The sequence below is a fragment of the Hypanus sabinus genome, chromosome 7 (genome assembly GCF_030144855.1).
Source record: "Hypanus sabinus isolate sHypSab1 chromosome 7, sHypSab1.hap1, whole genome shotgun sequence".
Lineage (NCBI taxonomy): Eukaryota > Metazoa > Chordata > Chondrichthyes > Myliobatiformes > Dasyatidae > Hypanus > Hypanus sabinus.
The window spans coordinates 116,681,601-116,969,958 of NC_082712.1; the positions used below are offsets into that span (position 1 = coordinate 116,681,601).

The window sequence follows — 288,358 nt, forward strand, 5'->3', positions numbered from 1 at the left end:
AGAGTGTTTGATGATGGCTTCAGGCTGTGCTTGTTGAAGTTCAGAAGAATGAGTGGTATCCTCAAACGATCAGGTTTTCTTTGTCCCACCTTGTTTACAATAGAATTCCAGTTCATGCTTAGAGTGAGATCTTCATCTTCATTAAAATTCTTGCTCTGCAGTAAGTAAGAGCAGGGGTTTGATTGTAAGCAAGGTAGGACAATGGAAACCTGATTGGTTGAGGACTAGCCAATCAGGAGGGATGAACAACGGGGTATATATACCACTGGACCGCACGTGCTGAGGCATCACCCTGATGAAGATGGCAGAATTTGTCATCGAAACGTTGATTAAAATCAATAAAATCAACCCTAACCTGGTTGGAAGCCCAAGAAGAGTTTATTAGTTGAATACACTGGGGAAGTATTAGATACTCTCGAATATTAAACAATCAAGTGATACGAGGGTACCGGTGTAGGGGAGAAGCATAATCTTTTAGAACGGCTGAGCATGTACGAATGATCTACACCTGCTTTTATTTCTTGTGTTCATATTACAGAACTCTGGTAGGTCTCTCACAATGCTATTGATTTCATTTACATTTTCTCTGAGGCTTTTTCTAAACAAAACCCTTCAGGTTTAAGATGGTGCTGCTGAAGCACTGCTGGCAGCAATAACAACTATTATTAACTTTATTAATCGCAATTTTTCTTGAAAATGATCACTGCAATTAATATCCTGTGATTTCGGAGTTGAGCTTTAGAACTGCCTGCATGACCAGGCATTTTTGTGGTGTGAAGTCTCGAAGCTGCTGGACGGTTGCTGTGTAGTGTGTATGGGCCAAATGGTGGCGGTGGGGTCCGGGCCCAAGGCTGGGGAATGAGCCAATGTTTGGCTTCTGGAGCTGACTTGGAGGCAATTCAAAGCGGCAGAACTGAGGCGAGGCAGAATCGGGGTGCCAGTGTCTTGGGCCAAGAGCGGTGAACGAGCGGAGTCTTGAGTGCGGGGCCGAATCGAGGTGGCAGGTCCCGGACCTGAGAGTGTATTGAAGTGGCAGGGCCAGGGTCAAAGAGTGAGGAACAACCTGCTGTTTGGCCAGTTTAAGTACTGGGCTAGATTGAATATGTCAGGGTGTCGGGGCCAAGAGGAGCGGGATGGGCCAGCGTTCAGCTTGCTGGCTCACGCGGTTTACTCATCTCTACGCTAAACTGAGGTTCTGGGTTTCAACTAACAGGCTCCTGAATTGGCTGCAGTGATGACCAGCTTCGTGGCTGTGAACTCACTTCCATGAATTTCAGTTCTGGATATTATTTGCATGATTTGCTTTTTTTCTGCACTTTGGATGCTTAATGGTCTTTTTAATGGTTTCTATTGGGTTTCTTTGTTTTATGGCTGCCTGTAAGGAGACAAATCTCAAGGTTGTTTATAGTATACATGTCTTCATAACTAAATGTACTTTGAACTCTCTCCACAACTATAAATCCTCAGCTTTTGGCAACATACTTATAAATACTTCCTTTTCCTGAAGACCACACAGCTTCTTCACCTCTGCTAACAAATTCCTGAATAGTCCATAAACACATGAACACTCCCTCATTATTTGTCTTTTGCACGATTTATTTTGTAACTTACAGTATTCATTATGTGTCACACTACAATGCTGCCACAAAACAACGTTTCACAACATACAGCATGCCAGTAATAAACAACCTGATTCTGATTTCATCTTCTCACGTTCCCGTGTTGACCAGAACAGCATAAAACACTTACGCTGTTACCAAATCAGTGCTTTATACATTCAAGCATGCACTCTATTTCTTTAAGTTCAACTGTTTAAAGCTAACATCCCTTCTTATCTGCCAATCCTGGGATCAAACAAGGTACGTTCTAAAATAGTTCAGTTCCCTGACTCTTTCCTGTACGCTGCAAATTATCATACACTCTCTTGTCTTATTTGACCTGTCCAAGTGCACGACCTTCATCTTCATCTTTCTTCTGACTTTTAATGAAAATTGGCAGTCCAACTCTAAATGGACTGGAGTGTGGTTTAGAGAGTTGGGAAATAAAACCCTTACTAGTTCTTCATCAAATGAAAAATAATTACTCCAAAAAAGCTCTATAGATTGTAAATAATGAAAAACAATATTGTGAATTAAATTAAAGTCACTTCCATAACTTAATAACGTCTTTAAAGTGAAAACTGTTAACACCCCCCCAAAGCTAGTAGTGCAGCACGCATTTGCATTCCTTCAACCTTGTACGTTTCACATTGAACAAGAATATTTTCAACTGTTTCATAATGATGACAAAACCTACACACCCCAAAGTGATGTTTTCTAACAAGATACAAGGAATAATTTAGCATAGTAGGCACAATTCTAAGTTGAATCAGTATAGCTATAGACCATAAGACATAGGAGTAGAATTAGGCCATTTGGCCCATCAAGTCTGTTCCACCATTCAATCATGATTGATCCACTTGTTCCCTCCTCAGCCCACTCCCCGGCCTTCTTCCCGTAACCTTTGATGTCATGCCCAATCAAGAACCGATTAAGCTCTGCCTTAAATACACCCAACGACCTGGTCTCCACAGCTGCCTGTGGTTATAAATTCCACAAATTCACCACCCTCTGGCTAAAGATATTTCTCTGCATCTCTGTTTTAAATGGATGCCCTCTGTGCTGAGGTTCTGCCCTCTTCTCCTAGATCCCCCCCCCACCATGAGAAACATCCTTTCCACATCTATTCTGCCTATTCCTTTCAACATTTGAAAGGTTTCAATGAGATACCCCCCTCATCCTTCTAAATTCTAGCAAGTACAGACCCAGAGCCATCAAACATTCCTCGTATGATAACCATTTCAATCCTGGAATCATCCTTGTGAACCTCCTCTGAACCCTCTCCAATGTCAGCACATCCTTTCTTAGATGAGGAGCCCAGAACTGTTCACAATACTCAAGGTGAGGCCTCAGCATCACATCCTTGCTGTTGTATTCTAGAACTCTTGAAATGAATGCTAACATTGCATTTGGCTTCCTCACCACCAACTCTTCCTGCAAGTTAACAAAGGACTCTCAGGTCTCTTTGCATCTCAGGTTTTTGGATTTTTCCCCCCATTTAGAGAATAGTCTGCACGTTTATTTCTTCTACCAAAGTGTATGACCATGCATTTTGCACCATTGCATTTCATATGCCATTCTCTTGCCCATTCTCCTCATTTGTCTAAGTCACTCTGCAGCCTACCTGTTTCTTCAACACTACCTGTCCCTTCACCAGTCTTCATGTCATCTGCAAACTTAGCAACAAAGTAATTTATTCCATCATCTAAATCATTGATATATAGCATAAGAAGAAGCAGGCTCAACACCAACCCCTGTGGAACACCACTCATCACTGATAGCCAGCCAGAAAAGGATCCTTCTATTCCCACTCACTGCCTCCTACCACTCAGCTAAAGCTCTAACTTACCTGTAATACCATGGGCTCTTAACTTAGTAAGTAGCATTGTGTGTGGCACCTTGTCAAAGGCTTTCTAAATGTCCAAATGTAGAACATCTGCCACATCCCTTTTATCTATCCTACTTGTAAACTCCTCAAAGAATTCCAACTCAGGCAAGATTTTCCCTTAAGATAACCATGCTGACTTTGTGCTGACTTGTCCTGTGTCACCAAGTGCTCCATAACCTCATCCTTAACAATTGATTCCAACATCTTCCCAATTGTTGAGGTCAGGCTAACTGGTCTGTAATTTCCTTTCTGCTGCCTTTCCCCTTACTTAAACAGTGGAGTGACCTTTGCAATTTTTCAGTTCTCTGGTACCATGCAAGAGTCCAATGATTTTTGAAACATCATTTCTAATGCTTCTACAATCTCTAACGCTACATTTTTCAGAACCCTAGGGTGCAGTTAATCTAGTCTGGGTGACTTAAGTATCTTCAGATCTTTCAGCTTTTTGAGCATCATCTCCCTTGTAATAGTAATTGCACTCACTTCTCTTCCCTCACACCCTTCAATATCAGGTGTCTTCCACAGCGAAGACTGATACAAAATACTCATTTAGTCCATCTGCCTGGCCTCCGTTATTATTTCTCCAGCCTCATTTTCTAGCAGTCATATATCCACTCTCATCTCCCTTTCAATTTTTTTTTTTTTTACGTACTTGAAAAAGCTTTTACTATCCACTTTGATAATGTTTGCTAGCTTGCTTTCACATTTCATCTTTTCCCTTCTCATAATTCTTTTAGTTTCTCTCTGGTTTTTAAAAAAGCTTCCAAATCCTCTGTCTTACCATTAATTTTTGCATTGTTGTCTGCCCTCTCTTTTGCTTTCACAGTAGCTTTGACTTCCCTTGTCAGCCACAGTTGTACTATTTTGCCATTTGAGTATTTCTTTGTTTTTGGAATACATCTATCCTACACCTTCCTTATTTTTCACATTGCTGCTCTGCTGTCATCCCTGCCAGCAGCTCCTTCCAATTTACTTTAGCCATCTCCTCTCTCATACCATTGTAATATCCTTTACTCCACTGAAATACTGCTACGTCAGACTTTACTTTCTCCCTGTCAAATTTCAAGTTGAATTCAATAATATTGTGATCACTGTCTCCTAAGGGTTCTTTTCCCTTAAGATCTCTAATTACCTCAGGTTCTTTACATACTACCCAATCTAGTATAGCTAATCCCCTAGTAGGCTCAATGACAAACTGTTCTAAAAAGCCATCTTGTAGGCATTCAACAAACTCACTATCTTGAGATTCATACCAACCTGATTTTCTTAATTGAAATTGTCTACATATTGAAATCTCCCATAATTATCATAATATTGCCCTTTAGATAACCTTTTCTATTTCCCATTGTAATCTTTCTTTCTTTTTCAATCTTTTTATTGAGTTTCATATAAATATAAAAAAACATAACATAATAATGAATAGGTTATGAATACAATAGACTTAAGATTACATTAATAATAGGATAATGATATCCTATTAAACATCAACAACAAAAAAGTACATTAATCAATCAAGTCTATATAATTATATATGAAAAAAAAACAAAACTAATCATCAAAAGAAAAAGAAAAAAAAATTAGAGATGTGTGAAAGAAAATATATATATGAAACAAACACTAAACTAAAACTAACATGGTCAATAATAACAGTTTATAAGTATATGATAGTGTCAAAGAACTCCGGAACTCCATACCTGAACAAGAATAAACAGAGAGAAGGTCTGGGAAAGGCCAAATTAATTCATATGAAAATGTCGGATGAACGGTCCCCAAGTTTCTTCAAATTTAATTGACGAGTCAAAAATAGTGCTTCTAATTTTTTCCAAACTCAGATAAGAAATAGTTTGAAAAAGCCACTGAGACGTGGTATCCCATTGTAATCTGAGTTCCACATTCCAGCTACTGTTGGGAAGCCTGTATATAGCTGCCATCATAGACCTTCTCAACTTCTCAACTCAACCCTCAAGGATTCAACATCTTCTGATCCTATGTCACATCTTTCTACTGATTTGAATCCGTTCTTTACCAGCAGAGCCACACCACCCCCTCTGCCGACCTTCCTACCCCTCCAATACAATGTGTAACCTTGGACATTCAGCTCCCAACTACAACCATCCATCAGCCACGATTCAGTGATTGCCACAACATCACACCTGAATATAATTCATTCCCATCTTGTTTTACCCCCTTCTCCGATCGATCCAACAGTTTTATGTATTCTGTAAAGGTGTCTCCCATTCTTCCCATTATTCCACAAGTCTTGCCATTATCTCTTAATTCTTAGCCCCACCAAACTCTTAGCTTCTCATTTGCAAAGTGCATTGTCAATATCCTCCATTGAACTTACAGCAGCTTTTTTGGCCAAATAATCATCTCGCTCAAGCCCCTCAACACCTCTATGTGCAGGTGTAGACTATAAACCAAAACTTCAAACATGGAATAAAGTCTGAAGTGCTTTCAGCAGCAAAGCTGACCTTCTGCCAGTCGAAACTAAAAGAATCGGAACAAATTACAACCTTGCAAGGACAAATTTCCTCCATCCTCTGTAAGCCCAACTTGTTGAAAACTGATTCTGCTGTAAATACTGATAAGTGGTTAGGAGGACATATCTTTATTGTTAGCTGTAATTCAGGCAAAAAACAGTCACACCAACATTCCCAGTTAACTTATCTTTTGATCCACGAATAAAAATGGTTAATTTTCCTTAACATATTGATGAATCACAGATTCTCAGGCATATCAGGATCATTGGACTTCATTAAATCATGCAACCTAAAATCAATTAAAGTTATTGGAAAAAAACAAGGTGGTGTTACCGAAAAAGCTGCAGTGGGACATACTGCGTAATCCAGCAAACTCATATCCCTAGTGTGATAAGAACCAAGCCACCCAAAACTAAAAGCACTCTTGTGATGTTCCCAACAGTCTTCCAACACACTTTTAACAGGGTGATTGTTCCTCTGTCCCCTCAAATTAATCCAGTATGTTCACATCAACTTCAACCTCTGCAACTGTAAGGGTAATTGTCCCATTTCAACCTAGTATTTGTCCCATTACTGCTATTACAACTTCTTCATTTACCTGTGCTTTCATATCACCTTCCAGACATAAATCTGAACCCAACATCATTCTACCCTTCCAGAATCTGCACTCATAAAATGCTATATCACACCTCTCAGCTGCTCTATTCCCATATGTTCCATAAGTTTACACAAGTGTGACGTTAATGATATTGGTCTGTAACTAGGAAGGATCCGATGGGGGTTTCCCGAGTTTTAGAATAGGCGCTACCACTGCCATTTTCCATGAGGAGGGAAGCTGGCCTAAGCTCCAAATATGCTTCAAAATTTTCAAGAGGGTTGTCTGCCATATGTTTAAACATACAATATCATCCTTTTCTGGAGCCATCTGACCTGTATTGTAAAAAGTTTTCTTAAATTCACCTGATGAAAACTCTACATCACTAGTACTGACGCTGTTACAGCTGGCTTCAGGCACATCAGGGTATTCACTAAGAGTCTTGTACTTATTATTTAGCCTCTTCACTTAAATCGGCTTGATTATGAATTGTAGCAAATGACTGAGCCAGTAAATCAAGCTTCTCTGTTTCAGTAACAATCATATCACCTTCTTTAATCAATACTAGAATGTTATTAGCCGTATGAATCCCCCCTTTTCTTAATCATTCCCCAAACATCTCCCAGTTTAATATCCCTTCTAATACTATCACAATATAACCCTTAATAAATCTTTTTCACAGTCTTCACCACTTTCCTCACCACGGCCTGTGCCCTTCTATACTCAAAAAGGTCACTCAGAGAATGATAATTCTTAACTTTCCTAAACGCCTTAATTCTTTCCCTAATTGTGCACTCCTCAGTCCTCCCTGCTCCTATTAATGCCCTTTTTAAATAGGAATCATTTCCAATACAGTTTGATGATTAACGTGACATAACTTTTCATTATAATAATCCTCATCATTCTCCACATTCAACCCTGACAGACGGTCATCACATAAAACTTTAAACCTCTCCCAATTGGCTTTACCAAAATTCCACCTCCTAAAAGTAGCCTCCTGTCCCCATATAAATGCAAACCCAGACTTATAAATATATAGAAAATGATCACACCCGAGTATTTCATCTCCTATGACACCCCACTTACTCACTCCAGCCAGAATGTTTGAAACTAAGGTTAAATCTATGGCAGCTTCAGAACTATTATGAATATTAATCACACAAGATGTGAAATATTTTAAAATTCTTCTACAATCAAACCATTACCATCATTCTGTGAACAACCCCACAGTGAACTATGTACGTAAAAATCCCCACACCATACAACCCTTATTGAGCTAAAGCTGCATGTGCTTTCCAACAAATGAATAAAAAGCTTTCCACCAGGGTTATAAAAATGTACCATTTTAATACCCCGACCTGCTGAATCAAATGCTTCTACTACAAGTGCCTGACATACTTCATTTACATCCACATCTCAATGACTTATTCCTTTCCTTATAAAACTTGCAATACCAACCAACTAATCTATCATGTCTAATTATAATATAATCCTGCAAAGAAAAACTTAAATGAGGAAACAACCAGGTTTCCTGAATACATATAACGTCGGGTGGATTTGATAAATCAGAAATAAACTTCTCAAAGTCTTGACCATTAGAAATCAAGTTTCTTGCATTCTGCTGCAATATTCTTAATCTCATTATGTACCTTTAAAAGGAGACTGAAGTACAAATACCCCACCCATCAGAGCTTCACTCACAGATTCCCACTTAACACCAATCACACCAAAATACTTTTCAGCCGCTTTCACAATTTTAATTTTCTCAGTACGACTAGATGTCTGAGCAGTACAACTCACCACATCCGTTATAAACATCACAAACTTCACTTTTTCTACTAATAAAGTAAGATAGTAAGATAACTATGATGCCGACATATAGCCACTGATTTCACATTCTGTTCTCTGATTGGTAATACTTTATCAACATTCAGTTTAACTTTTTGCACAGCCTCTGCATTAGGCACACCTAACTATAATTTACCTTGTGGAAATTCTGCTGCCTTCTTAAGCACTTTACATCCTCTTTAAGCTGCACTATGTTCTCCTCCAGAATTACAAATAAACTTTACACCTTCACAATCTTCATACTTATGCTCCCCACCAGATTTATTATATCTTCATTTCCTACGACATACTGCCGCTACATGCCCAAACCTCTAACGTTTGTAACATCTAAGCAGGGGTGGAATATAAGCTCAAACATTATATCTAACATACCCCAAAGTAATTTTATCAGGGAGCTTCACTTCATCAAAACATATCAGTATAGATAAACTAACCATCCTTTCCCCATTTCTGACTACTTGCAATCTCTTTATGTCCTTAACTTTGCCTCCCAAAAAATGAGATTTATCCTTTTCTATCAAAATTTCCACTGGAACACCCATTATAACACTCCAATATCTCTTATTTTCATTAAGTTTTCCACAGGTGCTCCAATTTTCTCCCACATCCCAATGACTAATTGTGAGGTTAATTTGCTACTGTTAATTGCTCATTGATGCAGATAATTGTTGAAAAGAATCAAAGATAAGTGATGGGCATGTGACCCTGCAACTTGGTCTGTCTCACAAGAGGGAACAGGACTGGAAAGATTATCCCGAATGGAATTGATGAGCTAAATGGCCCCCTCTGCTGATCACTGGCCTTTGCTTTTTACAACTGAATTAACATTTAGCACAACATCGCTTTTCCGGGGGCCCCAAAGGCGTTTACATTCTTAATCAACCAACAATCTGGGACATTTTCAAAATTCCTGCTAAAATCTATATAGAGCACAACAAATGCACTAGCCTAATTGATTTCTTTGTTACTACCCAAGAAATTTCATTCAGATATTCAGATATATCCTTCCCAGAATAAATCCATGCAAATTGTTTGTGCCCCTCTAAATGTTGATTTATAGTGCCTTAGAATTTTTCCCCAATAATTTGCCTGCCAAGAGTATTAGGCTAATGTAACTGTCTATAGTCAATATATATGTTTTCTTTTTCAAAACAATTAGTCCATCTTCCAGTCCACTAACACCATGTAAGTAGCCAGGGAGGTTAGAAAAATTACAGCTATTTCACTATTCTCTCCCGTACTTTTTTTGTAAGAACCTGTGATACTCATTATCCTTCCCTTGCTATGTTTTTAACTATGCTTGGCCCATGCCCTCCTCTTCTGCCAAGTTGAGACCAGCCCCAGGGTGGAGGAGCAACACTTTTTATTTCGCCTAGGTAGCCTCCAACCTGCTGGCATGAATATCAACTTCTCTTTCCACAAAAAATTCCTTTCCATAAAAAAATTCCCTCCCATTCCTCTTTTTTTCTATTCCCCACTCTGTCATCCCCTTGAGTTGCCTCTTCTTTCCCTTTCTCCTGTGGTCCACTCTCCTCTTCTATCAGATTCCTTCCTCACCAGCCCTTGATCTTTCCTACCCACCTGGCTTCACCTATCACCTTCCAGCCATCCTCTTCCTCCTCCCCCTCCCTCTCCCCTCATCTTTTTATTCTGTTCTTTTCCCCTTCCTTTCTAGTCCTGAAGAAGGTACCACCCTGAAGCATCGACTGTTTATTCATTTGCATGGATGCTGCCTGGCCTGCTGAGAACTCTAGCATTTGTGTCTGTTGCTTTAACTATGTATGATGTCTTAATACATCCAGCAAAGTTGAAATAACCCTAACCAAACACAATTGTCCTATCCTCCTTGGCTACTGATATTGTGTTGGTGGACTGGAAGGTGGACTAATTGTTTGACAGTGAGATATATAGACAGAATAGACAGTTATGTCATCCTACTACTCCGTCATTTCCAGTAATTCATGTGCTTCCCAATGCCTGCATTCTGCTCAACTTCTGTAAAGGCCAATGTAGATTCCTATTTAAAACTACACATACACTTGTTTATAAGTGGAGTGAGACTTGAACCCACAAGATGAGGCTGCATCCACCAGAGGCGCAGCTGAACTCCAGGTTGATTGCGATCCCAGTCTAATATGGATTTATTTACCACTATTGTTTTAATGCAGGGACTTCACCTTTGAAATTTCCTTTTTAATTTCATTCCTGCATCCTTCATGTTCCTCTAGGTTTTCTGTAGTGTTGAGCCCTTGATATCTGTCAAAACTTCACCTATTTCTTGACATACAGTGCCTGTAAAAAGTATTCATCCCCTTTGGAATTTTTCATGTTTTATTGTTTTACAACACTGAATCACAGAGGATTTAATTTGGCTTTTTTGACACTGATCAACAGAAAAAGACTTTCTTGTGTCTAAGTGAAAACAGATCTGTACAAAGTGATCTAAATTAATTACAAATATAAAACACAAAATCATTGATTACGTAAGTATTCATGCCTTCTAATATGACACGCCAAACATCACTGGTGCAGCCAATTGGTTTTAGAAGTTACATTCAGATTCAGATTCAGTTTATTGTCATTTATAAACTACAAATACAATGCAGTTAAAAAATGAGACAACATTCTCCGGAATGACATCACGAAAAAGCACAAAACAGACCACACAAGAGAAACCACATAACGTTTGGTAATCCCCAATCCAGAGTCCGGAGAGGCTGCTGCGTATCGATATCGCGTTACCGTCTTAGCACGTTCCCCAGAAAGGAACTACAAACCCAACAGACAAACCTAAAGCTACAGGACCTACACAAAACCATATAGTTATAGTTAACATATAGTTTCAACAGTGCAGACAATACCATAATTGATAAAAGACTAACTGACAAAGACCACATAATTACAACACATAGTTTCAACAGTGCAAAGCAATACCATAATCTGATAAAGAGCAGTCCATGCACGGTTTAAAAGAAAGTCTCAAAGTCCCGACAGCCCATCATCTCACGCAGACGGTAGAAAGAAGAAAAACTCTTCCTGCCATGAACCTCCAGTGCCGCAGCTTGCCGATACAGCACTCTGGAAGCCCCAACCACAGCCAACTCCGAGTCTGTCCGAAAACTTCGAGCCTCCGACCAGCCCTCTGACACCGAGCACCATCTCCATCGAGCGCTTCGACCCCGGCACCGGCCGCCAATCAACAGGCAAAGCCAAGGATTTGGGAATTTCCTCCCGGAGATTTCTCTGATCGCACAGTAGCAGCGGCAGCGAAACAGGCATTTCAAAAGTTCCACCAGATGTTCCTCTGTGCTTCACACGTCCGTCTCCATCAAATCAGGATTGTAAACGGCCCCTACTTACAGATAACACATATTCATTCCTGGAGTGGCCACTGTGCGCTGCGTCGTGCCGCCATCTTGGATCCTGATAATTAATTAAATGGAAATCTGATTTTTTTTTTTGAAGACTTGTGTGTAATCAAGGTGTTTCAATTGATTGTAGTAAAAATACACCTGTATCTGGAAGGTCCAACTGCTGGTGAGTCAGTATCCTTGTAAAAACTACACCATGAAGACAAAAGAACACTTCACGCGATTGTGCAAAAAGGTTATTGAAAAGCACAAGTCAGGAGATGGATACAAGAAAATTTCCAAGTCACTGAATATACCATGGAGTACAGTTGTCAATTGTCAAGAAGTGGGAAGAATATGGCACAGCTATACATCTGCCTAGAGCAGGCCATCCTCAAAGACTGAGTGACCGTGCAAGAAGGGAAATAGTGAGGGAGGCCACCAAGAGACCTATGACAGCTCTGGAGGAGTTACAAGCTTCAGTAGCTGAGATGGGAGAGACTGCGCGTACAACAACTGTTGCCTGGTTGCTTCACCAGTCACAGCTTTATGGGAGAGTAGCAAAGAGAAAGCCACTGTTGAAAACAAAACTCACATGAAGTCTTGACTACAGTTTGCCAGAAGGCATGTGGGAGACTCTGAAGTCAGCTGGAAGAAGGTTCTATGCTCTGATGAAACCAAAATTGAGCTTTTTGGCCATCGGACTAAACACTATATTTGGTGTAAGCCAAACACCCCACATCATCAAAAACGCAGCATCCCTACCGTGAAGCACGGTGGTGGCTGCATCGTGCTGTGGGGATGTTTCACTGCAGCAGGCCCTGGAAGGCTTGTGAAGGTGGAGGGTAAAATGAATGCAGCAAAATACAGGGAAATCCTGGAAGAAAACCTGATGCAGTCTGCAAGAGAACTGTGACTTGGGAGAAGATTTGTTTTTCAGCAAGACAATGACCTCAAACATAAAGCAAAGCTGCACAGGAATTGTTTAAAAACAAGAAAATTAATGTTCTGGAGTGGCCAAGTCAGAGCCCAGACCTCAAGCCAATTGAGAATTTGTGGCTGAACTTGAAAAGGCCGTTCACTCACGATCCTCATGCCATCTGACAGAGCTTAGGCAGTTTTGTAAAGAAGAATGGGGAAGCATTGCAATGTCCAGATTTGCAAAGCTGATAGAGACCTATCCACACAGAATCAAGGCTGTAATTGCTGCCAAAGGTGCAACTACTAAATACTGACTTGAAGGGTGTGAATACTTATGCAATCAATTATTTTGTGTTTAATCATTGTAATAAATTTAAACCAATTTGTAGAAAGTTGTTTTCAACTTGGCTCGAAAGAGTCTTTTCTGTTGATCAGTTGTCAAAAAAGCCAAATTAAATCCACTGCTGTAAAACAATAAAACATGAAAACTTCCAAGGGGAGGTGAATATATTTTATAGGCACTGTATATGGGGTGGGGGGGCCCTTTTATTAGGAACACAGTCTGAATCCTCTCTGGAATCTTTCTTGCTGCCTTCGCATACTTTTGCAGCAGAAATTAAAAAAAGCCATTATAGAATCAGGTGAGACAGTTTTACAACCAGCTTGTTTCTGTTAACTGGTCAGGACTTAGAGGTGCAATGTGGCAAGTGCATTATTAAGACTGGATTGGATGAAGGGCTATTGAATAAAACTGATATAGTTTTGTTTGGCTATTTTCATATGTATGATTGAATGACAATTAAACTTGAACTCTCCCAAAACATGTTTATTTCTATGAGTTAGTAATTTACAATTTGATGATAGGAACTATTAAAACAGCTGCATTAAATGTGGGTATTGGGTTTGGTTAGGGTTAGTTCAACCTTTTCTTTCTTTGGAGTTGATACTCCCACAGACAATTATTGACAATGAGATGGATTGACTTTTCTCCACTTTTGACTTGCATCACAGTCTCCCAGAGTTCTTTATGCCTTAGTTGGCAGCATTCATACCTCATGGACCTGTACTGTGTGAGCTGTTCATTTTAGGAGGACATTGTAATGTCCCCTCTACCTTTTGTGGGTGAAAATAAAAGATTCGGTAATCTCTTCCAACAATTAGGAGAACAATTCTCCCTGGCAAGTTTGCTAAAATTTATCTCTCAAACAACTTAAATAAAATGGATGATATAGTTATTTATTTACTGAGAGGCTTGCTGAGAGTATCACTGGAGTCTCTCTGCCCTCCCCCGCATTTACTGGGAGCGTTGTATATAAAGGGCTTGAATCATTGATGAGTATCCCTACCACCCATCCTACAACCTCTTCGACTCACTACTATCAGGAAGGAAGTACAGGAGCATCAGGCCTGGGACCGCCAGACTGGGTAGCATCTTCTTCCCTCAGACTATGAGACTAATGAATACCCTGCCACTACCGAGGTCTTATCACTACAACAGCGAGCTGTTTACTGTTTATTGAACTGTGTACTGTTTATCTGTGCTGTGCACTTCACATGCATTTTGACTTGTATTTTATTAACCTACTTGTGGTAATATTTGTATGAGCAATGTAATGTGGATCCACCATTGTCTCGAAGAACGTTGATTCGTTTGGTTGTATGCTGTACATGTACGTCAGGTGAAAATAAACTTGAACTGACTACTATTTATGGAAGCCTTGTGCATAAATTATCTGCCATTTATCCACATTACGGCATTGACTATATTTTGGAAGTATTCCTATTCCTTTAGTGTATTGCTTATGATGTTCTGAAGTCATGAAAGTCATATGAGATACGTCGCATATACCCTCCCTTTGGCCTACTGAACCTCCACCAATTATCATCTGTCTATTTACATTAGTCCTATATTAATCCAAATTTTATTCTCCCTACCTTCTCATCAACTACCCCTAGACTCTACTATTCGCCTAGGCATCAGGGGCCAATTAACTTAACAACCTAAGCACCTGGAGGAAACCCAAGCATGGAGAATGTGAAAACTGTACCCGAGGCCGGGATTGAGCCTGGTTCTCTGACACTGCAAGGCCGTGGTTATGTCAGCTGCATCACTGTGACAAATTCACATCTTCCTTTCCTCCTCCTCACTGGCTAATTGCTAAACAGAACATTCTGGTGCCTGGACTAGAGTTCAGAGAAAAAAGCAGCTTCTGTGCTTATGCAATTTGACCCCCCTGTTTTGCAAGCCGCCCTCTACTCACATGGTGTATTATTAACTAAGACATTTCTGTAGCCTCTGTTAGCTTTAGTCTTCCACCAGCAGTTGATAACAATGCGGCAAATCAGAGATTCTCTGGTTTTGCAGATTTTAATCCTCACCGTAGTCCAATTTTGCCGGTCTGAGAATGGTATGTATGCTGTTTGCTCATACAAGTTTATAGTTATAAGAGGTGTTAAATGGGACTACTGTCAGTGACTTAGGCGTTGAGGGTCCAAACAACAAAGGTTAATTTCACATGACTTAATATAAGAGAGGAAAGAGAAGGAATACAAAGGAAAAGTGGAATAAAAGAGGAAAAAGTTGTGCTTCGGTTGGATAAGAGCTTTAGTGGAATCCTATCAGGAACATTGGATTTAGATCTATGAATTGTACATCAGAAAGGAAATGCTGAAATTGAAAAAGTACAGTGCAACTTTATCAAAATATACGAGGGCTTAAAGAGCTAAATGATGCAGAAAGATTGGGATTGCTTGTATTTCACTACATTTGGAAGGTTAAATAATCATTCGATTAAGTTCAGCATGATGGTAAAGGATGCTGATGGAAGATATAGAGAGGGATTGGGAGTCCAGAACATGCGGTCTTTTAGGAAAGAAATCAAACTACAGTTTTACCCAGTGTCCCCCAAAGACAGAGGAGGCAGAGACAGTTGACATTAGATAAGGATATCGTGGGATATGGATTGCTTAATGGAGATGAGGTGCAGATCTTGACAACTTGCCTGACTGGAGAAATACCCTTAAAGGATCTGTTCCTTTGAGTACTTCAGAAAAGGATTAGGCAGAATGGAAAACCAGCATTGTCCCTCATGTGTTCATTTATTTCTCCTGATTACTGGTGTTTCCTTTCTGTTTATTTGAGAAGTCCAGAGACATTTAGTTTTGTCGTATGCCTATTTTGTTGATGATTATTCATTTCATTTGTCCACGTAAGAGCTGTTGATGGTTGAAATTAATAGTTATAGTTTTTTCAAGTTGTCTCTGCTAAGGTGGCAAACTAGTAGAGTTGCTACTTCACAATGCCAGTGACCTGGGCTCAGTCGAGCTGACTGTGTGGAGCTTATGTGTATTCCTTGACACTAAGTGGGTTTTCTTCTCACTTCCAAGAGACATGTGGGTTGAGAGATTAATTGACCTCTGTAAGTTGTTCCTAGTGTTAGAATTGGAGGATGGGGGCTACTAAATACTCCAATTTGTATGTGGGGGCTACTAAAGCATTGAAATATGTAGCCTGAAGCTTTTCCACAGCTATAATAGGCCCAGCTAGGTGATACCCTTGGAACATTTTGAACAGTTGTGAGCTCTGTACTTCATTGGCTCTAGAAGGAGCACTAGGATGGTGTATGGAACAGCAAAGGGTTAAATTATGAATAGTGATTAGGAAAATTAAGATGTTATTCCCAGGAATTTAAAAAGATGATTTTAGTGCAAAATATTAAGGGGAACTGATGAGGTAAATAGCCATTGTGTATTTAATATTTCAGTAATATTTGAGTAATTATATATATAGGTTGATGAAACATTCTTGTTCATTTAAGTAATTCATTATATGTATATATGCATGAATTACATATACCCTCACTCTATTGTTACGTACCCCATAACTGGGTCGCTTACCAGCAAAGGTAGAGAGGTCCGTTGAAGTCTGATGGTACTATTTTAACAGTATTTATTGATAAAAATACACAAAATAATATCAATGCAAACATACAGATAATATACGTCATCAATACTAAATCTAAAAGCGCGGGTATAATAATAATCAATAAGAAATAGCTCTATTGTTGTCTAGGGGATAATGCATTGTCCGAAGGAAATACGAAAGTCACTGTTAGTTCGTTCAAGCTGCAGCGTTTTGGTTTGAGAGAAAGACGGGTTAAAACTTGCCCAGTCCTTTTATGATGTCAACCCTTCGAGAGTCGTTGGGAGTTGGTTTCCCCATTGTTAGCTAAAAGCCATTCTCCCGTGGTAAAAGCCACTGGTTCCGGGGCAAATGGAACTGAACGCACGTGGCCTCCTCCCACCGGCTTCCGCTATTACGGGATCGCTAGCGTTTCTTCTGGTGCGTCTGAGGGGCTGTTCCCACAGACCCTCTTTTATCCTGACTCACAGGGTCTCAGATGTCAATCAGGTTGGGGGTGATGCAATCCCTCCCTCAACCAGTCCACTTTGCCTGAGGGCTTCCACGTAGCACAGTATTGTAATACACAAGTCCGTCTCCAAGAGACAATGGCCGTTTCCCGTAGCTTTTATATCGCCGGGGGGGGGGGGGGGGTCAAGACATTCCGAACGTCTCTCTCTCTCTTCTCTCTCCTTTCCTGGGTCTCCTGACCCAAATCAATAGCGATCCTGCTATTCTCAAAAAGGAGGGGGCTGCAGGCGTAACACTATCATGTGATAAGTGCGTGCCTTGCTTAAATTAAACATATAGTTAGGAACATGTTTCAGGTTCCCATGTCTTCCTTTGAAATAGGTTAATATTTTGAAGCTACAAAACATAACATTGGTGATGAGGTTTTTTTTTAAAACAAACCCATCACTGGCCTGTTGAAGCACAGCAAGATATTCAAAAACAAAAAAAAACACAGCAAGGAACAGTGAGCTAAAAAAAAAAGGCAGCCCCACCCAAGCAGAGACAAGATGGAGTTGTTTTTTTTAAAAAAGGCTGAAAACGGAACAATTCACAAGTACATGAAGAGTGAGTACCGGGTCATAATAAATCATTAAAAAAAGAATAGAAAAAGCTGGCTACATCAGAAAAATTGATGTATTTGATTACACAAAAGATAACTGGAATATGTAGACTGAGCTAATTCAACAATATTTTGAAGCTAATGAAATATCCAATGACAAATGAGTACCAATTTTGCTGAGTTCATTGTGTTTAAAGGCACACAGTTTCCTTTGAAGTTCAACTGGTCCAGCCAAAATGAGCTTTGCTGATATTATGAAAGTAATGCAGGAACATTTAGAACCAAAGCCATTGTTGATTAAAGAACACTTTAAGTTTCATAAACTGAATCAAAGGGAAGGGGAATCCAATTCAACGTCCATGGCTGAATTGAAGAGATTCTCTGAGTATTATCAATTCGGTAATGGTCCTAATGATGCACTGAGAGATAGTTTAGTTTGTGGAATCTGACAAGAAAGCATTAAGAAGTGGCTCCTAACTGAAGCACAGTTTACGTTTAAGAGTAGTTGAAATTGCTGATTCAATGGAAACTGTAGACAGAGATGCAATTGAGTGGCAGTGAGGAATGAAAGTTAGTGTGAACAAAACTGTAGCATCTAGAGGGAGGCCTGCCTGGCCAAACGAATTGTATTACTGATGTGGTAGAGGCTGACATACACCACACCACACCAATGCAGGTTTAAGGATCAAACTTGCAGAAAATGCAACAAAGTAGAACACATGTTGGGCAGACAAAAATAATTAGACCACTCAGGAAGAGAAAAAGTTAAAAACGCAAGTTGTAATATCAAAAAGAGCACTACTCTGCGTGCTATTGATGAAAAATCTGATAATGATGAGAGTGACAGGACTGGGTAGCCTTGTGATTTACAATGTGAAAACTGGCGATAGACAAGCAATATGGCTTACACGAGAAGTGAACTGCAAATTAATTAAAATGGAATTCAGTCATCTCACAAAATGAATTTGAATGGCATTTTAAAGATAATGAACTGTCAACTGCAGATATTCAACTCAGAACTTATACTGGAAAAAAGACATTTGAAACAGTGAAATACAACAAGCAAAAAGCTGCATTGAGCTTGTATGTGGTAACAGCAGAAGGGCAGCATTGTGCCGCTGTGATTGGCTGAGACAACTACAATTTTATTAGAGATTCAGTCACAATTTGCCTGCCACATCCCCTACAATAAGGTCAACTGAAAGCAAATTAAGAAAGGTACTGGATGATGCCCCAGCTGCCTCCATAGCAGACACCATGAACTGTTACCTAACGGAGAACAAGTAGGTTTGGTGCCAACTTCTATGCCTCTAGTTGGAAAGCATATTGGATCAAGGAAGGACCATGCTACTCAGATAAATTGTGAAAGTGATGAAAGCAGTGGTCCAACTACAACTGTTTTTGTAGGGAACATATCTGAGAAAGCTTCTGATATGTTAATCAGGTAGTTACTTGTGAAATGTGGCTTGATTTTAAGCTAGAAGAGATTTCAGGGAGCTTCAGAAAATGTTGCAAACATTTGGGCTTTTGTGAATATAAAGAACCAGAATCTACTCTGTGTGCATTAAGGTGATTTCATGAACTTCAAGGGGGAGATAAAAAGCAGCTTGTAAAAGTAGATGCAAAGACCAAAGCCCAGCTGGATGAACAGAGTCAACAGAGATAAGAAAATAGAAGATAATGTTGTGGGTGAGGAGATCAAGAGGAGAGACCAGATCACAAAGGGCGCAATATAAGGATTAGTAAGAGAATACTCCAGTGAACTAAATGCACCTTCCCAAGATCAAGATGCACAAACTAGAAGGAGGAAGAAGAAAGATGGCTATCATTGCCAGAAAAACTTCCTGCAGATTCAGAGTCAACTCCTACAACCACCATGAAGGAAGCCCCAGATCCTGAGATTGTTTTATAGCCACAAGTCTCATCTGACAAGCGGAGTGATCCCCTTGTCAGGAAAAACGTTATCCCACAAGAGTAAGAAATCCTCCACAGCGATTAAATCTTTAGGTCTAGATGTCCGTATACGGCAGTTATATTATTTAATATACTTTGTTTATAGTTGAGATGCATACTGTATTGAGTTGGAGTTTATATCCAAGCTGGGGAGAGTGTTGTGTATTTAATATTACAATAATATTTGAGTAATCTTGTATATATATTGATTGATGAAGCATTCTTGTTCATTTAAATAATTCATTATGAGTTATATGTATAACTATATGAAATGCTTGTCATCACACTAACATGTGATGCCTTGCTTAAATTAAAAACATAGTTAGACCCATATTCCCAGACTCCCGTGTCTTCCTTTGAATTAGTTAATGCTTTCAATTTACAAAACATGACAGTAGGTGCTGTTTCCACTGATAAAGGAATCAAAGGCATAATCCAACTGGAATTTTCCAGAAGTGAAAGAAGATAGAAGTTGAAGCTCTTGCCAGCAGGTGCATTGCGAGACATTTTGCTGATAGGTCATTCACTGGGCTTGTATACAAACTTGCCTTGTAAGCTAGCTCTGCTAACAACTAGGTGATTCAGCGGTGAGAAGGCCTCCTTTCATAAGCAATATACATCTTCGTTCGGTATGATTTGGGATTCAACCAAACAGGAAAGTTGGAATGTTCTGGGGAGGAACATTGATTGTAGTGAATGCTGTATAAATATAGCCACAGACAAAATCATTGGTGTCAAGAAATGACAGATGGTACATTGGCATAAAATAATATAGGAAGTATGTTTACCAATTTACCAACTTTATCAAAATGCTAACAGGAAAAGAAAAGAAAGATAAAAGGGCCCATTATGGTTAAACCAGTCCAATGTGCATATAAACTTTGGAGCTCGTTTCTGAAGTAATTGTGTATCACTTCACTTATGTTCTGCATGAAAGACACCAGACACAGTTCGAGCTTCCCTCGAAGACCATTTCAAATGAACTGGCTAACTCAGGAGTATTGGCCTTCCCTCCTTTGAGCCATTTATCTGCACAAAGCACTTCTTACAAAGGGCTCTCCTTCCAATGGCATTCAGTGACATCTTCACATGCCTTGCTCCGCTGCTCCCACTGAAACCTAACTGCTGTCCTTCAAAAATCTCATCCTGCCTAGCTCTCAATAATGTTCCATGTTGTCCCACTGGGCAGAAAGCTACAACACATACCAAGATAACCCTGACTGGTTGGCACAACATTCCCAAGTTGGACAACATGGTTCCTTATTTTCAGCCAAAACCAAAACACTCTTACTAGCAGGAAACACTGCTTTTGTAGGAAACTGTTAAAATAAAAACACCTCACAGCAAAGTAGTAGAAATCTTAACCAGGGCATTACACACTGCACTTAATTCATAATTCAATTTACCATGTTCTTTGATAAGCAAAAGGAAACTGGAAAATTAGGTAGAAGTTGGGTTACAGATCAACCACAATCTCATAGTGAATAAAAAATTTCAACTCTCATTTCCATGTTCCTTTATCTCCCAAATGTCCAGAGCTTTTTGTAGCAGATAATTCCAGATCCGATTTCACAATTGCATACCACTAATTGTATTTGGGGGCCACTCAATAATTATAGTAAGAAATATCAAATACAAAATAGTACAGATGTTGGAAATCTGAAATAAGTGCAGAGGATTCTAAAGGAGAGCAGCAAGTCAACGAGCATTTGTGGAAAGAGAAGTAATGTTCTGGTGATGTACATTTTTTTCATTTTCTAAAAACGTTACAGTATTTCCCTGCAAAACTGCTGTCCGAACTACTAAGTAGTTTCAGAATAAACAGTTGACAATTCATAATTTGCACATATTCTATCTGAATACAAACCAAGACTTTACATTATTTCATTTTGTGCTTGGATCAAATGAATTAAGCTGTTGAGATAACCAGTAGCTGAGCAGGATGTTTTGTTTCGCTTACCTTGTCTCCAGTGAGATTTTAGGAGGGAGGGAGAGGATTGGTTTGTGACCTTGTCTCATTTGCCAATGAAGGTGGCCCCGAATTGAATTGTCGCAGTGTACAAGTGAAGATTTTAGCCCCAAACAGAACCCAAAGTAGGCCTCAATTGCTCTTCCAGTGCAAGATATGTTGGCCAAACTTTAATCATAACCTTTTGTTATAGTGTGATTGAGTTTTGGGCTAGATATGTAGAAAGAAAGAACATTTTGTCTCTAAGTAACATTCCAAAGTGACAGGAGTCCATTTTGCAAAGGCGCACTAGATGGTGAAAATTTGCTAGGTCCTGCCAGAGTGAGGTGAAGGATTATCAACCCAACAGATTAGCACTGTTTCTCCCTCCGTAAGTGTTAGCAGACACACTGATTAGTGTCTGATTGATCATTTTACAGCACCAGCAAACCACTGCTGAGGGTTTGATTCCTGCTGTGGGGAGTTTTACCATGACCATGCCGGCTTCCTCTGGGTGCTCCGGTTTCCTCCCACGTTCCAAAGATGTACAGGTTCCGGTTAAGTTGTGGACATGCTATGTTGGCGCTGGAAGTGTGACAGAAATTGTGGTGCACCCTCAGCACAGCCCTTGCTCGTTTGATGCAAACAATGCTGATGTTTTGATGTTTCAATGTGCATGTGACACAAAAGTTAATCTTTAATGTTTGAATATTTTTGATGTTTTCTGCCTTTGTAGAGTTGGTTAAAGTGTGTGAGTGCCCACCCTGAGTCTCAGTTTTCAAGTTTAACAGATTTGTTGCAGATTTGAGATACATTGGTGAACGCAGACTGTAGTATAGATTTTGTGGAGATAGAGTCATGGTGCCAAGTTTGTACTGATCATAAGGCATCCAATTACATCAATCCTTTTTTAATTCATCTCACCTCCCCCAGATACCTTCTGCTTTGAGCAATTTACAATGGCCATTTCAAGTGCCAACATATTTATCTTTTGCACCTGAGAGGAAACTAGAACACCTGGAGAAAACCCACACAGTCACAAGGATAACATGCAAACTCCACCCGGACAGTACTGGAGGTATGGATTGAACTAAGGCTGTAGGACATATGAAGAAGCAGCTGTACTAGCTCCGTTACTGTGCCACCGTCTTATTGTGGAATCCAAGAAATTTTGTACTCAAAGAGTGTGAAGAGATTCCACTTCAAGCAGGCAATGGCCAAAAGCATGAGAATTGCTGCATCATCGATTGAACACCCAGTGTATGTGAATTGGGTTTCAATGAATTTTGTGGAAAAGGAAGAATATCTGGAAGGGAGATGTTACCCTGTGACAGAAAACAAAGTTGGGCTAATGAGTACAGGAATAAAGGTCTGCTATGATTGAGATGTCAAAGGACATTTCTCAATTCCTTATGTGAAAGCAAAGCAAACCATCTTGAAAACTGAAGTAATTAAGCCTGTTGCAAAGAAAGAGAAAGAATAATGTTAGCATTAAAGGGAAGAAAGTGGTGACCTGGGTGGACTGTTTGAGCTATTTATCTTGTTAGAAATGTAGTCAATCTTTCTGTATGTCAGAAGGAAAGAAATTGCCAATGCGAATGGCACTATTGCTGCATTATTGGTGATGTGTGAACTGGAATTTCAGCAGTTTTAGACAAATGGTGCGATGAAGCTCAAGGAATCAATCATAGACCTTCATACTTACACCTGGGAAAGAATCCAACTGACTGTGAGAAACAGTGAGAGTGAAGCAAGGTTTTTTTTCTTTCATCAACCTTTCATTAAACCAGGGGTTCTCAACCTTTGTTTAATGCTATGGACTCTTGCCATTCACAGAGGGGTAAATGGACCCCAGGTTGTGGAACCCTGCATTAAATGTACCTTATGTATTAGCTATAATTGACAAGTTCCAGCAAGAATTTCATATTGAACTTGAAGGAATTCTAGGGATGGAAGCCAAGATGAATCTGAACGAAGATGGCACACCTTCATTCTTCAACACGTAACCTTTATCTTGCAGTGAGGAAAAAAAAATTGGGGAAAAGCTGAAGAGGTAACAAGAAGCAGACATTGGTTGAGTTTTCTGATTCTGCTCTACCAATCATTTCTGTAATGACACCATGAAGTGCTATATAGATAGTTAGAAAATAATCAATAGAGAAATAAAGATAGATATGCATCTTCTAGCTCACACTAATGAGTCATTGGCTCAACCAGGTGGAGGACAGACCTTCACAACCCATGACATGTTATACACTTACCGGCAAATCAAGTTGCACAAAGGTTTAAAGAAGTTTTGAATGCTCATGTTGGAATTTTTCAATGTGCAAGCATTCATTTGGAATAGCATCAGGTTTGTACATATTTTAGGGAATAATGGATGGTTTCAGCAAAGGTGGGTGTGGCAGGAAGGATAGAGTGAGAACACAAGGTTTGCATTGATGATCTGTTAAACGAGATACAGTTGGAAAAAGACAAGCCTACCTCTGCTGTCTCAGAAGCAGTCTCTCGTAGCTTTCAGATGGATGCTGAAGGACTCCACTCAGTTGAGTACAAAGTCTCAGCAGTATTGAATGAATCCAATCCAATCAATTTGACAGAGCTAAATGCCTACTTTGAATTCTTTAGTTACAATAGATAGCTCCTGAAAACATTCTGCATCATGTTTGGACTTTGTTAAATCACAAGACAGAATGGGTGGGCAAGAAATCAAGAAACACCCAAGAATGGATACATCTTCTTCTGAGTTTGAATCTTTTAGTTCATTATGATCCAGCAAAGCCTTTGTTGCTGGCCACTGATGCATCATCTTGCAGGATCTGTGCAGTTTGGTTACATCAGAGGAATAACAGGAATAAGTGAACAATTGGAATAAGTGACCCAATGGTTTTGCATCCATATGCCTTGGACATTACTAATGGGCATATGTGTCAGAATTTCTTGGTGAAGTTGGCGATCTACTCTGTGTGTTTAAAATGGGTGAAATAGAAGGAAAGACATCATGCCAGAGCTTGTGAAGTTGATGATCCAGCTCCTCTTCTTTCTCAGGAGACTAAAGAATTTTGGCTTGTTCCCTTCGATCCTCAATTTATTATAGATGCATCACAGGAAGCATCCCATCCAGATAGATCATGTCTCGATATGGCAACTACTCTGCTCGAGACTGATAAGAATTCCAGAAAGTTCTGGACACAGTTCAGTGCCTCATGGAAACCACCCTCTCTTCTACTCGTTGCTTCAGGAAAGCAGACGGCATAATCAAAGACCCCGTCAACCTCTGCCCTGCCCATCAAGCAGAAAGCGGAGACTTCCAGGATCAAGATCTGCTTCTGTTTTGCTGTTATAAGACTACTGAACAGTCCATAGTATGATAAGATGGACTCTTGACCACAAAATCCACATCTTTATGGCCTCGCACCTTATTGTCCACCTGCACTGCACTCTGTGTAACACTTCATTCTGCATTCTGTTACTGTTTTTCCTTTATACTACCCCAGTGCACGAATGTGATGAAATTGTCTCTATGGATGACATGTAAAAAAAAAATTTCACTGTACCTTGCTACAAGTGACAATTCTAAACTAATTTACCAATTCATTGTTATTGCAAGGCACCGCATGATGAACCCGGTTACTGTGGTACATCATTGCTGGCACTAAACCAGTCTGATTTATGATTTTCCTGGATGATAATCATCATGTCTGAAGATCATTCAGGCCGTAATAAGACTATGGTTGAGTAATGGACAGTGATGTGCAGATAAATATGTGTTGGAGCTAGGTTGGAATAGATAAGGGCAAACCTTGACATAATGTCCCACTGCAACTGAAGTTGCATCATTCTCAACAAGCAAGAAATCAAACTGGTAAAGCATAATTCTTAAGATTCTTTGGATGATGATGATTAAAAGAGAATTCATTCCCAATAAATGGTTGTCAGCTTGGTCAATTTTTTTTTGTGTGAAATTGACTTTTAACCTTTTTCACTATTGTATGCATTTTTCAAAATAAAAAAAAATATGGAACCTTGGGGCACTAAAACTCTGTGTGCTGGCAATCAGTAAGCAGTTGTATTTGCAGAGGCATCATCATGTGCAGGACTATTCAATAAAAGACGGGCTCTTACGGTTCACACAAGTTGTTGTTATCCATAATTGAGGCTTTGTGTTCTTTCTGTGAATCTTTGGATCAATTGAAGAATCTCATTGTTATAGAACAAACAGTACAGCACAGGGACAGGTTCTTCAGTTTTTTCCATGTTGTGCTGAACTAATAAACTAGCAATTAAATGCCTAATGAAATTTATCCTTCTGCTTAGAGAAGATCCATGTTCCTCCATTCTCTGCATATTCAAGTACTTATCCAAAAGCTTCTTAAATACCTCCATCATATTTACTAAGTGGCTCATTCCAGGCATCTTTCACTCTCTGTGTAAAACAACTGCCCCACACAACTCATTTGAATTTACCATCTCCCATCTTACATATATACCCTCCAACTGTAGACGGTTCAAGCCTGTGAGAAAGGTACCGCTTGTCTACCCTGTCTACGCCTCTCACAGTGCCTTGAAAAAGTATTCAGTCCCCACAACTATTTTCACATTTCACTGCTGAAGACTGCACTCTTCCTAGATGCTGCCTGACCTGCTGAGTTCCTCCGGTATTTCGTGTGTGTTGTTCACATTTACTGTCTCATCTTCTAAATTTAAAATAAGTTGAAATAAGATTTTTTGAGCTAATCTATAAAACATTGTGGATTATCTCAAATCAAAAGAAAAATTCCAAAAGCTGTCAACAATTTATAAAAATTAAGAACTAAAATTAGGAGTTTTTAAATTAATTTTAACCAAAATTAATTCACCCCTTTTGTAGTTACTACGCTAACTTTCCTCAGGTGCAATATACTGTATTCACCCAATTTGTTGATGTAGAAAATTAGAGGATCACCTGAATAAATACTCTCTCTCTTTGTAAGGTCTATCTGTATGGTAGATTTTCAACAGGCTAAACCAAAATAAGCCAGAAGAGCATTCAAGGCAAGTCAGGGAAATGATTATAGAGAAGCACAAATCTGGGGAAGGGTACACGATCACCTCAAAGGCACTAAACATACCTTATAGCTCAGTGCAGTCCATCATGAAAAAGTGGAAAAAATATGAAGCAACAGCCACACAGGCTAGGTCAGGCTGTCCCTCTAAACGTTTTTGCCAGAGAAGAATGACACTTGTAAGAGAGGCGACTGTGACTCCAACGGTCACTGTGTGTGAGCAGCAGAAGTCAGTGAGTGCAACTGGAGATGAAGTTCATGGCTCTCCAGTCTCTAAGGCCTTGCACAAAAAGGTTATTTATGGAAGATTGGCAAGGAAGAAGCTCTGGCTTTTTAAAAAAAAGCATATCTCTGTCCTTGTATTCAAAGACTTTGCAAAGAGTCACTTAGAATATACTATAAAGATGTGGAAGAAGGTCTTGTGGGCAGGTGAGCCTAAAGTGGAACTTCTTGGCCTCAAGTCTGAGTGGAGTAAATCTAATTCAGTCAGTTAACACCATCCCTAGTGGCGCAGTGACATCAGCGCCAGACTCCGGAGCGAAGGTTCCCGAGTTCGAACCCAGTCACGCTTTCCATCCGTGCCGGGTTGAGTGTCGAGCTCGCAACTCGGCCTCGTAAAAGAAAACCACTGCACTGTGACATGGGGGAGCCACTCTCAGAATCTTTCCTCCAAGACAACCACTTGAAAAAAAAAGTGGTTGCCGAGGCTCTGGCAGAGTATGGCACAAAAAAAAAGGATCCCTAGATTTTCAGCAGCAGGTCTGGAAATCTGGTCAGGGTTGATGGGGAGATGAATGTTGTTAAATACAGAGAGATCCTGGTAGCCTCTGTCCAAAAGCTTAAACTGGGCAGTTGATCAGCAGGACAATGAGCCAAAGCACTCTGCCTGATAACTCAAGTGGTTATCTCTGGCAAGACCTCAAGATTGCTGTCCACTGCCACTCCCCAACTAACCTGGCACAGCTTGAACAATTTTGCAGGGAGGAAGGGGCAAATCTTGCTCGTCACATTGTGCAAAGCTAATAGAGGCTTCTCAGAATCAGGTTTATTATCACCGGCATGTGATGCAGTGTGGTGGGGGGGGGGGAGGGACTGAATTCTTTTACAAGGCACTGTAAATGCTACCTTTCAGCCTCCATCACTCTAGAGAAAACAGCGCTAGTTCATTGAGCCATCCTTTATAGCATATCCCCTCCAATCCAGGCAGTGTCCTGGTCAACCTCTAATGATGAATTTCACTTAGGAAGCTTTTTTATTAAGCTTACATGTCAAATATAATACTCATACGTCACAATACTTTTCTATAAACTAATACTGGAGCAGTGAAGTATAAGTAGTAAAGAAGAGAAAATCTGCAGTTGCTGGAAATCCAAGCAACTCACACAAAATACTGGAGGAGCTCAGCGGGCTATGGGAAAAAAGTACAGTCAATATTTCAGGCCGAGACCTTTTTGGCAGGACTGGAGAAAAAAACATGAAGAGTAGATTTAGAAGGTGGGGGAGGGGAGGGAGAAATACAAGGTGACAGGTGAAACTGGGAGTGGGAGGATGAAGTAAAGAGCTGGGTTAATTGGTGAAAGAGCTACAGGGCTGGAGAAGGGGGAAGTTTATGGAAGAAAGAAAAGGAGGGAGGAGCACCAGAAGGAGGTGATGGACAGGCTAGGAGATAAGGTGAGAGAGGGAAAGGGGGATGGGGAACGTGAAGGGTGAGGGTGCCATTACCGGAAGTTTGAGTAATTGATACTCATGCCGTCAGGTTGGAGGCTACCCAAATGGAATATAATGTGATGTTAGTTCAACCTGAGTGTGGCCTCATTGCAACAGTAGAGGAGGCAATGGACTGACATGTCGGAATGGGAAGTGGAAAGAGAATGGGTGGACACTGGGAGATCCTGCTTCTGCTGGTGGACAGAGCGTAGGTGCTTGGCAAAGCGGTCTTTGAATCTACGTTGGGTCTCACCGACATACAAGAGGCCACACTGGGATCACCAGACACAGTAGATGATCCCAACAGGCTCATAGGTGAAGTGTCGCCTCACCTGGAAGAACTGTTCAGGGCCCTGAATGGTAGTGAGGGAAAAGGTGTAGCACTTGTTCCGCTTGCAAGGATAAGTGCCAGGAGGGAGATCAGTGGGGAGAGACAAATGGACAAGGGAGTTGCACAGGGAGCGATCCCTGCGGAAAGCAGAAAGTGGAGGGGGGGGTCGAGGTGAGGAAGGATGTGCTTGGTGTGGGATCCCATTGGAAATAGACAATAGACAATAGGTGCAGAAGTAGACCATTCGGCCCTTCGAGCCTGCACCGCCATTCTGAGATCATGGCTGATCATCTACTATCAATACCCAGTCCCTGCCTTGTCTCCATATCCCTTGATTCCCTTATCCATAACATACCTATCTAGCTCCTTCTTGAAAGCATCCAGAGAATTGGCCTCCACTGCCTTCTGAGACAGTGCATTCCACACCCCCACAACTCTCTGGGAGAAGAAGTTTTTCCTTAACTCTGTCCTAAATGACCTACCCCTTATTCTCAAACCATGCCCTCTGGTACTGGACTCTCCCAGCATCTGGAACATATTTCCTGCCTCTATCTTGTCTAATCCCTTAATAATCTTATATGTTGCAATCAGATCCCCTCTCAATCTCCTTAATTCCAGCGTGTACAAGCCCAGTCTCTCTAACCTCTCTGCGTAAGACAGTCCGGACATCCCAGGAATTAACCTCGTGAATCTACGTTGCACTTCCTCTACAGCCAGGATGTCCTTCCTTAACCCTGGAGACCAAAACTGTACACAATACTCCAGGTGTGGTTTCACCAGGGCCCTGTACAAATGCAAAAGGATTTCCTTGCTCTTGTACTCAATTCCCTTTGTAATAAAGGCCAACATTTCATTAGCCTTCTTCACTGCCTGCTGCACTTGCTCATTCACCTTCAGTGACTGATGAACAAGGACTCCTAGATCTCTTTGTATTTCTCCCTTACCTAACTCTACACCATTCAGATAATAATTTGCCTACCTGTTCTTACTCCCAAAGTGGATAACCTCACACTTATTCACATTAAATGTCATCTGCCAAGTATCTGCCCACTCGCCCAGCCTATCCAAGTCACCCTGAATTCTCCTAACATCCTCATCACATGTCACACTGCCACCCAGCTTAGTATCATCAGCAAACTTGCTGATATTATTCTCAATGCCTTCATCTAAATCATTGATGTAAATCGTAAACAGCTGTGGTTCCAATATCGAGCCCTGTGGCACCCCACTAGTCACCACCTGCCATTCTGAGAAACACCCATTCACCGCTACCCTTTGCTTTCTATCTGCCAACCGGTTTTCTATCCATGACAATGTCTTCCCCCAGTGCTCTGAGCTCTGATTTTACCCACCAATCTCCTATGTGGGACCTTATCAAATGCCTTCTGAAAATAAATGACGGAAGTTCCAGAGCATTATGTGCTGGAGGCAGAGGCTGGAGGGTTTTGAACCGATAAAATGTTTCTCAAGTACAATCACTATGGAAATGAAGGAAATGTTAAGGTAAATCCAGTTTTATCCTTAAATAAGACATCTGTTTCTAACTACATTGACCTCAGTGGTTTGGGCCTCAGTTATTCACTGGAAAACCGAGTGAGTTGAGAATGGCTGGGGGGATCACACGGACAGTATTCCAGCCCTCAGTAAAGTTGGTGTGGGCAATGGGGACTGATTCTGAGATATGTTTGAGCAACAAGTGACAAGTGAATATATTGTCACCTGTAACCAATGCTATGTTCTGCACATCATTCACCTGACTCCTTGTGTATTATTAACCTTCCCTTTGCAGTGTTCCTTGCAGAAGAGGATGCATTCTCCATGTTGAAAAGAACTCGACGAGCCAACAGTTTTTTTGAAGAGACAAGGTCAGGAAATTTGGAAAGAGAATGTATTTTTGAATATTGTGACTATGAGGAAGCTCGTGAAGTGTTTGAGGATGATCAGCAAACAGTAAGCAACAAAACAGAAATTATTCTTACTTCGAATGTATTTTAAGTATATTGTGAATACACCCTCTATATCTTTTTTTGGATGGGCTTTTAAATGCCAGCATTTAATGTAAGTTTTGAGATGATTCTTGAAGTTGGGATAAGAGCAAATATTAATTTACAAAAGCTATTAGCTTTAAATTCTGAAGACAAAATGTTAATAAGCATTCATAACACCTTTTGTGGATTGGAGCTCTGCAGAATTGAGAGATTAAGAAATTTACTAGCTCTTGTCTATAGTTTAAAGACAAAAAGCTCTACAGATGCTGAAGATCCAAAGCAACACACACAAAATGGTGGAGGAACTCAGGTCAGGCAGTATGTATGGAAATGAATAAACAGTTGACATTTCGGGCCCAGACAAGGACTGGAAAGGGAGGAGGAAGATGCCAAAATAAAAAGGTGAGGTGAAGAGAAGGAGGGTAGTTAGAAGATGATAGGTGAAGCCAGGTGGATGGGAAAGATAAAGGGCTGGAGAGGAAGGAGTCTGATACTAGAGCAGAGGGGGGAGAAAACGGGAGGAGGGGGCCCAGGGAGAGGCTATAGGCAGGTGAGGCAGAGTGGAAAATAGAAGATGGGAGGGGGAGGGAATCTTTTTTTACCAGGAGAAATTGATATCATTGCCATCAGGTTGGAGGCTACCCAGGTGGAATATAAGGTTGTTGCTCCTCCACCCTGAGTGTAGCCCCAATATGGCATAAGGGGAGGCCATACACCGATGTGTTAGAACAGGATTGAGAACCCTAGGAAGTTCTGTTTCTTGTCAGCTGGAGCTGAGGTGCTTGATGAAGCAGTCAGCCAACTTACGACAGGTTTCATCAATGCCGAGGTGGCCGAGCAGAAGACACAATAGACAACCCGAGCAGGTTCACAGGTGAATCGTTGCCTCACCTGGAAAGACTGTTTGGGGCCCTGAATGGAGGCGAGGGAGGAAGTGAATGAGAGGTGTAGCACTTTGGATCTTTGCAGAGACAGGTACTGATATTTGCTTTCATAATCATAATTCAGATTACACCTTGTCAAAATATTTTAAGTGTTAGATGCAACACCAATTTTCAGTTCCAGATTTTAGGTAAATAGGTGCCTTGCCTGATATATGTACAGGAGAAACGTGGAGGTGTTGATCATGAAAGAATCCACTTGTCCTTCATCAGAACCAACTCTAGCCTCTGCTATCTAGCTTAAACGCTATAAGATCATAGAATGAAAAGACGAACAGCATACACAGTGAAATCATCAGCAAAGAAGTCTGAGTGCACTATTTGGTGAACAGGAATCCACATTAGTCACTTTCCTGCCATGTCTGCAGGGCAAGTGCCCACTTTATTATATACTTAGTATACAAAGTGGCCACTGAGTGTATGTTCGTGGTCTTCTGCTGCTGTAGACCATGCACTCAAGGTTTGATGTGTTGTGTGTTCAGAAATGTTCTTCTGCACACTGTTTTTGTAACACACGATTATTTGAGTTATGTGTCAGCTTGAACCATTCTGGTCATTCTTCTCCAAGCTCTCTCATTACAAGGTGTTTTTGCCCACAAAGCTGCTGCTCACAATTTTATTTTGTTTTTAACACCAGTTTCTGTAAACTCTAGAGACTGTTGTGCATAAAACTCCCAGCAGTTCCTGAAATCCTCAAACCACCCCCTCTGGCACCAACAACCATTCCACGGTCAAAATCACTTAGTTCACTTCTTCCCCATTCTGATGTTTGGTCTGAAGAACAACTGACCCTCTTGACTATATCTGCATACTTTGTTTGCATTGAGTTGCTGCCAAATGATCGGCTGATTATGTATTTGCATTAATGATGCCTATTAAAGTGGCCATTGAGTATATCATAGGAAGGTTTGGTCTTTAAGGTACAGGAATTTTTAAAATTACACTGTCCATTATATTCCTGACAGTATTAAATCAATTTCCTATTTTTGTCCCAGTCTATCATCTATGGAGTTTGATATCTGGTGGCTCTAGCCGTACTCGTTATGTGAACATCTTGAATCTTCTTCCAGAATGCCCCTAATCATTCTGAGACTGACCTATGATCAAGTAGCTGTTTCCACTCCAACTGTACAACTTTCTGAGCCCAGAAAAATTGGCAATTTAGAATTTGGACTCTATTTTATCTTTGTCTTCTAAAAATATGCAAAATCTAATTGAATTATGATCACTACTGTTGTGTATTCAATGTTTAAGTAATAATTCATTATGGGTTATATATAAAAGTATGTGAATGACGTATGTCATTATGCCGCTGTGTCATATGTGTACACCTCACTGAAGGAAAAACCTAACGTACAGGTGCTATTGCTGGCTTCCATGTTTTTTTTCCGAATCAGTTTCTGGAATTATAAAGCATAATAGTGGAGATGATTAAGTTTTAAAATTAACCCAAGATGACTGCCTACCTGTTGAAGCACAGCATGTGGTTCTTTGGGAAGGGACAGAGAAGTTCAAGTTTAAAAAAAAGGCAAAAAATGGACAAAATTCATGGGTTCATAAACAGTGAGGTCAGTCTAATAATGACAAATAAAAAAATATGAGAAATGGCTGGCTACATCGGAAAGATAGATGCATTCAATTTTACAACAGGTAACTGGATCCTGTATACTGAACAAATTGAGCAGTATTTTAAAGCAAATTAAATAGCCAATGAGAAATGAGCACCAGTTTTGCTCAGTGCAGTTGATGAAAAAACATACATTTTGCTTAGAAATTTGACTGCTCCAACCAAACCAGCTGAAATGAGCTTTGCTGATCTCATGAAAGGAATGCAGAAACATTTAGAACCAAAACCATTGTTGACTGCAGATTGCTCTAGGTTTCATAAGCAGAATCAAAAGGCAATGGAGTCCATTTTAGCTTATGTGGCTGAATTAAAGAAACAGTCTGAGCATTGCCAGTTCAGTAATAGGCTTAATGATCCATCGAGAGATCGCTTCATTTGTGGAATTATAGATAAAAGCTTCAAAAACAGCTCCTAACTGAAGTACAATTCATGTTTAAAAGAGCAATTGAAATTGCTGTGTCAATAGAAACAACAGATAGAGATGCAATTGAGTTGCAGTCAGTAATGAAAGTGAGCGTGAACAAAATTGCAACATCTAAATTAGAACATGCTTGACTGAACAAACTGTTGTTACCGTTGTGGTAGGGGCTTACAAACCAATGAAGGTTTAAAGGTGATAGTTGCAGGAACTACACAAAGTAGGACACATACAAACAGCATCCCAGCAAACAAAAATAAATGGACTGCACAGGGAAAGAAAAAGATTTTTAAAAATCGAGTTACAAATTCACCAAGAGCACCAACCTGCGATCTGTTAATGAAAAATCTGATAATGATGAGAATGACAAAGCACTGTGTAGCCTTGAGATATACAATGTGAAAGCTAGCAATGGACAAGCAATGTTGCTTACACCAGAAGTAAATGGCAAATTAATTAAAATGGAAGTGGCTGTTTCAGTCATTCCACAAAATAAAACTGAGCAGCATTTCCAAGACACTGAACTGAAGCTTGCAGATATCCAACTAAGACTTATACTGGAGGAAAGATAACTCCTGTGGGACTGACATTCATATCAGTGAAAGACAACAACCAACAAGCTAAGCTGGGCTTGAATGTTTTAAAAAAAACAAGAGGGCTAGCACTGTAGGGCTGTGATTGTCTGAGATAACTACAATTTGATTGGAGGTCCATCCACCGTTTTCATGCCACATCCCCTGCAATAGAGTCAACTGAAAACAAATTAAGAAAGGCACTGGACAACTCAAGCACATCTAGCGTAAAATAATGTTAAATGAAATGTCACACCCAAATTTTACAAAGTCTGTCCAGTTCCTTATACATCTTGATAAAGTAGCCAGTGATGAAGGAGTTCTTTCCAAGGTTGAGTGGAGCCCATGGGAAACGACAATGGTCCTAGTAGCCAAGAAGAATGGGTCTGTTAGGATCTGTGGTGATTTTAAGGTCACTGTCAACCCATATTCAAAGTCAGCCAATACCCTCTGCCCAGGATACAGGACATCTTTCAAACATTTCTGGAGGGAAACACTCCCTAAAGTGGAGTTAGATAATGCCTACCTGCAGATGGAGATGGAAGAAGAGTCCAAAGTGTTTCTCACCATATGTGCTCACAGAAGACTCTATTGCTATAAAAGGCTTATTTTTGCCGTAGCACCTGTGCCTGCTGTTGCACGGAGCGACTGAGCAGAACCCAAATGCAGGACACAGGCACGGGGATTCAGTTGAGGATGCTGGCGTAGACGTGAACATTGAACAGCAAACTGGAGGAATCATGACATGGAGCTCTGATATGGAGTCTTAACATGAAGACAGGGTTTTCATGGAATATCTTGAAACTGGAGCTGAACTTAGAAAAAGCGGTTATAAGCAGTCAAGAAACAAAGTTATCACATGGGAATAGACCAACAAACTGGCAGTCTGTGATAGTGGCCTTGTGTAAACTAGCAGCAACTGGAGATCTAATGACTGAAATTAGGGCATAATCAGGGAGAAAGGAGCATTAAAGGGGAACAGCCAACCGGAACCATGACACCTGCACTCTGGCAGAAATCTATGGACCAGGTGCTGCAAGGCTGCCCGGGCACTCAGAGTAACCTGGATGACATCATTGTTACCAGTAACAATGACAAGAAACAGCTGCAAAGTCTCAAGACAGTGTCCAAATAATTAGAAGTGTATGGGCTCAGAGCACAATGCAACAAGTGTAAGTTTTTTAAAAGCAAGCATCACTTATTGAGCTCACACCATTGATACACAAGCATTACACAAGAGTACTGAGAAAGTTCGAGCAGTGGTGAAAGCCCCAAGAGCAAAGGACATGTCACATTTATGGTCCTTTGTAGGATTTGTCAATTACAACTACAGATTGCTGCCAAACTTGGCTACTGGACTCCACCCCTTGAACTTGTTACTATGGATCGAGAAGAAATGGCCATGGACAAGGCAGTGTGAGGTGGCTTTCCGAAAGGTAAAGGAAATGGTGACATCAGACACTGTACTCACACATTATGATCCATTTTGACAATGAAGCTTGCCTCTGACATCTCACCTTATGGCATAGGTACAGTCTTGTCACATGTGCAGGAACTGATTGCCAACATTGCATCACGTTCCTCTACTGCTGCAGAGAAAAGTTACGCACAGATTGACAGAGAGTCTAGTTCCTTGAGTCTGGTTTGGGGTGAAACTAGTATGTTTCAATCAGTACTTGAATGGGAAAGAATTTAGCCTCATTTACTGATCATCAAGCCCTGGTGTCCATTTTCAATCTACAGAAGGATGTTCCAATGATGGCCTCTGTTTCTTGGAGGACACAATTACGAGATCGAATTCAAGAAGACAACTATTCAAGGAAATTCTGATAGATTGCCCTATTTACCTTTGGAAAATGAAATACCTGAAAAATTTATGAAAGAGGCTGCTCTTTGTGAATTATTTTCCCTCATCGAAAGTCACCCTATTATAGCAAAGGTAATCTAAAGGGAAACCAGAAAGGACCCCACACTGTCTCAGGTCCACCTGTCAACCAAACATGTGTTGTAGGAATTTAAGTTCCCCTATTTTTACCAGCACTGGGACAAACTTGCCCTTGATGGAGGTAACCTTATGCGGGGATTAGGAGTTGTTGTACCAAGCAAGCTGAGAGCTGAAGTGTTAGATGAACTACATGCTAGGTGTGGTCAAAGTGAAAGCATTGGCTCAAAGCTTTGTCTGGTGGACTGGGATAGATAAACAGATGGAGCAGCTTGCCTTGCACTGCTCGGGATGCCACCGCACTCACTAGATGCTCACCACAGTGCATCTCCACCCCCGGGTTTACCCTGCATTGCCCTGGCAGAGGATGCAGGTGGATTTTGCCGGATCATTCATGGGCACAAATTTCTTGGAAGTAGTGGATGCAGCTACAAAGTGGCCAGAACAGTTTGCAATATTCTCCGCTGTTACTGTATTGAGCAGCCCTTTCCCAGCAACTGGTGTTCCAGAACACTTTGTCAGTGACAATGAATCACAGTTCCAGTCACTCCTGAAAGTGAATGGAATAAGCCATATTACATCTGCACCATACCACCCAGCTCCAAATGGCTTGGCAGAAAAGTTTGTCCTGAGTCTAAAGTACGCACTGTGGGCAAAGTCAGCAGAACTCACTACACTGACACTGAATCAGAAGCCCACCGATCTGATCTTAACATATCACAGTGTAGCACACTCCTAAACCAACAACTCACCAGCTATGCTGCTCCTGGGTCATCCCTTGTGCTTGCACTTGAATCTCCTCAAACCCAATCTCAGAAGGATTATACAGGACAAACAAGGTGGTTGGATGTTTCACTCCTGGACAAGCAGTCCTAGTGAGGAACTACAAAGGTGATCAAAAGTGAACACTTGGCAAGATTAAGGATAGAACTGGACTGCTCTCCTAAACAATATGGATTATGTCTGATGTCAACTGGAGATGGTACATTGATCAGTTGAGGAAAGCAGACTTTGTTGTTAAAGAACAAAGGTGTCCTGCAGTTCCAGGCTCAACTCCTACAGCCACCACAGAGGAGGTGCCAGAACCCTAGAACGTTTCACAGCCACAAAACTCTCCTGTAGTGTGACTCCCCTTGTCAGGAAGGACGTTATCCCACAAGAGTAAAGCATCCTCCACAGAAGTGGTCGCCAACCCATCGATCTTTGAGACTTTCCCAGTAGATCCCAAAAAAAAAGAAAAAGAAAAACACAAATACTTGTTGAGAGATTGTTTCTGGGTTGCGACTGTGACCGCTGTCCCCCCGGTACAGGGACCACCGGCCCTGACCTTGTCCTCTCACCCAACCCATGACCAACCGCAATTGGCCAAGGTGTCTGGCGGTGGGCGGGCAGGAGGATGGAGTTCGGGCCGGAGGCTGTCTAACGAGGCAATGAAGCCCTCAAAACTGCTTCGGTACCTTGAGTCCAAGCACCCTGCACTTAAAGACAAATCCACTGAGTTTTGTGAGCAACGCCATATGATGTAGGTGATCATGGTCTTTCTGTGACCACAACTGTTCTTGGCAAATGTCCCTACATAAGCAGTTTGCCATTGCTTCTTCTGGGCAGTATCTTTACAAGACGGGTAACCCCAGCCATTACCAATACTCTTCAGAGATTGTCTGCCTGGTGTCAGTGGTCACATAACCAGGACTTGTGATATGCAAGTCGGCTGTGTGGAGCCGAAAGAGATGGAGGAGATTTTGAACAATTTCTTTTCTTTGGTATTCACTAAGGAGAAGGATATTGAATTGTGTAAGATAAGGGAAACATGTAGGGAAGTTATGGAAACTATCTCGGGTTCTGACAGGATATTCCCTAGGACCTTGAGGGAGGTTAGTGTAGAAATAGCAGGGGCTCTGACAGAAATATTTCAAATGTCATTAGAAATAGGGATGGTGCTGGAGGATTAGCGTATTGCTCATGTGGTTCCATTGTTTAAAAAGGGTTCTAAGAGTAAACCTAGCAATTATAGGCCTGTCAGTTTTACGTCGGTGGTGGGTAAATTAATGGAAAATATTCTTAGAGATAGTATATATAATTATCTGGATAGACACGGTCTGATTAGGAACAGTCAACATGGATTTGTGCGTGGAAGGTCATGTTTGACAAATCTTATTGAATTTTTTGAAGAGGTTATGAGGAAAGTTGACGAGGGTAAAGCAGTGGATGTTGTCTACATGGACTTCAGTAAGGCCTTTGACAAAGTTCTGCACAGAAGGTTAGTTAGGAAGGTTCAATCTTTTAGTATTAATATTGAAGTAGTAAAATGGATTCAACAGTGGCTGGATGGGAAATGGAAGTAGTGGTGGATAACTATTTGTCAGATTGGAGGCCAGTGACTAGTGGTGTGCCTCAGGGATCTGTACTGGGTCCAATGTTGTTTGTCATATACATTAGTGATCTGGATGATGGGGTGGTAAATTGGATTAGTAAGCATGCAGATCTATCTCTACCTAGATAGGGATGTTAAGGGGGGAAGGGTTAAGGGGAGGGGGAGGGCTGATATGTCATATTTTTCTATTATTCTATTCATTCCATGTAATTATCTTAAAAATTTGAATAAAAATATTTTAAAAAAGTAAGTATGCAGATGATACCTAAGGTAGGCGGCATTGTGGATAATGAAGTAGGTTTTCAAAGTTTGCAGAGATATTTAGGACAGTTAGAAGAGTGGGCTGAGCGGTGGCAGATGGAGTTTAATGCTGATAAGTATGAAGTGCTATATTTTGGTAGGAATAATCCAAATAGGACATACATGGTAAATGGTAGGGCATTGAAGAATGCAGTAGAACAGAGTGATCTAAGAATAATGGTGCATAGTTCCCTGAAGGTGGAATCTCATGTGGATAGGGTGGTGAAGAAAGCTTTTGGTATGTTGGCCTTTATAAATCAGAGCACTGAGTATAGGAGTTGGGATGTAATGTTAAAATTGTACAAGGCATTGGTGAGGCCAAATTTGGAGTATTGTGTGCAGTTCTGGTCACCGAATTATAGAAAAGATGTCAACAAAATAGAGAGAGTACAGGGAAGATTTACTAGAATGTTACCTGGGTTTCAGCACCTAAGTTACAGGGAAAGAGTAAACAAGTTAGGACTTTATTCTTTGGAGCGTAGAAGGCTGAGGGGGGACTTGATAGAGGTATTTAAAATTATGAGGGGGATGGATAGAGTTGACGTGGATAGGCTTTTTCCGTTGATAGTAGGGGAGATTCAAACAAGAGGACATGAGTTGAGACTTAGGGGGCAAAAGTTTAAGGGTAACACGAGGGGGAATTTCTTTACTCAGAGAGTGGTATCTGTGTGGAATGAGCTTCCAGTAGAAGTGGTAGAGGCAGGTTTGGTATTGTCATTTAAAGCAAAATTGGATAGGTATATGGACAGGAAAGGAATGGAGGGTTATGGGCTAAGTGCTGGTCAGTGGAACTAGGTGTGAGTAAGCATTCGAAATGGACTAGAAGGGCCGAGATGGCCTGTTTCTGTGCTGTAATTGTTATATGGTAATATGCACCAGCTGCTCATACGACCGTCCTCCATCTGCTCCCATGGCTTTACGTGACCCTGATCGGGGAGCTAAGCAGGTACTACATGTTGCCCAAAGATGACCTGCAGGATAGCAGAAGGAAGGAGTACCTTACACCTCCTTTAGTAGAGACACATCTCCACCCCACCCCCATAATTATATGGTTTAATTTTATATACTGTATGTAAGTTGAGATGCATTCAATATTGAGTTGGAGTTTACAGCAATGCAGAGAGGAGTGTTGTGTATTTAATGTTTCAGTAATATTGTAAATAATCTACATTGTTTGATTAAGCATTCTTTGTTGTTTACATTATTCATTATGGGTTATATGTAAAAATATGTGAATAGCGTACAGTATTATGTCACTACGTCATACGAGCACGTCTCATTAAATTGCACACTGAAGTTATCCCCGGCTGCTGTTGTTTTTTCCCATTTAGTTTCTAGAGTTGCAAAACATAACAGCTACCACAAATGTATTCTCCCTTTTGTACCTCTTCACCTGCTTAGCCACATCCCCAAAAATGAATCCAGAATTGCAACTTCTAACTCGACCCCACCTTATTTCAGGCCTTGTTGCCTAGTAGCTAAAAATCTATTCTTGACTTGTTTAGAAAGTCTGTGCCTTATATATATTGTACACTGTATGCATCTCAGTTAATATTAGACATTAGACTCATTGACAGTCTGTACTCTCTCCACCCTTGTTTATGAGAGTGAACAAAGATTTGCATACAGGTTTACACACAAAAACTGGCCTTTCTGCAAACTGAGTCTACACTGGCCATCAAGCAACTGCTTACATGAATCCCAGTTTATCCTTTCCACATTCCCATAAACTTCCCCCCCCCCACACCCACCAGTCCCCAAGATTTTACCCTTTGCTTACATATTAATTGGCCATTGTAAGTTGCCCTTAATTTACCCAACCTACACATCTTCCAAATGTGGAAAGGCAACTGAGCTTCCAATCAATGGATTCAGAGGTCAAACTCAAGTTTAGTGGGGTTGTGACACAGCAGATGTATTGTGCTGCCCTCAATTTGCTCTTCAATTTTCCTTGAGTTGTAGAGAGGCCTGTAATGCATACAAATAGTGCAGTTGCCCCTTTGCAGTTCTTCTGTTCAATCCAAATGACAACATCTGATAAAGCTTGTGACATAAGATCCTGACCAACTGCATTTTGTGTGTGCTCGTCACAGCTGGGATTGCTCCTTGAACTAATACTGCTCTCCCAATGTTTTCCCTTCATAGCCTCACAATTTATAGTCACACTGTGTTACCAGCAAATTTTAATCCTTTCTCCATCTCATGTAATATTGAATGTAAATGATAAATAGCTGAGGCCCTAGTGCCGCATTTCTCTAATTAAACTTATCTCCCACTTTTAACCCATTGACTTAACCTGTCTGTCTCTCGGTGTTCTCCTCACTGTTTACTTTCCAACCTATCTTTGTATTACAGTAGTCAACAGTTAAAATCCAATTTACTAAATCACTAATATAAATGGCTGAGTCTTAAAAGCAAATTAATTCTCGGAGTGATCCTACCTGTTACAGCTTAAACCTGAAAATGAAGACCATTTATCCCCACTCAGTTTTCTATCATTTCACAAATGCTCCGTGCTCAGTACTGCAAACCATACCTGTTATGTGGGATTTGCAGAACTACGATTCTCCGGATTAAGATGAAGATTGAAGGGCGGAGAACCAGTCAAATGAGAGGAATGCTGAGATCAGGTAGTGAAAGGATTTGTAGTCGTATGGGGGTTAGGAGTCTTGAATCAGCTGGAGTGGGAGGGTGTTTGGTGGATAGAAAGTCAGTACTCTTGTACAACGCCTAAAGGATTAAAAGTAAGTGTGGGGCTTGCCGTGGCATGGTCTAAGCTTGGTGCCGTGTGCAAAGACTCATTTTCCAGGAATGCCAAACAATGGTCACTCCTGGGACAATTTGATCTAGTTTCTCATTTGTTTTGTGTCTCTGACAAAGCCCAGAAATACCCTGCTCAGTTTCCAAAGCAACACCAAGCCAATTGGGAATGACTACCATTCTACCTCATTAAGGCCACAAAGCAAAATGAAACTTATCACTGGCTCTGTCATCCACTCAGCAGTAGAATGATGACTGGTGACCTGGTGAAAGTAAAAATTGCAGAAGAAAAAATTAAATATCATCTGTGACTTCTATCTGCTGTATCAGCAGTTTAGCCACATCATTTCCTCAGAGGAGTCTTCTGGAGTGATGGAGGTTCTCTGCCGTCATATGTTGTCTTAGGGTTTAAGGAGGGGAGAAACGATTATATTGTAACTGCTGATGGAAGTGTTGAGGATGACGAGGAGACCTTGGCTTTGATGAGCCGTCAGATGGAACCTTTCTAACTCTCATCTCTCATAGGTAAAAGTTCAGTCGGGTGAGATGGAACAAGAGTACCTATCTCCCATGGAATCAAATTATGGCAACACCAAATCAAGAGGAGCCTATAAAATATGTAGGAGAGGCCTATTTTCATGATACACATCGACCACAGATATTTCGGCATGATTACATGCACTAAATCAGAACCATTGCACACAAGTCACAGGTGTGGCTGCATGAATGAGAGATATAGTGCACACAGGACTTACACAGCCCGCCCCGATGGAGAAGACAGCTCGGCCAGTTTGTGACATCAGCGTGCAAAGCTGATCTGTTGCCTGTGCCCTTCACACCACTAGAATGCACTTCTGAATAGTTTCTGCTCCCTAGGGAGCCTCTGATGTTGCATCAGAAAATACTGAGAACCTTGATCTCCCTTGTTATGCTATTTTTGAATACCTCCAGAATCAGCCTCTACTCTAAAAGTGTGTCTCCACTTGTTACAGTGATAGTGCATTCTCCCATTTGAGGTGTTGGCTGGCAGGTTTTAACTAACACAGACCAGCTTTAATTAATGTGTGCCTCTCACAATATTGACATGATTCTAAGATGATAGGCTAATAAACAACAGAGTTAATGATTTAAGAGTTAAAAGCAGTAGGTCATATTGGCCTTGAACCATTCAATAAAATCATATTTGATCCATTGCTTCATTTACTTTTCTGACCAATCTTAAAATCTGTAATTTTCTTCATGTTCAAAAACTAATTGATTTCAACTCTGATTATGCTCAATGTCACAGCTTGTGAAGCAATGAATTTCAAAGATTTACAATACTCTACCAAAAACAAATTTCTCTTGATCTCCTGGGAACAGTAGTAATGAGGGTAAACTATTAGATTAGCAGACAGAACTCTGGGACGATGATAGTTTGAAGAACACCATGATATCTGGAGAATTTAAATTTGAGCAATTAAATCATTATTTAGTCCAAAAATAATAAAAAGCCTTTAACAGTAATTAGAACACCACTGGGTTGCTGTCAAACTTCCTCTTTAGTATTTTCCTTCAGGGAAGAAAACTTGCTTCCCTTATCAAAGCTGGCCTAATTGTGACTGCAGGCTCAGCATTCTGGTTGAATATCCCGTTTTGTCTGCCAGGGCAGTCTGAATGCATCTAATTTAGTGTATTTGTAATGCCACACAACAGTGGAAGCCGTTCGCAATATGAGGACAGAACATTCTTTCCATAAAGACTGTGCAGTGGTCACCTCTGCTAAATATAAATATTGGGTGAAGAAATGGTCAAACAGTTTTATCCCTCTTCTCGGTTTATTTCCTAACACAGACCTAGGATTCAGTTAGCAATGATGCTACAGGCCATGATTCTTGGTGATGGATATTGATATCCTCACAACCCGTGTCCTTGCTATTTACAACATGGAGCAGTACTGATCACTCAGCTGAGGGGGAACAACAGACTGTGGGTAGGAACCTGATGACATGACACCTCATACAATCAGGAGTTAATATTAAGAACTTACAGGGTTACTTATGTTTACACGTGGCCTAGTGGATAAGGCATCGGTCTAGTGATCTGAAGGTCACTGGTTCGAGCCTCAGCTGGGGCAGCGTGTTGTGTACTTGAGCAAGGCACTTAACAACACATTGCTCTGCGATGGCACCGGTGCCAAGTGCCCTTCCCTTGGACAACATTGGTGGCGTGGAGAGGGGAAGGCTTGCAGCTTGGGCATCTGCCGGTACAACCCTGCCCAGGCCTGCGCCCTGGAAACCTTCCAAGGCACAAATCCATGGTCTAACGAGACTAACAGATGCCTATATACAGGGTTACTTGCTCCATCTCCATACTGTCCCCCATTCCTCCACCAGTGTGTCAGGTCAGTCCCAGGTACTGTGACGGAGGAATATGACACATTGCTTATAAGATATGGTTCTGGTAAGTACACCTGTCTCTAGGATATAGCATGACCAGTCTAATCTTATTCTTATACTCTACACCAGCCATTCTCAATGGGGGGGGGGGCATATGGCCCCCTTGGGGGCCCTGGCACATTTGAAGGGAGCCACTGACTGAAAATGGGACATTGAAGAGGGATTGGTCAGTTCATTACAATCCAAGAAATTGAAAGGGGGTCCCTGGAACCTGAGAAGAGCTCCTAAGGGGCTGTGACCAAAAAAAGGTTGAGAATCATTGCTCCACACCAACATGACCATGTCTTACTTGGGCAATTCAGGGAGCATCTAATGATCGGTAAGTCTCAGGTTACAAGACCCATATAGGCCAGGCAAAGTAAGCGCACATATTTCATCATTTGAAGGACATTAATAAAACTGATGATTATTTACTAATGCTACTTTACTATCTATTTTTTCCATTTATCTTCATCTTATCCTGAGCTGCCATAGTGGGATTTGAACCTGGGAATTGAGATTGTTAGTCTAGATTATGGATCATCACTCCAGTGATTTAGCTATCTTACTCTTAAAAGTCTGAGTGGTTATCCTGACACAGTGAGCCTGGGTTCTAGGCTCCTCCCTTAAGCAGCCTATTGGTATCTACCTTCTTAATTTATCTCAAAATCCTGTACGTCCATTGAGTTAATCTCTCATTCTTCCAAACTTCATTGTTAAAGCCTTACACAAGTTCTCCCCTCAAAACGAACCCCTCATTCCTGATACCAGTCTGGTGAAGTTAGACTGCACTTCAGTTAGTGGTGACTGCACGGAGTAATCATCTTCATTAGAATTTTTGCCCCCAGCCGGTATTTTGCCTGCAGCGAGAAGCAATTATCTGCACCTGTTTATCAGAGCTGCTCAGTTTGGCCCCTGCATTTTTTCCAATTATGCAGGTTTTCTTTGCTTTTCTGAACTTAGTTGGAAAGGGTTGGTAATTAACTCCTTGGGTGCTGGCAAGGCTATCAAGAGTGTGCAGACGTGGCTCAGAGTGACTCCCTACTGTAAAGGCTCCGTGGGCACCAAAGTCAAGATTAAAAACTCATTACATGAGGCATCATTGGATGTGAAGCTTTCTCATCTTAACCTGAGTTACGGTGGATCAATGATTTGACTGCTTCAGTTATTGTTCACTACTTTGGTACACTGAATGGCAAAAGTGTATTGTATCTGCTTTCACACAATACATTGACACTGGAAGCACTGAGTACCATCAACAGGAAGGCATGGGTTAACTGGGTATTTGTAAAGCAGAGGTTATTAAGTCCTTGATTAGTCAGGGCATCAATGGTTACGGCAAGAAGCCAGGAGAATGGACTATAATGAACCAGCCATGATGGAATGGTAGAGCAGACTCGATGGGCTGCATGGCCGAATTCTGCTCCTATGTCTTATGGTCTTATAGTTTGAACATTCCCGATGGTGAATTATGGCTAGATTGGGAATAACAGAGTCCTTCTCTCCAATCAAGAAGTAAGGAGAAGAAAAGGTACATTATTCTGTTGTCTTTCACAGCAAGCAGTGTTCTAACAATTTTCTTTTCTTCTTCAGGTTGAGTTTTGGGGACGTTATAATGGTAAGAAACTTTTTTCTGTCTCTTACAAACTGTGCATAATTTTCTGATTGTGCCTCACAGATTGCCCTCTCCCTCCCCCTGCCCCCTGCTCCCTGCATGTCGATCTGATACATCCGCCCCTCTTGGTTGCTATGATGAAAATACATAGAAAGAGCAGTTTTGACTTTGGGAAGTCTTTGATAAGGGATTGTGGACTTCGATATACGTAACTTAAAAACAATTCTCAAATGCAGCCATTGGTGGAAAAGTGAATGTTTATTGTTCAGAAGAGCTGGCCTTCCTAAGCTATTGTAGGCGGTGGGATAAGAGGCATCTTTTCACTTCACAATTGAATATAAACAAGTCATTTACTCAGTAACCTCTAATGGAAAGATTAAATCATGTCGGTGCCTGCACATGAAGCAGACACCAGGTTTCCTTCACTAATGCAGATGAGTGAACCTGTTTGCTTTCATGTCAATCCAACAGTTTCATGACATTTTCTACCACTACTAGATTTTGAAAAATAAGTTAAAATTTGCTGCTAGCGATAGTGTGTTATTTAAGTAATTTCTGGGTTATTCATCCAAATGGACTGAGTCATATTCCCCCATTTCCAGTGCTCTCAATTTGGTTGTAATATTATTGTATGCTTTGCTTTCAGCTTGTACTAAAGAGAAAGCAGACAGTACCCCTCCACCATACCTGAGAGATTGTCTGAATGGTAAGTATCCAAACTCCCCACCCACCCAACTCATTTGGTTGCTAAACACTGAGCTTCGGACTTTTCACATCGTGATAGAAAAACATTAATCCTAAAGTAGTTGTAAATCTCCTGTTGCTATAATTCTCTCCACATCTATTCTGAGGCACCACGTACAAAATGCTGGAGGAACTCAGCAGCTATGGAAGTGGATTTTTTTGGCCGAGACCCTCCATCAGGACTGGAAGATTTAAACTTCTTAGGGTAGGCATCCTTCAAAGAGACTTCATAGTAGTGGTATTACAAACACGAGAAAATGTCCTGATGAAGGGTTGGAATTTCAGCATCATCAGATTTTCTTTTATTCTGAGGCACATGTACTCCACCTTTGGTTTATGTTAATCAAGGTGCAAATTGAGTAGTGGAAATCTGTAAATACAAGCAGAAACTATTAAGCACCATATGTAGGGAGAGAAACAAAGCTAATGTTTCAAGTGATGATCTTCCATTTGAATTGAAGGATGCTGGAGATGAGCCACATTTAAGCAAATGCAGAATACTAAAGGCAAAATAATGCACCAAAATGCCCCTACCCCCAAAAAAATTTTTATGGTCATTTCTTGTACTTTCAGACATACTGAACAACATATCAAAAGTTGGACAGAAAAGGAGAACAGGAAAGTAAAAAAATCTGGCGTTAAAAAAATGGCCGCAAATGAAAAGAAACGGACCCATATTTGCAAAATGCTGGTGGAACACAGCAGGCTAGGCAGCATCTATAGGGAGAAGAGCTGTCAACGTTTCGGGCCGAGACCCTGAGTCGGCCCTGAGTCCTGACAGTGCTTCTCCCTATAGATGCTGCCTGGCCTGCTGTGTTCCACCAGCATTTTGTGTGTGGTGTTGTTTGAATTTCCAGCATCTGCAGATTTCCCCGTGTGTGGACCCATATTTGTCTTATTTTGCTATATTTCACTGTTTTTAACAATGGTAGTGCCACAATTGTGGTATAAAATGTGAATGGGAATACTCGCAGGGTGTGTTTTATTGCCAGAACTATGAACTATTATTTCATGACGTCCCCTCCCATTCTCGTCCGCCTGTGACTGCGCAGTTGACGTTTTCTGGGAAACGTCCTCTCATTTCCACCAGAGTACACCTGGCGGGCAAGGCATGATGCATTTACTGCACAAGGAGTGTGAGCACCCAGGGGATCCTCGGTACTGTTTCTCCCAATGGTCGGCATGAATCCAGGGGACAAAACCTGTATCTTGTGCACCACAGATTAGCTATGCAAACTTGAGTCAAGACACAACATGCCGGCTATCATTACCTTCGATCAACTGCTGTTTTGGAAGGCTTCTGAGACAGCGAATGCTGTTCCAGATGGTAGCCCGATCAAGAATGAGGTCTTATTGCTTGGGAGCTTCCATACCTTCACGAATTTGTTGGGTGCCATCAGAACTTTGATGGATGGCAGTGGACTTAAGGAGATCCTGGAGACAGTGTACGATGAAAATGCCGTTGTACACACAATGAGCGGAAAGGCCGTGGGCAGTGCAACGAGCGTTTCGTGGGCACCTACTGGTGGGTCAGTGTCTTTGTGGTGAACTACATATGCCTGTCTGGACACGTCCCCCCCCCCCACTGACTGCTCTTGGGGCTCCTCCCATGGACCCCAGCATAAAGGCGATTGGAGACACCGCCCCAGCCTCAGTCTCCAGGATGTAGTGTGGAGGTCAATTGCTGCTTGTTCTTTCTTCCAGCCAATAAAAGCCTATATCTCGCCTCACATCTCCGAGAGTTATTGATGGTGCATCAGTCTTACACGTCAGATTGTTTAATAAAATCATAGATGATGACCCTGGTTTTCAAGACCAAGTGGAGGAACTTGAGAGACTACACACTGATGGAGACTGACGCAAGTGACTTAGAGACGTTGTTGAAATCAGATTGCATTTGCAGGATTGACAAAACTGTAACTCTCAAAATGGATGAACTGGCAAGAGCCTCCAAAACCAGCATTCTGTGGGTCAACTACCAACACGCGGTAGGGATTGCTAGGGCACTTGCTGCGAGTGATCGAATGGGGTCATGGGAGATGCATCTCAGTCCAGTCTCAGCTTGCTTGCCGATATTCGTGGTTGCTGGCCATCCGAATTATCTGAAGTTGGCTCGTCTCTCTCTCTCTAGAAGATGAAGCATTGGAGGATGACAACCCTGAGGTTCATCAAAAGCTCCAGCCTGGGCTCCATGTAATCAGACGCAGCAGTCAATACTGGTTACAGTCAATACTCTGATCTTGTGATAGAACAGACACTAATGCGCTCACTAAAAAGCCAAGGGGTCCTAGCGCGAGGAAGTGGGATGTCAGAGCACCAGAGAGCAGTTTGGATTATGTCTTCTGCTGTGTCATCCTCTTACAACCTTGCCATGCAAGAACTGACCGCGAATAGTTACACAATAGGTGACCAACATAAGGAGTTGTCCTCCTCCAGAGTGAGTAGAGTTGAGGCTGACCTTGAAAAAGTCGCAGCAAAACTGGACTGTTTCACACCATTTTCGGACAATAAATCATTGCAGAACATCATCACAGGGGTTTATGCAAATGAGGATGTCACTGTACGTGACCTGTTCGCAATAGGAAATGACATAGGTAGAAAGATGGACAGACACTCTGTTTTCTCGTATCCGCACAAAAGGAGTTCGAAGGTCAAAAAACTAGCATCCAGCAGGGCGGTCAAAGTTGCTGAAGACCATACCATAGATCAAGCGTTGTTTTTCCAGTGGTTCCTAGTTATGTCACAGACAGGTGATCTTTGGCTAGACAAAATGATGAACTATGACCTCTGTCCAAATCCAATGTTTTAGTTTGAAGCAAAGAACATCTTGCACTAGCCGGATAAGCCACAGCTGGCAGATGTGATAAAGAACTATGTCACCTCCAAATCGGACAATGCTGTCACACAGGCGGTTCCAGTGATAGATCACATTGTTCTAGATGGGGGATCACTTCTGCACTGCTTAAAATGGGCAGAGGGGTGCACCTACAGTTCAATTGTAGATGACTACGCTTCATTCACTCTCAAACACTATGCCAGAGCCACTGTAGTGTTTGATGGTTATGGGGTTGGGCCAAGCAGAAAGGACTATACTCATCAGCATTGAAGTAGAAATTAGAATGCAAACAAGGTGAATATTACAGGGGCGACAAAATTTGTTGGGAGAAAGGAGGACTTCTTGTCGAATGAGGCAAACAAGCAGGTAATTATCCAGCTCATCGTGGAACGTTTGCGATGGAGACACTGCAAAGTGATTCCAGCTGAAGGAGATGCCGACATTGAGATCGCAAAAGCAGCCGTCACAATGTCTGCTTTCAAATCTACCAGCCTCGATGGAGAAGACACATATCTCCTCGTACTCTTGCTCTACCATGTATAGGTAACCAACTGCACTGAACTGTTTTTCCGCTCGGACAAAGCAAAATCAAATGCCTATAATAGCAAAGTCCTTAAGCAGACACTCGGAGAGCAGCTTGTAATGATCTATAGTTTCTCCATGCCTTTACTGGATGCTACTCAATGTCCAGAGTATTTGGGATCGGAAAAGAATTATTAAGAAAGAAAAGGGAATCAGACACTGTTCGAGAGCATTCTGTTCACCAAAGCAAAGTCAGGATGTTGTGGGAAACAGTAACTGTAGGCAAATGGTGGTGTTGTTCAATGGAAAGCAGAACAACTCCTTGGCATCTATCAGATACAATACGCTCTGCAAGAAAGTTGCGAGAGCTAAGACTTCTGCCGCACCTGAGAGACTGCCACCAACCTCCTCAGCCTGTAAGTTTCACTCCCTGCAGACTTACTACCAGGTTGTGGAGTGGATGGGCTGCCGTGATGCAATGGAGCTGTCTGAGTGGGGATGGAGGGTAGAAAGGGAAAAAACTCACTCCAGTGATAACAAACAAAAGGCCTGCTCCAGAGGTACTTATTCAGATGATTCCCTGCAACTGTTTGGGGGGGTGCAATATGCTAAAGTGTACCTGCAGAATGCATGGGCTGGAATGCACCAGTGCATGTGGGCATTGCCAAGATGGCAACTGCGACAATATGGCAAATGAGACAGTGAAAGAAGAGGATAACGAACAAGACTGCATCTGAGAAGCCATAAAGTAGCATTTTATATGTCATGACATCGGTACTTTATACCAGAGTTGTCCCTTGATTACATCATTGATGATGTCATGATGTCAGTACAAATGCAACTTTCATTCTAGGAAATACTATTATTTGAAAAACATTGGTGAAAAGAGAATTAATTCATTAAAACATCAGGTTTAAAAAAACTTGCAATTTGGTGGTTATCAGTCAGATTTTTGACATTTTTCTGCTGGCGGCCATCTTGTTTTTTGATGTCATATTTGGAAACTTTCTCGTGTGTCAAAATTGTCCAACTTTTGATATGTTGCTCTCCACATCGAATAGTATAATAAACGATCATAAAACTTTTTTTGCAATATTTTTGGGGTTAGGTGGTATATTGACCCACCTAAAACAGTTAAGTTATTCATTTCCAACATTTTAAATTTACCCTTTGTTCCAGTTTTATCTGCTGTTTTCTTTTAGTAATTTAGCAGTTGCTCATCATTGCAAACAGTACTGGATGCCTTAATAATTATTACTATATGTACATAGATAGCACAGTTCCTGGTTCATGGACCCACCTCCCAACAGCTGAACTAGACTCTTTGATCATCTGAAATCCCTGGACAGCAGCTATGTATCCAAATGAAAAAGAAACAAAATGCAATGTAATTGAATTTATTTGTTCCTTTTTCAGGACAGTGCTATGAAGAAGGTGGCCCAAGTTACAAGGGCAATATTTCAATGACAATTTCTGGGAGGCAGTGTCAGAGCTGGTCAAGGAACTTCCCACACAAAGCAGAGTGAGTGACTGAGACAACTTCCATCGATTATGAAGTAATTGATAGTCCTTGCGTGTTTTATTTTGTTATGACAGCTTGAGTGTGTTAATTCCCATTTATCACAGGTAATTGTTTAAGCAGTTGATATCAATGGCTTTGAAATTGGCGGAATGTCATAGACTGTACTGGCTATTGACAATGCTTCTTTTAGGATCCTTACTGGACTGCAGCTTTCTCACCTTCTGAGTGCTTCTGCCATTTCCATTCATTTCAGATTTCTGGCATCTTCATTATTTTTTGCACCAAAGTTCATCAACTATTTTTGATTGTACAACACTAGCTAAAACAGTCTGTTTCCCACTGCTTCACAATATGCTGATCTAGAAAATATCTCATTTCCGGTTCGTGAATTCATCCTGCCTACTGTCGGCGTAAATTTAGTTAGTCTGGTCTTTATGTTTTTTGAAGTGCAGCACGATTATTATACTATCCATACTACATGCACTCCAATTTCTTAATTTATACTTTTCCCTGTATTACTGCTACTCTGGAGCTTACAATTTCTCCTGCACCTAACTATTTCTTTGCTCCACCAAAACTGTATTTGATTTTCTGAGCTCATGCTGCATTCTCTACTTCCTTTAATCTGGCCTTTAACACCAGAACTATCCCGGTTCTTTTCTGTATTGATATCTCTTCCAAAAATGGGAGATTTCATTACCAACAGTTGGCTCCAATTAATCATATCCATTTATTTCTATTTATGTCTTTAATTCATCTTTATAGTTATGAATTATAAAAGGGTTTTCAGTTTGGCCTTTTAACTGTTTTTCCATTCTCTGATTGGAACGATAACAGGTACTCTTCCATCTTGGCAGATTCTAGTTATTACTTTGCCATATGCACTTCCAGTAAAAGCATTTCTCAGAAACATAAATTTATTGAAAAACATAATTGCAAGTTAGTTCAGAATCACCATAGAACAAGTCCCCCAGCAGATATTCATACCTCAATCCTGGAATTCTGTTTTTAAACTTCTTTGTATCACCTTCTATAGTCCTTAAAGTGTCCTTCCTTAACTAAGCTCTTACTCATTTATAGGAATATCCACATTTTTGGCTATTTTATTTTTTTTTTGCTTGATTTTTATTCTGTAAGGAGCCTTGAAGTTTTTATCAATGAAATGCAACAAATACAGATTGCTGCTAGACTAACACTGGGAACCTCCAACCCTAAAGGCGATCTTGTTAAAACATCCAAGATGACGTGAATTAGCTCAAGAAGCAAGAATGTCAATTCAGAATACAACCTTTCATTTATTGTTGATCGACTCTGGTTGGGCTACATCTGGAGTATCGCATACAGTTCTGGTCACCGCACTGTAGGAAGGATGTGGCGGCTTTGGAGACGGTGCAAAAGAGGTTTACCAGGAAGCCATCTGGTTTATAGGGCACGTGCTATCAGGAGAGGCTGGATAAACTTGGGGTTGTTCTCTCTGAAGCATCAGAGACTGAGGGGAGATCTGATAGAGATTATGAAAGGCATTGATAGAGTAGACAGGGAGTGAACATTCATTTCTCTAACTTCCGTAATGCCCCCTCCCCTTCTTATCCCACCCTTTATCTATCTATCTATCTATCTATCTATTTATTTATTTATATGTCTGTCTGTCTATTTATCCGCCCATTTATTTATTTATTATCTATCCATTTGTTTGTTTGTTTATTTATTTATTTATCTGTCTGTCTATTTACTTATTAATTATTCCCCTTTTTTTCTTTTCTCTCTGTTTTCTCTCTCTGCCCCTCTCACAATCACTCCTTACCTGTTCTCCATCTCCCTCTGGTGCTCCCCTCCCCCTTTCTTTCTCCCTAGGCCTCCCGTCCCATGATCCTTTCCCTTCTCCAACTCTGTATCCCTTTTGCCAATCACCTTTCCAGCTTCTGCCCCTCCAGTATTCTCCTATCATTTCAGATTTCCCCTCCCCCTTCCACTTTCAAATCTCTTACTATCTTTCCTTTCAGTTAGTCCTGACGAAGGGTCTCGGCCTGAAACATCGACTGTGCTTCTCCCTATAGATGCTGTCTGGCCTGCTGTGTTCCACCAGCATTTTGTGTGTGTTGCTTGAATTTCCAGCATCTGCAGATTTCCTGGTATTTGCGTAGACAGGGAGTATCTGTTTCCCAGGGTTGAAATGTCTAATACCAGAGGGCATTCATTGAAGGTTAGAGGGGGTAGGTTCAAAGGGGATGTGAGGGGTAAGTTTTTTTACTCAGAGTGGTGGATACCTGGAATGCTCCACCTGGTATGGTGATAGAGCCAAATACATTAGAGATATTTAGATAGTCACATGAATTTGAGGAAGATAGAGGGATGTGGACATTGTGCAGGTAGGAGGAATTAGTTTCTGGGGTTTTTTTAATTTACTTTTTAGCCGGTTTGGCACAGCATTGTGGTCGGAAGAGGCTGTTCCTGGGCTGTACTGCTCGATGTTCTATGTAACAGGCTACTTGTTAGAACACAGAAGGAATCCACTCAGCCCACATCTGATCCCAGCAGTCAGGCCCCTTAACCCTCTCTTTATAATCTGTATCTACATGCACCTCACATCCCCATCAATTTTACCTTATTCCAGCTCAATGCACCGTGTAATAATTTGATCTGTATATCCCATATGCGAGGCAAGCTATTCACCCTGTCTTGATACACATGACAATAACAAAGAAATGCCAATGCAATACCAATTCTTTTCCTAATTAAACGAGGGTTTAATTCGTCAGCTGAGAAGCCCACTAACAATCATACCATTGGGATATGGGAGAAAGTGTATACACCACTACAAATACACCTGAGGTCAGGGTCAAACCCGGGTCACTGGAGCTGTGAGATCCTTTCTCTCTGCTTTCCTGATACTTTCCTTTCCAGTTTGCCTTTCTTATCTAGTCATCGAGACACTAGCGGGACCACAGATGCTACGAATTTGAAGCAACACAAACAATTTACTGGCAGAACTCAGCAGCGTGAATGGGCTGAGATCCTTCACCAATCCCGATGAGGTTTCAACCCAAAGTGCCAACTGTTCATTTCCCGCTATAGATGTTGCCCGACCTGCTGAGTTCCTCCAGCATTTTGTGTGTGTGTTACCCTTTTACCCCTGGGTCCCTGAGCATGCATGTCCAGGTGACTGTTTACTTTCGGGGCTTGCTTTGTGTGGTTGGCTGTGGATTTAGTATAAAAGACCTTGCTTCATGGCAACTGAGTCTCAGGCTGCTGTCTCTCATGTAGTCTTTCTTGATATCCCTGAGGAAGTAGTACATGTCACTAAACTGAATTGCGTCAACTATATCGTCCTGACCGTATCTGATTAGCGGGCCCAATTTCAGGCTGGAAGTCTTGGAGTCTTGGCTGCTACAATGAGGAGGAGTAAGAGTAAAGCTGGGGGATAAATCATGTTCACAATACTGTGGAACAAAGAATTATCCTCTGGGAAAAAAAAAGCTGTACTTTCTATGAAAAAGAACTAACATTATTTGTAAAGAATATGCAATTGCTTTGCAAATGGACAAGGCATACCAAGTGGTGCTCTTGCTAAGGTATCAAGTTTAGGAGTATGAAAGAGTATAAAGCCTCTATGTTGGGAGGAACACTAGTCAGGCATCTCAATGGTATTTTACTTATTTATTTGCTTATTGAGATCCATCACAGAATAGGCCCTTCCAGCCTCTCAAACTCTGCCACCCAACAATCCCCCAGCTTTAACCCTAGCCTAATCATGGGACAATTTGCAATGACTGATTGACCTAGCAACCAATATGTCTTTGGACTGTGGGAGAAAACAGGAGCACCCAGAGGAAGCCCACACAGTCATGGGGAGTACAAACAAACTCCTTACAATCAGCAGTGGGAGTTGAACCTGGGGTGTGAGGCAATGTCAATGGAAGGAGATTTCTTACAAAGGAATTTTGTAGGATGGAAAATGGCTTGAGGAGAGTAGTCCCAAGGTTACTCTATACAACACACCGGACTGACTGTGCAGAAGGAGATCAGCCAGTTTGGGTAGAACAAATAGTTCACAAGAGTGAGTGCTGGATTCCCAGGATATCGGCATGACTGAGCTTTTAATTGGAAAAGTTGGACAGGCAGGAAAAAAGTCCCTAAAGCTAACAAAAATAAATTTTAAAAGAATGTATGTAAATTTCTTCGGAAGTTTTCAAACAAGGTGAATGAATCAAATTCTTAAATACAGTGCAATCATGTTCTTAGAGCTTCTTTAACCTCCAGTGAGGCCAACGACTGCCTACAAGAACTTCAGATTCAGTTCATTGTCATTTAGAAACCACAAATGCAATGCAGTTAAAAAATGAGACTACGTTCCTCCAGCATGATATCACAAAAACACACAACAAAACAGACTACACCAGAAAATCCACATAACATTTGGCGATCCCCAATCCAGAGTCTGGAGAGGCTGCTGCGTATTAATATCGCGCTACCATCTAGCACGTTCCCCAGAAAGGAGCTCCAAATCCACCAGACAAACAAGACCAAAAACTAAAGCTACAAGACCTGCACAAAACCACATATATATGCAACATATAGTTACAACAATGCAAACAATAGCATAATTGATAAAAAACAGACCATGGGCACAGTAAAAATAGTCCAAAGATGTTAAAGGACTATAAGTTTGAAAGAAACCACCACACAGTTTCCACAAGTCCCCAGGGTCCCGATAGACTCGTCATCCCACGCCGGCGGCAGAAGGGAATACCCCCGCTATGGGCTTACACTGCACTGCCTGATTCAGCCTCGCAGACGCAGCACACAATGAAAGCTCCGTTGAACCCAGCCTCGCAGACACAGCACACACGGAAAGCAACCTGACCGCAGCAGACTCCAAGTCCGTTGAACCTCCGAGCCTCTGACCATCCCCTCCGGCACAGCTTCTCTGAGAACCATCCTCTGCCGAGCGTATTAAGACGGTCCTGCCAACGGCCATCGGTAACATGACCCCGAGGACTGGGGGCCTGTTCTTCCCAGCAGAGTCCCGGACCTCACAGCAGCAGCAGCAAAGAAGAAGGTCTTTCTGGAGATTTTCAGATGTACCTCCATGCTCCCATGTCTGTTTTTCATCCAATTATGATTGCGAATGGCACCCCGCTTCACAAATAACAGATAATCAGCTCTGGAGTGGCCGCTGCAAGTTGTGTCGCGCCGCCATCTTGGATCACATCTTGGATTGCACAATTCAAAAAGGATGCATTGGACAGGAAGGGAGCAATAGTAAGTAAATGCATGTGGTTGGCATGGTACTGGATAAACCTCCCAATCTGGAATTAAAGCTAAATTGTAAGCATCCAATGTCTTTAGTTTTCTCACAACTGATCAATAATTTATGTCTGTACTTTCAGGTATAACCCAGTGACATACAACACCTCGGACCTTATTAGTAACTACTGCCGGAATCCAAATAACAGCCAGAGTGGACCATGGTGCTACACTAAGGACCCAAAAGTGAAAATGGAACTGTGCTATATTCCTCGCTGTGGTGGGTTTCACTTCTTTATTTTGTTTCCTTAGATATATCCCAGTCTGTAAAATGTGCATTTTTGTGACCATTGTATGTATTTTAACATGTTATTACAGAGATATTTTAACATAGGTAAAATTCTGAAGCAGAGTAGAGTTATATCACCACACTTGTAGTCATAAACAAGGTAATTTTTGACTGTGGTTAGTAAAGTTTTGGTCCTTTGGGAGTGCAGGCACATACCTAGAATGATTAGCAGAAACTGCTGTCCAGAACAGACCAGTTAATTCCATATACAACAAATATTGCCTTACATAAGAGAATGATGTTTCTGCTGGTTGTTGAAATACTTCCTTACTCGTCATGCTTAATTCATTTAATTTAAGTAAATCTATTTTTTCCCTTTGCCATTCCATAATGAAGGAAGGCTCTAGTCGCTCCGTCACAAGCAGTCATCCGTTCCCTGTCTGAGTTCACCATGTTGAGACGTAAAACCTATTGGATTAGGTTCCATTGGGATTATAGAATTGGGTCCCAGTCAGGCTCAATACTGTTCCCACCCAACATTCAGACACAACTGGTTTGAGAGAGGCTGCTGGAACATAATTAGGTTTACACATCCTATATAACTTGTGCCCTGCCACTCTGACATGTATCCCAGAGATGCTGAGTCCTGCCTTTTGCTCTTCTGACTCAGAGCATTTTGCAGAGGACTGACCTGTGACCTTCTCGTACCTCCTTGAGAAATCGTGCTGTTGAGCTATTGACTTAAGGGAATGGAATCAGCATTTTCTCGTGTGCATTGAATCCCCAATAGGTGTTATTATACTGCATTAAACAGGGTAGGCAGTGAAGGTGTCTCGCTTGCCCGTGTTCCTTCTCACCAAGTTTCTTGATCTCTAGCTACATTTTAAGATGGATTCAACCAGCTGAAGATTTTCATGCGCTGGCCATTTAGACAAATGAAAGCCTTGGTGAGGCCAACAGTGAGCAGTTTCACAATAGATTTGGTTTACAATGAGATTCCATTTTCTGCAGGGTCATGGAAACATTATGGAAGCAGGCGGTTATACCCATGCAGTACACGATAACCACTGAGCACCCATTTTTGCACTGCTGTATGTGGCCACACTGGGAACATGCAAACTCCACACGGACAGCACCGTGGAGACAGCAGCTTTGCTAATAGGTCACTGTGCTGTCCGTCTCAAGGCTAGGAATGTTCAGTTGGATCTTACAGATTTTTGCTTTAAACTTCAGGTGAACCATTGAAACCGTTGCCAACTCTGCCCCCAGAAGAAAAGCCAGCTACTGATTGTGTTCCAAATCAAGGAAGAGACTACACAGGAACGTTGAACAAAACCTTAAGTGGAAGATATTGCCAGGCTTGGAGCTCACAATCTCCTCACAAGCACAATTATACCAAACAAAACTATCCCACAGCAGGTTTGGAAGCAAACTATTGCAGGAATCCAGATGATGACGACGAAGGTGTATGGTGTTATACTACTGACCGGAACAAAGAAACGGAGTACTGTAAACTTAACTACTGTGGTAAGTTGGTTGGTGGTTCAGTTTGGGAACGTAGCATTGACAACAATGCCCTATCAGTTTTGTGTAATAATGCATACTACTTGTAGAAATACAGGGAGTAACATTTTAAGTCGATGATAGTCGGTGACAAGTTAAAGATTGTGTAGTGTCAGAGGAGATACTACATTATGCTTTTGAGATCAAGAGAATTGTGTAGAAAGGGATTTGAGGTCTATTTCATTGACCTCCTTGAGAGACGACTGGTATATAACAATAACAGGGTTGTTGAGAGTCAGTCATCAAATGATCAAAAAGTGTTTGAAATGTTTGTAAATGCAATGAATCTCAGGAATTTTCTGCTCTGGAGGATGGTAGAGACTAGATCATTGAGTGCATTTAAAGAGGAAGGTGCTACATTTTGAAGGATCAGGTTATTGAGGGTTTTGAGGAACTGGCACAGAGAGGAGATGAAGCTCTGGGTAGATCAGCCAAGGTCATATTGAATGGAGGGGCAAGCTTGAGGGGCCAAATGGCCTTCTGCTCCTGTTTTCCCATGTTCTTATCTGAGCACTGTGCTCTCTGCAAGAACCTACAAATCATGCCATTGAATATTTATAAGGTAAACAAAGAGAAGTCAAAGGTTTATTGACAACTAAGTTATATGAACCTAAGGGTAAATCAAAGGAAAATGATGGAAACACACAACATTTCAATGGGCATGTGCACTGCAACAGACATATTAATGATTAAGCTCAGAACCAGTCATGTGCAGAATGAAAAGAGCCCGATTACTAAAATCATTCTTGAGCCTTCTCTGTTGTTTATTGTAGCAGCCGATTGTCCATCCCAAGAACACCTTCCTACCTGATATTATTGGAGGAGATAACAAAGAATTCTTTGGAATTCTCTACCCAAGATGGCTGCCGGTGATTGGTCATTTTATTGGCAATCAGCTTAATCTGTAGTGACAGATCTACACGTAATTGAGTAGGGGCTCGCAAGCTCTAAGTCTGCAGTTTTTCCTTAAGGTGGAATAAGCAATGATATCTCAACAGCAGATAGTCTGTCCATAAAGCAGAGAGGAGGAGGAGTGAATTTATTATTGGGAGCCCTTTTTAATTCTTTTGTGACTCTTGAGCTGATTACACGTCAATAATTTCTTCATAATCTGTGGTATTTTACTCCCCTCTTTTTCAATTAAAATAGTTACCATTCATTCAGTTTTTGTTCTGTTTGTCCATCTATGAAGAATTCCAAACATTCATAGGCCCCCCTCCCCCCACCCCCAACTCTGATCCCAAATGTCTTTTCCCAGGCATCCACAACATCTGACCAAATTGTCTTTGCTAACTTTCAGGCCTGCCCCTTGGCCATATTATTTAAAAAATAACTTTTGGCTATAATTATACTACAAGGATAACTCCTTTCTAAGTTTCAAAGATTCACAGCCCTCCCCCCACCCCAGCTCTGATCCCACATTTCTTTCTGACCATTAGACGATCACGAGAATCCATTTGCACCTCCAACGTTGGAAGAACTAGAGGCCCAGAGTACATTCGCTGGTCGAACAACTAAGACTGAGTACGTGACCTCATTCAATCCAGAATATTTTGGTAACGGAGAAAGTGGTAAGTTCAGATCGCTTTTTATCACTGATTTGTTACAAGAATCACCCAATGTAATAATGACCAGGGAGGCACAGAGAGAATCTGTAATTACCAGCAAGTACATTTGTAATGTTCTCGCTTAGGTGTAAGAGAACTCTGAACTAAACACCGAGGTAAACCGTAATCAATGAAAACAGGATCGCAGTAAGATTAACCGTTTACTGTTCACTCTTCCACATTAACGTATGGTGAAAACTGTTGATAAAACAATACAAAATGTATACAGTATTTGTTTCCTTTTTGATATCACATTTACATTGTAAATACTTGCAAAAGTAAAACTACAACAACTACATTACATTAAAGTGCAACATACAGTCAGAATCTACCTACGCCATTGACTGCTTTAAATACACTTCAACACAAACTATCCGCAACTCTTCAACTAACGAAAACGTAAACCTTATCAACCGTCATTACTTTTAACAGAATCAGCGTTAACATTTTTAATTCAACACATCGATTATCTCCTGAACTTATGGCGTTGCTTCACTGATCTTTCTAGTGCGTAGAAAGAAAACTTTTCTTGCGCTGATCCTGCACATGTGAGCCCCCTCCTTCCCGTTTCTCCAAACCGGTATTTTCCCACAAGACGCGGCGAAACCGGGTGTGATGTCATCGTATGCCGTGATATATCACAGACAACGAATTTACTTTAAACAATCTTAACTTTAACTAGAAAATGCTAACGAATGAATTACTAAAGCGAAAATATTATAAACTAAACAAATGCCATAAAGGCAACACAACCTTTATTGTCACATAGGAAGAACACGTAAACTTACACAATCAAATACCTGAGTGCACATGTACTATGTTTTCCTTGACCTTCCATGAACAGTCAAAGAATAAAAAATATAATACCAGTTAAAAAGGAGTTCCTGTTGCTGGCCATATGTTACTCACAGTCCCATTTTGAATCTCCATGTGTCCATGTGGCAGCTCACATCCGTGATGGTGAACCTCCTACAAAGTCATCAATGTCTTCTATGTGAAAAGCTTAGCTTTTATAAGCTTGAATTTCTTACCAATTCAAATATTGCATTCCAGTGTCATTGGCTATTGGTCATGTATCTGACCTTTAACAACTTTTTATTGGTTCTGCTCCAGGCCAGCATCCATTTATTGCCCTCTTCCCAGCAAGTGACAATCAGTAATTTATGGGTCTTTGTTCTCAATCAGCTTGAATCATGCAGAACAGATACAGACCACAACAGTATCCAACCAAAGAATACCTTACAAATAACTTATTATTTGGAAATGATCCCTTGTGCAGCTGATTACCTGAGGCATCATTGTGACTACTTTAAAATTCTGAGTGAGTTTAGCTCACAAAACGGAGAACGAAGTCTCTTCATAAAATGGCAGTCTCTATTCCCCCCCCCCCCCCCATGGCAAGAACAAAGGCAATTGATCTCTCTGCTTCCATTGTCCTTGAGTCATCCAAAATCACTGATCTGCAGACTGTAGTTCTTCCTGTCCAACAGATTAGAATCTGTATAATTGATATACTTCGGAATATAATTTATATAATTGCTTCAGTCAATCTCCCCAGGCCACTGTAGGTCTTTCTGAGGTTGACTGCGTGGTGGCAGAATTGTTTATAAAGCACTGGAATTACCATTGGCTTCTGGTCAGTTCTGGTCGCCTCACTATAGGAGGGATGTGGAAGCATTGGAAAGGGTACAGAGGAGATTTACCAGGATGCTGCCTGGTTTAGAGAGTATGGATTATGATCAGAGATTAAGGGAGCTAGGGCTTTACTCTTTGGAGAGAAGGAGGATGAGAGGAGACATGATAGAGGTGTACAGGATATTAAGAGGAATAGACAGAGTGGACAGCCAGTGCCTCTTCCCCAGGGCACCACTGCTCAATACAAGAGGACATGGCTTTAAGGTAAGGGGAGGGAAGTTCAAGGGTGATATTAGAGGAAGGTTTTTCATTCCGAGAGTGGTAGGTGTGTGGAATGTACTGCCTGAGTCAGTGGTGGAGGCAGATACACTAGTAAAGTTTAAGAGACTACTAGACAGGTATATGGAGGAATTTAAATTGGGGGGTTATGTGGGAGGCAGGGTTTGAGGGTCAGCACAACATTGTGGGCTGAAGGGCCTGTAATGTGCTGTACTATTCTATGTTCTATGTTCTCTGAAACTGCTGCAGTATAGAAAGCCTGATGTTCAGGGTGTATTTTAAAAAGAGTGATAATTAGTCATTGGTTTATTGTTGTCCCATTTATCATGATATAGTAAAAAGATTTCATTTGCATGCTTTCCAGGCAGAACATTTCCATACATAAGTACATTGAGGTATTACAAAAAAAGGGGGCAGAAAACCAGAATGCAAACTATAGTTTACAGTTGTAGAAGAAGTGTGTTGCAAGAAGACAAATAAAGTGCAAGTGCTGTGAGATTAACTCACCTTGGAGTAACAAGAGTGAGATCTGTGTGAGAGCAGGACCATTCAAAAGAGCAAGTCTCATTCTGTGTGGATTTCACTTAGGCCAATAAAAAAATAAGTGAGGTTTAAGCAGAGTAGTCATTGTAGAAGCAGCCATTGTTGGAGTGGGCAGAGTTAGAGAGGGGAACTGAGGCTTTGTCTCAAGAGGCTTCAACGAAAAGAGGCTGAAGCTAAGGTCCTGGAGGCCATTTTGGATCAGCCATTGTAAGAGTGGAACAAGGTAGAAGTCTAAGATCTGAGGATTTGGCTCGTGAGGCTTTAGCAAGGAGGCCCAAACAGCAGGTAAGCACAGGCAAAGGTTTGTTTTATGTATATATATACATAGTACTTAGTGAAAAAAGTTGATGACCTGGAATCTGAGCTTGAAACATTATGATGCATCAGGGAAGGGGAGAATTATCTGAGCGATATGTTTCAGGAGGCAGTCACACTCATTAGTTTAACTGATTTAATTTTGGCCTGTAGCCAGGGACAAGAGGTGTGACTGTGAATGAGGCAGGTAGAAAGATCCAAGAGGTAGTGATGGAAGAGTGCCAGCCCTTGAACTTGCCCAACAGGTCTGAGATTCTTGCTCCCTGTGAACGTGAGAGTACAGGGCTGTAGGAAGGATGAGCAACATCGGTGTTGTTCTGGGAGCCATTCAAGAGGGAGAAGAGAAAGAAACGTAGTTGTAATTGGCAATAGTATAGTCAGAGGAATAGACACATCTCTCTGTCACAAGGATTAAGAGAACCAAAGACTGTGTTGTCTGTCTGATGGGTTCAGGACATCTTATTTGACTTGGAGATAAATTTGCAGTGGGAAGGGATAAATCCAGTTATTGTGGCCCATGTGGGTACCAATAATGTAGGAAGAACTAAAAAAGAGGTTCAGCTGAGAAACTTTGAGCAGATAGAGACTAAATTAAAATGAAGAACCAAGAGGGGAATAATCTCTTGATTTTCACCTGAGTCACATGCAAATTGGCACAGGATTAATAATATCAGCAAAATGTGTGGCTCAAAGATTGTTACAATGGGATGGGCTCCAACTGAATCATCCTGGGACCACGGTCCTGGTGAATTGCATAATTAAGGCTGTGGATAGGGCTATAAGTTAGGGTGTTAGTTCTACAGTTGGAAAGTATGGATTAAGTAAATGGGATGAAGAGTGAAGGAAAGGCTATGGAATTCTCCAGAATAAAGAATAAGACAAAATGTTTAGAAAGGGATAAGAACTTAACCTCTAGCAACATTGAGACAAAATTGAAAAGGGTGGTGAATACAGGACTGAAGGTCTTATATTTGAATGCATACTTCATAAGGTAAATGATCTTGTAGCCAGGTTAGAACTTAGCAGGTATGATGTTGAGGACATCAGAGTCATAGATGATGGAAGATCACAGCTGGGAGCTTAACATCCAAAGATACAATGCACATCAAAAGGATAGGCAAATGGACAAAGAGGGTGGAATGGCTTTGTTGGTAAAATATGAAATTATATTCTTAGAAAAAAGCAACACAGGATCAGAAGATGTAGAAACCTTGTGTGTGTGTTGTTAAGAAACTTCAAGGATACAAAGAACCTAAAGGGTTGTATACAGGCCTCCAAACAGTAGCCAGAATGTAGGGTACAAATTACAACAGAAGACAGAAAGGGCATGTAAAAAGGGCAATGTTACAGTGGTCATGGGGAATTTCAATATGCAGGTAAGTGGGAAAATCAGGTTGGTGCTGGATCCCAAGAGAAGGAATTTGTAGAATGCCTACTAGATGGCTTTTGGAGCAGCTTGTGGTCAAGACCACTAAGGAAAACCTATCTTCACTTACCTACACTTTCCAATTTCCACAGGGATCACTACCTCCATGATTCCCTTGTCCATCATCTCTACACTGATCTCCTTCCCAGCACTTACGCTAGCAAGTAGCAGGAATGCTACACCTCCCCATTCATCTCCTTCCTCCCCACTACTCGGGGGACCCTAAATAGTTCCGCCAGGTGACTGCTGGTCTCTCAGGGTAATCTTCTATGCCTTTTGCTCCTGGTGCAGCCTTCTCTACATTGGTGAGACTTGAAGTAGATTGACAGACTATTTTGTTGAGCACCTTGCTCTATCCATAACAAGCAGGATTTTCCAATGGCCAACTATTTTAATTCCTCAGTTCATTCCCATTCCAATATGTCAGTCCATGGAGTCCTCCATTGCCAAGTTGAGGGTACTCTCAGGTAGAAGAAGGAACACCTCATATTCTGTCTGCATAGCCCCAACGTGATGGCATGAACATGAATTTTTCTAACATAGTAATTTCTCCCCCTCCCCCTTCCCTCTTTTCCATTCCTTATTCTGGCTTCCTTTTTACTCCTTCTCTTCTTCTCCCCTACTTATCTTCTTCCTCTGGTACCTCTCCTCCTTCTCTTTCTACCATGGTCCACTCTCCTCTCCTATCACATTCCTTCTTCTTCAGTCTTTTACCTTTACTGACTATTAGCTCCCAGCTTCTCACTTCACCACCCCTTCCCCACCAATCTACCTTTCCCTTCACCTGGTTTCACCAATCATCTTCTAGCTTGTATGCCTTCCCCTCCACCCAACTTTTTATTCTGGCTTCCTACCCCCTTCTTTCCAGTCCTGAGGAAGGGTCTCGGCCTGAAACTTCGGCTCTTTTTTCATCTCCTTGAACCAGATTTGATGAGTGAGCTTAAGGAAAAGGAACCTTTAGGAGACAGCAATCATAATATGATAGAATTTATCCCTCAGTTTGAGAGACAGGAACTAAAATATGATTAATTAGTATTACAATGAAGTAAAGGTAACTACAGAGGTATGAGAGAGGAGCTAGCCAAAATTGTTTGGAAGGGCATATTAGTAGGGATGATGGTGGAACAGCTATATCTGGTGTTTCAGGGAGTAATTCGGAAGATGCAGGATCAGTTCATCCCAAAGAAGAAAAAACATTCTAGAGGGAGGATGAGGGAACTGTGGCTGACAAATGAAAACAAAGACACAATAAACATACAAGAGAGGGCATGCAATATAGCAAAAAGTAGTGGGAAGTTAGAGGATTGGGAGCTTTCAATAGCAACAGGAGGCTGCTAAAAAAGCAATAAAGAGGAAAAGATGAAATATGAAGCTAAGCTAGCCAAAAATATAAAAGAGAATACCAAAAGTGTTTTCAAATATATAAAGAGTAAAAGAAAAGCAGGAGTTGGTTATCGGACCACTGGAAAATTATGGTGAAAAGATAATAATGTGAACAAAAAATGATGGACTGACTCAACAAATATTTTGCCTCAGACTCCAATGTGGAAGATACCAGCAGGATGTCATACATTCAAGTACTGGGCAGAAGTGAGTGTAGTCACTATTACTAGGGAGAAGGTGCTTGGGAAGTTGAAAGGTCTGAAGGTAGATAAGTCACCAGTACCAGATTGCCTACATCCCAGCGTTCTGAAAGAGGTAGCTGAAGAGTTTGTGGAGGTATTAGTAGTGATCTTTCAAGAATCACGGGATTCTGGAATGATTCCAGAGGATGGGAAAATTGCAACTATTAGTCCACTCTTTAAGAAGGGAGGGAGGCAAAAGACAGGAAATTATAGGTGGGTTAGCCTGACTTTAGTGGCTGGGAACATGTTGGAGTCCATTATTAAGGACGAGGTTTCGGGGTACCTGGAGGCACATGATAAAATAGCCCATAATCAGCATGGTTTCCTTAAAAGGAAATCTTGCCTGACAAATCTGCTGGGATTCTTTGAGGAAATAACAGACAGAATAGACAAAGGAAAGTTAATGGATGTTTTTTACTTGGATTTTCAGAAGGCCCCTGACAAGATACTGCGCTTGAGGCTGCATAACAAAATAAGAGCTCATGGTATTACAAGAAAGATCCAAGCATGGAAAGAAGATTGGCTGACTGGCAGGAGGCAAGGAGAGGGAATAAAGGGGGCCTTTTCTGCTTGGCTCTCAGTGGCTAGTGACGTTCCACAGGGGTTGGAGTTGAGTCCACTACTTTTCATGTTACATATTAATGATCTGGATGACAGGATTGATAACTTTTTGACCAAGTTTGTGGATAATGCTAAGATTGGTGGAGAGTCAGTCTTGGGGAGACTACAGATGGATTTAGACTGATTAGGAGAATGGGCAAAGAAGTGACAAATTGAATACGGTGTAGATAAATGTATGGTCATGCTCTTTGGTAGTAGAATTAAAAGTGTCGACTATTTTCTAAACAGGAATCAAATTCAAAAATCAGAGGTGCAAAGGGACTTGGGGACCATTGTGCAGTATTCCCTAAAGGTTAACTTTCAGGATGAGTCAGTGATAAGGAAGGCAGATGCAATATTAGCATTCATTTCTAGAAGACTAGAATATAAAAGCAAGGATGTAATGCTAAGGTTTAATAAGATATTAGTCAGACCACACTTTAGAGTACTGTGAACAGTTTGGGCCCCGTATCTAAAAACGTGCTGGCTTTGGAGAGGATCCAGAAAAGGTTTTCAAGAGTAATTCCAGGAATAAAAGGGTTAATTTATGAGGAGTGTTTGATGGCTCGGCGCTTGTATTCACTGGAATTTAGAAAAATGAGGGGGCATCTCATTGAAGCCTACTGATTATTGAAAGGCCTAGACAGAGTGGACATGGAGAGGACATCTCCAATAGTAGGAGACATGAGGAACCATGGTGTGCAGTCTCAGAAAGGAGGATGTCCCTGTAGGACAGAGATGAGGAGAGATTTCTTTAGCTAGATTGTGATGAATCTGTGGAAGTCATTACCACAGATGGCTGTGAAACCCAGGTTATTGGATATGTTTAAAATGAAGGTTGTTAAGTTCCTGATTAGTGAGGATGTCAAAGGTTATAGAGAGAAGGCAGCAGAATGGGGTTGAGGGAAAATAAATCTGCCATGATCAAAGGGCGGAGCATATTTGATGGACCAAATGGTCTAATTCTGCTCCTCTGTCTTATGGGTTTATGGAAAGGTCAAGAGCTCTACTATATAAGAGATCCATTCAAGACTCTTTTTACAGTGGAATAGAAGCTGCCCTTGAGCCTGGTAGTGTATATGTTCTTAGGCTTTTTGTATCTTCTTCTTAATTGGTGGGGGAAGAAGAGAAAATTGCTGGGATGGGAGGGAACCTTGATTTTGCTGGCATCTTTCCCAAGGCAAAAGGGAGTGTAGATAGACTGTAGAAGTGTAAGCATATGAGAACTATACAGTAAACATGTAATAGGAAGCAAACTGGAAAGATCACCATAGGAAGTGTCTGGCACCTCCTATACAACTCATGATCAACCAGTTAGAGAAGCCACCAGACAGCTTTGCATATTAGAGTGTGCACTGCATTCTGTCAGCTATTTAATCTCGCCTTTGTCTCATGAATTGGTACCAGAATCCACCTAATATACCCTCATTCTACTGGGTTAATCCCCACTTTATCTGCAGCTAGATCAACAGTGTCCTTTGTTTAATGTTTCTGAGACTGCTAGATTAACTCCCACTCTTGACATTAATCTACCCGTTGATTACTGGGTTAGCACCAACTTTCTTCTTTATCTACACTTAAACCAATGGGTTAACTCCAACTCCCTTTATTATTTACTCTAAACTGCCACAATTCTCCCATATACCTTTGGGTTACCTCTGTTCCCAGTTTAATCAGTTTTTATGTGAGTGAAATAAATCTAATTCACGATTTAATCTACCTTCACAGGAGATTAATTCATTTCTGGAGTTGCTTAGTCTGCCCCTTGACTGACAGGCTAACTCCTGCTCTCAGCTTTATCTATATATAGATGGTTGTTTCAGATCAAGCTCTAGTACTTAATCTCCCTTTGGACTAGTGGCTTAACTCCGACCCACGCGCTAATCTGTGTTTATGTTGATGAATCAACTTCCATACTCTAAATAGTTGTTGTTTAGACTGGTGAGTGAATTTTCCATTGTTACTTAATCTGCACTTCTGCTTGTTGGCTAACTCCAACCTCTTAAACAATCCTCATACAAATGGGTTAACGCAAACTCTCAATTTATATTTAAACAAATACTTGGTTACCCATTTCTTGCTAAAGCTGTTCTTAAATTGTGGCAGTAATGTCCACTCTGCCAATCCTCTGGATAATCTATTTTTAGCCTGGTGGGTTCAATCTCATCTCTGACATCCCTGACTCTAAAACTAGTGGTGTATCAGTCACTCATCGCTTGATCTATCCTAGGTTAACTCCCCAACTCTCTACTTAAATTATCGTAGAACACTGTATTTTATCCCACCTTCTGCAAAATCTACCCTTAGACAGATAAAATAACATCCTCTTTGTGCTTAATCTACCTTTATTCCAGTGAATTAGCTCTTTCCCTCTTTACTTTATCGACCTTAAGGCTAATAGGTTAACTCTCTGTAATGGGCAGGGTTAATCAGCCCCTGAAGTCCCAAACAATCAGGTTGTCCAGGAGATGTCATAATGAGCACACAAGCACCAAGTAACTTAGGCCTAATTTATTATCAAAAAATAGAAAGCACACATAAACCACACAAAGTACTATGTATCTTCCACAAAGATTTTTGGGCTCACGGTTTGTAATCTTCACTTGATTTTTGCTGTTGTCCGAGGACTTGATCTTCGCTGTCATTGGGAGAACTCCGAATTCCAAATCGTGAAATCACTGTGGATCCATCTTAAGCAGCAATGACCGTGACTCAATAAGGGTCAATAACTCTACTAGGTGCTTTTTATAGACAACCCTATAGTATCAGGGTCATTGAGGAGCAGATAGGAAGACAATTTCTGCAAAGGTGTAATAATAACAGGGTTGTCGTGGTGGGAGATTTTAATTTCCCAAAAATTGATTCGCATCTCCCTGGATTGAGGGGTTCAGATGGGGTGGAGTTTGTTCGGTGTGTTCAAGAAGGTTTCTTGACACAATATGTAGATAAGCCTACAAGAGGAGAGGCTGTACTTGATCTGGTATTGCGAAATGAATCTGGTCAGGTGTCAGGTCTCTCAGTGGGAGAGCATTTTGGAGATAGTGATCATAATTCTATCTCCTTTACCATAGCATTAGAGAGAGATAGGAACAGACCAGTTAGGGAAACGTTTAATTGGAGTAAGGGGGAATATGAGGCTATTAGTAGCATAAATTGGGAACTGATGTTCTCAGGGAAATGTACGGAAGAAATGTGGCAAATGTTCAGGGGATATTTGTGTGGTGTTCTGTGTAGGTACATTCCAGTGAGTCAGGGACAGGATGGTAGGGTACAAGAACCGTGGTGTACAAAGGCTGTTGTAAATCTAGTCAAGAAGAAAAGAAAAGCTTATGAAAGGTTCAAAAAACTAGGTAATGATAGAGATCTAGAAGATTATAAGGCTAGCAGCAAGGAGCTTAAGAATGAAATTATGAGAGACAGAAGGGGCCATGAGAAGGTCTTGGCGGACAGGATTATGGAAAAGCCCAAAGCATTCTACAAGTATGTGAAGAGCAAGAGGATAAGACATGAGATATTAGGACCAATCGAGTGTGACAGTGGAAAAGGATGTATGGAACCGGAGGAGACAGCAGAGGTACTTAATGAATACTTTGCTTCAGTATTCAGTATGGAGCAGGATTTTACGGTGATTGTACGGATGACTTGCAGCGGACAGAAAAGCTTGAGCATGTAGATATTAAGAAAGAAGATGTGCTGGAGCTTTTGGAAAGCATCAAGTTGGTTAAGACACTGGGACCGGATGAGATGTACCCCAGGCTACTGTGGGAAGTGAGGGAGGAGATTGCTGAGCCTCTGGCGATGATCTTTACATCATCGATGAGGACAGGAGAGGTTCTGGAGGATTGGAGGATTCCGGATGTTGTTCCCTTATTCAAGAAAGGGAGTAGGGCTAGCCCAGGAAATTATAGACCAGTGAGTCTTACTTCAGTGATTGCTAAGTTGATGGAGAAGATCCCGAGAGGCAGGATTTATGAACATTAGGAGAGGCATAATATGATTAGGAATAGTCAGCATGACTTTGTGAAAGGCAGGTCATGCCTTACAAACTTGATAGAATTTTTTGAGGATGTGACTAAACACATTGATGAAGTAGAGCTGTAGTGTATAGGGATTTCAGCAAGACATTTGATAAGGTACCCCATGCAAGTCTTTTTGAGAAAGTAAGGAGGCATGGGATCCAAGGGGACATTGCTTTGTGGATCCAGAACTGGCTTGCCGACAGAAGGCAGAGTGGTTGTAGACGGGTCATGTTCTGCATGGAGGTCAGTGACCAGTGGTGTGCCTCAGGGATCTGTTCTGGGACCCTTACTCTTTGTGATTTTTATAAGTGACCTGGATGAGGAAGTGGAGGGATGGGTTAGCAAGTTTGCTGATGACACAAAGGTTGGGGGTGCTGTGGATAGTGTGGAGGGCTGTCAGAGGCTACAGCGGGACATTGACAGGATGCAAGACTGGGCTGAGAAGTGGCAGATGGAGTTCAACCCAGATAAGTGTGAGGTGGTTCATTTTGGTAGGTCAAATATGATGATAGAAATATAGCATTAGTGGTAAGACTCTTGGCAATGTAGAGGATCAGAGGGATCTTGGGCTCCAAGTCCATAGGACACTCAAAGCTGATGTGAAGGTTGATTCTGATTAAGAAGGTATACAGTGCATTGGCCTTCATCAACAGTGGGTTTGAGTTTAAGAGCCGAGAAGTAATGTTGCAGCTATATAGGACCTTGGTCAGACCCCACTTGCTCAATTCTGGTCGCCTCACTACAGGAAGGATGTGGAAACCATAGAAAGAGTGCGGAGGAGATTTACAAGGATGTTACCTGGATTGGGGAGCATGTCTTATGAGAATAGGTTGAGTGAACTAGGCCTTTTCTCCTTGAAGCGACGGAGGATGAGAGGTGACCTGATAGAGGTGTACGCGATAATGAGAGTCATTGATCATTGGATAATCAGAGGCTTTTACCCAGGGCTGAAATGGCTAGCACAAGAAGGCACAATTTTAAGATGCTTGGAAGTAGGTACAGAGGGGATGCCAGGGGTAAGTTTTTTATGCAGAAAGTGATGAGTGTGTGGAATTGGCTGCTGATGGTGGAGGTGGAAATGATAGGGTCTTTTAAGAGACTCCTGGATAGGTACATGGAGCTTTGAAAAATAGAGGGTTATGAGTAAGCCTAAGTAGTTCTAAGGTAAGGACATGTTTGGCACAGTTTTGTGGGCCAAAGGGCCTGTATTGTGCTGTAAGTTTTCTATGTTTCCATGTTTCTATTCCTCTATCTACATGGTCCCAAGAATCAAGCAAAAAGTGCCTCAGTAAATTGGGGTCTAATCCACAGGCATTGTGAGGCACACAGAGATTGGCAAGCATTTGATCTGTTGTTGTCAAGCCACTAACTCAACATTGTTTCTTTTATTCAAACAACTCAAGATCATCGACAGACATCCTGATGCCACTGGTGCGCGAGGCCAGAAAACATTTGGCCACCAGTGTTTAACTTGTACAGACAGCTTACATGCTGTGAGTTCACGAAAGGTTAAAATGTCACTTGGAATTGTTGAGACTTCCATTTAATGTTTTTACAGAATTTAACACACCACAACACACTCTCTGGTGAATCTATATCTAACTTCTGGCATCAGTTTAAGACAACTGAAAATTGGTGTCTTATTTCTCTAATCTCTACTTAATCTATCCTTAGAGGAGAGAAGGCAGGAAAATGAGATTGAGAAGGAGAAAGAAATCAGTCATAATCACATGGTGACTCAGACTCAATTAGCCAAGTGGTCTCATTCTTCTCCTATGCCTTATAATCTTACAGTTGCACACCCTTTGCTAAATCTATTTTTTAAACTGTGTTTAAGCTTAATCTGCCATGACTGATGTGTTCACTCTCTATATCTACTCTGAGACAATAAAGTAGCTTCCTCCTACTGCTCAGTCTACTTAAACTTCTGCTAATTACAGGAAATCTATTCTTGGACCAGTGTGTTAACTCCCACTCCTCGCCTTCCTTTCCCTCACAGGGATCTCTACCTCTCACTCTGATCAAGTCAGCACAAAGAGAGCTAAGAAAAAAGCAAGGAAGAACTTGGCATTGACACAAGAGACTACACAGCCTGGGGTCTGGAGCATAGAAGAAACTGCTTGAGGAACCCAGTGGGTCAGGAAGCCTCTGTGAAGACAAAGCAATAGAATATGTTTCGAGTCGAGACCCTGCTTCAGGAGTGACATTGACTTTTACTTTGCCTCCACAGAGGCCACCTGACCTAGTGAGACGTTTCAAAGACTGAGCGTTGTTGAGGCAGAAGTTGCCATATCCCCGGCATACCTTGAGATTTGGTGTAAGGGCTAGCTACATTATGGCCTTGTAAATGCAGATGAACTCAAACCCATTTTCATTTCCTACAGAATGTGGACTGAGACGATTGTTTGAGCTCCAAAATAAAGGAGATGCTACTGAAATGGAATTGGTGCAATCCCTGACAGGTCGGATTGTGAAAGGAGAAGAAGCTGAGATAGGAAGCGCTCCATGGTAAGTGAAGTCTTTCATTATTGGCATCATTTACAAGTGGTCACTTACACACTTTCTTTTGGAGGCATTGTCTGCAGAAGTGGCACGTTAGATTGGATGGGAGAAACACTGCCTCATGGCTTCAATGCCAGCTGAATTCCATCCTAGGCTCTGGTGCTGTCCGTGTGAAGTTTACATGTTCTTCCTGCAACAGGGTAGGTTTCTCACACCTCCTGAGGATTCCACCCAAGTTGGGATTGTAGGTTAGGTTGACCCCAAAGGCAGCTGAATGACAGAACTGAGGAGGTTATGGGAAATGAGTGGAGAATGGGGTTGCTCATTGAGCTAGTTTAGACTCAGAGGGCCAACTGGCTTTCTATGTCATAATAAACGAAGAACGACTATTGAGCGAGTACTGACAAGCTGCTCTTCCTGTCATGTGCTGGGTTGCATTGATGATCAGGCAATTCAGCTCTACAAGTAAAACTGCCTCTCTTTTGTATTCAGATGAGAGTCAGCAGTATTTTCTCATATTTGCCTCTTTTGATTAAAATTAGTGCTTGTACATAGAACAGCATAGCACAGAACAGGCCCTTCAGCCCACAGTGCTGTGCTGATCCTTTAACCTGCTCTAAGATCAGTCTAACCTTTCCCTCCCACATAGCCCTCTATCATCCCTGCGTGTGTTGTTATGAACTGTAATGTTTTAGAAACAAACCAGCAGCAAGAGATTTCACACTGAGTCTGGTTTTAATGTTAATTAGTATCTACGTATAATATAGTATCTACTTATAATATAGAAACTTATCCAAGACAAACAAAAGTTAACAGTGTTATGTGTATGTATGTGTGTAAATATCAAGCTTAGGGATAGTTATTAAAGTCTTAAGATGGCAAATTAGTATGGTTCAGTAATCCATAGAATAAATGATAATTGAAGAGAGATTTTGTAATTCAGAGTGGAATGTAGAGAAAGGACAATACATGTCGAATCCACACTGGTAAAATGAGATAACAGTCATCGTAGATCTTGTCCGTCATGTCGTTCCAAGTGATCCCACAGGATATTCCAAAACCCACTCCTATGGATTATACGAAGTGACAGTGTTACGTACCCCGTAACTGGGTGTCTGACCAGCAGAGATAGAAGAATCCGTTGGAGTCTGGTGGTACTATATTCAACAGTATTTATTAGTAAAATAAGCAAATCAATATCAATAATGCAAATATATAGATAATACACATTAGCAATAATAAACCTAAAATTGTGGGAATAATAATAAGCAATCATAAACAAGCTCTATTGATGTCTAAGGGATAATGAATTGTCATATAAAAGTATAAAGTTCAGTTCAATTCATATGTGCTGAGATAGATATTGGTTGCTGTGTTGTAATCATTGGAGAGAGAGAGAGAGAGAGAGAGAGCAAGCAAGCAGTAACAGCTACAGTCAGGCAAACCTTCCTTTGCGTTCTTGATCCGTCGTGTTGTTGTTGTGGCCATTCAGTTATGACCGCTCTGTCCTTCAGCTAGACCGTTCTTCTGTGGTGGACTCATCACTCTGGCATGAGTGGACACACACACAAGTCCCCACCGGCCCTGCTATAACACTGTGAGTTCAACTGACCGATCCCTTCGTTCGGTCTCCGATGCCCCACACCTTCCCGTGGGTTCCAACACTCAATCAGTGCTCAATAGTGTGTCTCCTGGTGTGTCTGAAGGGTGTCTCTCCAGACCTCACTTTTATCCCTACTCACGGGGTCTCAGTTGTCAATCAATTTTGAATGGCTGTGTCCATCAAACCAGCCCACTCCGGCTGTCCACTGAGGAATTTTAATGAACAGAATGGTATAAGATAAACCCTCTCAGAAGTCATAATACGGTGAATCAACGTCTCTTTCCCCTCCTTTATCTCTCTCTTATCTATAGCAGATGTTCCAGCATGTTTTCATTTCATCTCTCTCTCTCATGAGCAGCATAGCAACATTAATGGTTTGTGATTCTCCCGGGGGTGGGGGGGAACATGGGCAACTCTGCACTCTTCTGCCCATCAGAGCTGTTCATCCTACATAACACCCCCATCCTTCTGGGAATTTTCACCAAGGTGAAAATTAACTAATACAGCATCTTACAGAATTACAGAATCTAACGAAATACAGAAGTGGTCTTAACTACAAAAATAATACAGATATACATTCAACTTAGCATCTAGATAAACAATCAGCAATTACATTGTCACTCCCTTTAATATGTTGTATTTTAATATCAAATTCTTGTAGCATCAGACTCCAACTTAGTAATCTCCTATTTTTATTTTTCATGTTAGCCAAAAATACCAAAGGGTTGTGATCAGTATAAACAATTAAGGGTCTCTGTGCTGAACAAATGTAGACTTCAAAATGCTGTATTACCAAGACAAGTGCCAACAATTCTTTTTCCACAGTAGAGTAATTTCTCTGATGCACATTGAACTTCCAAGAGAAATACGCCACTGGGTGTTCCACTCCATCCCCTGCTTTCTGCAATCGGACTGCCCCTGCAGCCTCATCACTTGCATCAGTCGCCAGGGAGAAAGGTTTCAACAAGTCAGGTGCTTTTAACACAGGGTGATGGCACAGTATGGTTTTCAACTTTTCAAAAGCTTCCTGACAAGAATTGCTCCACACAAACTTTTCGTTCTTCCATAGGAATTTTGTAAGCGGGAGGGCGAAATCCGCAAAGTTCTTACAAAATTTTCAATAGTACCCCACCATACCCAAAAACCTTCTCAATGCTCTTTTATTTGTTGGTATAGGAACCTCGGAAATAGCCTGTACTTTAACCTGCACAGGAGCCAACTGCCCCTGTCCTACCACATACCCCAAGTACGTGATTGTGGCATGACCAAATTCACTCTTTGCGAGGTTCACTGTAAGTTGGACTGCAGACATTCTTTTAAACAAATTTTCTACAGCCTCAAGGTGCTCATCCCAGGTGTCATTCCAAACTACTACATCGTCAATATAAGCCTTTGTGTTTGTTAACTCTTTAATCACTTTGTCAATCATCCTCTGAAATGTCCCTGGGGCATTTTTCATTCCGAACTGCAACACATTATATTCATAGAACCCGGATGGGGTGACAAAGGCTGAAATTTCTCGAGCCCTGTCTGTCAAAGGAACACACCAGTATCCCTTTAGCAGGTCAATCTTAGTGGTGTATCTTGCTTTACCCATTTTATCAATACAATCGTCCATCGTAGGGATAGGGTAAGCGTCTGTCTGTGTGACAGCATTCACCTTTCTGTAATCCGTACAGAATCTTATGGTACCGTTCGGCTTTGGTACGGCCACGCAGGGAGAAGCCCATGCAGAAGCAGATTCACGAATAATACCAGCAGCTAGCATATGATCAATTTCTTTTTCCACCAGCTTGCTCTTTTCCAAATTCATCTGATAAGGGGATTGCTTAATAGGCTGGGCCGAGGTAACAATGACATCATGCTCTGTTCCTTTGCACCTCCTTGGAACATCTGGACATAAATCTGCATGCCGGTGAATTAGCTGTGTCAGCTGCTCTCTTTGTTCAGGTTCTAAATGACTGACTTTATCAGCAAGGTTGGCTAAAATAACAGAGTTCTCTAGTCTGGTGGGTACTATACTTAACTTTTCAAAATGCTCAGATTCCTCCTTAACAATCCTTTCTGCCTCATCGGTTTTCGTGACTGCCCCGACCACCGCGGGGGTCGTGTTATGATAACCTTTCAGCATGTTTATGTGAACCAACTGTCTCGGCTTTCGTCTATCAGGTGTTTCGATCACATAGTTCAGCGAGTCTATTTTCTTAATCACTTTGTACGGTCCTTGAAACTTTGCCTGTAGGGGTTTGGTAACTACAGGGAATAGGACCAAGACATTATTGCCTATGTGAAATTCTTGCTCTCGGGTTTGTTTATCATACCATTGTTTCATTTTAGTCTGGGAGTCTTTAAGATTTTACTTTGCCAGGTCACATACCTTATGGAGTCTTTCCTGGAATTTCAAAATGTAGTCAATCACATTGACTTGAACGTTCGGGCTAGACCATTTTTCTTTAAGCAAGGTTAAAGGTCCTCTGGGCCTGTGACCAAAAACGAGCTCAAATGGACTGAACCCCAGAGATTCCTGAACCGTGTCCCTCACTGCAAATAACAGAAGTGGTAATGCATCATCCAGTCTCGAGTGTTTTCCTGACAGTAAGTTTTGATCATGGTCTTTAAAGTAGCGTGGAATCTTTCTAATGCTCCTTGAGATTCCAGATGGTATGCAGAGGCTAAAATTTGTTTAACTCCCCTCTGTGTCAACATTTGCTGAAATGCACGGGATGTAAATGTACTCCCCTGATCTGACTGTATCTCTTTAGGTAACCCTACTGTGGTGAAGAATTTAATGAGTGCCTTTACCACCGCAGGAGTCCTAATATTTTCCAGGGGCACAGCCTCTGGAAATTGAGTAGCAGCACACATCATGGTCATGACATACTGCTGCCCACTCGCAGTTCTAGGCAAAAGACCCACAAAATTCACGATGATTCGGGAAACAGGATCCTCAAAAGCGGGTATTGGTCTGAGAGGTGCCTTAGGGATAACCTGGTTTGGCTTTCCTACCACTTGACACATATGGCACCTTTTACAATAGTCAGCAATATCCTTCTCATATCTGGCCAATAAAAATCTTTCATAACCCTATCCACTGTCTTCCTAACTCCCAAATGTCCCCCTAGAGGTCCCTTGTGAGCTAAGTTCAAAATTTCATCCTGATACACCTTCGAAACTACCACCTGGTGTACCACCGCCCAGTCCTCATTGACTGGCACCGTGGTCGGCCTCCACTTCCTCATCAACACTCCCTCCTTCAGGTAGTCGCCCTCTGGTTCTTTATCCATTTCTGTCTCAGAAAGAACTCACTCACTCAATGCCACAAGCTCCTTGTCACGTCCCTACACTTTCATAAATTTTCTCCTTGCTAAGTGTAGGTCTACCTCCTCTCCTTTATCCTCTTTCACCACCCTATTCTCCGCTTTACCATCCCCTAACCCCTCTTGGTACAGGGTCGGTAAAAACGTCTCAGCCAAATCAACACTGGACTCATTTAAACTGGCCTCTTTCTCAGCCGCCTTTCTCAACATGCTGGGAGTGATCGTGCATGCGGGATAGATCTTAGAATCCAGGGGCGGGTCCTCAGCACTCACAGGCTTGCTCGTTAATTTCACTGCTGCACACACGTCACCACCTGCTAAATCGTTACCAAGAAGGATGTCCACACCGTCTCTCGGTAATTCTGACCGCACCCCTATTTCGACTGGTCCAGATACCAGATCACATTTTAAAATGATCCTGTGCAAAGGTACAGCTTCTGTCCCTTTTCCTATGCCTCTTAATACAACCTCTCCAGTTTCAGGACCGAAATCTAGCACCTTATTTAGGATCAATGACTGATCAGCCCCAGTATCTCTCCAGATTCTCACTGGAACTGGGGTTTCTCCTTCTTTCACAGACACCGTCCCTTCCGAAATAAATTTCTCACGCCCCTCTTGTGCTCTATCTACTTTGCCTTCCCCGTCGATCTGCTGACCGACTCAATACACCCTGTAGGGACTGCCCTTTTCCCTTTTCCTGTCTCCTTCTTCGGAGCAAAGCACTTAGATGCGATATGACCAGCTTTTCCACAATTATAACAGGTAAAGCGAGGAACCTTCCTGCCAGCCTGCTTTTCCTCCTCCTCACCTTTTCCACTAGCTCCCCGCTTATTCTCTACCTTAGCCGGTGGACTTTCTCTACCATCCCTACCGCCTTTCTGGTAACTCTTAATTGAGGAAAACTTTGTCTTGTGGGTTACGGCGTACTCGTCTGCTAATTTGGCAGTCACAGAGTCTCCGTCTCCTTCTCATCCAAGTACGTCTTCATATTTTCAGGGATACAACCTTTGAACTGCTCCATCAACATTAGTTTATCCACCAGTTTATCATAATCTCCAACAACCCCTTTTGAGGTGCACCAACGCTCAAGACACATCCGCATCTCAGGGGAAAACTCTAAGTACGTGCGGTTCCAGGGCTTTCTCAAGTTCCGGAACTTCTGCTGGTATGCCTCTGGCACCAACTCATAACTCATCAAGACAGCCCTTTCTACTTCCTCATAATTCCTAGACTCCTCCATGGATGATGCCAAATACACTTGCTGAGCCTTCCCCCTAAGTATGCTCTGTAACAGAACAGCCCATTTCCCCTTAGGCCAGTTCTGATTCACAGCAACTTTCTCAAAATGGAGGAAGAACATCGACATCCGTCTCCTCAAATGGAGGTACCAACTGGATCTCCCGACCAATCCTGAACCTTTCACTTGAGTCTGCCGCCCGGTCTCTTCCCTGCTGTACCTTTAACCTTTCCAATTCCAGCGCAAGCTGCCTCTCTTTCTCCCTTTCCTCCCTTTCAGCATTTTCCTTCTCCCTTCTCGCCTCCAACTCCTTTAGCTGGATTTCATACTCCATTTTCATCTTTTCCGCATCCAACCTTAATTTTTCCATCTCTAACTGATTTCCTCTCAGGGAAAATTTCCAATACCCCAGACATGAACACATCCTCGGATACATAATGCTGGGCTATGGCCCTCTGTATCTCCCACTTTCTCATCGATGACTTCACCTCTGAGAGATCTAATCGTTTCACAACATTCACCAATTCCGTCTTTGTGGCACCCTCTAGCGCCTTCAAAGTCGAGTTTTCTATAAGTGTGTCAATTTCCATCTTTGCTGGTTTCCCATCTGGTTACCCACAAAACCAGATCAGATAAGGGACTTTTATCCCAATTCACTGGCGCCCCCCAATTTGGGAATCAAATCCCAGATGAGCCCCCAATTTGTAAAGTACCCCATAACTGGGTGTCTGACCAGCAGAGATAGAAGAATCCGTTGGAGTCTGGTGGTACTATATTCAACAGTATTTATTAGTAAAATAAGCAAATCAATATCAATAATGCAAATATATAGATAATACACATTAGCAATAATAAACCTAAAATTGTGGGAATAATAATAAGCAATCATAAACAAGCTCTATTGATGTCTAAGGGATAATGAATTGTCATATAAAAGTATAAAGTTCAGTTCAATTCATACGTGCTGAGGTAGATATTGGTTGCTGTGTTGTAATCATTGGAGAGAGAGAGAGAGAGCAAGCAAGCAGTAACAGCTACAGTCAGGCAAACCTTCCTTTGCGTTCTTGATCCGTCGTGTTGTTGTGGTCATTCGGCTATGACCCCTCTGTCCTTCAGCTAGACCGTTCTTCTGTGGTGGACTCATCACTCTGGCATGAGTGGACACACACACAAGTCCCCACCGGCCCTGCTATAACACTGTGAGTTCAACTGACCGATCCCTTTGTTCGGTCTCCGATGCCCCACACCTTCCCGTGGGTTCCAACACTCAATCAGTGCTCAATAGTGTGTCTCCTGGTGTGTCTGAAGGGTGTCTCTCCAGACCTCACTTTTATCCCTACTCACGGGGTCTCAGTTGTCAATCAATTTTGAATGACTGTGTCCATCAAACCAGCCCACTCCGGCTGTCCACTGAGGAATTTTAATGAACAGAATGGTATAAGATAAACCCTCTCAGAAGTCATAATACGGTGAATCAACGTCTCTTTCCCCTCCTTTATCTCTCTCTTATCTGTAGCAGATGTTCCAGCATGTTTTCATTTCATCTCTCTCTCTCATGAGCAGCATAGCAACAATAATGATTTGTGATTCTCCCGGGGGGTGGGGGGGAAACATAGGCAACTCTGCACCTTTCTGCCCATCAGAGCTGTTAATCCTACATAACAACAGTCACTTTTCCATTATGCTTTGTGTGCCGATGATCAATCCACCCTTGTGGGCTATGGAGAGTTCCAAGCCTCAGCTGCGACAAGCTGAAGCTACAGTCTCTCTCAGTCTCTCTCTCTCCCTCTCTCTCTCCCCCTCTCACTCTCACTCTCTCTCCCTCTCACTCTCACTCTCTCTCACACTCTCACACTCTCAGTCTCTCTCTCTCCCTCTCACTCTCACTCTCTCTCACTTTCACACTCACTCTCAGTCTCTCACTCTCACTTCACTCTCAGCAGTGTCAGCCTGTGACTGACGTCATAGTCCCGCCTCACTCCGGCGATCTTAAAGAAACAGTCTCAGCAAATGACCACAGGTGTGTAACAGTATCTGTGAGTTTCTTAAATGCTCCTGGTGTACCTGCCGCTACCTCCAACCTGGTAGAACAATCCATGCACTCATTACACTCTGTGTAAAAAGGTTTAAGTACAACCCTCCTGTACTTTCCTCCAACTACTACAGACTTACGCCCCTAGTATTAGCCATTTCCAGCCCCGGAAAAAGACTCTGGCTATCAATTTGATATTCGCTTCTTACTATCTTGAACTTCTATCAAGTTATCCTTCAGGCTCCTTCGCTCCCAAGAGAAAAGCCTTAGCTCACTCAATCTACCTTCAGAAGACGTGCTGTCTATTCCAGGCAGCATCCTGGTAAATCCCTCTCTGAAGCTTTCACATCCTTCTTATAATAAGGTGATCAGAATAAAACACAATATTCCAAGTGTGGTCTGACCAGGGTTTTATAGCACTGCAACATTACCTCAAGGTTCTTGAGCTCAGTCCCACAACTATTGGGAAGTTTTGCCAGGCTGCAGTCATCGCGAGCTCTCACTTCTGAGAGAGGCTCAGGGCCTCTCAGGACTTTTCCACGGGCTTCAGTCTCTTGTGGGAGAGGCAGTGCAGGGTTTATGAAAGAGCTCGGGGCTTTCATGACTCTTTACTGAGCTACAATCATCATGGTTTATTAGGCACTTGGCAAAGACCAATCCAATAAAAAGAAGCGAAGTGTAGCAGAGCGGCCATAGTGTGAGTGGGCCTGAGTTAGAGAGAACAGGCTTAGACAAGAGGGGTCAGAGGCTCTAAGTAAGCTTCTGGTAATTATTCTTCATTCTTTGTTTATTAGTACATTCCTAGAGCGGAGAGAATAGTTCCAGTGTTGTTGGCATGTTCTTCACGTGAGAGGTGAAAACTCTGGGTGACCTCCAGGTCTTCCTGACAACTACATCTACACAAGCTGTATAGATCTACAGCACTTCAGAGACAGTGTTAAGATATTAAATCTGCAGCTGGATGACCTTTGGCTTCTATGGGAGAATGATGAGATGATTAATAGGAGCTACAGAGAGGTAGTCACCCCTAATTTACAGGAGGCAGGTAGCTGGGTGACTGTCAGGGGAGGGAAAGGGAATAGGCAGCCGGTGCAGAGCACCCCGTATTAATACCCTTCAATAAGAAGTATATCACTTTGGATGCTGTTTGGGGAATCAACCTACCAAGGGGAAGCCAACACTGACTATATCTCTAGCACTGACCTCGGCTCTGTAGCTCTCACTTTTCCAGGTTGAACTGCATCTGCGACTTCTCTGCCCAGCTCTGCATCCTGTCAATGATCCATTATAACCAAAGACAACCACTTAAACTATCCACTACTCCACCAACCTTCATGTCATCTGAAAACATACTAACACCAGTCACTGAACTCCATCTAAAACCACCCCTGCCTTCATCAATATGCTTTGTCACATTCTCAAAGAATTCAATCAGGCTCACAAGGTCATTCAAAGCCATGCTGACTACACCTAATCAGACTATACTTCTCCAAACACTTGTAAATCCTGTCTCTAAGAATCTTCTCCAATAAAATGCCCATTACTGAAGTAAGACTCACTGGTCAATATCCCTGCTCCCTTTCTTGAATAAAGAATAACATTTGTCACTCTTCAATCCTCTGGCACTACTCCTGTGGCCAGTGAGAACAGAAAGATCATCACCAAATGCACAGCAATCTCTTCAATCAATTCCTATAGTAATCTGGGGTATACTTTGCCTACCCTCGGGATTATCTATCCTAATGTTTCTCAGAAGTTCTGGCACATCCTGTTTCTTAACATCAACAGGTTCAAGCATATCAGCCTGGCCTCACATTTGTTAAGGTCCCTTCACTGGTGAATACTGAAGCAAAGTATTCAGTAAGGACCCCTCCCCCACCACTACCTCCTTTGACTCCAGGCACGTGTTTCCTTGTCTATTCCTGATTGGTTCTACCTCCACTCTAGATATCCTCCTGTGTAGAATACCTTGGGGTTTTCCTAAATCCTACTCTCCAAGGCCTTTTCATGTCCTCTTCTAGCTACCCCAACTCTATTTTTCAGCTCCTTCCTGGCTAACTTTGTAGAGCCCTGTCTGATTCTTGTTTCTTAAACCTTATGTAAGCTTCTTTCTTCTACCTGACTAGATCTTCCACATCTCTTGTCAACCACAGCTCCTTCACCTTACCATCTTCTCCCTGCCTCAATGTGTCAAAACAATCCAGAACCCAATGCAAGTGCTCCAGAGTCTCCCAGCCTCCCGGGCGGCCATAGCTGCACCAGGTGTGTTGAGCTGCAGCTCCTAAGGGACCGCATTAGGGTACTGGAGTTATAGCTCGATGACCTTCGTCTGGTCAGGGAGAGCGAGGAGGTGATAGAAAGGAGTTATAAGCAGGTGGTCACACCAGGACCACGAGAGACAAACAAGTGGGTCACAGTCAGGAGGGGGAAGGGGAAGAATCAGGTATTAGAGAGTACCCCTGTGGCTGTACCCCTTGACAATAAGTACTCCTGTTTGATTACTGTTGGGGGGGACGGCCTACCTAAGGGAAGCAACTGTGGCCATGCCTCTGGCACAGAGTCTGGCCCTGTAGCTCAGAAGGGTAGGGAAAGGAAGAGAAAAACAGCAGTGATCGAGACTCCATAGCTAGGGGATCAGACAGGCAATTCTATGGACGTGGGAAAGAAACTCGGATGGTAGTTTGCCTCCCAGGTGCCAGCGTCCAGGATGTTTCAGATCACGTCCAAGGTATCCTGCGGTGGGAGGGAGAACAGCTAGAGGTCATGGTACATATTGGTACCAATGACATAGGTAGGAAAAGGGAAGAGGTACTGAAAACAGACTACAGGGAGTTAGGAAGGAAGTTGAGAAGCAGGATCACAAAGGTAGTAATCTTGGGATTACTGCCTGTGCCACGTGACAGTGAGAACAGAAATAGGATGAGGTGGAGGATAAATGCATGGCAGAGGGATTGGAGCAGGGGACAGGGATTCAGATTTCTGGATCGTTGGGACCTCTTTTGGGGCAGGTGTGACCTGTACAAAAAGGACGAGTTGCACTTGAATCCCAGGGGGACCAATATCCTGGCGGGGAGGTTTCCTAAGACTACTGGGGAGAGTTAAAACTAGAATTGTTGTGGGGTGGGAACCCAACTGAAGAGACTGGGGAAGAGGCGGTTGGCTCACAAATAGAGAAAGCTTGGAGACAGTGTGTGATGGAGGATAGGCAGGTGATAGAGAAGGGAGGTGTTCAGACTGACCGTTTGAGATGTGTCCATTTTAACACAAGGAATATTGTACACAAAGCAGATGAGCTTAGAGCGTGGATCAGTACTTGGAGCTATGATGTGGTGTCCATTATAGAGACTTGGATGGCTCAGGGACAGGATTGGTTACTTCAAGTGCTGGGTTTTAAATGTTTCAGAAAGGACAGGGAGGGAAGCAAAAGAGGTGGGGACGTGGCACTATTGATCAGAGAAAGTGTCATGGCTGGAGAAAAGGTAGACGTCATGGACGGATTGTCTACGGAGTCTCTGTGGGTGGAGGTTAGGAACAGAAAGGGTTCAATAACTCTACTGGGTGTTTTTTATAGGCCACCCAATAGTTACAGGGATATCAAGGAGCAGATAGGGAAACAGATCCTGAAAAGATGTAATAATAACAGGGTTATCGTGGTGGGAGATCTTAATTTCCCAAATATTGATTGGTATCTCCCTAGAGCAAGGGGTTTAGATGGGGTGGAGTTTGTTAGGTGTGTTCAGGAAGGTTTTTTGACACAATATGTAGATAAGCCTATAAGAGGAGAGACCGTACTTGATTTGGTATTGGGAAATGAACCTGGTCAGGTGTCAGATCTCTCAGTGGGAGAGCATTTTGGAGATAGTGATCATAATTCTATTTCCTTTACAATAGCATCAGAGAGAGATAGGAACAGATAAGTTAGAAAAGTGTTTAATTGGAGTAAGGAGAATTACGAGGCTATCAGGCAGGAACTTGGAAGCTTAAATTGGGAACAGATGTTCTCAGGGAAAGGTACGGAAGAAATGTGGAAAATGTTCAGGGGATATTTGTGTGGTGTTCTGCATGGGTATGTTCCAACAAGACAGGGAAGTTATGGTAGGGTACAGGAACCGTGGTGTACAAAGGCTGTAGTAAATCTAGTCAAGAAGGAAAGAAAAGCTTACGAAAGGTTCGGAGAGCTAGGTAATGTTACAGATCTGGAAGATTATAAGGCTAACAGGAAGGAGCTTAAGAAGGAAATTAGGAGAGCCAGAAGGTGCCATGAGAAGGCCTTGGTGGGCAGGATTAAGGAAAACCCCAAGGCATCCGCTTTGTGCACAATACTCCTTGTGTTAAAATAGACACATCTCAAAACCCCAAGGCATTCTACAAGTATGTGAAAAGCAAGAGGATAAGAGGTGAAAGAACAGGAACTATCAAGTATGACAGTGGGGAAAGTGTGTCTGGAACCAGAGGAAATAGCAGAGGTACTTTATGAATACTATACTTTGTTATTCATTATGGAAAAGGATCTTGGTGATTGTAGTGATAACTTGCAGAGGACTGAAAAGCTTAAGCATGTAGATTTTAAGAAATAAGATGTGCTGGAGCTTTTGGAAAGCAGCAAGTTGGATAAGTCGCCAGGACTGGATGAGATGTACCCCAGGCTATTGTGGGACACAAGGGAGGAGATTGCTGAGCCTCTGGCAATAATCTTTGCATCAGCAATGGGGACTGGAGAGGTTCCAGAGGATTGGTTTGTGGATATTGTTCCCTTATTCAAGAAAGGGAGTAGAGATAGCCCAGGAAATTATAGACCAGTGAGTCTTACCTGAGTGGTTGATAAGTTGATGGAGAAGATCCAAAGAGGCAGGATTTATGAACATTTGGAGAGGTATAATATGCTTTGGAATAGTCAGCGTGGCTTTGTCAAGGGCAGGTTGTGCCTTATGAGTGCCTTATTTTTTGAGGATGTGACTAAACACATTGATGGAGGAAGAGCAGTAGATGTAGTGTATATGGATTTCAGCAAGGCATTTGATAAGGTACCCCATGCAAGGCTTATTGAGAAGGTAAGGAGGCATGGGATCCAAGGGAACATTGCTTTGTGGATCCAGAACAGGCTTGCCCATAGAAGGCAAAGAGTGGTTGTAGACGGGTCATATTCTGCATGGAGGTTGGTCACCAGTGGGGTACCTCAGGGATCTGTTCTGGGACCCCTACTCTTCGTGATTTTTATAAATGACCTGGATGAGGAAGTGGAGGAATGGGTTAATAAGTTTACTGATGATACAAAGGTTGGGGGTGTTGTGGATAGTGTGGAGGGCTGTCAGAGGTTACAGCGGGACTTTGATAGGATGCAAAACTGGGCTAAGAAGTGACAGATGGAGTTCAATCCAGATAAGTGTGAGGTGGTTCATTTTGGTAGGTCAAATATGATAGCAGAAGAGTGGTAAGACTCTTGGCAGTGTGGAGGATCAGAGGGATCTTGGGGTCTGAGTCCATAGGATGCTCGAAGCAACTGCAGAGGTTGACTCTGGTTAAGAAGGCATACAGTATATTGGCCTTCATCAATCGTGGAATTGAATTTAGGAGCCGAAAGGTAATGTTGCAGCTATATAGGACCCCGGTAACCCCCTTGGAGTACTGTGCACAGTTCTGGTCGTCTTACTACAGGAAGGATATGAAAACCATAGAAAGGATGCAGAGGAGATTTACAGGGATGTTGCCTGGATGGGGAACATGCCTTATGAAAACAGGTTGAGTGAACTCGGCCTTTTCTCCTTGGAGTGACGGAGGATGAGAGGTGACCTGATAGAGGTGTATAAGATAATGAGAGGTATTGATCGTGTGAATAGTCAGAGGCTTTTTTCCAGGGCTGAAATGGCTGCCACAAGAGGGCACAGGTTTAAGGTGCTTGGAAGTAGGAACAGAGAAGATGTCAGGGGTAAGTTTTTTACGCAGAGAGTGGTGAGCGTGTGGAATGAGCTGCCAGCAACGGTGTTGGAGGCGGATATGATAGGGTCTTTTAAGAGACTTTTGGATAGGTACATGGAGCTTAGAAAAATAGAGGGCTATGGGTAACCCTAGTAATTTCTAAGGTAGGGTATGTTCAGCACAACTTTGTGGGCTGAAGGGCCTGTATTGCGCTGTAGATTTTCTATGTTTCTAAATAATCTCCACATCTTCCTGAGCACATGTCCCCAATTTATATTCCCAAGCTCCTGACTAATAGCATCATAATGCCCCCTCTCCCAATTAAATACTTTTCCATACCAACTTCTCCCTACCCTTGTCCAAGACTAAGGCCAAGGCAAAGGACAGGGAGTTGTGGTCACTGTCTCCGAAATGCTCACCCAGCAAGAGATTTGATATCTTACCTGAAGTGGTATCAAAAGATGGTAGTTTGCAATGTTAGGCAAGTCAGATTGAGAACAGCCTAATCAATACATTGGAGACACAGGAGAGGCAGATTATAGAATCTGGCACAGAAAATAAACAGCTGAAAGAACTCACTGGAGCAAGTACATAGGCAGAAGGATGGATGACATTTCAAGTCAAGATTCAACTATTCTATCAGGACCAAGGGTGTAGAGGGAATGTATAGAAGTGAGTGGGAGGGGTGAGATAACACCTAATTGATAGGTATTGGTATTGGTTTTGGAACTGGTCAAGTATTGTCACATGTACCAGGATACAGTGAAAAATGTCTTGCACACTGCTCATATAGATCAAAATGTTCCACAGTGCATTAAGATCAAATAACGTAAATAAAATTAAAATGCAGAGTAAAGTATAAAAGCTACAGAGAAATGGCAGGGCATGTAAATGATAAAGTGAAAGATCATAATAAGGTAGACTGTGAGGTCAAAAGTCCATTCAAGAGTCTGATAACAGCTGGATAGAAATTGGCCTTGAGCCTGGTGATGTATGCTTTTATGCATTTGAATCTTGTGCCCAGTAGGAGAGGGGTGAAGAAAGTGTGTCTGGAGTTTGAGGCAGCAATAAGTAAAGACAGATTTGATGATATGCTGAATGGCATTCACAATTCTCTGCCGTTTCTTCTGGTCATGTGCAAGGTAGTTGCCACATCAAGCTGTATAGGATGCTCTTTATGGTGCATTGGTAAGGGTTGGTTGAGGCATGTCAGATTTCTTTAGCAAACTGGTGGAACCAGATTGGGTGTGGGGAGTGGAGTGATGAACAGATGGAGCCAGATAGGGGAGGATAGCAGAGAATACTGAGAACAAGAGACTGGTAGATGGTAGATAAAGGAGGGGAGGAAGATTAGGCAGGTTAAACAGGGAGGTTGATGGTAGAGACAGAAACTGGTAGGTGATAGGTGGAACCAGTAAAGGGAGGTGTGATAGCTATTTTGAAACAGGTAGGGGAAGCGAACAAGGGGAGAACTGATAGAAATGACAAATAAAGGGAGATACAACTTGGATGTTGTCTATGTGGAACTTGCATGTTTTCCCCATGACTGCAGGGTTTTCCTGCAAATGTTCCGATTTACCCCCTACAACCCAAAAAGATGAATGAGTCGGTGGGTTAATTGAACACAGTAAAATGTCTCTAGCTTGTGGGTGAGTGGGGAAATTCAGGAGGAGTTGTTGAAGATGTTGGGTAAATAATATGAGATTAGTTTTAGTGGGTGCTTGATGGTCAGCATGAATGGGGAGGGGGTGGGGGGGTTGCAGAAGAGCCCATTTCCATTCTTCATTTTTTCTGTGTTCTGTTACTTTACAACTGCTTCCCCCACAGAGTGAAAAGACGGGACTTGTTAAGCCCATTAGTTGAATTTGTAAATTCCTCTGTCTGTGTTGAATATCAGTACCTGGCAAGGGAAGGTGGGCTTTCTAAATACTCCTGTGGCTGTTCTGTCCCAGGGGCAGAATGCTGTCAGGAAAACCTGGACCTGTCCTTGGCTCACATTGTCCTATCTACTCCGTCCAGCTGACAACCTCTAGGTCAGACTCAGAGGTGAGAACAACCGATAGTTCTCCTCACCATCAAGATCCTTAATGAGATATGATAAATATAATCAAATATTGTGCGTACAAGTGCTTCCTAACTCTTCCCATTGCTCCTGAGATATGAGCTTACAACCTCAAAGGCCCAGTGAATAAGTGAATTTCTGATAAATATTTTGAAAGAAATTTTAAGACCAAGCTCTCTTTCGCTACATTTCTGAACTAAGTTAAAGAATTTGCTCCAAGTCAGTTTGTAGTAAGTATTTCTGTCTCATCTTTTCTTCATCCTTTTTTTAGGCAAGTGATGCTATTCCAAATACATCCCCAGCAACTGATCTGTGGTGGAAGCATATTAAGCGACCGGTGGATTATTACTGCAGCTCACTGTATTCTCTATCCCCCGTGGAACAAGAACTTCTCAGCAACAGATATTGTTGCCCGTCTTGGAAAACATGTTCGAGCACAGTAAGTTCCAAATCAACAGGGTTCTAAATCACCTTTAATTATGGGCACTAACAACTTTGCACGGCAAAAAGAAATTTCTTCTTCTTGTCCTGATTCGTTTGAATGCTTACTTACTAAAGAATACAATAATGCAGGTGCTAATCGGCTCAATATTACCTTGCTGTTTATAAAATATTGCCATGTTAAAAAGATAATTGCAGATTACAGTAAAACTCTGATAACCTAGCCTCTGATTGTTCAGGAATCCTGATATTCCAGGCTCTGGAATAAGAGCTGGTATCTAGACTGTGGGCTGGTTGGCAGCAGGAGCAGGGCCTTGAGTACCTGTTTATTGCCCATTCCCCTTAAAATCAATGGGTTCGCTGGAAAATTTATTAAACTACAGTCCGATGTGTAAGCAAAATGAAATTAAAATGTTTCTTATTTGTTGGAGTACAGTCCAGTAGTCTGAAAAGTTTGCTAATCTAACACAGCAAAGATTGATTGTACTTCCTACTGAACGACTACTCCTATTGGCTGCAGAAGGTTTGGAACCTTCTGATGTTATGAAAGTTACAACATAAAGCCAAATCTTTCTTTCTCCTTACTGTGAACTGATTGTTGGTTAAAATGGATCTCGACAATACGCTGAGGTAAATGGAGTAGAGGCAGGGGTTTACTGGTGATGGTGATGGTGGGGGAAGGGGGCAACTGGGGAAATACTAAGTGGGGAGCCAATCACGAGGAGAGAGACAGTTAGAAAAGGATTGAACAGGGCTGGTTCCAGAACAGATTACTTCCAAAACTTGCTTCCCACCTCTCCAGCATTCTCATTGATCCAGGAAATATCATAGCCCCTTCACTGACCCAATTTCCTTTCATTGAGCCTTAGCTTCTTCGTGAACATAATCAGGATGCTGACCCCAGCAAAGGCACCTTAAGCATCCGGTCTATTTTACAGTCACAGTTGCACAATTAAGAGACAAGCCATAAAGAACCACACAATTGAGACATATTGTAATCCTTTACATTACTCTGAATTTATTGTCTCAGTATTGAATGACATTCTTGATTTTTGAATTTTAAAATAATCAAATGTAACACTTACCCAAAAGGCTGGTACATGTCTAGGGGAAACGGAGTTCCAGCCACTCACCAACCCACCTCCCGTACACGCAGGTGCTGTGAGAATTGAGTTTATGCCTCGCGCCCGCCAACAGTATCAAATCCACAACAAATACCGTTATGAAATACACTTTAAAGAGTTTACTAAAATTAAGAGTAGTAGGAATACTATATATATATATGGAAAAAAAAACAAAAGGCGCCAACTTATCAAAGTTCAGTCTGTCTAGTGCACTTGTTGGAGCTCAATCAACGAACCAATCGACCCATCCGGCCATCGCACCTGGGACCACCCCGGTGGTCTTAAGAGCAGTCCAGCACATGTCCACCTTCCTCAGCCTCCCCCTCACACCAAAAACCCGCGAAAACCCCTCCCCCAAGTTCCCAGCATCACAAGACACAATAACATTCCCCATTGATTAACAAATGAATACAATTACCATATCAGCCATTCTAAAGCGAAACAATGGCGAGAGAAACACTTATCCGACAAAGAAGCATTCCTGCTCGTAACAAACCAAAGAAGCCATTTTGAGTAACATACACAGGACATTGTACTCAGACTTCTGGTGAGCAGGTTCTGTTCAGGTTTATATGTTTTATCATCAGAATTTAGCACACATAGACACATCCATAAGATATAATAAGGTCACAAATCATAGAGATTCAAAGATTTCAAGATTGAATCTTTATAGCCATTAGTTATAGTCCTTCCTGCCAGACCTTCCCCATACAGTCCTTCCAGGTGAGGCTGGGGTCGTCTATTTTATCTGATGCTCCTGATTCAGCCTCCTCTACATTGGTGAGACTCATCATAAATTGTGGGACTGCTTCATCAAGCCCTCCATTCCATCCAGCAAAAGTGAAACTTCCCATAGAACCATAGAACACTACAGCACAGTACAGAGCCCTCCATGTTGTGCCGACCCATATAATCCTTAAAAAAAAAGCACTAAACCCACACTACCCCATAGCCCTCTATTTTTCTTTCATCCATATGCCTGTCCAAGAGGCACTTAAATACCCCTAATGTTTTAGCCTCCACCACCATCCCTGGCAAGTCATTCCGGGCACTCACAACCCTCTGTGTGAAAAAACTTACCCCTGATGTCTCCCCTAAACTTCCCTCCCTTAATTTTGTACATATGCCCTCTGGTGTTTGCTATTGGTGCCCTGGGAAACAGGTACTGACTATCCACCCTATCTATGCCTCTCATAATCTTGTAGACCTCTATCAAGTCCCCTCTCATCCTTCTATGCTCCAAAGAGAGAAGTCCCAGCTCTGCTAACCTTGCTTCATATGACTTGTTCTCCAATCCAGACAACATCCTGGTAAATCTCCTCTGCACCAGTGGCCCTAATTTTAAGTCCAATTCCCAATCCCATTTTGACATGCCAGTCCATGGCCCCCTGTTATGCCATGACGTGGCCACCCTCAGAGTGGAGAAGTAGCACCTTATATTTTGTCTGGGTAGCCTCCGGGCATGAATATTGATTTCTCCTTCTGGTAAAATATTACCCCCCCCCCCCAGTGCTTCTTCTATTCTCAATTCTGGCCTCTTATCTCACCTCACCTGCCCATCACCACTCCCTGGTGCCCTTCCTCCTTCTAATTCTCCTCTGGTCCCCTCTCCTCTTCTGACAGATTCTTTCATCTCCAGCCCTTTAGCTTTTCCACCTACCTGGTTACATCTATCACCTACTAGCTACCCCTCCTCCCACCCACCCCCACCTTTTTAATCTAGTGTCTTGTCTCTTCCTATTCAGTCCTGAAGAAGGGCCAAAATGTAAACTATTTGTTCATTTCCATGGATGTTGCCTGACCTGCTGAGTTCCTCCAGCATTTTGCAGGTGTTGCTTTAGATTTCCAGCATCTGCAGAGCTTCATGTGGCTATCATTTTTAACAGTGCTATCTCTTAATTTTAATTTTGTTTTTCCATATTATTTCTCTGATGTCATGTTAAGTTTTCTCTTCTTCACTTTTTAATCGAATATGTTATTAATGTTTGATGTTGCTGCTTCCTCCATCTTTCAGGTATGAGCATAGCAGAGAGAAGATCGTTAAGCTTGACAAAATTATTGTTCACCCCTATTACAATTGGCAATCAAACCTTAACCGTGACATTGCATTGTTGCATACGACGACCCCTATTCCTTTCAATGATTATATATCACCCATCTGTCTACCATCAAAAGAAGTTGCCATTAGGTTTGTATTCAGTGTTAATTGATATGATTACCAATTTAATTGTGTTTTTTATCTGTATGCACAGATTGAAATAAGAGGGTTTCAATGTCTCATTACATCCTCAGAATGAGAGGCATAAAATTCCAGGACATTTTCTGATGATGGAAGGTTGCAAAGGTCCTTGTCAAAATGAGTGAGCTTATTAGAGTTCACCAGGGGCTGTAAAAACAGAATTAAGTAACATAAGTCAATTAGCATATTTGACCATCCATGGTTTCTGAACCATTGTTCATTATGGATTAATATTTTTTATGGTCACAGACCAATTGTGGATACAAGCAAATATCTGAGCATTGAGAACTGGATGTTGTAGCTGTTATATATTTTCCATATGCTGATTTGAGACAATTAAGTTCAAGATGATAGCCACATCCTATGTGGCAAGCAGACTGGCATCCAACAGTTTTGAAGGAAGTGTCTTATCCCTGTTTTCTTATCAGGTTACTGCCACGATAAAGCAGCAATTGCTTCAGCAGCATCGCCACTGGAAAGTGACGACTGTGTGCAGTTCCGAAGGGAATCATTAAATATTCCCATTTAGGACTACTACAGCTGAAATCTACAATCACAGCCATGGGTGTTTTCAGTAAGGAACGTTGTTTCAAAATGTTTTTAACAATCTATTGATCCTTAAAGTGAGCTCATTCTGGATCACATTAGCCAAGAGAATGGTTGTGAGTGTAATTTATCTTTAAGAAAGCACAAGAGACATGCTAGGCTGCAGGTAAAACTGAAACTCAGGGCCACGAGCCATCCTACCATCCTCTTGGCTAATGCCTTGAACATAATTCTTTGGAAGATAAAGTTGAAGACCTCAGAGCAAGACTACAGTACCAGAGGGATATCAGGCACTGCTCAGTACTTTGCTCTAGAGAGACATGGCTCAGCCCCAGCACTCTGGACAGGGCACCGTGGGATTCGCCTTCCACTGCATGGATTGGACAGTGGTGACAGGTAAAGGCAGAAGTGGCAGTGTTTGCTTCATGATTAACCCATCGTGGTGCACAGATATGGCAGTTCTGTCTCAGTCCTGCACACCTGACCTGGAACGCCTGACGGTTAATTGTCATCTACTTTATCTGCTGAAGGAGTTCCCCACCATCGTCATGGTTACAGTTTACATTCCAATTTGTCCAATGTCAGGCGGGCACCGGGGGATCTGAGCACCGTGACCAGCAGTCATGAAACTGCACACCCAGATGCCTTCTAGATCATTGTGGCAGACTTGAACCAGGCCATCTTGAAGAATTCCCTGACTAAGTACCACTGATACGTCACCTGAGGAACTGGAGGAACCAACACACTTGGAACACTATTTTACCACCATCAAGAATGCTTATTGTGGCATCCCATGCCCACTCTTTGCCAAGTACAAACATTGGCTGTGCTTCTGCTCCCAGCATACAGGCAGAGACTAAGGACCACATCACCACAAAGTCATGGTCAAAGAAGAGGGAGAAGCGCTTCAGGACTCTTTTGAAACGGTGGACTGGACAACAATCAGATCTCAATAAATAAGCCACCATTGTCACTAGCTTCATCAAGACCTGTGTCTTCTAGAACATATCAGAAACCATGTTTAAACCATGAGATCTGCAGTCTGATCTGTGGTGTTCAAGACGGTGATCCAGAGCTCTACAAGAAATTCTTGGTATGACCTACAAAAGGCTACCTTAAGAGTGAAAAAGCAATTCTGAGTGAAATTAAAGGTGAAATCAGTCGTACATCAGCTGCTACCTGCTTCAGAAGGGCATCGATCATACCAGTGCCCAAGAAAAGCAGGGTGAGCGGCCTCAAATACTATCACCCATTAGCACTCACATCTACTATGGTGAAGTGCTTTGAGAGATTGATCATAGTTAGAATTAATTCCTGTCTGAGCAAGGACGTGGATCCACTACAATTAACTACTGCCACAATAGGTATAGTGGATATAATCTCACTGGCCCTCCGCCCGGCTCTGGATCACAGCGATACTGTTGTTTATTGATTGCAGCTCAGCGTTCAATGCCATCAACTTCTCGGCACTAATCAATAAGTACTGGGGCTCTGTATCTCCCTCTGCAACTACATCCTTGGCTTCCTCATCAGAAGACCACAGTCAATGAAGATCAGAAATACTATCTCCTCCTCACTGACAATCAACACTGGCACACCTCAAGGGTGCGTGCATAGCTTGCTGCTCTACTTTCTCTATACCCATGACTTTGTGGCTAGGCACAGCTCAAACACCATCTATTGTTGGCAGAATTTCAGATGGTGATGAGGAGACGTACAGGAGTGAGATAGATCAGCTGAGTGAGTGGTGTTGCAACAATGACCTTGCAGTCAACATCAGAAACACCAAGGAATTGATTGTGGACTTCAGGAAGGGCAGGTCAAGGAAAGTGTAAGCTGTTTCAATTTTCTGGGTGTCAACATCTCTGAAGGGCCCAGCATATTGATACAATTACATAGAAGACATGCCAGTGGCTATATTTCATTAGGAGTTCATGGAGACTTGGAATGTCACCAAAGACGGTCACAAATTTCTACAGATACACTGTGGAGAGCATGCTCACTGGTTGCATCACTGTCTGGTATGGAGGGGTCGCTGCACAGTATTGGAAAAAGCTGCAGAGTTGTAAACTCTGCCAGCTCCATCACGGGCACTAGCCTCCTCAGTATCAAGGACATCTTCAGAAGGCAGTCTCCTCGATTTCCAGAAGGCATTTGATAAGGTCCCACATAGGAGATTGGTGGGTAAAATCAAAACTCAGGGCATTGGGGGGAAGACATTGACATGGATAGAAAACTGGTTGGCAGATAGAAAGCAAAGGGTAGTGGTGAATGGGTGTTTCTCGGAATGGCAGGTGGTGACTAGTGGGGTGCCACAGGGCTCGGTATTGGGACCACAGCTGTTTACCATTTACGTCAATGATTTAGATGAAGGCATTGAGAATAACATCAGCAAATTTGCTGATGATACTAAGCTGGGTGGCAGTGTGACATGCGATGAGATATTAGGAGAATTCAGGGTGACTTGGATAGGCTGGGTGAGTGGGCAGATACTTGGCAGATGACATTTAATGTGAATAAGTGTGAGGTTATCCACTTTGGGAGTAAGAACAGGAAGGCAGATTATTATCTGAATGGTGTAGAGTTAGGTAAGGGAGAAATACAAAGAGATCTAGGAGTCCTTGTTCCTCAGTCACTGAAGGTGAATGAGCAAGTGCAGCAGGCAGTGAAGAAGGCTAATGGAATGTTGGCCTTTATTACAAAGGGAATTGAGGACAAGAGCAAGGAACTACTCTTGCATTTGTACAGGGCCCTGGTGAGACCACACCTGGAGTATTGTGTACAGTTTTGGTCTCCAGGGTTAAGGAAGGACATACTGGCTGTAGAGGAAGTGCAGTGTAGATTCACGAGATTAATTCCTGGTATGTCTGGACTGTCTTACGCAGAGAGGTTAGAGAGACTGGGCTTGTACACACTGGCATTAAGGAGATTGAGAGGGGATCTGATTGAAACATATAAGATTATTAAGGGATTGGACAAGATAGAGGCAGGAAATATGTTCCAGATGCTGGGAGAGTCCAGTACCAGAGGGCATGGTTTGAGAATAAGGGGTAGGTCATTTAGGACAGAGTTAAGGAAAAACTTCTTCTCCCAGAGAGTTGTGGGGGTGTGGAATGCACTGCCTCGGAAGGCAGTGGAGGCCAATTCTCTGGATGCTTTCAAGAAGGAGCTAGATAGGTATGTTATGGATAGGGGAATCAAGGGATATGGGGACAAGGCAGGAACCGGGTATTGATAGTAGATGATCAGCCATGATCTCAAAATGGCGGTGCAGACTCGAAGGGCCGAATGGTCTACTTCTGCACCTATTGTCTATTAAGGACACACATTACATTTTAGGAAGAGCTTTTTCCCTTCCACCACCAGAATTCTGAACGGACAGTGAACCCATGAATACTACCTGATTATTTTTGCATTGCTTGCTTAACTTTCGATGTGCATTTCTTATTGTAATTTAATGTATTGAATTGTCCTGCTGCCACAAAAACACCAAATTCCACTACATATGACAGTGATAATAAACCCAATTCAGATTGTGATCGTTCTGTTTGTGTCAGATGGTTGTCGAGAACACAAGCATGTTTAAAGTTGCAAAGAGGATAAGGACTTTGGTGAATAAAGGGAATGTCTGTGATTTGTCAAGGTAAAGGTGGTCCATAATTGCTATCTAAAAGAGTGATATGAATGATTATCAGTCTGGAGAAGTATAAATGGAAGAAGATGATGCACTATCAATAACTCTCTGAGACGTGAGGCGAGACATAGGCTTTTATTGGCTGGAAGAAAGAACAAGCAGCAATTGACCACCACACTACATCCTGGAGACTGAGGGCAGGGCCCAGGCTCCAATCGCCTTTATACCGGGGTCTGTGGGAGGAGCCACAGGAGCAGTCAGTGGGGGGGGGCGTGTCCAGACAGGCATATGTAGTTCACCACAGAAGGTGAATGAAGGAGGGGGAGAGGGACATAAAAACACACACACAAGCTGAAACAGTGAGATACAGAGCATTGAAATCTTAAAGAGAATGTTAGAAATACTGAACAGTTCAAGTAGCATCCATTACAAAAAGCTGTCTATTTGGGTGAATTGGCTAACTAATACACCAACAGGAAAAGCTGGTCACCTGACCTTGAATTATGAATGCTGCAAGCTGACTGGAAAGAAGATGAAGTGCTGTTCCTTGAGGTTGATGAGTAATCTTTAATTTCTGAATATTCCAGAATACTCCAGAAACTGCATCGAGGTGCCAACTTCATTGATCAAGAGTAAGAGAGAGGGGGAGCAAACTGAAAATTCTTGTTTGTGGTGTGAAGAGATCAGATTGTCAGCTCAGGCTGCAAGTAATGCATCCTAAAGTGAAAGCAAAGCAAGTAGGAGGATGGTCATGGCTGTGAAAATGCCTTGGTTACATATATTATATATATTAATTTATATGCCTTGGTTACATATATTATATATATTAATTTATATTAGTTGGAATATGTATTAGTTCATTTCCCTGTAAAAGAGGAGTATTCATGTTCTCTTTTGTTTCCAGTTTGCTACGCACTCATCATATGGGTAGGGTCACAGGCTGGGGAAACCTGGCAGAATCCTTTGTGAACATTAATTCCGTAAAAGCTCAGGAGCTACAGCAGATCCATCTCCCCATTGTTGACCAAGAAATATGTAAGAGCTCCACCAGCATTAAAGTGACAAGTAACATGTTCTGTGCAGGTAAGTCATAATCTCATGCAGCACGCAAACAGGCTCTCCAGCCATCACATCCAAATAGTAAGCATTCATTTACACTTAACCGAAACAAATCCCATTTAGTCTCCACATTCCCATCAGATCCTTCTCATATTCAATCATTCATCTGTACTCTAGGGGCAATTCACAGTGGACAATTACCCAAGCAACCTGCATATCTTTGGGATGGGTGAACTGGAGCACCTGTGGAGAATGTGCAAAGTCCACATGAGAAGTCTGCAAGTTGAGGATTGAGCCGAGGTCGCAGGAGTTGTGAGGCAGTGACTCTGCCTGATGCAGCACTGTGCTGTTCTGAGTCAATCTCACAGGTTGTGGAGTTGGTTAGAGTACCGTCTCTCCGCCTGATTCATGGTTCCCTTTGCCCTTTCATTATTAGGGTAGCGACAACAAATTGTTGTGAAACTCTACAGAACTCTCACTGAGTGCAAAAGTTTAATAATTCAGTAACAATATGAAACAATCAGCAGTACTTTCAAATGTCTGAAGGGGAAGAGTATTATTGTACATTAGTGAGTTAAACTCGGAGACAAATATGGATCAAATGAGGTAGGAGCTCCATTAAAATATGAAAGGACATTGAATATGATGAAAAAGAGCCCATCTCCTACCCAAACTTATGTTGGGCCTTAGCAAAACCTAGGCTTCACTTTCATTCGACTACTTTGCAAGGCCGGTAACAATGATCATTGCTGAGTTTGTTACTCAATGTCATGGCAACCCTCAAGAAACATTAAAGAACCAAGATATGTCATCAATTGGATCCTTGCCCTGTGGTCTATGCAAGACCACTTTATAGAGCTTAATGGATCCCGGAATTGGCTCAGAATGTCATGAAGACCAAGGTGTATTGGCAGACCACTCCATACCCTACAAGAGATATTGCAAAGCTTCTCATTGATGGGAAAACCCCAGAGAGAGTTAACTTGGTATCCACCTTTCCCAAAAAGCAATCAGGAGGTTCCACATCCAAAAAAATGTCACCAGAAACTCAATGTACAGCTTCAGTTACCATCCCTTCCCTTCTTGATCAATGTGTGACTTGTAGAGATTGCCAATACAGAAGGTATGGACCTGTACATACAACATGCTGGAAGAGCTCAGCAAATCAGGCAGCATCCTGTATATGATGATGAGAGACATTGATCGTGTGGGTAGCCAGAGGCTTTTTCCCAGGGCTGAAATGGCTAGCACGAGAGGGCACAGTTTTAAGGTGCTTGGAAGTAGGTATAGAGCAGATGTTGGGGTAAGGTTTTCACACAGAGAATTGTGAGTGGTGGAATGGGCTGCCAGCGACTGTGGTGGAGGCGGATACGTTAGGGTCTGGACAGGTACATGGAGCTTAGAAAAATAGAGGGCAATGGGTAACCCTAGGTGATTTCTAAAGTAAGTACATGCTCGGCACAGCATTGTGGGCCATAGGGCCTGTATTGTGCTGTAGGATTTCTGTGTTCTATGTTCATCCGTGGAAGGCAATAAACAGTCAATGATTTGGGCCAAGACCCTTTATCAGGACTGGAAAGGAAGGATGCAGAAACCAGAATAAAGTGGCGGAGGAGGGGAAAGAGTACAAGCCAGCAGGTGATAGGTGAAACTAGGCGAGGAGCAAGGTAGGTGGGTGGAGGAGGGGATGGGTGGATGAGATAAAGGGCTGATGAAGAAGGAATCTAATTGGAGGGGACAGTGGACCGTGGAAGAAAGAAAACCAGAGGGAGGTGATGGGAAGATGAGGAGAAGGGGTGAGGTAGTAACTATAGTGAGGAGTGGAAAAAGAGAGGGGAAATATGAGAAGTTACTTCTCCACCCTGAGATTGGCCTCATTATAGCAGTGGAAGAAGACATAAACAGACATATCAGAATGGGAATGGGAAGTTAAACTGAAATGGGTAGGTTCCAGCAGCTCCTGCATGTTGCTGCAAACTAGGAGAACTGCTCAACAAAGCAGTCCCCCAATCAGCATTGGGCTCATTGATGTAGAGGAGACTCGCAGGCAAAGTGCAATATATATACATACAGTCTAAATATATATACAGTGTAAAAGAGAGGCAAGAGTAGATATCAGACCGCTGGAAATGATGCTGGAGAGATAATGAAGAGGGGGAAAAGGAAATGTCAGATGAACTGAATAAGTATTTTGCATCAGTCTTCACTGTGGGAGATACTAGCAGAATGCAGAAGTTCAAGTGTGTCTTGGGGCAGAAGCATGTGAAGTTGAAATTATTAGGGAGAAGGTTCTTGGGAAACTGAAGGACTAAAGATAGGTAAGTCCATAAGACCATAAGAGAAAGGAGCGGAAGTGGGCCATTCAGCCCATCAAGTCTTCCATCATTCGATCATGGGCTGATCCAATTCCTCCAGTCATCCCCACTCCCTTGCTTTCACCCCATACCCTTTGATGCCCTGGCTAATCAAGAACCTAGCTCTCTCGGCCTAAATACACCCAATGACTTGGCCTCCACAGCTGCTCGTGGCAACAAATTCCACAGATTTACCATCCTCTGACTAAAGTAATTCCTCTGCATCTCAGCTCTAAAAGGACATCCTTTAGAACCATAGAACATTACAGCACAGTGCCGACCCATATAATCCTTAAAAAAAAAGCACTAAACCCACACTACCCCATAACCCTCTATTTTTCTTTCATCCATGTGCCTGTCCAAGAGGCACTTAAATACCCCTAATGTTTTAGCCTCCACCACCATCCCTGGCAAGTCATTCCGGGCACTCACAACCCTCTGTGTAAAAAACTTACCCCTGATGTCTCTCCTAAACTTCCCTCTCTTAATTTTGTACATATGTCCTCTGGTGTTTGCTATTGGTGCCCTGGGAAACAGGTACTGACTATCCACCCTATCTATGCCTCTCATAATCTCGTAGACCTCCATCAAGTCCCCTCTCATTCTTCTATGCTCCAAAGAGAGAAGTCCCAGCTCTGCTAACCTTGCTTCATATGACTTGTTCTCCAAACACTTGTTCTCCTCACATTTGTCTGGATTGAACTCATCTACTATTTTTCTGCCCAACTCTGCAGCCTGTCTATATCCTCTTGTAACCTTCGACAACCTGCAGCTCCGTCCACAATTCCTCCAATCTCCATGTCATCCGTAAACTGACTCACCCGTCCTTCCACCTCTACATCCAGGTCATTTATTTTAAAAAAAAATCAAATAGCAGGGGTTCCAGGACAGATCCCTGCAGCACTCCACTAGTCACCGACCTCCAGGCAGAATACTCTCCTTCCACAACTACCCTCTGCTTTCTTCCTTTAAGCCAATTTTTTATCCAAACAGCCAAGGTTCCACTTAACCCATGTCTCATGACTTTCTGGATGAGTCTCTTGTGAGGGACCTTGTCAAATGCTTTGCTAAAGTCCATGTAGACCACATCCACTGCCCTACCCTCATCAATTTCTTTTGTTACCTCTTTAAAAAAACTCAATCAGGCTCGTGAGGCATGATCTTCCTTTCACAAAGCCATGTTGACTATCCATGAGTAGACTGTACTTCTCCAAATGCTTGTAGATCCTACCCTTAAGAATCCTTTCCAGTAATTTGCAGACCACCAACGTAAGACTCACCAGTCTACAGTTCCCAGGTTTCTCCCCATTACCTTTTTTAAACAAGGGAGCTACATTTGCCATTCTCCAGTCCTCCAGCACTTCCCTTGTAGCCAAAGAGGATTCAAAGATCATAGCTAATGCTCCTGCAATCTCTTCTCTCAATTCCCACAACAACCTGGGGGGTATCATATCCGTCCCTGGGGATTTATCAATCTTGATGTTTTTAAGAAGATCCAGCATTTCTTCTTCCTTAATCTCCACATTGTCCAGCACACAGGCCTGCTCTATTTTGACCTCACCCTGATCAAGATCCTTTTCACTTGTGAATACTGAAGCAAAGTATTCATTTAGGACCTCCCCAACCTCCTCCGGATCCAGGCCCATGTTGCTCTGTTTATCCTTTAGCGGTCCCACCTTCGTTCTCGTCATCCTCCTATTCTTCACATATGCATAGAATGCCTTGGGGTTCTCCTTAATCCTACATGCCAAGGCCTTCTCATGCCCCCTTTGTGCACCATTCTAAAATCTGCCTACTTATCTGCTCCTCGATGTCCCGAGGGCTATTTGGGGGCCTATAGACTACTCCCAGCACAGTGATTGATCCCTTCCTATTTCTGAGTTCCACTCAGCCCAACTCAGTGGACACTCCCTCTGCAGCGTCCTCCCTTTCTATAGCCGTGATACTATCCCTGACCAGCAATGCCACTCCTTTTCTACCTCCCATCCTATTCCTTTTAAAATATCTGAACACCTTTAATCCTGAAGTCGTGACCGCTTGTCCTAGAATCTCCTAACATTGGAAATAACTTTGTCATATCTGATCTGTTCAGGCCTTTTCACATTCAGAATGTTTCTATAAGATCCCCCTCATTCTCCTGAACTCCAGGGAATACAGCCCAAGAGCTGCCAGATGTTCCTCATACAGTAACCCTTTCATTCCTGGAATCATTCTTGTGGATCTTCTCTGAACCCCCTCCGATGTCAGTATATCCTTTCTAAAATAAGGAACCCAAAACTGCACTCAATACTCCAAGTGTGGTCTCATGAGTGCCTTACAGAGCCTCAGCATCACATCCTTGTTCTTATATTCTGTACCTCTAGAAATGAATGCCAACATTACATTCACCTTCTTCACAACCAACTCAACCTAGAGATTAACCTTTCGGGTATCTTGCACAAGGACTCCCAAGTCCCTTTGCATCTCTGCATTTTGAATTCTCTCCCATCTAAATAATAATCTGCCCATTTATTTCTTCCACCAAAGTTCATGACCATACTCATTGTATTTACCATATCAACATTGTATTTCATTTGCCACTTCTTTACCCATTCCCCTAAACTAACAAAATATCTCTGCAGGCTCTCTGTTTCCTCAACACTACCCGCTCCTCCACCTATCTTTGTATCATTGGCAAATTTAGCCACAAATCTGTTAATACTGTAACCGAAATCATTGAAATACATCGTAAAAAGCAGCTGTCCCAGCACCGACCCCTGAGGAACTCCACTGGTAACCGGCAGCCAGACAGAATAGGATCCCTTTATTCGCACTCACTGTTTTCTGCCAACCAGCCTATGCTCACCCAAACTGGATGGTTTACACCCCAGGGTTCTGAAAGAGGTGGCTGAAGAGATACTGGAAGTATTAGTAATGATCTTTCAAGAGTCAGTAGAGTCTGGGTATGGTTCCAGATTACTGGAAAATTGCAAATGTCACTCCACTTTTCAAGGAGGGAGAGAGGCAGAAGAACTTATAGGCCAGTTAGTCTGACTTCAGTGGTTGGGAAGATGTTGGAGTCAATTGCTAAGGATGTGGTTTCGGGGTACAGTACTTGGACACACAAGATGAATTAAGCTGTAGTCAGCATGGTTTCCCTAAGGGGAAATCTTGCCTGACAAACCTGTTGGAATTCTTTGAAGAAATAACAAGCTGATAGACAAGGGAGAATTAGTTGATGTTGTGTAGTTGGATGTTCAGAAGGCCTTTGACAAGGTGCCACACATGAGGCTGCTTAACAAGTTAAGAGCTCATGGGATTATAGGAAGGATACTAGCATGGATAGAACATTGGCTGATTGGCAGGAATCAAGAGTTGGAATAAAGGGAGCCTTTTCTGCTTGGCTGCCAGTAATTAGCGGTGTTGCTCAGGGTCTGTGTTGGGACCAGTTCTTTTTCTGTTATGTCAATGACTTGGATGATGGAATTGCTGGCTTTGTGGCAAAGTTTGTGGATGATATGAAAATAGGCGGAGGGACAGGTGGTTTTGAGAAAGTAAAAAGGCTACAGAAGGACTTAGACAAATTAGGAGAATGGGAAAAGAAGTGGCAGATGGAATATAACATTGGGAAGTGTATGGTCATGCTCTTCAGTAGAAGAAATAAAAATGTAAACAGTTTTCTAAATGGAGAGAAAATACAAAACTCTGAGGTGCAAAGGGATTTGTGCAGGTGTGCAATTAATTTGTGCAATTAATCCTTGTGCAGGATTAATTTGCAGGCTGAGTCGGTGGTAAGCAAGCCAAATGCAATGTTAGCATTCGTTTCGGGAGAACTAGAATATAAAAGCAAGGATGTAATGTTGAGGCATTATAAGGCACTGGTGAGTCCTCACTTGGAGTATTATCAACAGTTTTGGGCCCCTTATCTAATTAAGGATGGACTAACACTGGAGAGGGTTCAAAGAAGGTTCATGAAAATGATTCCGGGATTGAAAGGCTTGTCATATGAGGAGCATTTGTTGGCTCCGAACCTCTACTCAATGAAATTCAGAAGAATGAGGGGTGACCTCATTGAAACCTATGGAATGTTGAAAGGCCTCAATAGAGTGAATGTGAAGAGGATGTTTCCTATGTGGGTGGTGAATCTGTGGAATTTGTTGCCACAGGTGGCTGTGGAGGCCAGGTCATTGGGTATATTTAAGGCAGAGGTTAATAGATTCTTGATTATTCAGGGCACTAAGTGATAAGGGAGAGGAGAGGAGACTGGGACTGAGAAGGAAAATGGGTCAGCCATGATGAAACAGCGGAACAGACCTGATGGGTCAAATGGCCTAATGCTGCTCCTATATTTTATGGTCTTATAGAAAGCAGGTTCGGGGGGGGGGGGGGGCGGCAAGTGAAAGATGTGTTTCCTCCCTTTCTTCCATGGTCCACTGTCCTTTCTTCTTCAGCCCTTTACCTCATCCAACTATCCCCACCCAGCTTCTTACTACATGCCCCCCCTACCTACCCATCTTCGCCTCACCTGGTCTCACCTCTCACCTGCCACCTTGTACTCCTTCCCCTCCCCACTTTTTTATTCTGGCTTCTGCCCCCTCTCTTTCCAGTCTTAATGAAGGGTCTCAGTCCAGAACAGCGACCGTTTATTCCCTTCCGTAGATGCTGCCTGACTCGCTGAGCTCCCCCAGAATTTTGTGTGTATTACTGAAGATCTCCACCATCTGCAGCATCACTTGTGTTTAAGGTACCGAAATGTAAACTTACTGGAAAGCAGTCAGAGTTCTGGGGCAGAGATCCAGAAACACAAGGCCAAGTTCCACTAATAGCTCTAGGAAATTGATATTTAAGTAAGAATTAAGTCTGGAATTTTTTTTAAAAAAGGATTATGTAATGTACTTTCTACCTATGTATACTGTCATTGTCCACCATGGATGCATATAGACCCCCAGTTTACCTATGTGCAGTCTGTATGTAATCTTACCTGAGTGAATATTCTAAAGACATAAATCTGAACTGAACCCATTGTTAGCTCTGATGGGAGTGTTTGAGCCTAACAAGGATTATTATCAAGGAATGAATTCCCTTGTGATACTTGCAGGCTGCCCCCAGCACATCCTTAGGTTGAGCTTATTGTTAACACAAACCATCCATTTCACTGAATGTTTCAATCTACCTGTGTAAAATAAGTCTGATTCTGAATCCCTACAGAGCAGAGGAAATTGGTTTTGATTCTTCTCTAGATGTGGCTATTGCAGAGAAAGCTGCATTTACATTCACCTCTCCCTCAGTGGTTCCCATTCTTACCTTGTTTCCTTATTAGAGTAGAGCACTTTCCAAAGGTCACAGTCACCTCCCCCCGCTCTGTCTACCTCCCAGTTTTGTGTCTTTCTCCCTCTATCCTTAATTTGCCTCTGTCTCCCAACTCAACCCTATTCCCCCTGTCCCACCTGGCACAACCTGCCTAACATCTTGCAACTTTCCTCAATCGCCCAATCACCTCGGACTCCTGCCTCGTCCCTCCCTGTCCATCTCCCCTCCATCTTGCCTCTCCACTCTCAGTCCAATGCAGGGTTTCAACATCGTGTCTGTTAAACAAACTAACCTTTTTAAATGTTAAAAACCTAACACAAATTTTCATACCTGACATCAGTTCATCGGAATTCCACTTAAAGCAGGTGACTATTCAGGTAGTTCTAAAAATACACTCATTCCTGCCTTAAGAATTAGTACTTGTGAATGCATCCCCAGAAGGAACATGGAACTAGGAGGATAGTAAAGAGAGGAGTGGATAAGGAGTAATGATGGAGAGTGAAGAATGGATGGATGGAAGGTGCAGAATTGGTCAAGGATGAAGATGGAAATAGATGAGAGGTAGAGCAAAGATTGGAGCAGGATGATGGGAGAATTAAAATAAGGGAGATGGAGATAGAAAGGAAGGTGTAGAGAGAACAGGGAAGAAAATTAATGGGAGCAGTAAAGGAGCATGAAGAAAAGTACATTCTAAACATGAAGAAAAGGGGGTGGGGTTTAAGAATGGAAGACTGAATGAAGCAAAAAAACTGGGTGTCAAAAGAAGAGAGAGGGAAGAAGACATTATAAGTTGTTTTTGGAGGCAGTATGACAGATTGGAATCAACGCTTCCTGTATTAATAATAGTGTAGAAATCGATAAGCATAATGGTTGAGACGGGTGTAGTGAGCCAGAAACTCTGAGCTGCCACAAATGGCGTGATGAACAGGATACTATAGAAATGAGGTGTTTCACGTGCAAGCACAGCTCAACAATCACTACAATATTACCTTTTTTAATATAAAACACTCTGTTTATTGCCTTCTGTAGGCTTCAGTCCAGAATCTGATCGGCGTGGAGATGCCTGTGAAGGTGACAGCGGAGGCCCATTCGTAATGAAGGTTACTGTTTTACATTTTTTTAAGTTCATCCTTTCCTGTTTTATAAAGGTGCTTTTGAAAATAGCGCAGCTATTTGTTTCCTTAGTTTCACGCCTTTTAGTTGAACATCCTTGCCAATGTGGGAGGTGAGAAAAGTGTTAAGGCTAAGTGAATGGGCAAAGAAACAGAAGATGGAGATTACGTGGAAACATGTTGAGGTCATTCAATTTAGTAGAAGCAGTGAGAGTTTTTTTTTGAAAAGTAGATTAAAATGTGTTTGATGTTCGGGGGGACCTGAATGTTCCTGTAAAGTATTGCTGAATGTTACCCTCACTGTAAAACAATACAATTAATTTTATTGCAAGAGTACAAGAGTGAAGACAGTTTACAAAAATTATACGGGACTTGGCTGAGGCAACACCTGAAATATGTGTGTTATCTCTCTTTCTCTTCACAGCCGCGAGTAGCTATCACTCCTCCAGCTTCACTCTCCAGTGGTAAAATTACGTCTTTCCCTTCAGTCAACATTTAACATTACTTTTTCCTTTTAATTGCCAACATGGATTTACCCCTTTCCTCACTCCCCTCGTTGATGTTATTCTTTCCCTTCACTCTGATTTGGTGTTACCTTCTAAGATTGATATTACCCTTTATCATCACACTTCTAGGTTACCATTGCCCTGCCCTGACTTCATGGTCTTTAGAATACCCGTCCCCTTCCCTCTCCAGAACTGATAGAACATGACATCACAGTACAGGATCTTCGACCCACAATATTGTGCCGAACTTGAAACATACATGAAGCTCCACCTAACCCTTCTCTACTACATAGCTCTCCATCATCCACATGCTTATCTAAGAGTTTCTTAAATATCACCAATGTAACTGCTTCTACCACGTCTGACAGAACATTCCACTCACCGACTATTTTCTCTGAAAAAACTTCCACTGATAACATTCTTCCTACACTCTCCTCAAAACACTTTAACATCTTGCTCCCTCCTAGTAGCCATTTCCGCTCTGGGGAAAAAAAAACTTCCGGCTATCCACTCTCTCTATGCCTCTTATCATCTTGTTCACCCCTATCAAGTCACCTCTCATTCTCCTCCACTTCAAAGAAAAAAGCCCTAACTCACTCAGTCTTTCCTCATAAGGTATGATCCCTAGTCTAGGCAGCGTCCCAGTAAATTTCCTCTGCACACTCTCTGAAGCTTCCACATCCTTCCTATAATGAAGTGAACAGAACTGAATACAATACTCTTAGTCTAGCCTAACCAGAGTTTAATAAACTTGCGACATTAGCTCATGGCCCTTGAACTCATTCACCCAACTAATGGAGGCCTACACATTATATGTTTTCCCAAACACTCGATCAACTTGCACTGCAACTTAGAAGGATCTGCGGATGTTGACCCTAAGAAGCCTCTGTTCCTCCACACTGCTAAGAATCCTGCCATTAACCCTATATTCTGCCTTCAAATTCGACCTTCCAAAGAGAATTACTTCACTCTGTTCTGGCTGGAACTCCACCTGCCACTTCTTAGCCCTGCTCTGCATCCTGTTAATGTCTCACTGTAATCCATGATAATTTCCTACACTATCCAAAACTCTACCAATCTTCATGTCATGTGCAAAATTACTAGCCTGCCCTTCCTGTTCCTGATACAAGTAACTTATGAAAATCACAGAGAGCAGGGGTTCTAGAGCAGATCCCTGCAGAACAGCACTGGCCACCAACTTCCAGGTAGAATATGCTCCATTTACAACCTCTCTCTGCCTTCTATAGGCAAGCTTATTGAGTATTCACACAGTCAAAATTCAAAAGGTTTCCCTGGATCCCATGTGTCCTGACTTTATGAATGAGCCTACCATGGGGAACCTTATTCAAACATCTAATTAAAGGCCACATACACTGCATCCACTGCTGTACCTCTTTTAATGTACTTTGTCACAACCTCAGACAATTCAATCAGGCTTGTGAGAAGCCCCATGCTGACTTTCCCTAATTAGACTATGCTTCTCCAAATCCTTGAAAATCCTGTCTCTAAGAACCTTCTTCAATTATTTACCCTCCACTTAATACCATAAGACAATAAGACATAAGAACAGAATTAGGCCATTTGGTCCATAGAGTCTGCTCTGCTATTTCATCATGGCTAATCCATTTCCCTCTCAACCCTATTCTCTTGCCTTCTCTCCATAACCTTTCATGCCCTGACTAATCAAGAATTTATCAACCTCCACCTTAAATACACCCAATGACTTGACAACAGATTCACCACCCTCTGGCTAAAGAAATTACTCCTCATCTCCATTCTAAATGGACTCCCCTCTATTCTGAGGCTGTGCCCTCTGTTGCTGGACTCCCTCACAAGAGGAAGCATCCTTGTCATGTTCACTCTATCACGGCCTTTCAAAATTCAATAGGTTTCAGTGAGATCACCCTCATTTTTCTAAATTCCAGGGAGTAAAGGCCAAGTGTCATCAAACACTCCTCATTTGATAAGGCTTTCATGCCCGGAATCATTCTCGTAAACTTCCTCTGAACCCTCTCCATCGTTAGCACATCCTTTTTTAAATAAGGGACCCAAAACGGTTCACAAGACTCCAAGTGAGGCCTCGCCAGTGCTTTACAAAGCCTCAGGATTACATCCTTGCTTTTATATTCTAGTCCTCTGAAAATGAATGCTAACATTGCATTTGCCATCCTCACCACCAACTCAACCTGCAAACTAACCTTCAGGGAATCCTGCAAGAGGACTCCTACATGAAAAACATTAAGATAGATAAGCCCCTGGGGCAGATGGGATACACCCAAGTTACTATGAGGAGTGAGGGAAGAAACTGCTGTACGTTTGGCAATGATCTTTGTGTCCGGCAGTGGTACCGGATGATTGGGGGGGGGAGGGGGAACAACACTTGTGGGCTGCCCTGCACAATCCTCGCCAATCTAATTTGACACAAGCGACACAATGTACATGTGACAAATAAAGCTAACCTTTCTCTCATTCTAGCACTAGAGATGAGGATTGAACCTAGTCACTGGAGCGGTGAGGCAGTAGCCCAACAAGCTGTACCACTTTGCCATTACCTGATAGCACTCAGAAATGGAAGTTTAAGAAAAATGAGAGTTTAAGCCCCACTTTGAAGAGTGCAGCATAAAATCCAGGTCCACATTTCGGGGTATACCGCATAATCAGATATTTAGTTCTTCAACGTGCAACGAGAACATGATATGCCTACGCAGATGAATGTAGAGTTTCATGAAACAGTTCTAAAATGACCAAGAGAATGACAAGATTTTCTCTGAAAAGCAGATTATCTGAATTCTTAAATGTTTATTTTTTTTATGAGTTTACTAAGCAATGAAAAACTATTGTCATAGTGCTGCAATTATACACCTTGGAAGCAAATCCTTTGGCCCAACGTGTCCATGCTAGTCCCTGTATAATCCTACATTTCTTCCATATCCCTCAAAACCTTTCTCATTCACATACTTGCCCATTTTATTCCCAACAGTTCACCTAAATCCTACTGCCAGGGGCTAACTACAGTGGCTAATTAACATAGAAAACCTACAGTACTATACAGGCCCTTCAGCCCACAATGCTGTGCTGAACATGTACTTACTTTAGAAATAACCTAGGGTTACCCAAAGCCCTCTATTTTTCTAAGCTCCATGTACCCGTCCAGAAGTCTCTTATAAGACCTTCTGTACCTGCCTCCACCACTGTCACCAGCAACCTATTCCACGCACTCACCGCTCTCTGCGTAAAAAAACTTACCCCTGAGATCTCCCCTGTAACTTCTTCCAAGCACCTTAAAACTGTGCACTCTCATTTCAGCCCTAGGAAAAAGCCTTTGACTATCTACACCGTCAATGCCTCTCATCATCTTACACGCATCTATCAGGTCACCTCTCATCCTCCACCTCTCCAAGGAGAAAAGGCCAACTTCTCTCAACCTATCCTCATAAGGCATGCTCCCCAGTCCAAGCAACACCCTTGGAAATCTCCTCTGCAACCTTACAATAGTTTCCACATCCTTCCTGTAGTGAGGTAACCAGAACTGAGCACAGTACTCCAAGTGGGGTCTGATCAGGGTCCTATATAGCTGTGACATTACCTCTCAGCTCTTAAAATCAATCCCATGGTTGATGAAGGCCAATGCACCATATGCCTTCCTAACCATGCAGTTAACTTGCGCTGTAGCTTTGAATGTCCTATGGACTCAGACCCCAAGATCCCTCTGATCCTCCATACTGCCAAGAGTCCTACCATTAATCATCATATTTGACCTACCTAAATGAACCACCTCACACTTATCTGGATTGAACTCCATCTCCCACTTCTCAGCCCAGATTTGCATCCTGTTGATGTCCCACTGTAACTTCTGACAGCCCTCCACACGATCCACAACACCCACAACCTTTGTGTTATTGGTAAGTTTACTAATCAATCCCCCCACTTCCTCATCCAGGTCTTTTATAAAAATCACAAAGAGAAGGAGTCCCAGAACAGATCCCTGAGGCACACCACTGGTGACTGACCTCCATGCAGAATATGACCCGTCTACAACCACTCTTTGCTTTCTGTGGGCAAGCCAGTTATGGATCCACAAACCAATGTTCCCTTGGATCCCATGCCTCCTTACTTTCTCAATAAGCCTTGCATGGGGTACCTTATCAAATGCCTTGCTGAAATCCATATACACTACATCTACTACTCTACCTTCATCAACATGTTTAGTCACATCCTCAAAAACATTCCAATGAAAATGCAATCTCCTCTATCACATCTTCTGGCAGTTCCTTTCATACACCCAATACCTTCTGTGTGGAAAATGTTGGCTCTCGTCGGTCCACCACACCACCAAATTCCTGTGTTTTCTACATTGTAGCACCCAAGAGTTGTTTCAAAAACTATAAAGTTCGAGCAAATTTATACAACTATATAGTTCTGATAATTAAAAACACCAAATAAATCTTACATATTTTAACTTACGCAGGCGTAGTTCCCATAGTTGATGTGCGTTAAAGATAATTGTTTTTGACTGTCACACAGAATCCTGACGATAACCGGTGGTACCTGATTGGGATCGTTTCTTGGGGAGAAGGCTGCGACAGAGATGGAAAATACGGATTTTATACTCATGTATTTAAGTTAAAGAGATGGTTGAGGAAGAGTATAAGGAATTTCATGACTCACAGTTAAAGGTTGTAGTGTTCTGCTGTGAAGAGGTTATGGTTATTTTCTGATGTTCACTGAGAAAATTGGGAACAAAATGTGATGTTTTTAAACTAATGAATCAAACATTGCCAAGCTTGAATTAGTTTTCAATGTGTATGAAATAAAACCATAACCATAATAGATCAAGTTTTCTTCCTGTCACAGTTCTTATTTATTTTTCCTTGTCTGTTTGTCATGCAATTTTCTGCTTCTTCACTTAGTTAATGATTAACTCATTCAACAACGATATCTTTTTCAGTATAGATATGGCGGTTCATAAAAGTTAAACAAATACATAGGCACAAAGGTGAAGCTCCTGCACATTTTTCAGGCTTGCTCTCCTTTCTCACACAGTGGATTCCAGTTCATTGGGCCATCAGTAAATCAGGGCAACCATTTATTTGGTACTACTCACAGAACAAAAACTAAATTGAGAAAATAGCCGGGATTCCCTTCACTTGTTGGGACATTCTGCCACTAAATTGGGGCAGGAGACCGCTGGCAAACAGTTTCTAACTAGTGTCAGTGACATACACTTGCACGGCCACTAGGCACTATTTTGCATTTAGAACGATTGTTTTTTAATAGTGTCAGTTGCTTGTGTTTGTGTTTAAAAGTAACGATTTGTCTCACTGATGGTTGGTGAGAAATAAGCAGTGAGACAATTCAGAACTGTGTTTGCTCATCGTGGTCTCAAGCATTCAGGCTTGCCAGAAACACCCTGGAGTGAAAATGAAGTGATTTCACTTCTTCAAGTTAATCATCTTGAATGTTACAATGAAAATGAAGATTTAGAGGGTACAATCATCTAAAGGTTTATATGAAGGCAGTCCATTATCTGCACCAGGTGTCTGCACTGATTTTGTTCATTTACAGTCATTCCAACTATTAGGAACTAATACAGTTTTATAGTACTGTAGAGTTATTGGTAGTATTGTAATTTGGCCTGTATTTCACTTAAATACAAAAATTGTTACTCAGTGAAACAGTAGTTTGTCTTTTTTATACCTTTTAACTATTTCCATGAAACTTCAGTTAATTGTGGCAACCACTTAATTGGGCCAAAATGTCGTGGTTCTGATCTGTCCCAGTTAACTGGAATCCACTGTATTTGCCAAGCAAAATAACACAAATTGAATTACAGGAAAGAGGCCAAAATTCCAACTTTACATGCGACAGAATTACGATACAAGTAATGTTCCCAAAACATTGCTGTTTTATAGTGGGAAGAAGTTCAGTATTTCCTCAATGTAAAAAAATAAGAATACAGCTGAACTGTTTACTTGTCCACCTTGTCACCTTAAGTCCAGTGGTCTAAGCAGTAAAGGTACTCAACATATGAGCATCCGTAACATTGAAGCAATTTAGCGGAGAATTCCGAACATTCCAATAGACAGATTTTCTCCTTTCAGGATGGCCTTCCCTCCCAACCCCCAATCGCACAATCCCTAATAATCTGTCTGCCTCATTTCTAAGACAAACGTTTAATTTCTACCACAGTAGTAATTTTTTTTTCAGGCTGTTTTTTCTTTCCCACTCTTTTGCTTCCTAAACCAACTCTTTTGCATTTTGTATTCCAGTTTCCATCTTCTACACCCATAATTCCCTCAATGCTCATCTTTTACAAAAGTGACTGCTTCCTGTTCTTAGCTGTTAGCATTTTACCATGAACATCCAATCCCACCTCTATTTTCCTCCGGGACCCCACACCTCTTTCATTGGCTGATTATGTTCTTATATTAAAGAAATTTCCCCAACTCGTTCATTCCTTTAAATAATGGGTTGCTGCTGGAACCCAAATAGGTCCTGGCTATGCCTGACTAAATAAGGTTATTAGAATCTCAATTAACCAGACATAGCCAGGAATATTTGGATTCCTGCAGTGACACCATATTTTAATCTCTCGCCCATTGCTTGTATTTATAAAAGACTCAAATCAACGCAGCTCCTATTCCTAAAGACCTGCAAGGTATCGGCTTCCATAGCAAACCTTATCCTTATTTTGGATTCCTTTCAAATTCTTAGATTTGACTGTATTCTTATAACTGTGCATGGAACATTATGTCCACATAGTTTTATAGCCATCTTCAGATTCCTTTGTTCCTACCAAGGACTGTGCCTCATCCTCGCAGTTTATCAATGCTTCAATGATACAAACTTCCTATCATCTTCCTTTCTCACCATTAGGGATTCACCTGCATCAGTTGACAAGGCCTTTGATCATATCCATTACTTCTAGTGACTCTCAATCCTTCTCTTCTGCTTTGAACTATAATAGGACTCTTCACATTTTTAGCTTAAATTTCAGTAGACTATCTGTTGATACTCCAAAGCAGCATCCCTTTTTGCCTTCCAAACATACAAGACCCCAAGACATAGGAGCAGCATTAGACCATTCAGTCTCTTGACTCTGCAATGACATTCCATCATGGCTGATTTATTATTCCTCTCAACTCCATTCTCCTGCCTCCTCCCCACAACCTTTGATGTTCTGACTGATCAAGAACCCTTCAACCTCTGCCTTAAATATATTCAATGTCTTGGCCTTCTAGTTGGCTGTGGCAATGAACCCCATTTTCACCACTCTCTGACTAAAGCAATTCCTCCTCATCTGTTCTAAATGGTGTCCCTCTATTCTAAGACTGTCCCCTCTGGTTCTAGCCTCACCCACCATAGGAAGTATCCTCCCCACATCCACTCTATCTTGACTTTTCAGTATTCAATAGGTTTCAATGAGATTCTCCCCCTCCTCTACCCCTCCTATTTTACTAAACTCCAGCAAGTATAAGACAGGAGTCATCTTATAGTCCTCATATGTTGATCCTTTCGTTCCCAAAAAAATTTTCATGAACCTCCTCTGGACCCTTTCCAATGCCAGCACATCCTTTCTTATATAAGGGGCACAAAACTGCTCATAATACTTCAAATGTGCTCTGACCAATGCCATAAGACCATAAGGTGTAGGAGCAGAAGCAGGCCAATCGGCACACCGAGTCTGCTCTGCCATCCAATCATGGGCTGATCCAATTCTTCCAGTCATCCCCCCCTTTTGCTTTCCACAGGATCACTCCCTACACAACTCCCTTGTCCATTCGTCCCCCCCCCCCATCCCTTCCCACTGATCTCCCTCCTGGCACTTATCTTTGTAAGTGGAACAAGTGCTACACCTGCCCTTACACTTCCTCCCTCACCACCATTCAGGGCCCCAGACAGTCCTTCCAGGTGAGGTGACACTTCACCTGTGAGTTGGCTGGTGTGGTATACTGCGTCCGGTGCTCCCGGTGTGCCCTTTTATATATTGGTGAGACCCGACGCAGACTGGGAGACCATTTCGCTGAACACCTACACTCGGTTTGCCAGAGAAAGCAGGATCTCCCAGTGGCCACACATTTTAATTCCACGTCCCATTCCCATTCTGATGGCCTCCTCTGCTGTCAAGATGAAGCCACACTCAGGTTGGAGGAACAACACCTGATATTCCGTCTGGGTAGCCTCCAACCTGATGGCATGAGCACTGATTTCTCTAACTTCCATTAATGCCCCTCCTGACCTTCTTACCCCATCTTTTATTTATTTATTTATTTATTTGTTTGTTTGTTTATTTATTATTCTCGCTCCTTCCCTCCCCTCCCTTTTTTCCTCTCTCTCTGCTCCTCTGACAATCACTCTGCCTGTTCTCCATCTCTCTGGTGCTCCCCTCCCCCTTTCTTTCTCCCTGGGACTCCCATCCCATGACCCTTTCCCTTCTCTAGCTGTGTATCCCTTTTGCCAATAAACTTTCCAGCTCCTCCCCCTCGTGCCTTCTCCTATCATTTCAGATTTTCCCTTCCCCTTCCCACTTTCAAATCTCTTACTATCTTTTCTTTCAGTTAGTCCTGACAAAGGGTCTCAGCCCAAAACGTCGATGGTACTTCTTCCTATAGATGCTGCCTGGCCTGCTGCGTTCCACCAGCATTTTGTGTGTGTTGCACAGCGTGAAATAGATCAGTTGCAGGTATGGGCAGATAAATGTCAGATGAAGTTTAAACCAGACAACTGTGAGGTGTTGCATCTTGATAGGGCAAATGGAAGAAGACAGATCACTGTTAAGGGCAAGATTCTTAACAGTGTTGCTGACCAGAGAGATTGTGGGGTCCAAAGTTATAGCTCCATTGAAGTGGCTACAGGGGTTGATAGGGTGCTTAAGAAATTTTATGGGATGCTTGCTTTTATTAGTGGATGTACTGAGTTCAAGTGCCAAGAAATATTTTGCAACTTTATAAAACTCTGGTGTATTGTGTGCAGTTCTGGTCACCCCAGTATAGGAAGGATGTTGAGGCTTTGGAGAGAGTGCAGAAGAGATTTACCAGGATGCTGCTTGGTTCGGAGGGCATCGGCTATCCTGAAAGGCTAGACAAACTTCGGTTGTTTTCTCTGGAGTGGTGGAGGCTGAGGGGAGATCTGAAAGAGACTTATAAGATTATAAGGGGCATGAATAGAGTAGACAGTGAGTATCTTTTTTCAAGTAGAAATGATTAATACCAAAGAGCATCCATTTAAGGTTCAAAGGGGATGTGAGGGGGAAAGTTTTTCTTTACTCAGAGTCATAGAGACTGGAATGTGTTGCCTTGTATGGTGGTAGAGGCAAGTACGTTAGAGGCTCTTAAGAGATATTTAGAAGGTAGATGAATGTCAGGAAGATGGAGTGATATGGACATAGTGTAAGTTGGAGGGATTCATTTTTGGGGGTTATTTACTTTTTAGCTGGTCCGGCACAACACTGTGGGCTGAAGGGCCTGTTCCTAAGCTGTACTGTTCTATATTCTAGACTTTTAGACCTTTTGGCTCTCTTCCAGGGAAGCTGAGACCTATACCAATGAGACAGTTTGCACCTAAACTGGAGGAGGACTAATATCCTAGTGGGGGCAAGGGGGTTTAAACTAGAGTCGCAGGGAGTTGGGAACCAGAGTCTCAAAACAGATAGTGGAAAGGTTGTGGAGACAGATACTGTAGACACAAGTTGTTCAGACCTCAGACAAAGTCAGGAATCAAAAGGTACAGCATGGTAGGATTAATATCCTGAGCTGCATACATCTCAATACAATTATCATAGGAAAGGCAGATGAGCTCAGGGCATGGATCAACACATAGAATTATGATATTGTAGCCATATAGTGAGACTAGGTTGCAGGAGGAGCAGGACTGGCAGCTCAAGATTCCATGGTTCTGTTGTTTTAGACACAATAAACAGGGAGGGATAAAAGGAGGAGTGGCATTACTAATCAGGGAAAATATCACAACAGTGCTCAGACAGGACAGATTTGAGAACTCGTTATGGGTGGAACTGAGGAATGAGAAAGGTGCAAACATATTACAGCTATATGACAGGCAACCAACAGTCCGCAGATTTAGAAGAACAAACTTGTAGAGAGATCACAGACTGTTGCAAGGTTGCTACAATAGGTGATTTTGCAAGAGAACACCTAAGAAAGCAGGAGGGCTAAAAGGTTCAGTCACTCGGCATTCAAGGAAAGGTTGTAAATTGAATTAGACATTGGCTTTTGGGGAAAGAATGGCAGTAGATGGTTGCCTCTCTGACTGGAAGCCTGAGACTAGTGGAGTACTGCAGAGATCAGTGCTGGGTCTGCTGTCATTTGTCATCAATTTCAGTGATCTGGATGGTAATGTAGTTAACTGGATCAGCAAATTTGCAGTTGACACCAAGATTAGTGTGCAGCGGACAGAGAGGAAGACAATCAGAGCTTGCAGAGATATCACAGAGAGAGCTGTAAAGAAAACTTTTGGCACATTGGCCTTTATAAATCAAAGTATTGAGTAGAGGAGATGAGCTGTTACAGTATGTTGAAATTGTGTAAGACATTGGTGAGACCTAATTTGGAGCATTGTGCACACTTTTGGCCATGTACCTACAGGAAAGATATAAAGTTAAGAGTACAGAGAAATTTTACAATAATGTTCAGACTGAAGGACCTGAGTTAGGAGTGTAATGCCCTAGTTCACATTTTTAGGCATTTCATTTAGCAGTTCTGTAAGAGCAGTCTGTTCTGCTTTCAGCCTGTTTAGGTTATTGTTGAAGATGTGGAATGTGTGCCATCCAGTTAGGGGAAGGTTTACTTGGTGAGGGACACCAAGGTAGGTCTTGATGTGATTTTTTGGTTTGGCAAGAGATGAAGAGAGAAGATGCTGGGGAGAACCGCTCTCAGGGTATGATCTGGTAGGAGACCCATTTGTCCCAGATGGATCGCAAGCAACGTTTGGAAGGTGGTGTGTGCTTTTACGCTGACCAAGGGCCCAGCATGTGAATGACAGAGAAGTTCAAGATGAGCTCCAACTTGTGCACATTTGACTGTTTAATTAAAATGGGTCCTTTTCTTTTTGTTTTTCTTTACTAACTTTTTAGTTAAGGTTCATAAATATAATTCCTTTAATCACATGCAGTGCACTGTCTTGTTTCATGGCACTAATTTGTAACAGGGTAGCAAATTACATTGCATCCACACAAACCAGGGTTTGGGGTGGGAGAGCTGCTTCAGTCTCATGACTGTGACAGGATCAGAATTTTCCCTGGGCTTACACAACCAAGGACACCAGGGGTTTCATAAGGAAAGATTGAATAGGTTGGGACTTTATTCCTTGGAACATAGAAGACTGAGATATTTGATAGAGATATACAAAAATTATGAGAGGCATAGATAGGGTAAATGCAAGCAGGCTTTTTCCACTGAGGTTGGGTGAGACTACAGCTAGAGGACATGTATTCAGGGTGAAAGGTGAAGAGTTTAAGGAGAATATGAGGGGAAACCTCTTCACATACAGGATCATGTGAATGTGGCACATGCCAGCTTGTCTTATCTTAAACATTTAAGTTTTGATAGGCATACAAATGTAGGGGCATTGAGGACAATGGTACCAGTGCAGGTTAATTGTAGTAGGCAGTTTAAATGGTTCAGCACAGACTAGATGGGGCAAAGGGTCTGTTGCTGTGATGTTCTCTTCAGGCAAGAGTTGCACTTAAGGAAGCTATGCTGACTATGGCCTCCTTTACCATATTCCTCCACGTACTCCAAGACATCAGTGTTGTAGGCCAAATCAAAGGTGGTGACTAATCAGCATATAGGAATGAGATTGAAAATCTGGTTGAGTAATGCCATAGTAACAACATTTTACTCAATGTCAGCAAGACGAAGGAGCTGATTATTGACTTCAGGGGGTTGAAACCAGAAGTCGATTAGCCAGTCCTCAGAGATGGAGAGGGTCAGCGACTGTAAATTCCTCAGTGTTCATATTTCACAAATGCAATTCCGAAGAACCTCCACTTTCTTAGAAGTTTGTGAAGATTTGGTATGACATAGAAGTTTGACAAACCTCTAGATGTTTAGTAGAGTATATTGATTGCCTGCATCACAGCCTAGTATGGAAACAGCGATGTTAAGGAAATAGATGATTAAATTATCACAGATTACAATAAAATAAGTAGACTATAAATGATTGTAGTGAATTGAAATTAAAAAAAGTAGTAAAATTAATGGGATTTTAAAGTGCCTTCACCTCTTCCATGAAGATCAATGCCCTTGAAAGGAAAATCCTACTAAAAGTAGTGGATACAACCCAGTACATTACAGATAAAGTCCTCCCTACCATTGAATATATAAAAATATATATATACACACACATACACACACGAAACATTGGCGCAGAAAAGCAGCAACATCATTCAGAATATGCTCTCTTCTCACTGCTGTTATCAGGAAGGTGGTACAGGAGACTCAGCAATCACACCACCAGGTTCAGGAATGCCTCAACCATCAGGCTCTTGAACCAAAGGGGGCAACTTCATTGCCCCATCATTGAAATATTTCCACAACTTATGGACTCACTTTCAAGGCCTCCTTATCACAAGTTCTCAATATCTATTCTTCATTATTATTACTTTTTTTGTATTTGCTGTTTGTTGTCTCTTGCACTCTGGTTGAAAACCCAGGTAGAGGTGATGTTTCATTAATTCTATTATGGTTAGATTCTATAATGGATTTATTTAAGCATGTCTTCAAGAAAATGAATCTTGGGTTGTATATGTGGCACATGCATTTTGATAATAAATGTACTTTGAATTTTGAACTCCCCCTTTAATAACGGTCTCTTCCCAACCACTGAAGTCAGGTTAACTGACCTATAATTTCCTTTCTTGTGCCTTGCTTCCTTCTTAAAAAGATTAGAGCGACACTTACTATTTTCTACTCTACTTCCACAAAAGGATTACTTCAGTCCATTGTATCTTAGTCTTCCAGAGACACTATTTTTATTTGCAGATTAAAAAAAATGTACTTACAACTCCCTATTTACTACTCATATTTAAATTACCTTCACATTAGAATATGCACCTAGAATGGTGGCTGTGTAGTGGAATATATCTGTTTAGTTTAAATGTAAACTTGAAATTTAATCTGTTGTTGAATACAATCTTGCCTATCTGAGCTCAGTTCCAAGATTCAAGCATAAATGTCTAGCCATACCAGGACAGTACTAAATTGTGTGGTCAGTGCTGCCATCTTTCAGCAGATGCATAGGGTCAATTAGTATTAAATCTGCTGGACAGTTTCATGGCAAAACCTTCACAGAACAACCAGTTTCTAACACAAGTGCAATGGCAAAGGGCCAGGTAGCCTCATTTGTGACAGTTGAATGCAGCAAAATGAGAATTTCTTCTTTACTTTTGAATTTCATGGTACTTATTTAAAAATTAACTACCTTTTGAACTTTTTTTAAAAAACGGATGCAGCATTGACAGGTAGGATTGTTGCACAGCAAGCTAGTCCATTGCCCTCTAGGCCTTAACTATGCACTTACCTAGATGGTGTTTATACATTGCTACTGTGCCCACTTCAACCACTACTTCTGGCAGCCCAGTCCAAATAAACTACCCTTGATGTCCATTTGAAATCTTACCTCTGACCTTAAAAAGAGCCCTTTTGTTCTTAAGCAGCCCTTCCCCCTTCCCTGGGGGATAAAAAAAAGACAGCTTTTACCTCATGTCCCTTTTGATCTCAGATAACCATCAGGTTATGTCTCAGACTCCCAAATTACAGGAAGTAAAGTCTGTCTGTGCAATCTGTTCTTTTAACTCCGTCCACAAATTCTGGCAAGACCTCAGTATATTATTTCTTGACTCTTCCCAGTTTAATAAGTGTGACAAAAACTGTGCACAGCACTCCAGGTGTGGCCTCGTCAACATTTTACAGAATTGCACCGCAACTTCCTGACTTCAGTTTACCAATATTAGTAGTAGGTCATTTCCACCCCCCAGCAAAATAAGGTATTTCCATGTGGAATTGCCAACATTTCTCTAACTATTGGTACAGCCACGAAATGAGTAAACATGGAAGGTCTAAACATTAAGCAAATGCTAGTACATAGTTAATAAATTAATTTATTTCAATGGAAAGGAAATGGCCATTTCCTTAAAATAATGTTTTCAAATAACTTGTCAAGTTTGTGTTAAATTTAACAAGTAAATTAACTAAGTTTCTGAATCTTTGACAATGACATTTAATCAGCTTTTGAAGTATTTGTAGGACCCAAGAGACAGAGCTCCGCATTTCATCATGCAATGAATTTCATACAATCATTAACTTTTCAAAGTCTGATAATAAATGTTACTCTGATATATTTAAGAACAAGGGAGTTTTCACTGGTACCTAACCCAATATTTCTCTCTGCCAAGTAAAACAGGATAACCTAGCAATGAAACTCATTACTACATATGAAATTTAATTTATCCAAAGCACCAAGGAGATTGCATTTAAATTTCACATTGAAGAGGCTGCTTTGGATTGTCACAAATACATGAAAGGTGTTACACCAATTGTAGATTTTGCTGGACAATGCTATCCAAACAGTTCACTACTTTAACTGTCACTTAAGTATTTAAAAAAAAAATCACAGGGACGGCTGTGCTTTGAAATCAGCTATAAAAATTAAGATTACATGTGGGAAGCATAATGACTGCTATTAGTCATGCCTTTACAATAACTGAACACTTAATTAGCACTGGTCAAAACAAATAACTCTTACGGTGCATGAGCAATCTGGGCCAGCACACCACAAAGAAAACAAAAATTCAACGTTAATCAATCAATTTAATTAGAAATTAAACAAAGTCAAAAGGAATCCAATTCAATTTAGTCTGGAACACTTAACACAAAGAATGAAATTGAAAGATCTTATGAAAATTGTGAACACCAAAAAGGAAAATTTTAAAGCCAATGTCAAGCTGACTTTACATCAAAAACAAGTGAGATTAGAATGAGTGTTGTACACAGCACCTAGAGCAAAAAATTATTCACTTGAGACTTAAACTCAACAGCTGACAGATTCAGCTTTCAATATTTTTTAATAGTATTGCAAGCTTGATTATTAAGCACTTAAACTTGCATCCAGTATTCCACTTTCTATATTATGATCTTAATTCAATGACTGAGTTACATTTGTGGAGTATAATCACTTGCAGTATTGCACAGCCGAATAAAGGCACAGAAGCTACTACATTAAAGTAATGCTTAGCAGAACCCATAACCATAAACAAGGAGACAGTCTTCAATAATTACTGCATGAATTTAGTAGAATAGAAGAGTCAACTCAATAATGACTACTTGTTACAAAATTTTAATCCAACTTAACCCCAAATCAAGAAGCATTTAACTAAGTGTACAGTTTATGATAAGTCTCATCTTTGGTACTGTACACCTTTAATCTGGGGCTAGTAATTAATGGTATGCAAATAGAGAAAATTGGAGAGCAACAAACAAGAACAAACTCAATAGATTTAGTTACAAATAATGTAGAAGCAATCATACAATTTCTTTTGAAACAAAAGATTATGCAAGAAAAATCAATTATGAAATTTGGAAAAGAGTAAATTATCAGAATAATCATATTGAGAATGCAGAAAAAGTGGCTTTGCACTTTCAATTCAACTTATTACAGGTTAGACTTCTCAGAAGCAACGGCACGGTCAGGAGAATAACGAGTGTAGGTTTTGATCACCGGCTGTAAAAAGAACATTCAGTATTTTTAATACAGACACATTAATTAGAAAAAATGTTGAACATTTAGACAAATTCAAGATAATAGTCATTTTATATATCATGGCTTGAGTATGATGTTTTAAAACCTGAAATGCTGGAATTGCAGAGCCTAATTTCAGCTTGTTAATTTCTAGGACATGGGCACTACTGGTGAAGCAGAAGTCAATGCCAATTGAATGGCTTCTGAGGAAATTTCAGAATTGAGAGTTGGCCAAACTGCAAGGACAATAGACTTGTTTGCCTGAAGGATGACAAATTAGCTTTATGGGAATCTAGCAGTTAAATAATACCAGCTTTTAAAATCCCAAAATCCGTCTCAATAAATTAATTTAAGTGCATCTACTGTCTTGGCCAGCTACAAATCTACATCTAGATCAATCCAGGATTCTAGTAATTCCAATAACTTGTTCACAGTGCTACTCTTTCTTGCAATTCCAAATGTCTTACTAATTTTAATGTGTTCTCCAAAATTATGCTGGTTTGTCAATTTATTGGTCAATGCTGGGAAGACTGAAGCCATTCGGTGCTCAGTAAACATTTTGACACAACTTCCATTCTCCTTCAATCACATTCTTTTTGAAAACTAATAATTAAAACCCAAGAACCAAGCCTATACAGATTTCACCTCATTCCACTCTCAGGGTAGACTGGATCTTTTCCAAGTTACCGCACAAATCATTCTATTTGTTTCAAACAACTCTAGGCTCGGATTAACTGAGGGATTGCTAGGTGGTGCAACTTGTAGGGCCAGAGAGCTTATTCCATGCTGTATCTCAATAAAATAAGCTCATCTTGGGAAATGTCTCATTTTCTGGCTTGTATCTACTTGACGTGCTTTGGGCAATGTTTTATCTCAAAATTACAAATACATTATAATGCTGCAAGCATCTCAACTTGGCCACTGTATAATTGTACCCCAGTAAGACCAAACTCTGCCAAACCTAAACATGGAAGAAATTGTGAGGAAGGGTGAAGTTATCCATAATCATAACTAAAAAAATGTTAATAGGATACTGAAAATAGTATCAATTCCATTTCAGCAGCATTTAAGAGCATTTCCTAATATTTTCCCTGATAATCTCAAGCTGCAATCTTTTGATAATAATCAAACTGGAAGATTGTGATCAAACATGACTAAGTTCAAGACAGGTACACAAGGTTAACATCAGGGTGTGTAAAAAGAATAGAAAACGTTAAGTACCTTCTTAGGACAGGCAGCATTGTGCTTATCCAACAATGATGAGACTTGTGCACCATAGTCAGCATGCACTCTGGTCAACAGATCCACCTACAAAGATAATGTCTATATCAGAAATACTGCAACATTAGTATTCCATTAACATTAGCCCCCCCCCCCCCCCCCACATCACCATGAATTTCTCAGCACATCGTTTCACGTTAAAGACTTCAGGATCAAGTCAGATTTCTACTGGAACAGCAGAAATTTTCTATGGGCAGCACAATGATATAGCAGTTAGCACAATGCTTTACAGTGCTATCTAAGAATCTGCTTTGACTGTAAGGAGTTTTGTATGTTCTCCTTTTGAATGCTTGTGTTTCCTTTGGGTGCTGCTTTCCTCTCACATGGTTAGGAGGAGTGAGTTGTAGGCATGCTATGTTGGTGTCAGAAGCATAGCGATACTGATGGGCTGCCCAGTTCAATTCTTGTTGATTGATGCCAATGATGAATTTCACTGTATGTTTCAATATACATGTAATAAAGATCTTTGATCTGAACCAGTATATAGTTCGAACTCTGGTTACAGGTTGCCACTTCATCCACTCAATAGGATGTCAGTTCTGGAGATTAACCTAGAAACAATATTTAAACTAACGCTGGTGGTCTGTCAGATGGTAATTCTCAGTTTTACCAATCAAATTAAAAGTCATGAAGGATACTGAAAATGGTTGAGAAAATGTTTAAGCTATCCATGAAATTAAGATGCTAAGTTGTAGCAATTATTTTAGTGTTCACATCCATCTCTCATTTCATTCAACATTCAAATTGAAATACTGGATTTTTAAAGTACAAACTTTAAAACTGAAATAACAGATTTTAAAGACACCTCAAATTTTCTGAAGGCTCATTAACCTCAAACTTAAGTTTTTTCTACAGATGTTGCTTGACCTGCTGAGTTTTTCCAGCTGGAGACACAGGACTGCAGGTCTGATTTGTTTTGATTTTGTAAATATTGCTACTCATTCAGTCACTCCATAGAATTACGGTTAATCATCAGAAAGTGACAAATTAGGCTTAATAACTAACTACTATCATAACAAAAAACAAAAAAGTTTCATATAGATGATCAAGAATGGCTCTACCACTAAAACTTAGGAACGCAAATTAGGACAACAACTTTGTTCTACCTCCACTTCTGAAATTGATATTGTGTTCTGCATGAACACACAACTTTGGTTGTTAATGCTACGTTAGCAATAGCTAAATTGAGCTTACAGTGCACTATTACTTTGTGCCACATCTTCTCCCCATGATGGTGGTATTCCATAGTGTTAACTGCAGCTTTTCTAAAGTAACAGAACTGAATTGGTGCCAGCACTGTCTATCTATATTTTAACATGTGTGGCACCCCATTATCAATACACTAAGAGTGCAGCTACTTTTCCTAATAGACTACAGATAAATCAAGATGAAAAATGTTTCCTGAAAAGGCAAGAAATTGAGAACAAATTTTGGATTTAAACTTTTAATTTAACATTGGCCCCCTTGGAAAAAACATCTCTAGACTGCAGGACTTGACATCATTTAATTACTAATTAAACATATGCATTTCCTCTAAAATTGACACAAGCCAAGGAAAACTACAAGAAAACACCATGTCCAACCTTCAACTCACCATTCTCTTCTGAATGAAAAGCTGAGCATCCTTGAGATGGTCTGCAATGTTCTCACATAGTCTCCGGCGCTCCTCCATATTTAGAACATTCACATAAAATGTAGTTACCTAATGCAGTAAGAAAAACTTAAAATCAAAAAAGTTCTCATAAAGACACATTAAATCACCATTTCCAGTTCCCCAGGAGTGTCCTGGTTTAATTGGGAAAGATATCTCAGCACTAGTACTGAACAGTTTCCGATGCTGCTGTCTTTGATAACTAGTTTGCCACCAAGCATTTTCAAACTGAGATGTACTGAGATGTAGTCATTTATGCTCAGTGCTAGGGGGTCAAGAGTACAAAACAACAAATTTCACACTTAACTAGCAATGTACTTGGGTACTATCATGTGAATCTGTTTTGTCAGCCATCAATTTGTAATCTTCCTTGCCCACAATAGTTGCAGAATGCTCAGGCTACTGACAGAAATGACAATACAGATTTGATTTTGCCATTATCTATATGATAATGGATTACCAGGCCGCTTTATCAACCTCATGGACGTGCAAATGCATAATAAAGCTTCACGTTTCCAACAATAAGCCTCAATTTAAAAAATCTCAGAGAATGGAAGTCAATACCACAATGCAATTTCAGAAATGCTTACAAAGGAGTCAAAGGTCATAAATATTTAAAATAAAGATATCTTCACTGACAGAAGTTGCCAGGTTAATATACTAATAAATTATTATAGGCATTAAATGACTGAGTATTGCTAGATTCAGATTCCAAAAGGAGTAACAAGTAAGATGCCAACCTATTAGACTCATTGCACCCAGTGAAGTCTATAGGTGGCTTTAGTGCAAGAGGTGCATTTCTGCTGTGTGAAGAGTTAAGAGCAGCAAAACATCTAACCACAGAAGTCCAAGTTCAATTGTAGTCACCTGGGAAAAATTATCATCATCCGAGCTGTTGTACCGAGCAACATCACTTATTGTAGCCAGAGAGTGCTCAATGGAACAAGGCTGAGCTTCAGGGGCACTAAAACTATTTGGATAATAATTTGGGGCTCCACCTGCAAAAGAAGAACAGAATACAATTTATCATTCAAATTTACTTTTGGGAAAAAAAACAGCATTGCTTATGAACAAGCAGAAGAGCTTCTCAGATATCCATCACCACACCCACCCTGCAACAGAAGATGCCAAACTCAATCTAGCCCTATGATTGAAGAGCAAGTCCAGCCCTGACTCAAACAACAGTGGTGAGAGTCAAACATTCCCCTGTGTTCCAGGCAGATAGGATGCAAGAAAGAAAACAGGACTAATCTCTGTCAATGATTTCTGCTGGAAGGTGCAAACACAGCATTTTATAGGGAAGTATCAGGGCCAGCTTTGTTGCTTCATATGGTTAAGAAAGCAATTCATTATTGAAACTTGCATGCTTCTAGCAATTCCAAAATATATTAAAAATACATTCAGTGAACATCAGGTCACTGAGGTCGGGAATTGGTTAACAGATTCATAATTGAAAAGTGGCAGAACATTTAAATTGCCTGATTGAAATTACAAAACCATCCTAAAAATAGTTCTCTTATTCTACAAGTTATTACAAGTTTATACAATGCTCATGACAACATTGTTCTTTGGAATTTGTACTCTGCCAGATAGACATATGGGATAGATACACAGGTAAACTGCATTTTCAAGAATGTAGTTTATGTAAATAGTGAAGTCTATGGCTTCTTCACCTCTCTCCTGTACCTGCTACACAAGACAAGCTTCAAGTTAATTAACATATGATAATAGACAATCTCAACTTGAACACTGCAAACATGCAGTTTGTGTTATGGTTGTTATGGTCTTGAACAAAATTTACTACTGATTTCCATTGTAATTATCTTTTGATGTTGTATTTTTCTATTTTATATTTGCAAATGCCTGCAGCAATGCTTCATTTTTGGTAAACAGATTTTTGTTTGTTAAGTTCATGGGCAGTTAGTGATAGGCAATAAATGCCGAGAGTCTGCAAGGATCAACCACATATGGTTGAAAGCCTGGTTGCAGACCAGAACACTTTTGCATCCAAACTGCGATAATGGACGTGTGTGTGGTGTTTTTTTTTTAAAACAATAAACTGTGTTATAGTAAATATGGAAATTTTAAATTCTAGATTTAAAGCAAATTGTATTCCACAGCAACCCTGATGGAATATGAAATCTGGTCACTGTCTGGACATGAACTCAAGTCCAGCTCTCTGGATTACTCATTCCACAACCAATCTGATGTAACTACTGCTTCTGGAAACCAGCTCCTGTTTTTTTTAAATTATGATAGGAATATCCAAAAAAATAAGGGACAATTATCTGAACTTCAGAGGAGGAATTTCACTCTCATGTTGAACCATAGAATGCTCAGCACAGTACAGGCCCTTCAGCCCTCCATGTTGTGCCAACCCATATAATCCTTAAAGTACTAAACCCACACTACCCCATAACCCTCTATTTTTCTTTCATCCATGTGCCTGTCCAATAGGCTCTTAAATGCCCCTAATGTTTTAGCCTGCACCACCATCCCTGGCAAGTCATTCCAGGCACTCACAACCCTGTGTAAAAAAAACTTACCCCTGATGTCTCCCCTAAACTCCCCTCCCTTAATTTTGTACATATGCCCTCTGGTGTTTGCTATTGGTGCCCTGGGAAACAGGTACTGACTATCCACCCTATCTATGTCTCTCATAATCTTGTAGGCCTCTATCAAGTCCCCTCTCATTCTTCTACGCTCCAAAGAGAAAAGTCCCAGCTCTGCTAACCTTGCTTCATATGACTTGTTCTCCAAACCAGGCAACATCCTGGTAAATCTCCTCTGTACCCTCTCCATAGCTTCCACATCCTTCCTATAATGAGGTGACCAGAATTGAACACAATACTCTAAGTGTGGCCTCACCAGAGATTTCTAGAGTTGCAACGTGACTTCTCTACTCTTGAACTCAATCCCCATTAATAAAGCCTAGCATCCCATAGGCCTTCTTAACTACCCTATCAACCTGTGCAGTAACTTTGAGGGATGTATGGATTTGAACCCCAAGGTCCCTTCGTTCATCCACACTCTTAAGTAACTGACTATTAATCCTGTACTCAGTCTTCTGGTTTGTCCTTCCAAAATGCATCACCTCACTTGTCTGGATTGAACTCCATCTGCCATTTTCCTGCCCAACTCTGCAGCCTGTCTATATCCTCTTGTAACCTTCGACCACCTTTAGCTCCATCCACAATTCCTCCAATCTTCGTGTCATCCGCAAACTTACTCACCCGTCCTTCCACCTTTACATCCAGGTCATTTATTTTAAAAAAAATCAAATAGCAGGGGTTCCAGGACAGATCCCTGCAGCACTCCACTAGTCACCGACCTCCAGGCAGAATACTTTCCTTCCACAACTACCCTCTGCTTTCTTCCTTTAAGCCAATTTTTTATCCAAACAGCCAAGGTTCCACTTAACCCATGTCTCATGACTTTCTGGATGAGTCTCTTGTGAGGGACCTTGTCAAATGCTTTGCTAAAGTCCATGTAGACCACATCCACTGCCCTACCCTCAATTTCTTTTGTTACCTCTTTAAAAAAACTCAATCAGGCTCGTGAGGCACGATCTTCCCTTCACAAAGCCATGTTGACTATCCATGAGTAGACTGTACTTCTCCAAATGCTCGTAGATCCTATCCTTAAGAATCCTTTCCAGTAGTTTGCAGACCACCGACGTAAGACTCACCCGTCTACAGTTCCCAGGTTTCTCCCCATTACCTTTTTTAAACAAGGGAGCTACATTTGCCATTCTCCAGTCCTCCAGCACTTCCCTTGTAGCCAAAGAGGATTCAAAGATCATAGCTAATGCTCCTGCAATCTCTTCTCTCAATTCCCACAACAACCTGGGGTGTATCATATCCGTCCCTGGGGATTTATCAATCTTGATGTTTTTAAGAAGATCCAGCATTTCTTCTTCCTTAATCTCCACATTGTCCAGTGCACAGGCCCACTCTACTTTGACCTCATCCTGATCAAGATCCTCTTCACTTGTGAATACTGAAGCAAAGTATTCATTTAGGACCTCCCCAACCACCTCCACTTCCAGGCACGTTGCCCTCTTTATCCTTTAGCGGTCCCACCTTCGTTCTCATCATCTTCCTATTCTTCACATATGCACAGAACGCCTTGGGGTTCCCCTTAATCCTATATGCCAAAGCCTTCTCATGCCCCCTTTGAGCCCTCCTAAATCCTTCCTTTAGCTCCTTCCTGGCTACCCTATATTTCTCATAAGCCCCTCCTAGTACTAGTACAATCAACATGGCTGCATAAGGCATGATTTATAATTAATGCTGCTGCCCTTTAAGATCAATCACAAAACCAGAATCAAAACACTATGAACATTAATCCAACAGGAGGATAATTCAAATACTTACCCTGGTTATCAGTGGAGCACATTGGTCCATCCCTCTGATAGTTTGTCACACGACACTTAAATGGGCAGTTGACAGGCAGCTGAAGATAGTTAGCACCCAGGCGGTGCCTGTGAGTATCAGGGTAAGAAAACAAGCGGCCCTAAACAAGATTAGGAGAAGATTACAGAAAGGTGCTACATGACCATTTAGGTTAACAGTGAATTAATGAAGCTAATTTTACAATTAAACCAGTTTAAACTTTGTTGAAAAAAGGGGAAATTCCCTGTAAGGAATGAATTTTGAACATTATGGTCAAGCTATCTCAGCATGAGTATCCACCCACATTAACACATCAGCCTGAAAGAAGGTACCAAAACTCTAAACACAGGAGACCAGCAAGCACCATCAATTCTTTCCTTTCTTTCCCCATTTCTCCCAAAGCCCTTTCTTCCCAATAAACTACAGTTGAGATTATGTGAAGGAAACAAAGACAACCTTGAACTATTTGTACCCCTTTGGATTCTAAAATCCTCTCTAACAATGTAATTCAGGATCTAGTGGAATATGGAAAAATGCCAAGTAATGACTGGACGTTTTGAACTCAAACTGATGACATAATAATGATACAGCTTGCCCAGTCATTAGGGAAGATCTAAAGCCCAATCACATTTCACAAAAATGCAAAATTTTTATTTGATAAATAGTACTGTTAAATTATTTAAATATACTAATTGACAAGGTTCTTATTAAGAATTCTTTAAATACAAATCAGCCCTTTTCAGTTCAGAGAATTTCCCCATAGCACCTGTAGTCACATTTCTTCTATGCCAGGAGAGACTGGGGGCGGGGGGGATGGGAAAATAAGTTTTACCCTCTGAATATGAAGCCAATGTTTTTCCAACATACCTGAAGCATCTTGTCAGGACTAGGCTCAATGCCTGGGGGCATGTTACTGGGGTCAAAGGCTATTTGTTCCACATCTGCAAAATAGTTGACAGGGTTCTTGTTGAGGACAAGCTGTCCCACAGGGATCAGTGGGAACTCCTTGTGAGGCCAAACCTGGAACAAACTAGGAGTTACTTATAATCATAGAACAGCAAAATCAATTAGATGTCCATCCTCCCCCTCTCCAAGATCTTCCATCAGGATCCTGTGTGATGCAAAAGCATCAAACCCCTATTTGTATAAACATCTATTGGAGATTTAAAGGATAAATATCCAGTTTCTTTCTCAAAGAGCAGTTTTTGATTTACTCAACAGTACAGGTTAGTAACATTCAGCAGAATTCAATCACAAGCCAACATTAGCTGGTACAAGGGCTACCTCTCCCCAGTCCAGAGCTACATCCATTTTTAAACTTGGAACTGGAATGCAAATTATTAACAACAACAACGATTTAAATCCTCGCTCTATGAAAGAGTCCACTTCAGCTCTACTTTATACAAGTTCCCTACAATAGATTCCATTGATTATGGAATCTCATCTCCCTTCCCTCTCATCTTGCTCACATATAATAGACAAACTTCAAAGTTCACACAAAATTTATAATTAAAGTAGTCAAGGATGTTCAATGTGTCCTGCAACTGAATGCACAGTCCTTAGAATGGGGTACTTGTCCAGTAAGATTAAATGCCCTTTTTAAAAGAAACAGACATCTTCCAAAGAAGACATTATTTTTTAAAAAAGCAAGTTCTTACTATTTGCAAAATTGAGGACTGACCTTAGTTACATCAAAGGGATTCCATCGATGTACTCTTGCCTCTTGAAAGCTCATGACTTGGATATACAGAGTCCAGGATGGGTAATTCCCAGAAGCTATGGCATTGTATAGATCGCGAAGAGAATAGTCAGGGTCCTCAGCAGCCAGACATTTAGCTGCCTCCACAGAAAGATTCTGGATGCCTTGGTTTGTCTGTGGAAAAACAAAGTGAATTAAGTCAAATGAGATATGGAACCTTAAATCATATACCTTTATTTCTCAGCTACAATTAGCTGCCCCAAAACAAACCAGTTAAAGTGTGTATTCCCATTTAGGAGCTGTAGCTGTCATCATTCAAAGGAGACTCCATAGAACAGTTCTCAAACTGTGCTGGCACATTCACTCCTACCAGTTTAAGTATTTAGGAACTCAACACTATACAATACCCACATGCCAAGCTTCTGATTTTGTGGATGCAAATCATGTCCTGTGTTAGAATGCCACATCCTCAATGGAGTTCAGGGTTCCACTGCTAACTTGACTCCTTGTCACCATATTTGCTGTGTTGATCCATTAGAGCAGTTGGTCAGAAAACTCACATCACATACTGAAACCCTTTACAAATGTTGAAAAAACAGCTGTTTATGGGAAAGATGAGAATTAGTTGATGTGGAAAAGTCAAAAACCTGGGACTGAATCAAACGCTTTTTTGCAATAATCGGAAGATATTGATTATAGGTGCTCTTGTGGCTGCTGTACTTGGTACAGGTGTGGAAGTCCACATACTTGGAAATCACTCCAGTTGTCTTACAGTTCATATACGGGGATCCTAGTGGATTTAGGGCACCACAGTAGTGTAGTGTGACACAATCACAGCATGGAGCATTCCAGAATTCATTTCCAGTGGTGTCTGTAAGGAGTCTGTATATTCTCCCTGGGTTTCCACTGGGTGCTCTAGCTTCCTTCCACAGTCCAAAGACACACTGGTTACTAGGTTAACTGGTTGTTGTAACTTGTCCTGTGTTAAATGGGTGGGGTTGCTGGGTGGTGTTGCTTGTTGGACCATAGGGGCCTGTTTCACAATATCTCTAAACAAGTCAGAAGGCTGATGATGTCACAGGATATATGTTCCTAACATTGCCCTCATCCTCATAACCGCTATGTGGTAACTGCTTCAAGCTGTGCATGGAAAAAAAGTTCACAGGGTATCAAGAGTTGCTATGCATTGCAATTCTATTTGTCCCCAGAATGTACTGACCAAATGAAACTAAATGTAAAGAGCTTTGCAGTGTTTATTCAAAAGTACACTTAGTGCACAGGCAGACAAGAGAGGGGCAGAGTCAGATGATGTTATAAAGGTACAAGTTGGCACTCTTAAGACAGTTACATGATCTGAAATTTTAAAAAAAGAACAATTCTGAAATTAGTCAAATTATGTTAGAGAAGCACTAAGCCACCATCGGCAGATGCATGTTGAACTACCAGGCACAAAATCGTATAAAACCAGGCATAAAAGTTTTATAATGTAATAGCAACAGGTATATATCAGTAAAATACAAGCTATGATTCTTTTAATCCTTTCTGTAAATTCTCTGTATTGCAGCCATTTCCTGTTCTTGGCAACTAGATGTGAATGTTAGTGCTACAGCCCCATGTTATGAAGAGTTAATTTAAAAGGCGACTCTAGTTTGCATACATACTTAAAGACTTAAATTTGACTACTTCTTGGCTCTCCATCTAAAATTACAGTCACAAGTCAATTAACAAACTTTACTGTACCTTGAAATGGAATTTGCAATAAACAGCCTCTTGCTTGTCATTGACCAGCTTAAATGTGTGCGACCCATACCCATTCATATGACGAAATCCATCCGGAATTCCACGATCACTATACAGAATACTGACCTAGGATAAGTAAGTCAAAGTTAAAAAAGGTATACAGTGCATGCCACAGTATATTGTGCAAGTAGCTCAAGTCCAAGCTGACATTAATCCAAATGATTCTATACACAGTGCAGACCATGGTCCAAGGACCAATATCATACAGGAAATGTTTAAAAAATAAACATATTACCATACAACTAAAACTCACTCTGATTACAGGCTTGATGAAATTAAAGCACATTAAGATTTCATTCAAGACAACCACTACTCTTTAATTGTTTCTGGGGATTAAATTCCACTTTCATCTGAAAGATGTTAATGCAAAAATTTTAAAAAACCTTAGCTTTGTTCACTACTGTCTCAGTGCATTCCCCAATAAAACACTCAACCTTACATGCAAATCCAACTCCTTAAGTGAGTTTTGTTCTTTGTTTCTTGCCAAGATTCTTGATTTCAATTCATTTTTTTGCCAGCTTTAAAAGTAGCCAGAGTTCCATCATATATAGTTTTGCAGATTCTCATTGTCTCAGAATCCTTTACAGTTCTCCAATCCCTTTAAGTATTAAGGTTAATTTGTGACATAGCAACACAAATTGTTAGACAATCTCAGGTCAGGAGGAAAATGTAGTCAGCGTCTTGGATCAAAACCCTTCATTAAAACTGGGAAGAAAGGCGGCAAAAGTCTGAATAAGAAGGGGAAAGGGAGCATCACAAGCTGGCAAATGAAAGAAGTCCAGTTGAAAGGGAAGAAGGGGTGGATGGGGGAGGGGTAGATGAAAGGGTATGGTGTGAGAAACTAAGGGATGACAGGTGGAAGAGGCAAGGAGCTGAAGAAGGAAATCTGATAGCAAAACAATAGAACACAGTATAAAAAGGAGTGGAGAACCAAAGGGCTGTGATAGGCAGGTCAGGAGATACATGGAGGGTAAGAGGAGAGTCGGCACAGTAATGAGGAAAAAGTAAGAGGGAGGGAGGGAAAGAATGGAAAAAAAAACAGGGGAGTGGTTACCAGAAGTTAGGAGAAATTGATGTTGTTGCCAGGTTTGTGATAAAGTGTCTCTCACATTGTTGTTACTTCTCAATAACATTTTGCTCTTTTAAGTTTCCCATTTTATGCTCAAAGCATTTATAAACTGAATTCACTTTAAAAAGTAAAAGACACCTGTGTATCACTTAAAGGCCAATGTAATACCAACAAGGCCGCCTTGATGAACGTAGTTTTAAGAACTATTTTTCAAATTACAGCCATCAAGATCATTTAACAAGAAAAATAAACTCATCCGTAAATAATTTTTGAGACCAGAAAAAAATTGGCTCAGTATCAGTTCTTATTCCAAGGAAGAGAGGTGACTTCACAGAGATATACAAGTTGATAAGAGGTATAAATTCAGTGGACAGTCAGCACCAGTTATCCAGGGCAGCAATTGCTATGAGGGAGCATAATTTTAAGATGGAGGATAGTGGGGCAATTGTCAGAAGTAGGTTTTAAATTATGTAAACAGAACATAGAACACTGCCAAAATGGTAGTAGAGGTAGGTACTTAAGGGACTCTTATAGATAGGCACACAGGTGAAAGAAAAATAGAGGACTATGTGGGAGGGAAGGAGTAGATTGACTTTGCAGGAGGCTACAACATTGGCACAACTGTGGGCTGAAGGACCTGTACTGTGCTGTACTGTACTGTTCTATGTTCCATGCCTACATGGTAATTTAAACATAACAGTGTCTCAGCCAACTCAAATACACTTCAAATCTAATAATAGATTCTCTTATTCACCTGATGAAGACTTTCTGGGCGAAGTGAGAAAAAGTCCCAGACCATATCAGCATCTTTGAGGTGAGTCTGGGGGTTCCTCTTCTGGGTATGAATAAATGATGGAAACTGACAAGATAGAAATACATAATAATAAAATGCATATTTACACAAATTCTATCACTAACTTTTCCCATTACGGGGTTATGTCCATACATAAACATAGCATGCTAATCCAAATTAGTTAGCCAATTGTCAAAATACTTTTAAGTTCATCTCTATTCCCCTCCTCACCATAACATGATATTTCTAAAATTCAAGTGTTAACCCAAGTAATTTGCCTGCAACAAGGACAAATAGAATCATGGATTTTACAGTATTCTGTAATCTTTAATGATTAAAAGATCTAGAGATGCAATCAATATTTTTGAGAACCACAGAACTTGCTGAATTGAAATATTTTCCAGTCTCAGAAAGGTTCAGGTCCCCAGAATTAACTTTCTGTAACTTCTATGCAAATATTGCATAGTTCATACTGAAAGCTTTAGGATAATTTCAGTGATTATGCGCAGCTAAAAAATGCTCTAATCACATGTCTATTGAAGCATTTGTATAGTACCTAGTACATGTCACAATCAGAAAAAAGATGAAAAACTTATCCAGGTAAGCTTGCAGCACTGCTCATTAATGAAAAGGGTAAGTGACAACCACACACAACTATGTTCTACAAATATGTATAGTCTTGTGGATTAAATCTTAAAATTTGTGCAAAATTAAACGTGTTCAATTCATAATTTTGCGAGGAACCTTTACATAAAAATAAAGACATCCAGAAATTTACTACTTTTCCCATACAAAATATTTGAAGGACCTGAAAGAACAGGTTTCTCCAGTCCACTGTCAGCTTCACAAATGTCTATCCACACTTGCTCCTACTCAGCCCATCTACTTCCTCTCTTTACAAGTCTAGTGAGTGTACTTTTTCAAATTTTCATTAATCTTTATTTTTAAAAATATTTTTATCAGCGGCTGTTACTAACCAAAAATGGGTCCCGGATGAAGAATATAGGTGTGTTGTTACCAGTCAAATCCCAAATTCCATCTTCAGTGTAAAACTTGCAAGCAAATCCTCTAGGGTCACGAACTGTGTCTGCAGAGCCAGATTCACCCCCTAGAATCCAATCAAAGCAGTGACAGTAGATTACTCTAGATAACCAAACAGGGGGAAGGAAAGTCACTATGGCTCAAAGTACACAGCTTTATAGGGTAGATAGAAGAAAAGCAAAAAGGTATATGCTGAACACAGGAAATAAGAACAGTGCTGAGGATACTCATGGCAGGCTGCATCTATGCAGTGAGTAAATTAACTGAACAGGTCAATGATTATTTATAATTATTTGTAGCATTAACATACACATTGAAGATAACAATCTCTACTTCTTGCAGATGAGTAGCTCCATACAATGGATACCAATTAAGGTCTCTGCCAATAACATTTTGATGCCAGCAGCAGAGTTTAGAGTTAATGAAACATCCTGGGATCTAGTTATTGTTTGTTAAATACCCATGGTTAATTTAGTTCATTTGGCAAGAAATGCCTGAGAATGGGGCAAAAGAGGGAGGGAGGAGAAAGAACAGCTGTAGACAGCACTGGTGTATCTTATACTAACACTAAACTGTTCTAAAAGAGGTGCACAATTGATTCTATAGAGAAAAAAATTAATTTAAAGGATTAGTTAAAAAACTACATTGCAACAGTTCGTCCCCCAAAATGTCAACTTTTACCCAAGGAGAGATAACCAATTATCCAAATTCTTGCTGCATTTATTACTGCATTGTGTGCATACGCTCAACTAAAAGGAAATACATTAAAGAAAACTACCTCTACCTTGTAAAAGAGAAGACAAACAGTTGCCTACTCCTTCAGGGTTGATACTGAACATTCCTTGAAGAGTGATAGTGACTGGCATTTAATATACTATGTTACAGTTCTACATTACATCTACAATTCTGCATCTCAGCACACTTACTCTAAAGTGAAACATCAACTGCTGATGTTATCAAAACTCAAAAGGCAAATGCAATATGTTGTCAAGAAAAACAAAATTGTAACAATCCTTTGAGTTAATTGGTCATTGAACTGTGGTACATACTGAAAAATAGGTAATCTATATCACAGTGGTCCCCAACCACCAGGCCATAAAGCATGTGCTACCAGGCCACGAGGAAATTATATGATTTGGTGATATGAAACTATATGAGTCAGCTGCACCTTTCCTCATTCCCTGTCAAGCCCACCGTTGAACTTGAACGCACGTGAGGTCATCAGTTGGTCATTAACCTACAACTACTCGAGTAAAAAACAAACAAACATCATTTGAGAGCTTCTTTGGAAGAGGTGGTAGGGGACATGAAAGGCCTAACGATAATGATAACGCAGAGACAGTTGAGGCCAAGACTGCAAAAAAAAGCTTCCTTCAACAGAAAATATGACGAGTTGTACATAAAATATGGCTCTAATGCGACCGGTGACTCGCACAGTCCAAGCCCCCTGTGTGAGATATGTGGAGACAGGCTGTCTAATGAGGCAATGAAGCCCTCAAAATTGCTTCAGCACCTTGAGTCCAAGCACCCTGCACTTAAAGACACTTTTGAGCGTAAGAAACATGAGTAAGTGGGACAGAAGCAAGTGCTGAAAGCCACCATCTCCACAAATACTGCTGCTCTGAGAGCGTCATACTTAGTGACTAGCCGTATTGCTAAATCTAAGAAACTTTTCACTGTTGAAGAATTGATTCTGCCTGCTGCCAAGGACATGTGCCTTGAACTGTTGGGAAAAGCTGCAGCAAACAAGATGGCACAGGTTTCTCTTTCAGCTACCACAGTTTCAAGGAGAATCGATGACATAGCAGAGGACATCGAGGCACAGCTGCTAGAACAGCTTAACGAGCCACCATGGTATGCTATCCAGGTCAACGAGTGGACAGGGGCATATTTGACATGTTCCCAACATTAGCTGGGATTCTGGGAGAGACAGGCTGCACTGTCCTTCTCACAGCTGGTGCACAATCACCTATCTTCACTGTTGACAGAATTCGAGCATTACTTCCCAACCGCAAATGACCCGAGACGACCTCATTTATGAATGCCCCTGGTGAATCATCCATGTCAGCGCCAGAAGATCAACTCCTTGAGCTTGCAAAGGATGGTGGGCTGAAAATTATGCTTAACATAACATCTCTGCCAGCATTCTGGATCTAAGTCAAAGCTGAATATCCTGAGATAGCCACAAAAGCACTGAAAATGTTGCTTCCATTTCCAACATCATACCTCTCCAGAGCGGGGTTATCTGCAATGAATGCAATGAAAACTAAATTGTGGAATAGACTGGACATAAGGAACCTCCTTCAAGTATCGTTGTCTCCCATCACCCTTCGATGGGACCATCTTGCCCAGGGCTCCCACTGATTCGGCAATATTGGTGCGTTGCAATGATTTTATATGTTCATGCAAGGAAAATATGCGCTATGTGTTTAGTATTAAATTCGTTAGATAAAACCTTTTTTTAAAAAAAAATTGTGTATTAGCCACTTATAAGTGACTTATAGTTGACTTATCACCTATATTCCGGTTGTGATTAACACCCCCCCACCCCCATCAGCCAGTCCTTAAGAATATTGTCAATATTAAACCAGTCAGTAGTTCAAAAAAGGTTGATGACCCCTGATCTATGATACACAAGCTTTACTTTCAAACTACTCAAGTGATTGGAACATTTCTTTGCATGATTTCTTACATGTATAAACCAGCTTGTCCAGTTCAGAAGGCAGGTAGGTATCAACCACTTTGCTCTAGGATTGAGGCATTTTGCTCTAGGATTCAAACCAGTTTAGGCATAGACAACTTGTCTCCTACATAAAGCAATATTGGCAATTCAAACTGAAAACCTTGTTGGGAACATTCATCTGATCAGGCAGCACCTAAGCAGACACTTTTTTTTGGTAATAACTCTGCTGATACAGTCCAAGTAGTTTTGCACATCAAATACCTTTCATCATTTTGCTTTTAGTTTGGCAAGCCCAATCACACATTTATGAACACACTAGCTTCAACATTATGTGCCCTTTTAATTTCCAATTTTATCTTTTGAACCAAAGAAATTCAAGCTGAAGTGGCAGAACCAAGTTTATAGAACAGTAATATCATTATTTCATTAGTTTTTTTTAAATTTCAAAACCAGCTTTCACAAGAAAACTCATGTCAAAGAGCAATAGCATTCAGTGAAAAGGGAAAAATATTTGAAGATGCGACAAAAAGGCAGGAGGAAGGAGTAAGAGTAGGGATAGGTGATGGTTAAAAATTTCAAAGTTCAAAGTATATTTATTGTCAAAGTATAATATATCACCATACACAACCCTGAGATTCATTTTCTTGTGGGCATACTGAATAAGTCCAATAATTATAATAGAATCAATGAAAGACCACACCAACCTGGCAGACAACCAGTGGGCAAAAGACAACACTGTGCAAATATAAAAAAAATATATCAGAAACATGAGATGAAGAGTCCTTGAAAAGTTATGGGAGCAGTTCAGTAATGGAACAAGTGAAGTTACCCCTTTTGGTTCAAGAGCCTGATGGTTGAGGGATAGTTTTCCTGAACTTTGTGGTGCAATATGATGGCAGAACATAACATTAATGTAAGACTCTTGGCAGTGTGGAAGATCAGAGGGATCTTGGAGTCCAAGTCCATAGGACATTCAAAGCTGCTATGCAAGTTGACTCTGTGGTTAAGACATACGGTGTATGTTAATTCCTAGGATGTCTGGACTGTCTTATGCAGAGAGGTTAGAGAAACTGGGCTTGTACACGCTGGAATTAAGGAGATTGAGAGGGGATCTGATTGAAACATATAAGATTATTAAGGGATTGGACAAGATAGAGGCAAGAAATATGTTCAGATGCTGGGAGAGTCCAGTACCAGAGGGCATGGTTTGAGAATAAGGGGTAGGTCATTTAGGACAGAGTTAAGGAAAAACTTCTTCTCCCAGAGAGTTGTGGGGGTCTGGAATGCACTGCCTCGGAAGGTAGTGGAGGCCAATTCTCTGGATGCTTTCAAGAAGGAGCTAGATAGGTATCTTATGGATGGGGAATCAAGGGATATGGGGACAAGGCAGGAACCGGGTATTGATAGTAATTGATCAGCCATGATCTCAAAATGGCGGTGCAGGCTCAAGGGGCCGAATGGTCTACTTCTGCACCTATTGTCTATTGTCTATCAAATATGGTATTGAGTTTAAAAGCCGAGAGGTAATGTTACAGCTATATAGGACCCTGGTCAGCCCCATAGAGTGCTGTGCTCAGTTCTGGTCACCTCACTACAGAAAGGATGTGGAAACCATAGAAAGGGTGCAGAGGAGCTTTACAGGGATGTTGCCTGGATTGGGAAGCATGCCTTATGAGAATAGGTTGAGTGAACTTGGCCTTTTCTCCTTGGAGAGGCGGAAGATGAGAGGTGACCTAATAGATGCATATAAGATGATGAGAGGCATTGATCATGTGGACAGTCAGAGGCTTTTTCCCCAGGGTTGAAAAGGCTAAGATGAGAGGACACAGTTTTAAGGTGCATGGAAGTAAGTACAAGGAAATGTCAAGGGTTAGTTTTTTTTTTAAAAAAAACGCAGAGTGGTGAATGCGTGGAATGGGCTGCTGGCAACGGTGGAGGAGGCAGATGCAATAGGGTCTTTTAAGAGACTTCTGGATAGGTACATGGAGCTTAGAAAAAAAAGAGAAGGCTATATGCAACCCCAGGTTATTTCTAAAGTACGTACATGTTTGGCACAGCATTGTGGGCTAAAGGGCCTGTATTGTGCTGTAGGTTTTCTATGTTTCTATGCAAGTCCTTTGGCTCCTGTACCACTTTCCTGATGACAGCATATCCTGGGTTTTGGGGGTTCCTGATGGTGTTGCCTTTCTGCATCAATGCTTCGAGTGGATGTGCTCAATCATAAGAAGGGCTTTAACTGTGATAGACTGGGCCATATCCCCTACTTTTTGTAGGACTTTCCATTCAAGGGCATTGGTGTTTCCATGCCAGGCTGTGATGCAGCTAATTAATATATTCTCTACCACACTTCAATAAAAATTTGTCAAAGTTTAGATGTCATGCTGAACATTTGCAAATATCTAACGAAGTAGTGGGACTGCCATGCTTTCTTTGTAATGGCACTTACATGCTGGACCCAAGATAGATCCTCTGAAATGATAACACCAAATAATTTAAAGTTACTAACCCTCTCCATCTCTGATCTCCTAATGAGGACTGGTTCATGGACCTCGGGTTTCCTCCTCCTGAAGTCAATAATCAACTTCTTTGTCTTGCAGACATTAAGTGGTTTCGTGGTACCATTCAGCCAGATTCTCAGTCTCCCTCCTATATGCTGATTCGTCACCGCCTTTGATTCAGCCTACAACAGGGGTGTCATCAGCAAACTAAAAAAAAATGGTACTGGAACTGTGCTTAGCCACACAGTTATAATTGTAAAATGGGTAGAGCAGGGGGCTAAGCACATAGCCCGGTGGTGCACTTGTGCTGATGGAGATTGTGTTGGAGATGTCATTGCTAATCCAAAATGACTGCAGAAAATGCACGAGTATTGAGGCCAAGTCTTGAAACCTATTAATTAGTTTTGAAGAGATGATAGTATTGAATGCTGAGCTGTAGTCAACAAAGAGCATCCTGATGTACACATCTTTGCTGTCCAAATATTCCAGGGTTGAGTGAAGAGCCAATGAAATAGCATCTGCTGTGGACCTATTGTGCCAGTAGGAAAATTAGAGTGGATCCAAGTCACTTCTCAGGCAGGAGTTCATATGCTTCATCATCAACCTCTCAAAACACTTCATTCAATGCCTAGCATATAGTAGAGATGTCAGAGGTAGTTTTTCACTTCTTTAATTACAGTATTCTGTACCTAGAATGCACTATCAAGGGCGGTGATAGAGGCTGATACGAAAGAGACATTTAAGAGACTCTTTGATAGGCACATAGCAGTAAGAGAAAAGGAGAGTTACAGGTTATGAAGGAGGGAAGGGTTATATTAATTGTGAAGTAGATTTGCAAATATTTAGGGATACAGCGAGGGATAGCCCTTCCAGCCACACCACCTAGCAAGCCCCAACAACCCCATTTTTACCCCAACCTAATCTCAGGACGACATTGACCAATTATACCCGCTATATCATTTCACTGCAGAAAGAAAACAGGGCACTCGGAGAAAATTCTTGTACACCACGGGGAGGACACCAACTCTTTACAGAGGTTGCCAGAATTGAACCCGACACCCTGAGCTGTAAATAGTGTCACACTAACATTATGGTACTGTGGCAACATATGATGGCACAACACTGTGGGCCAAATGGCCTGAACTGCGCAAAATGTTCAAAGTGCAAAAAACATGTCCACTTTTTCGTAACTCAAATTAGAACAGGTATCCAACTTTCAGATTTTAAAAAAAATGGTCTTCGAGATGAGATAAAACAACCAACAGATCATCATGTAAAAAATACAAAATTTTCTGTGCAAGTTTTCCCAGCAAGTTCTTTTAATGTTGGAAAAGGATAGACTTTCACAAAGACTAAAATATTACAAAGTCGAAAATTTTACAAAGCAACATTTTCATAAGGTGGACAAAAAAAAATTATACCATATTAGTTGACTAACATCCTTCAAAGAAATTCCTACAACAAATGCCATAAAACAAAGGAGCAGAATTACACCATTTAGTCTATGGAGTCTGCTCTGCAATTTAAATCATGACTGATTTATTTTTCCCTCTCAACTCTATTTACCAGCCTTTTCCCTATAACCTTTGACACCCTCATCAATAACCTCCACTTTAAATATTCCTAAACACTTGGTCTCCACAGCTGTCTGCAGCAAAGAATTCCAAACATTCACCCTCTGGCTTTAAAAAAAATCCTCTTCTACTCTGAAGGAACATTCTTGCATTCTGGTGCTGGGCAGACTAGTCCTAGACTATGCCATTATTAGAAACATCATCTCCATGCTCACTACATCTCAGTCTTTCAATGTTTAGTAGGTTTCAATGAGAACTACCTCCACCCCGCAACACCACCACCACCCCCCCCTTTCTTCTAAACTCCAACAATTTAAGCCAAGAACTAGAGCCTTCAAATGCTCCTCATATTAACCCTTTCATCCGTGGGATCTTTCTTAAAACTCTTCCAGACTCTCTCCAATGCCACCACATCCCATCTTACCCAAACCTGTTCACAGAACTCGGAATATAGTCAGACAAATTTATTATAAAATTGCCATAACAACCTTGCTTTTATATTCTAGTCATCTCAAAATGAATGCTAACATTATATTTGCCTTCCTTATTGCCAACTCAACCTGCAAGTTAACCTTAAAGGAACCCTGCACTAGGACACCCAAGTCCCTTTGCACCTCTGATTTTCATATTTGCTGTTTAAAAAAAGTCTACCCCTTTATTCCTTCAACCAAAGTACATGGTCATCATACGCACTTCTCTACAATGTATTCCATTTGTCACTTCTATGCCCATTCTCCTAATCTACCCAAGCCCTTCTACAGACTCTGCTTCCTCAACGCTACCTGCCCCTCCACCATCTTTGTATTGCCGGGAAACTTGGCCACAAAGTCATTAATGTTGTCATCCAGATCATTAACATACAACATGATAGTAGCAGACCCAACACTGACAGCTAACTACAAATGTTTGTAAAAAGGTTCTCTTTATTCCCACTCCTCGTGCCAATCTTTTCTGCTCTTGTTTAACAGCCTCATGTGATAGAAGCCTTCAGAAGATCAAAATAAACCACCTACTGACAATCTTTTGTTGATCTTTGTCTTAGTGATTAAAGCAAACAAATGAGTGACAATCTTCACACAAATCCATGAAGTTGTGCCAAACCCTGAGGTCTCAAGTATTATCTGCAAAATGGAATCTTTATTTTGGTTAAATCAATTATAAAGCAAACAGCATCAGTAAATCCTCAGATCTTTTCTGCAGTGTTTCCTATTTAACATCATTCCTAACCCCACATGCACGTAAATGGGGCTAGCTTGCATGGGCATCTTGGTCACTATGGGCAAACTGGGCTGAAAGGCCTGCTTGGCACTGTCAGATTCTACAAAACATCATGCTGGGCTAAACCAGTTTTGCAGGGAACCCCCATGAGGAGTGCTTTCTTTGGGGTTTGGGTTAACTTTACAGGGATTCTGATGTAGACATGAGATCATTTCTCATTTCAAAGACACCATCTGACATTTTCTGCTTTTATTTCAGATTTCTAGCATTTGTAATTTATTTGATTTTAACTCAGACTGATATGATAGCTTAGCAGTTAGCACACCAACTGTACGGTTAGGCTTGAATTCCTGCCACTGTCTGTCAGGAGTTTGTACATTATCCCCCTGACTGTGTGGGTTTCCTCCGAGTGCTCTAGATTCCTCCCACATTCCAAAGGCAGACAGTTAGGGTGACTGAGTTGTGGGCATACATTGGCACCACAAGCATGGCAACATCTGTGGGTGGCCCAGCTCAGTCTTCACCAATTCAATGTGACACAAGCAATCCACTTCATTGCCTGTTTTGCTTTACATATTATAAAGCTTTAATAAAAAAACAGCTAGCAATCTAGAACACTAAACTGATGCAAGAAAGTATTGCTTCCTTTACTTCTCAGCTTAAAGAAAAAGACTAGAACTTTCCACAATGAGCAAAATTATGTCCCTTAAACACAATTTGTGTTTTGATTCTAGATTCCACCCCACTAAGTATAGTGTCCATTGCCCAATTTCTTGAACTTTTCCAATATTGAAGGTACACTCAATTATTAGAATAAAATTGAACCAAGTCTAGAAGAGAATGGAGTCTTTCAAATACACTGACAATACTTGAAAATTCTACAGCGTGTACTTGAACTAAAGATCTCCTTCTTCATCTCTACCCCCATCCCAGGTTGCCCTTAGGTTGAGGGCAACTTGCTTCCATTCCCATTGGGGACTGCAAGACACACATGTCAATTATTTCACAAGGAGTTGACACTATACAAGCTTGATAGAGTAAGGTCTGGTAAAACAGCAAAGCAGTCAGAGAGAACTGGAGGACAAGATCACACAGAAACATACACACACTCACACTAAGCACAACCAGACAAATACACACTACAGCAAGGCTTGCATGTGGTGGTGCAATGATCACATGAATTTCAGATCACTCTTACCAACAGTTGAGAAGCGGACAGATACGGATGTTCTTTTTCCAATATGCTGAAATACTTTGGCCTTACAGTATCTTGTGATGTCATGGGTCACCTCAAAAAAACCAAAGGCACCTGGAAGAAATTAAACAATGTTAATTCTTAAACCTTGAGTTTAGGATTCAATTAAAAGTTTGAACCTTCTTAAAATAATAACCTTAACATTCAAATCAACTTTCTCTTCATTATATATACTCATGATGAGTGATATTCAAATTTAAATGAATTACTCAAAACATGCCATTTTCTGAACAATTTTTTGTGACAATTATTGAACACCATTGTGTTTTTAAATGTATGAATACCTGTAAAGGGTCTACAGTTCAAGGGTTGAATCCATATAGTTCCTTGAAGATTGAGGGAAAGGGAAAATCAGCAGCAAAAAAATTGGCAAGTGGAAATAGCAGAGAAGAGCCTTAACTTCAGAAAGTAATAGATATTGCTACAGGTAAACACTGAAAGACTGGTTCCACGCATGGGCAAACAAAATGCTGGAAACACAGGTCAGATAGAGTCCGTAGAAAGTGAAAAAGTCAATATTGATTCTTCCACAACAACTTGCAGATAAGGAAGCTAAAAGATGAAATACTTTACAATACAATTTACTTGAAGGAATATTGATCCTACCCTTTTGTATCCCTCACAGCTTGCCAACAGTTATTAGGGTTGAATTTCAATCAACAATTCAGAGATCTTGCCATAAATCATTGGATATTTCACAGCAAGGCTACCTTCTAAATACTTCAGGTGCTTGCCAGTTCTTTACTTCTGCTTGAATAGGCTACAGGAGTAGACTATTGCTTTGCATTAAGCTACACATGCAGACAGATCCAAAAGGTATTACTTTATGGTGTAATAAGGCCAAATAATGACCTTTGCAATCAAAAGCAACTGAAATTCAGCCATGATGGGATCGAACCTTGACTATGTCCTGTAGCATGATGGATCAAGTAATCACACAAGAGATAACTGTAGCTTTCCTTGTGAATCAAATACTAGTAATGAGAAGTATTCAGTTCCATAGTCTATTGCAGTGACAGAAGTATAATGAAAGCTTTCTAATCTTAAAACTGCCACAGTGAACAGAAATCCTCCTGGCAAATATGAATGACCATTTCATATGGTAGATGTATGGATTAATGTAATAACAGGCTAGATACCAGAGATTCTCTATACGGAAACATTTTTCCCTTCATTTGCATGGATGAGTTAAATATCACATTAGGATGATATTAGACTTAGAACTTAATACCTCAATTGGATTACAGCAAAAGAATGAAAACTAGATTTTGTAATCTGGACACATTATTCCCTATGATTTTACACTTTCACATCACCAACCACCCCAACATATTGGTGGCTTTGACAAGGTCATATATATTGACCATTCCTAACCTCTATGTTGAGATGGCTGTTTCTTTTGATATTGTTTTGCTCCCTTCAAAATTCAACAGATAAATGTTTGCAATGATCTGTACAGTTAGTAATATTTTGCCATTCCACTACTAGAACCTTTTCGTAGTTAATCCTTTTTAAATTTCGCAAGTCACCAAGGTGAACTTGGAACTCAAAGCCAGTACCATTACCAAACCCAATCATCCAATTAAGTCAATTAAATAATAATTGGAATCCATTTGAAATCATGCCAGTTACATTACCAAGTACACAAAAAGACTTGGCATGAACCACTACTTTGCCATTTTACTTTGAAATGCCATCTTCAGAAAACCCAAATCTTTAATACATCTACTTCTCTAATTAAAAAAGGTATTGAAGCAGTTTGTTTTAAAACCCATCCTGAAGTACATCATGTGCTGCAGCATTTTTTGAGAGATGACATGGTTAACTTCTCCAAATATAAACAATAGATGGATCCTGTTGATTTCCCCCCATTGGGAATAATTATCCACCAGCCTCTAATACTTTTTCTGCTTAGTTACTACCATTTTGCACAAGTACAATTCCAGCTCATTTAGGCGATGTCAACTGTATGAGAACAGTAACTGCTTCTTGAAGAAATGTGATGGCGTGGTGGCTGATGCCCCATAAAAATCAATGCAAGTTATCCATCTTTTACACATGTAGCTGGCCCTCATCATCAGCTACTTTTCTCAAAATAATGGGGCAGAGAGAATACAAAAAAAGACAGCCTTTAAACCAACATATTAAGATTCTGCATCTACCACTTAAGGTGATGTCACAATAAACAGACTCAAGTAACTCCAGGTGAAGTAGATGCAGAAACAAAACAAGGCAAGTCCTGCCATGTGCAGAAGTTCGCTGATGACACGGCCATAGTGGGGTGTGTCAGGAATGGTCAGGAGGAAGAGTATAGGAAACTGATACAGGACTTTGTGATATGGTGCAACTCAATACCTGCGTCTCAATATCATCAAGACCAAGGAGATGGTGGTGGACTTTAGGAGACCTAGGCCTCATATGGAGCCAGTGATCATTAATGGAGAATGTGTGGAGCAGGTCAAGACCTACAAGTATCTGGGAGTGCAGTTAGACGAGAAGCTAGACTGGACTGCCAACACAGATGCCCTGTGCAGGAAAGCAGAGTCAACTGTACTTCCTCAGAAGACTGGCGTCATTCAATGTTTGTAGTGAGATGCTGAAGATGTTCTATCGGTCAGTTGTGGAGAGCGCCCTCTTCTTTGTGGTGGCGTGTTGGGGAGGCAGCATTAAGAAGAGGGACGCCTCATGTCTTAATAAGCTGGTAAGGAAGGTGGGCTCTGTTGTGGGCACAGAACTGGAGAATATGACATCGGTGGCAGAGCGGAGGGCGCTGAGTAGGCTACGGTCAATCATGGAAAACCCTGAACATCCTCTGCACAGCACCATCCAGAGACAGAGAAGCAGCTTCAGCAGCAGGTTGCTGTCAATGCAAGCTCCTCAGACAGGATGAAGAGATTATTACTCCCCAACGCCATTCGGCTCTACAATTCAACCACCAGGGGCAAGACATGTTAAGTGCTGGGGTTAGGACTGAGCTTAAGTTACCACTCAATGCACTTTAGTAAACTATTTAAGAATTTTTTAAAAAGCTATTTATTAATGCTTTTTGGGAGGGTGATTTTAGATGCATATCATATTATACTGAGTTAAATACTGTATGTAATTAGTTTTGCTACAATAAGTGTATGGGACACTGGAAAAATGTTGAATTTCCCCTTGGGGATGAATAAAGTATCTATCTATCTATCAAATGGGCAGGGAGGATGATTATGATCTAGACAATATATGAGCTCTTGTAGTGTTTAGTGCACTGATAATTATTTTAGCTAGAAAACACAAGCCAAATTTTGAATCATGGTCTAACCAAATTGATGTGATCAGTTAATATACTGTGCATTTTCTGTTTATCCTATTAAGGACAAAATTGGAAACAATTTACTTTCACAGGAAAATCATTCAGTTAGAAGCTTGCTGAAAGAATAACTGAAACTCAGAAACAAGGAAATTGAAGCAACTTACTGAATTCAAAGCCACTAATCATAATCACAAATTCCCAACCAACACAGTGCATGTTTACAAGAAAACGAGAATGATTTTTCTTTAAACTGGCTTGACTATGAATATATGCTAGCCACACAGAAATTTATACAAGTAGCAACTCCCAAATATCTTTTTCACATTTTTAAGGATGCTCTACAGAAGACAGGAACCAATCATTGCTTTGAATCATATTCACCAACTTACTAATTCCCACTTTTTCAGGTGGATAATATATAAACTCACCTGCCCCCTTTGCATGTACAACACGCTCAGGGATCCTTTCCCGGTCAAAGTGTGCCATTTCATCAAAAAACACAACATCCTGTACAAGCAATGGCCCTCTAGGTCCAGCAGTAATGACATTCAACTTGTCTCCAACAGGGTGACCTGCTCCGGTGGTCAAACCATCTACAGGCTAAAAGAATGAACATTGCAAATCTCAAATCATTGTGTGCTATATATTAAATGACTAAAGTGGCATAGAAAAATAAAGCATATAATCATACAATTCTCTTCCTGCAGTCAAAATTCAGGAAAAAAATTACCAGACCTCCTACTTCAGACATATAGATGGAAAACTCTCAATATGGCCTATGCCATTCCACCTTCCTAATTTCACATTCTCATGTGGTCTAACAAGTGCTTTGACCATGCAGCCACTAAAAGCAAACATGGTTTTAAAAATCTTTTGATTAGACAGTATTTGTAGTATTCAAGCTTCATCTTTCCTGTTTATTTTTATGTCCAGTATAGTGATCTTCAAGTGCTAGAATATATTAGGGCTCCTGTAATCCTATTCATTATCTTTTCTAAATCTCCATCTTCTACTGCTTTCAACTGGCAACCGTTACACCTTCCTCAGACACTGTGGGCCACATCTTTGTCATCAGAGAACAAGCAGAAAATGTGTATTTCAATCAGTGTTTTCCCACACACATTTCTGTGTTAATTTTTATTCCAGGGCTCTATTCCTTGAGTCTTCACCATTTAAAATCAATGCTGAAAGTGCTTATTTCAAAAAAATTAACTCCCTTTCTTCCATTGATTAACTCTGATCAAAATATATTCCACTTAAAGATGTTACAATTTTGCTTTCTACACAATCTTAACCCCCAGCTAATAAAGGGTCTTAAACCAAAGGGGATAACTTCACTCAACTTCAGTTGCTCCAACATTGAAAAGTTCCTACAACCTATGGATTCACTTTCAAGGACTCTTCATCTCACATTCTTGACATTCATTGTTTGTTTGTTTATTTATTATTTCTTTCTTTTTGTATTGCACAGCACATTATCTTTTGCACACTGGTTCTCCACCCTGTTGATGCAGTCTTTCATTGATTCTATTATAGTCATTATTCCATTATGGATTTATTGAGTATATCTGCAAGAAAATGTATCTCAGAGCTGCACATGGTGACAATAAATTTACTTTGAATTTAAAACCAATGGTGGGTCCAACATGTCAATTATAGAAAGCACTGGAAAAGCATGTCAGGAGTTCTGTACACAGAAAAATACTTAACGTCCATTTATACAAAAACATAGCTTCTTATATTTATAAGAATGTTTATATTTATTCTTTTTCATCACTACAATCTCAAATTGAGACATTTTCTCCACAACTACACAAACCTTCTTTGCACTAATACCTAGCATTATCTCATGCTTTGTATCTGGTTTCACTCAGGTCCCTTGATCTGGACTTTGTTAGCATGTTGGGGGGGGGGGGGGTGGGGGAACTATCAATATTCAAATCTTGATCACTTCATCTGCTGTTCAAAGACCAATTCCACAACCTATGGACTCACTTTCATAGACTCTACTATTCAAGTTCTCAATATTATTTAATATTTTTTTGTGCTTGCACAGTAAGTTTTCTTTTGTACATTGGTTGCCCATCTGTGGAGTTTTCCTATCGATTCTATTGTGTTTCTTTGTACCTATACTGAATGCCCACAAGAAAATGAATCTCCAGGTAATACATGGTGACACAGTTTAATAGTAAATTTATTTTGAACTTTTAATATTATGCACCTGATTTCATAAGAGCCAAACATTTATTGACTAAAATTCCTGTTTAAGTAAAAAAAACAAGAAAATGGTCAAAGTAATGGCAAAATGGTCACTACATTGATAGCCAGATGTTTCAAACTCCTCCAGATTTGACTCTAGTCAACCACTTGCATCACTTCCATAGATGTTCCCAGCACTTGCATTGCAATTCCTTCCTGCTGAAATCAACATTCCCATAAGGTTCATTCATTATAAAATAAAAAACTATAAACAAATGCAAGATTTTAAATAGTTTTTTTATTCATTCCCAGTACATTAAGATTCCAACGTAATAAAACTGTTTATTTGTCTGAAAGTTTTGAGTACTTGCAAATGACGCATTTTGACCCATTCCAGCTTTGATGGGAGTAAATAAACAAAATGCTTCTCAATTTGATAAAGGAATTATTGCTTTTACAAACGGAGCTGGTGAGGCCACGCCTCGTACATGGCTTTAGAATAAAGGGGCACCCATTTAAGACTGAAATGAGGAAGAACTTCTTGGCTCCCGATCAGTGTCTTTGAAACGGTCACAGAGAGCTGTAGGGGTAGAGTTCCTCCTGTACATTGATCCCCTAGATAAATCCCCAATCAGCAAGGTTATCAAGAGTTACAGAGAAAGCGCAAGAAGACAGGCTTGAAAAATATAAAGTCAGGCGTGATCTTTTTAAAAAGCAGAGCAGGCTTGATGGGCTGAATTTCCCATTTCTACTTGGGCTTTCACGATGTTATGCACCTTCTTATCAAGTACAGATTCGCTAGAAGAGGTGTTGCAAAGATTCACCATACGTCGTCAGATGAGGACAAATTAAAAACACCAAAGCTGTTATTCAGAGTTGAGATAAACAAGAGGTGACTGCGTTAAAATATACAGTCAGAGGGCTTGTACATGCTGCCTATCCCAAGAGGTCGTGGTCGCAAAGAAAGTAGTTTACCATTTAAGACCAAAGTGGAACAGAACGTTTTACAGACTTGTTGGAATTCTCTCTCATATAGACTGAATAGCTTATTTTGGAAAATTAAAAAGGAATCAGGGGCTAAGGAGAACAGGCCGGAAAAGTAACGGTGGCAGAACATTAACTACAGTTTATTTGATGCCTCAAAGTCAGAACAACCGACTGTCGTCCCTTATGCAGCATGTTCTCCTGAGATTTTGTTCTTAAACCTGGCCTCCGGTTATACGCCGCCTCGGCTATACAGAGGAGAAATGATCTCCATCCCGAGCAAAGACCTTTGCCTCCAGGTAAATAACTCAAAAGCTCAAAGTGACTTCAATCGCCCGAATCACGCGGGCCCCATCTTCTGAAGCCACAGCCACACTCACCACCTCAGCCCTCGAGCTTTTCCAGCCCCTCAGCTGGTCGCTAGCTTGATCCCGGGAACCCTCCATCTTGTCACCGTCCAACAGTCGATGGCGCGTCGCCCCCTTCGCCCCCTGATATAAGGCGCAAGCAGCACACACAGGCCCGCCCCCCTGCGGCCGAACCCCATTGGAAGGCACAAGTGGCAGTCAAACCCGTCCCGCCCATTGGTTGGAACTGCTTCCTTCTCGGAGCTGGGTGCCAAACCTGAGCCATTTGCCGGAGTTTTAACTCTGGTGCAAAGTTCTTTAGGGTTTAGAACGGACTGCAGCAGCGTGACGATCATGTCTCATCGGCTATAGGTGATTTAAAAAAAAAACCCTGCAAAGGTGCTGGAAATCTACAATAAAAATAGAAAGTTTGGAAGGCAGCATCTATGGAGAGGGAAACAGGGTAATGTTACTGGTCTGAGAAAGTTCTCACCAAGAGTCTAAGATCTGAAAAGTTAACTAGTTCTCTTTGCACTAATGTAGTCTGACCAGCAAAGCATTTCCAGCAATTTCTGTGTTTATTTCACTTCAAAATCCAAGTCCTGTTTTCTCTCCAAATCCTTGATCCCTTTGATATTATGAAACACATCTCCTTCCTTTTTGAAAATATTTAATGGCTATTTGGTAGTTATGGTTATGAGAAAGAATTCACTATGCTTTAGTTGAAGTAACTTATGATAACATTCCTGATTCTGGACTTCACAATCATCTGGAACATCTTCCCTATATCTAGTCTGGCCAGATTAGTCTTATAAGTATTTCTTAAGTTCCTATGAAAGACATTCTCAACTTTCTATATGACAGTAAACAATGGCCTATCCAACCTAATCTTTCCTCATAAATCAGTCCCCTCAAGTCAAGAATAAATCCAGTAAATCTTCATTGTAAACTGTCTATAGCAATAACATACTCCCCAAAAGGAGACCAAACTTTAACACAAAACTCCAAATGGGACCCAAAACCCTGTATAGCTGCTCTGGGACATCCTTGCCCCTGTACTCGCAATTTCCTGCCGCATTCCAAAGTGCTGGTAGACCACTATATGGTTTTCCACAGAGGCCAGGGAAGTAAAAAACCAGAGGACATGGGTTAAGACTGAAGGGGGAAAAGTTTAAAGGGAACATTGAGGGGGGGGGGGGCTTCTTCACACAGAGAGTGGTGGGAGTGTGGAATGAGCTGCCAGATGAAGTGGTGAATGTGGGCTCACTTTTAACATTTAAGAAAAACTTGGACAGGTACATGGTTGAGAAGTGTATGGAGGGATATGGGCCAGGTGCAGGTCAGTGGGACTAGGCAGAAAAATGGTTTGGCACAGCCAGGAAGGGCCAAAAGGTCTGTTTCTGTGCTGTAATGTTCTATGGTAGATACTGTCCTGTGATTAGGCTAGGATTAAGTTGAGGGATTGCTGAGCGGCGTGATTCAAGGGGCTGGAAGGGCCTATACTGCGCTGTATCACAACACAATGCAATACACCTCTGCTCAACTGTTTGCTGCACCTGAGCACTTGCTTTCAACAGCAGCACTCAGCCAATTCATCTAAATCCTCTTAGAAAATCCTTGCATCCTCTTCACACTGCATCACCTCCACCCCGTTCTTCAACACGTTATGTAATGCGCAAACTTAGGGATGTTGCACCCCTCATTTATATTGTGAACCGCTGGAGCACCAGCACTTATCCCTGCATTTTCCAGCTACTCACTACCTACCAAAGACAGATTTGTGGATACTAAGGGAATCAAGATATAGTAAATGGAGAAGAGTGATCTCTATTTCTTATAAGACCATAAGATATAGGAGCAGAATTAGGCTACTTGGCCAACAAGTCTGCTTCATCATGACTAATCCCTTTTCCCTCTCAGACCCAATTCCTCCCCTCTCCCCATATGCCTTCACAGCATGACTAATCAACATTCTATCAGCCTCTGTTTTAAATCTACTCAATGACCTGGCCTCTACAACTGCCTGTGGCAACAAATTCCACAGATTCAGGGAATATATTCCTGTAATTCAGGGGAGTGCCCTGGACAAAGAAAATGTTTCTCAGGTGGCTTTTAAAATTCCATAAACTTTTTGTACATTCCAATCAGACCACCTGCTGAATTTGCAAGTGTAGACCTGGCATTAATTTATGAAAAGGAAATCAAGTTTGCCTTTTGCATAGATTTCTTTCAGGGTGCAACTAGTTGAATAGAAATGAGTTTTTGGATTTTCATAAGGATTTCAATATTGTTCTACCCAGGAGATTGCCAAACAATGTTAGAGCACAAAGAACTGGAAGCGATATACTCACATGCTTCAGACTTGGCAGTTTATGAAAGGTTTTTTTTTGAAATACACAATTATAGAACTTAAGAGGGTAGGTATGGGAGGACATTTCCCTGTCTGAAAGTATAGTATCTGGGGTGGGAGGAGGTGGTTGAGTTTCAAATTCTCAAAATAAAGAGTATGCCATTCTGGACTGGAAAATAATGTCTTCTTTCAAAAAAATATGAGTCTTCAAAACCCTCTACCTCAGAGGTCTTTGGAGGTAGAATGATTGATTTCATTCAAAGCTGAGCTTCAGACATAGGAGAAGATGGCAACTGGGAATAGGATCATATTGCCTTATCTTCACCCCCTTGAGATGGAAGATAAACTATGAATTTGTTGAAGAGCATGCTTGAAGGGTTGACTGGTCCACACGTACCTTCATTCCTTACATTCTTTCTATGTCCTGTACAGCACAGAAACAGACTTCAGTAAACTCCTAACTAATCTCTTCTGCTGCACAAAAATCCATATCTCTCCATTCTCTGCATATTCATGTACCTGTCTAATAGACTCTTAATTACCTCTATCATATTCACCCCCGCAGTGCATTCCTACCACACACCATTCTAAAAAATCTTGCCCTGCATATCTCCTTTGAACCAACCACTCTTCCCCCCAACCTTGAATGTATACCCTCTAACATGAGACATTTTGATCCTGGGGCAAAGATACTCACCATCTCCTCTATATATTTTTCTCATAATTTATAAACTTTGAGCAGGTCTCCCCATAGTCTCCACACTACTCCAGAGAAAACAACCCAAATTTGTTGAATCTCTCCTCATTGCACATGCCCTTTAAACCAGGGGACATCCTGGTAAGCCTCTCCTGCACCCTCTCCAAAGCCTCCACAGCCTTCCTACAATGAGGTGACCAGAATTGAATGCAATACTCCAGATACAGCCTGGTGAGTTTTATAAAGCTGCAACAAAACTTCACAACTCTTGAACTCAGTGCCTTGACTAATAAAGACAAGCATGGCATGCACCTTCTTTACCACCCTAACAACCTGTACAGCCACTTCCAGGGAGCTATGGACTAGCAACTTAAGATCCCTCTGTACATCAATGCTGTTAAGGGTCTTGCTCAACAGTCTACTGTACCTTTACATTTGACCTCCCAAAATGTAACACCTTACATGAACTCCATCTGCTTTTTCTCCAACCACGTCTTCAAAGTTTAAGTGCCAGCCATTTTCCTTACCAACAGAGTTCTCTTCCATAATCCTGACTGCAGTTTACATACCACCAAAGGCCAAAGTTAAGCAGGCACTCAAGGTATTTGATGCCCCGATCAGCAAACAAGAAACAATCTATTAAATCATTGTTGGGGACTTCAGTCGGGCTTATTTGAATAAATCAGCCCAATTATTGTCAACATATTACCTGCAACACAAGAAGTCCCAACACTACATAAGGAATGTCTACTTTTCCATCCCTTGACCACGTTTTGGGAAATCTGATCATCTGGCGGTCTTCCTCCTAATTGTTGATCATCTTACCTACTAAAGAGTAAAATGATCTCAGAAGGCATAGGAGCAGCTATGGGATTGTTCAGAGTCGGTGGTGTAGAGCGTATTCAAGGACTAATCAGAGGATCTGAACGAATAGCCATGGTTACCACAGACTTTATAAAAACAGTTGTGGATGAGTGTGCCCCATAAAATCATTCAGAGCCTTCCCCAAAGAGAAGCCCTGGATAAACCATGAGATCACAGTCTGATGAGAGCCAGATCAGTAGCATTCAGGTCTGGAAACCAACTAAAGCACAAGAGGTCCAGGTAGAACTTCCAGAAAGCAATCTCACATGTGAAGTTACAATTTTGAACTAATCTGAAAGGATGCTCGACAACTGTGGCAAGGCTTGAATACTATCACCTCTTATAAAGTTAAATTAAGTGATATAGACAACAACAGGGCTTTGCTTCCAGATGTGCTCAATGCCTTCTATGCTCTTTGACTGACAAACCATGGAGGAAACATCACAAACTCCCACAGCTCCAGATAACATGAGGGGGAACTTCTTTACTCAGAGATTGGTAGCTGTGTGGAACGAGCTTCCAGTAGAAGTGGTAGAGGCAGATTCAATATCGTCATTTCAAAAAAATTGGATAGGTATATGGACATGAAAGGAATGGAGGGTTATGGGCTGAGTGTAGGTCGGTGGGGCTAGGTGAGAGTAAGCATTCAGCACGGACTAGAAGGGTCGAGATGACCTGTTTCTGTGCTGTAATTGTTATATGGTTATATATGATTCTGTGATTTCAGTCTCTGAGGCTGATGCGTGACCAGTCTTCAGAAGGGTGAACCCACAGATAGCATCTGGGCCAGATAGGGTACCTGGCCAAGTACTGGAGATCTGTGTTGATCAGCTGGCTGGAGTGTTCACTGAGACAGCTTTGGCTGTCTGAGGTACCCACCTGCTTCAAGCAGGCTTCAATTATGCTGGTGCCTAAGAAGAAGGTGGTAACCTGGCTCAATGTCTATCATCTAGTAGCACTTACATCCACAGTGATGGAATGCTTTGAGAGGTTTCTGATGAAACATATCAATTCTTTCCTGAGAAGTGACTTGAATCCACTTCAATTTGCCTACTTGTTCAACAGATCCGCAGTAGATGCTATCTCATTGGCCCTTCACTCAATGCTTGAATATCTGGATAGCAAAGATGCATATATCAGGATGCTCTTTATCGATTACAGATCGGCATTCAATATTATCACTCCCTCAAAACTAATCAATAAGCTCCAAGGCCTAGATCTCAATACCTCCTTGTGTAGTTGCATCATCGATTTGCTCACTGCAGACTTGATCAGTTCAGATTGGTCATAACATTTCCTCCACAATCACCATCAATGCAGGTGCACCACAAGGCTTTGTGCTGTTACGAACCCCGTAACTGGATCACTTACCAGCAAAGATAGAGAGGTCCATTGAAGTCTGATGGTACTATTTTTAACAGTATTTATTAGTAAAAATACACAAAAATAATATCAATGCAAACACACAGATAATATACGTCATCAATACTAAATCTAAAAGTGCGGGTATAATAATAATCAATAAGAAATGGCTCTATCGTTGTCTAGGGGATAATGTATTGTCCAATGGAAATATAAAAGTCACTCAGTTCATTTCAGGCTGCAGCCTTTTGGTTGTCGCTGTGTTGCACTTTGTTGGAGAGAGAGAGAGATAGGAATAGAATGGGAACAGGTACCGCTACGGGTTTTCCAACCTTTATGATTTTGATCCTTCGGGAGTCCCGTTGGTGTGGCCGTTCACTCGTGGCCTCTCCTTTAGCTAAAGCCGTTCTTCCGTGGTGAGCCCGCCAATCCCAGGCAAAGGGAAAGGACGCACGCGAGACCCCCACCGGCTGTCGCTATTAAACGCTGTCACAGGATTTCTAGCATTTCTAGCATGTTGTGGAGAATATTAAGGCCTGGGGGGCGGGGGGGTGGGGGTGATGTGGATGCAGACACACACAGCTCTGAGGCACCAGGCAAGGTCATTTGATCATTATAGAATGTCCCTGGTGCTTCCTGCTCCCTTCCCCTTTTCCCAACCATGAATCTCCTCTTCCTGCCCCCTTCCCACTCTCTGTCCACAATAGAGACCCATATCAGAACCAGGTTTATTATTACTCACATATATCATGAAATTTGTTTTTTTTTTGTGGCAGCAGCACCATGCAATACATAAAATTACTCCAGAAACATGTCTTAGGCACCCTAATATATCTGTGCCTAAGACTTTTGCACAGTACTATATATGCCACTTTATTCTTTTGAAATTTTCTACACCATCCAGAACACCATCAATCTTTGATCTGTGAGCTTACTAACCCACCTTTCCACATTTTCCTGTAGGCCATTTACATACATTTCAAAGGGTAGAGGTCCCAGTACAGATCACTATTTACAGACCTCTAGCTAGAATATGCACCATTGAGCACCCCACTCTGTCCTTCATGGGTAAGCCAAATTCTGAATTAATGAGCAAACACCAGGAAATCTGCAGATGCTGGAAATTCAAACAACACACACAAAGTGCTGGTGGAACACAGCAGGCCAGGCAGCATGTGGCCTGACGAAGGGTCTCGGCCCGAAACGTCAATAGAGCTTCTCCTTATAGATGCTGCCTGGCCTGCTGTGTTCCACCAGCACTTTGTGTGTGTTGTTCTGAATTAATGAATGTTCTTTTCTTGCTTGTAGATAATCCTCAAGGGCTTTGTTTGATTTTAGCTTCCTAAACCTTCCTATGCTTCCTTTATCTTGACTAAATTCACCACCTCTCTTTCATCCTTGCACTTCCTTCTTACTGGAATTTACCTGCCTTGTACTCTGGATCTTTAAACACCCTCCATGTCAGATGTGAACTTGCCAAAAAAAAAACAGCTGTTCCCAATTAACTTCCTAATTCCTGCTGAACATTCTGGGAATTTGCCCTACTCCAACATAATACTCTCCCCTAGGTCCAGCCATTCATCTGCACTATCTTTCTATTTCTGCCCTAATTAGCACATGACACTGTGAGTACAGTAACACAAAAATTGCTACTTTTCAAAGGCCTAATTTTCAGCCTCTTTCCTAACTCCCAAGTCTCACTGAGCAAGGCCTCCTACCACTGGTGGCAATGTGCATCATGATCTCCAGCTGCTCACCCTCCCTCCCCCCAAGAATGTTCTGCAGCTGCTTCAAGATGGCCTCCAACTTTGGCACTTAGGAGGTAACATGCCATCATGGCATCTCTTTTGTAGCCACAGAGTCTCCTGTCTGTTCCTCCCCCTCCCCCCAAGCCTGCAAGCCTGACTATCAAATCTGCCATCACTTCTGCTAGGCCTGACTTTATCATCTTCTACTGAGTCCCTGAGCCACTCACAGTACCACGAACATGGCTGCTGCTGCTGTGCCTTGATAGGTCATCTCTTCCCAGTATTATCCAAAGGGAAATACTTGTTGCTGAAAGGAATGGCCACAGGAAAATCTTCATTGAAACCTGCTTGCTCTGGTGGCCACTGGCAATGTCTCTGATCTCCTACATCCTGCAGGAGGAGTGTGCTAATGCCCTGACTGGCATCCTAGCTACTCTGATAACCATTTACAATATTGACTATTCTGATATATAGGTTTCCGAGGAAAGCCTTACTTGCACCTACCTGTTTCTGCTGCTCAGCCTCAAAGCCTCACCACTATCAGCTTAAACATAACCACTTAAAACAAAACTCACTCTGGGTATATCCTGCTTCCCTCTTCTAGAGTAGGCCAAACATAGGCAAATGAGGCTAGCTCAGGCAGGCATCGTGGTCAGTAAAGACAAACTGGACCAACAGGCTTTCCTCTATGCTGTGTAACTCAGTCTGATAAAAAAAATATTGTAAATGCTGCTGTCTCTTGCCTTCTGTTGGGCTACTGGGACTGAAAGCACCTTGGCTTAATTTCTTCCTTTAAAGCAGTGTCCAATCCTCCAGTTCCAACGATCAATCTGGTTAACATCACATCATTGTAAATGTAATCCTACCTTTCTCATGGTAATCGGACCTCTGTACATAATTTCAGATGCTGTCCCACCAGCGCCCTCTGTAACTGCAGTAAGATTCTTTACTTTGGTGTTGAAGTATTTCTGCAGTGAAGGCCAATGTATCTAGCTGCTTGTTGTACTACATGTTAACATACTATTATTTGTGTGCTAGGACACTCAGCTCCCTCTGAATATAATGCCATTCAATCTTCCACAAATCTTTCACTTTTTATTATCAGAAGTGGTGGCCTCACGTTATAGTAATACTGCATAGATATTCATAGGCAATTATCGTATATGTGCCATGAACTCTCCCACTCACATTGCCTGACTGCCTACCTGAAGCTTTCTGTATCGCCACTCTGCACTGTAAGCACCCAGTCACCACATTCCATACTACCTGCTTTATAAGTGTATAGTGGTTTAATATTTTAATCTTCATTTTAGATACAACGTTATTATTTTCAAAGTGACTGAATGATATTTTTGTACTGATTTAAGATTTCTCAAGAACTCTGCCAGCTTATAATTTTTCAAACTTAAGGGTTCCTCAGCACGATATGGCTCAATGTTTCTAAGTTGCTTTGAAGCACAATTGCAGTTGTTAGTTGCTTAGGTTTGTTCATCCAGAATTAGAAGGTTTTAATTAAATATTGATACGAGCGATATTTTCACCATCAACCTCTACTATATGACGGGCAAATAATAATGTAAAGAACAAAGAAAGAATGAAAGGTCCATGAACCCATGAAAACTACCTCATTTTTCCTTCATTGCTACAGCTTCAGCTTCAGTACTGTAACTCCAAGCAAACTCATATCCAAACTCCTAAAGCTGGGACTCAATGCCTCCCTTTGCAACTGAATCCTTGATTTCCTGGCCAGCAGACCTCAGTAAGGATACACCTCTGCTGTGATTACTCTCAACACTAGTGTCCCACGAGGATGAATCTTCAGGTCCCTACACTACTCCCTGTACACTTACAACTACATGGCCAGGTTCTGGTCTAACTCTGTCTACAAGTTTGCAGATGACAGTAGTGGACTGTATCTCAAATAGTGAAGAGTCAAAGTACAGGAATGAGAAAGAGCCTAGTGTGGTGTGGTGTGATTACAAACTTTCTCTCAACGTCAGCAAAACAAAAGAGCTGGTTATTGACTTCAGGAGGGATGGTACTCATTCTACGGTTTATATCAGCAGTATCAGCAGGTTGAGAGGATTGATATTTTTCAAATTCCTATGAGTGAACATCACCTATAGTGTAGGTTTTTGTAAATAAAATAGCAGAGGTATTTTATGTTTAAGGGGAACAACTCCTTCATTATTAGCCAAACACAGAACATAAAGCACAGTAAAAAAACTTCACGTCATTACATCATCATGTCAGGCCAGCCTCTTAAAATGAACCCCAAGTCAATGTTGGTGGCTGTATGATTTCCCCCCCTTACATTGCCCTACAATAGGCTGTTCTGGCCCAGCCACATTGATGACGTGCCCAAGAAAGCTCACCAATGCCTCTACTTCCTCAGGAGGCTAAATAAATCTGGAGTGTCCCCTTCGACCCTCACCAATTTTTATCAGTGCACCGTGGAAAGTGTCCTATCCAGATACATCACAACTTTGTGTGTCAACTGCTCTTCCTATCACTGCAAGAAACAGCAGAGTTGAGGACTCTGTACAGGAAACAAGCCTGCCATCCATGGACTGTCTACATTTCTCTCTGTCCTGGTAAAGCAGCCACCATAAAGATCCCACCCACCCCAATATTTTCACTTGTCTTCCCCTCCACCTCATCAGGCAGAAGGTATGAAGGTACATCAAGCTCAAGGACAGTTTATATCCAGGCTATTAAGTCTTTCCCTGGTATGATAAGATTGGCTCTTGACCTCACTGCCTACATCATTGTGATCTTGCATCTTATCTGCACTGCACTTTCTCTGCAGCACTTCATTCTGTTTTCTGTTATTGTTTCTAATTCAATGACACACCCAAAATGCTGGTAGAACTCAGCAGGCTAGGCAGCATCTATAGGGAGAAGTGATGTCGACGTTTCAAGCCGAGACCCTTCATCAGGACTAACCGAAAGGAAAGATAGCAAGAGATTTGAAAGTAGAGGGGGGAGGGGGAAATGCGAAATGATAGAAGACCGGAGGGGGTGGGATGAAGCTAAGAGCTGGAAAGGTGATTGGCGAAAGTGATACCGAGCTGGAGAAGGGAAAGGATCATGGGATGGGAGGCCTCGGGAGAAAGAAAGTGGTGGGGGGGGGGGGGGGGAAGCACCAGAGGGAGATGGAGAACAGGCAAACAACTAAATATGTCAGGGATGGGGTAAGAAGGGGAGGAGGGGCATTAACGGAAGTTAGAGAAGTCAATGTTCATGCCATCAGGTTGGAGGCTTAACAGGTTGGAGATGTGTTTTGTGAATTTTGTAAGGGTGATTTTCATGGGGTTGCCTACAGTTTGTTTAGTAAAGGTAAAATTCACTCTTGAAGAATTACTCATTCAGCACCTCATTACTGCAGAGAGCTGCGGAAGTTAAGTCAATGGGTGATTAAAGCAGAGGTTAATAGGTTCTTGATTAGTGAGGGTGTTAAAGGAAACTACAGAGGAAAATAGATCAGTCATGATCAAATGGCGTTGAAGACCCTCATTCTATGAATTCTGTAATAAAATTCTACTTCTGTCTTGCAGCCCTGTCTCTAAGTATTTTGTTTTAATTGGATTACAACTGAATGTTACTGTCTTTTTGTTTGCAATTTTAAATAAATACTGCTTGAAATGAATTTGAACATTCAGTAAAACATGCTTTAATAAAATTATTGTTACACTTGTTGGAAATTTGAAAATAAAGTAGAAAATGTTGGACAAGTCCAGAAGTTAGGGCAACATCTAAAGGGAGAGAAAATTCTGATGAAAAGCTATCAACATGAAATGAAAGACTTAATTTCTCACCTCACAATGTTGTTTGACCTGCTGTGTGATGGTATTGGGTTTGCTATCCTTGAAGTTCTGAACTCAAACGAAGATCTTAAGCCCTATCTGATATAGATAGCTATGGGTACTGTCACTGAAGGGAGGTTAAGCTGTAGCCATCTACTCTTCAAGAGCTTCCCTGTTTATCCTCCATAACAAGTTTAGCTGCCACTATCTGGGCAGTGGGTCCCTTCTCATCATGAAGGAGAAGGCACTTCTATCTAGTGAAGTAGTATAAATACAGTTCATTTATTTTTAGTGATACGTATCAAAATTTAGCTTAAATTCTTAAAACCCATTTAAAACTCAAAGAAGATTTCTATCTTATAAAATATTTCTAAAACACAAAGGATTTACAAATCACAGGTAAAATTCCTATAAGCAGAAAAGTTATAGCAACAATTTGCAGATGACCAAATCACCCGTCATTGAAGGCACCTGTATAACCATTACATCTTTCTGCCATTCTCCTGCTGTCTCTTGACCATTTCGAATGAGCCTGACTGCTCTCTAATATTAATACTGTTTTTTCACACATGGTCAAAAAGGCAACAGAGATCCCAAATACCTCCTATTAATGCTGTAAGGGGTGATTCTCTGAGTACACAAATCTCCCAACCATTGATAGATTAGATATTTAATATGCTAGATGATAGTATTAATCTAGTCTGCAAACTTCCTTTAACTAATTAATTTAGCCAATGTTGTCTGGTTTAATGCAGGCCAATTAATATAACCCCATTGTCTTACACTACATCTCTTGGACAGTCATCTCCATGCTGTGGGCCAGCAGTCTGTGCTCCATAGATAGTGCTGTTAGCTTGTAAAGTTGTCTTTTTAACTTCAGACTGGTTATTGCTCACAATTTACATTAATAACAGAAGATTGACTCCTGTTTACAACAAGAAGCTGAACACAGAATACTGGTTGGAAGTTCACTTACTTGAAACCAACTCTTTGATCTCTACAGGTGTCCGCTGCTGTGTTAGAAAGCTGAGCTTGGCAAAAAGGCCCTCTGGGCTCAAGATGGTGAATATCCATCACAGCTGAGTATTCCTAGTTCTCTGTGATAGGCAATTTACCTATTGGCACAATAGGTCAACGGCAGACGCAATCTCAATGGCTCTCCACATGACTTTAGACCACCTGGACAACACAAACACCTATGTCAGGATGCTGTTCATCGACTATACTCAGCATTTAATACCATCATTCCCACAATCCTGATTCAGAAGTTGCAGAAACTGGGCTTCTATATCTCCCTCTGCAACTGGATCCTCAGTTTCCTAACCAGAAGACCACAATCTGTGCAGATTGGTGATAACATCTCCTCCTTGCTGACGATCAGCACTGGTGCACCTCAGGGGGTGTGCTTAGCCCACTGCTCTACTCTCTATATACACATGACTGTGTGGCTAGGCAGAGCTCAAATACCATCTATAAATTTGCCGACAATACAACTATTGTTGGTAGAATCTCGAGTAGTATCAAGAGAGCGTACAGGAGTGAGATATGCCAAGTAGTGGAGTGGTGACGCAGCAACAACCTGGCACTCAACGTCAGTAAGACAAAAGAGCTGATTGTGAACTTCAGGAATGGTAAGACGAAGGAACACATACCAATCCTCATAGAGGGATCAGAAGTGGAGAGAGGGAGCAGCTGCAGGTTCCTGGGTGTCAAGATCTCTGAGGATATAACCTGGTCCCAACATTGATGTACAAACTCTGTAGTTATAAAGAAGGCAAGATAGCGCCTATACTTCATCAGGAGTTTGAAGAGATTTGGGATGTCAACAAATACACTCAAAAACATCTATAGTTGTACCATGGAGAGCATTCTGACAGGCTGCATCATTGTCTGATATGTTGGGGGGTGGGGGTGGCTACTGCAAAGGACCGAAAGAAGCTGCAGAGGGTTGTAAATCTAGTCAGCTCCATCTTGGGTACTAGCCTACAAAGTACCCAGGACATCTTTAGGGAGCGGTGTTTCAGAAAGGTAGCGTCCATTATTAAGGACCGCCAGCACCCGGGCATGCCCTTTTCACATTGTTACCATCAGGTGGGAGGTACAGAAGCCTGATGGCACACACTCAGTGATTCAGGAACAGCTTCTTCCCCTCTGTCATCCAATTCCTAAGTGGACATTGAACCCTTGGACACTACCTCATTTTTTTTAATATACAGTATTTCTGTTTTTTGCCCTTATTTAATCTATTCAAAATACATATATTGTAATTGATTTACTTACTTATATATTATTATCAATGTTTTTATTTTATTTATTATTCTCTTCCAGATTATGTATTGCATTGAACTGCTGCTGCTAAGTTAACAAATTTCACATCACATGCCGGTGATAATAAACCTGATTTTGATTCTGATTCTGATTCTGATTTTAGATAATCACAGCCTAATTTCTATTCCCGATTGACATTTTGCTTTAATAAGGAGAATAGAAATACAGAATATTAATAAATGATGAGAGACTCCAAAATGTTATTGTCAGAGGAAATCAGGTTCACCTCTGTGCTTCAAATAAATCAAATCTACTTCTGATAGTTGGGGCTGTTGTTCTTCTATATTACATTTCTGCTAGTTGTGTGATTAATAATCATGACACAACATTAAATGAGGAGTTAGAAAAGGAATAATTAAAACTTCAATATTTTAACTGTACTGTATCTTCAAAGATTTTGTTAAAGATATCTTTAACAATATCTTTAACTGATCTTTAATCTGTTCTGAAAGAATTTCTGAATTTAAAAATCTTACAATGTTTGCTCCATTTTTCCCTTTCTCTTTATATTAAGTTATTCTTTCTATCATTCTCTCTGTACTGAATTTGACACTAAGAAAGAGTGAGGGAAAAAATGTAACTACAAATCAGTTAGCCTGACATCAGTGGTTAGCAAAATCCTAGACTCCAATAATACGCTATCCAAACCTTTGGAAAACACGATGGTCCAGTAAATAATTCACTAGGTAATATTGCCAAGCTCCCTTCCATCTTGCCAAGACCCTGGTCCTTGTGCTACCTTCCAATCCACCAAGGTCCCCAGTCCAGTACTTCTTTTCACTCCAGTTTCCACATTCCCTTTCCTGACACTCCAGTCCTGGTCCCCATATGCCCTCTAAATGCCATGGGTCTCCATTTCCCTTGTTCTCTTTCCAAGTTCAGCTTCATGTTTATTTTTGTCTGAGGTATACATGCATATGGTATATAAGGCTACGACAATGATCTTTTTGCAGCACAAATGACACCTGGTGCAAGAGTGAGAGAGAGAGGAAGTATATGAGGTAGCATTATGGTTTCATGGGTCAGTTCAAGAAGCTGATGCCAGTGAGAAGTAGGCTGTTGTTGAACACACACGTGGGTTTTGAGGCTGCTGTGCCTCCTGCCTGAAATATCGCCTAGAGAGCAGTGTTGAGATAAAAGACCTGTCATGATCTTATTGAATGGTGGAGCAGACATCATACACCAGATAGTCTACTTTTGCTGTTATTTTTAATTTAATTCACCCTATTTACTTTTCATTCTTTCTCTTGCTGTCTCTCATATAGCTTTGTTGACGCACACTTCGCAAAATATCTATTTGCCCAGTGTCATTTGGCAAATTGCCTTATGATCGTCAGGGATTTGTCCTTCTAGCCTTCAGGTCAAGAATCAATGTTTGTAGCAGAACAGGTTAATTTTTAACTTTTGCATTGGTTTTCAGCCAATTAGAGATCAGTTTCTGGGATGAATTGCGTTACCCCAGAAAAAAATATGTGATTGTGTCCAACATTCTCTGATCTTTCAAAAACAGTTTTTGTTTTGGTTAAGAAATACAGAATAGTGAGAGGCTGTTGTAAAACATAAAAGGTTTGCACAAAACTACACTTCAATAGGATAAAAGCCTTAACTACAGGAAAAGAAACTAGGTTCTATTGAAAATTGATGAACATGGAATCTCATTCCTTTAGATTTTAATTATAGTCAGACATTTTGATAAATCAAATAATTTAAATATTTTGGAGATGTGGCCATGCTCTCTTCTTAATGCTGCAATTGGAAAGGAGATACAGGAGTCTTAGGTCAGGAATCTTAATTCCAGGGCAGGTTCAGGAATAGTTATTACCCTTCCACCAGATTAGGCTGCTGAACCAACTTCACTCATCTCAACACTGAACTGATTCCACAACTATGAACTCACTTTCAAGATTCAAGATTCAAAAACTTTATTGTCATTCTAACTGTACATCAGCTCTGCCGGGCAGAATGAGACAGCGTTTCCCAGGAGCAGTGCAACCATAACATAACAAACGCGACACTAAATAATAAACATAACAATAAATAGTAAAACTCAACAGTCACATGTCAGTTAAAAACAAGTTATAAGTGTCCAAAGCAGAGTCAGGTAGAGCAGCTATTTAGCTGACTGCCTATGGGAGGAAGCTGTTTAGTAACCTTGTGGTTTTAGTTTTAATAGACAATAGGTGCAGAAGTAGACCATTCGACCCCTCAAGCCTGCACCGCCATTTTGAGATCATGGCTGATCAACTACTATCTACTACATTTTGATGCTGCTGTAACACTTGCTTGATGGCAGAAGAACAAACAGTTCATGGAGAGGGTGTGAGGGGTTGTTAAAGATGTTCTCTCTTCTGGAGGCATCAACTCTGAAAGAGGTCTTGGACAGAAGGTAAGGAGACTCCAATAACCTTCTCTGCTCCCCTAACCACCCTCTGCAAGGCTCTGCAACACAAATGCTCAGTATTTTTTCTAGTTTATTTGTTTGAATTTTTTTGTTTTTTTGTATTTGCAGAGTCTTCTTTTGTACACTGCATCAGTCTTTGTGTGATCTTTTTCATTGATTCCACTCTGTTTCTTTGTGCTACTGTGAATGACTGCAAGAAAATGAATCTGAGGGTAGTATATTATGATACTTTGACAATAAATTTTCTTTGAACTTTTACTCAAGAGACTATAAATACTGGAATCTGGAGCAAAATCAATCTGCTGGAGGGACCAAGCTGGCGTGGTTCAGGGTTTCAGCTGAAGACATTGACAATTCCTTTCTTTTCACAGATAATTGTTTGACGTGCTGAGCTCTTCAAAGAGATGGTTATTCATTTCAAAAATTTTACAGTTTTTATGTTCTTTCTATATCTTACAATCCAGTATTTCTTTCTGTATTTGATTTTGTATTCTGTTCATGATTTATCCTCTTATTAAGTACTTTTGCCTAGAATCTCAATCACCTCTTTCTTGCAGCTTTGTGCAATTGAAAAGCAATTTATTCTCTGCAGTGAAAATTGTGTTCAGATTATGTTGTCTTACTCCAGACACTTGCTGATGTGTGTCATGCTTCAGCTCTGACACAGTTTTTGTAAAATGATGTCATTCATTGTGTATCGCTCAATTTGAGACATTGTATGGGAACTTGGACATTTTAACAACTAGATTTTCACAAGCCGTGCATTGGTAAATTTGTTCATTATTGTCCCATGTGCAGATATACAGTGAAAATCTTTGTTTTTCATGCCATTCATACGGATCATTTCATCACATCAATTACAGTGAAAGCGTGTGAATCAGAGTCAGGTTTAACATCACCAGCGTATGTCGTGGTTTATTAATTTAGGGGCAACAGTTCAATGTAATACATGATAATATAGAGGAAAAAACAAAGTAAATCAGTTTCAGTAAGTATGTATATGTTATTAAATAGTTCAATTAAAAATAGTGCAAAAACAAAAATAATAAAAGTGAGGTAGTGTTCACAGGTAGTGGTGTGCTACAGGGATCAGTGCTGGGTCCAATGTTATTTGTCAACTATATCAATGATCTGGATGATAATGTGGTAAACTGGATCAGCAAATTTGCTGATGATACAAAGATTGGAGGTGTAGTCAACAGTGAGGAAGGTTTTCAAAGCTTCCAGAGGGATCTGGACCAGCTGGAAAAATGGGCTGAAAAATGGCAGATGGAGTTTAATACAGACAAGTGTGAGGTATTGCACTTTGGAAGGACAAACCAAGGTAGAATATACAAGTTAAACAGTGTCCTAGATGGTAGGACACTGAGGAGTGCAGTAGAACAGAGGGATCTAGGAATACAGATACAAAATTCCCTAAAAGTGCATCACAGGTACATTGGCCTTTATAAATCAAAGTATTGAAATAAGAGTTGGACTGTTATGGTGAGGTTGTATAAGGCACTGGTGAGGCTGAATTTGAAGTATCGTGTACAGTTTTAGTCACCAAATTACAAGAATGATATTAATAAGGTTGAAACAGTGCAGAGAAGGTTTACAAGGATGTTGCCGGGACTTGAGAAACTGAGTTACAGAGAAAGGTTGAATAGGTTAGGACTTTATTCCCTGGAGCATAGAAGAATGAGGGGGTGACTTGATAGAGGTATATAAAATTATGATGGGTATAGATACAATGAATGCAAGCAGGCTTTTTCTACTGAGGCTAGGGGAGAAAAAAACCAGAGGACATGGGTTAAGACTGAAGGGGAAAAAGTTTAAAAGGAACATTAGAGGGGGCTGAACTGTGGAATGAGCTGCCAGATGAACTGGTAAATGCGGGCTCACTTTTGACATTTAAGAAAAACTTGGACAGGTACATGGATGAGAAGGGTATGGAGGGAAATGGGCCGGGTGCAGGTCAGTGGGACTAGGCAGAAAAATGATTCGGCACAGCCAAGAAGGGCCAAAAGGCCTGTTTCCGTGCTGTAATGTTCTATGGTTCATGAGTTCAATGTGCATTTAGGAGTTGAATGGCAGAGGGGAAGAAACTGTTCTGAATCACTGAGTGTTTGCCTTCAAGCTTCTTTGCCTCCTTCCTGACAGTAACAATAAGAAGAGGGCATGTCCTGGGTGATGGGGGTCCTTAATGATGGATGCTACCTTTCTAAGACACCACTCCTTGAAGATGTGTTGGATACTAAGGAGGCTACTACCCAAGATGGGGCTGGGTAATTTTATAACTTCCTGTAGCTTCTTTTGATCCTGCGCAGTAGCTCCCCCGCCCCCCCCCCCATATCAGACAGTGTTGTCGCCTGTCAGAATGCTCTCCAAGGATCACCTGTAGAAGGTTTTGAGAGTCTTATGTGACAAACAAATCTCCTCAAACTCCTAATGAAATATAGCTGCTGTCTTGCCTTCTTCATCGCTGCATTGATAGATTGGGACCTGGTTAGATCCTCAGAGATAACACCCAAAAACTTGAAATTTCTTACTCCCTCCAGCCTGACATTGGTCTCCGAGACAGAGATCAAAGGGTCAATGGGTGCAGCAAGGATCTTCACAGCTGCAGTTATATTCTCTCTTTCAAAGCGGGCATAAAAGGCATTGAGCTTATCTGGTAGGGAAGCATCACTGCCATTCATGCTATTGGGTTTTGCTTTGTAGGAATGTCTTGCAAACCCTGCCAGAGTTGATGTGCATCCAATATCACCTCCAATCTCACTTGGAATTGTTTCTTCACTCTTGAAGTAGCCGTCTACAAGTCATAACATGGAAAATCGGCAGATGCTGGAAATTCAAACAACACACACACAAAATGCTGGTGGAACACAGCAGGCCAGGCAGCATCTATAAGGAGAAGCACTGTTGACGTTTCGGGCCGAGACCCTTTGTCAGGACTAACTGAAAGGAGAGATACTAAGAGATTTGAAAGTAGTGGGGGGAGGGGGAAATGTGAAATGATAGGAGAAGACCGGAGGGGATGGGATGAAGCTAAGAGCTGGAAAGGTGTTTGGCAAAAGTGATACAGAGCTGGAGAAGGGAAAGGATCATGGGACCGGAGGCTTCAGGAGAAAGCGGGGGGAGCACCAGAGGGAGATGGAGAACAGGCAGAGTGATGGGCAGAGAGAGAGAAAAAAAAACTAAATATGTCAGGGATGGGGCAAGAAGGAGAGGAGGGGCATTAATGGAAATTAGAGAAGTCAATGTTCTTGACAGGGGAAACAACAAGATGCAGAGTCAATTAAATGTGAGTACCTGGGATCCTCAGAAGGTCCAAATTGAGAAACTCCAAACTCAAGTTGGAGGAACAACACCTTATATACCGGCTGGGTAGCCTCCAACCTGATGGCATGAACATTGACTTCTCTAACTTGCGTTAATGCCCCTCCTCCCCTTCTTACCCCATCCATCCCTGACATATTTAGTTTTTTTCTCTCTCTCTATTGCTGGTGCTGTAGTCTTCAATCTCTGCTATATTCAGCAAGTAGAAGTACAGCCAGGTGATCAAACTTTCTGAATCGGGGGGGGGGGGGGGGAACAGCACGGTAGGCATTCTTGATCTCAGTGTAAAAGTGGTTGAGTGTGTTGTTTCCTCTGGCTCTACAAATGATTTATGATGGTCTTTATTTAGGGACTTTTTCAAGCTGGCCTGGTTAAAATCCCCCAAAATGATGGTGAAGGTGTCAGGGTGTGCTGTTTCGTGCATGTTGATCCCAGTGCTCAGATCATCCAGAGTCTGTATGACATTTGCCTGAGATGGAATGTACACCACTACCAAAAAGATCACCAAAATCTCCTATGGTGGATAAAATGGACAGCACTTAATTGCGAGTATTCCAGGATTGGGACATCACCGATACATTTGTGCACCAAGAGGAGTTGATCATGAAGCATACACCACCACTGCTTTTAAGATCTTAATAAAGATGATTGTGAGGTCAAGTCCCCAGCTTATTATACTGGTGGTCTGTTCAATTGTTTTCTAACAGCAGAATAGAAACTGTCATGGAGCTTGGTGGGATGTGCTTTTTCAAGCACACCCTTCCTGTTTCCTCCACCCCCACCCCATCTTTGAATTTAATCTTCAACCAGAAGCCAATCCCAATTTGTTATGCTTTGTAACTCCAAAAACATAAAGCTGATTGAAAGAAAGACACGGATCTGGTGATAAACATGTCTACTTAGTTTTTACTTTAACGAGGTGCACACTTATGATGTGGTGGTGTAATGATATATGCCATTCACTTACTTTTACACATAACCCATAATGAATTATTTAAACAAATAAAGAATATTCAATTAAACAATGTATTTACAATATTGCTTAAACATTAAATACACAACACTCCTCTCTGCTTAGCTATCTAACTCAACATAGAATGCATCTCAACACACACACACACACACACACACACACACACACACATATGTACAGATATTCTAGTGGGATAACATCTTTCATGACAAGGCTGTGGGGTGGGGTGGGGGGGTCACTCTGCTTGGCAGGTGAGACTTGTGGCCTTCACTGTGGTGGTTGTAGGAGTTGACTTAGGGACTGTGGTAATTGGATCTGACAGCTCTCTGCATTTGTGCTGTTGTTGTTAGTGGAAAACCTTTCCGTGAATTAAAAATGGACACTGGTGGCTGATGATCTGCAGTGACGGCAAACTCTTACCCATACAAATACTGGTTGAAACATTTTACACCTCCAACCAGACTCAAGGCCCCTCTGTCAATCTGTGTGTAATTTTTTTTCTCTCTGCACTGGTAAGGGAACATTAAATAACCTCCGCCCAGGATAGAAGATATCTTTGCAAATCTTTCTGGAGAGAAGCACTTCAGCAAAGTGGATTTAGCTGAGTCTTACCTATGGATCAGAGATGGAGGAGGAGTCCAAAGTGTTTCTCACCATAAACAATCATAAAATGTTTTATTGCTATTAAAGGCTTATTTTTGCAGGATCATCTGTCAGAAAGCTATGGACCAGGTGCTGCAAGGGTGCCCAGGCACTCACTGTTACCTGAAAGGGCATGGGGCATTCACTTCCATCATTCCTAATGTGACATGACTGCAACTCTACTATAAGGTGAGGCATCACAGGGAAGCCTCACTGGACGATGTGGATCATAATGTGTGAGTACAGTGTCTGATGTCACCATTCCCTTTGCCTTTTGGAAAGCCAGCTCACGCTGCTTTGTCCATGGCCATTTCTTCCTGATTTGTAGTAATGAGTTCAAGGGGTGCAGGTTTGGCAGAAACTTGTTTTAGTAATTGACAAATCCTAAAATAGGACCACAACTCTGACATCTCCTGTGGCCCCGGGGCATCCACCGCTGTTTGAATTATCTCAGCACACTTGTGTCATTCTTATGTGTCAACAGTGTGACCACGATAAGTGATGCTTGGTTAAAGAATTCATACTGGCATTATGGTCTCAGCCCATTGTCATCTAATCTTTTTAACACTGTCTTGAGATACCAGTAACAACGATGTCATCCAGCTAACACCGAGTGCACGGGCACGCTTGCAGCACCTGGTCCATAGCTTTCTGACAGAGTGCAGCTGCAGATGCTGCTCCAAAAATAAGCCTTTAATATCAATAAAACCCAATATGATTGTTTATGGTGAGAAACACTTTGGACTCCTCCTCCATCTCTGATCCATAGGAGACCTCAGCTAAATCCACTTTGCTGAATTGTGTCTCTCCAGAAAGATTTGCAAAGATATCTTCTATCCTGGGCAGAGGTTATTGATCTACTTTCAGTAACAGGATGATGGTGGCCTTAAAATCACTACGTATCCTGACAGACCCATCCTTCTTGGCTATGGGCTGTGTAAAGCGTGGTTGTGGCATTTTCATTTAACACTCTTTTATCCTTAATATGTTTGAGTTTTCCATTGCCATCCTTGAACACTGCTGTGGCATCATCCAGTACCTTTCTTAGTTCAATTTCAGTTGACTCTACAGCAAGGGATGTGGCATTAAAAATTGTGAATGGATTTCCAATCAAATTGTAGTTGCTTCAGCTAATCACATTCCCACAATGTTGCCCTCCTGTTTTTACCACATACAAGCCCAATGTGGCTTGTTGGTTGTTGGTATTTCACTGTTACGAATGTCATTCCCACAGGAATTACCTTTTCTCCAGTTTAAGTTCTTAGTTGTATATTTGCAAACTGCAGTTCAGTACCTTTGAAATACCATTCAAATTCATTTAGTGGAATGACTGACTTAGCCCAGCTATTGTGCAATTCCATTTCAATTAAGTTGCTGTTCCCTTCTGCTGTAAGCCATATTGTTTGTCTCATGTTAGCTTCCTCATTGTAAATCTCAAAGCCACCAGTCCTGAGTCACTCTCATCATTATCAGAGTTTTCATCAACAGCATGCAGACTAGTGCTCTTAGAACCATAGAACCATAGAACATTACAGCACAGAAACAGGCCTTTTGGCCCTTCTTGGCTGTGTCGAACCATTTTTTTGCCTTGTCCCACTGACCTACACCTGGACCATATCCCTCCATACACCTCTCATCCATGTACCTGTCCAAGTTTTTCTTAAATGTTAAAAGTGAGTCTGCATTTACCACTTCATCTGGCAGCTCATTCCACACTCCCACCACTCTCTGTGTGAAGAAGCCCCCCTCAATGTTCCCTTTAAACTTTTCCCCCTTCACCCTTAACCCATGTCCTCTGGTTTTTTTGTCCCCTAACTTCAGTGGGAAAAACCTGCTTGCATTCACTCTATCTATACCCATCATAATTTTATATACCTCTATCAAATCTCCCCTCATTCTTTTACACTCCAGGGAATAAAGTCCTAACCTATTCAACCTTTCTCTGTAACTCAGTTTCTCAAGTCCCGGCAACATCCTTGTAAACCTTCTCTGCACTCTTTCAACCTTATTTATATCTTTCCTGTAATTCAGAGACTTCTTATCTTTTTCTCTTCCCTGTGCAATTCAATTATTTTGTCTGCCTGACATTCTCTTTTTATGTGTACTACTTCGTTGGATTTTCTGCAAGTTTTATTTTAAACCTGCATTGGTCCCTTTCATTCCTGACTGGAACTCAATCGCATCTTTGGCTGCTGTTTCCATTGATAAAGTGATTTCAACTACTCTCTTAAATGTGAGTTATGCTTCAGTAAGGAGTTATTTTTGAATACTTTCTTGTAAGGTTTCACAAACAAAACAATCTAATGGCCTAATGAATGGGCTAATTCTGCCCCTATCTTATGGTGTTATGGCTTTTTAAGAGCAGCTTGTCAACTGTTCTGGATTGGGTGTTGTGCAATGAACCAGAAATGATTAGAGAGCTGAAGGTAAAAGAACCCTTAGGGGCAAGTTGTCATCATATGGTCGAATTCTCACTGAAATTCGAGAAGGAGAAGCTAAAGTCAGATGTGTCAATATTGAACTGGAGTAAAGGGAATTACAGAGGCATGAGAGAGGAGCTGGCCAGAACTGATTGGAAATGAACACTGGCAGGAATGACGGCAGAACAGCAATGGCTGGAATTTCTGGAAGCATTTTGGAAGGCACAATATATATACATCCCTAAACAGAAGAAGCATTCTAAAGGAAAGATGACACAACCGTGGCTAACAAGAGAAGTAAAAGCCAACAGAAAAGCCAAGGAGAGGGTATATAATAGAGCAAAATTAGTGGAAAGTTAGAGGATTGAGAAGCTTTTAAAAGCTAACAGAAGGCAACTAAAAAAGTAATTAAAAAGGAAAAAATGGAATACGAATGTAAGCTAGCCAATAACATTAAAGAGGATACCAAGTTTCTTCAGATACATAACGTGTAAAAGAGAGGTGAGAGTGGATACCGATGCTCAAGAGTCAGTAATGGGAGACAACGAAATGGCAGGCAAACTGAATAAGTATTTTGCTTCAGTCTTCACTGTGGAAGACACTAGCAGTATGGTGGAAGTTCCTGGTATCAGGGGCATGAAGTTACCATAACTAGAGAGAAGGTCCTTGGGAAACTGAAAGATCTGAAGGTAGGTAAGTCACCTGGACCAAATGGTGTACACCCCAGAGTTCTAAAATAAGTGGCTGAAGAGATAGTTGAGTCATTAGTAATGATCTTTTAAGAATCACTAGATTCTGGAATGGTTCCAGGAGACTAGAAAATTGCAAATGTCGCTCAACTCTTCAAGAAGGGAGAGAGGAAGTTTCCGGGACGTCATCACCGGAAGTGGCGAATATCTTTGAAATCCTGAAAGAGATAAGGGAGGTCCAGAAAGATATAAAGCAGCAGCTCCATGCAGCATTAATCAAAAAATAGCGGTGGCAGAGACTCGCATTGAGAAGGTGGAAGATCGTGTTCAAAACATGGAATGGATACTGAGCAAGACAATAAAAATAATACATCACCAAGAAGGTAAACAGCTTGACCTGGAGGGAAGATCACGGCGAAAAAATATCAGAATCTACAATGTTCCCGAAGGAGTGGAGGGCCCATCTATGATGGAGTTTGTCGGAAAGTTACTGCGGGATGCGTTGGATCTTCCCCCAGCTATGAAGCTGGAAGTCAAAAGACGTTAGTCCCAAAACCTACCCAGGATAGAAAGCCATGCTCAATTATAATTAAATTCCTTCGGTACAGCACCAAGGCGGAGATTCCACAAAGGGCCTGGGGTAAGAAGAGAGTGTTTTTAGAGGATAAATTAATATATTTCGACCAAGATTACCCCCACCACGGTCCTCCAGAAACGCAAAGAATACTCCAAAGTAAAGTGAGTATTAAAGCAAAATAAAATTAGATTTCAAACTCCGTACCCTGCTAAACTTCGGGTGTTTTATGACAACGGGACGCAGTTGACCCAGACAGCGGAAGAGGCGATTACAGACGTGAAGGCCAGAGGGTTGCCTGTCAGCATGACCAAAATGAAAGAAAGCCTGGCTGAGGAATTGTCCCGCTCGGCTTGGGAAATAGTGCGAGAAACGAGAAGGGGCAGGAGATGGGAGGAGGCCGAGAGAAACATATCAGGAGTTTCCCAAAGTCAGTCCTCACCCCCTTCAGAAGAGCCATAAGGTTTGGCTAACTTTAAAAATGTTAAGAAGCTAAACAGAAGCAAAAGTACACGGTGATATACCTAACTCAAGAAATACTTATTATAATGTGGATTTTATATTACTTAGTTGTTACTCTTTATTCACTCACTTACTCCTTTTTCCCCACCAAAATGAGAATATATATATGTGTGTGTGTGTACATATATGTGTGTGCATGTAATGTGTGTGTGTATATATATATATATATATATATATATATATGTGCGTATGTGTGTGTGTGTGTGTGTGTGTGTATATCTGTATGTACATATATATATTTGTGTGTGTGTATATATATGTATATATATAGGAGGAGTACACAGGGAAATCTTTTCTGTGTAATGGATTTGTTCACTGACTTTTATGAATACTGCAATGGGGGCCCTCAACTCACAAATAGGAGTGGTTATCCCCCACAGCTAGAAATTTCCTCTAACTCAATGCGGGGTCATTTACTAAAGACCTCAGCCTTGGAATCACACGTTCATTGCCATTTTTGTTATTATTCAAGTTTCTTGGTTCTTGTTTGTTCAGGAAGTAGATCGATTAAGTTTTATTCTAATTTCAATGATACATTGACAGATAAATACAGTTGGCCAAGGACAAGATAAAATTCATTTCTTTTAATGTAAATGGGCTGTTAAATCCAATCAAACATAAGAGAATTTTATCCAAAATGATAAAAGAACAAGCCCATTTAGTGTATTTACAGGAAACTCATTTAAGTGATAATGAGCATAAAAAACTAAAGAGAATGGGTTTCACTAATCTGTTTTTTTTCCTCATATAAATCAGGACATAGGAGAGGAGTTGCTATTCTTATCTCAAGTAAGCTAAATTTTGAAAAAGTATTCGAAATGGGAGATAAAGAGGGCAGATATATTCTGGTATGGGGGAATATTGATGGAAATTCAGTTACTCTATTGAATATATACGCACCCCCGGGAAGTGATATTGGTTTCTTTCAGAAAATTACTGATATTATGGTAACAGAAACAGAAGGTCTCCTGATATATGGGGGGAGACTTAAATTTACAATTGCAACCAAACTTAGACTCTTCCAATAGAAAAACCCATGAAACAAAATCTTCACATAAGAAGGTTAATACACTTTTTGAGGATGTTGGTTTAATTGGTATATGGAGGGACCTTTTCCCTGACAGAAGGGATTACACTCATTATTCTGCTCCCCATTCTGTATATACAAGAACAGACTCTTTCATAACATTTGGTAAAGACAAAGACAAAATAAACACCTGTGGAATTGGGACAATAAATTGTTACGTATTCAGGCAACAATAAATATATGAGTTAGGCAAGGGTTTATATAACAAATAACATGTTTATTAAACACTGAAAACAAACCCCCCAAAAGTAAACAAACACTAACGTAACTGGAAATCAGCTGCTGTGCGGCAGCTTAAACAGTTCTTAAAGCAATGAAGCTTACAGTCCTTAAAGCGATGTTGCAAAAACAGTTCTTTAAAGTAGTATTACCAAAAGTTCAAAAATGCTCACAGTCCATTTAAGGGAGAGACTTTTTAAGATGATTTAGATTCTCTTTCACGTCGTTTTGCTTCAAACCCCGACGTCAAACTTTTCTCACGAAGAATTTATGAAACGAAACGAGATGAAATGGCTTAAAGGCACTGACCTTTGCTTTATCACACTTTCCTCAATCTTTTCTGCTATCCCGCAGAGATTAACATGAGAACAGTCAATAAATTCCTTCCGAATAAGGATTAAACAAGGTCGAACCCGTTTCACCATCGAAAATCGATTCTCCTCGATCTTTAACTCCCGAGCTCCGATCTTCATTCTCCACTGATTCTCCACTAGCAGTATTGTAAAGAACCTGCTGGCAATGACCTTTTAAACTTTAGGCATTAGATAAAAACTTCATCCTTCAACTAAACTGCGTCATCACATTAAATCATGCAGCAGCATGAAGTCAACATGGCAAATCCCGCCACGAACTGCCCCCCCTCACAGGGTGGGGTCTTCCTTTTATAACCTGTAAAAAAAGCCCGTCACATGATCTCACTGGTGGGAAAATGACATCACTCCACCATCACAAGACCATTACCTCAAGTCCAGTATAGCTTCAACCCCAGTCACGTGACAAGGGTACCACTGTCACGTGTCACGAGTACGTAACACCTCCCTCCAAAAAAAAAACATTTTTGGTCTGACAAGAACAAAAATTTTTAACAATTATTTACAAGAAAAACAAATATATAAATTTTATAACATACATAATATACAATACCATCAAATAACATCTTACAACTCACAATACAGTAGGAGTGTTACAATTGAAAAAAAAACACTCCATAAAAAAATTGCATTGTACATTCAACATCGAGATAGACAATCAGCAACCACATTATCTTTACCTTTACTATGAGTTATCACAATATTGTATTCTTGTAACATCAAACTCCAATTTAATAATCTTCTGTTTTTGTTTTTCATCTTACTCAGAAAAACTAATGGATTATGATCAGTGCAAACAGTAAGTGGTGTTTGAGTTGTACCAACATATACCTCAAAATATTCCAAAGCTGAAACAAGAGATAACAATTCTTTCTCTATTGTCGAATAGTTTCTTTGATGCTTATTAAATTTCTTAGAAAAGTAAGCTACTGGATGATCAACCTCATCACCCTCATTCCTTTGCATTAATACTGCTCCTGCAGCCTCATCACTAGCATCTACAGCTAATGAAAAAGGTTTTTCAAAATCAGGTGCCTTAAACAACGGTTGTTGACATATCATTGTTTTCAATTTTTCAAATGCTTCTTGATGACGCACTGTCCACACAAACTTCACATTCTCCTGCAAAAGGTTAGTTAATGGAAGGGCAACATTATCAAAATTCTTTTTTTAAAACTTTTTTGTTGTATTTCAAGTAGTTCTTACAAGTAGTTCAAGCAAAATTCTTACAAAATTTTCGATAATATCCTACCATTCCCAAAAATCTTCTGAGAGTTTTTTTTTCCCCAGTTGGAGTGGGAATCTCTAAAATTGCCCGAACTTTTGCCTGAACAGGAGCTACCTTACCTTGACCCACAACATAACCAAGGTAAGTCACAGTGGCATGTCCAAATTCACTCTTAGCTAAATTAATAGTTAAGTTAGCTTTTGAAAGCCTTTCAAACAATTTCTCCATCACAATAATGTGTGCTTCCCAAGTATCATTTCCTGTCACTAAATCATCAATACAAGCATCAGTATCTTTCAATCCCTGAATCACAGAGTTAATCATCCTCTGGAAAGTACCTGGGGCATTTTTCATCCCAAATGGAAGAACATTATACTCATATAACCCAGATGGAGTTACAAATGCAGAAATCTCTCTACCTCTGTCTGTTAATGGAATGCACCAATACCCTTTCAATAAATCAATCTTTGTAAGGAACTTTGCTTTTCCAACTTTATCTACACAATCATCTACTCTAGGAAGTGGATATGCATCTGTTTTCATTACAGCATTCACCTTCCTGTAGTCTGTACAAAATCTAATACTACCATCTGGTTTTGGCACCATAACACATGGCGAACTCCAATTCGAGTTAGAATGTCTAATGATATTATTCTCTAACATATATTCAATTTCTTTCTCAGCAAGTTTATATTTTTCTATGTTCATCCTATATGGATGTTGTTTAATAGGCTTGGCATCTCCAACATCTACATCATGTGAAGCTATAGTAGTCCTTCTCGGAACATCTGGAAACAACTCCTTATATTTAAAAATTAATTCCTTCATCTGTTGTTTCTGCTCTAGCTGTAAACGTGCTATGGTTGAATTTGGTAACCTAACAGAAACAATTTTGGATTTAGAATGAAATTCAGATGAATCATCTATCATGTTCCTAGTTAAATCAAACTCATTCTCACTAACCACAACAGTCACAGTATCAGATTGTTTCTCATAATATGGTTTTATCATATTTATATGGCAAAGTTGTGTTGACCTTCTATGATCTGGAGTTTTTATCACGTAACCCACATCATTGATTTTAGACACAATTTCATGACCATGAAATTTAGCTTGTAAAGGATTTGTCTGCACTGGGAAAAGAATCAACACCTTATCTCCAGGCTTAAACATCCTCATCCTAGCTTCTTTATCATACCAAGTCTTCATTTTCTCCTGAGCCAACTTTAAATTTTCCTTGGCTAAGCTACAAGCTTTATGTAACCTGTCCTTAAATTTCAAAACATAGTCCAACAAATTAGTGTGTACTTCCTTACTAATCCACTGCTCTTTCAATAAAGCTAAAGGTCCTCTAACTCTATGCCCAAACACAAGTTCAAATGGACTAAAAAACCTAAAGATTCCTGTACCGATTCCCTTACTGCAAATAAAAGTAAGTTTATTCCCTCATCCCAGTCACTTTCATTTTCCACACAATATGTCCTAATCATATTCTTGAGGGTAGAATGAAGCCTCTCCAAGGCACCTTGCGATTCTGGATGGTATGCAGATGAAGTAATTTGCTTAGCTCCCAATTTATAAACTATCTGTTGAAACAATCCAGACATAAAATTACTGCCTTGATCAGTTTGTATTTCCTTAGGTAATCCAAAATAAGTAAAGAATTTTATAAGGGCCTTTATCACAGTTTTAGCTTTTATATTCCTAAGTGGCACTGCCTCTGGAAACCTAGACGAAGTACACATGATAGTCAACAAATACTGATAACCAGTTTTTTTCTTTGGTAATGGACCAACACAATCTACAATAACTTTAGAAAATGGTTCACCAAATGCTGGAATAGGTTGTAATGGAGCTACTGGTGTAACCTGATTTGGTCTACCCACAATTTGACAAGTATGGCACGTTTTACAAAACATCGCCACATCCGTTCTTAGACCAGGCCAGTAAAAATGTTTTAAAATCTTGTCCACAGTTTTCCTTACCCCTTGATGTCCACCTAAAGGCACACTATGACCTAAAGTCAAAATCTCATTTCGATAAACTTTAGGGACAACTACCTGGTAAACACCATTCCATTCCTCACTTGCAGGAATTGTAGGCGATCTCCACTTCCTCATCAACACTCCTTTTTCCAAGTAATATCCTACTGACACCTTATCAATTTCACTACCTAGTAAAGCTTGCCCTCTTAATTTTATAACCTCAGGGTCTCTATTCTGCTCTGCTATCATCTCCTTCCGAGACAGAGATAAATCTTCATAGTCAGACTCACTCCAAGAATCTTGTTCAAACAGTGAAGGTAAGAAAGTCTCTGACACATCCTCAAAACTTGAATCCTGAGTTGAACAGTCATGAGTAACAACCTCATTCTGCGCATCAATCTTTTTAGCCATAGCTCTAGTCACAACATAGGAAGAATCTGTGTTAGAATTCAACTCTGGTTCCTCTGACTCCATTGACAAATGCACTTCAGGAAAAACTTTTCCACCTGCCAAGTTATTACCTAACAATAAAGAAATACCCTTCACAGGTAAGCTATGCTGTAATCCTACTTCAACAAATCCTGTAACTAACCCTGACTTTAAATTTACTTTATGTAAATGTACAGGCATAAAATCACTCCCAACACCTCTTATGTAATTTACCTCACCAGTATCAGACTCTTCATTAAACTTCAACACACTGTCTAACATCAGTGATTGAGAAGCTCCAGTATCTCTAAGGATTTTTATTGGCACCAGAGTAGATCCTTCTTTCAATGATACAAACCCTTCAGTTATAAAATGACCATATCCCTCTTTAACATGATCAGACTCTAACAAAACCTCATTTGTGTTTATCAAACCCTGTAACTTTACAGGTGCTTCAGTATGTTGCACACAAGCATCTGGAACTGCTCCCTTCTCTTTCTTTTTCAATCTGAAACAGTTAGCTACTGCATGGCCAGGCTTCTGACAATATTTACAAATAAGACCAAACTGTCTTTCCTTCACAGGTTTTCCTTCCTCCTTAACTTTCTCATTAACTTCTGATTTAATTTCTGATTTATCTTGAGTCTCTGTGTTATTTTTCCTCTTAAAAATTCTGCCCTGAGGAAATTTATTCTTATGGATTAAAACATACTCATCAGCTAATCTAGCACAGTCCTGCAATTTATCACTATCCCTCTCATTTAAGTAGGTCCTTACTTCAACAGGAATGCTTCTTTTAAATTCCTCCATTAAAATCAGCTCTCTCAATGTATCATAGTCCCCATTTACTTTTTTAGAAGAAACCCATCTCTCAAAGCACACAGCTTTATCATAGGCAAATTCCAAATAAGTTTTTACCACAGACTTTTTCAAACTTCTGAATCTTTCCCTATAAGCTTCTGGGATTAATTCGTATGCTTTTAGAATATGCATTTTCATGATATCATAATCAAGTGCTTGCGCAGCAGTTAAAGCTGTGTAAACTTGTTGCGTTTTACCTTTAATTACACTCTGTAACAACACTGACCATTTATCTTTCGGCCACTCTGACATCTGAGCAATAGTTTCAAAATGTTGAAAATATCTTTCCACTTCTGTTTCACTAAATGGAGGGACCAATTTAATTTCTTGACTAGCAACAAACGGCTTTCTAGAACCAGAAGACTGATTCCCAGACCTTAATTCCAACACTGCATATTCAAATTCCCTCTTCTTTTGATCAGCTTCTAACTTACAACGCTCCAATTCTGCTTTACTTTGTTCCAACCTCATTTGTTTGATTTGCAACTGCATCTCCAGATTACTTATTGGAAACGACCCTAAAATCGATTCATCAAAACACCTGAATCCACATAGTGTGACGCGATTTTTCTCTGTATAACAGCCTTAGATGTCATCTCCAAAATACCTTTAAGTTGCAATTTACTAGCTATCTCAGACACCTCAGTCTTTTTCGCCTTCGCTAACAACTCCGCATCTGGCGAAACCAGAAACTCATCAATATTCATTGTTGCCGAATACCACTCACAAGCCAATCAAACAAAAGAATCGAGTATTCCCCTTTTCCAAAACACCGATTCAAAAGTTAGCAAGCATTTAAACTCAAATAATCCAATCCAGACGTAGCCCCCATATTAATGTTACGTATTCAGGCAACAATAAATATATGAGTTAGGCAAGGGTTTATATAACAAATAACACGTTTATTAAACATGGAAAACAAACCCCCCAGAAGTAAACAAACACTAACATAACCGTTAGCTGCTGTGCGGCAGCTTAAACAGTTCTTAAAGCAATGAAGCTTAGACAGTCCTTAAAGCGATGTTGCAAAAACAGTTCTTTAAAGTAGTATTGCCAAAAGTTCAAAAATGCTCACAGTCCATTTAAGGGAGAGACTTTTTAAGATGATTTAGATTCTCTTTCACGTCATTTTGCTTCGATCCCCGACGTCAAACTTTTCCCACGAAGAATTTATGAAACGAAATGAGATGAAACGGCTTAAAGGCACTGACCTTTCCTTTATCACACTGTCCTCAATCTTTTCTGCTATCCCGCAGAGATTAACACGAGAACAGTCAATGAATTCCTTCCGAATAAGGATTAAATAAGGTTGAACCCGTTTCACCGTTGAAAATGGAGTCTCCTCGATCTTTAACTCCCGAACTCCGATCTTCACTCTCCACTGATTCTCCACTAGCAGTATTGTAAAGAACCTGCTGGCAATGACCTTTTAAACTTTAGGCATTAGATAAAACTTCATCTTTCAACTAAACTGCGTCATCACATTAAATCACGCAGCGGCATGAAGTCAACATGGCAAATCCCGCCACGAACTGCCCCCCCCCACAGGGTGGGGTCTTCCTTTTATACCCTGTAAAAAAAACCTGTCACATGATCTCTACTGGCGGGAAAATGACATCACTCCACCATCACAAGACCATTACCTCAAGTCCAGTATAGCTTCAACCCCAGTCACGTGACAAGGGCACCACTGTCATGTGTCACGAGTACATAACAAAATGTAAGTGACCATGCACCTATATATTTATCTGTTGATTTTGACCTACAACCAAAGAATACTAGTTGGAAACTAAATTCAATTCTACTCAATGATCTGTACTTTAAGGAACAGATTAAAAAAGAAATTGGTCTCTACTTAGAATTTAATGATAATGGAGAGATTTCACCTCCCATTTTATGGGATACTCTGAAGTCAGTCTTAAGAGGGAAAATTATAGCGATATCTTCATATAAGAAAAAAATAAGGAATAAAATATTAGAGGAATTACAAAATAGGCTGAAGGAACTAGAGAAAAAACACAAATTGAATTTGGCACAGGATACATTAGGGGAAATTAAAAGAATTAGGAATGAAGTAAATAATTTGGCTGAGCAAGAAATCAGGAAAAACTTAATGTTTCTGAAACAGAGACATTATGAAAGTGGATCGAAATCTATGAAAATACTGGCATGGAAACTGAAAAAAAAGATAGCAGAAAATACAATTCATAGAACCAGGGACCCAAGAACGCAAATGATAAAAAATAAGCTAAGTGAAATTCAAGAAGCTTTTGAAGTGTTTTACAAAACGCTATATTCCAAAGTTCCAGGGGGAAGCATAACCCAAATTGGCACCTTCTTGAATTCTCTAGAGTTACCCAATTTAAGCGAAGAACAAAATAGAAGGATGACTGCTGACATAACTGAAGTTGAATTAAAAGCTGCAATTAGTAGGCTTAAATTAAGCAAGTCATCAGGATCAGATGGGTATACGGCAGAGTGGTACAAAGAATTTAAAAATGAGTTTATTTCTGTTTTACTCCCCACACTGAACTGGGCTCTAAAAAAGTCACAAATGCCACCCAGTTGGAAGGAAGCGATAATCTCAGCTATTTCAAAGGAAGGCAAGGATAAAATGGAATGCAGGTCATTTAGACCAATATCCATTCTTAATGTAGTTTATAGATTATTTACCTCCATTATGGTCAAGCAATTAGAGGAGTTTCTACCCATACCGATATGTAATGATCAGACAGGTTTTATACGACAATGCCAGACTCAAGACAATATATGAAGGACACTTCACATTATAGATCATATAAAAAAAAATAAAATTGAAGCAATAGTGATAAGCGTGGATGCTGAAAAAGCATTTGATTTGGTTAATTGGAATTTTCTTTACAGAGTTTTACATAGATTTGGTTTCCAAGACACAATTATTAAAACTATACAGACACTATATGACAATTCTACTGCTAGGATTAAAATCAATGGATATTTATCAAATAGTCTTACCCTAGAAAGGGGCACGAGACAGGGTTGTGCATGGTCACCACTACTCTTCGTGCTGTATCTGGAACCATTAGCTAAATATATCAGACAAAATGAAGATATCAGGGGAATTACTGTTAAAGGGACAGAGCATAAATTGGCGTGTTATGAAGATGACATTTTGATCTATCTAGGGCAACCAACATACTCTTTACCTAAATTGATGCAATCCTTTGAACAATATGGTCAATTATCAGGATACAAGATCAACATAGATAAAACCCAATTACTTTCAGTTTACTAAAGCCCACCAAGAGAAATTGAAAGTTGATACCCTTGGGCATGGCACACAGGGTCTTTCAAATATTTGGGCATCATTATGCCAAAAGATTTGGCAAAATTATCAGAATGTACTTATCAGCCTCTATATAAAAAATTAAGGAAGATGTAGCAAGATGGCACCTGATTCCTTTTTTCAGTCTCAATTCAAGGACTGAGTCTATTAAAATGAAAATACTGCCCAGACTGTTCTATCTCTTTCAGACCCTACCAATAGAGAATAATCAAAATCAATTCAATGAAAAGAACAACATGCTATCAAGGTATATTTGGCAGGGTAAAAGGCCTGGAGTTCGTCTCAAAACTTTGCAATCAGCAAAGGAAAAGTGGGGATGGGGCTTGCCTTCTCTTAGAGATTATTATTTTGCAGCACAGTTTAGAGCTGTGATATGTTGGTGCAACCCATCATATGACGCTCAATGGAAAAACATTGAGGAACGGGTACTTCCCATCCCCATAGAAGCAATTTTGGCTGATACCAACCTGCAAAGGTACATAAATACTATTGATAATCCATGGGTGAAATTGACACTTAAAATATGGAAAACTACTATAAAAGAATATAATCTAGAGGGAGATATTGCAATTCTTAAATGGTGTGCATATAACTCTGATTTTACACCAAATAAATTGGATGCTAGATTTAAGGACTGGCCAGCTAAAGGAATAACAGTTCTTTGCAACATAATGAAAGAAGGAACACTGTTCAGTTTTGAAATGCCTGAAGAGAAACACTTATTAGAAAAACAAGATTTTTATCGGTATTTACAGATGAGACAATATGTTAATAAGACGCTTAAAAATGTAACCAAGGCAAATACATGCTTGATAGAGCTCTTTAGAAAAGCATATAATTCAGATAGTGGTAGTGGAATCATTTCAAGCATGTATAAGGGATTGTCAAATCTTAAAACACATTCGACTTCATACATTAAAAATCAAAATGGGAGAAGGAAAGAGAGATAATTATATCTGAGGAAGAATGTACAACAATAAGGAGATATCAATGGAAGTGTACCAATTCACAGAAATTGAGGGAGTTTAGATGGAAAAACGTGATAAGATATTTTATTACACCCTCTCAGAAATCTCATTATGATAGTAACCTCCCTGTTTGCTGGAGAAATTGTGGAAATCAAAATGCAAATCATTATCATATTTTTTGGGACTGCCCTGTTATCAAAAACTATTGGAGGGGGATACACAATGCCCTGCAAGACATTTTTAAATGTGAAATACCCTTAGAGAGTAAGACCATATATTTTGGATATATACCTCAAGAATGGTTGAAAAGAGATAAATATTTAATGAATATATTGTTGGTGGCTGGTAAAAAGACTCTTACTAGGAAACGGTTATCACAGGAGAGCCCAACTTTAAATACAGGGATGGAAATTACAATGGACATTTACAAAATGGAGAAGATAATAGCATCTGTTAATCATAAGCTGGAACAATTTGATTCATACTGGGAAAAATGGTTTAACTACATAATGCCTCATAGGCCTGATTTTATTCTCACAAATCAATGAATCCATTGTAAAAAAAAATCACTCCCTACTTGTACATAGTTCTTTCCTTTTGCTTGTTTTTTCTTTCCACTCCTTTCTATAAGTGTATACCCCAGATAAATACTTTGTGGAGATTTTGTGATATATATGATTATATGATATATATCTGTACAATGTCTGAAATACATCTTATGGAAATGTTTGTTTGATAAACTTCAATAAAAAAAATTACAAAAAAAAGGGAGAGAAGCAGAAGAAAGGAAACTATAGGCCAGTTAGTCTGACCTCAGTGGTTGGGAAGATGTTCGAGTCAATTACTAAGGATGAGGGCTCAGGGTACTTGGAGGCACATGATAACATAGGCCCTAGTCAGCATGGTTTCCTCAAGGGAAAATCTTGCCTGACAAATCTGCTGGAATTCTTTGCAGGTTGAGTCTATGGTGAGGAAGGCAAATACAATGTTAGCATTTATTTCAAGAGGACTAGATTATAAAAACAAGGATGTAATGCTGAAACTTTATCAAACACTGCCAAGGCCTCACTTGGAGCAGGTTTGGGCCCCTTATCTTAGAAGGGATGTGCTGGAGAAGATTCAAAGAAGATTCATGAAAATGATTCCAGGATTGAATGGCTTGTCATATGAAGAGTATTTGATGGCTCTCAGCCTGTATTCACTAGAATTCAGAAGAATGAGGGGTGACCTTATTGAAACCTAAGAAATGTTGAAAGGCCTTTATAGAGTTAGTATGGAGAGGATGTTTTCTACGGTGGGAGAATCTAAGACCAGAGGACACAGGCTCAGAATAGAAAGGATCCTTTTAGAATGGAGATAAGGAGAAATTTCTTTAGGCAGAGAGTGGTGAACCTGTGGCCGCAGACAGCTATAGAGACCAAGTCTTTGTGTATATTTAAGGCAGAGGTTGATAGATTCTTGATTGGTCAGGATATGGGGAGAAGGCAGGAGAGGAAATTTGCATCAGCCATGATGAAATGGCAGACCAGACTTGATGAGCCAAATGATCCTAATTCTGCTCCTGTATCTTATAGACTAATCTCTTAGTGCATCATTAAGCCTATCACTGAACTGGCAATGCTTGGACAATTTCTTCAATTCACCCATTTAAGCTGAAATAAACTCCTATTCCTTTTGATCCTTCTTATGGAACGATCCTGAATTACTTTCACAATATCAACAAAACTCATTTCAGCTAATTTAGTTGGATCAGTCAAACTTCTAAGCAGACTGTATGCTCTTCCACCAATTGAACACAGCAAAGCTAACACTCATTCCTCATTTCCCAGTTATCTTTCTGATGTAGCCCGCCATTTCTGCTTTTCAATTTATGGTTATTATCCCCGGGTACTCATTATTTATAAACCCATGAATTTTCTTCTATCTTTTTAAATGTGATTGTCTCTGTCTCCCTTTTCCCAAGAGAAACATGCTATTTTTTAACTGAAACACCTTGCTGCGCTTTTAAAAAACTTTAATGTCTTGGTGCACTTCAACAGTCATCTTGGGTTCGTTAAAAATTTTCTCATCACCATTGTTATGCTTTGTAATTCCAAAACATAAAACTAATTGAAGGGAAAACACAGAACCAGGGATAAATGTGTCTACCATGTTTTTACTTTAGTGAGGCATACACCCATGATGTGGTGACATATTGACGTATGCCATTCATGTACTTCTACATATAACCTGTATTGCATTATTTAACCAAACAAAGAATAATTAACCATACAATATATTTACAATATTACTCAAATAGTACTGTAATAATTAATACACAACGTAACTCTACCCATCCTCAGCCTCCTCTCCCTCCACTGCAGCCTCAGCCTCAATTCCAGTCTCTTTCCTCTCCAGTCCAACCCAAGGCACAAGGGCACAGCACCCCATCCCTCACTGACCATATCTGAAGCCCCAGATGGTTTAGACTCTTCGCTCAGTTCTCCTGACAGCAGAGTCAGCCCTGTCAGTGCATGCTCCTCCCATGCTCAACCACAGCACAAATTATCATCAGCCCAGACGCCTCCCATTCCCAACCACAGCCCATGCCATAATCAGTCCAGACTTCTCTCCCACCCACTAAAACCAATCACCTCATTGAAGCCAACAAATACTCGCTCTCTCTCACTCCCTCTGTCATTGAAACATAGCTCCAAATCTTTAAAGATGCAAATCACATGTTCATTTTCAAATTTTTGAATTGAAATGGAAATAAATAGCTAACATGCAAAATTACAGGAGCTGCTGATACGTTGAAATGACAAGGAACATAGCTAGGCTGATTAAAGGCTGTGAATATAATTAAATCTGATCTTGGAGGCAGGCTACATGAGAATTTAATTAACAAAGTCCATAAGACCATAAGATATAGGAACAGAATTATGCCTTTTGGCCCATCGTCTTTCCTACCTTTCAGTCGTGGCTGATCCTTTTTTCCCCTCCTCAATCCCACCACCCAGCCTTCTCCCCATAACCTTTGAGGCCGTGTCCAATCAAGAACCTATCGATTTCTGCCTTAAATACAGCTAATGACCTGGCCTCCACAGCTGCCACAAACTCCACAAATTCACCAACCTCTGGCAAAAGAAAATTCTTCACACCTCTGTTTTAAATGGTTACACCTCTATCCTGAGGCTTTGCTCTCTTGAGCTAGACTCCCCCACCATGGGAAACATCCTTTTCACATCTACTCTTTCTAGGCCTTTCAACATTCGAAAGGTTTCAATGAGATGCCCCCCTCTAAGCTTCAGCGAGTACAGACTCAGAGCCATCAAACATTCCTTGTATGATAACCCTTTCATTCCTGGAATCATCCTTGTGAACCTCCTCTGACCCTTCTCCAATTCCAGCACATCTTTTCTTAGATGAGGAGCCCCAAACTGTTCACAATACTCAACGTGAGGCCTCACCAGTGCCTTTTAAAGCCTCAGCTACACATCCTCGCTCTTGTAATTGAGACCTCTTGAAATGAATGCTAACATGGCATTTGCCTTCCTCACTACTGGCTCTACCTGCAAGTTAACCTTTAGGGTGTTCTGCACAAGGAATCCCAAGTCCCCTTGCATCTCAGATTTTTGGATCTTCTCCCCATTTAGAAAATAGTCTGCCCATTATTTCTACTACCAAAGTGTATGACAATGCATTATCCAACATAGCATTTCATTTACCACTCTCTTGCCCATTCTCATAATCTATCTAAGTCTTTCTGCAGCTTACCTGTTTCCTCAACACTACCTGCCCCTCCACCAATCTTCATATCATCCTCAAACCTGGCAACAAAGCCATCAATACTGTCATCTAAATCATTGATATACAGCTTAAAATCAAGTAGTCCCGACACTGACCCCTGTGGAACACTACTGATCACTGGAAGCCAGTCAGACAAGGATCCTGTGGTGAACTACATATACCTGTCTGGACATGCCCCCTGCTGACTGCTCCTGTGGCTCCTCCCACAGACCCCTGTATAAAGGCGATTGGAGCCACAGACCCTTCCTCAGTCTCCAGGATGTTGTGTGGTGGTCACTTGCTGCTTGAGCTTTCTTCTAGCCAATAAAAGCCTATATCTTGCCTCACGTCTCCGAGAGTTATTGATCGTGCATCAGATCATTTTATTCCCACTCGCTGCCTCCTAGCAATCAGTCAATGCTCTAACCATGTTTGTAACTTTCCTGTAACACCATGGACTCTTAACTTGGTAAGCAGCCTCATGTGTGGCACCTCGTCAAAGGCCTTCTGAAAGTCCAAATATACAATATCCACTGCTTCGCCTCTATCTATCATTCTTGTAATCTTCTCAAAGAATTTCAACATGTTTGTCAAGCAAGATGTTCCCTTAAGGGAACCATGCTGATTTTGTCCTATCTTATCCTGTGTCACTAAGTACTCCATAACCTCATCCTTAACAATTGACTCCAACATCTTCCCAACCACTGAGGTCAGGCTAACTGGTCTATAACTTCCTTTCTGCTGCCTTCCTCCTTTCTTAAAGAGAGGAGTGACATTTGCAATTTTCCAGTCCTCTGGCACCATGCCAGAGTCTGATGATTTTTGGAAGATCATTGCTAATGCCTCCACAATCTCTAAAGCTACCTCTTTCAGAACCCTAGGTTGCAGTCCATCTAGCCCAGGTGGCTTATGTACCCTTAGGATTTTCAGCTTTTTGAGCACTTTTTGCCTTGTAATAGTAACTGCACTCACTTCTCTTTCCTTACACCCTTTCAACATCTGGCGTTACTGCTAGTGTCTTCCACAGTGAAGATCATGCAAAATACTCTCTGTTAAACAAGTTTTATTTTCACAAATAATCGATGGATAAAATAGATAACATTATCATATAAATAAATGGTCTTGCAAGGGAAATTACGATGATATCAAAAGAGACTTCAATAAAGGAAGCTAAAAATAGGAGCTTTGAATAATTATGAAATGAAATTTAATACTCTAGGATGGAAATAGAATCTTGAAAAGGTGCTCAGTTATAAGAAACAACATGAAAATGGTAGAAGGGTTAAATAAATACTTTATCTACATATTTACGTATCAAGGAGATAATTCAAACAGATATAACATCGGAAGAATTAAATTAGAAATGTTATAACCCAGTTTCAATAAAGAAAATTTTAAAAAAACTGGGAATTATCAATGATTGTAAAGCAAAATAGATAATTCAATAGACACAAAATTAAAATAATTCAGGTGGAACCAAGCCCCCTAAAGGAAATGGAATAAAAAATGCACATCATAAAAAATTTGCACATAACCCAAAATAGGGATGTGGGTTGCTGATTGCTGAGGTTAGGAATAGATAATTCTGACAAGGTGTACAAGTTACAAGAAGCATCAGTAAAATTACATACTGAACATGTAATTAGTAAATGATTTTCAATGCAGATAGTGCAAAATATTATGTTTTGGTAATGAATGCATGGAGGTCACTTATCAAAACATGCTGATGGAGAGTGTATTAGAAGTCTTCAACACAGTAAATTACTTCAGTTGCATTGAGACAGAAATCCATTCTCATGTGTGATGAAGAACAAAACTCAAAGCTAATGTAGTCACCAAGAAATCAGACAGAATTCATGAGAAGTTTTTATTCAAAGAGCTATGAGAATATTAAGTGCTTTACAAACAGAAAGTAGTTAAAGTGAACAGTACTACTGCATTTGGGGTAAATTAGATTTACACATTCTTGATAAAGAATAATGCAATTGTTTTATAAAATACAGAAGAAGGCTCAAATGACTGTTAACATTGGAATAGACTGTTTAAAGTGAATGGGTTTTTACTGCGCCAATTTTTAATGTAAAAGATTTTAAGGAAGTTAACTGCAAACAAATAGAGAGTATGAATTATTGTAGTGAAATTAGATTAAAATCCCAGAAAATTTGCTGACTACTTTATTAAAGTGCTTCCGTCACTCTTACATGAACACCAATGTCTTGAACTGAAAATCCTACAAAAAGTAGTGGATATGGTTTAGTCCATCATGGTTAAAGCCCTCCCCACCGTTGAGCATGCCTACACGAAATGCTGTCGCAGGAAAGCAGCATTCTTTATCAGGAATCCTCACCACCCAGGTCACGCTCTCTTCATATTGCTGCCTTCAAAAAGAATCAGAATCAGGTTTCACATCACTGGAATATGCTGTGACATTTGTTGTTATGTGGCAACAGCTCATTGCAATGCATAATGATAAAAACTGTAAATTATGTATCTTAATAAGTTAAACAAGTAGTGCAAGAGGAGAAAAACATAGTGAGGTGGTGTTCATGAGTTCAAAGTGCAATCAGAGTTCTAATGACAGGGGGAGAAAGCTATTCCTGAATCATTGAGTGTGTGCCTTCCAGCTCCTGTACGCTTCCTTAATGGTAGCAATGAGAAGAGGGTGAGTCCTGGGTGATGGAGGTCAGCTTTTTGAGGCATTACTTCTTGAAAGTGTCCTAGATGCTGGGGTGGGGAGGGGGGAGGCTAGTGCCCAATATAGAGCTGACTGAGTTAAAAACCTTTCTGCAGCTTATTTTGATTCTGTGCAGTGGACACTCACCCCCCCCTCCCAACTAGATGGCGTTGCAGCTCATCAGAATGCTCTCCATGGTATGCCTGTAGAAATTTGCAAGTGCTTTTAGTGACAAACCAAATCTCCTCAAACTCCTAATGAAATATAATCGCTGTTGTGCATTCTTTGTAATGGCATCAATATGTTGGGCCCAGGATAGATCCTTAGAGATGGTGACACCAGGAACTTGATATTGCTCGCACAAAATTATGGAGGAACTCATCAGGCCAGGCAGTATCTGTGGAAGAGAGTAAACAGTCAACTTTAGAGGCCAAGACCCTTCTTCAGGAACAGGAAAAAAGATGAGCAGTCAGAGTAAGAAGGTGGAAGGCGAGGAGGAAGAAGTACAAGGTGGTGGGTGAAAGTTGAAACCAGGAGAGGGGAAAGGGTAAAGTAAAGAACTGGCAACTTGATTGGTGAAAGAGATAAAGGGCTAGAGAAGGGGGAATCTGACTGGAGAGGGTAGAAGACATGCTTGCCTTGTTAACTCCTGATCCCTCAATAAGGAGGAGTATGTATTTCCTTCACTTACCCTTTCTGAAGCCCACAATCAATTCTTTGGTCTTACTGATGTTGAGTGCAAAGTTTTTGGTGCAACACCACCCAACAAGCTGATCTGCCTCACTCCTGTACACCTTCTTGTCACAATTTGAAATTCTGCCAACAACATCAGCAAATTTACAGATGGCATTTGAGCTGTGCCTAGAAACACAGTGGAGAGAGCAGGACAGAGGGCTAAGCACAGATCCCTGAGGTGCACCTGTGTTGATATGTCAGTGTAGAGGAGATGTCATTTCCGACCTATCACAGACTGTGGTCTTCTGGTGAGGAAGTCAAAGATCCATTTGCAGAGGGAGGTACAGAGGCCCAGGCTTAGAACTGTAAGAAAACTTTTTTTAAATGCTGAGCTGTCATCAATAAACAGCAGCCTGACGTAGGTACTAGTATTGTCCAGGTGATCCAAGGCTGAGTGAAGAACCAATGAGATTGCATCTGCTGTAGACTTATTGTGGCGATATGCAACTTGCAGTGGGTGTGGGTGCTTGCTTAGGCAGGAGTTGTTTCTAGCCATAACTGATCTCTCAAAGCATTTCATCACCGTAGATGTGAGTGCTGCTGGATGATAGTCATTAAGAGAGCTCACCCTGCTCTTCCTGGGCACTGGTATGATTGTCGCCTTTTTGTAGCAGGTGGGCACTTCCAACTGTAGCAATGAAAGATTGAAAATGTTACGAATGTGTCGCAACTCTGAGGGGCCAAAGGGTGCAAAGTCGCCCCCTCCTTTTTGAGAATCGCAAGATTGCTATTAATTCGGGTCTGGGACCCAGGAAATGAGAGAGAATCCACAAGGTTTGGAATGTGTCCTGGCCTCAGCGAAACAAAACCACTGATTACGGCTATTGTCTAGTGGAAACGGAATTGTGTATTGAGTACTGTACTATTCATCGAAGCCTCTCAGGGGACGACCAGAGTGGGCTGGTTGAGGGATTGCATCATCCCAACCTGATTGACATCTGAGACCCCGTGAGTAAGGATAAAAGAGGGTCTGGGGAACAACCCCTTTAGACACACCAGGAAAAACGCTAAAAATCCCATGACAGCGTATAATAGCGACAGCCGGTGGGGGGCTCGTGTGCGTCCTTCCCTTGCCTGGGATTGGCGGGCTCACCATGGAAGAACGGCTTAGCTAAAGGAGAGGCCACGAGTGAACGGCCACACCAACGAGACTCCGACGGATCGAAATCATAAAAGGAAAGCCGGCAAGTTTTTCTCCCAAAACTCTCTCTCTCCAACCATTGCAAACCCAGCGGTCCCCAAAGGCTGCAGCCTGCATGACCTGAGTGAACTTTATATTTCCATTGGACAATACATTATCCCCTAGACAACAATAGAGCTTATTTCTTATTGATTATTATTATACCCGCACTTTTAGATTTAGTATTGATGACGTATATTATCTGTATATTTACATTGATATTATTTTTGTGTATTTTTACTCATAAATGCTGTTAAAAATAGTACCATCAGACTTCAACGGACCTCTCTATCTTTGCTGGTAAGTGACCCAGTTATGGAGTTCGTAACAAAAATGTCTTTGAACAGTCGGTTGATGCATGTTTCTAAAGCCCTACCAGGTACACCATCAGGGCCTGTGGTGTTACGAAGGTTCACCCTCTTGAAAGAAATTCTGATGTCGCCCTCCAGGTCAGAGATCACAAGATCACCAATTGCTTCAGTGATCCTCACAGCTGTATTTTTTTCTCCCTTTCAAAGCGTGCATTAAAGGCATTGAGCTCATCTGGGAGTGAAGCCTCAATGTCATTCATGATGTTGGGTTTCGCTTTGTAGGAAGTAATGGCTTGTAAACACTGCCAGGGTTAACATGCATCCGATTCCCACTAACCTCAATCGGAATTGTTCTCTTGCTCTTGAGATAGTCCTTGGTAAGTCATATCCGTCCTTCTTATCGTCAGACTTGAATACCACAGATCTAGCCCTCAGCAGATTAAGAGTCTCCTGGTTCATCCACAGCTTTTGATTTGGGTATGTGTGATATGTTCTCATAGCCACACACTCACCCACACAGGTTTTGATGAAGTCGGGGACAACTGTGGAATACTCATTCAGACTCACAGGTGAACTCCTGTATACTGTGCAGTCTGCCAACTGAAAGCAGTCCTGTAAATGCTCCTCTGCTTCCCTTGTCTGCACCTCCTTGGTCTTCTCTACTGGTGCTGCAGTCTTCAGTCTCTGCCTATACTCAGGGAGGTGATCAGATTTTCCAAAGTGTGGGAGTGGGGTTGGCACAGTAGGCATTCTTCATGGTAGCATAACAGTGAACAAATGTCTCTTCCTCTGGTTCCACAAGAGATATGTTGGTTCCACAAGTGATATGTATCACAAGTGTGTTGATTATTTAGGGACTTTTTCTAGCTGGCCTGGTTAAAATCCCCCAAAATAATGGGAAAGGCATCAGGGTGCACTGTTTCATGCCTGTTGATTATGTCACTCAGTTTGTCTAGAGCCTGAGGTGGGATGTACACCACTACCAAGATGATGGCTGAAACCTCCTGTGGCAGATAAAATGGACGACACACGATGGCTGCATGTTCCAGGCCAGGTGAGCAAGACTGGGACAGAACTGCCAATTTATGCACCGTGAAGGCCTAGTCATAAAGCATTCTTTCTTGGCAGTGAATTGTGAAGCCGGTGACCTGTTTTGCTGCGTCCAGAATGGCAGGGGATAGCACGACTCTGTGAAACATGAAAACACAACTGTCCATGATGTCTCTCCAGTACAGCAATCTTGCTCTGAGGTCTTTGATTTTATTTTCCAGACACTGTAGATTTGCCAGCCAAATAGACAGCAGTGGAAGTCGGAACTCTCTACTTCTTGACGGAGCATTCAATCCAGCGTGACATCCTCCCTTCCGCTGTCTTAAAGGGGAACTGCATTTGCAACCGGAAACTACCGTCTGAGATTCATCGACTTTTTGAGTAGCAACAGATTTTTTAAATGCCTTAAAACAAGGTTGCTTACTGTATTGTCCGTGGCTATAGCTGTGGATTTCAGTTGCAGCAATCAACAAAGGGAATACTTGCATTGAAACTGCTTGCACAAGTCGCCTTCTTAATGGTTCCACCAAACGAAGAAAGAAAAAGGTGCGGGAGCCTCAGGATTCACACCACCAGGTTCAGGAACAATTATTACCCCTCAGCCATCAAGCTCTTGACCAAAGGGGATAACTTCACTCAACTTCACTTGACCCATCACTTGAACATAGAACAATACAGCACAGTACAGGCCCTTCAGCCCACCATATTGTGCCGACCTTTATACCCTGCCTCCCATATAACCCCTCACCTTAAATTCATTCATATACCTGACCAGTAGTCTCTTAAATTTAACTAGTGTATCTGCTTCCACCGCTGACTCAGGCAGTGCATTCCACACACCGACCACTCTCTGAGTAAAAAACCTTCCTCTAATATTCCCCTTGAACTTCCCTCCCCTTACCTTAAAGCCATGTCCTCTTGTTCTGAGCAGTGGTGCCCTGGGGAAGAGGTGCTGGCTGTCCACTCTATCTATTCCTCTGAATATCTTGTACACCTCTATCATGTCTCCTCTCATCCTCCTTCTCTCCAAAGAGTAAAGCCCTAGCTCCCTTAATCTCTGATCATAATCCATACTCTCTAAACCAGGCAGCATCCTGGTAAATCTTCTCTGTACCCTTTCCAATGCTTCCACATCCCTCTTATAGTGAGGCAACAAAAACTAGACACAGTACTCCAACTGTGGCCTAACCAGAGTTTTATAGAGCTGCATCATTACCCCATGACTCTTAAACTCTATCCCTCGACTTATGAAAGCTAATTAAGCTTATTAAGCTTTCTTAACTACCCTATCTACCTGTGAGGCAACTTTCAGGGATCTGTGGACATGTACCCCCAGATCCCTCTGCTCCTCCACACTCCCAGGAATCCTGCCATTTACTTTGTACTCTGCCTTGGAGTTCATCCTTCCAAAATGTACCACCTCACACTTCTCTGGGTTGAACTCCATCTGCCATTTCTCAGCCCACTTCTGCAACCTATCAATGTCTCTCTGCAATCTTTGCCAATCCTCAACACTATCCCCATCACCGCCAACTTTTGAGTCGTCTGCAAACTTGCCAATCCACCCTTCTACCCCCACATCCAGGTCACTAATAAAAATCACAAAAAGTAGAGGTCTCAGAATCAATCCTTGTGGGACACCACTAGTCACAACCCTCCAATCCAAATGTACTTCCTCCACCACCACCCTCTGCTTTCTGCAGGCAAGCCAATTCTGAATCCACCTGGCCAAACTTCCCTAGATCCCATGCCTTCTGACTTTCTGAATAAACCTACCATGTGGAACCTTGTCAAATGCCTTACTAAAATCCATGCAGATCACATCCACTGCACTACCCTCATCTATATGCCTGGTCACCTCCTCAAAGAACTCTATCGGGCTTGTTAGGTACAATCTGCCCTTCATAAAGCCATACTGACTGTCCCTGATCAGACCATGATTCTCTAAATGCCCATAGATTCTATTTCTAAGAATCTTTTCCAACAGCTTTCCCACCATAGACATAAGGCTCACTGGTCTATAATTACCTGGACTATCCCTACTACCTTTATGAACAAGGGGACAACATTCGCCTCCCTCCAATCCTCCGATACCATTCCCATGGGCAACGAGGACATAAAGATCCTAGCCAGAGGTTCAGCAATCTCTTCCCTCACCTAGTGGAGCAGCCTGGGGAATATTCCATCAGGCCCCGGGAACTTATCCGTCCTAATGTATTTTAACAACTCCAACACCTCCTCTCTCTTAATATCAACATGCTCCAGAACATCAACCTCACTCATATTGTCCTCACCGTCATCAAGTTCCCTCTCAGTGGTGAATACCGAAGAGAAGTATTCATTGAGGATCTTGCTCACTTCTACAGCCTCCAGGCACATCTTCCTACTTTTATCTCTAATCGGTCCTACCTTCACTCCTGTCATACTTTTGTACTTCACATAATTGAAGAATACCTTGGGGTTTTCCTTTACCCTACTCGCCAAGGCCTTCTCATGCCCCCTTCTTGCTCTTCTCAGTCCCTTCTTAAGCTCCTTTCTTGCTACCCTATATTCCTCAATAGACCCATCTGATCCATGCTTCCTAAACCTCACGTATGCTGCCTTCTTTCATCTGACTAGATTCTCCACCTCACCTGTCACCCATGGTTCCTTCGCCCTACCATTCTTTATCTTCCTCATCGGGACAAATTTATTCCAAACTTTCTGCAAGAGATCCCTAAACATCGACCACATGTCCATTGTACATTTCCCTGCAAAAGCATCATCCCAATTCACACCCACAAGTTCTAGCCTTATAGCCACATAATTTGCCCTTCCCCAATTAAAACTTTTCCTGTCCTCTCTGATTCTATCCTTTTCCATGAAAATGTTAAAGGCCAGGGAGCAGTGGTCACTGTCCCCCAGATGCTCACCCACTGAGAGATCTGAGACCTGACCCGGTTCGTTACCTAATACTAGATCTAGTATGGCATTCCCCCTAGTCGGCCTGTTAATATACTGTGATGAGAACCTGTCCTGGACACACTTAACAAACTCTGCCCCGTCTAAACCATTGGAACTAATCAGCAGCATCTCTACTTTCTGCGAAGGCTGAGGAAAGTCCATCTCCCACCCCCCATCCTCATCACATTCTACAGAGGTTGCATTGAGAGCATCCTGAGCAGCTGTATCACTGCCTGGTTCGGAAATTGCACCATCTTGGATCGCAAGACTCTACAGCGGATAGTGAGATCAGCTGAGAAGATCATCAGGGTCTCTCTTCCTGCCATCACTGACATCTACACTACACGCTGCATCTGCAAAGTGAACAGCATTATGAAGGACCCCATGCACCCCTCATACAATCTCTTCTCCCTCCTGCCATCTGGGAAAAGGCTCCAAAGCATTCGGGCTTCCACGACCAGACTATGTAACAGTTTCTTCCCCCAAGCTATCAGACTCCTCAATACCCGAAGCCTGGCCTGACACCTTGCCCTATTGTCCTGTTTATTATTTATTGTGATGCCAGCACTGTTTTTTTGCTCTTTATGCAGTCTAATGTAGGTCTGTAGTCTAGTGTAGCTTTCTCTGTGTTTTTGTTTATTACGTAGTTCACTCTAGTTTTTTGTACATGAAACACCATGGTTCTGAAAAACATTGTCTCATTTTTACTATGCACTGTACCAGCAGTTATGGTCGAAATGACAATAAAAGTTGACCTGACTTGAAAAAAGTTGACTTGAGGTGCCAATCAATATTAGGGAAGTTAAAGTCACCCATGATAACAACCCTGTTATTTTTGCACCTTTCCAAAATCTGCCTCCCAATCTGCTCCTCAGTATCTCTGCTGCTACAGAATACTCCCAATAGAGTAACCGCTCCCTTCCTGTTCCTGACATCTACCCATACTGACTCATAAGAGGATCCTGCTACATTACCCACTCTTTCTGTAGCTGGAAATAGTATCCCTGACTAGTAATGCCACCCCTCCTCCCCTTTCCCCCCACTCTCCATCCCTTTTAAAGCACTGAAATCCAGGCATATTGAGAATCCATTCCTGCCCTGGTGCCAGCCAAGTCTCTGTAATGGCCACTACATCATAATTCCATATATGTATCCAAGCTCTCAGTTCATCACCTTTGTTCCTGATGCTTCCTGCATTGAAGTACATACACATTAGCCCTTCTACCTTACTACCTTTACACCCTTTATTCTGTTTCTCTTTCCTCAAAGTCTCTTTATATGTTAGATCTGGCTTTACTCCATTTGCTATACTTGCAGCTCTCGCATGACCTTTACCCTCCTCCATCTCACTATCTGCTCTAATACTCTGGTTCCCCTTCCCCTGCAAATCTAGTTTAATCCCCCCCCCCCCCGCCCAGAGCAGCACTAACAAACCTTCCCGCAAGGATGTTAGTCCCCCTCCAGTTCAGGTGCAACCCGTCCTGTCGGAACAGGTCCCACCTCCCCTGGAACAAGGCCCAATTATCCAGAAACATGAAGCCCTCCCTCCTGCACCAACTCCTTAGGCACATATTTAGCTGCATTATCTTCCTATTTCTAGCCTCACTAGCACGTGGCATGGGTAGCAATCCTGAGATTGCAACCCTGGAGGTCCTGTCCTTCAACTTTGCTCCCAACTCCCTAAATTCTCTTTGCAGGACCTCCTCCTTCTTCCTATCCATGTCATTGGTCCCTACATGGACCACAACATCTGGCTGCTCACCCTCCCTCTTGAGAATACTCTTGAGAAACCTATGGATTAATTTTGAAGGACTCTTCACCTCATGTTCTCAATATTTATTGCTTATTTATTTATTATTATTATTTCTGTCTTTTTGTATTTAAACAGTCTTTTGACTTTTGCACACTGATTGTCTGCGAGGAACAAGAATTTCAGGTTGTATACGGTATATATTCAGTGATATTAAATGGAAACATTGATTGTACACCCTGTTGGTGTGGTCTTCCATTGATTCTATTATGATTATTATTCTATTATGGATTTATTGAGTAAGCCCACAAGAAAATAAATTTCAGGGTTGTGTATGGTGACATATATGTACTTCAATTATAAATTTAGTTTGAACTTTGACAATCTGGCCTGAATGTATGTGACTCTTCACACATAGCAATGCAGTTGAATATTAATTGTCATCTGAACTGGCCAGCAAGTCTTTTAATTTGTCACCTTCCTAGATTTAAATGCTTGGGGCTGTACTTTGCATTTTTGAACTTGCTGGTCATCTGATGCTGGGAAATTCTCTAACGTTGTACACCGTGGACCCATTACTATCCTGAGATGGTTCATAATAATCCCAGTTAACTATATGCTCTTTGATTAAAAATTGTCCCAACATATTCAAAATTTTGATCAATTTACTTGACCATTTTTAAAATGGCTTTGGAATATTTAAATAAAACAAATAGAAGATAGCTAATGATTTTTGATTTATCCACATCCATCACTTTCCAATTACCTTCGTCCCACCATATCCATAAACCCATATTCTCATGTCACTCCATCTCTTTCACCAGCCTTCTCATCATAGTCCTCAATCCTATTCTCTGTATTTCCCTCTATGACTCTCAGTTCCACATCCAGCTCCATACTGTGTATGTAGCATTGATGATTGACACATGTCATCCACCTTGTCTTCTATTCAAGAGGAAAGTTACAAGAGGTCCAGTTATGATCTCTAAAAAACCACCTTGTCTTCTATTCAAGAGGAAAGTTACAAGAGGTCCAGTTATGATCTCTAAAAAACCATCTCCTGGGCAAAGTGGCAACTAAACTTGAATCAATAAAGGATGTACAACAGTTCTACCAGGACTTGAATAGTATCACCTCTTATACTGCTACCTCCACCAGTAGGGATGGTGTTACCTGGCTGATGTTGTTACGAAGGATGAACAACTCTGATGGGCAGAAGGGTACAGAGTTGCCCATGTTTCCCCCTGCCCTGGGAGAATCACAAACTGTTACTATTACCACGCTGCTCGTGAGAGAGAAAGAGAGATCTAGAGAAAAATAAGTTGGAACATCTGCTGCTGATAAGAGAGAGGAGAGGAGCCATTGATTTACTGTTATGTCTTTTGGAGAGGGCTGTTTACTTGGTACCATTCTGTTCATTAAACTTCCTCAGTGGACAGCCGGAGTGGGCTGGCATGATGGACTAAGCCATTCAAAACTGATTGACACCTGAGACCCCATGAGTAGGGATAAAAGTGAGGTCTGGGGAGACACACCTGAGACACACCAAGAGACACACTAGTGAGCACTGCTTAAAGGTTGGAACCCACGAGAAAGTGTGGGGCATCGGAGACCAAACGAAGGATCAGTCAATTTTAACTCACAGTGTTTATAGCAGGGCCAGTGGGGGCTTGTGTGTGTGTCCACCCTTGCCTGGGTGACGAGTCCACCATAGAAGAACGGTCTAGCTAATGGACAGAGGGGTCATACCTGAATGGCCACAACAACACATCGACGGATCAAGAAAGTAAAGGAAGGTTTGACTGACTGTAGCTGTCACTGTTTGCTCGCCCTCTCTCTCTCTCTCTCTCTCTCTCTCTCTCTCTCTCCCTCCAACGGTTACAACAAAAGAACCAACAACTACCTCAGCCTACATGAACTGAATTGAACTTTGTACTTTCCCATGATAATTCATTATCCCCTAGACAACGATAGAGCTTGTTTATTATTGATTATTATTATACCCACACTTTTAGGTTTAGTATTGCTAACGTGTATTATCTGTATATTTGCATTGTTGATATTGATTTGTATATTTTACTAATAAACACTAATTTGAAAAATAGTACCAGACTCCAACAGACACTTCTGTCTTTGTTGTTAAGACACCCAGTTACGGGGTACATAACAAATTGGGGCCTCATCTTGAGATTTGATACCAAATTGGGGGGGGCCAGTGAATCGGGCTATATGTCCATTATTTGTTCTGGTTGTGTGGGTAACCAGACGGGAAACCAGCTAAGATGGATGTAGATGAATTTATAGAAAACCCGACTTTGAAGGCGCGAGAGAGTGCCAAAAAGACGGACTTGGTGAATGTTGCGAAAGGTTTAAATCTCACAGAGGTGAAGTTGTCAATGAAAAAGTGGGAGATACAGAGGGCCATAGCCCAGTATTATATATCCAAGGATGTGTTTACGCCGGGGGTACTGGAACTTATTCCTGAAAAGAAACCAGTTGTTGGGGTGGCTCAGTTAGAGTTGGAAAAAATAAGGTTGGAGACGGAGAAGAGGAAAATGGAGTATGAGATCCTGCTAAAGGAGTTGGAGGCGAAAAGGAAGAAAGAAAGAGCTGAGTTGTTTGAGAAGGAGAATCAGAGGGAGCATGAACTTAGGTTAAAACAGCTGGAAGCAGAGGAGGAAGAAAGGAATGCTGAAAGGAGGAAAGAGACGGCTAAAAGGGAGAAGGAAGAAGCTGAAAGGCAGAGGAAGGAAAGGGAGAAAGAGAGGCAACATGCGCTGGAAATAGAGAGGTTAAAGGTACAGCAGGGAAGAGACCGGGCAGCAGACAGAGAGGAGATGTTTAATGTTAGTAGGGAGTTTAGGTTAGTACCTCCGTTCGAGGAGACGGATGTTGATAGTTACTTCTTGCATTTTGAAAAGGTGGCAGTGAATCAGAAGTGGCCCAGAGATCAGTGGGTGGCGTTGTTACAAAGTGCATTAAAAAGGAAGGGTCAACGGGCATATGCGGCGTTGTCCAAGGGAGAGTCTGAGAATTATGAGGAAGTAAAGCAGGCTATCCTTCGAGCTTATGAGTTGGTACCTGAGGCATATAGACAAAAGTTCAGTCATTTAAAGAAACTGTGGAATCAGACGTATGCAGAGTTTGCCTATGAAAGGGGTGTGCTCTTGGATCGTTGGTGTGCTGCAGAAAAGGTGGAGGAGGATTTCCATCGTTTCAGAGAGTTAATTCTGATTGAGGAATTTAAAGGTTGTGTTTCGGATAATATCAGGATGTATCTGAATGAGGAGCCGAATAAGTCTATATCGGAATTTGCTAGATTCGCAGATGAATATGCCCTAACCCTCAAGTCAAGGTTTTCCTTGAATAAGAGTTATCAGAAAGGCAGTAGGGACGGTAGAGAAAGTCCACCAACTTAGGTAGAGAGTAGGCCGGGAGCTAGTGGAAAAGGTGAGGAGGAGGAAAAGCAGGCTGGCAGGAAGGTTCCTAGCTTTACCTGTTATAATTGTGGAAAGGTTGGTCATATCGCATCTAAGTGCTTTGCTCTGAAGAAGGAGACAGGAAAAGGGAAAAGGGCAGTCCCTACAGGGTGTATTGTCGATCAGCAAATCAATGAGGAAGGCAAAGGTAGATAGAGTACGAGAGGGGCGTGAGAAATTTATTTCAGAAGGGACGGTGTCTGTGAAAGAAGGAGAGACCCCAGTTCCAGTGAGAATCTGGAGAGATACTGGAGCTGAGCAGTCATTGATTCTCAGTAAGGTGCTAGATTTTGGTCCCGAGACGGGAGAGGTAGCTTTAAGAGGCATAGGAAAAGGGACAGAAGCTGTGCCTTTGCATGGGATCATTATAAATTGTGAGCTGGTATCTGGACCAGTCAAAATAGGGGTGCAGTCAGAATTACCGAGAGACGGCGTGGGCGTCCTTCTTGGTAACGATTTAGCAGGTGGTGACGTGTGTGCAGCAGTGAAATTAACGAGCAAGCCTGTGAGTGCTGAGGACCCGCCCCTAGAGTCTAAGATCTATCCTGCATGCGCAATCACTCACAGCATGTCGAGAAAGGCGGCTGAGAAAGAGGACAGTTTAAATGAGTCCAGTGTTGATTTGGCTGAGACGTTTTTACCGACCCTGTACCAAGAGGGGTTAGGGGATGGTAAAGCGGAGAATAGGGAGGTGAAGGAGAGTAAAGGAGAGGAGGTAGACCTACCCTTAGTCAGGAGAGACTGTACAGAGGCACAGAGTGAAGATGAGAAACAGATAAGGCAGTTTGAAGTTGAATAATTTAAATGTGCTCCTGATAATGATATAAGGGCAGTTCTAGATGAAAAGAATGCCATTACCTCGAAGGAGTCTGCTGGGTTAGCAGATGAAGTTGTTTTAACCTGCAGGGTTGAGTTTACTCCGGATGGGAGTTGCCCAGAGAGTAACTGGGAGGATCAGGGGAACTTAGAATTTGGAAAAGGGACTGGTATGGAAAGCCTAGAAGAGGTAGATGTCCCGTTTGAGTGTGTTCAGGATGTGAAGGATATGGATGCACAGGGTACTGAACCTAATATTGAAACTCGGGGAAAAGTCTGAGGCACCTGATTTAGTTGAAAAGGAATGCAGTTCTTTTGGGTCAGTTGGACTTGGTTTAGTGAAGAAAGGGTTAATCTTGGTACCAGTGGAGAGTGAAAATTCTCAGTTGTTTGTGTTAGAAGGTATGTTAAAAGTTAATGAGGAGATGAAGGCTGGTGATGTGACTATTATTGAAGGGAAAGGCGTTGTTCCTAAATTGAATAAGGAAAATTTAAAGTCTCGATTGGTTTTAGAAGCAGTAACCATGCTGAAGGAACAATGGCTTGTTAACAAAGTGCCTGTGAATCAATTACAGTTTGTTTTGAAATTTAAAGGTAAACAACTTGCGGATGTTAAACTGAAAACTAATAGAATGAAGGGTCCTGAAGATAAAATTAATGACTTGCTCAAAAATAAAGAATTGTGTGGAAGTTCAGAAGATGGGCTAAGTTTGGAAAACATTGGTGATAAGATAACTCCTATGAAAGGAGTGTGTGAAAGCCTATTCCACACTGGTGAGCAAGCTAACCACGTGAGAGTTAAGTGGAAAAGGGGCAAAGGTTGTCAAATGCCACAGGATCTGGTTTTGAGGGATTTTGACAAAGCATGTGAAAGATAAAAACATCATGGAAGATTGACTGTTAAGTTTAAAAGTAAAATAGAGATTAGTATTTGCACAAACTTTTGTAATGTACTACAGAATAATCACACATGTATTGGTTCACATTTTGTAATATACACTTAAGCTAAGATCACAACCCTTTAGTTTTTTTTGCTGATGAAAAGGAATAAAAATAGGTGGTTATTAAATTGGAGTCTGATGCTACAGGAATTTATTAAGATACACCATATTAAGGGAAGTGACAGAGTAATTGCTGGCTGGTTGTCTGGATGGTAAGTTGAATGTATATCTGTATTGCTTTATAGTTAGGAACACTTCTGTATTTTTTGTTAAACTCTGTAATCCTGTAAAACGCTGGACTAGTTAATTTTCCCGTTTGGTGAAAATTCCTAGAAGAATGAGGGTGTTACGAAGGATGAACAACTCTGATGGGCAGAAGGGTACAGAGTTGCCCATGTTTCCCCCTGCCCTGGGAGAATCACAAACTGTTACTATTACCACGCTGCTCGTGAGAGAGAAAGAGAGATCTAGAGAAAAATAAGTTGGAACATCTGCTGCTGATAAGAGAGAAGAGAGGAGCCATTGATTTACTGTTATGTCTTTTGGAGAGGGCTGTTTACTTGGTACCATTCTGTTCATTAAAATTCCTCAGTGGACAGCCAGAGTGGGCTGGTTTGATGGACTAAGCCATTCAAAACTGATTGACACCTGAGACCCCTTGAGTGGGGAGAAAAGTGAGGTCTGGGGAGACACACCTGAAACACACCAAGAGACACACTAGTGAGCACTGCTTAAGTGTTGGAACCCTCGAGAAAGTGTGGGGCATCGGAGACCGAACGAAGGATCGGTCAGTTTAACTCACAGTGTTTATAGTGAGGCCGGTGGGGGCTTGTGTGTGTGTCCACCCTTGCCTGGGTGACGAGTCCATTATAGAAGAACGGTCTAGCTGAAGGACAGAGGGGTCATACCTGAATGGCCACAACAACACATCGATGGATCAAGAAAGTAAAGGAAGGTTTGAATGACTGTAGCTGTCACTGTTTGCTCGCCCTCTCTCTCTCTCTCTCTCCACCGATTAAAACGGTTACAACAAAAGAACCAACAATTACCTCAGCCTGCATGAACTGAACTGAACTTTGTACTTTCCCATGATAATTCCTTATCCCCTAGACAACGATAGAGCTTGTTTAGTATTGATTATTATTATACCCACATTTTTAGGTTTAGTATTGGTAACGTGTATTATCCGTATATTTGCATTGTTGATATTGATTTGTATATTTTACTAATAAACACTGTTTTGAAAAATAGTACCAGACTCCAACGGACACTTCTCTTTGCTGGTAAGACACCCAGTTATGGGGTACATAACAATGTGCAGTGTGAGAAGCCAAGAAGTTTTGCTTTAATCTGATCACAAAACTTTCTTCCACATCTTTACTGTATCTTAAAGTGACACTTTGCAAAGTCTTTATGGGTAAGGATATAAAAACGCAAAATGCTGGCAGCACTCAGCAGGCCAGACAGCATCTATGGGAGGAGGTAGTGACGACATTTCGGGTCGAAACCTTTCATCAGGAGATGTTTTTTTAGCCAGGGCTTCTTCCTTGTAGGCCATGTTGATCATCTCCACACCATTACCATACAGTTCTTAACATTAAGGATGAAGAAAGATATTGATGAATGGAAGTAGACAATCATTGGTTGCACATTGAACTAAACAGTTCCTCACATACGTGAATCCTGAAAATTTCCCAAATATCACTAACACAGAATTAAATATATAGTGCATGTATATCACTAATGACACAGCTAGCAATATTGGCAATAGTAATACTTATAATCTAAGTTCACTTAGGACTGGAAAACAGGTAAAGCAGCACATAAGTTAGATAAAATGAAAAATGAAATGTCAATGCAGATTGCTCCTGTACAAGTCAGCACTTGTAAGCATGTGAAATATTGTAAGTGCTAAGTTGTGTACTAAAGGCAAAGGCTGTTGGGAAAGCTAAATTAGCTACATTTAGAACTGATGTTCTGAGAATATAGGCTGCTTCTTAACGACCAACAAATAAGGCAATGTTTTCATGGGCAGGATACAGCTGCAAACGTATCTTATCTTTACAGAAGAGGTGAGAACGCAATTGTTGACAAGGTTAAGCTGAGACGGGAGAGTTTTTTGTTACTTATTTCAAATGTGAACTTTCTGTTTATATTCACAGTAAAATCAAAGTTTCTTGGAATTTAAGAAGTAAACTACAAATGGTAGCTTTAAGGGAAATTAATATGGCTGGAGTCTAACCTTATTGTCATCCCAGAGAAAAAAGATATGGACTTGTCTGAATACTGATATATACAAGTATAAATAAGACCAATTGCCATTTACCATACTGGAATTACCATAGGTTAAATATTTGACTTACACAGGACATAGAATTTTACTAAAGTACTTTTTAACACTTTCAAAGCCACAATACGAGGCTTAGAATTAGATGCCAAATTTATAAGGGGAGAGTTATAAAGAAATTTGCTCTGGTATGTTTCGGTATGGGATGAGGTTTAATGTAACAGTTAATACAAAGTTGTGTCCTCCTGTGACCATGAATAATACATTGATATGTCATATCTCTTCCATACTTTTCGTTGTTATATTGTACATTGCAATGAGTTAGGAAGGTGACACACCATCATGTTATCAAGAGCAGTTAGGAATGGACAATAAATTCTGGCCTTGCCCACTTACCAAGAAATAAATATTCCACTGGTTTAGAACATTGAACATAGAATAGTACAGCACAGTACAGGCCCTTCGGCCCACAATGTTGTGCTGACCGTTAAACCCTGCCTCCCATGTAATCCCCATCCCCCCATTTGCTGTAATGTTTGCTACATTACAACAAATATCTCTAGTTCTAAAACATTTTACTGGCTGAAAAAATGTTTTGAAATGCCCAAAGAGTGAAAAGGCCAACGTAAATATATGCCCTTTCCTTTTTAATGTGCATACAGTGCTTACCTATGCTTCAAGGAAAGCTTGATTATTTGACTTGAATAAAGAGTCTCACCTCTTGCCAGATTAATTACCATACGGTAGTAGCCCCAAGGTCTTTGTACTTAATGTTCATACCCTCCCTTTAAATGTTCTAAATGAGGAGGAGTATTATAATAACGATCCCTTCAAATAAAATCCTCAGTTCTCCTGTTGTCTCACAACAGTTTGAGTTAAGTTGTATCTTGAGGAAAGGCATTAAAGTCCATGCAACAGCTGAACTGGCTGTTAAGCAAGTACTCTCAGTTTTGATTTGTCCTGGAAAAAAATCAAGAAGAATTAGCTTTAGAGATTCTGTCTGTATTTTGATATGGAAAGAAGGTGGGCAAATGTGAGTGAAGAGTGAAAAGGTGAATGTAGGGTTGAGGACTATTGTTGTACTACAGTAACAGAGTTGTACAGCAAAGAAACTCCATACCCATGCCAACCTTTTCACCCATCTGCACCAACCTCATTGTCAGCGTTACGATCTTTCTTTCCAATCCTATGCTTTGCTTATTTATGTATCTGTCTAAATGCCTCTTCACTGTGGTCTGCATGTGGTGGTCTCCCTCTCTCTCTTTCTCGCTGGCTGCCCTCGAGGGAAGGTCCTTGCGTTGGAGTAATCTCTGTCCCTCGATGTTGCCGGAGGATGGTGCAGTTTGTAGTTTTAGGCTCTAATTCAGATGTATGATGCGTACCAGTTCTGGTCATTCCTTTTCCTGTTGCTACTTTTGAGCGATTTTTGAATCCAGATGGCCTGCAGACGATGAACACTGAACTGTACTGAAGTATGCCTTTTAGTTCTGAGTTTTATATTTTGTGTTTTTTTTCACTCTTTTTTTTTGTTGTTGCTGTTGCACGATTTTTTTCTGACCGTGTGGGGAAGGGGTTTTGACACTTCTCTTTGAATGGGTTGGTACCATGGTTCTTTGTTTTGTGGCTGTTGGGCAGACGGATTTCAGGGTTGCATACTGCATACATACTTTGATAAATAAATGTACGTTGTATCTAATCTGGTATGAATATTATACATTTACCACTCTGTTCTTTCTGTTCAAATCCCCTTTAAAACTCTCTCCTTAAATGTATGCCCTCTTGCTTTTGATAGCTCTACCATGGGAGAAAGCTTTTGGCTACCTACTCTATATATGCCTCTCATAATCTTACCTGTTTCTACAAGATCACTCCTCAGCCTCCTTTGCTCAAGGGAAAACAATCCCAGACTATCTAATCTCTCCCCATAACCAAAGATATCTTGTTAAGATGGAATGGGAGGAGTTAAAGATGACACCAGAGTTTTTTGCAGACCTGGGCAACTTCTTCCAGTTTGTCTGCGAAACAGCTTAAATCCCCTCATTTCTCTTTTTCCCTTTTCAAGGCTGGGGTCCTATTGGAGTCCATGATCTACAGCCATGCTCAAACTACAGTTCTTCATGGCTGGTGGGTCCTTGCTCTGGGAACTCGTCGAGCAGCCAGGTGTTTCAGGATATCCAGGTGTAGCTTGGAAGAAGTACACCTTCAGGTTGCAGCCCCGTGGACGACTCGATACCTCACCGACGTCACCGGCCGAAGCTTTGTGGGAGATTGAAAAATTGTGCCAGCGGGCGGTGTGCGCACCTGTCAGAGGCCCCTGCACTTGAGAGAGCTCCCTCTCTCTCTGTCTTTTGATGGTGAGTGACAGTCTGTTGGTCTTCAAGTTGGGGGGCTCAGGCAAGCAAGGAGGCAAGATTGGAACATTGAAACAGCAAGCTGATGGTCTCCCTCCTCTCCCTCTCTCTCCTCTCCCCCTCTCTCCCCTCTCTCCCCTCTCTCCCCCCTCTCCCCCTCTCTCTCCCCTCTCTCCCCTCTCTCCCCCCTCTCTCCCCCCTCTCTCCCCCCTCTCTCCCCCCTCTCCCCCCCTCTCCCCCCCCTCTCTCCCCCTCTCCCCCCTCTCCCCCCTCTCCCCCCCTCCTCCCCCCTCCTCCCCCCTCCTCCCCCCTCCCCCCCTCTCCCCCCTCTCCCCCTCTCTCCCCCTCTCTCTCCCCCTCTCTCTCCCCCTCTCTCCCCCTCTCTCCCCCCCTCTCCCCCCCTCTCCCCCCCTCTCCCCCCTCTCTCCCCCCTCTCCCTCCCCTCTCCCCCTCTCTCTCCTCTCTCTCCTCTCTCTCCCCCCTCTCTCCCCTCTCTCTCCCCTCTCTCTCCCCCCCTCTCCCCCCTCTCCCCCCTCTCCCCTCCTCTCTCCCCTCCTCTCTCCCCCCCTCCCCCCCTCTCTCCCCCCCTCTCTCCCCCCTCTCTTCCCCCCTCTCTCTTCCCCCCTCTCTCTTCCCCCCTCTCTCTTCCCCCTCTCTCTCCCCCCTCTCTCTCCCCCCTCTCTCTCCCCCCTCTCTCCCCCCCTCTCTCCCCCCCCTCTCTCCCCCCCTCTCCCCCCCCTCTCTCCCCCCCTCTCTCCCCCCTCTCTCCCCCCCTCTCTCCCCCTCCCCCTGTGTTGGGATGGACAGTAGTTTTTGATGGACTGTAGCTCATGGTCTCTGGGAGCTTTCCTACTGCTTGTGTGCTGGGTGGTGGGGGCTGATGCTTTTGCTGGAGCAAGTGGGGGGGAGAGTGGAGGGTTAATGCTTTTGTTCCTGCTTCTGTGTGAGAGAGGGGAGGGGGCTTTGGGGTTCTAACAGTTTCTGTCATTCATTCTGTTACATAGTGTCTATGAAGAGTAAGGATTCCAGGCTGTATTCTGTATACATTCTCTGATGTTAAATAGAACCGTTGAACCATTAAATTCCTCCAGCATTTGGAGCGTGTTACTCTGAAGGTATTCAATCCAGGCAACATCCTGGCAAATTTCCTCTTCACTGTCTCCAGCAAAATTTCACCTTCCTCTAGTGTGGTGACCAGAACTGTGCACAATTCTACAAGTGTGGCATAGCCAATGTTTTGCTAAGTTGCAACATAGCTTCAAACCTCTTATATTCTATGCCTTGAAAGTGGTGTACCGGTAAATGCTGTAAAGTTGTGTTTCCCAGCCTTTTTTAGCCCAATGCCCCCTAAAGCATCTTCATACTTGCCAACATCCCTCTTGGGCACAAAATGCTTCCTGGAACCCCCACAGTGTAAAAACATGTCTACCATATGTTAACATGAGAAACGTGATTCTGCTTTGAATCTTTATTTGTCTTTAAACCTAGCTTACATAGTACCTGTGTGCTGTACAGCAGTTCAATGTCGAGCTTGTGATGCACTATCAATAACTCCAAAAGACTGGAAGTTGAGTAAATACTGAAAGGCTTTTATTAGCAGCAAAACGGAGCACGTCCATGCTGGATGACTGTGGGAGGAACAGTGACACAATCGCCTTTATCCAGGGGTCTGTGGGAGGAGCCACAGGAGCAGTCAGCAGAGGGCGTGTCCAGACAGGTATACATGGTTTACCACAGCTTGATCCTTTAGCAAGAGTTGAAGTATATGGTTCAAATTGTAACCGCAAAACCCTTGTCCCCACGTGTAACAATGTCCAAGTGGTTTCTGTTTTTTGTGAGTATGAGGTTCACTGCACAGAAGCCTCTTTCAACAAGGTAGGAGAATGGAAATGCAATGAAGAGCAGTTCGGCTCATCTCTGAAGACCAAGAAACTTCCTATAATAGTGTAGCCACATACCACAAAAGTCAACATTATTGAAAAGTATTTTTGCTTCTTCATCATTCTGAATTTTGATCATTTCTTCTTGCAAGCTCTCTTCCCATTCTTCTACCTTGCAAAGAAACATGTTAATTACCCAGTCCAGAATTTCCAGATCATTCAAATCATTGAATTGATTCTGAAAATCCTTCTTCAGTGACTGCAAGTGTAAGTAGTACTCTTGCAAATCACCATCAGTGAAAGAGAGTGCCAAACTTACCATGCAGGGAAACTGTGAGATCATTTTCCTCCCAGTGGTTTGCTTATATATTTCCAATTTTCCACTTTTTGCTTGGATTAAATTGAAATTCTCACCCTTCAGTTTCATGTTTAGAATGTTCATTTTGTCATGCAGATTGGCTAGGTGTGCCACATCTCCACGTAAAAGTTCAATCTTGTTTCCCAAGCTCTTGTCGACTTTGAGCAAAAATTCAAGCACAGTGTCAAAAAGATCAAAGAAATGTTTTAGGCAGCAGCCTTTTGACAGCCAACATGCTTCAATGTGGAGAAGCAAGTGTTCAAACTCTTCATCGTTATCTTGGCATCACTGGCAAAATATTTTTCTATTTAATGGATGAGCTTTAATTTTGTCATACTTGAAAAAAGATGCTGGCTGAGGTTTTTGGCTGCGAGATGTTGATGATGAATTACACAACAAATTGCAAACAGACTTAGAATTTCTTTTTCCATAAATGCCACTAAGCCAGCATGGCGACCTGTCATATATGGTGCTTCATCTGTTGCACAAGAAATTGTGTTCCTAATCTGAATACTTTTAACCTCAATATACATTTTGAGCTCATTGTAGGTTGATTCTCTGTTGATAATTGTTTTTAAACTTTTTATAAAAGAGAGTCTCTTCATAAACATTTCCATTTTTAATAAACAGTACATATGCAATTAGCAATGCCTCATTGTCTCGCACAGTTAACTCATCCAGTTATATCCCAAATTCTGTTTATTGTAGCTCTGTGTATAGTTGATACTCGATGTCTTTACTCGTTTCGTCAATATGAGTTACTACTCAGAGGAATTGAGTTTAAAACACTGGTAACCATTTTGAGAACAGTGGTGAGCACTTCTGATACAGTAGGTATTATGAATCTTTTGCTAACTCTATAAGATTTTCCACACTTTGCTATCACTTTGGAAATGTTATAAGAAGCAATGAGACCACTATCAAGGTCATTTTTAGCTATCTTGGCAAATGACTCCAGTGTGCAACTCTTCAAATGCTTCTTTCATCTTCTGAAACCGAGTAATACCATAAGTAGCCTTTTCAGGGTGTCTTTTGCAGAAGTGTTCCTGCAATCTTGATGGTCTCATAGCTTCATTAGACAGTGCTGTATAACAAATAAGACGCATGAGGCATCGCTGATCTGATGGGAATGGAATAAAACCATACTTCAGGCATGTAACGTTGTACTGACACACTTTCTGCAGTTAGTGTTTCTTAGCAGTATTAGAACTCATACAAATCACGCCATAGACATTTATCCAACATTAACGGGAATCTTAGCTAGTGGAGGGCAATGTGCAGTGGATTCTACAGGACTCAGTGTTTGGCCCTTTGTTTTACATGGCTTGTAAATAATTTGGACGAGTATAAGAATCACAGTTAAGAATTTTACCGTACAGCTTTAGCTACCAGAATTTGATCCTGACTTTGGTGCATTCTGTGACTGGGTTTCTCTCAGATTCTCTTGTTTCACTCCCACATCCCAAAGACACAGCATGAATATTGATTTCTCCTTCTGGTAATCTAATTTCTCCCCCCCCCCCTTTTATTCACCACTCTGACCTCTTCTCTCCTGCCTATCACTTCCCCCTGGGTTCCCTACTCTTTCCCTTTTTCCTGTGGTCCACTTTCCTCTCCTATTGGATCCCTTCTTCACCAGCTCTCGACCTTTCCCCCCCACCTGGCTTCACCCATCACCTTCCAAATAGCCTCCCACCCCTCCACCACCTTTTGTACTTCCCATTTCCTTCTCAGTCCTGATGAAGGGTCTTGGCCCAAAAATGTCAACTAGCTATTCATTTCCTCAGATGCTGCCTGACCTGTTGAGATCCTCCAACATTTTATGTGTGATGCTTCTAGGTTAATTGGCTGTTGTAAATTGCCCCCAGGTGAATGGTAAAATCTGGAGGGAGTTGATGGGAACATGGGAGGAATAAAATGGTGTAAATGTAAATGGGTGCTTGATGGTCAGTATCAACTCAGTGGGCCAACAGGCCTTTTCTCACATTCTCTGGCTTTCTAACTCTATGCAATGTCTTAATCATGAGGAATACAGTTGTAGGCCACAGCATAATACCGATAGACTGGGTGGCTGGGCACAAATGTAGAAAATGGAACTCAGTCCAGAGAAGGGAACAGTGTGACAGGACCGACAATGGGGCAGTTGGTGTACAGATCAATGCAGCATGAGGCGAGGCTGTGAGGAAGGATAGGCAGCTGATAGGGCAATTTTTCAGATGGGTTGAAACACATCAACTTTAATACAAAAGAAGTGTTAGGAATAAGGGCAATGAACATGTCAGTACATGGAACTATGACAGTGTAGCCATACGGAGGCTTGGTTGTAACAAGTGCAGGAAGGGCAGCTGGATGTTTCAAAGTTTAGAGGGAGGGAGGTAAAAGAGATGCAAAATGTTTGGATAGCCCAGAATGTGTTAGGTGTGTCTCAAAAGGATTCTCAACTCAACTTGTAAACAGACCAATTAGAGGAGAGGCCATTTTGAATTTGGTGCTAGGCAATGAACTGGGTCAGGTGACATCTCTCAGTGGGACGGCATTTCAAAGACAGTGACCACAACTCCCTGACCTTTACTATAGCCTCGAAGAGAGATAGGAGTAGATGGTATGGGAAAGTATTTAATTGCCGGGGTGGGGGGGGGGGGAGGAATAATGATGTTATTGAGCAGAAACTGGGAGCATAAATTGGGAACAGATGTACTTGGGGAAATGCACAGCAGAAATGTGGAGGTTATTTAGGGAGAACTTGCATGGGGTTCTGGATAGATATGACCCATGAGGCAGGTGACGGAACTATGAACCAACAAGAAATATGGAATACCTTGTCAATAGGAAGAAGGAAGCTTACTTAAGGTTTAGGAAACAAGGATTAGACAGGGCTCTAGAGTATTACAAGGTAGCCAGGAGGGATTGAAGAATGGACTTAGGAGAGCCAGAAGATGACATGGGAAGGCCTTGATGAGTAGGAGTAAGGAAAATCCCAAGGCATTCTACACGTATGTGAAGAACAGGAAGATGGCCAGAGTGGGGGAAATACTGATCACCGATAGTGGAGGAAATGTGCCTGGAGGCAGAGAAGGTAGGGGAGGTCCTTAATGAATACTCTGCTTCAGTATTCACCAGTATGATGGACCGTGATGATTGTATGGACAGGGTAAGACAGGCTGATATGCTTGAACATGTTGCTGTTCAGAAAGAGGATGTACTAGATCTTTTGAAAACCATCAGGATAGGTAAGTCTCCGGGGCCAGATGGGAAGGTTGTGGGGGAAGAGATTGCTGCGCCTTTGGCAATGGTATTTACTTCCTCACTGACAATGGGAGTAATACTAGATGATTGGAGGGTGACAAATGTTATTTCCTTGTTCAGGAAAAGGAATAGGGATAACTCTGGAACTTACAGACCAATGGTGGGGAAATTATGGAAGAGCATTCTTGGAGACAGGATCTATGAATAATTGGAGAAATATAGTTTTATTGGGGATAGCCAACACAGCTTTGTGAGGGGAAGATTATGCCTCTTGAGCCTGATTGAATTCTCGAGAATGTGGTGTTCTAGATTTTAGTAAGGCGATTGACAGCGTTTCTCATGGTAGGCTCATTCAGGAAGCGAGAAGGCATGAGATCCAGGGAAATTTGGCTGTGTGGATACCAGCGGTGTTCAGCAGGGACATGTTTTAGGAACCTATCATTTGTAAAAAAATTTTCTCTTTGGAGTGAAGGAAGATGAGAAGTGACTTGATAGAGTTATGCAAGATAATAAGAGACATAGATGGAGTGGATACTGTAGCCAGGGACTTCCTCCCAGGGTAGGAAAAGTGAATATAAGCAGGCACAATTTTAAGGTGAATGGAGAGAAGTATAGGAAGAATGGCAGAGCTAAGTTTATTACACAGTGGAATGCATGACCAGAGGTGATGGTAAAGGCAGATACTTCAGGGGCATTTTAAAAACTCTTAGATAGGCAGATGGATGATGAAAAATGGACGGTTATGTAGGAGGGACGGAATAGTTTGATCTTCAAGTAGGTTAAATGGTTGGCACAACATTGTGAGCCGAAGGGTCTATATTGTGCTGTGATGTTCTTATGTATGCAGTATTAACATTCGGGGATGCCAGGACAGTAAGGGATCTGTGATTAATAATCCAAACATATTTAGTGTAAACAGAGTACAGGACCACGGATCTTGAAGGTATAGGGACAGAAAAATAACATGGTTAAGAAAGCATTCAAGATTCCTCTCTTTATTAACCATGGTGTAAAATGCAGGGATAGTGACATCTCACAAGAGCACTGTGTTAGATAAAAGCGAGACTGCAAATACTGGAAATCTGGAGCAACACACACAATGCTGGACGAACCCAACAGGTCAGGCAGCCTCTGTGGGGAGGAATGAACCATCAGTCCTGGCCTGAAACATTAAAAGTTAATTACCTTCCATAGAAGCTGCCTGGCCTGTTGAGTTTCTCCTGCATTTTCTGTGTGTTGCTCCAGATGTTCAGCATCTGCAGCCTTTCTTGTTTTATGTAGTACTAGGGTGACCTCACTTCCCCAGGGTCCAGATACTGCCTGACTCGCTGAATTCATCCAGCATTTTGTGTGTATTTCTCCAAAACAATAGTTAGGCCAAGCTAGAACACTGTCATTTAGCTGATTTTAATCCAACTTCCCTAGATCCTTTGAGTGGTAGCTTCATCTGAGTGCCAAGTGGGGAGCAGCCCTCCATGACCTGGATCAACATGTTGATGTTGTGTGGAGGTTTGCGACTCCACCAGGTGATGCCACCTCAGGGTCACCCATGAGGACAAGATGCCAGATGCAGGTTGAGTCAGCCCCAGCTCCCGAACGTACAGACTAGTGTCTGCCCCTCCCAGGCCACAAACAATAATAGAACAGTAGAACAGCAGACAAACCAATTGGCCCATGATGTTGTGCGAACCTTGATATCAGTTTATACTAATGTCCTCTTCCTGTGTATTTATTATTCATTACCCTCTATTCCTTTCATATTCATGTGTCTATCAAACTCCACCAAACTGCCTGATTCTACCACCACCTCTGCTAACCTATTCCAGGCACTCTTGCCCCTCATGTCACCTTTAAACTTCCCATCTCTAATCTTAACACAATGCCTCCTTGTGTTTGACATTTCCACCCTGAGAAAAGATTCCGACAGCCTACTGTATCTATGCCTCTCATAGTTTTAAAAAATTTCTACCGGGTCTCCCCCTGTGTCCGATGACCTGGGGAGAACAACCCAAATTTGTCCAATTTCCTTTTCTGTTATAGCTCATCTCTCTCATCCAGGCAGCAACCTGGTAATTCTTTTCTGTATCCTCCCCACAGTCTGCACATCCTTCCTATAATGGAACCACCAGAACTGTACACTGTGTTGTCTGCCTAAAGTTTTATAGCTGCAGCACAACTTCCTTGCTCTTAAACCCCTACCAGCAAAGGCAAGCATCCCACATGCCATCTTCACCACCTTTCCATTTGCATATCCACTTTCAGTGAACTATGGACCTGGTCTCCAAGATCCCTTTGTACCTCAATATTAACGGGTTTATCACTATCCTTTCAGAGCAGTTGCTAAAATTCATGTAGGCCACAATATAGGGAGAGTATGATGTGCAGAGAAGAATTACAAGGATCTCACTGGAGCACTACAGTTCCATGTTGAAGTTGTGTTGTTTTGAGCAAAAAAGACTGAGTAGAAGTTTGAGAGATTTAAAGTTTTGAGAAACCCAGTCAGAGTTTGGACCTATTTTGCTCAGCCTTTGGCCTGCAAGTGAACTTGACCTAGAAACATGGGGATAACCAGCAACTTCATAATTCATGGATATTGGGCCAGAAGCCTTGGTAAGGGATGTGGGAGGTGAGAAGAAAGGACTTGCAAATGCAAAGGGCAAATAATCCCATCGTGGGCCAAAGAGCGCATTCCTGTGCTGTTCTACCCTGTTCTATGTTCAACAAACTCAGAAGTGCTAGAAGAACTTCATTGATCTCACTTGTGTATCCAGACCCAAAATATGTTTTTCAAATGCCACATATCAGCAACTGCACCAACAGCTTAGTTGGCTATACTAAGCCAACTGCCAACTTGAGCAGAAGGCAACAGTCTTATACTCTGCCAGTTGATGCTTCTGCATGCAGTGCATAGCTTAAAACACTGGCACCTATTCAGCCACAATAGCTGAACGTCAACAATTTCTATACTTCTATAGATGCACAGTACCCTGACTGCCGTGTCACAACTTGGTATGGAAATCTAATTGCCCAAGAAGAGAAACTCTTATAAAAAGTGGTGGATACAGCCCAGTCCAACGCAGGAAAAGCCCTCCCCGCCACTGAGCACATCTACTAGGAGTGCTTCCTCAAGAAAGCTTCTATCATCAAGGAACCCCACCGTCTAGGCTGTGTTCTCTTCTCACTGCTGCCATTGGGAAGGAGATACAGGAGCCTGAGGTCCCACACCAGCAGGTTCAGGAACAGTTACCACCCTTCAACTGTCAGGCGCCTGAACCAGCGTGGATAACTTCACTCACCTCAATACCGAACGTCACTGAACACAACCTAAGGACTCACTTTCAAGGACTCTACAATTGAGGTTCTCAGTATTATTTATGTATCTATTTATTTGTTTAATTTTTTTGTATTTGCAGTTTGTCTTCCTTTGTACATCGGCTGCGTGTCAGTCTTTGTTCAGTTCATCATTGATTATATTGTATTTCTTTGTTCTACTGTGAAAGCATGCAATAAAATGAATTTCAGAGTTGTATATGGTGACATACACGAGGGGTGATTGATAAGTTCATGGCCCAAGGTAGAAGGAGATGAGTTATACAGCTCTCGTTACATGCACATGCAGTTCAACTCTTTGAGTGATTACACAGAAAGTTTGAAGTTAATAACTCATTAGTTAATAACATGTCAGGGATGATCGATAAGTTCATAGCCTAAAGTAGATGCTACATAATCACTCAAAGAGTTGAACTGCATGTGCATGTAACGAGAGCTGTATAACTCATCTCCTACAACCTCAGGTCATGAACTTATCAATCACCCCTGCTGTGGACACTTTCTGGAGGTCCAAGATCCATATGCTCCATGACCGCTGGACTAAGTGTGTAAATGTAGGAGGGGACTATGCTGAAAAAATAAATGTGCCAGGTTTTACTCCTTCTAACTTAGGCCACAGACTTATCAATCACCCCTCGTATATACATTGATAATAAATTTAGTTAGTGATAAAGGGCAAGGAAGGTTGAGACTGTGGTGAATGGAAAATTCAGCTGACAAAAGGAATTTTGTGTAAATGCTACCACGTTCCCAATGTGGCTGACTCGATATGCTGAACTAATTATGCACTCAGGAAAAGTACCACTGCCTCACAGCCTCTGGTTTCAGGTGGTACTGTATGGAGTTTATATCACATCCTGATGACCATGTGGATTTTTCTCCAAGAAACATAGGACATAGAGAACATAGAAAACCTACAGCACAATTCAGGCCCTTTGGTCCACAAAGCTGTGCCGAACATGTCCTTACTTTAGAAATTACCTAGGCTTACCCATAGCCCTCTATTTTTCTAAGCTCCGCGTACCCATCCAGGAGTCTCTAAAAAGACCCTATCGTTTCTGCCTCCACCACTGCCATTGGAAGCCCATTCCACCTGTAAAAATCTTACCCCTGGCATCTCCTCTGTACCAACTTCCAAGCACCTTAGAAGTATGCCCTCTCATGCTAGCCATTTCAGCCTTGGGGAAAAGCCTCTGATTATCCACACGATCAATGCCCCTCATCATCATGTACACCTCTATCAGGTCACTTATCATCCTCCGTCACTCCAAGGAGAAAAGGCCGAGTTCACTCAACCTATTCTCAGAAGGCACGGTCCCGAATCAAGGCAACATCCTTGTAAAGCAACACACACAGAATGCTGGTGGAACACAGCAGGCCAGGCCAGAAGGGTCTCGGCCCGAAATGTCGACAGTGCTTCTCCCTATAGATGCTGCCTGGCCTGCTGCGTTCCACCAGCATTTTGTGTGTGTTGCTTGAATTTCCAGCATCTGCAGATTTCCTTGTGTTTGCTTTTTAAACATCCTTGTAAATCTCCTTTTCACTCTTTCTATGGTTTCCATGTCCTTCCTGTAGTGAGGCGACCAGAACAGAGCACAATACTCCAAGTGGGGTCTGACCAGGGTCCTACATAGCTGAAAAATTACTTCTTAGCTCCTAAACTCAATCCCACGATTGATGAAGGCCAATACACCATTTGCCTTCTTAACCCCAGAGTCAACCAGCACAGCAGCTTTGAGTGTCCTGTGGACTCAGACCCTAAGATCCCCCTGATCCTCCACACTGCCAGGAACCTTACCATGAATGTTGTATTCTGCCATATTTGACCTACCAGAATGAACCACCTCACACTTATCTGGGTTAAACTCCATCTGCCACTTCTCAGCCCAGTCTTGCATCCTACCAACATCCCGCTGTAATCTCTGACAGCCCTCCACACTATCCACAACACCCCCAACCTTTGTGTCATCAGCATATTTACTAACCTATCCCTCCACTTCCTCATCAAGGTCATTTATAAAAATCACGAAGAATAGGGGTCCCAGAACAGATCCTGAGGCACTCCACTGGTCACTGACCTCCATGCAGAATATGACCCATCTACAACCAGTCTTTGCTTTCTGTGGGCAAGCCAGTTCTGGATCCACAAAGCAATGTCCCCTTGGATCCCATGCCTCCTTACTTTCTCAATAAGCCCTGCTTGCGGTACCTTATCAAATGCCTTGCTGAAATCCATATACACTACATCTACTGCTCTTCCTTCATCAATGTGTTTAGTCACATCATCAAAAAATTCAATCAGGCTAATAAGGCACGACCTGCCCTTGACAAAGCCATTCTTAATCTTATTATGCCTCTCCAAATGTTCATAAATCCTGCCTCTCGGGATCTTCTCCATCAACTTACCAACCACTGAAGTAAGACTCACTGCTCTATAATTTCCTGGGCTATCTCTACTCCCTTTCTAGAATAAGGGAACAATATCCGCAACTCTCCAATCCTCCAGAACCTCTCCTGTCCCCATTGATGATGCAAAGATCATCGCCAGAGGCTCAGCAATCTCGTCACTCACTTCCCACAGTAGCCTGGGGTACATCCCGTCTGGTCCCGGTGACTTATCCAACTTGATGTTTTCCAAAAGCTCCAGCACATCCTCTTCCTTAGTATCTACATACTCAAGCTCTTCAGTCCTCTGCAAGTCATCCCTACAATCACCAAGATCCTTTTCCATAGTGAATACTGAAGCAAAGTATTCATTAAATACCTCTGCTATCTCCTCCAGTTCCATACACACTCTTCCACTGTCACACTTGATTAGTCCTATTCTGTCACATCTTATCCTCTTACTCTTCACATACTTGTTGAATGCTTTGCGGTTTTCCTTAACCCTGTCCACCAAGTCCTTCTCATGACCCCTTCTGGCTCTCCTAATTTCATTCTTAAGCTCCTTCCTGCTAGCCTTATAATCTTCTAGATCTCTATCATTACCTAGTTTTTTGAACCTTTTGTAAGCTCTTCATATCTTAACTAGACTTACACATCTTTTTGCCTTTTTGCACCATGGTTCCTGTACCCTGCCTGATAGCCTCATATTTCCCCTTACTCCAATTAAATGTTCCCCTAATTTGTCTGTTCCTATCCCTCTCCAATGCTATGGTAAAGGAGATAGAATTGTGATCACTATCTCCAAAATGCTCTCCCACTGAGAGACCTGACACCTGACCAGGTTCATTTCCCAATACCAGATCAAGTACAGCCTCTCCTCTTATAGGCTTATCTACATATTGTGTCACAAGAAACCTTCCTGAACACACCTTACAAACTCCACCTCATCTGAACCCCTCACTCTAGGGAGATGCCAATCAATATTTGGGAAATTAAAATCTCCCACCACGACAACTGTTATCATTACACCTTTCCAGAATCTTTCTCCTTATCTGCTCCTCGATGTCTCTGTTACTATTGGGTGGTCTATAAAAAACACCCAGTAGAGTTATTGACCCCTTCCTGTTCCTAACTTACACCCACAGAGGCTCTGTAGACAACCCCTCCATGACTTCCTCCTTTTCTGCAGACATGACACAATCGCTGATCAATAGCGCCATGCCCCACCTCTTTTGCCTTCTTCCCTGTCCTTTTTGAAACATCTAAAGCCTGGCACTTGAAGTAGCCAATCCTGCCCCTGCGCCATCCAAGTCTCTGTAACAACCACAACATCATAGCTCCGGTTTTGTCAATTGCTCTGGTTTTCTCCCACATCCTACAGCTGAGTTGTATAGCTAATAGGCAACTGGAGATTGCTCCTTAACGTAAATAAGTGCTAAAGAATTAAAGGGGTGTTGATGGATATGTGAGGAAGAATAATTTGCAGGGAAAATGGGAGTGTTCCTTCAGGAGCTGGCATGGGCTCAATGGGCTGAGTGGCTTCCTTTAGTGCCATAATAAGTATGTGATTATAAATAGATACCTTAAGAATCAGATAGATACGGAATCTGTACAGCATTTAGAGTGAACGAGGCCCTGTAACAAAATAGACTGTTCAGTTATTTGAGCATTCTCTGATTCTGCATTTACAGTTATCATGCCTGGCCATTGTGCAATGCTGCCAATATGTGATGATGTAATTACCTCCTCTGACTAATGTCCGGTACTGAAGTTATCCAGCTTGACCACTGCACGGTTGTGTGGTCGGAGCCTGACTTGCAAGTAGTGCTGTAGTTCCTAACCTGACCAGTGAGTGGTGCTGCAGTTACCCACCGTAACTATTGTGCACAAGAGTTAAAGAATGCATCAAATACCCAGCAGTTGAGGAAGCACCTGTGGAGAGAGAAAGAGTGAATAGTTCAGATCAATAATGTTTCACCAAAATAGCAAAACTGACAATATAGCAAGCTTTAAAGCCTAAAGAGTGAAGTGTGTCATGGTGGGAGTAAAAGTCTGAGATGCGGTGCAAGGCCGGAGCTGTTAGAAAGATTATTGTATAGAATCAATGATTATGGTAAAGGAACGGGAAACATCAGAATCTAAAGAACGTAGAAATAGTATAATCTTCTGAACCTAACAGTCAATGTTTTAGGAACAGCTTCTTCCCCTCTGCCATCAGAGTCCATGAATCTATGAACACTACCTCACTATTTTGCTCTCTTTTCGCACGATTCATTCATTTATCTATCTTTTTTAAAAACATTCTTGTAACTTTTTATGTACAGTAATTATTTATGTATTGCACCGTACTGCTGCCTCAAAAATTACAACATGGGTGGAACTCATGTTGTAATTAGGAAAGGTGCAACCACTCTGATCAGATTGTATTAAAGACCCCCTAATAGCAACCAGGACAATCAGGAACAGAGATGCAGGCAGTTTAAGGAAAGACGTAAAAACAATAGGTTGTTGTCACAGGGGATTTCAACTTCCCTAATATAAACTGGGACCTTCTTAGAGTGAGAAGCCTAGATGGGGCAGAAGTTATTAGGTGCATTCAAGAGAGTTCTTTAAATCAATATGTAGATAGTCCAACACAAGGAGGGGCTTGCTGGGCCTGGTGTTGGGTAGTGAGTCTAGTCAGGTGACCAAGCAGTTAGGAAACAGTGACCTTAACTCCTTAAGTTTTAAGATAGCTATAAATAAGGATAAGTATGGACCTTGTGGGGTAGTATTAAATTGGAGCAGGACAAATTACAAGAGCATTAGGTAGCAAGAAGGAAAAGTTAATTGGGAACAATTGTATTTAGGCAAGTCCACATCTGACGCGTGGAAGCTATTTAAAGACCAACTATAGAGTATTGGACAGGTAAGTTCCAGCAAGGTAAGAGAACCTTGGATGTTCAGAGAGGTGCTGAACTTAGTCAAAAAGAAAAAGGAAAAGTATTTAAAGTTGAGGAAGCTAGAGGCAAACAAAGCCCTTGAGGTTTATAAAGAAGGTGGACAAAGAACTCAGGAAGGGAATTAGGAAAGCCAGGAGCAGCCATGGAAAGTCCTTTGACAAGTAGGATTAGAGGGAATCCCAAAACATTTTATACATATACTAAATTAGGGTAATTAGGGAGAGGGCAGGACCATGCAAGGATAAAGTGCGGAACATTTGCTTGGGTGAGCTCCTGAATGAGTACTCTACATCAGTATTTACCGAGGAGAAGGACGCGAAGGACAGGGAGATCAGTGCTGAGCATTTTAATACACTAGGGGATTTCAAGGTAAAGGAGGAAGTAGTTTTGGGTCTCTTAAGATGGATACATCCCCAGGGCATGATAGGATATACCCCAGGTTTTTGAGAGAAGCAAGAAATTGCTGAGACCTTGACCAATATGCCAATGTCCTCTCTAGCCACAGGCAAATTCGCAGAGGATTGGTGAATAGCTAATGTTGTTCTATTAGTCAAGAAAGGATCTAGGAATAATCCTGGAAACTATATTGGTGAAACTCACATCAGTGGTAGGTAAGTTACTGGAGAGAATTCTTAGGGATAGGATTTATGAGCATTTGGAAAACCGCAGGCTATTTAGGGACAACCCACACAAAATGCTGGTGGAACACAGCAGGCCAGGCAGCATCTATAGAGAGAAGTACTGTCGACGTTTCGGGCTGAGACCCTTCATCAGGACAGTGCTTCTCCTTATAGATATGAAGATTCGTTGTGTTGTGAATAGCGTAACAGAGTGGCAAAAATTAGAAGTTATAGATCAGCTGCATTTATGAGAGGAGAAATGGCAGATGGGGTTTAACTCAGCCAAATGTAATGTGTTGCACCTTGGTAGTCAAATGTAACGAGACAGTAAACTGTTAAGGGCAAGACCTTCAGCAGTGTTGATGAGCAGTGAGATCTTGGGTCCAAGTTCATAGCTCTGTGAAAGTGGCTATGCAGCTTGACAGGGTGGTTAAGAAGGCTTATGGCATGCTTGCCTTTATTAGTCAAGGAACTGAGTGCAAAAGTCAGGAAGTTATGTAACAGCTTCATAAATCTTTACATATACCTCTGGTTGCCCAGTATAGGAAGGATGTTGAGGCTTTGGAGAGGGTGTAGAAGAGATTTACCAGGATGCTGCCTGGATTAGCGAGCACGTGCAGCAAGGAGAATTTGGACAAACTTGGGTTGTTTCTCCGGAGCGGCAGAGGCTGAGAGGAGATCTGATAGAGGTTTATAAGATTATGATAGGCATGGATATAGTAGATAGACAGAATCTCTTTCTCAGGATTGAAATGTCTAATACTGGAAGGCATGCATTTAAGGTGAGAGGGGGTAAGTTTGAAAGGAGATGTGAGGGGTAAGTTTTTTACATAGAGAGTGATGGGTTGCCTGGAATGTGCTGCTAGGGTAGTGATAGAGGCAGATAAGTTAGGTCCTCTTTAAAGACGTTTAGATCGGCACATGAATGTGAGGGGAATAGAAAGATATATACATTGCGTAGACAGAAGAGATTAGTTTAGTTGGCTATTTGCTCACTCATTTGATTTCTTTGGCACAGCATTGTGGGCTGAGCAGCCTGTCCCTGCTCCTGTTCTGTTCAATGATAATAACCCGGATTCCGATTCAGATCGGATTCTGAAGAGGGTAGTTTGTGAGGTCTACTCCTATCATTCACTCAAGGCTTCCGAGAGCTCCCTATACCGTCGCAAATGCTTCTTCTCCCAGGGAAGAAGCTTGTGAGGTTGTAATTACCCAGCCCAACCACTGTGTGGCGCATCACGCTGCAGTTCTCTGATCCGGTCAGCACGGGATGTTTGAAGTTTCTAACAAAGGTTGGAAACAGACAAAAAAGGAAGCTGACCGTTTAATAACGGAGTGAAAAGAGCGGTCTTCAAATAGGTGGATGATCTGAAGGCCCAGATAAATATGCAGAACTATAATGTTTCAGATGTTATTGAAGCAAATGATTAACTTTGCTAGTTAAAATGTTTGAATATGAGAGAGAAGGGGAACAAAAAGACAATATTAGAAATGATTGTGAAAGATGATGTGTCAGAAGGAGCATCAAATAAGATTTAATGAATTGGATTAAAGAACAAAAATGGGGCATTTAAATTTTTGGGAGTTCACAATAGGCCACGAAACAACGAAAATTTCTGGTAAGTGCAAAAGCATTCGGACAATATATTAAGCAACTCACACAAAATGCCGATGGAACACAGCAGGTCAGGCAGCATCTATAGGGAGAAGCACTGTCGACGTTTCGGACCAAGACTCTTCATCAGGATGTCTCAGCCCGAAATGTCGATGGTGTTTCTCCTTATAGATGCTGCCTGGCCTGCTGCGCTCCACCAGCATTTTGTGTGTGTTGTTTGAATTCCCAGCATCTGCAGATTTCCTCGTGTAGGACAATATATTATGAAGGATTTCAATACCTGGGAGACAATTTGAGTTATATGTGCAGAGGGCACAGAATTCCTGAAAGCAATATTAACATCAATAGCAGGGTGGGGGAAGGGACAATTCTAGATTCTGTTTCAAGGAGTGAAGATAGGCAGGTAGAAGGAATATAGAGGGAGAGTGCATTTATGGTAGTGGCCATGATTGCGCTTGATACTTAATGGTATCAAGCTGATACTTATTGGTGGCAGACAAAACTAAGAAAACTAGTCAATATTTTATTAATAACATTTTATAATTAACAATCACCCCTAACGATGGAGTGGTGAGCAGAGACGAGGTGAGACAAGCAGGTGCGAGGCAGAGTCGAGGTGCCCCGAGAGTGAGGAACGATCCAATGCTCGATCGATATAAGCACCAGGCCGAATTAGAAAGGTCAGGTATGGTGGTAGCGAGGTCTTGGCCCAGAGTCGTTTGAGAGTGAGGAACAACACGATGCTTGGATGTTTAAACACTGGGTCAGATTGAAAAGGTCAGGGTGCAGGACTGGAGGCGAGATACGAGCCGGTTCTGCCCGGTTGTGTTTGTTGCTCGGCGACGTTTACTCGATTCTGCACTGAGCTGGGACTGTGGCCTGCTCTGGCTGCAGTGAGTGACTGGCTTTGTGTCTTTGCTACACTTCAGTTCTGAATGCTATTTGCTTCCTTTTATTGTTTGCATGAACTTTTTTCCCCTTTGCACATTTGAGTGTTGGCCTTTTTTAAAGGGTTCTTTTGGATCTCTTTGCTTTGTGGCTGCCTGTGAGGAGACAAGTCTCAAGGTTGTATAACGTACACATACTTTGAAAATAAATGCACTTTGAATTTTGAACTTTAATGTAGTTACAAAGGAGGACAGAAATAAAGAAGTAATGAAGATCATAAATTGGGAAAGGCTAGGTTTACAGGGCTGAGAAGCAATTAAGCAGTTGTGTCACAGAGTGACAGAGTGTGGAAATACCGAGTTCATACTGACCATATACAGGAATCCCATTTTATTCTCTTCACCCTCCCCCCACCCTTCCCAGATTCCACAACTCACCTACAGATTAGGAACAATCTACTGTGGCCGGTTAACCTACTGATCTGCACATCTTTGGGATTTGGAGCATCCAGAAGAAACCAATACAGAGGGGGTACACAAATTCTACACAAGCTGTGCCGGAGGTCAGCATAGAACCTGGGTGTAGGCAGAGGCTCGGTTAGCTGTGCCACGATATGGCTATGGATATAGAGTGAAAGCATCAACACTGGAAATTTGAAATGTCGAATTATCTGCTTCAAAATGATGCTGGTCAATTGAAAATTGATGCAAGCCCTGCTCACTGTATCCTCACTTGCACTGGGGTCAAACCTTTACAGCGTTTGCAAATTACTCCAGGTCTCCACCTTTCATTTTATCTAATACCTCTTCTGGCCTTCCTTCATTTTTGACCTTTCTGGTGTCTGGATTTCAATCAATTCATCTCTGGAATGTGCATAAGAACTTCTCGCCCAGGGCGGTGAACCTCTGAAACTCTCTGCCCTAGATATTTGTAGAAGCTGGATAACCAAAGGTATTTGAAGAGGAAGAACATACATTTTTGAACTATCAGGGTAACTGAGAGCCATGGGGAACTGGTACAGAAGAGGAGTGGAAGCCTGGGGCAGTTAAGTCAGGATCATTTTGGAGGGCAGATAGTACTTCCTTCTGTCCTTGTGCATTGTGTTAGGACATTGAAGATCTGTCCATCCTTCCCAAACAATCTCCCTCTGTTGCTTCTTCTCTGCTTTAAAGGCTTTGGCCACTTGGTGATCTCAAATAGCACGTGGTTTGATATGATATTAAATTTTATTTTTATACCAAATTTTATTTGATTTTATTAAAAATTTGTTTTAACTTTAAATTCCTCAGTGATATCATTTCTGAGGACCTGTCCTGGACCCAGCTTGTAAGTGCAATTGCAAAGAAAGCATGGCAGCGCCTCGACTTCCTTGGGAATTTATGAAGATTCAGCATGGCATCTAAAAGTTCTGTAGATGTGTGGTGGAGACTATAATGATGGTTGCATCACAGCCTGTTATGGAAACACCAATACCCTTGAACGGGAAACCCTACAATAAGTAGTGGATACTGCCCAGTCCATCACAAGTCAGGCCCTCCCCACAACTGAGCACATCTACATGGACGTTTACACAGGAAAGCAGCATTCGTCATCAGGAATCTCCACCACTTAGTTCATGTTCTCTTCCCACTGCTGCCATCAGGAAGAAGGTACAGGACCCTCAGGACTCCCACTAACACGCTTAGGACTGTTATTACCCCTCAACCATCAGGCTCTTGAACCAAAGGGATAACTTCACTCAATTTTGCTTGCCCCATTACTGAACTGTTTCAACAACTTATGGATCACTTTCAAGGACTCTTCATCTCATGTTTTCAATATTTATTGCCTATTTATTTATTATTAATTGTTATCTTTTCTTTCTTTTTGTATTTGCGCACTTGTTTGCTCTATCGATGCGGTCTTTCATCGATTCAATTATGGTTATTGGATGTATTGAGTATTCCCGCAAGAAAATGAGTCTCGGGTTTACGTATGGTGATATATATGCAGTTTGATAATAAATTTACTTTGAACTTGTTTAATGATGCACCTGTGAATTGCCTTGTGATGTATTACTACATTAATGCAATCTGCAAAGACTATTGAGATACTGCAATTTATTATTCAGTAACTTCCCACCCCCTCCCCAGAAACAATACAACTTGACTCCAGAGAGGTTGACCACATCTTTAACTTCCCTCCACGTGATATCCTCGAGTTATGTATGTTGTGAATAATATTTCAGTAATATTGTAAATAATATTGTTTGATTAAACATTCTTTGTTGTTTACATTATTCATTATGGGTTATATATAAAATTAAGTGAATGGTATACATTATTACACTGCCACATCGTATGTGTGTGCTGTAGACCCATGTTATCCCAGGCTCCTGTGTTTTTCTTTCAATTAGTCTAACCTTCGGGTTACAAAACATAACAGTGGTGACAAGTTTTAAAACAAACTCAAGATGACTACCTACCTGTTGAAGTATAGCACTTTCTTTCTTTGCAAGGGAGAGAGAGAGACCTTCGAGTTAAATAAACTGTGCAGCATATATTTGTTACAAGGACGTGGCGGTGGAAACAAACCCAAGTGCAGAACACAGGCATGGAGGCAGAGTCAGGAGGCGTTATTAGTGTAGTGAGCGTGGAGTTGGCATCCAGGAGCAATGCTTGACCTAGAACTGGCAGTCCAAGAACCATGAAACAAGGTTACTCACACCAGAGTCGACCAACAAACTGGCAGCTCCTTGTTGTGATCACAGGGTTTTTATTCTGCATTTGCTGATGGAAAGCAGGTGTTTGTAGTTAGTGGAACCTGGGAATGATTGGAACTAAATGAGGTGATTGAGGCCCAATTCCTGAGGAAAATAGCCAGACAGGTGAAAGCCAGAAGGGACCGTGACAATATTTTTTCCTTCAGGAGTAAAGTCAGATGCCTGAATTTTTAAAAAAAGCAGGTAACAGACAAAATTTGCGGTTTCATAAACAGTGAGTATCAGTTGATGATAATAATAATAATAAATTTTAAAAAGCAAGCAGAAACGGCTGGCTACATCAGAAAGCTAAATGTGTTTGACTGCAGAAGGGATAACTGGATATTGTATACTGAGTGAACTGAGCAGTATGGTGAAGCAAATGAAATTGCCAATGAGAAGCAAGTGCCAATTTGGTTGTGTGTATTGGGTGGAAAGACATACAGTTTGTTTAGAAGTTTGACTGCTCTAACCAAAGCAGCCACATTGAGCTTTGCTGTTATCACGAAAGTAATGCAGGAACATTTCGAACCAAGTCCATTTCAGCACATATAGCTGAATTTAAGAGGTTGTATGAACATTGTCAGTTCAGTGATGAGTTTAATAATGTACTGAGAGATTGTTTAGCTTATTGAATCTTACAAGAAAGCATTCAAAAACAGCTCCTAACAGAAGCACAACTCACATTTAAAAGAGCAGTTGAAATCACTGTATCAATGGAAACACGAGTAGAGATGCAATTGAGTTGCAGTCAGGAATGTAAGTAAACATGAACAAAATTGCAATGTCTAAACCAAAGGTTCCCATCCTGGGGTCAACAGACCCCTCGGTTAATGGCAGGAGTCCATGGCATAAAAAGGTTGGGAACCCTTGGTTTAAGCAGAAACCAGCCTGACTGAACAAATTGTGTTACTCTTGGGGTGGGGGTTCACATACATCAAACCAATGCAGGTTTAAAAGCAAAGTGTGCAGAAAATGCAACAAAGTAGAGAGCATGTCAAGGAGACAAAAATAAATGGACTGCATAGGGAAGAGAAAAAGATAAAAAGTCACATTGCAGTTTTGAAAGAGCACTAATTTACATGCTGTGGATAAAAGAATCTGATAATGATGAGAGTGACATAGGACTGATAGCCTTGTGAAAACTAGCAATAGACAAGCTATGTTGCTTACACCAAAAGTTAATGGCAAATTAATTAAAATGGAATTGCACACTGGCTTGGCTGCATTAGTCATTCCACAAAATGAGCTTGAATGGCATTTCAAAGATACTGAACTGAAGCCTGCAGATATCCAACTAAGAACTTACACTGGAGAGAAGCTAACTCCTTGGGAATGGCATTCATTAACAGTGAAATACAACAAGCAACAAGCCACATTGGGCTTGTGTATGGTTAAAAAAGACAGGAGGATCAGTATTGTTGAGCTGTGATGGACTAAGATAACTTCAACTTGATTGAAGATCCATCCACCATTAGCATGCCATGTCCCTTACACCAGAGTCAACTGAAAGTGAATTAAGAAAGTTACTGGATGATGCCACAGCAGTGTTCAAGGATGGCATTGGAAAACTCAAACATATCAAGGGTAAGATAGTGTTAAATGAAAATGCCAGAACCACATTTTGCAAAGTCCATTCGGTTCCTTATACCATCTGTTTTAAAGTGGCCAGTGTGCTTCATTGCATGGAGGAAGAAGGCATTTTTTCCAGGGTTGAGCGGAGACCATGGGCAATGCCAGTGGTGCCAGTAGCCAAGGATGGGTCTGTCAGGATCTGAAGTGTTTTTAAGATCACTATCAACCCAGTACTGAAAGTAGATCAACACCCTCTGCCCAGGATAGAGGATATCTTTACAAACCTTTCTGGATGGAAACATTTCAGCAAAGCGGACTGATCTGAGGCCCATCTGCAGATGGAGATGGACGAAGAGCCCAAAGCGTTTCTCAACATAAACACTCACAAAAGTCTTTATCTTTTGGAGTAGCATCTACACCTGTGCTCTGGCAGAAAGCCATGGACCAGGTGCTACAAGGCTGTCCAAGCACTCAGTATGTTACCTGGATTACAGCACTGTTACTGGTGAGGATAACAAAGAATATTTCCAAAATCTCAAAACAGTGTTAAAAAGATTAGATGATTATGTGCTCAGAGCACAAAGCAAAAAGTGTGAATTCTTTAAACCAAGCATCATTTACTGTGGTCACACCATTGATGCACAAGTTTAACGGAAGCATGCTGAGAAAATTCAAGCAGTGGGGAGTGCCCCAAGGCCAAAGGATGGCTCACAGTTGCAGTCCTTTTCAGGATTTGTCAATTACTATTCCAGGTTCCTCCCAAACTTGGCTACTGGGCTCCACCCCTTGAACTCATTACTACAAATCGGGAAGAAATGGCCATGGACAAAGCAGTGTGAGGTGGCTTTCCAGAAGGTAAAGGAAATGGTGATGACAAAGACTGTACTCACGCATTATGATCCACACCATCCAGTGAAGCTTGCCTGTGACACCTCTCCTTCTGGTATAGGTGCAGTCATGTCACATGTTATGAGTGATGGAAGTGAACACCCCATAGACTTTGCATCACATTCCCTTACCGCTGCCAAGAAAAAACTATTCAGAGATTAGGGAGAGGCCTTGAGTCTGGTTTGGGGTGTGAAACATTCCGACTGGTATTTGTATGGGTAAGAGTTTACCTTCATTACAGATCATCAACCACCAGTGTCCATTTTTATTCCACAGAAGGGTTTTCCACTAACAGCAGAAGCACGAATGCAGAGAGCTGTCAGATCCAATTACCACAGTCCCCAAGTCAGCTCCTACAAACACCACAGTGAAGGCCACAAGTCTCACCTGCCAAGCAGAGTGACCCCCCCCCACCCCACCCCACAACCTTGTCATGAAAGATGTTATCCCACTAGAGAAAGAAATTCTCCACAGCAACTAGAGAGTAATATGTTTCATTTTTGAGTTGAGATGCCTCCTACACTGAGTTGCTGTGTACTTAATATTTTTGTAATATCAAGCACATCTTTCCCTCCCCCGCCTCTGCTTTCCGCAGGGATTGCTCCCTATGTGACTCCCTTGTCCACTCGTCACCCCCGTCCTTTCCCACCGATCTCCCTCCTGGCACTTATCCTTGTAAGAAGAACAAGTGCTACACCTGCCCTTACACTTCCTCCCTCACCACCATTCAGGGCCCCAGACAGTCCTTCCAGGTGAGGCGACACTTCACCTGTGAATTGGCTGGTGTGGTATACTGCGTCCGGTGCTCCCGGTGTGCCCTTTTATGTATTGGAGAGACCCGATGCAGATGAAGCCACACTCAGGTTGGAGGAACAACACCTTATATACTGGCTGGGTAGCCTCCAACCTGATGGCATGAACATTGACTTCTCTAACTTCCATTAATGCCCCTCCTCCCCTTCTTACCCCATCTCTCACATATTTAATTGTTTGTTTTTTACTCTCTCTCTGCCCATCACTCTGCCTGTTCTCCATCTCCCTCTGGTGCTTCCCCCTCCCCCTTTCTTTCTCCTGAGGCCTCCCATCCCATGATCCTTTCCCTTCTCCAGCTCTGTATCACTTTCGTCAATCACCTTTCCAGCTCTTAGCTTCATCCCACCCCCTCCGGTCTTCTCCTATCATTTTGCATTCCCCCTCCCCCTCCTACTTTCAAATCTGTTAGTATCTTTCCTTCCAGTTAGTCCTAATGAAGGGTCTCGGCCTGAATCATCGACAGTGCTTCTCCCCATAGATGCTGCCTGACCTGTTGTGTTCCAGCAGCATTTTGTGCGTGTTGCTTAGTGTTCTCCTCACTTCCTGCTTTTGTATCAGATATTCAGGATCTGCAATTGTTTGTTTTTTTCACGTGTTTCTCCTCTGCCCACTTACGCAATTTAATGAAGAAGCACAACACTGAATGGCACTTGATGAATTTTGCTTTGCTGGCATTTGTAATTTTGGGAAAGATTCTGTAGTTTGTTGTTGCTGTTTCTGAAATACTATTTAACAGGAAATAAAACTCAAATCTTCATTCTTACAGAGCTGTCCAGCTGCAGATCTCTCACTTGTTTCAACATAAACAACCTTTCAGGTGTAGAGGTGGGTCTAGGTCCGGGACATAGGGCCTCCATTAACCAGGTAGCATACAAAATATTTAAGAATAGAACGTAGTTCAGTACAGCACTGTACGGGACTTTCAGCCCACAACTTTGTGCCAACATTTTAACCTACTCCATGACCAATCTAATCCTTCCCTCCTACATAGCCCATAACCCTCCTAAGTGTCTCCTAAATGTCCCTAATGTATCAGACACGACCACACTCCTGGCAGTGCATGCCAGGCACTTAGCATTCTCTCTGTAAAGTAATTATAGAACACAGAACATAGAAAACCTACAACACAATACAGACCCTTCGGCCCACAAAGCTGTCCCAAACATGTCCTTACCTTAGAAATTACCTAGGGTTACCCATAGCCCTCTATTTTTCTGAGCTCCATGTATCTATCCAGGAGTCTGATCCTCCACACTGCCAAGAGTCTTACCATTAATCTATATTCTGTCATCATATTTGACCTACCAGAATGAACCACTTCACACTTACCTGGGTTGAACTCCATCTGCCACTTCTCAGCCCAGTTTTACATCCTATCAATGTCTCACTGTAACTTCTGACAGCCCTCCGCCCTATCCACAACACTCCCAACCTTTGTGTCATCAGCAAATTTACTAACCCATCCCTCCATTTCCTCATCCAGATCATTTATAAAAATCACAAAGAGTAAGGGTCCCAGAACAGCTTCCTGAGATACACCACTGGTCACTGACCACCAGGCAGAAAATGACCCATCTACAACCATTCTTTGCCTTCTGTGGGCAAGCCAGTTCTGGATCCACAAAGCAATGTCCCCTTGGATCCCATGCCTCCTTACTTTCTCAATAAATCTTGCATGGGGTACCTTATCAAATGCCTTGCTGAAATCCATATACACCACATCTACAACTCTACTTACATCAATGTGTTTAGTCACATCCTCAAAAAATTCAATCAGATCATAAGGCACGATCTGCCTTTGGCAAAGCCATGCTGACTATTCCTAATCATATTATGTCTCTCCAAATGTTGATAAATCCTGCATCTCAGGATCTTTTCCATCAACTTACCAACCACTGAAGAAAGACTCACTGGCCTATAATTTCCTGGGTTATCTCTACTCCCTTTCTTGAATATGGGAGAAGTATCTGCAACCCTCCAATCCTTCAGAACTTCTCCCTCCTCATTGATGACGCAAAGATCATTGCCAGAGGCCCAGCAATCTCCTCCCTCACTTCCCACAGTAGCCTGGGGTACATTTCGTCTGGTCCCGGTGACTTATCCAACTTGATGCTTTCCAAAAGCTCCAGCACAGCCCCTTCCTTAATATCTACATGCTCAAGCTTTTCAGTCTGCTGTAAATCATCCCTACAATCACCAAGATCCTTTTCCGTAGTGAATACTGAAGCAAAGTATTCGTTAAGTACCTCCACTATCTCCTCCGGTTCCATACACAACAATGACATCTCCCTACACTTTCCTCCACTCACCTTAAAAAGATGTGCTCTGGTATTAGTCATTGCTACTGAGGGAAGAAGATGAACCACTTCACACTTTTACCGGTTCAACTCCATCTGTCACCACTCAGTCCAGCTCTGCATTTAGTCAATGTTCTATTGCAGCCTATGAACAGCTTCTTTACCATCTACAATTCTACCTACCTTCATTTCATCTGCAATTTTACTAGCCCTCCCTTCCGCTTACATATCCAAGTAATTTATTAAAAATCACAAAGAGCAGGTGTCCCAGAATAGATCCCTTCAGAACACCATTGGTCACTGGCTACCAGGCAGAATATGCTTCATCTATTACCACCCTCTGCCTTCTATGTATCCTGTATCCACACAGCCAAGTTTCCCTGGATCCCACACGTCCTGACTCTCTGAATGATCCCACTATTAGAAACCTTATCAACCTCCTTATGAAATTCCATAGACACCGCATCCACTGTTCTACCCTCATCAATGTGCTTTGTCACATTCTTGAAGAATTCACTCAGGCTCATGAGGCATGACCTGTCCCTCACAAAGTCATACTGACTATCTCCAATCAGGTATGTTTCTCCAAATGCTTGTAAATTCTGTCTCTAATAACTTTCTCCAATAATTTGCCCAGCACTGAAGTAAGACTCACTGGTCTATAATTCCCAGCATTACCCCTATTCCCTTTCCTGAACATCTCCAATCAGCTGGTACTATTCACATAACCAAGTGAGGAAGCAAACATGCCTCAATCTCTTTCTTCGCTTCCCTAGTAGCATGAAGTCTGCTCCAGAGGCTTACCTCTCCTAATGTTTTTCAAAAGCTCCAGCACATCCTCTTTCTTTATATCAACACGTAACATGTTCTAGCATATCAACTTGTTTTACACCATCCTTGCAAACATCAAGGTCTCTCTCATTGGTGAATACTGAAACAAAGTATTCACTAAGGACCTCTTCTAATTTGGGCTCCATGTTTCTTCATCTGATCCTGATAGATTCTACTCTCACTTTAATTGTCCTGTTCTTCACATATGCCTTGAGATTTTCCTACTTACCAAGGCATTCTTTTGTCCACTCTGCTAAGTCCATTCTTCATCTTCTGCTCAGCTGTCTTATAACTCTCCAGAGCCATGTCTGATCCTTGCTTCCTAAAGTTTAAGTACGATTCTTTCTTCCTCTTAGCTAAATGTTTCATGTCTCTTGTCAACTATGGTTCTTTCATCCTACCGTCCTTTTTTGCCTCCATGTTCCTGCCTGATAGCATCATAATTCACACTCACCAATTAAATACTTCCCATGCCATCTTCTACCCTATCCAAAGCCAAGGTAAAGGTTAGGGAATTGTGATCAAGTTCTCTGAAATGCTCACACACTGAGTGATCTGACGCTTGTCCTGGTTTACTGCACATCACCAGATCCACTACGGTTTCTCCTCTAGTCAGCCTATCTATGCATTGAGTCAGGAAACCCTCCTGGACACACCTAACACATTCTGCCCCGTCTAAACCTTTTACACCAAGGTGGCGCCATTCTTTATTAGGGAAGTTGAAGACTGCCATGACAACAACCCTGTTGTTTTTGCAGCTTTCCAAAGTCTGCCTCTTGTCCTGTTCCTCAGTGTCGCTATTACTATGGGGAGTTTATAGAATATTCCCAATATAGTGACTGCTCCCTTCCTGTTTCTGATTTACACCCAGTTTCTGAGTCAGTAGACAATCCCTCCATGACATCATCACTTCTAGAAGCTGTGATGACATTCCACTATTAGCGATGCCACTCTCCCTCCCTTTTTATTCCCTTTCTGTCCCCTTTTAAGCATCTAAACCCCAGAATATCTAACAACCATTCTTGCCCTTATGGCACCCATGTCTCTGTAATGGCCACAACATCATAGTATCATGTACTGACCCATGCTCTAAGTCAGGGGTCAGCAACCTTTACCACTGAAAGAGCCACTTGGACCCGTTTCCCACAGAAAAGAAAACACTGGGAGCCGCAAAACCCGTTTGACATTTAAAATGAAATAACACTGCATACAACGTTTTGTTTTGCCTTTATGCTATGTATAAACAAACTATAATGTGTTGCATTTATGAAATTGATGAACTCCTGCAGAGAAAACGAAATTACATTTCTGCATGCAACAAAAACATTTTGAACTCCGAAAAAAAGACGTTGGGTTGAAGGTTACTTTTAAGTAAAATACTCAACGTCTATTTGAGTCCTTCTTGTATTTATGAAAAACGCCAAACTTAAATTTACCGCCAGCAGCAAACCAAAAATAACGTCAGCCAGCTGTCAAGCTGAAAAATAAAAGGACTATTTCACTGAACAATGAAAACATATGAATATACGTAAAATAATAGGCAATTAAAATATTTATCATACTTGGTCAGGTTGACTCACACCTGACAATGCAGTCGTATTCAGTAGGGATGGATCGATGCTTAGGGGAGTGACCGGGAAGGATAATGTGTTTTTTTCCTCTCTGAACTCACAGAAGCGTTTCCCAAACGATGTTTGCATTGCAATGATTGCAGAATGTAAATACTCCGAATTTATCATGTCGTGACCTTGTTTGAACTCTCTCAAATTGGGGAAGTGAGACAATGTGCCTTTCTGTAAATCTCTGGCAAGCAACGTCAACTTGCGCTCGAATGCCAAAACTCCTCCAACATGTGCAGGGCTGTACGTCCTTACCCCGTTGAAGAGCTGTGTTCAGCGTGTTCAGGTGCGCTGTCATGTCTACCATGAAGTGTAGCTTTTCCAGCCACTCTGGCTGTTCCAGCTCAGGAAAGGTGAGCCCTTTGCTGCCCAGGAAAGTTTTCTCTTCTTCCAGACACGCGACAAAGCGTTTCAGCACCTCCCCTCTGGACAGCCAGCGATAAAAACACGTTGTAGCGGTTGCTACACGCAGTCAGTAAACTGCAGTCAAAGATAGCTTTATTCGAACTAAACAGCCTTGCTTTTAAGCTTCCCTCAACCCGCCCCTCATGGGCGCGGATGCTGCAAAAGGCACGTACTCACAAACCCCCGTAGGCTATCTCCCTTAGCCTGAGCGCTGGCTAATTGTGAGCCGGTTCGGATGTGTCAGGAAATGGGTCGCCACAACATCTTATTTAGATTGTACACCATAATCTTCAAATTTAGAATTACATTTCAAAAACTAACAAACTAACATAAAATACATTTTAATTAAATACTGACCATGTAGCGGTGTGCTACACGTAGCGCTAAAATTACGACACGGAGTCGGTAACTGCAGTCGAAGGAAAAAACTTTATTCGAAATCTTCAGCCTCACTTTTAAGCCTCCCTCAACCTGCCCCCCATGGCGCAGAGGCTCCAAAGCTCTGTGCTCGCAAACCCCCGTAGTCTATCTAATAGTGAGTCGGTTCGGATGTGCCAGGAAAAGGGTCGCCACAACCAATTATTTCCCAAAGCAACAGGGAGCCGCAGCACAGACGTAAAAGAGCCACATGTGGCTCCGGAGCCGCGGGTTGCCGACCCCCGCTCTAAGTTCATCACCCTTGCTCCTGATTCTTCTTGCATTAAAATAGACACACCACAACCCATCCCACTGACTGCAATTTTGCCCTATCAACCGCCTGTCCTTCCTCACAGTCACTCTACACACTCCATCTACCTGTACACCAACTGCTCCATTCTCTGACCTATCACTCTGGTTCCAGTTCCCCTGCTAACTAGTTGAAACCCTCAACTGCTTCTGCAATCTGCCAGCAAGGATATTGGCTCCCCATCAAGTTCAGGTGTAACCTGTCCTTTATGTACTGGTCATATCTTTCCCAGAAGAGATCTCGATCATCCATAAATCTGAAACACAGCTCCCTACACAAATTCCTCAACCGCACATTCATCTGCCAGATCATCTTTTTATTACCCTCAGTAGTGCATGACACAGGCAGTAACTCAAAGATTACTATCCTTGTCCTGCTTGTCAGCTTCCTACCTAGCTCCCTATATTCTCCCTTCAGGACCTTAACTCTTTTCCTACCTATGTTGTTACCATGACACATGCTCACCTTTCCACTTTAGAATGCTATGGACCTGATCTTAGATGTTCCTGACCCTGGCAAAATATCATCCAGATGTCTCATTCACATCCACAAGATCTGCTGTCTGCTCCCCTAACACCACTGCACTCCCCTTCTCAGAAAAAAAAACTACCAGAGACTTACCTTTTCTCACCATAGCCTTTTGAGGCTTATTTTCATAGGGCTAATAAATTGCGATATCAATTTCCAAAAGACCAAACCCATTTTTTAAAAGTTCATGTTCACTCCTTGAAACAAGAGACTTTTTGCGATTGCCTAGATGACAACTTAGAAATCGTACCATATATAGAGTCTCATTGAAGAGGCTCTGATTGGCATCCCCAAGCCCATATTGCATTTGTTTCAGAGAACTGCATGCAATAGTGTAAAGCTGCACAGCTGGCTACGACCTGCACTGTTGGGATTATTTCCATCAGCTCAGAAACAGCTGCGTTTTCTAGTGTGCTTTTCCCTCCTGTCCATTCGATGAAAGAGTAATTTCTTCTGCTTGCTGCAAGTAGTTGACTTCAATTAAGTTTGTCAGAGTAATCTCGCTTCAAGAAAAAAAAGCTAGGAAGTGTAGCAGTCTTTTAAAAACCCTCATCCTTCTCATTTTCATCTATCCGTTGCCATGGTGCTCACTGATACATGGGACAAATGCAAGAAGTGTTTTCAAAGTATTTGAATTCAGTGAACACGCTAAATCTGACAAGATCTGTAGGCCTCTCTTTGCCAGAGTGGCAGAGGTTCAACCCTATTATTCACATGTCCACAAAACAGGGATGAAATACATGCTATTCAAAGTATTTAGGCCTTGGAGAAAGAGCAATTCAATCAGCTCCATTGCTCATCTTCCACTAGTACAGCCAACTTCCAGCTTTCAGCAGTTTACAGAAAAGAATATCTTGTACTTGCATAGCACCATCATAACCCCAGGGCATTCCATGTTGCTTTACAGCCAATAAAAGACATTTTGAAATTTAGTAACAGTGACATATTGGTGCAGAGAAAGCCCCCATATATAGCAATATGAAAATTCCCAGATGACAGTCCAGAAATTGTACTAAGTCCAAACATTCTCAGGAAAGAAGCTTTGACATTGTCATCTGGTTCATTTTGTGTGAGGACCCCAGTCGCAATATCTAATTTTCCACGAGTCTCTAAATATATTTTATAATAGAATAGGCTTAAGACTATATGAAGACATATTCTGTTATTGTGCAGGGAATTATCATGGACTCTTAGGCGATAGATAAAGGGATGAACAGAGAGCAAGAATAATCCTGGGCTTTATAGACCAGTGAGTCTTACTTCAAATTATTGAAGAGGATTCTTATGGATAGGAGTTATGAGTATTTGAAGAAGCATAGTCTGATTAAGGAGAGTCAGCATGGCTTCATGAGGAACAGGTCATTCCTCATGAGGTTGATTGAATTTTTTGAGGACAAAGCATATTGATGAAGGTAGAGCGGTGGATGTGGTGTACATGGATTTTAGTAAAGCATTTGCTAGGCTCCTCATAGTAGGCTCACTCAGAAAGTCAGGAGGCATGGGCTCCAGGGAAGCTTGTCTGCATGGATACAGAATTGGCTTGCCTATAGAAGGCAGTGGGCAGTAGTAGATGGTGAGGGTTCTGCTTGGAGGTCGGTGACCAGTGGTGTTCTACAGGGATCTGTTCTGAGACCCTGCTCTTTGTGATTTTTCCCAATAGAGGGATCTTGTGGCCAACATCCATAGATTCCTCAAAGTTGTTGTGCAGGTTGATAGAATTGTTAAGAATGTGCATGTTGTGTTGGCCTTCATTTGTTGGAGGGACTGAATTCAAGAGCTGCAAGGTAAAGTTGCCTGTCTATAAAACCCTGGTTAGACCACAGCTGGAATATTGTGTTCAGTTATGGTAGTCTCACTATAGGAAGAATGAGGAAGCTTTAAAAAAGGTGCAGAAGAGATTTACCAGGATGGACCAGAGGATAGGAAGATTGGTTGAGTGAACTGGAGCTTTTCTCTTGGAGTGAAGCTAGGATGAGAGGTGACTTTATAGAGATGATAAGAAGAAGAAACAGAGTGAATATCCAGAGGCTTTTGCCAAGGGTGAAATGGCTAATAGAAGGATGCATCATTTTAAGTTGACTGGAGGAAAATATACAGCTGATGTTAGGGGTAAGTTCTTTGCACAGAGAGTGGTGCGTGCGAGAAAATCTATGCCGAGGTGATGATGGAGGCAGATACATTATGGGTGTTAAGAAACTTTTAGATAGACAAGGGATGATAGGAAAATGCGGGTTTGTGTAGGAGGGAAGAGTTAGATTGATCTTGGAGGAAATTAAGAGGTCGGCACAACATCATGAACTGAAGGGCCTGTACTGTGCAAAGTTCGAAGCCTACGTCATTGCTCACAACTGTACTTATTTCCCTTCTTATTAACAATGCCTTTTCCTTCCTGTCTCTCCTGAAAATCAAATATTCCAAAATTTATAGTTCCTAGCTTTGATCCCTTTTTCTTTTTACAATATTTTTATTCAGAAGAAAAAAAACAAGATTTACAGAGTGCAACACATAGATACATCTCAACATAACTTGTGTACATTCATATATTGTAATAAAATTGATCAAAATGTTATAGCATAACACATAAAGGTATACCAATCTGTAATCAAAAATTTAAAAATAGGTCATACATCATTAAAAAATTTTATATAAAAAAGTCAACCCCCTACCAACTACCAATGAAAAAAGCTGATGGATGATAATGGATAAATTAGAAAAGAAAACATATTCGCTTGAGAAGAGAAGATTAAAATATACATAAAAGTCTGTGCACTGTTAAACTTTATAAATTGGAAAAGTAATTTAGGAAAGGTCCCCAGATATCATAAAAAGATTGTTTCGAATTTAAGACTGAGCAGTGGATCTTTTCTAAATTTAAATAAGACATAATATCACGTAGCCATTGAAGATGTGTAGGAGGGGTAGACTCCTTCCATTTAAGCAAGATTGCTCTTCTTGCTAAAAGAGGTAAAAACTAAAACATGTAGGTTAGAAGTATTTAAAGTTATATCTTCATCTGCAATAATACCAAACAAGGCAGTAAGGGGATTTGGGTCAAATTGGACCCCAAAAAGTTGTGAGTAGGTATGGAATACTTTCTGCCAAAACTTTTCAATTTTAGGGCAAAACCAAAACATATGAATTAAAGAGGCATCAGCAGAGTTACAATTATTACAAAGTGGAGAAACATTTGGATAAAAACTGGACAGCTTCTGTTTAGAAATGTAAGCTCTAAGAACCACATTAAATTGTAGAAGAGAATGACGAGCACAGAAAGATGATTTATTAACCCGTTTAAGAATTTTATTCCATCTATCATCAGAAATCTGACAATTTAGGTCATCCTCCCAAGCTTTTTTTATTTTATCTAAAAAGTCTTGTCTAGATTCAATCAACAAGTTATAGATACCAGTAATAGAACCATTAACAAAATATTTTAAATTTAAAAGATCGTCCAGTAAAATTTTATCAGGACTTATAAGAAAAGTAGTTAATTGGGACTGTAAGAAATCTCTAATTTGAAGGTATCTGTAAAAATGTGTTTTTTGGGAGTGCAAATTTAGTTGACAATTGATCAAATGAAGCAAGAGATCCTGAGATAAACAGGTCCCAAAAACACTTAATACCTAGTTCATCCCAATCTTTAAAGACTTTGTCAGTCATGGAAGGGATAAAAAAATAATTAAGGAGAATGGGAGATGATAATGAAAAATTCACTAAACCAAAAAATTTCCTAAATTGAGACCAAATCCTTAAAGTTTGCTTAACAATTATGTTATCTGTTAGTTTATTTGCTGAAAAAGAAGAATATGATCCAAGAAGAGAGACAATAGAAGAATTTTTTACAGAATTAACTTCTAAGGAGACCCATGATGGGCAATCTTTACAATAAATATAATAAGACCAGAAAGTAATATTCCTTATATTGGCAGCCCAATAGTAAAACCTAAAATTGGGTAGGGCTAATTGACCCATCTCTTTATTTCTTTGTAGGTAAACTTTACTTAAATGAGCTTGCTTATTATTCCAAATATAAGATGTTAAAATTGAATCTAAAGAATCAAAGTAGGTCTTAGGAATAAAAATAGGTAAGGCCTGAAAAAGATATAAAAATTTAGGAAGAATCTTCATTTTGATCGAATTAATTCGGCCAATTAAGGATAAAGAAAGAGGAGGCCATTTAGAAAGCATCTTTTTCACATAATTCAATAAGGGGTTTAAGTTTTCTTTAAATAAATTCTTGAAGTTTTTAGTAATTGTTACACCTAGATATGTAAATTGACTTGTAACAACTTGGAACGGAAATTTGGCATTTGATGACATTAGGTCATTTAAAGAAAAAGCTCACTTTTATGTAAGTTCAGCTTATATCCTGAAAAAGAACTAAACTGGGAAATTAAAGAAAGAAAGAACCGAAGGTAAAGAAGTTTCAGTGTTTCAAAGTAAAATATCATCAGCGTATAATGAAATTTTATGAGTCATACCTTCCCTTAATATACCAGAAATGTCCTTAGATTCTTGAAATGCTATTGCTAAGGGTTCTATGGCTAAAGCAAAAATTAAAGGACTAAGAGGGCAACCTTATTTAGTTCCCCGCTGTAATTTAAAGGGCTTAGAAATTTGAATTAGTAATAACCTGAGCAGTAGGAGACAAATAAATTAATTTAACCCAATGAATAAAATTAGGCCCAAAATTAAACTTTTCTAAGGTTTTAAAAAGATAATTCCACTCAATCCTATCAAAGGCTTTTTCTGCATCTAAGGATAATATACACTCTGATATTTTTTTGGATGGTTCAACAACCATTCAACAACCGATGTATATTAAAATGTGAGTAACGATCTTTAATAAATTCTGTCTGGTCATGTGATATAATAGATGGTAAAATATTTTCAAGTCTTCGAGCTAAGATTTTGGATAAGATTTTTGCATCAACATTTAATAAAGAGATCTGTCTGTATGAAGAACATTCATACTGGATTTTTATTTTTTTTAAGAATAAGAGAAATAAAAGCTTCATAAAAAGATTGAGGGAGTTTACCTGATTTAAAGGACTTTGATAAAACAGAGGATAAATGAGGTGTAAGTAACATAGTGAAAGTTTTATAAAACTCCCCAGGAAAGCCATCAGGTCCTGGGGTCTTACCAGAATGTAAAGCACATATAGCCTCAACCACTTCTTCATTGAAAATAGGCTGCTCTAACTGTGTTAGACTATCAGCAATGTAGGAATGTTGATATACTGAAAAAAGCATTCATATAGGAATCATCTAGAGAAGAGTCAGACTGATATAACTTAAGGTAAAAGTCTTTAAATACGTTGTCAATTTCAGAGTGGTCGGATATCTTAGTACCATTATCTTTAAAAATTTCTGATATTTGACGATTAACTGTAAAAGATTTTAAGTGATTGGCTAATAAACTACCTGTTCTATCCCCGTGAATGTAAAATTGAGTTTTATCTCTCAACAGCTATCGTTCAATTGGGTAAGTCAGTAGAAGATTATACTTGGATTGGATTTCAATACGCTTATTATATATAGTTGGATCTGGAGACAGGGCATACTTTCGATCAAGATCTTTTAATATCGCTGCTAGGTCAGACCTTTCTTTGTCAGCTTTTTTCTTTATATAGGTAGAGTAAGAGATAATTTCTCCACGAATATATGCTTTAAAAGTATCCCAGACTATAGTACCAGCAGTATCTCCTTTAAAATTTTCTTTAAAGAAAAAAGTAATATGGTTTTCCAAAAACTTTAGAAAATTTTTATCAGATACCAGTGATAAGTTAAAATGCCAACTTCTATTTGATGCAGAGTAAACAGGTAATCTTAAAGCCAGAAGCACAGGTGATCAGACAAAGCAATCTCCTTATAATCACAGGATCGTACCAGTGGAAGCAAGTTTCTATCTATAAAAAAGTAGTCAATCCGAGAGTACATATGATGAACCTGAGAGAAATATGAATATTCCTTTTCTTGGGGGTGTAAAAATGCCACATGTCAAGAATACCACATTGAAATAGAAAAGATTTAAAAAGTAGGACTGATTTATTAGTGACAGGGGTTTTACTTGAAGAGCGGTCTAATATAGGGTCAAGCCAAAAATTAAAATCTCCACCCATCACTAAGGAATACCGATTCAAATCAGGCAGAAAAGAAAAAAAGACGTTCAAAGAACAAAGAGTCATCTGTATTTGGATCATATACATTCGCAAATACCATTAGATTATTCTCAAGACTACCTGAAACAATAACAAGGTGGCCATTTGTATCAGCAATTACATAATGTTGAATAAAGGATACATTCTGATCAAACTGGATAGAGACACCTCTCGATCTAGATTGAGAGGGTGAGTGAAAAAGTATACCCTTCCATCCTTTGAAAAAGCGTGAAATATCATCTTTACAAATATAGGTTTCTTGGAGAAAGATTATATGAGTTTTAAGTTTCCGGATATAAGAAAAAATCTTATTTCGTTTAACAGGGTTATTTAGACCTTTCGCATTAAAGCTGAGTATATTAATAAAAGAATCCATCAAGTATCCTTTAGTAATGTATAAAAGGTAATCACAGACATGTAGATAGAGAATAAATAAAACAGTAAAAACCTCCAATCAGCTTTCTGGAAGAACCCATTTCCCCCTCCCTCCCCCCAAAGAGAGAAATCAGCCAAGAGAGGCTGAAGACTAATTCTAACGTTCCCAACCCAAAACTCCGGTGGCTCCAAAAATATATATATGTATAGCTGTGCTGAATAAACGATTGTATATATATATATATAAATAAATAAAATATCAAAGTAATTAAGTTTGCTATTTACAAGAAAAAAACATGGGAAAATACAAGTATTAGTCTCGGTAAAAAGGAAAATCAATAAGTAAAACAACATATACTTGTGGGTGCAAAGAAAAGTAAAGAAACAAATAGAAAATAATTAGAAAGGGAAGCGGTTTAGATAGCTTCCTACAGGACTAATTTAAGGCATTCAAGGGGGAGAAAAACAAAATGACAATATGGTAAAATAATGAAAAAACCAAAAACCAGCAATAAGAAATATAGAATATTGTATACTATTGAAAAACAGTAAAAGACCAAAAGGTGTATAAATAATCAAAAGATAAGAAAAATCTGAATGAATTTGAAGTAAAGCAAAACACCCTATAGTTTCAATGCTCAGTAATTACTACACGTACACCCTACATAATTACTTTCAGTCAAACTACCAAAAGGAAGGTAAAAATCAACATAACACTGAGACAATATAATGTTTTGTTTATAAAAAGCTGCGAGAAAGCAACATTAGAGGACCCATATAAAGGCTGAAAACAGCAAAAGAGAAAATAGATGCAGTCTGCCTGGATATTTTGCATAGTTTGAAAGGTAACAAGGTGCCAGTTACTTAATCAAACAAACGATTAAGACTTCGTAAAACCAAGAAACTTTGTTATCAACAAAGCGCCAATTACTTGATTGAACACCTGAAATCAAAACATTTAGCATAAAGCAACTCAAGGTTGAATTTAAGCATGGAGACTATTTAAAAATTTCTTAGCTTCTTCAGGCTTCGTAAACCAAGAAACCTTATTATCAGAAGTAGTAACCTTGAGTTTACACGGATCTGAGAGAAAGGCGACAGCCAAGCTTAAAAAGATCAGACATGACCTCTTTAAAAGCCTGTCTAGCTCTGAGAACTTCCGGTGGGTAATCTTGAACGATCCAAAACTGTTGATCATGAAATTGTAATATACATTTCTTCCTTGATTCACGAAGGATCTGTTCTTTAATCTGATAGTCATAAAAGCGAATGATAATAGAGCAAGGTTTGGCAGGATCCCAATTAGGCGGGGTAACTCGGTGAATGCAGTGAAATTTGGGTAGTTCCAATCAGAGAATAAATCTTTCAGCATTTGAGCACAAAAATCAATAGGTTGATTACTCTCCAGTTTCTCAGGAAGCTCAGGAATTCTGATATTGCACCTTCGGTTCCTGGTCTCCAAATCTGTCAGTTTCTTCAGTAACACATCGTATTTTTTAAGTTGTTCCTTAGAAATTTTCTTGAAACCTTCGATATCCTTCTGCAACACCGGCAGAGATTCTTCATGCAGCTTAATACGAATTTCGTGGTCATTCACAGTCTGCTGTATACTTCCAAGTTTCCAATTAAGTGTTCTCAGTTCAGATTTAACCAGGTTGAAGGAATTCTGTAACAAGTCAAACTTGGATTCCGAATCATCCAGTTTATACAATTTTTCGAGTCTCTCTGACATTTGTTGAGACATTTCAGCCAAAGTCTCTAAAGTAACCTCTTTTCTAGAGTGTTTTCTACTCATGGTGCTCTCCCCAAGATAGGTTTAAACAGCAAAGTAAGTGAATAATTTCGGAGCATATAGCTACTGCAACCTACTCCATTACAGCCACCGGAAGTCCTCCGATCCCTTTCAAACAACCATAATGACAATCAGATTATCCCATTTGCCTCTGATTGTGCTGTTAGGAGCTGGAACCAGCATATGTGACATTGTACACTGTGAACCCAGTTATTTAATAATCAGGTGACTAAATCGGTAAATTGGTTTATTATTTTCACAGGTAAACTGCAAAACTTGTCTTGTATGCCATCTATGCAGATAATTTCATTACAACAATGCATCAAGGTAGGACAAGAGGGAAAATGAGAGAATGCTGAGTAAGTGTTACAGAGAAGGTGTGGAGCAAGCAATTAATAAAGAGCAAAACCATAAGGAGGACTGTGAGGTCAAGAGTATTCTCATCAGGGTAAGGGACTGTTCAATTGTCTTGTGAAATAGGATAGAAACTCTCCTTGGTCCCAGTTTCTGTGATGTGCTAAGATGTGTCCACAACCCTCTGCAGTTTCTTGTAGTCATGGGCAGTGCACTTTGCACACTTAACCATAATGTATCCAGATGGGAAACTTTCTACGGCTCATCGATAAAGATTGATGAGGATCGAAGAAGATATGCCAAATTTCTTCAGTCTCCTAAGGAAGTAGAGTTTTCCCGTGCATGGCGTTGATGTCATTTGAGTAGAACAGGCTATTGGTGGGGTGCACTGTTAAGAGCTTTCAACCCTCTTGGCCTCAGCTTTGTTGATGTAAATAGGAACATATGCACAAACCCTCCCTGACGACATCTTTGGTTTGGATGACATTGAGGGAGATGTTATTGTCATGACACCATATCACAAGGCATTATTTGAGAGAGAACCCATTTCTATGGTGTCATCAGCAGACTTGTAGATGGAGTCAGAGCAAAATCTGGCCATGCAGGAATGCTACAGGGAGCAGAGTTGAGGACATGGCCTTGAGGGCTGCCAATGTTTCTGAGATCCTTGCGGATTGTGTTCTGTTGGTCAGGAAGTCAAAGATCCAGTTGTTAAGGGAGGTGATGATTCCCAAGTCCAAGAGTTTGTAGGCAGGTCCTACCTCAGTCTCAATACTTCTTAAAGATGTCTCTAATTTCTCTTCCATCAAAAGAAACCACCTATCTGAAATCAATTTTTCTTCTAAATGCCGTGAAACAGAAATAATTTCTTTAAGTAACCCAGATGTGGGACATGCTTGCTGCTCAACCCCAAACTTCCTATGTGCATTTTGAACATTGTGTCAGCTGCCATGCCAAGGCCTGTTTGACGGCATGACTTAAACCTGACCAGCACCATATCGTGGCAGCTGACACAATGTTCAAAATGCACATAGGAAGTTTGGGATTGAGCAGCAGACATGTCCCACACCTGGGACCATATTGTGCTGTTCAATCTATCGAGAATAGCAAGGTAGTGATAAAAACATACACTCTTAATTCAGTCCTTCCAAAGGGTTTTGGCCTGAAACATCAACTGTACTTTTTTTTCATAGCTGCTGTCTGACCTGCTGAGTTCCTCCAGCATTTTGTGTGTGTTGCTCAGATTTCCAGCATCTGCAGATTTTGTCTTGTTTGTGACTCTTAATTCTTGATTGGAATTGTTATCATTGGCAGCTGAAACTCAGAAACAACTGATGCTGTGTGACCAGTTTGGCCTCAGCATTCATTAAAAGCTTGTCTATAAACATGACGGCATAGAAATTAAATAGCAATACATCATCACATGCAGCCTGTATTTCCAAGTAATCAACTGTTAACATTCATTCCAGGAAAAAGATTCTTGGATTATAACTGTAAATCTTTCAGTGTGAGGCTAATTACATGAAGATAGAGAGCATTGGTTGCCAATGGCAACCATAACAGCTGTTGTTGGCAAAAAAAACAAATTGAACTTTACAATATGTGTTATTCAAATAATAAACACAATCTTCACAGCTGAAGTATCATTTGAGGTTCAGATAAGAGAAATACATAGAATGATCTTTATTCTCTCAGTTTATGAGCCATTAAGTTCCTCAATCCATCATTTCTTCTAAACTTCAAGTTCCTAGTTGTATTCCAAGCTAAACTCAGTGTCTATTTTCTGCGTATAAACTCATCTACACCCCATGATTTCTTGATATCTGTAATGCATGAGCTGTAAGTTTTAGCTTGGCTTAGTTCCTTTGCTTTTATCCAATAAGCAAAGTGTTATGACTGAATTGTAAGTTTTCACCTCACAGTGTGATAAGTTCTCCTTGTCACCTCTTTAAGCAATCAATGAGACAGCCATAACTATTAAATAGGCTGTCAATGGAGAACTGGTCAAAGATGATTTGATCCCAGACGTCCTGACTGCTTTGTTGTAATTCTGATGGCTGTCCAGCAGAAAGTCGAGGGCATTGTTTGCAAAAGTTTTCAATGTTTGTTCTAAGAAGCTGAAAACTTCATTTCTTGGTGCAAGTTGGTAGAATGCTGGGAGTGGGTACGGATTAGGGTCGGGGAAAGCCAGGCTACCTTGGGTCTGCATGTTCCCATTTCATTCTCTTCATTGGTGGCCTTATTTGTATTGTATAGATCTATTTATTTTGGAGCAATGACTCCCCTCCCCCAACACCTCCCCGCCCCAGCACTACGTATTGATCTGTGCATGTGCTGTTGTCTCCACATGGGCAATTTTCTTCTCCCTCTCTCTCTGCAATGAATACACTAGTTAAAGCCATCTCCCACATGCATGCCTTTATTTAATTGATATATAGTTGCGAACAGATGCAACAAATTGGTGATGAGTACGAACCTGAATGTCAGAGAATATGGTGAACTGCACTGACAGTTACAGGATGAAACAGCAAGAGTTAATCAGCACGAGAAAGCCAAAGGACCCGTGAATAACAGTGAGAGATGTGCTGAACTTAAATTCAAAATAACATGGCAATAGCTTAAATCAGGAAGGTTGATGAATTTGATAATGCTAATGAAGGCTGGGAGCCGTACATGGAGAGGGTTGAACTGTATTGTAATGTGAACAACATGGAGGAGCGAAAGAAAGTCCATACACTTCTTAGCATAATGGGTGCAAGGACGTACAGTCTGTTATGCAACTTGGTAACCCTGCAAAGCCAGCAAGCAAGATGTTCGATAACACAAAGTACACTGCAGATGCTAGGGTCAAAAGCAACAACACACTGGAGTAACTCAGCAGGCTAGGCAGCGTCCATGGAAACGAGCAGTCAACGTTTCGGGCCGAGACCCTTCATCAGGACTGAAGAGGGAGGGGGAGGGGCCCTATAAAGAAAGTGGGGGAGGGTGGGAAGGAGAAGGCTGGTAGGTGCCAGGTGAAAAACCAATCAGAGGAAAGATCAAGATGTTCGATAAAATCATTACATTTTTACAAAACCACTTGAGCCCTAAACCACTGGTAATAGCTGAGAGCTTTAGATTTTACAGGAGGAACCAGTCAAAGGATGAAAGCCTTTCTGAATACATTGCAGAACTGTGCAAACTTTCCTAGTACTGTGACTTTAGAGATGGACTTCCTGATGCATATGGGACAGGCTTGTATGTGGCATGTATAGTCAAAGCACTCAAAACAGGCTACTGTCCAAAAGAGACTCAACCTTAGAACGAGTATTGACCATTGCAATATCACTAGAGACTGTGGCAAAAGATGCAGCAGAACTACAGAAAAGGAGGTTGGAATGTGAAATGCATAAAATGTCCCTCCCATGATGCAAATGACTGTTGATTCAAAGAAAAAATCTGCAGAGTGTCACAGACAAGGTCACATAGAGAGAATGTGGCAAACAAAAACTACAACCGAGTGGAAAGTCTCAAGCACAAAACTAAGCAAATGCATACAGTTACTGAATGTAAAACAGAATCAGACAACACAGAGTCTGACAAAGGTGAACTGTCATGTCTAGAACCACATAGTATAACTGAAGCAGATCACAAAAGCATCTGGATCATGATAGATGTGTCCAGTGTCAAACTGAAGTTGGAACTAGATACAGGGTCAGCTTTGTCCATAATTCCACAGGCTGAATACAACAGACTGTTTTCTAAGATAACATTGGAGAAGACCTCAGTGATGCTAAAGACTTACACAGGCATAAAGTGTCTCCCAAAGGCAAACTGAAAGTAAATGTGATGTATGGAGGCCAAACACAGCAGTTAGAGCTTTATGTATTGAAAAGTGGAGGGCTAGCACATCTTGGACGTGAATGGTTGAGAAAAATCCAACTAGACTGGCACTCATCAAAGCTCTCAGTGTGGCATCATCAGGCAATGGCAGCCCAAATGGTGGCACTAACCAGAGACTGCCACAGGTGCTTAATGCTAATGAGAAGGTGATTGGTAAACTCAAAGGCATAAAGGTCAGAATTGAACTGAATGAAACAGCAACACCAAGATTCCATAAAGTGTGTCCTCTGCCTTACACACTACATCCTAAAGTGGATACAGAAATTGAGAACTTGGAGGAATCTGGTATTCTCTCCGAGGTTGAGTGGAACGAGTGGGCCACATCCATTGTTGTGGTAATCAGGAAAGGGAATTTGTCACAAGCCTATCTGCAAAAAGAGATTGAGGAGTCAAGCAGGAAGTTCTTCACAATCAACACTCACAAGGGACTGTTCCAGTATAGTCTTGTCTTTGGCGTCACATCAGCTCCAGCAATTTGGCAAAGACCAATGGACCAAGTGCTCCAAGATATCCCAGGAACACGATGTTACCTTGATGACATTATCATGACCGGCAAAAATGGTGAAGTGCACCTCCAGAACCTTGGTAAAGTGCTTACCAGGCTGAGTGAATATGCTCTGCGTGCAAAGAGAGAGAAATGTGAGTTTTTCAAGAATGAGATCTCATGTTGTGGACATGTCATTGACAAGTATGGCTTACATAAGTCACAAGAGAAGACTGAATCTGTGCTACAGGATCCCAAACCAGAAAATGTGTCACAACTCAACTTGGGCCTTGTAAACTACTACCACTGGTTTCTCCCAAACATTGCCACAGTGCTGTACCCATTGAACACACTGTTACAGACAGGAGCAAAGTGAGACTGGTCAGAAAGGTGTGAAAGAGCTTTCAAGGAATCAAAGACACTAATAACATCAGATGATCTGTTCACCCATTATGACCTATCTCCGCCCATCAGACTGGCATGTGATGTATCCCCTTATGCCATTGGAGCTAGTTTGTCACACATTATGAAAGATAGATCTGAATGTCTGATTGCATTGCATCAAGATCTCTGACAAGTGCAGAACACAATTACGCACAGATGGACTGAGAGGCCCTTAGTCTAGTGTAGGGAATAAAGAAGTTCCACCACTACCTCTATAGACAAAAGCTTACTCTAGTGACAGGTCACCTGCCCCTTGTGCCCATTTTCAATCCCAGGAAGGGAATTCCAGTGATGACTGCTCACCAGTTACTACATTGGGCCCCGTTCCTAGGAGCCCACTCTTGTGACATAGAGTGTCAGGGGCACCAAACAACACAGCAGTGCTGATGGCTTGTCATGCCTTCCGCAATTGGCAACTGAAGAAAAAAAGTCTTCATACGGTGACCCAGCAGAAGTGTTCTACACCTCATTGGTGGACCAGTTGCCGGTAACAAATTCAGAAATACAAAGGGAAACGAGGAATGACCCCAAATGGTCAAAAGTTCTTGGAATCACCATGCAAGGATGGGCAGCTCATGGTAACCCAATGTTTTCAGAGTTCTCAGTGAAACAAGACCAACTGATGGTATGTCAAAGATGTGAGGATCTTGTATTGTCATTCCCTCTAAGCTGTGCACCAGCATGTTAGAAAATCTGCATGAAGGACTCCTGATCACAGTCAAGATGAATAGCCTTGCCCAGAGCTATGTGTGGTGGCTGGGGATAGAAAACCAGATTGAAGACTTGGCCAAAAGCTGTTCAGGATGCCAAAAAGTTCAAAATGCACCCCCCCCCACCCCCAAAGACACCATTACACCAATGGGTGTGGTTGTCGTCACCATGGCAAAGAGTACATGTTGACTTTGCTGGGCCATTCATGGACTCCATGTTTCTGATTGCTGTGGATGCTCATTCAAAGTGGTTGGAGGTTTTACAATGAAGTCAACCACCTCAGCTGAGGACTACCTTCGTCAATGGCTTGCCAAAACACACCGTGAGTGACAACGGACCACGACGCATGTCAGAAGAATTCCGACGATTCATGAAGAAAAATGGCATCGGACATTTCAAGTCGGCTTCTCACCACCCAGCAATGAATGGGGTAACTGAAAGGTTTATCCAAACATTAAGAAGTCCATTAAAGCAATTGACAAGGTGGACAACTTCCGTTTTGTGTATCAGAACTCTATTGATGTGACAACAAAGCAAACAGCTTCAATGCTATTCATGAACAGGAATCTGAGATCTCGCATAGATCTCCTGAAACATGACCTCCAGAGGGAAGTACAGAATAAACAGTTCAGCCAGTTGCCTAGTGAAGCAGCAAGGAGCTTCGAGATTGGACAGAAAGTCCTAGCACATGGTTACCAAGAAGACAAGTAGAGACCAAGTAGGATAGCTACAAGAAATGGACTATTGCTGTACGTAGTGGATGGTGGAGATCGGACATGGACACATCATGTGGATCAGATACTGAATGCTCAACTGAAGAACATGCCTGAGTTGATCGCATCCAACAAGATGGACACGTTACAGTCACCCAACTTACCTCCCCAGGGATGATTACATCACTGACAGCAGCGTGACACTGAAAAACAAACAAGTTGTCACCTGCCAAACCCAATGCCACTCCACAGGTCCGGAGGTGCTATCCTGGAAGAAATGGAGCACCACCCAAAAGGCTGAACCATGGACTGTTATTGTGGAAGCATGTTTATTTGGAATATGGGTTTATGAAAGGGAAATTCAATGTTTTGTACATTTAGATTTATGTTGCATTAATCTAAAGGGGGAGGAAGTGTAATGTGATCTTTTTATTTTAGTGTAATGACCCCCCCCCCCACCTTGGCACTACGTATTGATCTGTTGTCTACACATGCGCATTGTTCTCTTTCTTTCTCTCGCTGCAATGTGAATACACCAGTTAAAGCCATCTCCCACATGCATGTTTTTATTTAATTGAAATATAGTTGTGCACAGACACAACACTATTGATCAATGGGATCCTGAATCATGTCTTTTCCAGAAGGTGTACATTAAATCTCTGGAGGTTGGTGGCACTAAACTAATCACGTGGGGATAAAGGCAGATAGATTGCTAGGACAGAGTACTTTGCACTTAAGGCAGGGATGGTCAACCTGTTGCACATTACACCCCAGTGATAATAATAAAAAACTTAGCCTACTCATGCAAAAAGTATTAACCAAAAACCGATCTGTAGAAAAAAATTATAACAGGAATTCAAGTCGTTTAGAGCTAGAAATGGGTTTTACTGATAATAAATCTAAAACTTAGCAATTATTTTTAGTGATTTTATTATTTCATGCACATCTTTTGGCGAATGTTATCTTCTTTCACATTAATCTGTTTTCAATTGTTAAAAAACGTTCAATGAGTCAAACTAGGAAAGGACTTTTGTTCTGCAGTTGTTCCATAACTGTTCAATACACGTTTGATACTTGTTTGATCCTGAGGCACCAGGCAGCTGTACCAGCGGTGCATCGCAGGCTTTTGACAGTCAGTTTACAATTGACACCCGTGCATTACGGAGTTGTGCTTTGTTCGTCCTTTGTGAACATTTGCAGTTTTGTACTTTTTCAAAAATTAAGCCTTGGTTTTACATTTAGTTACCCATCACAGTGCAAAAGAAAATGAGCAAAAGAAAAGCAGAAAGTGATAGTAAGCGTGAATTCAATGAACAGTGGGAAAATGAGTTCTTATTTATAGCAGTTCCGTCAGGGAAACCATTGTGCATTGTTTGTGAAAACACTTTCTCACATAATAGAAGACATGATCTTAATAGACACTGTAAAACACAACATCAGACTGAAATAGAAGGAAAACTGAAGCTAGTGCTTGGGTCTGAGTTACGGAAAGAATATGTGATTAGGAAAAAGGCAGAAATCAAAAGAAGACAAAATATATTTGTTAAAAGTCTCATTAAGGTAAGTAATGTTTATCTTGTTTTTATATTAAATCAATATATCATGTAAAACTGCTAAATATGTCTATATTAACATATTTTTACAAGAATTGAATGGGGGTACAAGAGACGTATGGCGTGTCTGAATTTGTGCGTGAAAAAATTGACACATGGAATGGAAAAGGTTGGCCTAAGGATTTAAAGGAAGTTTTTGCCAAAAGAGTGGATGACATTGGTTGAAAATTTTCAAAACTTGCTAAGTTAAAGGAGGGTATTCAAAGATCTGAAAACAGCCAACATGACTCCCACGTTCAGAAAGGAGGAAGGCAGAAGGTGGGGAACGATAGGTCAGTTATTTATAACATCTGATGTTGGCAAGATGCAAGAGTCATTAATTAAAAGCAAATAACTTAACATGTAGAAAGTTGAGTGCTGTGTGAGTGTGCTCTGGGTTACAACAGGTCAGGAAATGGAGATCCCCATTGTAGAGTTAATAAATCACTACCAAAAAAATTAAAGATGCAGAATAAAAATTTGCTCTAACAGAATTTAAATGTCCTTCTATAATTGAACCTATTCAACATGGTTTAATGAAATGTAAATTGTGTTTGATAAATTTGTTTGAATTCTTTGAAGATGTGATAAGGAGAGTTGATAGAGCAGAATCTGCTAGGTACAGGAAATCCTCACGTTACAGGAAGGTTGTATTCCTAGAGAACATGTCCTTATCACAATCTTCTGTAACGTGAAGCCACACAAAAGGTGAGTTGTAAAAAAAAATACATTTTTTAAAATTTCTTTTTTCCACACAAATTTTTTTTGAGAGCAGATTTTTATTCCTTATCTCGTACTTCCTCAGGAGAGATTTGTGAATTCCGTAAGGATGAATTTCCATTACCCAAACTGCTGTATGCAGAAACCACCTACAGTGTATTGAGATTTTCAACAAGTATTTGACAAGAAATTGACAGCTATGGGGAACCGGCAAAGAAGAGGAGCTGAGCCCAGCATACACCCAGCAGCCATATTATCAGGTACAGGAAGAGCCTAATCTGTATAAGAAAACCAGTTATGATTTGCAGAAGACTATATCAAGAGCCGAGAAACAATTTCGGGAGAGGCTGGAGGTGACATCAGATGCACATCAACTCTGGCAGGTTTTACACAACATTATGTCCTACAAAGTAGAATCCAACGTCATGAATGGCAGCCATGCTTCACTCAAAGAGGCGTTTAACAACTTTTATGCTCGCTTTGAAAGGGAGAGTAAAACCACAGCTATGAGGATCCCTGCAGCATCCGATGACCCTGTAATCTCTGCCTTGGAGACAGACATATGGCAGTCTTTCAAAAGGGTGAACCCTCGCAAGGCAGCGAGGCCTGATGGGGTGCCTGGTCTGAAAACCCGTGCCAACCAACTGGCGGGAGTATTCAAAGACATTTTCAATCTCTCACTGCTGCATTCAGAAGTCCCCACCTGCTTCAAAAGGGAAGAAATTATACATGCCCAGAAGGGCAGTGTGAGCTGCCTCAATGATTATTGTCCAGTAGCACTCACATCTACAATGATGAAATGCTCTGAGAGATTGGTCACGGCTAGAATCAACAACTCCTCTGGAAGGACCTGGCTCCAGTCCAATTTGCCTATCGCCACAGTAGGTCTACAGCAGGTGTGATCTCAATGGTTCTCCACGCAGCCTTAGATCACCTGGGCAATGCAAATACCTCTATCCAGATCCTGTTTATTAACTATAGCTCAGCATTTAACACCATATATCCTATAGTGATGATTGGAAAGCTACAGAACCTCCCTCTGCAACTGGATCCTCATCTTCCTAACTGAAAGACCATAATCTGTGTGGATTGAAAATGACATCTCCACCTCACTGACAATCAACACTGGAGCTCCACAGTGAGCTTAGCCTTCTGCTCTACTCTCTCTGCACCCACGACTGTGTGGTTAGGCATAGCTCAAACTGCTTCTATAAATGTGCTGATGCTACAACAATGGTTGGCAGAATTTCAGATGCTGATGAAAAGACATACAGGAGTGAGATATACCAGATAGTTGAGTGTTGTCGCAGCAACAACCTTGCACTCAAGGTCAGCAAGTCCAAAGAGCTGATTGTGGATTTCAGGAAGGGTAAGATGAAGGAACACAAATCAATCCTCATAGATGGATCAGAAGTGGAGAAAGTGAGCAGTTTCAAGTTCCTGGGTGTCAATATCTCTGAAGAACTAACCTTGATGCAGCATATTAATGCAGCTATAGAGAAGGCAAGATAGGCGGCTAATCTCAACAAGAGTTTGAGGAGGTTTGGTTTGTCAACTAAAACATTCGAAAACTTCTACAAATGTACTGTAGATTCTGACTACCTGCATCATTGTCTGTTATGGTGGGAGAGCATGGGCTACTGTACAAGATGGAAATACCTTGCAGACACCTGTAAAATTAGTCAGCTCTATTATGAGTACCGGCCTCGATAATATCGAAGACATCTTCCAGAAGTAGGGTCTTAGGAAGGTGTTGTCCATTGTTAAGGATCTTAACCACCTAAGACATGCCCTCTTCACACCGTTACCATCAAGAAAGGACAGAAGCCTGGAGGCACACACTCAACAATTCAGGAACAGCTTCTTCCCCTCTGCCATCTGATTTTTGAATGGACATTGAATCCATGAACACTTTTCACTACTTTTTTATTTCTGTTATGTTGCACTACTTATTTTAACTTAGCTATTATATATACACACACATATATACATAATATTTGTCTACATATATATACACACATACTTCAGGTAACTCAGTTTTTTATCTATATTTATTTATCATGTGTTTCGTTGTGCTGTTGCCGTAAAGTTATCAAATTTCACGACACACACCGGTAATATTAGATCTGATCCTGATTTGATGAAGTGGTCACAGTGTATATCAGCCATGATCATATTGAATGGTGGGGCAGGCTTGATGGGTGGGTCAAGTGGTCCTGCTTTTATTTTCTTGTGTGACCAGCAGATCTTTTGGTGCATCAGATGTTACACCTATTAATGCACCAACACACTTATATTTCACTTTTTTTTGTGAAGTGGATGCTATAGTACTGCTATACAATATTATAATTCATTTTCAAGTGGAACTAGTGAACTGAAAGGGAGAATGGGAACCAGAGACCTGTGTTTTAAAGGGAGCATTAGAAACAGAACCACTGGGTTTAAAGAGTGGGGGGAAACTGAACCCAGCAAACTTAGAGGGAGAGTGGGGAACAAAACCCCAGTGAATTTAAAGGAAACAGAGGGTAGAGAAACCACCAAATATCTCACCAACAGCATCTCTGATCAAGTGGATACCAGATTATTGGAGTTGTGCTAAAATATGGCATCCCATGTTTGAGACCTGGTCCAAGGAAGCAGCTTGACTCTCCAAAGCATTGGAATAAGCATTATATCTGGATGGATCATTTCTTAATCTACATGCTACTTACTGGAGATGCATCCCAAGTTGTTGCAACTTTTATCAGCAGATCACAATGTACTGCATGAATAAATAAAATATACTTTCAACTCTTCAATCCTCTGTAAAGCACAATGATCATTGATAACATGAGATTTTATTCCCAGTGGGCTACAGACATTGTCCAGTGACAGTCAGCCTCTATTCTCAGAGATTTGATCAGCCTCATCTCAATAAATATTTTGTCAGAATCCAGTGGAAGCTATTCTGTGCATTAAAGCACAATGCACAAAGATGCAGCAGTCTGGCGATTTGATATTGCCTTTATTTCAATCACCTCGGGGAGGGGGGTAGTGAGTGTGAGCGTGAGCATGTGAGTGTTCAACATGTCAGATACAGAGCCAACCCCAGGATTGTAGACCTGACCAATACCCTACAAGCATCCAGTCCACATCCTATTGTGCTGTCTAAGAGTATTAGTGCTAAAAGCAAGCTCTTAATATCTGATCAATATTGGTACAATTCATCTCCTAAAGGTCTGAGAAAACTGGTGTCATGTGAGCCAGTTTAGTTCCTAAACTTATTAACTCTGTCTGTGATATTTCAGTAGCTGTCAAGATTATATACAAAATGTGCTTGAAAATGAATCCTTACCAAGATTTCAGCAAACCAGGAAATTCATCATACTTCACACTCATATTTCCATTTGTCCAATTGAGTCTGACAGATCTCAGACAATCGATCATTTTTCGCTGTTATATCCTTGCAGCCCATTTCCATCAATATCACCAGAAAACAAAGATTTTACTTCCTGAATACTTTTGGGTGTATCTTATGGATTTTAGGTTGCTGAAATTTCCCTATGATGCACCATTTTTAAAAAACCATGAAATTTCCCTATGATGCACCATTTTTAAAAAATTATCTATGTTTGTTATTTCAATTCATAATTCAAGCCAGAATAACTGATGCCAAGATTAAGGAAAGCATTTTTGTTGGCCACAAATCAAACAGGTCATCAATGACAGGCAATTTGAAGAACTTCAAGTGGGACTGGAGAAAATCACATGCAATTTATTTTTGCATCTACAGAGCACCAAACTACGTGCAGCTGGTTGACAACGTGCTTCAAGCATACAAAACCATGAAGTGCAACATGTCACTGAAGATTCATCTTCTGCATTCCCATTTAGACGACTTCCCTGCAAATCTTGGTGCAGTCAGTGATGAGCACGGTGAAAGGTTTCACCAGGACATTGCGGTCATGGAGAAATGATATCGGGGCAACTGGAATCCATCAATGCTGGATGATTATTTTTGGGCACTTAAGCGAGAAGCCTCAGACACTGAGAAAAACACAAAAATTATCAACAAAAAAAATTAGCTTAGTTGAATAACTGCAAGCACTTATGCACATGAACACATTATATCCAATAAAAGTTAATTTCTTATTTCTCCAAATTCCTACATGATACAAGTAGTCTGAAATTATATTTGTGTTCAGCTTTAAGCAGTCTATCATAAACAAAAAAGTTAGTTCTGAGGAAGCAACCCTTTCGAAAAATGTTGTTGTCCAGTGTTACCATTAGCTCTCCTGCAACTACAGAACGTATATTAAGACTAATATATAGTGACTAATTAACATATCAGCATGTCTTTGGGATGTGGGAGGAAAGTAATAGACCTGCTGGAAACACATGTCACAGGTAGAACATGCATAAGTGCAGCACTCAAGATCACAATCAGCTCGGATCTTGGAGTGGAGAACCAGAAGCATTAATTGCTATAGCTCAGTTAACAGCAGGGAAATACATATTCTACATTTAAACATGGGCGATGTTGTGCATTGCTTTTCAAAATGAAGTGTTCATTTACCTTATCAAAACCTTCCAGGACAACAGTCTATACATTCTTTCAGTTCCTCACCCACTTCAGGAAGAACAAGACGGGATGGGAAAGATGTGTCAACTACAGCGATGACAAGGTTCAATAAGATAGAAAGGTATCTCAAGTCAAGGAAAGTGGATGTTGAGTGAATATTTCTGGCAGCAGAAGCAAGATACTATGGATGGAGTATCAGAGTGATGGAGAGGATAGGAGTGTCATAGTCATTATATGACGAGGATGGAGGTGGCAGTTTGGTGGAATGGGGTAGATGGCAGATACAGACAATACATTCTAGATAAGCTGAAGTCCACAGGCAATGGGAAACTCCTAAAACAGAAGAGAATCAGGTAAGTCCTGAAGCAGACTAAAGGCTTAGATGAGGTCAGTAGCAGCAGATAATCAAGTTGCCAGAATTGTATTGTCAGGGTCACTAACGAACTCAAGTGCAGGAATCCCAGAGACTTTGGCAATTCAGACAAAACAAAAGGACTATTACAGAAATTTCCAGCAAACTTAACAAGAACTTGGGCAAACTACACAGAACTTTGAAGAACTGAAATCACTCATGATGCACAATGGAACTTGGTCAGAGTTCTGCCAGACAAGGATCCACATACTAACTGGAAAAAAAATCTCTTCCTTTTCCTTTAAGAATGACCGCTGGTTGTGATAAGTAGACAGAGGACTGGGATATTGACCTAGAGACATAAACTTAAATCCCACCATGGCAGCTGTAGATTTAAAGAAATCTGGAATTGAAAATAGCATCAGTAATGGTAATGTGAAACTACTGGTTTCACTGTAAAAACCCATCCTTACTTGGTCTGGCTTATGTGTAGTTCCAGGTGTACCAACAGCCTTCTTAGGCAATTATGGATGGACAATAAATGCTGATCAGTCCAACAACTCCCACATTCTATGACTGACAAGCATATTAGAAGGAATATGAGAAAAAGATAATATGAATTATACATTAATCATTTCTGCATCTTCTACTGTTACCCATTCAGGAGATTAACTATGTTCATGCCTATGATGGCCATTGCCTTTTGTTCAAAACCTTTCAGGATCACTTTTCTTTAACTACAGGTGTTGGTTGGGTAGTGACCTTATGCATGAGTGTAACACAGATCCTATTACTGAATGAATCATCTTTCTATAATTGTCATGTGAGGCACAAGTCTAATGTGCAAACACCTGAAAAAGCAACAACTACATCTGAACATTTCAGAAAGCCCCTTGTAGAGGTTTCCAACCTGTTGTCCACAGACCACTCGGTTAATGGTAAGGGGCAACACCATAAAAAAGTTTGGGAACCTTTGCTTGAGAGGGTCCTTTATGAAATCCAAAGCACTTTTTGTTTATCTGTTCAATCACCTCTTAAAAATCTATAATAAATTTGGCAAGCCCTAGAAAAAATATATATTGCCAGGACCAATATCTTGGCAGGGACCTTTGCTAAAGCTATTGGGGAGAGTTTAAACTAGAATTGCTGGGGCATTGGAACCAAACTGAAGAGACTGAGAAGGGATCAGTTGGCTCACAAATCGAGAAAGCTTGTAGACAGTGTGCAAGGGAATAGGCAGGTGATAGAGAAGGGTTACGCTCAGACCAATGGTTTGAAATATGTCTATTTCAATGCAAGGAGTATCATGAACAAAGTGGATGAGCTTCAAGCATGGATCAGTACTTGGAGCTATGATTTTGTGGCCATGGCAGAGACTTGGATGGATCAGGGTTAGGAATGGTTACTTAGAGTGCCAGGCTTTAAATGTTTCAGAAAGAACAGGCAGGGAGGCAAAAGAGATGGAGGCATGGCACTGATCAGAGATAGTGTCAAGGTTGCAGAAAAGGGGGAAGTCATGGAGGGATTGTCTACAGAGTCTCTGTGGGTAGAAGTTAGGAACAGGAAGGGGTCAATAACTCTACTGGGTGTTTTTTATAGACCACCCAATAGTGTGTCTTAAGGATCTGTTCTGGGACCCCTTCTCTTCGTGATTTTTATAAATGAGCTGGATGAGGAAGTAGAGGGATGGGTTAGTAAATTTGCTGATGACACAAAGGTTGGGGGTGTTGGATAGTGTGGAGAGCTGTCAGAGGTTACAGCAGGACATAGGTAGAATGAAAAACTGAGCTGAGAAGTGGCAGATGTTCAACCCAGATAAGTGTGAGGTGGTTCATTTTGGTAGGTCAAATATGATGGCAAAATATAGCATTAATGGTAAGACTCTTGGCAGTGTGGAGGATCAGAGGGATCTTGGGGTCTGAGTCTATAGGACGCTCAAAGCTGGTTGACTCTTTGGTTAAGAAGGCATACGGTGTATTGGACTTCATCAACCACGGGATTGAGCTTAGGAGCTGAGAGGTAATGTTGCAGCTATATAGGACCCTGGTCAGATCCCACTTGGAATACTGTGCTCAGTTCTGGTCGCCTCACTACAGGAAGGATGTGGAAGCCATACAAAGGGTGCAGAGGAGACTTACAAGGATGTTGCCTGGATTGGGGTGCATGCCTTACCAGAATAGGTTGAGTGAACTTGGCCTTTTCTCCTTGGAGCAATGAAGGATGAGAGGTGACCTGATAGAGTATAAGATGATGAAAGGCATTGATCATGTGGATCATCAGAGGCTTTTCCCCAGGGCTGAAATGGCTAACACAAGAGGGCACAGTTTTAAGGTGCCTGGAAGCAGGTACAGAGGAGATGCCAGGGGTAAGTTTTTTTTTAAGTAGAGAGTGGCGAGTGTGTGGAATGGGCTGCCAGCAACAGTGGTGGAGGTGGATACAATAGGATCTTTTAAGAGACTCCTGGATAGGTACATGGGGCTGAGAAAAATAGAGGGCTATGGTAACCCTATGTAATTTCAAAAGCTAGTACATGCTTGGCACAGCATTGTGGGCCGAAGGGCCTGTATTGTGCTGTAGGTTTCCTATGTTTCTGTTTATTTCTTTATTGAGATACAGCATGGAATAGGCTCTTCCAGCCCTTTGAGTTACACCGCCCAGCAATCCCCAATTTAATCCTAGCCTAATCACCAGACGATTTACAGTGACCAATTAATTTACCAACTTGGACTGTGGGAAGAAACTGGAGCATCCAGAGGAAACCTAGATGGTCACGGGGAGTACGTAGAAACTCCTTTAGGCAGCAGTGGTGGGAATTGAACTGCATTGTAAAGCACTGTGCTAACCACCACACTATTGTACCACCCCTCAGGAGACGAATCCAAGATAGAGCAAGTTTTCAGCTTAAAGAGTAAAAGCCTTGTGTACAACGAGGAATAATTCTACAAGTCTGAACAAGGATTAAACACAGATTTATTTAATTAATTCCTCAGCTATGAGAAAGTGCTGTTGCTAAGTCTGGCTGACATTGTGAACTGAATTAATAGCCTCAGTTTCCCGTTTATGGGAGTTAAGCAGCTTTTTGGAAGCAAGTTATAACTAGTTCATAGTGGAAGGTGACTGCATATGATTGTAGCCAAGCTTTCACAGAAGTAACTTGGAGCAGATCCGATGAGCAGAATGGCCTAATACTGCTCCAAGGTCTTATGGTTTTAAGATTATTCATATTTCTGGGTGATTTAAGCCTGAGCATGCAAGAAGGGGGCTATTGGATTTAATATACCTGTTCAGGATCAAAAGGCTGATTCACATCACATCTAGGAAGATATTTCCTTCAGAGAGCCCTCGTGAAAGGGTTTTGATGATGTGGGCCTGGACTGGGTGTGACTGTTGAATAAACAGTTCTTGTTTTGACTTCCTTCGTCTTTTCCAGTTCTTTCTAGTTATCCTCACATGTCCCTGTGGTCATTGTAAGAAATGCATAGGTAGCTGTATGTTTTGTCCTGGATGCAATTATCCCTTTAATTTGAAATGACCAGAGTGTGCAAAGATCTTGTGTTGTGTAATTTTTTGCCCAGTGATAACAACATGTGCACACTGAATTTTTAAGTGGAAATAAACTTGAAGCTATTCTAAGGACAATAAACTACTAAGTCCAATTTGTTGTTCATGGTTTAAAATAAATAAAATAATTGTCAGTCAGTTTGATCTCCTGTTGAGTTTGATCATTTTCACTCTCGTTTATCTGCACTGGTTTTTCTCACCAGTGCTTTAGCACACCGTCCATGTCATTTGCTTGCTTAATGATGCCTCAAAAAGTGATCTTTCCAAATATCACTCTACTTCTTCCCACTTGCAAAATTCTTTGGGAATTGTTGCATCATGACAATACATGCAGGTAATACCGGATTCTGTACTGTACATGTAACCCTCTCACCAGGCTCATATACAAACTTGGCTCGATAGCAGACTCAGCTAATAGCTATGTGACTCAGAGTGAGAAAGCTCCTTTTCATAAACAATATACGTGTAGGGTCAGTATGATTTGGGGTTCAACCAAACAGGAAAGTTGGGATGTTCCGATTAACAGAACTCTGGTTTGAGCGATTGCTGTGTCGATACACAAATATCACTCGGCAAGAAATAACAGATTGTGCAATCATAGCAAAAGTATATTTACTGATTTCATCTTTATCAAACAGCTATTAAGAGAAAGAAAAGAAAAATATAAATTGGCCCATGACAATTAAACCAGTCTAAATGTGCACATGATGTTGAGCTCATACCTTCCAAAACCTGGGTATAAGTGTTACTCACAGCACTGAATTCTCATCACCAATCTCATCAGTAGAAGTTTCCAATTTGGACTCCTTTGTCTCATGAAGCACTCCTTGCAATGGCGCCTTCTCATCAAATCAAAACCTATGGGCATCTCCCCTGATCTTCTCTGCTCCACGTTTCCCCGGTGCTAGACAATTTGGGGGTTTCCAGACTCTGAGACCTTCTTAAGTCTTCTTCAGCCTCGGGCACTAATTGAGGCTGTTCCTGTCTACTTGGGGATGCCTTCCCCTGTCCATCACTCATGCCTTCTGACAATCCGGGTCCCTCTGTCACCTGACTGAATTGGTGTAATTCATCCCCAATTACACCGGAGCCCGGTTTCTCCTCACTGTCTGGCATCACACCTGCCTGTCCACTGCTAGTCCTCCCCACTACATCGGAGTCAGGGTGGGGAGATTCAGGAATCTCTTCATCACTTCTTGGGGAGTTTGCATCGGGTAACATCTACCACATCCCCATTCCCTCACCCTCCGAGTCCGTACAACATTCAGTGGTTGGGTCCTTCTTGGGTTGTTCCGCTGATTACCTCCTCCTTCTGTGCAGAGTTCTCCAGCTCAGTGTAGGTTCCAAGTCAGGTTCTGGGTCAACACATTCCTCCTGCCCTAGCCTAAAAAGTGACTCTGATGGAGAATTTTGACAGAGCCATTCCCATCTTCTGGCTTCACCTGGAAAACTAGCACATTTGGTCTCTGGGCATCAGTTGCAATAACCTAATCTTTTGATCAGACCTTCTCTTGTTTCCTTGATTTTGTTTGGTAGCAGAAATCACTGCTAGCTCATAAGCCTTCTGCAGTTCTTTCTTCATCTCAGACACATACTTGAGATATGTCTTCTGTGGCAAGTCTTCATCGCTGGCTCCAAAACAGAGATCTACAGGCAACCTCACTTCACTCCGGAACATCAAATAGTAAGTGAGTATCTGGCAGCTTCATTCTATGTACAGTTGTAGCAGTAAATTAACTGCTGACGCCATGTGTTCTTTGTGCTGATATTCAGGGTTCCAAGCATGCTGAGCAATGTCTGGTTGAACCTTGCAGGTTGGGGATCATCCTGAGGGTGATAGGGTGTGGTCCTTGACTTTTTGACTCCAAGCATGCTCAGTAATTCATGTATGAGCCTGCTCCCAAAATCCCTTCCCTGATCGCTGTGTATCCTTCTTGGAAGGCTGCAATAAACAAAATACTTTTCCCATAACATTTCGGGCAACTGTGGACTCCCTCTGATCCTTGGTTGGGAAGGTTCAAGCATATCTGGTGTAGTAATCAGTGATGACCAAGACATTTGCAGTGTTGCTGGAATCAGGCTCTATGAAGAGGAAATCCATTCACAGTAAATCAAGTGGCCCCAGGAATGATAGAGCAATTCTTGTAGGCAGCATCTTCCTCTGAATACATTGGATGCACAACTTACAGTCCTCTTCAACCTTCAGCTTCATTCGGGGCAAACAAACTCTTCTTGGACCAAACCCAAATGACTTGAACCATTATGAAGTGACTTTAACACAATTCTCTGATTCTTCTCAGGCAAAAACCTACTGGGAATGCCTCGGCCTCTCCGGGGGAGACGTGAGCCTGCATAAAACTTGGTTCCTTAGCTCCAGCTTGTCCCATTTTCTCATCAGCAGAGGTATGGTAGAGTGTTTTGTCTTCTCAATTTGGGCCATATCTCCTTCCGCAACAGATGAGCAAATGGCGCCTATACAAGGGTCATCTTGCTGATCTGCTGCCAATTCTGCAGGACTTAAGGCAGGCAACTGCTTCGTATTCAGAGCAGTCAAGTTGCAATATGTTTGTGTAATGGCACAACCAAATGATCCACAGCTCTATCATGCCATAGTCTGCCTCTGATATCCCTGCTGTGGAAAACTGGCACATTGCTTTAACACCAGAAGCAGGAACGCTCTCCTAATCTTTGTCCACTTCCAGTACTTCATGCAAATGTCGGGAGAACACATCCACATCAACGTTCCAGCTTCCCAGCCGATGTTTCAGGCTGAAGTCATAAGCAGACAACGCCACCAACCAGCAATGACATGGCATCTATTTTTGCCGAGGTCAGGATATAAGTCAATGGATTGTTCTCAGTCCTCATCTCGAACTTGGCACCATATAGATAGTCACCTAACTTATCCACCACAGCCCATTTCAATGGCAGAATCTCCAATTTGTGTCAGAGGGTGACAGGCTCTGGCTGATGAAAGCACCCCTGTGCCCTAGATCTGGGGTCAGTATACAGCACACACAGTGACTGGGGGTTTGCAGAGGCCAACACAGGTGCTTGAGTCGGCAATTCTTCCAGCATCAGAAAGGCCTCTTTACATCTTGCATCCCCTCTTTCTCCGAAAGGCTCAGAAAGGCCCAGGTAAACTTTACTTTTTCTCCTTTCATTCTCCTCCCTTTCTTCCCCAAGGGAGGGCAACCACAGAGAGGCTGATTCTGGAGTAATCCTTCACAAATCTCCAGTGGTACACACAGATTCCATGAAATAAATGTCGGGCACTCACATTCCTGGGCCTTGGCCATGTGGTCACTGCCTCTATTTTGGCCAGATCCATAGCTACTCCATCCTGTGAGACTAGATGCCCGACATTGTTGACTGACGTCTTACAGAACTAGCACTTGTCCAATGACAGCTTTAACACTTCAGCTTTCAGGTGGTCTGGCACCTTTAGCAACCTCATCTCGTGCTTCTCCAGTGTAGACCCAAACACTATGATATCATTCAAGTACGCCAATACCTCAAGCAAGTTCATGTCCCCAACAGTCTTCTCCATGACATGCTGGAAAGTAGTCGGTGCTCCTGATACGTCCTGGGGTTTTCTTTCAAATTGAAAGTATCCATGTGGATATATAAATGCCATCTTCTCCTTGTCAGTTTCACTCATGCGTATCTGATAATACCCACTCCTTAGGTCCAACACACTGACCATTTTGCTACCTTCAGGCAGGCCAGAGCATCTTCAATCAATGGAACAGTATACTGGTTGTGGACTGCACATCAGTTCAGGGTCCAATAGTCAACACACATTTGTACCTTTACATTCTTCTCCCTCACCACCACTATGGGTGACACATGGGGACTCTGACTCAGTGATAGTTCAAACTTGCTTCAGTCTCAGCAGGTGCTGCTGATCATCTTCCACTTCTGCCGGTGCTAACTGTCGAGACCTTTCCCTGAAAGGGGTGTCCTCTGTCACTCAGATACTGTGGCAAATACATTTGGAACAACCCACAGACTTGTCAGTAGAAAAGACATCTTCAACATCTGTTAGACTTCCTTTTCCATCCCTTGGGTACCAGGGATCCAAAGTTGGATGACTTTACTGTTGACTTTCCTGATCCAGGAGACTGTCTGTCTCCTGGTTTTTTCACCGGAAAACTGGGGAAAGATGTGCCATTGGCATCCCACGCCTGAGGCCTCTCTCTCCCCAAGGCACTCCTGACAATCACTATCATCCTATTTACATGTACAGCTGTAAGTTTCTGCAGTTCAGGTCTCACTAGAACCCCAACAGGTAAGCGTGACTCTTTGTTGTCCTCCAGAGCATCCACCAGGAGGGCCTCAGCATCGGGCATTCTGGGGAATTTGGGCCTTCCCATTACTCTAGCTACTTCCCCAGGATGTAATTCAATGGGTTCGGGCTGGGTGCACCACACAGTCCCTCCTTTATCCTCATCATTCTGCTTAGGAAGAACTTGCACCTTCTCAAAAACAGCTCTGAATACCAAGTGAATGGACAAGGTTTTCAAAAAATTCTCTCCATTTTTCTCCTTGCACGCTCCCAGGAGCCTTCTCACAAGGGGAGTATTTGTTCCCACAATAATGGAAGCTTCACCTTTTCCAACCAGATCCAGACAAACCAGTACTGATGTATCAGGAGCCTCAGCTACTCCAAAATCTGCTTCGGAAAACTTCCACTTCAACAACAAGTAACCATCATATGGGCAAACATCAGTACTAAGGCCGCTAATAGGGCACTGAGTGGCGTCAATGGTAAATGTGTCAAACACCAGTTGTAAAAGGATCTGTAGAGTAGAGTAACTGAGAACCTGTGGCAAGTATGGCTCAAGCATAAATACCCTCCATCCATACAGATACACTCGAGCTTAGTCTTACTAAGCCTTCGGGAATAGGGTTTTGCACTTTAGTGTTTTCCTTGATGTATTCTCTCTGATCCCTTACAGGGTCTCTCCAGTTCTCCGACTTCCTTTTTTGTTTAAATAACCTTTGGGTTACTTCCCGAAAGTTTTCCTGCCCTTCGTACTCCTGCTTGAAATGTCCATTTTCACCACAGTTGTAACAGCAAATACCGCTCACTTCCTTTGTCAAGAGACTCCGGTCAGCAGCGGCCCTCTGTCGTACCGGGGGGTTCGGTTTCCTATCAGGCTTGTCACACTTGGTGACAGCACCAGCTGACATCAATGGAGATACCTCTGCTTGCAGGTTTCTCCATCACATCCTGCAAAACCCCTACTCGTGTGGCATCGGGGTCGCTTCAGCAAGAGAGGCTACGACTGAGGACTCTGCCCTCGTGCAGGCCTCCAGCTCCTCCATCATATTTTCCTCTTCTCTTCATTCTCTGATCAGCTCAACAAACGAGGGAGGGGGACAGGTCTTGTGAGACATTCGGATGCTTAAAGCGATCACATCACATGACCGCGCACCCTTCACAACCTGCCCCACCCTTAATCAATTTGTCTCAGCCAGTTCAATGGCCCCTTTATGGCACAAGCAACGCAGTTGTCTCTCTAGCCTGAAAGTGTAGGCAGAAGGTTTCTCCCCTTTCTCCTGAATTGTGTGCCTGAACCTCATCGCAAGATCAGCCGGGCTGTGCGTCGTGCCAAAAATGTTTTATAACGCTTTCATGTACTTCACAGATGTGTCCAATGGGTTTTCCACCTCACCACCTCAGCAGCCAGACCTTTTAGACCATTCACTGCCTTTTCATATTATCTGAGCACTGTCACTCATCCAGTAACTGAAATGTCCGCTCCACCCAAGTCTCATATTTGTCCTCCCCATTGGGAGTGGGCTTAACTCCGGAGAACACTCTCAACCTATGATAACTTTGGCTCTCCATTGGTTCACTTTGTCATTTATCTGCCAGTGATGTTATTGCCAAAACCCGCTCAGAATTTCCATCACCTGTGGAAGGACCCATTGGACCTTTCACATCAGACGACTCCTTTCCCTCACTTCACAGAAGGCCAACTTGTCTTTAAAGTCTTCACACTCAGCTACATTCGCCCCTTCTCTAAAAACATGGACCGCCCATGGCCTCACCTCTTCTATCAGGCAATGCAATTTCAGTTACCCCACTGACAGTCTGGACTAACACGACATCCTTACCTGCCAATTGACCAAACCACCACTCAACCAGCGTAACCTTCCCCAATTACTTCTACAGAACTGAGTGTTCTAATTAGCAATTCATCAAGGCTTCAAGATATCCACCCTGCTCAGAACATAAACATTATTTGTAGGTAATCTCCTTGAGTTCCACCAAACCTTGATCCCTGCAGAGTCCAGAATAAAGTACCTTAATCACTTCTCCCAACACTCGTTTAATAATTGGCTTAAACACACAAACCAATTAATCAGTTCTTAACAGCAATAATACAGCATTCAGCGAATCCCAGACAGGCACCCCACAATTGTAACCCTCTCACCAGGCTGTGTACAGACTTGTATACAATAGCACACTCAGCTAACAGCTATGAGACTCATCACTGAGAAGGCTTCTTTTTATAAGCAATTTAATTCTTGGGTCAGTATGATTTAGGGTTCAACCAAACAAGAAAGTTGGGGTGTTCCGATTAATGGAACCCCAACTTGAGTGAATGCTGCCCGTACAGAATTGTAAGTTGGCAAATGATAACAGATCGTACACTGCGTACAATTGCAAAGGAAGTATACTTACTAAATTCAGCTTTATCAAACAGTTATTAAGAGAAAGAAAAGAAAGAATTTAAAAGGGCCCATACAATTAGAACACTCTAATTATGCACATGGTGTTGGAGTTTGTATATTACAAAAGCTGGGTATAACCATTACTCACGCCATTGAATTCTCATCAGTAGGGCTTCTCATCATGGACTCCATCTCACGAAGAACTCATTGCAATGGCATCTTCCCGTTGGGTCAAATCCTATGGGTGTCTCTCCTGATCTTCTCTTCTCTGCATCTCCCGCCAAAAGGTCATGAACCCCACCAGTTTGTCACAAATTTCTCTCTGCCCTGCTCTATCTAGAACCTCTCAATTCCACCATCCTGATTGGCTGACACAACATACCTAAGCTGAACATCACAGCCCCTTATCTTTAGCCGAAACCTAAACATTGTTTAGGTTTCACAGAAAACTAATAAATGAACTACCCCACAGCATTGGCAGTAGAAATCTTAACCAGGACATTACATAAATAAATATTTCTCGGAACTGCAGTTCCTGACCTCACGGGCTGTTTCATTAAGCCATTCCACTTTAAATGAATTCGGCAGCACTTAAAATCATCACCTTCTGAAAAATAAGTAGCCATTGAAGTTGGTTGAGCCTAGGGCAATACCCTGACAAACTCTTGCAGTGATATCCTGAGGATGGAATAATTGATTTCTGACAATCTGGACTCTTCTTCTCAGTGAAGAGTCTGTTAGGCAGAGCTGACTGGCAAAGAGTGAATTGGTCCATATATCAGTGGCTGGGGTATAAAATGACCCAGGCAGTGGGAAGTTGAGAGGGAGGCTGGCAGAGCTAGCTTGGCACATGTGTGAACCTGTATTTGAAATTTTATATAGTCTCACTTCTCAGTGATGCCGACCTTATGAAATTCTAGCCCTTGTAGACGTTGCTGCTCTGAAGCAGAGTGGCACAGCTTGTCGGGCTGCTCCCTCACATCTCCGGTGACCCAGTTCAATCCTGACGTCCGGTGTGGTCAATGTGCACATATCAGCCCTCTCAAATCCAGGTTGGTCATTTCATTGGCCATTTAGGTGGCCTGTAGTGTTTAGGTGAGCAGCAGAAACTGGGGTGGAGAGAAATGGAGGGAAGGTAATGTTGGGATTGCTTAGGTTTAATCAAAATGAGTGCTTGATGGCTGGCATAAAATCAGTAGGCTGACAGGCCGCTTTACTTCCTGTGTGAATCTGTGACCATGACTTTATAAGTCTTGGCAATACCCTAGATGCTTGTAATCTGTGGGTGGATACGGTCCTCGGCAATGTGTTCTGTTCCTCTCATGATTTAATCCCTATGATGTCGGTGAAAAGGCATAGTAGGGCAAGAGAAATGGCCACTGTGAGGCAGATCAGCTTGCAAGGAAGGCTGCATCAAGTTAGCCGTCAGCCTGCAGAGTGCTGTGCTGCCATCTGGCGATGTACACAGGATGAATGTTACCAGCCCTCGTTTCTAAACCTTCAATGTCATTAAAAGCTGGTTCTTCTGTACATGAGCAGCAATCAGTCATTGTGAATTCCCTTGCTGGTATACCGGTACTTTGCCCCCTTGATGATGTCATTGGATGAGTTTGAACCTGAAAAGCAAATGATAACAGACAAAAATAATATCTAAAAATGAGCATAGTGTTAGCAACTGTTGATAAGGCACCCAGAAACATGCAATATCACAGGTGACCTCCCCCACCCCCCACTGGTGATGAGTTGGATTTCCAGAAAATGGGCTGTTTCGTGTTTACCTTGCACGGAGCTATGTCACCTGCATGTGTCAAACACAAGTTGAAAAAAGACTAAATTTTGTATTGTTTTATTTATTTTCTTTCTCATTTTCTAACAGGAAAAACAGCTTTATTTTTAATCTCAAATGTTTGGGTTCTATTATCCAAACAACAGTAATGCAGGGTTACCTGTAGCATCATATTAATATCCATTACAACTCTGCAAAACTTCCTTTCATGTTATGCAGACAGATTTCTGGCCAAGCATTCCTGTAGCTTGTGGCACTGGTTGTCCCTGATTACTTCATAATGTTACCCATTATCAGGTGTGGTACATACCTACATATACCTACGTGTCAGTTGTGGAATCAAGAAGGCACAAAGCCTTATTGGCATACTTTAAATGTGGTAATAGTCCCACAAAGAAAACAATTTCTTCAGAATGGGTTGCGTTTGAGAAGTAGGGTGGTTGATTTTCGTTTCTCTTGGATAAATTGGATGGAAAAAGGCAATGAGATATTACACTGCAGCTTTTCAAGCCCCTGCTTCCACGGTTGCAGGATGAACCAGAAGGGGTGAACGAGAAGAACATGCTCTAACTTATGTTCTCTGCTAACAGATTTGATGGTTCGGTTCACTTGCATTTATTTCAAGTTTACTGTCTAAACATTAGAGCCAACACCACAGATCGCTGGAGAAACCAGTCATTTGGTGAGACAATTTGATTAGAGAGAGTCAGCATAGCTTTGTCAAGGACAGATCCTGCCTTATGAGCCTGATTGAGTTCTTTGAGGAAGTAACAAAACACATTGATGAAGGTAGAGCAGTGGATGTAGTGTATATGGATTTCAGCAAGGCATTTGATAAGGTTCCCCATGCAAGGCTCTTTCAGAAAGTAAGGAGGCATAAAGGAGACCTTGCTTTGTGGATCCAGAATTGCTTTGCCCACAGAAGGCAAAGAGTAGTTGCAGACGGATCACATTCTGCATGGAGGTAGGTGACCAGTGGTGGTCTGCAAGGATCTGTTCTGGGACCCCTCCTCTTTGTCGTTTTTATAAATGACTTGGATGAGGAAGTAGAAGGGTGTGTTAGTAAGTTTACTGGTGACATAAAAGTTGGGGGTGTTGTGGATAGTCTGGAGGGTTGTCAGAGGTTACAGCGGGACATCGATAGAATACAGAACTGGGCTGAGAAGTGGCAGGTGGAGTCCAACCCAGATAAGTGTAAAGTGGTTCATTTGGGAATTTCAAATTTGAAGACAGAATATAATATTAATGGCAAGACTCTTGGCAATGTAGAGAATCAGAGATATCTTGGGATCCATGTCCATAGGACACTCAAAGCTGCTGCACAGGTGACAGTGTTGTTAAGGTGATGACCTTTATCAACCATGGGATTGAGTTCAAGAGCCGTGAGGTAATGTTCCAATTATTTAAGACCTTGGTCAGACCCCACTTGGAGTACTGTGTTCAGTTCTGGTCACCTCACTACAGGAAGGATGTGGAAACCATAGAAAGGGTGCAGAGGAGATTTACAAGGATGTTGCCTGGATTGGAGAGCATGCCTTACGAGAATGGGTTGAGTGAAGTTGGCCTTTTCTCCTTGGAGCAATAGAGGATAAGAGGTGACCTGATAGAAGTGTATAAGATGATGAGAGACATTGATTGTGTGGATAGCCAGAGGCTTTTTTCCAGGGCTGAAATGGCTAACATGAGGGGCCATAGTTTTAAGGTGCTTGGAAATAGGTACAGAGGAGGAGTCAGGGGTAAGTTTTTCCACACAGAGAGTGGTAAATGCGTGGAATGCACTGCCAGCAGTAATGGTGGAGGCAGATACAATCGGGTCTTTTAAGAGCCTCTTAGATAGGTACATGCTTAGAAAAATAGAGGGCTCTGTGGTAGGGAAATTCTAGGCCGTTTTTGGAGTAGGTTACATGGTCAGTACAACATTGTGGGCTGAAGGGCCTGTAACGTGCTGTAGATTTCTATGTTGTCTGTCAGACAGCATCTATGGAAATGAATAAACAATTGAAGTTTCAGGTTGAGACCCTTCATCAGGACTGGACAGGAAGGAGGAAGATGCTTCGGTAAAAAGATGGGGTGGGGGAAAGGAAAGAAGAGCAGGCTAGGATGTGATTAGAGAAGACTGGTAAAGGGATGGAGATGAAGGAATCTGTTAGAGGAGAGTGGACCACAGGAGAAAGGAAATAGGGAGGTGATAGATAGGTGAGGAGGAGAGGTGAGAGGCCAGAGTGGGGAATAGAAGAGAGAAGACAATATCCTTCTCCACTCTGGTGACACTAAAATGATCTGAATGTTATACATCAAAAGTATCTAAACATCCCACTTTTGTCAATAAAACAGAAAGTGCAGCCAGATGCTTGCTTCTCAGGATATAGGACTTGAGACTGAAAGACCATAAGATTTGGGGCAGAATTAGGCCATTTGGCCCATCAAATCTGCTCTGCCATTTCATCATGGCTAAAATATTTTCCCCCTCAGCCCCAGACTCCTGCCTTCTCTCGGTATACCTCTTTGTGTCCTGACTAATCGAGAATCTATCAACCTCTGCCTTAGATATACCCAAATAACCTGTGGCAACAAATTCCACAGATTCACTACTCTCTGACTAAGGAAATTCCTCCTCACCTTTGTTCATCCCTCTGTTCTGAGGTTGTGTCCTCTGGTCCAAGACACTCCCACCAAAGGAACATCCACTCAACATTCGATAGGCTTCAATGAGGTCTCCCCTCATTCTGAATTCTAGTGAGTACAGGCCCAGAGCCATCAAACGCTCCTCATATGACAAGCCTTTCAATCCTAAAATCATTTTCATAAACCCCCTTTGAACCCTCTCATTTGCTTTTCAGGACACGGGCCTTTAGTGTAAACAGCTTTGTAATTACAATGTAATGTAGCACATACAAATACCTAATGTGCTCATGTAAAATGTCATCCTCCCTTATTAAGTGGCTGCATTTTAACCCTTCTAAAATGTACACTACTCATCCATCAACATATTGGATGTGGAATTTCTTACACAATATCAACCGTTCCTGTGTCAGTATTGTATTGCTTCTGATCAAGGCTGGGGATAAAGACAGAAAAAGCTGTGAAGGACGTACAGGAGAATGCAACAAACTACCAATATAAGAGTTAAATTCTGTATATCATTTGGGCATATTGGGAATTAGTCTACCAGATGTTGTTGGTTTTGCTGTTCCTACTACAGCTGTACAGTACTTGACAGTTCTTTAGCCTCAGGGTCATTATCACTCGTCCATCTGATTCGTAGTGATTTTATTTTTGAAAACATTGCAATGCATTATGCAACGTTCCACTAACATTTTGCCTGCTCCTCATGATGTGTAGCTAATGGTTTACATACAATATATTAACCAAATGGTCTCAATTCCAAAATAGAAATACCACTATTTTATCATAAGGAGTCATGAAGACTTTATTAGTGAAGTATTGAACACAAGAATTTGGAATGAGCCAGTGACAGAGGAGTTTAAAGTAGGTTTGCGTCTCACCACTCATGCCAAGATTGGCCCTGTTCTGAATGGAAGTTGGAGGCCGCAATCCAAGAGGCATGACAGATTAAGGATGGTCTTTGCTATCAAGTGAACGACAAAGCCAAATAACTTTACACATACCCAAGTAACTTAAACATTGTTTCTGTGTCACCTTTCTTCTCAAGAATTGGGTCCAGCATAAAATGCTGGTGTGCCTCAATAATCTTGCATTCAATTATAAGCACTGATCTGCACGAAGAATAATTTGGAGAGTTTGCAGCACAGGCATGTTGTGATGAACAAGAAATGCATGCTGTAAGTCTGGGGAGGTAGGAGGTTTTGAAATTGGGCTTTTTAGGGCACATTCGTTTAACAAAAGTGATTCCAGTTGTGAGGTGTTTTCACGAGTCAACAAGTGAAGCTGATTTAGAATAATTGGGAAAATGGCCAGAAAGAGAGCTTGATGATAAATTGTTATGCCATTTTGTTATGATTGGCATTACACGAGAAACAGATACAGGAATAAGTTTTTAAGAGAGTATTGAATGAGAATATACCAGTGCTGCAGGGAAAATGTAAGGTTAGTAGGACTAAATGGACAGCTCTTGCAGAGAACCAAAGAGCTGAATGGCCTCTTTCTGAGTGTTATCATTCAATCTAAGCTTGTGGAATTCTCCTTGTCTATTGGTTCTGAGTGTATACTAAGTTCCCAAGGAGGTGGTCCATTGTAAAAGTGAGGGTCTGTCCAAGGCTGCCATGAAATTTGACTGAATTACTAAGAAATGCAAAATTAAGGAAAGTTAATAAATTTAAATACAAGAAAGCAAAGTCCAAAATAATTAATAGACTCAGAAAATTCTGGAAATACCAAGAAAGTTAGGTAGTGTACATGTATGGAGGAATTAATGTTTTGGTTTAATGATCTTTCAAATATCTTTGATTTTCAAGACAGAAGAATAATTTTTTCCATTGCTCATAAACCATTTTCATGTTTAAAATCCACAGTCTGAAATGTCAGGCAATGGATTATATTTTCCTCCAATCCTAACCCTGCATGACATTCTTTCCCTTCTGCAATGGCAAAATCAGGAAGGGAGACACCAGCCTAATTTTCAGTTCATTCAAACACTCAATGAGGCTCAAGTGTACAATTCTACATAAGTGTCCTGTGAGTCTGAATGGAAAATACTGCAAAGTGAATATCTAGTGCATTATAAAGACAACTTTCCCAGAATTCTCTCTTCCTCTAACCACAACCAACCCCTACTAGTGTGAACCACAGAGAGAAGGCGATTCAAGATTTTCTAATATTCTGACAAGCTAATAGCTTTCTTTGGTCCTCTAACTTCAAATACAGCTCTAATCCCTTTTATTTCCTGCTGAATTCTTTTTAAGTGATCCAGCTGATAATTTATACAGAAACAGCTTGGACCATAATTCTCACAGTACTTGGCCGTTTGATGAGCGTTCTCGGCAGTTACAGTTACCCGGGCAACCTGTAGAGACGTCGATCATACATGAGTGGTAGTTTGGCAAAGACTAAAATCAAGGATGATGCTCGGTGCAATTATTATTGTTGTGCTCTTATAACATATCCCCTCTCTCCGAACAGGAGAAAGCCTATCTGTGAGAACTACTCCATAATTATAGACAAGGAGTACTGGTCCAATGAATGAGCTGTCCATTTTTGACAAGGATAGTGAAAATCACTGCTGGTTGTGGAATGCTTTTAGTATTAAGGGGGGAGGAGGCACTACCTTAACTCTCTGCAGAAGATTTGTATATGCAAGGGTTCAAGGCAGAAGGGATCCAGAAGAGGAAATACTCACTTTTCAAATGCCAGTTTGAAAAATAATTGATTATTTTGTGAGGTAGAGTTGATGATACAGAACTAAGTCTGTTCTTAATTTCTAGTTGTACTTCAGCTTGTTAAGCAGAAGCACGTCACTGAAAACGTTTTGATACAATTTCAAGAAATTAGCACTAATGAGTAAGATAAAAATTATTATTATCTAAAGTGCTTTATAAACATTGTGTTTCCAATCAGGTGGGATATTTTAATGAAGTATTATTGTCACAAATTGTCACGGCAGGGAATATTGCAGAAACCACTGCAAGTCTGTTTAGTTAAATATGTTTTTATTTTATTCTTTTATTCTAATTCTTCCTCCCTCTGTCACCCTGTGATTAGTTGGAGAGATGGATTTAAATCTTTTCATTGATACAATCATGTCAAGGCTGACAAAGTGCTCACCTATCCAAACCAAGTTTGCCATTCTTCTTGCTTCATCCATTTGATATCTTCCTGCCATTTCCCCCCTTTCTAAACCTGTTTGTTTTATGTCTATTCCTCTCTTTGTGAAATGTTCATTTAGACATTCATTTCCCTTCCCATTCAGTTCATTGTGAAGACCAATGGAAATTGAATAAGGATTGGAAAGAGTAGTATGAATGAGGTACTGTATAACATTTAGTAGTTTGTATTTTAAAAGGTGATAGAAGTTGAGAGTAACTACTAGAAGCACTGTGTGATCGACTAAGCATCCAACACACCAACCACCATTTTGGTCACGGTCCTCCTCCACACCCTCCTCCCAAAAGACATCCATAGCCCTAAGTTATGTTGACCCAGGGAGGATCAGTATAAGATATGGCATTACATAGAGAATGAAATGTAGGCAAAGGTGTAATAAAGATTTTAAAGATGAACTTTATATGTCAGATGAACATCAAAACATGCAGTGAAACACGTTGTTTGTGTCAATGACCAACACGGTCTGAGGATGTGCTGGACAGCCTACAAGAGTTATTGTGCTTCTGACATCAACATAGCATGCCCACAACTTACTAACCCTAGCTTGTATGTTTCTGTGCTGTGGGATGAAACCAGAGTACCCGGAGGCATGCGTACAAACTCCTCACAGATGGTGCTGGAATCGCTGGTGCTGCAAGGTTTCGCTAACTGCTACGCTACCGCACACTCCATCAGAGGAGTCCCCAATAACTTTTCAAAATCAGTTATAGTCTAAGCTAGAACTCATAATTGATTCTGAATAAAGTCAGTTTTCAGACAAGTCACACTGAAAAGAACCCTTCGACTAAATTTCTATACCTGTGAGGCCCACTCCTGCCTTTCAACATCTTGAAAAGCAGTAATGGGGCTGACAACCTTAGAGATTCACCTGTAGCAACTCTTCTTCCTGCTAATTCCCAATTCTTTCTATTTCCCTTCCTCTATTTTTGTTTAGGTGAGGCTCTTTTAATCTCCCTATTTCTTTCTGTCCATGTGACTTCCACTGATATTCTTGCTGTTTTCCTTGCTTCTGACTCCTTTCTTCATTTTATTTGCTGTCTCCTTCTGTAGGAAAGTAGGCATATGTTTGCTTCTAAATAAATCTAGATGACCTTGAAATGATCAATTAATGTTGCCATGGGAACACTCTGAATGTAGCTATGAAAGCTTTTCAGAAAATATGCAGAAGTATCTATAAATGTTACTTGAATTCAATCTTAGGTATTCTGCAGCATCATGTGTGATTCTTTTTTTGCAATCATTGAACCATGTGGAGCTTAAGTTCCTGACTTATTTACATTTTTTTGATTACTAGGGGAAAAATGCCAAAGCAATGGATTAAGGCTAATTCTGTTTTGAGTCACTAGGCAACCATATCATCAACTGCCTTATTCAACTGTGGTTGGGTGAGGAATCTGCAGGCATTTAGGGAAACAGAGCAATAATAATTGGTGATTTTAGTTTTCACAAAGTAGGAATAAAAGTAATAAATATAGTCAAAGTGAAAAGAAAGTTTCAGAACACAATAGGAACTACTTCTTCATAAGTTGGTAAAATAGGTAGAGAAGTAAAAGGGGAATTTAATCCTGAAAAATTAGGTATTTTTTGGGAGCTCTAATAAGACTTGGAATCAGAGAAACATAGATGAACACATCATAGGATTCTCGTAAGTGGCTGCACAGTCAGATAATGTAATTGAAAAGGCACCACAACACTTGCATTCATTAACTGGGGCATAGAATTTACAGCGAGGAAGTCATGATACATCAGCTAGGCCATAAATGGAATACTGCATGGATTTATGGTTGCCACAATATAGGAAGGAAGTGACTGCACCCATGAGGGCATTGAGGAGAGTCACCGGGTTGATGCCTGGGATGGGATATTTCAGCCTTGAGGGAAGGATGTATAGGCTGGATTTGTTTTGTTTGGAATGGAGAATGTTAAGGGGTGGCTGATTGAGGTGTGTCCACTACAATGAGGGGGATAGCTCGGGTTAATCATAAGAATTGGAAGAAATTTAGATGACTTAAGTTTAGGATTTGGTAAGAGGTTTGGAAGGAATATGAAGAACTTCACCAAGATAGTGGTTGAAACCTGGAGCTCACTACCTAAAGGGGTGGTGGAAGCAAGTGGTCTTGCAAAAGCTTCAGAAATGTTTAAACAGCACATTAAATACCATTGCAGAGAATGCGGAAAAACATATGGCAGCTTATATTTGATGCAGACTTAGTGGACAGAAAGATCTATTTCTGTGTTTCATGAACCTTTGATACTGATCCCACCATCAAATGGAAGGGATGCTTGATTTGGCCCAGTGAAGCAAACTCAGCAAAGTTACTGATCTAAGAGACAGAGGGTATCTGGCTATAGCGACCAGACTAATGTAAGAATGCAAATGGTGATTAAGTTTAAGGTCAAAATGGGATTCATGTAAGAAGAGTAGCAGAAATCTATTTATTCGTTCATTTATCTATTGAGATACAGTGCAGAATAGGCCCTTTAGCCCTTTGAGCTGTGCTGCCTAGCAACCCCCGATATAACCCTAGCCTAATCATGGGGCAGTTGACAATGAGAAATTTGCCTACCAACCAGTACATCTTTGGGCTGTGGGTGGAAACCGGAGCACCTGGAGGAAACCCATGTGCTCATGGGGTGAACGTACAAACTCCTTTCAGGCAGTGGCAGGAATCAAACCTGTGTCTCTGGTTGTGCTAACCACTATACTACCATGCTGCCCCAGTGAAATGGTATACAATCAGGAGAAATAAACTTTTATAGAGCACCTTCAGCATAGCAAAATCATCCCTAGGTAGTTACGGGAATTTTGTCAAAGAAAGTTGTCTCCAGGCCATAAAATGAGATACTAAGGCAGTAGAACCATTACCTGGAGTGTTAATGGAAGAAAGAGTTTCAGGGAAGGAACTGTGTGCCTTCATGCCTTGGCAACTGTTGGTATTCCCAGTAATAGTAGCAAGATCATGTTCAGAGTTGAACAGAGGTCCAACATGAGAAGAGCCAGACAACAGACAACCCATGCGAAAAGATCACAGTAGGACTGAAGAGATCATCAATGCATGAGTTTGAAAACAAGGATGAATTTTAAAGACAATATATTGGGCAACAAGGATAGAGGGATCCCATATTCTAGTTCCATAATGATTTGCAAAATGTGTTTCTTACAAATGGGTCGATCACAGACCCAACTCCAATAGAGATCAGCATCAAGCAAGGCTGTGTCATCAATCAATCATTTTTCTCAATGTATCCCCTCAGTCATGGTAACCAAATTGTTATAAAACCATCTGGTTCTCCAACTTCCTTCCATGAAGCAAACATTTTACCTTAAAGATCAAGCATATATTTCACTCCAGACCCACCAGTTGTTGGATCTTAACTGCCTCCCCAGTTCAGGAGTAATTTTACAGATGGTTAATAGAGTCATAGAGCACAGAAGTGGGACACCCAGACCAACTAGTCCATGTCAACCAAGATTCCTGTCTAATTTCATCCCATTTGCCCATATAGGGTCCAAATCCCTCCAAATCTTTCTGCCCACATACCTGTCCAGAGTATTTTTAATGCTGTAAATGTACCTGCCTCAGCCATTTTCTCTGGTAGTGACCATTCTCTGGGTGAAAGATGCCTCTTGGGTTCCTAATAAATCTTTTTCCTCTCACCTTAAACCTATGCTGTCTAGTTCTTGATTCCCCAACCCTGGAGGAAAAGGTTGTGCACATTGACTGTCTATAGCCTTCGTGATTTTATACAAGTCTGTTCCTACACTCCAATGAAAAAAATTACCACTTGCTCTACCTCTCTCCTCAACTCAGTTCCTCAAATCCTGGCCACACCCTCATAAATCTCAGCATTTTTTTCCCAGCTTAATGGCATCTTTCTCACAACAGGTTGACCAAAACTGCACAGGTTGACCAATATTCCAAATGTGACTATAATAATTGCCAACATTCCCAGGTATGTTCATTACTGCTAATGAGTTAAAAGAAAAAAATATGATAGGTTGAATGATATTGAAATGCTTATGTAGAGTTTTATTTGTGATGCAGATAAGGCAAAGAGTTATAGTCATAGAGCACTACAGCAAAGAAACAGGCCTTTCAGCCCATTTGGTCCATGCCGAAATGTTGTCCTGCCTGGTCCCATCAACCCACATCTGGACTATGGCCCACTATATACTTCCCATCTACTGTATGTACTTATCTAAATCTCTCTTACAGTCAAACCTGCATCCACCACTTCCTCTGCCAGCTCATTCCACACTTGCAGATAATGACAGTGTGACATATTGTGGCTAGGACTTGAAACTAAATAGTGGGAGGTGGGTTCAACAGCTCAAATTTCAAAGTAAGTTTATTATCAAAGTACAGATATGTCAGCCCTGAGATTCATTTTCCTGTGGGCGTACACAGTAAATCCAAGAAATTGAATCAATGAAAGGATGTGCCCAATAGAATGGACAAACCACCAATGTGCAAAAGGCAACAAACTGTGGAAGTACAGAAGAAAAATAAAAATAATAGTAACAAATTAATAAACAAGCAATAACTATCAAGAATATGAGATGAAGAGTTTGAAAGTGTATCCACACGTTGTGGGAGCAGTTCAGTGATGGGGCAAGTGAAATTGAATGAAGTTATCCCTGTTGGTTCAAGAGCATGATGGTTGAAGGGTAATAACTGTTCCTGAAATTGGTGGTGGGATTCTAAGTCTTCTGAGGCTTGGAAAAGTATGGATAAAGTAAAAGGGAAGGAGATTGCGGGAGTGGTTACATGCAAAAATGGCAAAGTTATGATGTTAATGAGGGCTTGAATATGCAGGTAGTTTGGGAAAATCAGATTGATACTGGAGCACAAGAGAAGGGATTTGTAAACTGCTGACCAGATGGCTTTTTGGAGCAGCTTGTAGTCGAGTGCACTAGACGAGAGGGAGTTCTGGATGGGGTGTTGTGCAATGAACTAGATTTGATTATGGAGTTTAAGATAAAAGAATTCTGAGGAGGTAGTGATCATAAATTTGAGGGGGAGAAACTAAAATTGGATGTATTGGTATTAAAATGAGTAAAGGGAACTACCAAGGCATGAGAGAGGAGCTGGCCAAAGCTGATAGGAAGGGGACACTGACAGAAACAGCAGCAATGGCTAGGGTTTCTGGGTGTATTTTGGATAACACAGAATCAGTTCATCCCAAACAAGCAGCATTCTAAAGAGAGGATAATGAAACCATGGCTGACAAAGCAAGTCAAAGAAAGAGTATAAATGCAAAAGATGGTGGGATGCTAGAGGGTTGAGAAGCTATTAAAAACCAACAGAAGACAACTAAAAAGTAACAGGGAGAGAAAATATGAAATATGAAGGTAAGTTAGCCGATAATATAGAAGGATACCAAAAGTTTTTTTCCGCAGATACATAAAGAATAAAAGAGAGGTGGCAAGAGTGGAAAAAGATGCTAGAGAGGTAGTAATGGGGGACAAAGGAATAATGGTTGATGACACATTTGACAGATGCAAAATAGTTATTAGTAAGTATTTTGCATCAGTCAAATATACCAACAATATACCAGAAATTTGAATGTTGTGGGCAGAATTGAGTTGCTATGACAATGGGGAAGGCAATTGGGAAATTGAAATATCTGAAAGTAGATGAGTCACCTGGGCCAGATGGACTACACCCCAGCATTCTGTAAGAGGTAGCTGAAAAGGCTGTAAAGGCATTAGTGGTGATCTTTCAAGGATCACTAGATTCTGGAATGGTTCTGGAGGGCTGGACAAATCACAAGTTTAAGAAGGGAGGCAAAAGGCAAGAAGTTAAAGGCCAGTTAGTCTTATTTCAGTGGTAGGGAAAATGTGGGAATCCATTATTAAGGATGAGGTTTCAGGGTACTTGGAGGCACATGTCAAAGTAGGCCAAAGTCAGCATGGCTTCCTTAAGGGAAGGCTTGCCTGACAAATCTGTTGGAATTCTTTGAGGAAGTAACAGGCAGGATGGACAAAGGAGAGTCTGAGGATGTTTACGTGGATTTTCAGAAGAACTTTGACAAGGTGTTGCACATGAGGCCTTACTAAACAAGGTAGTATTACAGAAAAGATAGTATCAGCATCAGAAGATTGGTTGACTGGCAGAAGAAAAAGAATGGGAACACAGAGTACCTTTTCTGGTTGACTTCTGATGACTAGTGGTGTTCTGCAGGGGTCGATGCTGGGTCCACTACTTCTTAATTTACTGTATACGTAAATGAGCTGGATGACAGAACTGATAGCTTTATGGTCAAGTTCGTGAATGCTACAAAGATAAGTAGAGGGACTAGTAGTGCTGAGGTATTTGGCAAAGGACTAAGATTTTATTTATTTTGTGATACAACGCAGAGTAG

At 41.3% G+C, this 288,358-nt stretch overlaps 2 protein-coding genes across 2 annotated transcripts; one reads left to right on the forward strand and one right to left on the reverse strand.

The window, feature by feature from the left end:
- The first annotated feature begins 14,937 nt into the window (after positions 1–14,937).
- f2 (coagulation factor II (thrombin)) lies at positions 14,938–120,142 on the forward strand. Its single transcript, XM_059975458.1, has 14 exons — positions 14,938–15,091; positions 30,430–30,590; positions 45,573–45,597; positions 46,241–46,300; positions 51,113–51,218; positions 56,609–56,745; positions 57,988–58,281; positions 59,757–59,888; positions 72,751–72,874; positions 89,307–89,474; positions 92,615–92,788; positions 97,924–98,102; positions 106,751–106,821; positions 111,864–120,142. Exons 1-14 carry the CDS (start codon positions 15,016–15,018, stop codon positions 112,011–112,013), a joined length of 1,857 nt encoding a protein of 618 aa, XP_059831441.1. The 5' UTR covers positions 14,938–15,015; the 3' UTR covers positions 112,014–120,142.
- Positions 120,143–122,144: 2,002 nt separating this feature from the next.
- On the reverse strand, positions 122,145–153,057 carry cat (catalase). The gene is made up of 13 exons (XM_059975459.1): positions 152,907–153,057; positions 149,772–149,943; positions 145,992–146,102; positions 136,757–136,887; positions 135,741–135,845; positions 133,858–133,983; positions 132,100–132,291; positions 131,286–131,438; positions 130,401–130,539; positions 126,892–127,022; positions 125,968–126,075; positions 124,314–124,400; positions 122,145–123,074 (listed from the first exon to the last, which is right to left on the reverse strand). The coding sequence occupies exons 1-13, from the start codon at positions 152,970–152,972 to the stop codon at positions 123,006–123,008; spliced, it is 1,590 nt and encodes a 529-aa protein (XP_059831442.1). The 5' UTR covers positions 152,973–153,057; the 3' UTR covers positions 122,145–123,005.
- Between the last annotated feature and the right edge of the window lie 135,301 nt (positions 153,058–288,358).

Excerpts from the sequence above, each read along its gene's own strand:
- f2 (XM_059975458.1), top strand. The coding sequence starts at position 15,016 with ATGCGGCAAATCAGAGATTCTCTGGTTTTGCAGATTTTAATCCTCACC. Across the intron at positions 59,889-72,750 it reads TTTTGGTAACGGAGAAAGTG|AATGTGGACTGAGACGATTG; the intron begins GTAAGTTCAGAT and ends CATTTCCTACAG. Across the intron at positions 98,103-106,750 it reads AAGTAACATGTTCTGTGCAG|GCTTCAGTCCAGAATCTGAT; the intron begins GTAAGTCATAAT and ends TGCCTTCTGTAG.
- cat (XM_059975459.1), bottom strand. The coding sequence starts at position 152,972 with ATGGAGGGTTCCCGGGATCAAGCTAGCGACCAGCTGAGGGGCTGGAAA. Across the intron at positions 146,103-149,771 it reads TGTACATGCAAAGGGGGCAG|GTGCCTTTGGTTTTTTTGAG; the intron begins GTGAGTTTATAT and ends AATTTCTTCCAG. Across the intron at positions 130,540-131,285 it reads GTCCTGACAAGATGCTTCAG|GGCCGCTTGTTTTCTTACCC; the intron begins GTATGTTGGAAA and ends AATCTTGTTTAG.